General features: G+C 49.2%; 2 protein-coding genes across 11 annotated transcripts; one reads left to right on the top strand and one right to left on the bottom strand.

The window, feature by feature from the left end:
• The first annotated feature begins 62602 nt into the window (after positions 1 to 62602).
• Positions 62603 to 137598, top strand: SHTN1 (shootin 1). 8 transcript variants are annotated; one of them, XM_077257900.1, is made up of 18 exons: positions 62603 to 62761; positions 63681 to 63733; positions 68930 to 68990; positions 72848 to 72942; positions 90197 to 90347; positions 90799 to 90896; positions 91309 to 91390; positions 102057 to 102151; positions 104050 to 104196; positions 104648 to 104801; positions 105227 to 105332; positions 105548 to 105630; positions 119978 to 120087; positions 126168 to 126239; positions 127398 to 127445; positions 127519 to 127633; positions 127800 to 127947; positions 136032 to 137598. In XM_077257900.1, the coding sequence occupies exons 1-18, from the start codon at positions 62692 to 62694 to the stop codon at positions 136186 to 136188; spliced, it is 1845 nt and encodes a 614-aa protein (XP_077114015.1). In that variant the 5' UTR covers positions 62603 to 62691; the 3' UTR covers positions 136189 to 137598. The 8 variants fall into 8 exon arrangements, with proteins under 8 accessions (XP_077114015.1, XP_077114019.1, XP_077114020.1 ...); XM_077257899.1 differs by having other exon boundaries at positions 62634 to 62770; positions 119981 to 120087; XM_077257897.1 differs by having other exon boundaries at positions 62635 to 62770.
• Positions 137599 to 138257: 659 nt separating this feature from the next.
• On the bottom strand, positions 138258 to 195391 carry ENO4 (enolase 4). 3 transcript variants are annotated; one of them, XM_077257906.1, is made up of 13 exons: positions 195125 to 195390; positions 191928 to 192056; positions 179970 to 180121; positions 179640 to 179776; positions 172908 to 173077; positions 160585 to 160713; positions 157809 to 157877; positions 147778 to 147942; positions 147545 to 147670; positions 146816 to 147005; positions 144655 to 144722; positions 143521 to 143638; positions 138258 to 138907 (listed from the first exon to the last, which is right to left on the bottom strand). In XM_077257906.1, the coding sequence occupies exons 1-13, from the start codon at positions 195254 to 195256 to the stop codon at positions 138831 to 138833; spliced, it is 1662 nt and encodes a 553-aa protein (XP_077114021.1). In that variant the 5' UTR covers positions 195257 to 195390; the 3' UTR covers positions 138258 to 138830. The 3 variants fall into 3 exon arrangements, 2 of the variants coding, with proteins under 2 accessions (XP_077114021.1, XP_077114022.1); XR_013214391.1 differs by lacking the exon at positions 144655 to 144722 and having other exon boundaries at positions 195125 to 195391; XM_077257907.1 differs by lacking the exon at positions 160585 to 160713.
• Positions 195392 to 288358: the final 92967 nt, after the last annotated feature.

Here is a 288358-nt window from a genome sequence, read left to right on the forward strand (position 1 = left end):
TTCTCCAGACCTGCGGCGGGCCTTGCAGGATTTTCAGGCGGATAGACCTGATCGTTGCCCACCTGGTAGACTGTTTGTTCCTGATGATTGGACCAGTAAAGTCATTTCTGAGGTTCATTCTTCTGCGTTGGCAGGTCATCCTGGAATCTTTGGTACCAGGGATTTGGTGGCAAGGTCCTTCTGGTGGCCTTCCCTGTCACGAGATGTACGAGGCTTTGTGCAGTCTTGTGACGTTTGTGCTCGGGCCAAGCCTTGTTGTTCTCGGGCTAGTGGATTGTTGTTGCCCTTGCCTATCCCGAAGAGGCCTTGGACGCACATCTCGATGGATTTTATTTCGGATCTTCCTGTTTCTCAGAAGATGTCTGTCATCTGGGTGGTGTGTGACCGTTTCTCTAAGATGGTCCATTTGGTTCCCCTGCCTAAGTTGCCTTCTTCTTCCGAGTTGGTTCCTCTGTTTTTTCAAAATGTGGTTCGTTTGCATGGTATTCCGGAGAATATCGTTTCTGACAGAGGAACCCAATTCGTGTCTAGATTTTGGCGGGCATTCTGTGCTAGGATGGGCATAGATTTGTCTTTCTCGTCTGCTTTCCATCCTCAGACTAATGGCCAGACCGAGCGGACGAATCAGACTTTGGAGACATATTTGAGGTGTTTTGTGTCTGAGATCAGGATGATTGGGTTGCTTTTTTGCCTTTAGCGGAGTTTGCCCTCAATAATCGGGCCAGCTCTGCCACCTTGGTGTCTCCTTTTTTCTGTAATTCGGGGTTTCATCCTCGATTTTCCTCCGGTCAGGTGGAATCTTCGGATTGTCCTGGAGTGGATGCTGTGGTGGAGAGGTTGCATCAGATTTGGGGGCAGGTGGTGGACAATTTGAAGTTGTCCCAGGAGAAGACTCAGCTTTTTGCCAACCGCCGGCGTCGGGTTGGTCCTCGGCTTTGTGTCGGGGACTTGGTGTGGTTGTCTTCTCGTTTTGTCCCTATGAGGGTTTCTTCTCCTAAGTTTAAGCCTCGGTTCATCGGCCCGTACAAGATATTGGAGATTCTTAACCCTGTGTCCTTCCGTTTGGACCTCCCTGCATCTTTTTCTATTCATAATGTTTTTCATCGGTCATTGTTGCGCAGGTATGAGGTACCGGTTGTGCCTTCCGTTGAGCCTCCTGCTCCGGTGTTGGTTGAGGGCGAGTTGGAGTACGTTGTGGAAAAAATCTTGGACTCCCGTGTTTCCAGACGGAAACTCCAGTATCTGGTCAAATGGAAGGGATATGGTCAGGAGGATAATTCTTGGGTGACTGCCTCTGATGTTCATGCCTCCGATCTGGTCCGTGCCTTTCATAGGGCTCATCCTGATCGCCCTGGTGGTTCTGGTGAGGGTTCGGTGCCCCCTCCTTGAGGGGGGGGTACTGTTGTGAAATTGGATTTTGGGCTCCCCCGGTGGCCACTGGTGGAATTGAACTTGTGTGCATCATCCCCTCTGTTCACCTGTTCCCATCAGGATGTGGGAGTCGCTATTTAACCTTGCTCCTCTGTCACTTCCATGCCGGTCAACATTGTAATCAGAAGCCTTTCTGTGCATGTTCCTGCTACCAGACAACTTCCAGCTAAGTCGGACTTTTGTCCTTGTTTGTTTTTTGCATTTTGTTCCAGTTCACAGCTGCAGTTTCGTTTCTGTGTCTGGAAAGCTCTTGTGATCTGAAATTGCCACTCTGATGTTATGAGTTAATACTAGAGTCTTAAAGTAATTTCAGGATGGTGTATTGATAGGGTTTTCAGCTGACCATGAAAGTACCCTTTCTGTCTTCCTGCTATCTAGTAAGCGGACCTCGATTTTGCTAAACCTATTTTCATACTACGTTTGTCATTTTCATCTTAAATCACCGCCAATATATGTGGGGGCCTCTGTCTGCCTTTCGGGGAAATTTCTCTAGAGGTGAGCCAGGACTATATTTTCCTCTGCCAGGATTAGTTAGTCCTCCGGCCGGCGCTGGGCGTCTAGGGATAAAACGCAGGCTACGCTACCCGGCTACTGTTAGTTGTGCGGCAGGTTTAGTTCATGGTCAGTTTAAGTTTCCATCCTTCCAAGAGCTAGTTCCTATGTATGCTGGGCTATGTTCTCTTGCCATTGAGAACCATAACACCCCGTCACACACAGCGACGCTGCAGCAATACAGACAACGATGCTGATCGCTGCAGCGTCGCTGTTTTGTCACACAGACAGCTCTCTCCAGCGACCAACGATCAGGGGAACGACTTTGACATCGTTGAAACTGTCTTCAACGATGCCGAAGTCCCCCTGCAGCACCCGGGTAACCAGGGTAAACATCGGGTTACTAAGCGCAGGGCCGCGCTTAGTAACCCGATGTTTACCCTGGTTACAAAAAAAACCAAACAGTACATACTCACCATCTGATGTCCGTCAGGTCCCTCGCCGTCTGCTTCCCGCTCTGACTGAGTGCCGCCGTACAGTGAGAGCAGAGCGCAGCGGTGACGTCACCGCTGTGCTGTACTTTCACTTTGCGGCGCTCAGTCAGAGCAGGAAGCAGACGGCAAGGGACCTGACGGACATCAGATGGTGAGTATGTACTGTTTTTTTTTTACATTTACGATGGTAACCAGGGTAAACATCGGGTTACTAAGCGCGGCCCTGCGCTTAGTAACCCGATGTTTACCCTGGTTACCAGTGAAGACATCGCTGGATCGGTGTCACACACACCGATTCAGCGATGTCAGCGGGACCTCAACGATCAAAAAACGGCCCAGGCCATTCCGACACGACCAGCGATCTCGCAGCAGGGGCCTGATCGCCGGTACGTGTCACAAATAGCGAGATCGCTACTGAGGTCGCTGTTGCGTCACAAAACTTGTGACTCAGCAGCGATCTCGCTAGCGATCTCGCTATGTGAGACGGGGCCTTAACTCACCTCTTCCTCTTTCTGACCACAACCTACTCACATTCTCTTCCCTCTCCACTCCTTGTCTACAATCCCCACCCCACAAACTTGCACACCCTTGCAGAAATCTTAAACACCTTGACCTACATTCATTCTCTGAATCCCTCCTCCCTCTCACAGATATAAGTTCCTTACACAATGCGGATGACGCCGCCGCTCTATACAACACCACAATAACTGTAGCTTTGGAATCTCTTGCCCCTCTCACACATACCAAAGCTCGCAAAATCAACAGACAGCCCTGGCACACCCGCCTGACCAAAGAACTGAGGCGAGCTTCCAGGGCTGCAGAGCGGAGATGGGAAAGATCCAACTCCAACGAGCACTTCATCGCATTCAAACAGTCCCTCACTACTTTCAAGACAACACTCGCCACAGCAAAACAAACCTACTTCTCATCTCTCATATCCTCCCTGTCTCACAACCCTAAACAGTTATTCAACACCTTCAATTCTCTCCTCCACCCCCCAGCGCCTCCTCCCTCCCCACTCATCTCTGCTGAAGACTTTTTCAAGCAGAAGATTGAGAACATCAGAGACAGTTTTAGTCGACAACCCCCAGAACCCTTCCTCCCAACTACTCAACCCTCCACCTCCAAAACCAACTTCTCCACCATTACAGAAGACAAACTCTCCACTCTACTCTCAAGATCGCATCTCACCACCTGTGCACTTGATCTGATCCCATCCCACTTCATCCCGAACCTCGCCACAGTCTTCATCCCAACCCTAACCCATCTCTTCAACCTATCACTAACAACTGGTGTTTTCCCCTCAAGCTTTAAACATGCCTCCATCACACCTATCCTCAAAAAGCCCTCTCTTGACCCATCCTCTGTATCTAGCTATCGCCCTATATCACTTCTCCCCTATGCCTCAAAAATACTGGAACAACACGTCCATCTTGAACTGTCCTCCCATCTATCTTCCTGCTCCCTCTTCGACCGCTTTCAATCTGGCTTCCGGTCACACCATTCCACTGAAACTGCGCTAACTAAGGTCACCAATGACCTATTAACCGCCAAGAGCAAGCGGCACTACTCTATCCTCCTCCTCCTGTCCTCTGCCTTTGACACAGTGGACCATTCCCTGTTACTGCAGACCCTCTCATCCCTTGGCATCACAGACTTGGCCCTATCCTGGATCTCGTCATACCTAACTGACCGGACATTCAGCGTCTCCCACTCACACACCACCTCCTCACCTCGCCCCCTATCTGAGTCCCGCAAGGTTCAGTTCTAGGGCCCCTGCTCTTCTCCATTTACACCTTTGGCCTGGGACAGCTCATAGAATCTCATGGCTTTCAGTATCATCTCTATGCTGATGACACACAGATCTACATCTCTGGAACAGATATCACTAACCAGAATCCCTCAATGTCTATCCGCTGTTTCATCCTTCTTCTCCGCTAGATTTCTAAAACTTAACATGGACAAAACAGAATTCATCGTCTTTCCCCCATCTCACACGACCTCCCCAACAAACCTATCCATTACAGTAAACGGCTGCCCACTCTCCCCAGTCCCACAAGCCCTGCTGTCTTGGGGTAATCCTTGACACTGATCTCTCCTTCAAACCACATATCCAAACCCTTTCCACTTCCTGCTGCCTCCAACTCAAAAATATTTCACGGATCCGTACATTCCTAAACCAAGAATCTGCAAAAACCCTAGTCCATGCCCTCATCATCTCCCGCCTCAACTACTGTAACATCCTGCTCTGTGGCCTCCCCTGTTATGGACCTGGTGGTTAGGAGCACCCGGAATGACCTGATGAGTAAACTCAAAATCGGGACTAGCTCTGGGGAAGTGGGAACTCTGCTGACCGCAAACCCTATTCCTATCACACACACTAGAAATAGCCGTGGAGCATACCTAACTCTCCCTAGACGCCTCTTCACAGCCTAAGAGCTAACTACACCTAAAGATAGAAATAGAAGCCTTACCTTGCCTCAGAGAAATTCCCCAAAGTTAAAGGCAGACCCCCACATATATTGACTGTGAGTTAAGAGGAAAGTCACAAACACAGGAATGAAACAGGTTTTAGCAAAGGAGGCCAGATTTCACTAAATAGTCAGAGGATAGAAAAGGGAACTATGCGGTCAGCACAAAAGACTACAAAAAACCACGCAGAGTAAGCAAAAGACTCCCCACACCGACTCACGGTGTGGAGGTGCCACTCTGCACCCCAGAGTTTCCAGCTAGCAAAGGAATATCATGATAGCAAGCCGGACTAGAAATAGCAGTACTAAGAAATATATTCAGGAAGCAGTAACAACAAATGAACTAGCAAAGATTTAGCTTCTGCTGGAGTAGACAGGTCCTCAGAGAAGTCCAAGAGAGATCTGAACCAATACTGAAACATTGACAGCTGGCATGAAGTAACGATCTGAGTGGAGTTAAATAGGGAAGCCAGCCTAACAGTAAACGAGAGCAGCTGATAAAGCCAACCTCAGTGACCAGCAGTTCCGCTCGAAGCCACCAGAGGGAGTCCAAGAGCAAAACTAACCAAAGTACCATTCATGACCACAGGAGGGAGTCCGAGAACGGATTTCACAACAGTACCCCCCCCCTTGAGGAGGGGTCACCGAACCCTCACCAGGGCCCCCAGGCCGATCAGGACGAGCCAAATGAAAGGCACGAACCAAATCGGCAGCATGGACATCGGAGGCAACAACCCAGGAATTATCCTCCTGACCATAGCCCTTCCACTTAACCAGGTACTGAAGCTTCCGTCTCGAAATACGATAATCCAAAATTTTTTCCACCACATACTCCAACTCTCCCTCAACCAACACCGGAGCAGGAGGATCAATGGAGGGAACCATAGGCGCCACGTACCTCCGCAACAAAGACCTATGGAACACATTATGGATGGCAAAAGAAGCTGGAAGGACCAAACGAAATGACACAGGGTTGAGAATTTCAGAAATCTTATAAGGACCAATGAAACGAGGCTTAAACTTAGGAGAAGAAACCTTCATAGAAACATAACGAGAAGACAACCAAACCAAATCCCCAACACGAAGTCGGGGACCAACACAACGACGGCGGTTAGCGAAACGTTGAGCCTTCTCCTGGGACAACGTCAGATTGTCCACTACGTGAATCCAAATTTGCTGCAACCTGTCCACCACAGAATCCACACCAGGACAGTCAGAAGGCTCAACCTGCCCCGAAGAAAAACGAGGATGAAAACAAGAATTGCAAAAAAAAGGCGAAACCAAAGTAGCCGAACTAGCCCGATTATTAAGGGTGAACTCAGCCAATGGCAAGAAGGTCACCCAATCATCCTGATCAGCAGAAACAAAGCATCTCAGATAGGTTTCCAAAGTCTGGTTGGTTTGTTCAGTTTGGCCATTTGTTTGAGGATGGAAAGCCGAAGAAAAAGACAAATCAATACCCATCTTAGCACAAAAGGACCGCCAAAACCTAGAGACAAACTGGGAACCTCTGTCCGACACAATGTTCTCCGGAATGCCATGCAAACGAACCACATGTTGAAAAAACAACGGCACCAAATCAGAGGAGGAAGGTAATTTAGGCAAGGGTACCAAATGGACCATCTTAGAAAAGCGATCACAAACCACCCAGATGACAGACATCCTTTGAGAGACAGGAAGATCTGAAATAAAATCCATGGAAACATGCGTCCAAGGCCTTTTCGGGACTGGCAAGGGCAAAAGTAACCCACTGGCACGAGAACAGCAGGGCTTAGCCCGAGCTCAAGTCCCACAGGACTGCACAAAAGAACGCACATCCCGTGACAAGGAAGGCCACCAAAAGGACCTAGCCACCAAATCTCTGGTACCAAAAATCCCAGGATGACCAGCCAATACCGAGCAATGAACCTCAGAAATAACTCTGCTAGTCCATCTATCAGGGACAAACAGTTTCTCCGCTGGACAACGGTCAGGTCTATCAGCCTGAAACTCCTGCAGCACCCGCCGCAAATTAGGGGAGATGGCAGACAGAATTACCCCCTCTTTGAGAATACCAGCCGGCTCAGGAACTCCCGGAGAATCAGGCACAAAACTCCTAGAAAGGGCATCCGCCTTCACATTCTTAGAACCTGGAAGGTATGAGACCACAAAATCGAAACGGGAGAAAAACAGCGACCATCGAGCCTGTCTAGGATTCAACCGCTTGGCAGACTCGAGATAAGTCAGATTTTTGTGATCCATAGAATGCAAAAGGTAGAGCGCACTACCAATATGACCTATGATAAGAGATAAAAGCGGGGTGCAAAGAAGCAGCCAAGACAGCAGGTACACACTGAAAAAGGGGAAGAAGCTGCTCAAAAAATGCACACCACGCAAAATGAGACAAACATGCTAATATCCTAATGTCAAAAGGGGATTTTTATTAACACATAACAACTTCAAAACATGTAAAACATAATTAAAACCAGTACAATCATCAATTGGCACATAACCATATCACATGTATAAACATACAGAAATAGAAGTCTGCAGACACCGGTGTGTATATAGCAAGGGTCCCCTTAGGCTCATGGAGCTGACAAATCTCAATCAAGTAGGTGTACCACCCCTATGGGAGCCCAAAAGCGGTCCACCGTCCTGAAAAAACCATTTGAGCATAAGTGCTCAGCTGTAGGGCAAAGATTTTTGTGATCCGTCAAGACCACCACGCGATGCTTGGCTCCCTCAAGCCAATGTCGCCACTCCTCGAATGCCCACTTCATAGCTAGCAGCTCCCGATTGCCAACATCATAATTACGCTCAGCAGGCGAAAACTTTCTAGAAAAGAAGGCACATGGCTTCATCACAGAGCCATCAGAACTTCTTTGAGACAAAACAGCCCCTGCTCCAATCTCAGAAGCATCAACCTCGACCTGAAAAGGGAGCGAAACATCTGGCTGACGCAACACAGGGGCCGAAGAAAAACAACGTTTTAGCTCCTGAAAAGCCTCAACGGCCGCAGAGGACCAATTCACCACATCAGCACCTTTCTTTGTCAAATCAGTCAAAGGTTTAACCACACTAGAAAAATTAGCGATGAAGCGACGGTAAAAATTAGCAAAGCCCAGGAATTTCTGGAGGCTCTTCACAGATGTAGGTTGAGTCCAATCATAAATGGCCTGAACTTTAACAGGATCCATCTCGATAGTAGAAGGGGAAAAAATGAAGCCCAAAAAGGAAACCTTCTGAACTCCGAAGAGACATTTAGACCCCTTCACAAACAAGGAATTAGCACGAAGGACCTGGAATACCATTCTGACCTGTTTCACATGAGACTCCCAATCATCCGAAAAGACCAAAATATCATCCAAATATACAATCATGAATCTATCCAGATACTTTCGGAAGATGTCATGCATAAAGGACTGAAACACAGATGGAGCATTTGAAAGCCCGAATGGCATTACCAGGTACTCAAAATGGCCCTCGGGCATATTAAATGCTGTTTTCCATTCATCGCCCTGTTTAATACGCACAAGGTTATACGCCCCTCGAAGATCTATCTTGGTGAACCAACTAGCCCCCTTAATCCGAGCAAACAAATCAGACAGCAGAGGCAAAGGGTACTGAAATTTGATCGTGATTTTATTGAGAAGGCGGTAATCTATACAGGGTCTCAGAGAACCATCCTTCTTGGCCACAAAAAAGAACCCTGCTCCCAACGGTGATGAAGACGGGCGAATATGCCCTTTCTCCAAGGACTCCTTTATATAACTCCGCATAGCGGCGTGTTCTGGCACAGATAAATTAAAAAGGCAGCCCTTAGGAAACTTACTACCAGGAATCAAATTTATAGCACAATCACAATCCCTATGAGGGGGTAGGACACTGGATTTGGGCTCATCAAATACATCCTGGTAATCTGACAGAAACTCAGGGACTTCAGAAGGAGTGGAAGCAGAAATTGACACCAACGGAACATCGCCATGTACCCCTTGACAACCCCAACTAGACACAGACATTGATTTCCAATCCAATACTGGATTATGAACCTGTAGCCATGGCAAACCCAACACGACCACATCATGCAAATTATGCAACACCAAAAAGCGAATATCTTCCTGATGTGCAGGAGCCATGCACATGGTCAACTGAGTCCAGTACTGAGGTTTATTCTTGGCCAACGGCGTGGCATCAATTCCCCTTAATGGAATAGGATACTGCAAAGGCTCCAAGAAAAAAACACAGCGCCTGGCAAACTCCAAGTCCATCAAATTCAGGGCAGCGCCTGAATCCACAAATGCCATAACCGAGTAGGATGACAAAGAGCAAATCAGAGTAACAGACAAAAGAAATTTAGACTGTACAGTACCAATGGTGACAGACCTAGCGAACCGCTTAGTGCGCTTAGGACAATCAGAGATAGCATGAGTGGGATCACCACAGTAAAAACACAGCCTATTCTGACGTCTGTGTTCTTGCCGTTCAGTTCTGGTCAAAGTTCTATCACATTGCGGTCAGCACAAAAGACTACAAAAAACCACGCAGAGTAAGCAAAAGACTCCCCACACCGACTCACGGTGTGGAGGTGCCACTCTGCACCCCAGAGCTTCCAGCTAGCAAAGGAATATCATGATAGCAAGCCGGACTAGAAATAGCAGTACTAAGAAATATATTCAGGAAGCAGTAACAACAAATGAACTAGCAAAGACTTAGCTTCTGCTGGAGTAGACAGGTCCTCAGAGAAGTCCAAGAGAGATCTGAACCAATACTGAAACATTGACAGCTGGCACGAAGTAACGATCTGAGTGGAGTTAAATAGGGAAGCCAGCCTAACAGTAAACAAGAGCAGCTGATAAAGCCAACCTCAGTGACCAGCAGTTCCGCTCGAAGCCACCAGAGGGAGTCCAAGAGCAGAACTAACCAAAGTACCATTCATGACCACAGGAGGGAGTCCGAGAACGGAATTCACAACACTCCCCTCTAACACTCTCGCACCCCTCCAATCTATTCTAAACTCTGCTGCCCGACTAATCCACCTGTCCCCCCGCTATTCCCCGGCCTCTCCCCTCTGTCAATCCCTTCACTGGCTCCCCATTACCCAGAGACTCCAGCACAAAAGCCTAACCATGACATACAAAGCCATCCACAACCTGTCTCCCCCATACATCTGTGACCTCGTCTCCCGGTACTTTCCTGCACGCAACCTCCGATCCTCACAAGATCTCCTTCTCTACTCCCTTCTTATCGCCTCTTCCCACAATCGCATGCAAGATTTCTCTCGTGCATCACCCCTACTCTGGAACTCTCTACCACAACATATCAGACTCTCACCTACCATCGAAACCTTCAAAAAGAGCCTGAAGACCCACCTCTTCCAGCAAGCGTACAATCTGCAGTAACCACCGATCAACCAAACCACTGCACGACCAGCTCTATCCTCACCTACTGTATCCTCACCCATCCCTTGTAGATTGTGAGCCCTCGCGGGCAGGGTCCTCACTCCTCCTGTACCAGTCGTGACTTGTATTGTTTAAGATTATTGTACTTGTTTTTATTATGTACACCCCTCCTCACATGTAAAGCACCATGGATTAAATGGCGCTATAATAATAAATAATAATAATAATAATAATGGACCCTGTAGCGAATGGGTAGCCAGTGTAATGACTGGTACAAGATGGAGGCATCGGTGAAGCGGCTGGACAGAAATATGACTCTGGCTGCAGCATTCAAGATGGATTGGAGAGGAGAAAGTTTGGTAAGAGGGAGACCGATCAGAAGAGAGTTGCAGTAGTCCAGACGGGAATGAATAAGAGCGACAGTAAGAGTCTTAGCAGTTTCAACGGTGAGAAAAGGTCGGATTCTGGAGATGTTTTTAAGATGCAGGTGACAAGAGCGAGTGAGTGATCGGATGTAGGGAGTAAAGGAAAGATCGGTGTCGAATATGACCCCAAGACAGCGGGCATGCTGCAGGGGAGTTATGGTTGAACCCTCCAGGGTAATTTTGATGTTGGGTAGAGTGAGGTTAGTAGAAGGGAGAAACACAAGAAGTTCAGTTTTGGAGAGAATTAGTTTCAGGTAGAGGGAGGACATGATGTTAGAGATAGCAGACAGACAATCCTTGGTATTTTGAATTAGGGTAGGGGTGATGTCAGGGGAAGAAGTGTATAATTGGGTGTCATCAGCATAGAGATGATACTGGAACCCAAATCTGCTGATTGTTTGTCCAATAGGGGCCATGTAAAGAGAGAAGAGGAGGGGGCCTAGGACTGAGCCCTGCGGAACCCCGATAGTAAGGGGACGAGGAGAGGAAGAGGAGCCGGCAAAAGATACAGTGAAGGAGCGGTCAGAGAGATAGGAGGAGAACCAGGAGAGGGCTGTGTCCTTGAGGCCTATGGAGCGGAGCATAGTGAGGAGGAGCTGGTGATCCACAGTGTCAAATGCAGCAGAGAGATCCAGGAGAATCAGCAGAGAGCAATGACCTTTGGATTTGGCTGTTATTAGATCATTAGAGACTTTAGTGAGGGCAGTGGTGTCTGAGTCCTGGATCCAGGTTTCTGTAATAGCCAGAAGGTTAAGGGAATTAGAGAGGAAAAGATCGTGAATGTAAATTAGTTTGTTACACACACCGAGCATTCCAGAGTGCATATTGGAAAGCAATAGGAGAAGGCATGCACTGAATGTTAATAAGATTAGCAGCTGGAGGAGAGTAATGTATACATGACCTATATGTACATACATGACCTATATATATAGTACAGACCAAAAGTTTGGACACACCTTCTCATTTCAAGATTTTTCTGTATTTTCATGACTGTGAAAATTGTACATTCACACTGAAGGCATCAAAACTATGAATTAACACATGTGGAATTATATACTTAACAAAAAAGTGTGAAACAACTGAAAATATGTCTTATATTCTAGGTTCTTCATAGTAGCCACTAGTGATGAGCGAACACTAAAATGTTCGGGTGCTCGTTGTTCGAGTCGAACATCTCCCGATGTTCGAGTGTTCGTTTCGAATAACGAACCCCATTGTAGTCAATGGGAGACTCGAACATTTTTCAGCGGGACCAAAGCTCTGCACAGGGAAGGTCGCCTAAAAACCTGGGAAGCTCAGAAAATGATGGAAACAACACTGGAATGGACAGGAAACAGCAGGGGCAGCATGCATAGTTGCCTCTGAGGCTGCCCAAATGCACCATTACGCCAAATTATGGCCAACAGCTTTGTGGTGACAGAGTGACCCACTTTGATGAGGTAGCAGGTGAAACACACCGAAATTGAGCCTGACACAGCATGGCAGCTATGGCCTCGGCATGCGGAGGCAGCATCAGGCCGGAGAGCGGCACAGTGACGGACCCTTGAGGAGGCGGCAGCAGCATCATTCCTTACACATTGAGGCCACAGAGTGGCACAATTACATAGTTTGGAGGTAGCGAAGACCCAGCATGTGGAGGCGTCAGCACGGAGAGTGGCACGGTGACGGACCCTTGAGGAGGCGGCAGCAGCATCATTCCTTAATCCTTACACATTGAGGCCACAGAGTGGCACAATTACATAGTTTGGAGGTAGCGAAGACCCAGCATGTGGAGGCGTCAGCACGGAGAGTGGCACGGTGACGGACCCTTGAGGAGGCGGCAGCAGCATCATTCCTTTCACATTGAGGCCACAGAGTGGCACATTTACATAGTTTGGAGGTAGCGAAGACCCAGCATGTGGAGGCGTCAGCACGGAGAGCGGCACAGTGACGGACCCTTGAGGAGGCGGCAGCAGCATCATTCCTTACACATTGAGGCCACAGAGTGGCACAATTACATAGTTTGGAGGTAGCGAAGACCCAGCATGTGGAGGCGTCAGCAGCGTCAGCACGGAGAGTGGCACGGTGACATGACAGACTTCAGTTTGAGCTGCTTTAACACGGTGGCGAGTGGAAATCTGTAGAAATCCATGCTTTATTCATCTTGATAAGCGTCAGCCTGTCAGCGCTGTCAGTTGACAGGCGTGTACGCTTATCGGTGATGATGCCACCAGCTGCACTGAAGACCCGCTCTGACAACACGCTAGCGGCAGGGCAAGCCAGCACCTCCAAGGCGTACAGTGCCAGTTCTGGCCACGTGTCCAGCTTTGAAACCCAGTAGTTGTATGGAGCAGAGTGATCATGCAGGACGTTGGTATGGTCACCTAGGTAGTCCTTCACCATCTTTCTGTAAATCTCGCCTCTACTCTGTCTAGACTGTGGATTGGTGGCATACTCTTGCATGGGTGACATAAAACTGGCAAAGGCCTTGGAGATTGATCCTCTGCCAGCGCTTGACAAGCTGCCTGCTCCCCTCCTCTCCCTCGCTTGTTGGCCCTCAGAACCACGTCCTCTGCCGCTAGCGGTGTCAGATGGGAAGGCTATTTTCAGCTTGTGCACCAGGGCCAGTTGGTATTGATGCAGTCTCATACTCCTTTCCTCTATAGGAATTAGAGTGGAAAAGTTGTGCTTGTACCGGGGGTCCAAGAGGGTGAACACCCAGTAATCGCTGGTGGAAAATATTTTTCTCACGCGAGGGTCACGGGAAAGGCAGCCTAACATGAAGTCAGCCATGTGCGCCAGAGTCCCAACACGTAAGAATTCCCCCTCCGCAACAGGCCGACTCTCCATTTCCTCCTCCTCCTCCTCCTCCAACTCCTCCTCCTCAGCCCAAACACGCTGAACTGAGAAGAGGGAATGGGTACCGTCTTCAGTCTCGCCCACAGTCTCCTCCTCTTCATCCTCATCTTCCTCCTCCCCCTCCTCAGTTACACTCTGAGAAACAGACTGGCTGGTGTTCTGGCTCTCAGTCAACTCTTCTTCCCCCATCTCCTGTGACAATCGATGCGCCTCAGACTTCATGCTGAGCAATGATTTTTTCAGCAGACAAAGCAGCGGGATGGTGACGCTGATTATGGCGTCATCCCCGCTGACCATCAGTGTTGACTCGTCAAAGTGGCTTAACACCTTACATATATCAGACATCCACGTCCACTCCTCATTGTAGATTTGAGGAAGCTGACTAACTTGACTACCGGTTCTGGTGGAAGTGGTCATCTGACAGTCTACAATGGCTCTGCGCTGCTGGTAAACCCTGTTTAACATGTGTAGGGTGGAATTCCATCTCGTTGGCACGTCGCACAACAGTCGGTGAGCTGGCAGTTGTAAGCGCCGTTGCACTGCCCTCAGGGTGGCAGCATCAGTGGTGGATTTGCGGAAATGGGCACAGATGCGTCTCACCTTGGTGAGCAAATCTGACAGATTGGGGTAGGTCTTGAGGAACCGCTGAACCACCAGATTGAACACGTGGGCAAGGCATGGAACGTGTGTGAGTCTGCCCAGTTGCAGAGCCGCCACCAGATTACGCCCGTTGTCACACACGACCATGCCTGCTTTCAGGTTCAGCGGCGCCAGCCAAAGATCCGTCTGAGCCGTCATGCCCTGTAACAGCTCCTGGGCAGTGTGCCTCTTGTCACCTAAGCTCAGCAGTTTTAGCACCGCCTGCTGGCGCTTGCCCACTGCGGTCCTGCTGCGACTGCAGCTGCCGACTGAAGGTGGCGTGTCCACGGATGGAAATTTACAAGTGGTGTTTGTGGAGGAGGAGGAGGAGGAGGAGGAGGAGGGGGGAGAAGTATAGTAATCCTGGGAAACAGTCACCGAGGTAGGCCCCGCAATCCTGGGTGTGGGCAACACATGAGCTGACCCCGGTTCAGACTCTGTCCCAGCCTCAACCAAATTAATCCAATGTGCCGTCAGGGAGATATAGTGTCCCTGCCCCCCAGCACTGGTCCACGTGTCCGTGGTTAAGTGGACCTTTTCTGTAACCGCGTTGGTCAGGGCACGGTTGATGTTCTGAGACACGTGCTGGTGTAGTGCTGGGACGGCACATCGAGAAAAATAGTGGCGGCTTGGGACGGAGTAGCGAGGGGCAGCCACCGCCATCAGGTTGCGGAATGCCTCCGTCTCCACCAGCCTGTAGGGCAGCATCTCCAAACTCAGGAGTTTGGAGACGTGGACATTTAAGGCCTGTGCATGTGGGTGGGTGGAGGCATATTTGCGCTTGCGCTCAAATGTTTCATGCAAAGACAGCTGAACACTGCGCTGGGACACATTGGTGGATTGTGGGGGGGATGGTGAAGGTGCAGGGGTGGTTGCATGGCGGGAGTCGCTGGTGCCGGGCTCCTGGGCTGGGGAGTTACTGGCAGAGCCAGCATGTGACACAGGGGAAGGAGCAGCGGTGCGACCAGAAGGAGGTGAACGGCCTTGATTCCAATGAGTTGGGTGTTTAGCACTCATATGCCTGCGCATGCTGGTAGTGCTTAGGTTGCTAGTGGTGGCTCCCCTACTGAGCTTGGTGTGGCACAGGTTGCACAACACAGTCCGTCGGTCCTCCTCACTTTCTTTAAAGAAGCTCCAGACTTTAGAACACCGAGGCCTCGACCAAACTGGTTCACTTGTTGAACCTCTGTCTGATGAAATTACTCTGGCCCTGCCTCTCCCTCTGGTCGCACGTCTACCTCTTGCAACGTTTTCTGATGTTACACTTGCCTCCCCCTCCGAAGCACTCTCTTGACTAGGCCTAACAACCCAGCTGGGGTCAGTCACCTCATCATCCACCGGCTCCTCCTCCTCCCATTCATCAGCCTGCTCCCCCCTGGGAATTACTGCACTGACAAGCACCTCACTGTCTGACACCCGTGTCTCATCCTCAGACACCTCTCCACAGACTATTTGTAAATCCCCACTTTCATCACCCACAGACTGGGAAAGCTCTCTATTTTGGGCATCGGGACAGACCCACTGGTCAGGTTGCTGCTCAGCAGTGCTTTGTGAATCTAGGAAGGGTTGGGAAAACAGTTCCTGGGAGTATGCAGGATTTGAATCACTAATTTCCAAGGAGGGGCCAGGCTGGGCGGGAGGAGGTTGAGCTGAAAGATCCTGAGGTCCACTCCCTTGGCTAGCGTTGGTGGACTGCGTGGAAGACTGGGCGGTGGATAAACTACTGGATGCATTATCCGCTATCCAGTTGATCACCTGTTCGCACTGCTGGGGATCCAATAGGGGTGTGCCACGTGACACTGTAAATTGGGACAGGAAGCTAGAAAAGGGTACTCTGCGGCGTTCCAGTGCTCCATCAGAAGCAGGTACTGTGTCACCCTGCCCAGGACTACGGCCTCTGCCTCACTTTGACGCCCACGACCACGTCCTCGTCCTCGTCCCTTACCCCTGGGGTTCACCATTGTAAAGGTTATGCTAGAAAAGCTAGTTATGAAGGTGAAATACACTCTATTTGTCCAAACAGAGGATATATTGCGTGTTGCAAAAAGGACTATTCGGTAAAGAGCGTATTTTATGCAACCAAACCTTGGTTTACAGCAAACTGATGTGTATCAGTAACAGATATAAAACTGTGTTTATATTTGTGGTATTTCTTCACATCAAATACCCTTTATTTCTTTATGTAACTATTAGATATGGCGTGCACAAAACTGGCCACAGGCCTAGTCACTAAATACAGAGCTTATTTTTGGACCACAAAACTTGGGTACCAGTAACAGATATAAAACTGTGTTTATATTTGTGGTATTTCTTCACATCAAATACCCTTTATTTCTTTAACTATTAGATATGGCGTGCACAAATCTGGCAACAGGCCTAGTCACTAAATACAGAGCGTATTTTTGAACCACAAAACTTGGGTACCAGTAACAGATATAAAACTGTGTTTTATATTTGTGGTATTTCTTCAGATCAAATACCCTTTATTTCTTTAACTATTAGATATGGCGTGCACAAATCTGGCAACAGGCCTAGTCACTAAATACAGAGCTTATTTTTGGACCACAAAACTTGGGTACCAGTAACAGATATAAAACTGTGTTTATATTTGTGGTATTTCTTCACATCAAATACCCTTTATTTCTTTAACTATTAGATATGGCGTGCACAAAACTGGCCACAGGCCTAGTCACTAAATACAGAGCTTATTTTTGGACCACAAAACTTGGGTACCAGTAACAGATATAAAACTGTGTTTATATTTGTGGTATTTCTTCACATCAAATACCCTTTATTTCTTTAACTATTAGATATGGCGTGCACAAATCTGGCAACAGGCCTAGTCACTAAATACAGAGCGTATTTTTGAACCACAAAACTTGGGTACCAGTAACAGATATAAAACTGTCTTTATATTTGTGGTATTTCTTCACATCAAATACCCTTTATTTCTTTAACTATTAGATATGGCGTGCACAAATCTGGCAACAGGCCTAGTCACTAAATACAGAGCGTATTTTTGAACCACAAAACTTGGGTACCAGTAACAGATATAAAACTGTGTTTATATTTGTGGTATTTCTTCACATCAAATACCCTTTATTTCTTTAACTATTAGATATGGCGTGCTATAAAAATGCAATTTTTATCTAATGCGGTTTTTTGGACACACAAAACCTTGGATTAGAATGTAGGGTATTCTATACTATATATATATACTATATATGTGGCAGAATTGCGTATTCTGTACACTGCGCTTATGTGTACGCTAAACAAATATTTTTGGGCCAGGTGTGGTATATCTGTATCACTCAAAAATGCATTTTTATATCTTATGCGGTTTTATTTTTAGGCCGCAAATATTTCCTTTTTTAATTTATTAATTATTGTTATTAATTAATATTATTATTATTAAATGAGGTGACAGCGTGTGCTGTACCACTCTACGGAGTCTGAGGCACTACAAGTCCCAGACAGCAGCACAAATGAGGTTACAGCGTGTGCTGGAGTCTGAGGCACTACAAGTCCCAGACAGCAGCACAAATGAGGTTACAGCGTGTGCTGGAGTCTGAGGCACTACAAGTCCCAGACAGCAGCACAAATGAGGTTACAGACAGCGTGTGCTGGAGGCTAAATGGAGTCTGAGGAACATCCAGCAGCCGATATTCTAATAGTGCGGCGTTCGCCCAAAATGGCGGACGCCGCACTATAAAGCCCAGCCTAATGCACACACGATCCCTGCCTAATGCCTAATGCCTATAAAGATTGACTTGGAGACTGAGATTGAGACTTGGCACTGAGACAGTGAGTGCGCAGCTAAGATGGCGGCCGCTGCACTCCTGGTCCCAGCTGCCACACAGCTAGCCAGCAAATACAAGAGAGGACTAGTAGTAGTAAACGTAGATTAGCCCTGACAAGGGCTGTTGATTTCTGCACCCTGCCTGCCTGATTAATTCTGGTCTTTGTCCCTGCTCTAGTCCCTATCAATTCCCAGTCCCCCCAGCACGTCTGTCCCTATGCTCTTTCACACTGCAAATGGCTGAAAGCGCCGAACATAATGAAAGCAGTCTATTGGCTGGTCAGGTCACCTGATCTGGCCAGCCACTCACTGCTCTCGTCTTGTACATGTCCCTACGTCATGCTAGTAGCTTAGAAGGCTCACCTAACATGATTGGCTCCTTGAAAAACCGCCAAAAATGAGAAAAACAAAAACGAGATTTCACTCGAGTACCGCGAGATGTTCGGCCGAATACCGAACACCTTCGAACGCCCTAATGTCCGATCGAACACCAGGTTCGAGTGAACACGTTCGCTCATCACTAGTAGCCACCTTTTGCTTTGATGACTACTTTGCACACTCTTGGCATTCTCTTGATGAGCTTCAAGAGGTAGTCAACGGGAATGGTCTTCAACAATCCTGAAGGAGTTCCCAGAGATGCTTAGCACTTGTTGGCCCTTTTGCCTTCACTCTGCGGTCCAGCTCACCCCAAACCATCTCGATTAGGTTCAGGTCTGGTGACTGTGGAGGCCAGGTCATCTGGCGTAGCACCCCATCACTCTCCTTCTTGGTCAAATAGCCCTTACACAGCCAGGAGGTGAGTTTGGGGTCATTGTCCTGTTGAAAAATAAATGATGGTCCAACTAAACGCAAACCGGATGGAATAGCATGCCGCTGCAAGATGCTGTGGTAGCCATGCTGGTTCAGTATGCCTTCAATTTTGAATAAATCCCCAACAGTGTCACCAGCAAAGCCCCCCACACCATCACACCTCCTCCTCCATGCTTCACGGTGGGAACCAGGCACGTAGAGTCCATCCGTTCACCTTTTTCTGCGTCGCACAAAGACATGGTAGTTGGAACCAAAGATTTCAAATTTGGACACATCAGACCAAGCACAGATTTCCACTGGTCTAATGTCCATTCCTTGTGTTCTTTAGCCCAAACAAGTCTCTTCTGCTTGTTGCCTGTCCTTAGCAGTGGTTTCCTAGCAGCTATTTTACCATGAAGACCTGCTGCACAAAGTCTCCTCTTAACAGTTGTTGTAGAGATGTGTCTGCTGTTAGAACTCTGTGTGGCATTGACCTGGTCTCTAATCTGAGCTGCTGTTAACCTGCGATTTCTGAGGCTGGTGACTTGGATAATCTTATCCTCAGAAGCAGAGGTGACTCTTGGTCTTCCTTTCCTGGGGCGGTCCTCATCTGAGCCAGGTTCTTTGTAGCGCTTGATGGTTTTTGCAACTGCACTTGGGGACACTTTCAAAGTTTTCCCAATTTTTCGGACTGACTGACCTTCATTTCTTAAAGTAATGATGGCCACTCGTTTTTCTTTACTTAGCTGCTTTTTTCTTGCCATAATACAAATTCTAACAGTCTATTCAGTAGGACTATCAGCTGTGTATCCACCAGACTTCTGCACAACACAACTGATGGTCCCAACCCCATTTATAAGGCAAGAAATCCCACTTATTAAACCTGACAGGGCACACCTGCGAAGTGAAAACCATTCCCGGTGACTACCTCTTGAAGCTCATCAAGAGAATGCCAAGAGTGTGCAAAGCAGTCATCAAAGCAAAAGGTGGCTACTGTGAAGAACCTAGAATATTAGACATAATTTCAGTTATTTCACACTTTTTTGTTAAAGGGAACCTGTCACCCCGTTTTTTGAAGATGAGCTAAAAATAGCGTTAAATAGGGGCAGAGCTGGGCGTTACATTAGTGTCTTTTGTGTGCCTTTATTACCCACCTATGCTGCTAAAATACCTTTGTAAAGTCGCCGTTTTGTGCTGTCACTCACGCTGGTCTGGTCCTATGGGCGTGGTGACAGCGCTGTTTCTCCCCCAGATCAGGCTCATCATTCCGTTGGTGGCGTAGTGGTGTGCGCATGTCCAACAGAGAATATCCACTGCGATGATGAAAAAGAGCGCGATCTGCGCTATTCAGCCGTATACCGGTGGGCGCAGCCATCTTTCTGTGGCCGCGCGTGCGCAGATGGAGCGCTCTGCTGCCCGGGGCTTCAGGAAAATGGCCGCCGCGATCTCCATCTGCGCACGCGCGGAATCCCGCGGCCATTTTCCTGAAGCCCCGGGCAGCAGAGCGCTCCATCTGCGCACGCGCGGCCACAGAAAGATGGCTGCGCCCACCGGTAAACGGCTGAATAGCGCAGATCGCGCTCTTTTTCATCTCCTGGGCAGTGGATATTCTCTGTTGGACATGCGCACACCACTACGCCACCAACGTAATGATGAGCCTGATCTGGGGGAGAAACAGCGCTGTCACCACGCCCATAGGACCAAACCAGCGTGAGTGACAGCAGAAAACAGCGACTTTACAAAGGTATTTCAGCAGCATAGGTGGGTAATAAAGGCACACAAAAGACACTAATGTAACACCCAGCTCTGCCCCTATTTAACGCTATTTTTAGCTCATCTTCAAAAAACGGGGTGACAGGTTCCCTTTAAGTATATAATTCCACATGTGTTAATTCATAGTTTTGATGCCTTCAGTGTGAATTTACAATTTTCATAGTCATGAAAATACAGAAAAATCTTTAAATGAGAAGGTGTGTCCAAACTTTTGGTCTGTATACTGTATATATACACATACACAACATATATATATATATATATATATATATATATATATATATATATATATATATATATATATATATACTAGATTGTGGCCCGATTCTAACGCATCAGGTATTCTAGAATATGCATGTCCCCGTAGTATATGGACAATGATGATTCCAGAATTCGCGGCACACTGTGCCCGTCGCTGATTGGTCGAGGCAACCTTTATGACATCATCGTCGCCATGGCAACCATTATGACATCTACGTCGATACTGTGCCCGTCGCTGATTGGTCGAGGCCTGGCGGCCTCGACCAATCAGAGACGCGGGATTTCCATTATGACATCATCGTCGCCATGCTGTGGCCGTCACTGATTGGTCGAGGCCTGGCGGCCTCGACCAATCAGAGACGCAGGATTTCCAGGACAGACAGACAGAAAGACAGACAGACAGACGGAAAAACCCTTAGACAATTATATATATAGATATATATATATACATACATGACCTATATATATCTATATATATAATTGTCTAAGGGTTTTTCCGTCTGTCTGTCTGTCTGTCTGTCTGTCTGTCCTGGAAATCCCGCATCTCTGATTGGTCGAGGCTGCCAGGCCTCGACCAATCAGCGACGGCCACAGCATGGCGACGATGATGTCATAATGGAAATCCCACGTCTGATTGGTCGAGGCCGCCAGGCCTCGACCAATCAGCGACGGGCACAGTATCGACGTAGATGTCATAATGGTTGCCATGGCGACGATGATGTCATAAAGGTTGCCTCGACCAATCAGCGACGGGCACAGTCTGCCGCGAATTCTGGAATCATCATTGTCCATATACTACGGGGACATGCATATTCTAGAATACCCGATGCGTTAGAATCGGGCCACAGTCTAGTATATATATATATATATATATATATATAATAGAATTAAACTTACCGGTAATTCGGTTTCTAGGAACCTTCCATGACAGTCACCTTGGAGGATGTCTCCCCACCCTAATGGGGGACAGGAAACAAAGAGGTTAAATAACCCTCCCCTTCCTGCTATCTCCAAGTGTTTTTTCTGGCCATACTAGCGTGAATAGTTACCACCAAAGTGCAGGAATCATCCAGTGAATATCAGGTAGGGAGGGAAATTAGTGCTGTTGTGGAAGGTTCCTAGAAACCGAATTACCGGTAAGTCTAATTCTATTTTCTCTAGTCACCTTCCACGACAGTCAACTTGGAGTTATACCAATGTTCATTTCTTTAGGGAGGAACTACGGCCTGTAGAAAACGTCTGCCGAATGTCAGATCCCTGTCGAAATTTAGCCTGTAGTGTCTGATGAAAGTATGTACAGAAGACCAGGTGGCGGCTCTGCATATCTGCTCCGATGAGGTGTTCCCTCTCGCTGCCCATGATGTGGAGACCGACCGGGTAGAATGAGCTTTCAGCAAGATCGACGGAGGGAGATCTTTTGCAGAATATGCAAGGCAGATGGCTTGCTTAATCCAGTTTGCAATTGTGCTCTTAGCTGCTTTCCTTCCTTTATTTTGTCCTGAGAACTGGATAAATAGATTCTGGTCGACCCTCCAGGCCTTGGACTACTCCAGGTAGTGGAGGACTACCCTGCGGACATCCAAGGTGTGGAAGTTTTCCTCCTTTGTATTGGAAGGATTTGGACAAAATGAGGGCAAAACCACATCCTGACCCCTATGAAAATCCGAAACGACTTTGGGCATAAAGGCGGGATCTAGACGTACGACTATGCTATCAGAGTTTATGGATAGGAAGGGCTCTTGAACAGACAAGGCCAGCAATTCATCTATGCCCCTAGCTGTGGTAATCGCTACCAGGAACACCATTTTGAGCGTTAGGATTTTAAGGGGTAAAGAAGACAAGAGCTCAAAGGGTGGATGAGTTAGACTATTGAGAACTAAATTTAGATCCCAGGGGGAACCCGACTAGGGAGTCTAGGACTTAGTCTGCTTGCTGAAGTCATGAATCTTTTGATCCAGCGGTGGCCAGCCAGATCTCGGTCAAAAAAAGAACTAAGGGCCAATACCTGAACCTTTAGTGTACTCGGGGTGAGCCCTAGATCTAAACCCTTCTGGAGGAAGTCTAGGATTTGAGCAATGTTGGGGTGGAAGGGATCAGGGACACTGCGAAGACACCAGGAAGAAAACTTCTTCCATACTTTGCCATAGATGGCATTGGTCACAGGTTTCCTACTCTTTTGGAGAGTTTGAATACCCCTGTCCAAAAGGCTCCTGGCTATTAATATGTCGGTCTCAGTAGCCAAGCAGCCAGGTTCAATTTTTTGAGTCCTGGGTAAAGAAGGGGACCTTGAACAAGGAGGTCGGTTCTTTGAGGAAGTATGGGGCCTTCTTCGGCCATTCCCCTCAAGGCGCTGTACCAGCTCCGACCTGGCCACATTTGGGCAATCAGGATTGTCGTGACTTAGTCTGACCGGATCTTCTGCAGCGTCCTTGACAGCATTGGAATTGGTGGAAAGGCGTAAGCCAGGTTGGAGGTCCATGGATAACTGAAAGCATCTATCCCCAGAGCCCCATGCATGGGGCTGAGGGAGAAATATGTTTTTGATTTTGCGTTTTGAGCATTTGCAAATAAGTCGACCTCCGGGATCCCCCATCTCGTGGTTAAGGATAGGAAAACCTCCTGGTTCAGGCACCATTCCCCAGGATGGACGTCCTTCCTGCTGAGGAAATCTGCCTGGGTGTTGTCCGAACCCTTCAGGTGTACTGCGGAGATCGAAAGCAGGTGTTTCTCTGCCCAGAGAAATATCCATGCTGCCACTAGTTTTAAGCTGGCATACTTCGTGCCCCCTTGATGCCGAAGATAAGCCACCGTTGTCACATTGTCGGAGTAGACACGGATATGATGGCCTTGGACAAGAGATGAGGCAGCTAACAGGGCTTCCTCTACTGTCTTCAATTCCCTCAGGTTGGAAGATCTGGAACCTATGTGTGAGGACCATAGTCCCTGAAAATATGTTTGTTTCACCACGGCGCCCCAACCTCTTCGGCTGGCATCCGTGTGAAGCACTTTCAGGGGAAGGTGGTCCCAGCTTACCCCCCCGCCGAAGGTTCCGGCCCTTTAGCCACCACGAGAGGGCTGACTTCACATGTCCGGGGAGTGGAATTCTCTTGGACAGAGTGTTCCGATACCTCCGAGCATATAGGAGAACGTGAGACTGGAGGGTTCGTGTATGTGCCTGGGCCCAGGACACTGTCTGAATGCATGAAGTTAGGGACCCTAGAATGGACATGGATTCCTTCAGGGTTGGGGACCTTTGTTGTTTGAATCTGGAGATTCTCTGACAAAGGTCATGCTGACGATCTTCGGGAAGGAAGGACATTCTTCCGAGTTCAAGAGAATCCCCAGGAATTTCTTCCTTGTGAATGGTTGCAGGTCCGACTTCTGGAGATTCGGGATCCAGCCTAGGGACCCGAGAATACCTAGAGTTTTTGACACATCTTGGTTCAGCTGAGATGTTGAAGGAGCAATGATGAGGAGGTCATCTAAGTAAGGGACAAGGCAGATTCCCTGAAGACGGATGAAGATGACCGCTTCTCTCATGATTTTCGAGGATACCCTCGGGGCTGAGGATACTCCGAAGGGAAGCACATTGAACTAGAAGTGAGTGATCCTGTGGTTGTGGGCGACCGCGAACCTGAGGAACCTCCTGTGATCCGGATGGATCGGAACATGATAATAGGCGTCCCTCAGGTCTATCGTTGCCATTACCCAGTTTCGCCCGATAAGTGGGATTGCCGTTTTGACTGCCTCCATCTTGAACCTTCGGTATTTGATGACCTGGTTCAAGGGTTTTAAATTCATGGTCACCCTGCATTTTCCAGAAGGTTTTCTTATGAGGAATAGACGAGAATAATGACCTCTGCCTAAGTCCTGCTGGGGTACAAGAGAGATCACTTTTTGTCATAAGAGATCCTGGATTTGAAGGAGAAAGGAGTCCCGGAGGTCTGGGGATTGTTCCGGGGTAATTCTCAGGCATTGCGGGGGGGGGCTCTCGAATTCCAATTTTAGTCCGAATAGTATGGTGTGGAGGATCCACTGGTTCATGGATATGGACTGCCATTGGGCGAGAAACTGTGAGAGCCGGCCCCCCACTGGAGAGTCACTGTTTATCCAGGGTCTATTCCTGCCCTATCCCTCTTCGGGTAGCTCCATCGACCCGTTTTACCTTTCCCCCTAAAATCCTTCTGGGAGGACTGGTCACGAGGGGGCAAAAAAAATGCTTCCTAGCAACCTTTTGTTCGGGAAGCGATTTTTTCCTATCGGAGGCCTTATCCAGGATATCATTCAAGACTGGCCCGAACACATGGTGACCCTGAAAGGGGATGGTGCAGAGTTTAGTCTTAGAGGTAATGTCGCCTCCCCAAGACTTCATCCAAAGATCTCTCCTGGCTGAGTTTGAGAGGACTAAGGACCGAGCAGCCAAATGAACAGACTCTCCTGAAGCATCGGCTAAGAACCCTGATGCTTTTTGAAGAAGGGGAAGGGAGTCCAAGATTTCCTCTCTGGAAGTACCCTGGGAGAGATGTTCCTCTAATTTGCGAAGCCAGAGGACCAGGGCCCTGGCGACGCAAATAGATGCAATATTTGCTTTACGCAGGTTTGTAGAGGACTTCCAGGACTTTTTTAGGTGTCTCTCTATTTTTCGATCCATTGGATCTTTCAATTGAGAAGAGTCTTCAAATGGGAGAGACGTCTTTTTGGTAACATTAGAGACCTGGACATCCACCTTGGGAACCTCCCAAATAGAATTGTCACCCTCTAGGGCAGTGGTCCCCAACCTTTCTGACTTTGACAGCCACATTCAGCTTAGAGAGAGGGTTGCGAGCCTGTTGTGAACTATACTTCTTGGCTCCCTCTTGTGGTCACTAGTGATTTGGCACTTGGATTGTCTTTTACCAGGTTGGTCCTCACCTGCTTCGTTAGGCCTGGGGTGTTGCTATTTAAACTTCCTGGATTCTCAGTCCAGTGCCTGGCATCGTTGTAATCAGTTCATTTCTGTTTGCTCCTGTCTTCAGGTCCTGATTCTTTGCAAGATAAGCTAAGTCCTGCTTTCTTACTTTTGTTTATTTGCATTGTTCTTATTTTTGTCCAGCTTGTACAAAATGTGATTCCTGATATCGCTGGAAGCTCTAGGGGGCTGATATTCTCCCCCCTCACCGTTAGTCGGTTTGAGGGTTCTTGGATATTCAGCGTGGATATTTTGCAGGGTTTTTTGCTGACCATATAAGTCATCTTACTATCTTCTGCTATTTAGTCAGTGGGCCTCTCTTTGCTAAAATCTAGTTCATTCTTACGTTTGTCTTTTCTTCTTGCCTCACCGTTATTATTTGTTGGGGGCTTGTATTTCTTTGGGGTCTTTTCTCTGGAGGCAAGAGAGGTCTTATTTTCCCTGATAGGGTTAGTTAGTTCTCCGGCTGGCGCGAGACGTCTAGGATCAACGTAGGCACGTTCCCCGGCTACTGTTAGTGTTTGTGCTAGGATCAGCTATATGGTCAGCCTAGTTACCACTTCCCTATGAGCTGGTATTTATGTTTGCAGACTTTGCTTAATCTCTGAGATCCCTTGCCATTGGGATCATAACACGAGCCACATCCAGCTCCCACCCCATTCAAAGTAGTGTCAACCAAAGCCACCATTACAGGTATAATGATAACCAAAGCTTTTCCACAGAAATCACTCCAGAGCAGTACACTGAGATCCAGGGGTTCCCACAATACCCCCATTCAGTATTCTCTCAACACACTGTCACATCCAGCTTTGAACACCTCCTCTAACAGGTAGTACAAACCTCCAGCTTACCATACCTAAAACATCTCTAACCCCCTAAGACCAGTAAATGTGCATCTAGATCTGCAATTCTGTTGGGTTGAACAATTTATAAAATGTTCAATTCTCTAGTTGCCTACTCCTGGCCTAATAGATATTGATCATGTGCGCACTAAAGAAATACACCAGACAGACACAGTCAGATGTATACTCCTTGATCAATCTGTGGCTCAGCTCCAAGAAGGGCCTTTATTAGTCAAAACACAAGCTTATATATTTTATGTAAGGGGGCTCGGTTAGCTCTAAAATTGGAGTGATTGGATGTATTTCATTGGTTAGTGGGTTGGGCAATGAGCAAGTCCATGGGCGTATTCATGAGGTCATCAGGATGGGTTGGTCCATGAGGTCATCAGGGTGGGCGTCACAGTGGGTGGATCCATGAGGTCATCAGGGTGGGCGTCATCTTGGATACTAGCACATGGTCTGCTGATACAGGAAATGGCAGCCATCTTTAGGGTCTCATTGATCATCTTGGATACCAGCACATGGCATGCTGATACAGGAAATGGCAGCCATCTTTAGGATCTCACTTTGATCTGAGGAAACTTATGTAAGGTTAAACAATACAAGATATGGGTTGCTTCTCTCAATTACCTTATGTCTTATGTGTTTAGGTTAATTAAGTATTTGATCTTATGGCTCTCCTCAACAATTCTGTGCAGGGCTACTCACAAAATTCACCATTTTGAGATGTGCTCTTCATACCTGTTTGCTGGACCTGGACCTAATGCATCAAGCTGGCAGACAGTCGTAAGCCACAATTCATGGGGCCGCGAGCCACATGTGGCTCCAGAGCTACAGGTTGGGGAGCCCTGTTCTAGGGGAAAAAGGTGCTTGAAATCTGAAGAAACACTAAGGCCCTTCCCTGGGGAAGCCCATTCTTGGAAAATGAGATTTTGAACATTTTCATGTATAGGGAACCCTTTTTTAATTTTGGGTTTCAGGCTCCCAAACTTTTCATCCTGCACGGAATGTTTTTCCTCTAGTTCCGCAACCCCCATGGTGCTTCTTACTATGGAAACCAGCTCATCCATATCCTCAGAGGAAAAATAATATTTTTTCCCATCAGGTTTGGGGTGGATGTGGAGCCCTCATTCTCCCAATTACCGTCTGACTCAGAGGTATGAACCTTGCCAGAGTCAGAATCAGTATCAACAGGTGCCATTTTCCTCTTTTTAGGGGGGAGGATGCGACACTTGGGGTTGGGTGAAGGCCGCCATGGAGGTCAGTACCTCCTGTTTAATCAATGTTTTTATGCTGTCCAGGAGGGAGGGCTGTTCAGCACGTAATATGTCATCCGTACAGGGTTGACACAGGGTCTTCTTGAAGGCGGAAGGTAGCAGGGAGCTACAAACCCCACCCTTGTGGCTGGGTTTGTTCTTTGGGGCAGAGACCTTTTCTCACTAAAAGAGAGAGAGGTATACTAAAGGACCCATCTTAACATGGCTGAACAGTGAAGGGACCAGCCCAGCTACTCACGATAGAGGGTGAACGCTGGGATCTGCAGATGTAGCAGAGTGTTTGTCGCTGTCCATGGTCAAGCTGTACGCAGTCACACAGAGACACAGCGTCTCACCTGACCAGGATAGGAAGCAATCGAGGTCCAGCATGGATTGTGTGCTCCTCCCCTTTGGTTTGTAGGGAGGCCAGAGATGACCCTAACATGCCAGCGATCCGCCCTGCATGGAACGCAGGAGAAGGTGTGCGTTCCAGCGTGGAGCCCCAGGCCGGGAACCGGAAGTGCGTTGCTGACGTCACATCCGGTGCGCGCGAACCCGGAACTCCACTACACGCCGGAGGAGGAGGACGCCGGGGAGCTCGGAGAGGACCCCAGCAGCACATCACCACCCCGCTTTACCCTTAACAGAGGTGCGGGAGGGGCGGGAAAGAGGGCCCGAGTCCAAGCAGGATGGAGACAGGCGCAGCCGCTTGGAGGAAGAGAGGAAACACCGCCCGACCTCGGCTGCCCGGCTGGTAAGAATATCCAGGTGCTTTGTTCACCAGCCACGACAGCACCTGTAGGAACCTCTTCATGACCCACTAGGGGACAGGAAAAACAATGGAGATAGCAGGAAGGGGAGGGTTATTTAACCTCTTTGTGTTTCCTGTCCCCTATTAGGGCGGGGAGACATCCTCCAAGGTGACTGTCATGGAAGGTGACTAGAGAAATATATATACACATACACAACCTATATATACAGTACATACATACGTACATGGCCTATATGTACATACATGTGAAGACTGCAGGAGACATCGCAGACAGTAACAGTTGGGTCTTTGCCTTGACCTCACGATGCAGCTCCCCCAAGTCTGGACCCTCCAGCTAGATTGATGTTGTGAGGATCTTGGGGCTTGTGAAGTGTAGGGGAGGCAGTGAGGTCTTCGCAGTGCAGACATGGAAGTGTAGTCAGGATTGGGGAGTGCAGTGACATCTAAGAAATGCAGTGAGGTTCTTGGGTGCATTACTTAGCGGTGCGCTGAGGTCCTTGGGCTGCATTTTTCTTTTTCGTGGCTCTGATCTTATTTTTTACAGAATGTGAAGAAGTTCTCAGATTGTCTTTTCTAACCTTAGAAGGTGAGATAGATGCTCCAGCTCCATGGACCCCACACCATCAAGTGTGGTCCCAAGTAGTCCAGTGCACAGTGCCCCCTCACATGTCCGGGGCACAGACTCCACATGTCATTGTTTGCTTTCATGGTGCGGACCGTCCACTAATTTCCTGTCTGGAGAATATTATTGAGATGAGGCTGAAATGAGCGTAATAATAATAATGATGATGATAATAATGCGATGTCGCTGCTCACAGTCACCAACTAAGTGGCTTTCACACAGGCCCTGTAATTATTCCAATCTGCCCCTATAATGGCGCCATCCCCTATAATGGTGCCGCCCTTGTCATAGCGGCCCCTATAATCCTTCCTCGCCGCTCCTGTAAACTTTATTTGAGCATAAATATTCTGCTGACATTGTGAGACATTTCCTCGTGTGCCGATGATGCGACTTTGTACACGAAGCTTTCCCGGACGTCCGTCACCTTGAGACAAGCATGATGGATGGCCTGCTGGCACATGTAGTCCTACAGTAGATGAGGGTCATGGGATCAGCAATAGTTCACTAGATATAGTCAAGATCTCTTCTTGCTGTAGATGAACGTACCATCCTCATCCATTGTACTGCTTGAGGTCAGCACAAATGGACACAGATTCTTTCTACAAATATTGAAAGAAAGCGAAAAACAAAGAATACAGATGTGAACGTGGTCCCAAAAAAGAAACCACTCCTTACTACTCACTGGCAGACACCTGGAGCAAAGCTGCACAGTTACCCCAATCCCCGGGATACAATGACCCTCATCATTTAGTAGGAGATTATCAGTAATGGGCCCAGTACAAGACCACCAGGACCACTACTAAGTCGCTTACAACATCTGGCGAGTAGTCATCTAGAACCGCTCAATAACAGTTTTATGCTGCAGTCTCTGCACAGGACAACTTGTGACTAAATAGCACTGAAATATGAAAACCATTAAAATCTCCTGCATCAGCCCTCTATCTAGATCGCTATTCCCAAAAACAAGAGGTAATGAAGGGACACAGAAAATATGGTCAGGTAACAAACAAGAGATGAGTAGAACTACAGAAGCATAGAAATCTGTGTGTGATTGAACAGGTTACTGTATCAAAGTAGATGCTTCTTGTCCTGTGATTGGTGGGTGAACAGGTTACCGTATCTGCAGCGCCCCAGAGTCCTGGTCGTTGCAGTAATGTCGCTCTGCCACTAAGGGGAGTGATGTTACATCTGACTGCACTAAAGGAGTTCACCTAACCAGGTAACACTCACACTACACTTCACACTCCGGCCACCAGGGGGAGTGGTTCTATCTAGTAGGCCACTCCTCACACTCTGGTAAAACTGGGGGTTGGACAGGAAGACAGGGAGAAGTAACTGGGAATAGCCAGAGAGAGGACCTGTCAGGGATGGGATCCTGACAGATTCCCAAGAAAGGACAAAAAGTGAGAAAAACAGGAATACAGCAAAGAGGCGATAGGACCAGAAGGAGTCGTGCTGTAAGATCGAGGCAACATCCTTCTGAGGCGCAAACAGCCGGTGGCCGGAACGCCGAGAAAGTAAGGGACTTTAAGCATTACTTCAAACCACGGCAGGGCAGCCAATTATAGGTTGGCTGTCTCACTAAAACACCTAAGCAGACAACGGAGGCAGCTGTGGGAGAGGGGTGACTCTAGAGTCCCGGAAGAACTCCAGGCCTACCCCGTCATACGGGTGCGTCCTAACCATATCATCTGGGGGATGGAGAGAATGAACATCAGAGACAGACAGAATCAGTTGTGAGGACTATCCCAGGGAGCTCAGCAGGGAAGAACTACAACACCCAGCGCTAGAAGGTAGACACTGATTCCCACCTGGAAATGGAGTTCCGGATGTGCCGTTGGACCGGCCGGCCTCAGCCAGCCCTGTTAACAGTGCTCTGGATTGGGTACCTCCAAGCCTTCAGTAAAGAGGTAAAGAGACTGCAACCTGGTGTCCTCGTTATTGACTGCGACCTGCACCCCACCATAACATCATCACTATCCACACCTATTATTGGGCGCCCCTCAGCAGGGTCACGGACCGGGTCTAGCCACCGTGACAACCCCAGAGCAGAGACTCAGAGGCCCGGTACCGGGTACCCCTCGGCCCTGCGGCAGTGGGGGCGCTACAACATGGCGTCACGAACAGGATCCACTTAAGCCTGAAGAATCAGGTCATGTGTACCTTGGAACTGTGATTTGTTGTGCTTGGACTGTGACTTATTGCAAAGACTGTGTATTGCCAATTGCTGCCAAGAGTTCCCGCCACAATTCGCCATTGCCGCGCACGGAGGGCGGAGCCTTAGCTTCGTGGGCGGAACCGGTCAAAAGAAGCACGGAACGAGAAAGTGCGGTAAAGTGCCAACCCCGGAAGAGGAACTCCAACCTCCAGCAGGTTAGTGGGAGGAAGGGACAGCCATGTCTGAGTCAGGGGAAGCGGAGGCGGCGGTCGCAGCCGTGAACGCAGAGGCAGCTCCGGTCCCCTTAGCGGATGTAGCCGCGGCCCTAATACCACCACCAGTGGCCGCAGAGCCCGCTGCCCCCATCAACCAGTCGGACACTGCCGCTACCACAAAGGCCATAATGCCCTTCTCTGTGCCGTACCTGCCCGGAGCGGCCTGGCTCCCGCGATACTCCGGGGAGTCACACACATTAACTGATTTTAAAGAAGGGCTCTGCAGCCTGCTCGAGTTCTATCCCCTGACGGAGCCACAGAAGGTTCATATGATAATCGGCCAGCTCTTCGGGGCGGCTCCGAGGGAAGTGAAGTCCTGGCCCGCCGCGGATAAGGGAACTGCGCAGCAGGTTTTTGCAAAGCTTAAAGCCACCTTCGATACCCGCACTGCTACAGAAATTAAACTGACTTTCTATGGATGCAAACAGAGACCGCAGGATAGCTTACGGGACTATGCCCTTAATCTCCAGGAGGCGCTGCGGGCCATTAAGCAGAGTGACCCTGGCAGCATGCAAGATGAGGATAAACTCCTGAAAGAGCGGTTCATTGAGGGGCTCCTGTGCAGTCACCAAAGGGGCCAATTACACTTCCTGGCCATGCAGAATCCAGACTTGACTTTTGCGCAATTCAAGGATAAAGCTATCCAGGCGCTGCAGGAGCGACAACCCAGCCGCGTAATACCACCCAGGCGTCCCGCTCTCACATACCACCAGGAGGTGGCGTCGGATGCCTCAGTTTCCGCCGAGGCCGACACCCAGAGCCTAGAGGACGACTCCCCTGCAGGACTCCGCCTCCAGATGCAGGAACTGACCAAGAGCGTTGCTGCCCTGGCCCGGACGGTGCAGTCCCTACAGGAGGCCCCCAAGGAGAAGATTCAGCTGGTCTCCAGACCAGAAGATGTCCCCTGGATGCGACAGAGGAGGACTCCACCGACCAGAGGCCGGGACAACGATCTGTTCCATCAGGACGGACGACCCATCTGCCGCCGCTGTCACCAGGTGGGCCACCTTGCAAGGTACTGTCCTTTAAACGAGCAACCCCTGGGGCAAAGGGCCAACCCCCAGGAGTAGGACGATCAGGCCCGCAGCATTGGAGAGCCAAATACGTTGGAGGGCGACCAGTTCTTCCTGTTGTGATCGACGGTATCCCCATGAACGCTCTGCTGGACACCGGTTCTCAGGTGACGACTATGCCTTACGTGCTTTATAAACGGTATTGGGAGGACACCGATATTACTCGTGGCCCCGATGACGATTTCACCATCATAGCCAGTAATGGTCAGCCGTTGCCACAAGTGGGGTATAAGGAGGTCACCATCAAGGTGGGGCGGGTGGAACTGAAGGCCCAAGGGATTGTAATTGTTGATATTGACCGCCGAGAATGTAATCCCATGATGACTATCGGTACTAATGTTATAGAAAATTGTCTTGCAGAAGTTATTGTTTTGTTGCAACAGGTAGCAGAAACCGCTGGCCACAGTGAACAACGCGCCCTGCAAAAAGAAATCAGAGCTCTGATGCAGAGACAGCAGGTAGAGCTGACTGGTGGTGAGATTGGTCGTGTCACTGTGAGTGATTCAAACCCCATCGCGATACCCCCCAGGAGTGAGATGTTAATATGGTGTCGGGCAGCCATAGGCCTCGGGGGTAAGGATTACCAGGCCTTGGTAGAACCCGTGTACTCAGACAATAGGCCTACTATCCTGACAGCCCGGGGGGTGGTCGACGTCCGCCAAGGGAGGGTGCCCGTACGTGTCCTCAATTGTGGGGAGGAAGAGGTACACCTCACCAAGTATGCCACGCTCGCCAAACTGTTCGTTGTCAATAATAGTGTGATACAGACACCTGAACCCTTGGTCCCGTCAAACGTGGCGGAGGACAACGGTTCTGCAGGGCACTCGAAAGATTGGTGTCAGGAATTGCATGTGGGCACTGACTCCACCCCAGCCCATCAGAAACAGGGGGCTTACAGGGTGGTTCACGAGTACGAGCAGGTATTCAGCAAACACCCCTTAGATTTTGGACAGGTGAAAGGGATCCAACATCACATCCCCACGGGAGATCACCGGCCCATAAAAGAGAGATACCGCCCTGTACCCCCAGCTCATTACCAGTGTGCCAAGGACATGTTGCGGGAAATGAAGGAGGCTGGGGTGGTGAGAGACAGCTGTAGCCCCTGGGCAGCTCCGTTAGTCCTTGTTAAAAAGAAGGATGGTACAATGAGGATGTGTGTTGATTACAGGCAGTTGAATCGCATTACACATAAGGACGCATACCCACTGCCCAGGATAGAGGAGTCTCTGGCTGCCTTAAAATCTGCTAACTACTTCTCTACCTTAGATCTCACCAGTGGGTACTGGCAGGTTCCTGTAGCGGAGGCGGACAAAGAGAAGACGGCCTTCACGACACCGATGGGTCTCTGTGAATTTAACTACATGCCCTTTGGATTGTGCAATGCCCCGGGGACGTTTCAGAGGATGATGGAGTGCTGCCTGGGGCACAAGAACTTTGAAACCGTACTGCTGTATTTGGATGATGTCATTGTCTTCTCTAAGACCTACAAAGACCATCTGAAGCACCTGGCTGAGGTGTTTGAAGCCCTGTCCAACTTTGGCTTAAAGGTGAAACCGTCCAAATGTCATCTGCTGAAACCAAAAGTGCAGTACCTGGGCCACGTGGTGAGCGCCAAAGGAGTGGCCCCAGACCCCGACAAAGTCACGGTGATCCAGGACTGGCCAAAGCCCAGCAACCTCCACGAAGTCCGGCAGTTCCTCGGGCTGGTAGGCTATTACCGGAGGTTCATTAAGGACTTCACCAAGAAGGCCGCGCCCTTGCAAAACCTGTTGGTGGGCCAATCAAAGAAGACCAAGGGGAGGAACACCCCATTCGATTGGAACGAGGGACTGGAGGGATCCTTCACTTGCTTAAAGTCGGCACTGACGGGAGAAGAGGTACTGGCTTACCCCGAATACGACCAACCGTTTGTGCTGTACACGGATGCCAGCAATGTAGGATTGGGAGCCGTGCTGTCCCAGGTCCAGAAAGGCAAGGAGAGATTAATCGCTTATGCCAGCAGGAAACTTCGTCCCACGGAAAGGAACCCTGACAACTACAGTTCCTTTAAGCTGGAATTCCTTGCCATCGTCTGGGCAGTGACAGAGAGGTTCAAACACTACCTGGCCTCAGCGAAATTCACCGTCTTCACGGATAACAATCCACTAACGCATCTGGATACCGCCAAACTCGGAGCCTTGGAACAACGGTGGATGGCCCGACTGTCCAACTACGACTTCACCATCAAGTACCGGGCAGGACGCAAGAATGCAAATGCCGATGCTTTGTCTCGAATGCCCAATTTGCCAGAAGCGGGAGAAGACCCGGAGGCACTTGAAGAGGTGGAGCTGCCTGCATTCCATCGCCCCAAAGCCACTCAGAACTCCCATCATGTGAAGGACAGGCACAAGAACCAACCGGATGCCACGCTGAATCCCCTGCCCCATCACGGATGGGCGGAAACCCAGGATGGTGACCCCGCGGTCCGTCGGGTGAAAGAGCTCTTGACGCAGGCAGGGTTGCATCCCGGCCCAGATGATCTACAGGAGACCCAACAGCTGTGGAAGGGGAGAAGCAAACTGTTTATCCATGATGGCAAGCTGTGCCGGAGAAGCATCGACCCACGTACTCACGAATTGGTGTGGCAGATAGTGGTGCCAAGGCGAGATGCGCCCATCGTTCTGGGAGCCTACCACGATGGAGCCGGACACTTCGGATGGAGGAAGCTAGAGAGGCTACTCCGAGGGAGGTTCTATTGGATTGGCATGAAGAGAGCCATTGAGAAGTGGTGTCGGGAGTGCGGTCCATGTAGCCTACGCAGGAAGGACCGTGGTAGCCAACGGGCTCCCCTGTGGCCTATCCTCACCAAACGGCCGCTCGAACTGGTCGCGCTGGATCATGTGAAGCTGACACCTAGCCGGTCAGGCTATATTTACGCTCTTACCATCGTAGATCACTACTCCAGATTTTTGGTGGTTGTACCTGTCAAGGATCTAACGGCCAGGACTGCCGCCAAGGCCTTCCAGCAGTACTTTTGTAGGCCCCATGGCTACCCGGAGAAGGTACTGACCGATCAGGGACCAGCATTCGAAGCAGAAGTGTTCCAAGAGTTCTGCCAACTGTACGGGTGTAAGAAGATCAGAACCACACCGTACCATCCTCAAACCAATGGGATGTGCGAAAAGATGAACCAAGTGGTGATCGACTTATTGAAGACCTTGCCCGTAGAGGAACGGAACCTGTGGCCGACAAAGTTGCCTGACTTGGTGGATATATACAATCACATCCCAGTAAATTCTACCAACTGCACTCCAGCGTACCTGATGCGAAGAAGGTCTAGCCAGTTACCCGTTGATCTGGACATGGGGGTCCTAGTCCCCGAAGATACCTCGCCGGATGCAGATTGGGATGCAGAAAGGCAGCGCAGGTACCGCAAAGTACAGGAGTGCGTGCAAAGAAGTCTCGCCCAGGCTAGGCAAAAACAAGAAAGGGACTACAACCAGCATGCTCCTGCGATTCCCCTGTCACCTGGTGAACCACTACTCAAACGAAAGAGGAGACTACACAAGCTCGATGACCAATGGGAAGCGGAACCGTATACCATCCTGCCATCCGATTTCGACAACACGAAGGTCTGTCTCATCAGCAAGGACAGAGGGGAGACCTCGACGGCGATATCCAGGGATCACCTTAAGGTCTGCCCTGATAAGTTGAGAGAGAGGGAAACGGCTCCAGGAATCTCCCCGCCTGTGGAAGAGGAGAAGATGATGCACACTGTTCTTGGTGATTTTCCCCAGTCCTGGACTCAGATAAATCAGGCCATCGTGGTACCTGTCCTAACGTTCTGTCAACCAGACCCACCAGAACTAATTGTGGTGCCGGATCATCCCGGTCCGCAAGCTCAGCAGATCCGACCTGAAGATGCCATGCCAACCGTTGAACCGGCAAGTCCTCCCTCTGCTATCGGCGAATCTGTCGTACCCACTGTTGGTAGCAGCAGCCCTGAGAGCTCTAGCCTGCCAGTGCTACCCAGACTCACTAGAAGTGTAGCCAGAAGACAGTGCACTACACCAGCGGTAGCAATCATAGCGGGCCCTGTTAGGTCAATAGTGACCCCTGCGCTGCGAAGGTCCACACGCAGCACTCAGAATCAAACTCCCCTCCGCTACAAAACTTGGAGGTATTAATGAGGGCTGCTATTTAGTTGAAAATGTTTGTGTGCATATCTTCTGTTACAGGTTTTAAAAATGGACAACGGAGTAATGGACAGTGAATTGCTCCAAAAACTTATAAAAGGGGACCCCTTTGTTTACCCGGGGTCCCCGCTGTTTCAACCACTGAACTGAGAGTCATAAACTGTGCATGACCTAACTTTGGCAACGTTCAAGAAGTCCTCACCTCCCATAAAAGGAAGCACTGTTATGTTTAATTGTTTATGATATTTCAAATTGTTGTGTGTTTCCTGTTAACATGTATTGTTGTTCTTGTTTTCCCAGTCCGGGAGTACTGGATTTAACCGGGGGGGAGTGCAGCGCCCCAGAGTCCTGGTCGTTGCAGTAATGTCGCTCTGCCACTAAGGGGAGTGATGTTACGTCTGACTGCACTAAAGGAGTTCACCTGACCAGGTAACACTCACACTACACTTCACACTCCGGCCACCAGGGGGAGTGGTTCTATCTAGTAGGCCACTCCTCACACTCTGGTAAAACTGGGGGTTGGACAGGAAGACAGGGAGAAGTAACTGGGAAGAGCTAGAGAGAGGACCTGTCAGGGATGGGACCCTGACAGATTCCCAAGAAAGGACAAAAAGTGAGAAAAACAGGAATACAGCAAAGAGGCGATAGGACCAGAAGGAGTCGTGCTGTAAGATCGAGGCAACATCCTTCTGAGGCGCAAACAGTTGGTGGCCGGAACGCCGAGAAAGTAAGAGACTTTAAGCATTACTTCAAACCACGTAGGGCAGCCAATTATAGGTTGGCTGTCTCACTTAAACACCTAAGCAGACAACGGAGGCAGCTGTGGGAGAGGGGCGACTCTAGAGTCCCGGAAGAACTCCAGGCCTACCCCGTCATACGGGTGCGTCCTAGCCATATCATCTGGGGGACGGAGAGAACGAACATCAGAGACAGACAGAATCAGTTGTGAGGACTATCCTGGGGTGCTCAGCAAGGAAGGACTACAACACACAGGCGCTAGAAGGTAGACACTGATTCCCACCTGGAAAGGAAGTTCCGGATGTGCCGTTGGACCGGCCGGCCTCAGCCAGCCCTGTTAACAGTGCTCTGGATTGGGTACCTCCAAGCCTTCAGTAAAGAGGTAAAGAGACTGCAACCTGGTGTCCTCGTTATTGACTGCGACCTGCACCGCACCATAACATCATCACTATCCACACCTTTTATTGGGCACCCCTCAGCAGGGTCACGGGCCGGGTCTAGCCACCGTGACAACCCCAGAGCAGAGACTCAGAGGCCCGGTACCGGGTACCCCTCGGCCCTGCGGCAGTGGGGGCGCTACATATCTGTGTACTTCTTGTCATGTGATTGGTGGGTGAACAGGTTACTGTATCTGCGTGGACACTTCTTGTCATGTGATTGGTGGGTGAACAGGTTACTGTATCTGTGTACTTGTGCTGTGATTAGTGGGTGAACAGGTTACTGTATCTGTGTACTTCTTGTGCTGTGATTAGTGGGTGAACAGGTTACTGTATCTGCGTGGACACTTCTTGTCATGTGATTGGTGGTGAACAGGTTACTGTATCTGTGTGGACACTTCTTGTGCTGTGATTAGTGGGTGAACAGGTTACTGTATCTGTGTAGACACTTCTCGTACTGTGATTAGTGGGTGAACAGGTTACTGTATCTGTGTAGACACTTATTGTGCTGTGATTAGTGGGTGAACAGGTTACTGTATCTGCGTGGACACTTCTTGTGCTGTGATTAGTGGGTGAACAGGTTACTGTATCTGTGTGGACACTTCTTGTACTGTGATTAGTGGGTGAACAGGTTACTGTATCTGTGTAGACACTTCTCGTACTGTGATTAGTGGGTGAACAGGTTACTGTATCTGTGTAGACACTTCTTGTGCTGTGATTAGTGGGTGAACAGGTTACTGTATCTGCGTGGACACTTCTTGTGCTGTGATTAGTGGGTGAACAGGTTACTGTATCTGTGTGGACACTTCTTGTACAGTGATTAGTGGGTGAACAGGTTACTGTATCTGCGTGGACACTTCTTGTCATGTGATTGGTGGGTGAACAGGTTACTGTATCTGTGTGGACACTTCTTGTGCTGTGATTAGTGGGTGAACAGGTTACTGTATCTGTGTAGACACTTCTCGTACTGTGATTAGTGGGTGAACAGGTTACTGTATCTGTGTAGAAACTTCTTGTGCTGTGATTAGTGGGTGAACAGGTTACTGTGTCTGTGTGGACACTTCTTGTCATGTGATCAGTGGGTGAACAGGTTACTGTATCTGTGTAGACACTCCTTGTCATGTGATTGATCAGTGAACACGTTACTGTATCAGAAGAGACACTTTTTGTCCTGTGAGTCAAGTGTAAACAGGTTACTGTATCAGTGTTTGCACTACTAGGTTGGTTGCCTACTGTATCCTCACCCATCCCTTGTAGATTATGAGCCCTCGCGGGCAGGGTCCTCTCTCCTCCTGTACCAGTTGTGACTTGTATTGTTCAAGATTATTGTACTTGTTTTTATTATGTATACCCCTCCTCACATGTAAAGCGCCACGGAATAAATGGCGCTATAATAATAAATAATAATAATATTGAGGAACTCACAGTGAGTGTATGGTATATACACCTCCTATCCCAACACATGAAACATATATATACACCCTGGTACGGTCACTGCCAATTCTGTTGTGAATTCCGTTCTTGGACTCCCTCCTGTGGTCATGAATGGTACTTCGGCGAGTTCTGTCCGTGGACTCCCTCTGGTGGCTGTGAGTGGAACTGCTGGTTCTGAGGTTGCCTCCTCAGCTGCCCTCGTTTGCGGCTAGGCTGGCTTCTCTATTTCACTCCACTCTGATCGTTACTCCATGCCAGCTGTCAATGTATTAGTACTGGTTCAGATCTCTCTCGGATCTTTCTGATGACCTGTCTACTCCAGCAAAAGCTAAGTCCCTGCTAGTTCATTTGTTGTTCATTTTGTACTGAATATGTTTCTTAGTGCTTGCTAAAGTTCTAGTCCAGCTTGCTAACATGATATTGCCTTGCTAGCTGGAAGCTCTGGGTTGCAGAGTGGCACCTCCGCACCGTGAGTCGGTGCGGGGGTCTTTTTGCACACTCTGCGTGGCTTTTTGTAGTTTCTTGTGCTGACCGCATAGATCCCTTTCCTATCCTCAGTCTATCTAGTAAGTCTGGCCTCCTTTGCTGAAACCTGTTTCATCCCTGTGTTTGTGACTTTCCTCTTAACTCACAGTCAATATATGTGGGGGTCTGCCTTTACCTTTGGGGAAATTTCTCTGAGGCAAGGTAAGGCTTATTTTCCTATCTTTAGGGGTAGTTAGCTCTTAGGCTGTGAAGAGGCGTCTAGGGAGAGTTAGGTACGCTCCACAGCTATTTCTAGTGTGTGTGTTAGGATTAGGATTTGCGGTCAGCAGAGTTCCCACTTCCCAGAGCTTGTCCTGTCTTTTAGTTTAACCATCAGGTCATTCCAGGTGCACCTAACCACCAGGTCCATAACACAATTCCACAATAACAAAAGGAACCACTACTCGCTACCACCACCAATCATTTATACTGGCGGACAGGACCCCCGTTACAGGTAGTGCATGGCTTCAAGGGTGTGGTTTGCAGATCAAGAGGAATAGAACTAATACATTATAAATTTAATCCAGAAAGGTAGGCAGTGTTAATAAAAATATACAAGATACAAAATGGGACCAAATAATACGATATATACAATCACATAAAATAAAAAGGAATAACAAAAGAAACTTACTAACCCTGGTGTAACGGAAATGGCACAGAGCTTAGGGGAGGGAAGCACTCCTATTGGGAAAACAGACAGAACCCACAGCGAGTTGCACCTTCCAGGACCGACAAAAGACCAAAACCCAAACTTTGATTTTATTAGATCAAGGTTACGCTCTTATATCTCCCCTTGGTGAGCTCATATTGGAGCTGGTCGTGGGATGCGGAAGGTCTTTAGAAGTTTAGTAGATCCCCCAATTTTCAGGATCTCTTCGCCCCTGGAGGTCCCAGGCGGAAGATATCATTGTCAGATGAGATGACTCATGGCATGTATTGCATAATCCATTGCCCAGTACTAAATTGGAGACATTCAGCCAGCATTACAGCAATGTGAGTGAATGAGTTATTTTTGCAACTTCGCTACAATGATGAAAATATATTTCCCATAAACATCGGATTTATACAAACCCCAATATCCATCACTGACCACTGGCTACAAAATGTCTGAAATAATTCCTTTGAACAGTAGAAGCTCTTGTCTCGGAAGCATACGTCTCCACCTCTGAGTATACGAATCCTGGACGAGCACTCTGAGCAGATCTCTGCTGTAATTATCTGTTCACTGCAGGATGTCCCGACTTCAATGGAGATTGAATTGTTACCTCTTTCTCACTTCCGAGGGTATAATTAGTTTCTCAATTCTGCAGTTATAATTAATCCCATATGTTAAATGTGAGGGTGATATTACCCCTCCCCGGAGATGTTTTTATGAATCTTACAATTTTTCTCTAGCACATCGATCATTAAAGAGTTTTCAACAGACAGTGAGGAGAGCGAGTGTCAGGCAGACTCCTCAAAACAGCAGTTTACCCAACAGAGATCCTTATCTGACACCATCTCTTACAGCGAGTAGGGAGGTGCCCACACATCTCAGATGGCTGACCTGTTCTGCTAAAATCCTTGATCTGAGGTGTGTACATGCCTTTATGCTCCCATACACCTTAACCCCTTAAGGACAGAGCCACTTTGTTGGTTAATGACCGAGTCTAATTTTTCAGTTCTGACCAGTTTCACTTTAAGAGGTTATAACTCTGGAGCTGCAACGACTCTCGGTGATTCTGACATTGTTTTTTTTGTGACATATTGTACTTCATGTTAGGCTGGAGTCACAAATAAAGTATAAAAAAATTGGTCCGTTTTTCGCACAAATGTTCCCGAACAGTGATCCGGATGTCATCCGTGTGCAATGCGAGGATACGATTTCTTTCTCATCAAAGTATCCGTTTGACATTCATATGGCGAGATTTTCTGGCCGGCTTGCAAAATGGACATATAATGGATCCATGGGCTCAAATATTCGTGAAAACATATATATAGTCTATCTATATAGATATACTATATATATATATATATATATATATATATATATATATATATTAAACAAAAAGGGAAACAGCACAAAAAGATGTAAAAAAGAGAACTTTAATGGCCTGTGGCGTGGCAACGTTTCGGATAAAACAAATCCTTTCTCAAGTTTATAACCAGGAGCGGTGATAATGCTACCGGCCAGGCTGTAAACCACGGAGGAATGAATGAGAAGCTGCCTGCGCAGCCTCCCCGCCTGACCGGACATGAACTCTGTAGCGTGGGAAAGTTTCTGATCATTTTCTCACGCTGTCAAGTTCACCTCAGGTCAGGCGGGGCCGACTACCGCTGACGTCACTGAGCATGCGCATTCTCACAGCCTGACCTGAGGTGAACTTGACAGCATGGGAAAATGATCAAAAACTTTCCCACACTAATCAGTTCATGTCCAGGCGGGGAGGCTGCACAGGCAGATTTTCATTCATTCCTCCGTGGTTTACAGACCGCAAAAGGTGGCTACTTTGAAGAACCTAGAATATAGGACATAATTTCAGTTGTTTCACACTTTTTTGTTAAGTATATAATTCCACATGTGTTAATTCATAGTTTTGATACCTTCAGTGTGAATGTGCAATTTTCATAGTCATGAAAATACAGAAAAATCTTTAAATGAGAAGGTGTGTCCAAACTTTTGGTCTGTACTGTATATGTCACGGTTCAAGGGGAGGATACCTTTATCATCCCCACCCTCACACCAATTTGTCATGAACCGGGGTTGTTTGGTTGCCCCTGGTTCTTTTCTGAAGGTGATTTATCTATATCCCACATCCCAATTCGGGTTTGAAACTTGCAGCTCTCTGGCGCCCCCCTTACCCTCAGGTCAGACCGGGTACTGCACCAAGGGTAATTAGTCACCAGAAAGGCTGCCTTACTTTGTACTGGCTAATGGGCACACTGCAGCGAGGACGATATAACTACTCCCAGTCAGGTGTGAACAATAATTATCAACGCCGCTGCAAAGGCTCCCAAACGCGCAGGACAAATCCCGCTGCCACCAGCTCCGATTTCTTAATTAATGAGTCCGGAGCCAACCCAGATTAGTAGCTTAATTCACTTCAGAGGATGTGACAGTTCGTTATACAACAAGGAGAGACAAAGCTAGTAATTGTATATACTTTACTCCAAAAAAAGGTAGACAGTGTTTACAGAAGTATAAAAAGACATTATAAAGAAGACAATTATTGTATGTACAGTACAATTACAAATAAAATGGGATTAAAGTTGAAAAAACGCTTACATTTCGTTCAGATTATTTCATCTGATGGTTGACCATGTGCTCAGGGGACACATCAAGATGCATCACATATCTGTATCGCAGCTAGTCCCCGGACAAAAGACACTGGAAGACTGATGTCCCACTCAGTTATCTCCCAGCCCAAAACCAAGGCACTCCCCCTGGGGTGACCTCACTCAGAGGCTGAATCCTCCCCTTTCTTAGAGTTATGATGACAAACCATTTCTGTACATAACTTGCTGTATGAACCTCGTATATGAACGACACCATGATCACGTCAGGGGGTTCTTTAAGTATAAACACGGCGTTGATACATGAACCGCTTACAGAGCAATCCGCTCCTTGCAACTCATTGGGTTTAGCTCCTAACAATTTCAGTGAGCTATAGATCTCTCGATAGATATCTGGAATATATAATCCTTATATCTCTAGCCCAGATCGGTGCCAGTATACGTACCCTTAAAAGAACAATAGAGTCTCATGCAGTTTCTGTACCAGTTTTGGCTGGTATTAGGCGGGAGGGAGGAATGAGGGGTTTAAGGAGACCTGCTTTCGCAGCTCATTCCCATAAACATTCCTGAAGGAGGGGGAAGGGGTATAGGATTACACACGCAGGCAGAGTGAGAAGGTGAAAAGCTGTTTTTTCCTCAGGCGAAGGGGGGCTGTCATCACCCACAGGCATGTGTCTGACATAGGGCTTTGCTTTTGTAGCAGCAAATGCAGTGGAATGTTCGGGAAGTGCAATTGGGACAACAAGACATTCTTCCGATTTCCTGACAATATATATCTACCTATACTATGTGTAGACATTTATTCTATCTATTCTAACCTGTCAGTGTGATTTCACTGTACAGTTTGCATATCTATATGCCAGTGTCGAATGGCAGGTCAGTCCGACTTGCCGGAGGAGAAGGAGCACGGGAACTACGCGGTGTCCACTCTACTCTACTTGCGGTGGACAGGGCCGCCATCAGGGCATGACAGCCATGACTGGCGTATGGGGCCCGGTGAGCAGAGGGGGCCCGCATCGGGCCCCGTCTAATCTGCTCACCGGGTCCCCCCCCTGCCGGCGCTGCGGCCCCCCCCCTGCCGGCGCTGCAGGCCCCCCACCTGCCGGCGCTGCGGGCCCCCCACTGCCGGCGCTGCGGGCCTGCGGGACACTATTGACGTGCGGGCCCGTGCCGTGCCCGCACGTCAATAGTTAACAGCCGCCGCCAGCCAGTCGGAGGCTGGCAGCTGACTTGAGCGGCCGCAGTGCGCAGTCGCACTTCGCCGGCGTCTGACGTCATTGTCAGCCGCCGGCGAGTGCGTCCTTCACCTGCGTGGAGGAAGTGAGGTTCCCCGCCGCAGGAGCATGGCAAGGTAAGAACTCGTTTTTTTTTTTTTTTGAGAGCGGCGATCCCAGGGGGGTGGGGCCCGGGGCAGAACGCTGGACATGCTGGGGCCCGGGGCAGAACGCTGGACACGCTGGGGCAGAAAGCTGGACATGGGCAGTATGGGGCAGAGATGCTGGACACAGGGGGCAGAGATGCTGGACACGGGGCAGAAAGCTGGACACGGGCAGTATGCTGGACAAAGGGGCAGTATGCTGGACACAGGGGCAGTATGCTGGACACAGGGGCAGTATGCTGGACACAGGGGCAGATATGCTGGACACGGGCAGAGATGCTGGACACAGGGGGCAGAGATGCTGGACAGGGGCAGAGATGTTGGACACAGGGGCAGAGATGCTGGACACAGGGGCAGAGATGCTGGACACAGGGGCAGAGATGCTGGACACGGGCAGTATGCTGGACAAAGGGGCAGTATGCTGGACAAAGGGGCAGAGATGCTGGACACAGGGGGCAGAGATGCTGGACACGGGGCAGAATGCTGGACACGGGCAGTATGCTGGACAAAGGGGCAGTATGATGGACGAAGGGGCAGAGATGCTGGACACGGGGCAGAATGCTGGACACGGGCAGTATGCTGGACACAGGGGCAGTATGCTGGACACAGGGGCAGAGATGCTGGACAGGGGCAGAGATGCTGGACACAGGGGCAGAGATGCTGGACACAGGGGCAGAGATGCTGGACACGGGCAGTATGCTGGACAAAGGGGTAGTATGCTGGACAAAGGGGCAGAGATGCTGGACACAGGGGGCAGTATGCTGGACACGGGGCAGAATGCTGGACACAGGGGGCAGAATGCTGGACAAAGGGGCAGTATGCTGGACAAAGGGGCAGAGATGCTGGACACGGGGCAGAATGCTGGACAAAGGGGCAGTATGCTGGACAAAGGGGCAGAGATGCTGGACACGGGGCAGTATGCTGGACACGGGGCAGAATGCTGGACACAGGGGGCAGAATGCTGGACACAGGGGGCAGAATGCTGGACACGGGGCAGAATGCTGGACACGGGGCAGAATGCTGGACACAGGGGGCAGAATGCTGGACACGGGGCAGAATGCTGGACACGGGGCAGAATGCTGGACACAGGGGCAATATGCTGGACACAGGGGCAGTATGCTGGACAAAGGGGCAGAGATGCTGGACACAGGGGCAGAGATGCTGGACACAGGGGCAGAGATGCTGGACACAGGGGCAGAGATGCTGGACACAGGGGGCAGAATGGAGATATGGGGTATGATGAAAGACATGGGGGCATGACTGGAGACAGATGGGGAAGGATTGGAGACACTGGGGGCAGAATTGGAGACAGATTGTGCAGGATCATGGGGCAGGATGGATACGATGGAGACAGATGGGGCAGGATGGGGAGATCATATGGGGCCGGATGGATACTCATGAGGGCAGGATGGGAGAACATATGGCTGACGCCAGGAATGAGACACACGGGGGCTAGGATGGCGAATATTATTACCATAGGGGCTAATTAAGGGATATTATTACTGCAGTGATGTATTTATTTTTTGAGGACACTGTTTTAAATGAGGGGGCGGTCCTGTTACTGTGTAGAGTGACACTATGTCGCCTCTTTTTCTTTATGCGGTGTAATGTAGAAGTTGGGAAAAATTAAGTAATGTGTTCTACAAGCGGAGCTCGAGATAACTGTGTTATTTCCTGCAGAAACGAGTCCTGGCTGGAAGACATGATGGCGGTCTGTGCTGGATGAAAGATGAAGGACTTCACCTAGAGACGTCACTGGTGAGTCAGTGTTACCTATACACTGACACTATACACTGTATACTATATACAGAGCTCCTGTGTATAATTTCACTAGTGATCACTGTATTATCTGTACACAGACACTGCATACTAAGTACAGATCTCCTGTGTATAATGGCACTTGTGGTGATAGTGTGGTGATTTTTTTTTTATTACTGATCAGAATTGTAGTATTCAGTCGCTATGTGGTGGTAATATGTGGTCTGGACATGGTGTAGCGGTATTTGTCCCTTGTATGTGATATTATTCGATCACTGTGGTGGTAATATGTGGTCTGGTCATGGTGTAGCGGTATTTGTTCTTTGTATGTGATATTATTCGATCACTGTGGTGGTAATATGTCATCTGGTCATGGTGTAGTGGTATTTGTCCCTTGTATGTGATATTATTCGATCACTGTGGTGGTAATATGTCATCTGGTCATGGTGTAGCGGTATTTGTTTTTTATGTGATATTATTGGTCATTTTAAAAATTGAAAAATAAATAAAAATATACCTAAATTGTATTGCATATTTTAACAAATATTTAATAGGTTACAGCAGAGTAGGGCCTCACCAAAAGAGTCTACCGTGTTATGGTGGCGGCTTACAAAATCTTTTGGCCAAAACAAAAGCTGCCGGCTATATGTGTGATCTGGTGCTGGGAACTGTTAGGGTATGTGTCCACGTTAAGTAAACGCTGCGTGTTTGACGCTGCGTGGGGCCACAGCGTCAAACACGCAGCGTCCACATGTTCCAGCATAGTGAAGGGGATTTTATGACATCCCGTCTCCACTATGCGTGCTAACACGCACCCGGTGGCCCTGCGACTCCGGACATGCGGCGCTTCTTTTAAGATCGCAGCATGTCCGTGTTCCTTGTGGCAGCTGCGACGCCGCAAGCTATAACACAGGGCCCTATGTGTGGGGTGCGATGATCCCGGATGTGTGCAATGAACACATCCGGCATCATCGCGTCACAGTAGGGGGCGGGGCTTAGCGCAGAGCGGGTTTGCCGCTCCGACGCCACCGCCGGCCATCCTGAAGGTGGACACGTACCCTCAATGTGTGATTGGTGAGAAGTGGAGTTTTTCCAAGAGAGAGCGGTGGGACTGTGGACAGTTTGAGGGGTGGAGCGTGGAGGCGGGGCTGGGGTGGAGCCTGGGAGGAGTCTCAAGGAGGCCCCGAAAATTTTGCCAGTATGGGGCCCTGAAATTTCTAGTGGCAGCCCTGGCGGTGGACACTGATGAAGGTCCATTACAGACCGAAACGTTTGTGACTACTGTATGTATATTAAACAAACCCCCTTTTGCATCACATCTATTGGAGTGTGCTAGTCGTTAATATTCCACGATATACATGCAGTCTCAGCATGCTGGGATTTCCCTCGCACGTATAATACGGCCGAGAAAACAACGGATGATGGGAGCTGCCCCATAGAATAACATTGGGCCGAGTGCTACGAGATTTTTTTTCTCGCATAGTACTTGTCCATCTTACGCTGTAGTGTGACTCCGCCTTAGTGGTCACATTTAGTCGATTATAACTTGCGTTTATTTGTGAAAAAAAATTTAATTTGGTGAAAAATGTGCAAAATAGTTAATAACAATTCCCACATGTCTACTTTACATCAGCACAATTTTTTTAAACAATATTTCTTTTTTTAGGACGTTATAAGGGTTAAAAGATGACCAGCGATTTCTCATTTTTCCAACAAAATTTACAAAACCATTTTTTAGGGACCACCTCACATTTGAAGTGACACCATTCTAAAAACTGCACCCCTCAATGTGCTCAAAACCACATTCAAGAAGTTTATTAACCCTTCGGGTGCTTCACAGGAACTGAAGAAATGTGGAAGGAAAAAATGAACAGTTAAGTTTTTTCACAAAAATTTTAATTTAACCCCAATTTTTTTATTTTCACAAGGAAAACATGAGTGAAATGCTCCATACAGTTTGTAGTGCAATTTCTCCTGAGTTCATCGATTCCCAATATGTGGGGGAAGACTACTTCTGAGGCACAGCGCAAAGCTCAGGAGGAAAGAGATGCTGGTGCCATGACCCACTAGGAGACCCCTGAGGTGCCAGAACAGCAGAACCCCCCATAAGTGACCCCATATTACAAACTACACCTGTCAATGAATCTAGGGGTGCAGTGATCATATTGACATTATGGGTGTGTCACAGAATTTTACTCCATTGGGCAGTGAAGGAAAATTAATTTTCATTTTTACTACAAAAATGTTGTATCAGCCCCAGATGTTACATTTTCACACTGGGAAATGGGTACAAATGGCCCCAGAATGTGTCCCACAATTTCTGCTGAATGTAGAAGTCCCCCATGTGTGGCTGTACAGTACTACTGAGCCATGCGGAGAGACTCGGGGGGACGGAGCACTATTTGTCTCCTGGAGAGCAGATCTTCCTAGAATAATTTTCAGACTCCATATACAGAGCCCCTAATTGCTAGAAGCGCAGAATCCCCCCTCAAGTGACCCCATTTTGGAAATTCTACCCCTGCCAAACATGTGGGCACTATATGCGGTTTAGGCACATGGGGCTCAAAATGGAGAGGGGGATTTGGATTTGGGAGCAGAGAATTTGCTGAATTTCTTTTGGCGGGTGAGGAGCCATTTCGCTTTTCCAGAGCCTTTGTGCTGCCAGTAACGTGGAAGCCCCCTACATTTCCATTAACAGATGACGGACCTGAGTGGGGACTTGCTTTTTTGTGGATTGAGTTGAAGCTTTTATTGGGAAGATTTTACATAATGTTTGGGATCACAGTTATCCTGCACTCTACGCTGAGCATTTACATTGGGGTTTACACCTAAATCTATGAGTGACGTGATTCAGATGAAACCCCCGAAGGATCCATTCACTATAATGAGGCAGCAGAGTTACTCTGGACTCCGTCTGACCTCTCTTTAGTGTTGGCATTTTCAGAAGCGCACAAAACTGTGGATGACTGCACTGTTATGCAATCCTAAAAAGATGGAAACTGCCTGATACCAGGTCAGACGGCATCCACAGTGCCTCCATCTGCCTCATTATAGGGATTCCTCCACCAGGGGTTCGGAAACCCTGATGTAAGCGCTCAGCACAGAGCGCAGGATAAATGTGTGCCGAGCCTTACTGCAATCTTTGGGAGGCAGAATGAACAAATCAACAGCAGATGAAGAATTGGCTTTATTTATTTTTTATGTACTCAGTGACTGCACCAACAGAATAGTGAGTACAGCTCTGGAGTATAATACAGGATGTAACTCAGGATCAGTAATGTAATGTATGTACACAGTGACTGCACCAGCAGAATAGTGAGTACAGCTCTGGGGTATAATACAGGATGTAACTCGGGATCAGTAATGTAATGTATGTACACAGTCACTGCACCAGCAGAATAGTGAGTGTAGCTCTGGAGTATAATACAGGAGGTAACTCAGGATCAGTAATGTAATGTATGTACACAGTTACTGCACCAGCAGAATAGGGAGTGCAGCTCTGGAGGATAATACAGGATGTAACTCAGGATCAGTAATGTATATACACAGTGACTGCACCAGCAGAATAGTGAGTGCAGCTCTGGAGTATAATACAGGATGTAACTCAGGATCAGTAATGTAATGTATGTACACAGTGACTGCACAAGCAGAATAGTGAGTGCAGCTCTGGAGTATAATACAGGATGTAACTCAGGATCAGTAATGTAATGTATGTACACAGTGACTGTACCAGCAGAATAGTGAGTGCAGCTCTGGAGTATAATACAGGAGGTAACTCAGGATCAGTAATGTAATGTATGTACACAGTGACTGCACCAGCAGAATAGTGAGTGCAGCTCTGGGGTATAATACAGGATGTAACTCAGGATCAGTAATGTAATGTATGTACACAGTGACTGCACCAGTAGAATAGTGAGTGCAGCTCTGGAGTATAATACACGATGTAACTAAGGATCAGTAATGTAACAGTGACTGCACCAGCAGAATAGTGAGTGCAGCTCTGGGGTATAATACAAGATGTAACTAAGGATCAGTAATATAATGTATGTACACAGTGACTGCACCAGCAGAATATTGTGTGCAGCTCTGCAAGATAATACAGAATGTAACTCAGGATCAGTAATGTAATGTATGTACACAGTGACTGCACCAGCAGAATAGTGAGTGCAGCTCTGGAGTATAATACAGGATGTAACTCAGGATCAGTAATGTAATGTATGTACACAGTGACTGCACCAGCAGAATAGTGAGTGCAGCTCTGGAGTATAATACAGGATGTAACTCAGGATCAGTAATGTAATGTATGCACACAGTGACTGCACCAGCAGAATAGTGAGCGCAGCTCTGGGGTATAATACAGGATGTAAGTCAGGATCAGTAATGTAATGTATGTACACAGTGACTGTACCAGCAGAATAGTGAGTGCAGCTCTGCAAGATAATACAGAATGAAACTCAGGATCAGTAATGTAATGTTTGTACACAGTGACTGCACCAGCAGAATAGTGAGTGTAAGCTGTGGAGTATAATACAGGATGTAACTAAGGATCAGTAATGTAATGTATGTACACAGTGACTGCACCAGCAGAATAGTGAGTGCAGCTCTGGAGTATAATACAGGATGTAACTCAGGATCAGTAATGTAATTTATGTACACAGTGACTGCACCAGCAGAATAGTGATCGCAGCTCCGGAGTATAATACAGTCTGAGATCAGTACAGGCAGGGCCGTATTTGCCACTAGACACTTGAGGGCACGTGCCTAAGGTGGGACGATGCGAGGGGGCGGCACCTGAGCAAGTTTTTTTTTCTTTTTTTTTTTAAGTCCGGGGTCACCTCTTGACCGCCCGCCCCCGATGCTCCCCCCCGACCTCCCTCCCGCCTCCTTGAAGACGTCATACTCACCTACTCCAGCGATGCCTGGTCTCAGCACCAGCAGCTCGTCCTGTGTGAGCGGTCACGTGGTACCGCTCATTAAGGTGATGAATATGGATGCATTTTCATGACCTTAATGAGCGGTACCACGTGACCGCTCACGCAGGAAGAAGGTGCTGCGCCGGGACACAGCTGGAGTAATGTTCGGCATGGTGTGGAAAAGGTGAGTATGAAAGTCAGGGAGGACGGGGAGCCGAGCCATGCAAGATGAGAGTGGGGAGCCGATGAGCCATGCATATAGGAGGGGGGGTAGAGATGAGCCATGCAAGATGGAAGCAGGGAGCCGATGAGCCATGTATAGAGGAGGGGGGAGAGATGAGCCATGCATACAGGAGGGGGTGGAATGAGCCATGCAATATGGGAGAGGGCAGCCGATGAGTCATGCATAAAGGAGGGGGAGAGAGATGAGCCATGCATACAGGGGGGGGGAGATGAGCCATGCATACAGGACAGGGGGAAAGATGAACCATGCAAGATGGGAGTGGGTAGCCGATGAGCCAAGCATACAGGGATGGGGAGAGATGAGCCATGCATACAGGGAGGGGGATCATCATGTGGGGCCATTATAAAGTATGGAGCATCATGTGGGGCCATTATACAGTATTGAGCATCATGTGGGGCCATTATACAGTATGGAGCATCATGTATGGCTGTTATACAGTATGGAGCATCATGTGTGGCTTTTATACAGTATGGAGCATCATGTGTGGCCATTATACAGTATGGAGCATCATGTGGGGCCATTATACAGTATGGAGCATCATGTGGGGCCATTATACAGTATGGAGCATCATGTATGGCCATTATACAGTATGGAGCATCATGTGGGGCCATTATACAGTATGGAGCATCATGTGTGGCTATTATACAGTATGGAGCATCATGTGTGGCCATTATACAGTATGGAGCATCATGTGAGGCCATTATACAGTATGGAGCATCATGTGGGGCCATTATACAGTATGGAGCATCATGTGGGGCCATTATACAGTATGGAGCATCATGTGGGGCCATTATACAGTATGGAGCATCATGTAGGGCCATTATACAGTATGGAGCATCATGTGTGGCCATTATACAGTATGGAGCATCGTGTGTGGCCATTATACAGTATGGAGCATCATGTGGGGTTTTTATACAGTATGGAGCATCATGTGTGGCCATTATACAGTATGGAGCATCATGTGTGGCCATTATACAGTATGGAGCATCATGTGTGGCATTATACAGTATGGAGCATCATGTGTGGCCATTATACAGTATGGAGCACTGTGTGGCCATTATACAGTATGGAGCATCATTTGTGGCCATTATACAGTATGGAGCATCATGTGTGGCATTATACAGTATGGAGCATCATGTGTGGCCATTATACAGTATGGAGCATCATGTGTGGCCATTATACAGTATGGAGCATCATGTGTGGCATTATACAGTATGGAGCATCATGTGTGGCCATTATACAGTATGGACCATCATGTGTGGACATTATACAGTATGGAGCATCATGTGTGGCCATTATACAGTATGGAGCATCATGTGGGGTTTTTATACAGTATGGAGCATCATGTGTGGCCATTATACAGTATGGAGCGTCATGTGTGGCCATTATACAGTATGGAGCATCATGTGTGGCCATTATACAGTATGGAGCGTCATGTGTGGCCATTATACAGTATGGAGCATCATGAGTGGCCATTATACAGTATGGAGCGTCATGTGTGGCCATTATACAGTATGGAGCATCATGTGTGGCATTATACAGTATGGAGCATCATGTGTGGCCATTATACAGTATGGAGCATCATGTGTGGCCATTATACAGTATGGAGCATCATGTGTGGTCATTATACAGTATGGAGCATCATGTGGGGTTTTTATACAGTATGAAGCATCATGTGTGGCCATTATACAGTATGGAGCATAATGTGCAGTCATTATACAGTCTGGAGCATCATGTGTGGCCATTATACAGTATGGAGCATCATGTGGGGTTTTTATACAGTATGGAGCATCGTGTGCGGCCATTATACAGTATGGAGCATCATGTGTGGCCATTATACAGTATGGAGCATCATGTGCAGTCATTATACAGTATGGAGCATCATGTGTGGCCATTATACAGTATGGAGCATCATGTGGGGCCATTATACAGTATGGAGCATCATGTGGGGCCATTATACAGTATGGAGCATCATGTATGGCCATTATACAGTATGGAGCATCATGTGGGGCCATTATACAGTATGGAGCATCATGTGTGGCTATTATACAGTATGGAGCATCATGTGTGGCCATTATACAGTATGGAGCATCATGTGAGGCCATTATACAGTATGGAGCATCATGTGGGGCCATTATACAGTATGGAGCATCATGTGGGGCCATTATACAGTATGGAGCATCATGTGGGGCCATTATACAGTATGGAGCATCATGTAGGGCCATTATACAGTATGGAACATCATGTGTGGCCATTATACAGTATGGAGCATCGTGTGTGGCCATTATACAGTATGGAGCATCATGTGGGGTTTTTATACAGTATGGAGCATCATGTGTGGCCATTATACAGTATGGAGCATCATGTGTGGCCATTATACAGTATGGAGCATCATGTGTGGCATTATACAGTATGGAGCATCATGTGTGGCCATTATACAGTATGGAGCACTGTGTGGCCATTATACAGTATGGAGCATCATGTGTGGCCATTATACAGTATGGAGCATCATGTGTGGCATTATACAGTATGGAGCATCATGTGTGGCCATTATACAGTATGGAGCATCATGTGTGGCCATTATACAGTATGGAGCATCATGTGTGGCATTATACAGTATGGAGCATCATGTGTGGCCATTATACAGTATGGAGCATCATGTGTGGACATTATACAGTATGGAGCATCATGTGTGGCCATTATACAGTATGGAGCATCATGTGGGGTTTTTATACAGTATGGAGCATCATGTGTGGCCATTATACAGTATGGAGCGTCATGTGTGGCCATTATACAGTATGGAGCATCATGTGTGGCCATTATACAGTATGGAGCGTCATGTGTGGCCATTATACAGTATGGAGCATCATGAGTGGCCATTATACAGTATGGAGCGTCATGTGTGGCCATTATACAGTATGGAGCATCATGTGTGGCATTATACAGTATGGAGCATCATGTGTGGCCATTATACAGTATGGAGCATCATGTGTGGCCATTATACAGTATGGAGCATCATGTGTGGTCATTATACAGTATGGAGCATCATGTGGGGTTTTTATACAGTATGGAGCATCATGTGTGGCCATTATACAGTATGGAGCATAATGTGCAGTCATTATACAGTCTGGAGCATCATGTGTGGCCATTATACAGTATGGAGCATCATGTGGGGTTTTTATACAGTATGGAGCATCGTGTGCGGCCATTATACAGTATGGAGCATCATGTGTGGCCATTATACAGTATGGAGCATCATGTGCAGTCATTATACAGTATGGAGCATCATGTGTGGCCATTATACAGTATGGAGCATCATGTGGGGTTTTTATACAGTATGGAGCATCATGTGTGGCCATTATACAGTATGGAGCATCATGTGGGGTTTTTATACAGTATGGAGCATCATGTGTGGCCATTATACAGTATGGAGCATCATGTGTGGCCATTATACAGTATGGAGCATCATGTGTGGCCATTATACAGTTTGGAGCATCATGTGTGGCCATATTTTTTGTTTATAATTATTGTTTATGAAACAGTGTGATCAGCAGTGCTAAATGGCTGTGGTTTAGGCTACTTTCACACTAGCGTTGTTTTGAATACGTTGCAATGCGTGGTTTAGGAGAAAAAACGCATCCTGCAAAGTTGTCTGCAGGATGCGTTTTTTCCCCATACAATTTACATTAGTGACGTATGGCCACATGTCGCAACTGTTGTGCGTCGGATGCGTCGTGTTTTGACGGACCGTCGGCACAAAAAAAGTTACATGTAACTTTTTTGCGTGTTGTGTCCGCCATTTTCGACCGCGCATGTGCGGATGAAACTCTGCCCCCCTTCCCCGGACCTTACAATGGGGCAGCGGAAGCGTCGTAAGACTGCACTCGCTGCCCATGTCGGGCATCACTTTCATAACGCGCGTCGGTACGTCGGGCTGACGCATAGTGACGGCCCCGGGCCAACGCTAGTGTGAAAGAAGCCTAAGGTGTGAACCTAAATTTGCCGCGTAGCACCTGAAACTTCATCCCACTTCCACCTCCTTTACAGGTGGGGGGTGCGGTACTGCATCTGGCGGATCACAGCAAGTGCCGCAAATGTGCACAAGTGCCGCAGGGAATGAATGAGGCCGAACGCAGTGCTGCTGGCAGTGATCCGGATCTGCTGCACAAGGCCAGTGACTGCCGGCAGTGTCCTCCTCACCTGTGGGGGTGGGGGCAGACACTATCCGGCCCTGAGGACAGGAGGAGAGCTGCACTGAGCACACGGCGGAGACTATCCCGCGGTCCCCATGTGATCGGAGCAGCGTCTCCTCCCGGCGCCGCGGATCGTGTCAGGAGATGGAGGTGACATCTGGAGATCTGACATCCGGAGCTCTGACATCTGGAGATCAGACATCTGGAGATCTGACATCCGGAGATCTGACATCCGGAGCTCTGACATCTGGAGATCTGACATCTGGAGATCTGACATCTGGAGATCTGACATCCGGAGATCTACCATCTGGAGATCTGATGATCTGACATCCGGAGATCTGCCATCTGGAGATCTGACATCCGGAGATCTGCCATCTGGAGATCTGACATCAGGAGATCTGACATCCGGAGATCTGACATCAGGAGATCTGACATCCGGAGATCTGACATCCGGAGATCTGACATCAGGAGATCTGACATCCGGAGATCTGACATCCGGAGATCTGCCATCCAGAGATCTGCCATCCGGAGATCTGACATCTGGAGATCTGCCATCCGGAGATCTGACATCCGGAGATCTGACATGTGGAGATCTGCCATCCGGAGATCTGACATCCGGAGATCTGACATGTGGAGATCTGACATCTGGAGATCTGACATCCGGAGATCAGACATCCGGAGATCTGACATGTGGAGATCTGACATCAGGAGATCTGACATCCGGAGATCTGACATCCGGAGATCTGATATCCGGAGATCTGACATCAGGAGATCTGACATCTGGAGATCTGACATCCGGAGATCTGACATCCGGAGATCAGACATCAGGAGATCTGACATCCGGAGATCTGACATCCGGAGATCTGACATCCGGAGATCTGACATCCGGAGATCTGCCATCTGGAGATCTGACATCAGGAGATCTGACATCCGGAGATCTGACATCAGGAGATCTGACATCCTGAGATGTGACATCCGGAGATCTGCCATCTGGAGATCTGACATCAGGAGATCTGACATCCGGAGATCTGACATCAGGAGATCTGACATCCGGAGATCTGACATCAGGAGATCTGACATCCGGAGATCTGACATCCGGAGATCTGACATCCGGAGATCTGACATCCGGAGATTTGCCATCCGGAGATCTGACATCAGGAGATCTGACATCCGGAGATCTGACATCTGGAGATCTGACATCAGGAGATCTGACATCAGGAGATCTGACATCTGGAGATCTGACATCTGGAGATCTGACATCTGGGGATCTGACATCAGGAGATCTGACATCTGGAGATCTGACATCCGGAGATCTGACATCCGGAGATCTGACATCCGGAGATCTACCATCTGGAGATCTGACATCCGGAGATCTGACATCCGGAGATCTGACATCAGGAGATCTGACATCCGGAGATCTGACATCCGGAGATCTGACATCAGGAGATCTGACATCCGGAGATCTGACATCCGGAGATCTCACATCAGGAGATCTGACATCCGGAGATCTGACATCTGGAGATCTGACATCAGGAGATCTGACATCTGGAGATCTGACATCCGGAGATCTGACATCAGGAGATCTGACATCCGGAGATCTGACATCCGGAGATCTGACATTTGGAGATCTGACATCCGGAGATCTGACATCAGGAGATCTGACATCCGGAGATCTACCATCTGGAGATCTGACATCAGGAGATGTGACATCAGGAGATCTACCATCTGGAGATCTGAGATCAGGAGATCTGACATCCGGAGATCTGACATCCGGAGATCTGACATCCGGAGATCTGACATCAGGAGATCTGACATCCGGAGATCTACCATCTGGAGATCTGACATGCGGAGATCTGACATCAGGAGATCTGACATCAGGAGATCTGACATCTGGAGATCTGACATCCGGAGATCTGACATCAGGAGATCTGACATCCGGAGATCTGACATCTGGAGACCTGACATCTGGAGATCTGACATCCGGAGATCTGACATCAGGAGATCTGACATCCGGAGATCTACCATCTGGAGATCTGACATCAGGAGATGTGACATCAGGAGATCTACCATCTGGAGATCTGACATCTGGAGATCTGACATCTGGAGATCTGACATCCGGAGATCTGACATCCGGAGATCTGACATCAGGAGATCTGACATCCAGAGATCTACCATCTGGATATCTGACATCCGGAGATCTGCCATGTGGAGATCTGACATCAGGAGATCTGACATCCGGAGATCTGCCATCAGGAGATCTGACATCCGGAGATCTGACATCAGGAGATCTGACATCAGGAGATCTGACATCCGGAGATCTGACATCTGGAGATCTGACATCAGGAGATCTGACATCTGGAGATCTGACATCTGGAGATCTGACATCAGGAGATCTACCATCTGGAGATCTGACATCTGGAGATCTGACATCCGGAGATCTGACATCCGGAGATCTGACATCAGGAGATCTGACATCCGGAGATCTACCATCTGGAGATCTGACATCCGGAGATCTGCCATCTGGAGATCTGACATCAGGAGATCTGACATCCGGAGATCTGCCATCAGGAGATCTGACATCCAGGGATCTGACATCAGGAGATCTGACATCAGGAGATCTGACATCAGGAGATCTGACATCCGGAGATCTGACATCTGGAGATCTGACATCAGGAGATCTGACATCTGGAGATCTGACATCCGGAGATCTGACATCAGGAGATCTGACATCCGGAGATCTGACATCCGGAGATCTGACATCCGGAGATCTGACATCAGGAGATCTGACATCCGGAGATCTGACATCCGGAGATCTGACATCAGGAGATCTGACATCCGGAGATCTACCATCTGGAGATCTGACATGCGGAGATCTGACATCAGGAGATCTGACATCAGGAGATCTGACATCAGGAGATCTGACATCCGGAGATCTGACATCTGGAGATCTGACATCAGGAGATCTGACATCAGGAGATCTGACATCCGGAGATCTGACATCTGGAGATCTGACATCAGGAGATCTGACATCCGGAGATCTGACATCCGGAGATCTGACATCAGGAGATCTGACATCCGGAGATCTACCATCTGGAGATCTGACATCCGGAGATCTGCCATCTGGAGATCTGACATCAGGAGATCTGACATCCGGAGATCTGCCATCAGGAGATCTGACATCAGGAGATCTGAGATCCGGAGATCTGAGATCAGGAGATCTGACATCCGGAGATCTGACATCCGGAGATCTACCATCCGGAGATCTGACATCAGGAGATCTGACATGTGGAGATCTGACATCAGGAGATCTGACATCTGGACATCTGACATCCGGAGATCTACCATCTGGAGATCTGACATCAGGAGATGTGACATCAGGAGATCTACCATCTGGAGATCTGACATCTGGAGATCTGACATCAGGAGATCTGACATCCGGAGATCTGACATCAGGAGATCTGACATCAGGAGATCTGACATCCGGAGATCTGACATCAGGAGATCTGACATCTGGAGATCTGACATCTGGAGATCTGACATCAGGAGATCTACCATCTGGAGATCTGACATCTGGAGATCTGACATCTGGAGATCTGACATCCGGAGATCTGACATCCGGAGATCTGACATCAGCAGATCTGACATCCGGAGATCTACCATCTGGAGATCTGACATCCGGAGATCTGCCATCTGGAGATCTGACATCAGGAGATCTGACATCCGGAGATCTGCCATCAGGAGATCTGACATCCGGAGATCTGACATCAGGAGATCTGACATCCGGAGATCTGACATCCGGAGATCTGACATCCGGAGATCTGACATCAGGAGATCTGACATCCGGAGATCTGACATCCGGAGATCTGCCATCAGGAGATCTGACATCCGGAGATCTGACATCAGGAGATCTGACATCTGGAGATCTGACATCAGGAGATCTGACATCCGGAGATCTACCATCTGGAGATCTGACATCCGGAGATCTGCCATCAGGAGATCTGACATCCGGAGATCTGACATCAGGAGATCTGACATCAGGAGATCTGACATCCGGAGATCTGACATCAGGAGATCTGACATTCGGAGATCTGACATCCGGAGATCTGACATCAGGAGATCTGACATCCGGAGATCTGACATCAGGAGATCTGACATCCGGAGATCTGCCATCAGGAGATCTGACATCCGGAGATCTGACATCTGGAGATCTGACATCCGGAGATCTGACATCAGGAGATCTGACATGTGGAGATCTGACATCTGGAGATCTGACATCCGGAGATCTGCCATCAGGAGATCTGCCATCTGGAGATCTGACATCCGGAGATCTGACATCAGGAGATCTGACATCTGGAGATCTGACATCAGGAGATCTGACATCTGGAGATCTGACATCCGGAGATCTGACATCCGGAGATCTGACATCCGGAGATCTGACATCAGGAGATCTGACATCCGGAGATCTGACATCCGGAGATCTGACATCCGGAGATCTGACATCAGGAGATCTGACATGTGGAGATCTGACATCAGGAGATCTGACATCCGGAGATCTGACATCAGGAGATCTGACATCCGGAGATCTGACATCAGGAGATCTGACATCTGGAGATCTGACATCCGGAGATCTGACATCCGGAGATCTGACATCAGGAGATCTGACATCTGGAGATCTGACATCAGGAGATCTGACATCCGGAGATCTGACATCTGGAGATCTGACATCAGGAGATCTGACATGTGGAGATCTGACATCTGGAGATCTGACATCAGGAGATCTGACATGTGGAGATCTGACATGTGGAGATCTGACATGTGGAGATCTGACATCCGGAGATCTGCCATCCGGAGATCTGCCATCCGGAGATCTGACATCCGGAGATCTGACATCAGGAGATCTGCCATCCGGAGATCAGACATCAGGAGATCTGACATCTGGAGATCTGACATCCGGAGATCTGACATCCGGAGATCTGACATCCGGAGATCTGACATCCGGAGATCTGACATCAGGAGATCTGACATCCGGAGATCTGACATCCGGAGATCTGACATCAGGAGATCTGCCATCCGGAGATCAGACATCAGGAGATCTGACATCTGGAGATCTGACATCCGGAGATCTGACATCCGGAGATCTGACATCCGGAGATCTGACATCCGGAGATCTGACATCAGGAGATCTGACATCCGGAGATCTGACATCCGGAGATCTGACATCAGGAGATCTGACATCAGGAGATCTGACATCCGGAGATCTGACATCAGGAGATCTGCCATCTGGAGATCTGACATCCGGAGATCTGACATCCGGAGATCTGACATCCGGAGATCTGACATCCGGAGATCTGACATCAGGAGATCTGACATCCGGAGATCTGACATCAGGAGATCTGCCATCTGGAGATCTGACATCTGGAGATCTGACATCCGGAGATCTGACATCCGGAGATCTGACATCAGGAGATCTGACATCCGGAGATCTGACATCCGGAGATCTGACATCCGGAGATCTGACATCCGGAGATCTGACATCCGGAGATCTGACATCAGGAGATCTGACATGTGGAGATCTGACATGTGGAGATCTGACATGTGGAGATCTGACATCCGGAGATCTGCCATCCGGAGATCTGACATCAGGAGATCTGACATCAGGAGATCTGACATCAGGAGATCTGACATCTGGAGATCTGACATCAGGAGATCTGACATCCGGAGATCTGCCATCCGGAGATCTGACATCAGGAGATCTGACATCCGGAGATCTGACATCAGGAGATCTGACATGTGGAGATCTGACATCAGGAGATCTGCCATCCGGAGATCTGACATCAGGAGATCTGACATCAGGAGATCTGACATCTGGAGATCTGACATCAGGAGATCTGACATCTGGAGATCTGACATCAGGAGATCTGACATCTGGAGATCTGACATCAGGAGATCTGCCATCTGGAGATCTGACATCAGGAGATCTGCCATCCGGAGATCAGACATCCGGAGATCTGACATCAGGAGATCTGACATCTGGAGATCTGACATCAGGAGATCTGACATCTGGAGATCTGACATCCGGAGATCTGACATCCGGAGATCTGACATCCGGAGATCTGACATCCGGAGATCTGACATCCGGAGATCTGACATCAGGAGATCTGCCATCCGGAGATCAGACATCCGGAGATCTGACATCCGGAGATCTGCCATCTGGAGATCTGACATCTGGAGATCTGACATCCGGAGATCTGACATCCGGAGATCTGACATCCGGAGATCTGACATCTGGAGATCTGACATCAGGAGATCTGACATCCGGAGATCTGCCATCCGGAGATCTGACATCAGGAGATCTGACATCCGGAGATCTGACATCAGGAGATCTGACATGTGGAGATCTGACATCAGGAGATCAGACATCCGGAGATCTGACATCCGGAGATCTGCCATCCGGAGATCTGACATCTGGAGATCTGACATCCGGAGATCTGACATCCGGAGATCTGACATCCGGAGATCTGACATCCGGAGATCTGCCATCCGGAGATCTGACATCCGGAGATCTGACATCCGGAGATCTGACATCCGGAGATCTGACATCCGGAGATCTGACATCCGGAGATCTGACATCTGTAGGTCTGATGATCTGTAATGTAAAGTTGTGAGAATAAAGTTTGTGCTTTTTCCTTCTCCGGACACCGGAGCTCGCGGGGACCCCTCGGCCCGTGCAGTGAGCGCCGCTGTGGAGGAGGAGGAGGAGGAGCAGGAGGAGGAGGAGGAGCGGTTACCTGCCTGGGGGCGGGGCTCTGCGGGGAGGGACGCGCAGGTGACACTGGCCCCGCCCCCGCTCTCCACTTCCGGTGCTCAGTTTGCCCTCGGTCGCGATGATTCGCTCGGTGGATGAAGAAGAGGAGACCCGGGAGCTGCGGGTCCTGGCCGGCCTGAAGGAGCGGGGTATGAGGGGTGAGGGCCGGCCTGAAGGAGCGGGGTATGAGGGGTGAGGGCCGGCCTGAAGGAGCGGGGTATGAGGGGTGAGGGCCGGCCTGAAGGAGCGGGGTGTGAGGGGTGAGGGCCGGCCTGAAGGAGCGGGGTGTGAGGGGTGAGGGCCGGCCTGAAGGAGCGGGGTGTGAGGGGTGAGGGCCGGCCTGAAGGAGCGGGGTGTGAGGGGTGAGGGCCGGCCTGAAGGAGCGGGGTGTGAGGGGCTGTGACCCCGGCGCTCCCGTGCGCTCTCCGGGCCGCATCTCTGCCGCTCTCGTCCCCGCCTCCCGCTCCGGGGGCCGCACTGCCACCACCGCCCTGTGCTGCGGGAGACAGGCCTCCGGGCCGGGGGTCTCCAGGACCATGGACAGGGGCAGAGACTGCAGCTCCTGCTGCTCCCTGGTGTCAGCCATGACCGAGGGCGGGACGGGAAGATGCTGGAGACGGTCAGTGAGGAGGGGGGGAGACGGTCAGTAGGGGGGAGATGGTCAGTGGGGGGGGGAGACAGTCTCGCTTTCTCGAGCTGTCTCCCTTTCTCGAGCTGTCTCGCGCTGTCTCGAGCTGTCTGCCGCGTGTTTTGTGATTCACTTTTTGACTTTTCTTCTTTTTCAGCCAAGGGAGACGGTCAGTGGGGGGGGGAGATGGGGAGATGGTCAGTGGGGGGGGGAGATGGGGAGATGGTCAGTGGGGGGGGGGAGATGGTCAGTGGGGGGGGAGACAGTCTCGCTGTCTCTCGGAGTCTCGCTGTCTCTCGCTGTCTCTCGGTGTCTCTCGGTGTCTCTCGCTGTCTCTCGCTGTCTCTCGGTGTCTCTCGCTGTCTCTCGCTGTCTCTCGGTGTCTCTCGCTGTCTGCCGCTTGTTTTGTGATTCACTTTTTGACTTTTCTTCTTTTTCAGCCATTGAAAAATATGAGGAACTTAAGAATGAAAATGAGAAGACGAAGGACGAGGTGAGCGGTGGCAGCAGAGACGTCTTGTTGTGGGCGACCTGTCCTGTGTGCAGAGAGGTCCTGACATAACCAGTGTGGAGGGTGGAGTAGGCAGCCCCGGATGACCTGAGTGGTTCTGGCCCTCGTGACGACGTCCCTGGTGGTTCTGGCCCTCGTGACGACGTCCCTGGTGGTTCTGGCCCTCGTGACGACGTCCCTGGTGGTTCTGGCCCTCGTGACGACGTCCCTGGTGGTTCTGGCCCTCGTGACGACGTCCCTGGTGGTTCTGGCCCTCGTGACGACGTCCCTGGTGGTTCTGGCCCTCGTGACGACGTCCCTGGTGGTTCTGGCCCTCGTGACGACGTCCCTGGTGGTTCTGGCCCTCGTGACGACGTCCCTGGTGGTTCTGGCCCTCGTGACGACGTCCCTGGTGGTTCTGGCCCTCGTGACGACGTCCCTGGTGGTTCTGGCCCTCGTGACGACGTCCCTGGTGGTTCTGGCCCTCGTGACGACGTCCCTGGTGGTTCAGGCCCTCGTGACGACGTCCCTGGTGGTTCTGGCTCTCATGATGATGGACTTCGTGACGATGGCCATCATGCTGCTGGCCCTGGTGGTGCTGACCCCAATGGTGCTGGCCCTGGTAGTGACAAGATGACACCTGGGAGGAGGGGGGGGGGGACAGTGACAGGACGAGACCTGGAGCGGGGGGGGAACAGTGACAGGACGAGACCTGGGGCGGGGGGGGAACAGTGACAGGACGAGACCTGGGGCGGGGGGGGAACAGTGACAGGACGAGACCTGGGGCGGGGGGGGAACAGTGACAGGACGAGACCTGGGGCGGGGGGGGAACAGTGACAGGACGAGACCTGGGGCGGGGGGGGAACAGTGACAGGACGAGACCTGGGGCGGGGGGGGAACAGTGACAGGACGAGACCTGGGGCGGGGGGGGAACAGTGACAGGACGAGACCTGGGGCGGGGGGGGAACAGTGACAGGACGAGACCTGGGGCGGGGGGGGAACAGTGACAGGACGAGACCTGGGGCGGGGGGGGGGAACAGTGACAGGACGAGACCTGGAAGGGGGATCAGTGACCCTAAAAAAAATTGAACTAGCAAAGGCTAGGCAGACAGCTGCGGGCTGATAATGTGTGTGAAACTGTAAAGCGCTGCAGAATCTGTTAGCGCTGTATAAAAATAAAGATTATTATTATATTAATAGTCTGGGAAGGGGCCATGTATATTGGCACCCCCCAGGCTAAATACATCAGCTTTCAGCTGTTTCATAAATGGCGTATCTTATAGATGCACCAATTCTGGCGCTTAGCCTTGCTCTTCCCACTTGCTCTGTAGCTGGGCAAGTGGGGTAATATTTGTGGGGTTGATGTCACCTTTGTATTGTCCGGTGACATCAAGCCCACGGCTTAGTAATGTAGAAGCGTCTATAAGACACCTATCCATTACTAATACTATAGTTGTATGGTCAATAAAGACACGGCCAGAATAAAGTCCTTTATTAATCTTAATTAACCATACTTACAGCATCGCCTAATCCCCGAATCCCCCGATCTCCTGCAGCAAAAATAAACCAACACAAATACTCCCTGTCTGACGTAGTTCTAAATAACGAGCGTCCCACGACGATCTTGCCTGTAGAACAGTCACATCAGGAGATGTGTGCGCTCTACACGGCTCTGGTGATACACTGAGACTTCATCGGAGTTCGTGCTCTCACTTACGGCACTACCGCTGTGTGACAATTTTCTCACGCAGTGGTGCTGCAAGAGACAACTCCGGTGTACTCTGCTGGTGGGGCAGTGATACATTGCGGGAGGGATTATCTCCTGTCTGTATCGCCGGAGGCTAGGTAGAGCGGTCGCATCCCCCGATGTCCCTGTTCTACACGTGAGATCGCCGTGGGACGCTCAATATTAAATGGACTACAGAGGAAAGGTGAGTACCGTATATACTCGAGTATAAGCCGACCCGAGTGTACGCCGACCCCCCCCCCCCCCCCCCCCTAATTTTGCCACAAAAAACTGGGAAAACTTAATGACTCGAGTATAAGCCTAGGGTGGGAAATGCAGCAGCTACCCGTAAATGTCAAAAGTAAAAATAGATACCAATAAAAGTAAAATTAATTGAGACATCAGTAGGTTAAGTGTTTTTGAATATCCATATTGAATCGGGAGCCCCATATAATGCTCCATAAAGGTTATGATGCCCCATAAGATGCTCCATAGACACATTTGCCCGATATAACGCTGCACAAACCTTGGTTATGGCCCCATAAGATGCTCCATAAAGATATTTGCCCCATAAACTGCTGCACAAACGTTGATTATGGCCCCATACAGACACTTGCCCCGTATAGTGCTGCACAAACGTTATGGCCCCATAAGGTGCTCCATACAGACATTTGCCCCATTTGCTGTTGCTGCGATAAAAAAAACAAAAACAAAACATACTCGCCTCTCGTCACTCAGGCCCCCGGCACTTTCCATATTCACCTGACTTCGTTCCGGTGCTGCTCCTTCTTCAGCGTCTTCTGCACTGACGTTCAGGCAGAGGGCGCGCACTAACTAAGACTGAGCGGCGCCGGAACGAGGAGCAGGTGAATATCGCGCAACGCTAAGCTCCCATCCCCATTATACTCGCCTACTGTTATGATCCGGTGACCTTGGAGCCGCATGAGACGTTCTCTGGAGTAGGTGGTACCTGTACTGACCGCAAACCCTAAACTAACACCGCAACTAGAAGTAGCCATGGGATGTACCTAACACGTCCTAGACACCTCGACACAGCCGGAGGACTAAATACCCCTATAGATGGAAATGGGAATTCTATCTTGCCTCAGAGCAGAACCCCAAAGGATAGGCAGCCCCCCACAAATATTGACTGTGAGTATAAGAGGAAAGACACACGCAGGCAGAAAACAGGATTTAGCAAAAGAGGCACTTCTAGCTAAATAGAAAAGGATAGGACAGAATTCTAAGCGGTCAGTATTAAAACCCTAAAATTATCCACAGCAGAGAATACAAATATTCTACATCTAACTAAAGACATAGAATGTACCGTATTTTCTGGTGTATAAGACGACTGGGCGTATAAGACGACCCCCAACTTTTCCATATAAAATATGGAATTTGGGATATGCCCGCTGTATAAGACGGGGGTCATCTTATACGCCCAGTCATCTTATACGGCGTGTGGTTCCCAGGGTCTGAAGGAGAGGAGACTCTCCTTCAGGCCCTGGGATCCATATTCATGTTAAAAATAAAGAATAAAAATAAAAAATACGGATATACTCACCCCTCCGAGAAGCCTGGCTGTCACTGCTGCAAGCGTCTGCCTCCGTTCCTAAGAATTGCAGAGCATGAAGGACCCTCGATGACGTCACCTGACCGTGACGTCATCGAAGGTCCTTCACGCTCTGCAATTCTTAGGAACGGAGGCAGACGCTTGCAGCGGTGACAGCCAGGCTTCTCGGAGGGGTGAGTATATCCATATTTTTTATTTTTATTCTTTATTTTTTACATGAATATGGATCCCAGGGCCTGAAGGAGAGTTTCCTCTCCTTCAGACCCTGGGAACATCCAGGATCGCTCTCTGCACTCGCCGTACCTGGCGTATAAGACGACCCCCGACTTTTGGGACAATTTTTAGGGGTTAAAAAGTCGTCTTATACGCCGGAAAATACGGTATATCTGCATCTCCAGAGAATCTAGCATGACTGAAAAATCCAAACAAAGTCTAAGCTGGACAAAAACACAATGAATTGCACTGAATTGTAAAGCACACTGCAAGTGTGCTGCAGAGACAAAAAACCAGACACTTATCTTAGCTGAATTGACAGCAGGGCATGAGGAGCCAGACAGAGATGCAATCCCTCGAAGAACAATGGGCAACTGGCAAGGACTAATGGATCCTGCACACCTAAATACCTAGTAGAGCTGCAATCAGCAGAAACACCTGCCCTGGATTACAACCCAGAGACAACTGCACTACCACCATCAACCACCGGAGGGAGCCCAAGAACAGAATTCACAACACCTACTCCTGGCGCGGTGCAGTCCCTGCTTCCTCGGCGCTGGCAGCTTCTTCCTGTACTGAGCGGTCACCGTTACCGCTCATTACAGTAATGAATATGAGGCTCCACCCCTATGGGAGGTGGAGCCGCATATTCATTACTGTAATGAGCGGTACCATGTGACCGCTCAGTACAGGAAGAAGCTGCAGCGCCAGGGAAGCAGGGACCTCGCCAGGAGCAGGTGAGTATAATTAGACAGCCCCCGCTCCCCCGTCCCCTGCCGACCCCTGGGTATGACTCGAGTATACATCGAGAGGGGGACTTTCAGCCCAAAAGAATGGGGCTAAAAATCTCGGCTTATACTCGAGTATATACGGTATATGGTGGTTTATTATTTTATTTTTATTGCAGGAGATCGAGGGCGTCGGGGAATTAGGTGTTTGGTGAGTATGAATGTGTTTTTCTTGTTTTACAATTGAACACAGTCGCCAGATGGTGGTACTACTTCTGTCCCATCATCGACTCATGCTGTCACTGTTATATGTGACACGAGACATTGCCGGATGGGTGTAGTAGTCCCATCAGACGATGCCTGGCTACACCCGTAGACAGACACATGCGGAGTCTCCGCCCCCCACGCGGAGGGCACGCTCTCCCTCTTTCCTTTCCGCAGCGTTTTTTGCACCACATCCGCAGCTAATCCGCAGACCTTTTTACACCTGCGGTTTTGCTTCGGATTTGACTGACTCGATGTATAGTCAATAGGTGTAGAAACGCTGCAGATCCGCAAAAAGAATTGACATGCTGCGGAAAATAAAATGCTGCGAATCAGTGCAGAATTTTCTGCAGCATGTGCACACCAATTCTGGATTCCCATTGATTAACATTGCCTGAGCACTCTTTGGTGCAAATCTGCGTGGAAAAAAATGCTGCGGATCCGCAACGTGTGCACATAGGCTTGTTTTGCTCATTCTGGGGATGATACTGACGATTGGGGCAATGATTGGCCCCGTACAGTGACCCCCATACACCGTCTGTGGCCAATAACAATGCTTTGTTTTCCTGCTGTAGTCATATACTCTGGCTGCTGTGCGTCCCCCGATCTCGACGTGTCCGTCTGACGTCCGCCGGTTGCTCTCCGCTTCTGCGTCACTTCTTTCATGTTGCAATTTCAATTTTTTTTTTTTACAGTTTGATAAGGTCAAACAAGAACGAGATGAGGCCCTCCAAAAGCTGGATGAATTCAGCAAAAGTAAGTGAACCCTCTACCTATGATAATCTGCTGTATCATCTGTGCACTCACGGTACGAGAGCAGCGGTGCTGTGCAGATACTGTAGGAGAGCAGCGGTGCTGTGCAGATACGGTACGAGAGCAGCGGTGCTGTGCAGATACGGTACGAGAGCAGCGGTGCTGTGCAGATACGGTACGAGAGCAGCGGTGCTGTGCTGATACGGTACGAGAGCAGCTGTGCTGATACGGTACGAGAGCAGCGGTGCTGTGCTGATACGGTACGAGAGCGGCGGTGCTGTGCTGATACGATACGAGAGCGGCGGTGCTGTGCTGATACGGTACGAGAGCGGCGGTGCTGTGCGGATACTGTATGAGAGCGGCGGTGCTGTGCAGATACGGTATGAGAGCGGCGGTGCTGTGCAGATACGGTACGAGAGCGGCGGTGCTGTGCAGATACGGTACGAGAGCGGCGGTGCTGTGCAGATACGGTACGAGAGCGGCGGTGCCGTGCAGATACGGTACGAGAGCGGCGGTGCCGTGCAGATACGGTACGAGAGCGGCGGTGCCGTGCAGATACCGTACGAGAGCGGCGGTGCCGTGCAGATACGGTACGAGAGCGGCGGTGCCGTGCAGATACGGTACGAGAGCGGCGGTGCCGTGCAGATACGGTACGAGAGCGGCGGTGCCGTGCAGATACGGTACGAGAGCGGCGGTGCCGTGCAGATACGGTACGAGAGCGGCGGTGCCGTGCAGATACGGTACGAGAGCGGCGGTGCCGTGCAGATACGGTACGAGAGCGGCGGTGCCGTGCAGATACGGTACGAGAGCGGCGGTGCCGTGCAGATACGGTACGAGAGCGGCGGTGCCGTGCAGACACGGTACGAGAGCGGCGGTGCCGTGCAGACACGGTACGAGAGCGGCGGTGCCGTGCAGACACGGTCCCTGAGGAGCGGTGCCGTGCAGGCACGGTCCCTGGGGAGCGGTGCCGTGCAGGCACGGTCCCTGGGGAGCGGTGCCGTGCAGGCACGGTCCCTGGGGAGCGGTGCCGTGCGGCCACGGTCCCTGGGGAGCGGTGCCGTGCGGCCACGGTCCCTGGGGAGCGGTGCCGTGCGGCCACGGTCCCTGGGGAGCGGTGCCGTGCGGCCACGGTCCCTGGGGAGCGGTGCCGTGCGGCCACGGTCCCTGGGGAGCGGTGCCGTGCGGACGCTCCGTGTCGCGTTCGGTTGTCGGCTCCCTGCGGTCACATTGTGCGCGGTGACAGTTGATCGCGGCACGCGCCCCTCCAGTGTCATGGGAATCATGTCGTCCTCTCCACCTGGCGCTTTGTGCAGGATAATGCTCCTCGTGGCGCGTACCTGAGCGCTGCCGCTCTTCATCCTTTTGTCAGCCGTGCCTCTTGTTTTCGAGGTATCTTGTCTCGGATACTCGGGGGCTGTGGAGGTGTTAGCCCCTGTGTGCGGCGTGTGAAAGGCTATTATCCGGATATAGCGGCGCGGCCTTTGTGTGTGTGAATGAGCCTCGTCCGCGGACACCGCCGCGCTTTGTGCCGCATCCTCCGCAGCTGCATTTTTTAGGGCATTGCTTGATTTCATAGCTTTCTGGAAATTGCTTCTATTCACTGCGCCTGGATGGAGGAGGGGGCTTTCAGCAGACAATCATTTCTTTTCAATTGGAGCCGGCAAGGTTGATGAAAACACAGCCATTTAGGAGTAATGATGAAACGCCGGCGGCGGCATCTGCAGCGCTCATCAGGCTTTAATGCAGCGCTCCGCAGCGGCGCTGATACCATTATCCGCTCGCACATAATGACGCCTTTGAGAAATGCAGTCGCAACGATCTTGACGAGTGAAAGGAACTCTCAATTACGCTGCCACTTCCCGACGTGTCAGCCTGCGTCTGGCCGCTCGCTCGGATTTCTCTCCGTCGCTGTTTATTTACAGTCTACCAGTAATTACACTTACCGTGTTATTTACTGGGGGCCGGGCTCGCTGAGTGGCCCCCGATGGCGACTGCTGCGCTCCGGGCTTGTAATTAGCCGCCCCTCGGAGGTGACACTTCTGTAATCACAGAGTCGATTCCTCGTTTTCACTCTCACTGTAACCGCTAATTAGTTAAGTGGGTTTTGCTTGGCCCCGCGCTCTGTAGATTGGGGGGTGAGCGGTGTCGGGGTTACTGCGCCGCGCGGTTTCACCGTCGTCTGCAGCGCAATGGCCGTCTCCAGTGATGGCAGAGGTGACTGGGGCCGCCGGGAGGCGATGGTCACAGGGGAGGGTTGTTGGCTAAGTGGCCTAAATGAATTGTGGTTTGGGGTGAGTGGCGAAGCATCGGGGTCACCCGTCGGGTCACTCATCAGCTGTGGGGACAAGCGGCATCCGGCACCCCGCACTTATCACTGTGCACAAGACGGGTCCCAGCACCAGGGGTCACTGATGGCCCAAAGGAGCAGGGGCCTCCGAGGATTAGGGGGACTACACCCGACTGCGGACTATGGAGAGAAGCAGGATACGTCCGGCCCTGCGCGGTGCTCCCGGTGTATATCCTGGTGACGGAGCTCCGGCAACTTCTGTCCTGCAATCCAGCGCTGCCCGCTAATGCTCTGCGGGTGGAGGGATGAGGATAGTGGTCGGGTCGGTGGGTCTGGATCTGTTACTCTTCAGTTTCTATTTTTTTTTTTTTCAACAGACGAATATTAAGCAAAACATTTTCCTGCCTAAACACTCCTCAGGGGCGGGGGGGGCGCCAGGTCCTCCTCAGGGGCGGGGGGGGCGCCAGGTCCTCCTCAGGGGCGGGGGGGGCGCTGGGTCCTCCTCAGGGGCGGGGGGGCGCCGGGTCCTCTTCGAGGGGGGGGGGGGGGTGCCGGGTCCTCTTCGGGGGGGGGGGGGGCCCCGGGTCCTCCTCAGGGGCTGGGGGGGAGCCGGGTCCTCCTCAGGGATGGGGGGGGACTATAATACTGCCCCTATGTGCAAGAATATAACTACTATAATACTGCCCCTATGTACAAGACTATAACTACTATAATACTGCTCCTATGTACAAGAATATAACTACTATAATACTGCCCCTATGTACAAGAATATAACTACTATAATACTGCCCCTATGTACAAGAATATAACTACTATAATACTGCTCCTATGTACAAGAATATAACTACTAGAATACTGCCCCTATGTACAAGAATATAACTACTATAATACTGCTCCTATGTACAAGAATATAACTACTATAATACTGCTCCTATGTACAAGAATATAACTACTATAATACTGCTCCTATTTACAAGAATATAACTACTATAATACTGCCCCTATGTACAAGAATATAACTACTATAATACTGCTCCTATGTACAAGAATATAACTACTATATTACTGCTCCTATATACAAGAATATAACTACTATAATACTGCTCCTATGTACAAGAATATAACTACTATAATACTGCTCCTATGTACAAGAATATAACTACTATAATACTGCTCCTATGTACAAGAATATAACTACTATAATACTGCCCCTATGTACAAGAATATAACTGCTATAATACTGCTCCTATGTACAAGAATATAACTACTATAATACTGCCCCTATGTACAAGAATATAACTACTATAATACTGCTCCTATATACAAGAATATAACTACTATAATACTGCTCCTATGTACAAGAATATAACTACTATAATACTGCCCCCTATATATACAAGAATATAACTACTATAATACTGCCCTTATATAAGAATATAACTGCTATGATACTGACCTTATATGAGAATGTAGCTGTTCCCTCTGTGTGAGATGATGGCCCTATGTCTGATATGTGGCCAGTGTATTGCTGCGGTGTTTGGGGTACGATTTGACGGCTTTTTCTCTCCTGCAGTTTCGCACTTGGTCATCGAGGAGGTCAGCGACATGCAGAACAGTCTGGAGATTGAGAAGACGTGCCGGGAGAGCGCCGAGGCCTTGGCAGTAAAGGTGACGATGTCTTGTCCTCTGGTTGTTCTGGGGTCTGTGTTTCGCCCTCCTGCCGCTTTGGGGTCTGCTAATCATCAGTAGTAACAAGGGCCTGACCTGTGCTCGGTGTAATAAGATGATTGTCTGCAGCGGTGTCTGCTGCTCATCTCCAGGCTTAAGGTTTTTTCCTGGCGATGTCTTTTGCATGTGTTCGCTCACATCTGTCTCCGGTTTCGGAATAGTCGGCTGTCGGAGGAAAGTGTCCTGGTTTCTCATTGAACGACACGCAAACCAGCAATGTCTGCAGGTGTCAGTCTGCACTGTTCATTCTGTTCATGAACCAGGAGGTTTAGGATGAACAGGCTGCAGTTAGATCACTGAATTGTGGGAAGGCGCAGGTGACTAAATAATATGCAGCCAGTAACAGTGCAGGATCTCTGGAGTCTGCACCTTGTGTGAGGCAAGGAATCCCGGGAGGATGCATCTGTAAGGAGGGAGGGGATCCTGGGAGGCTGCGTCTGTAAGCAGGGAGGGGATCCTGGGAGACCGCGTCTGTAAGGAGGGAGGGGATCCAGGGAGGCCGTGTCTGTAAGGAGGGAGGGGATCCAGGGAGGCCGTGTCTGTAAGGAGGGAGGAGATCCTGGGAGGCTGCATCTGTAAGCAGGGAGGGTATCCCGGGAGGCTGCGTCTGTAAGGAGGGAGGGGATCCCGGGAGGCTGCGTCTGTAAGGAGGGAGGGGATCCAGGGAGGCCGTGTCTGTAAGGAGGGAGGGGATCCTGGGAGGCTGCGTCTGTAAGCAGGGAGGGGATCCTGGGAGGCTGCGTCTGTAAGCAGGGAGGGGATCCTGGGAGGCCGCGTTTGTAAGGAGGGAGGAGATCCTGGAAGGCCGTGTCTGTAAGGAGGGAGGGGATCCAGGGAGGCCGTGTCTGTAAGGAGGGAGGGGATCCTGGGAGGCCGTGTCTGTAAGGAGGGAGGGGATCCTGGGAGGCTGCGTCTGTAAGCAGGGAGGGGATCCTGGGAGGCCGCGTTTGTAAGGAGGGAGGAGATCCTGGAAGGCCGTGTCTGTAAGGAGGGAGGGGATCCAGGGAGGCCGTGTCTGTAAGGAGGGAGGGGATCCTGGGAGGCCGTGTCTGTAAGGAGGGAGGGGATCCTGGGAGGCCGCGTCTGTAAGGAGGGAGGGGATCCTGGGAGGCTGCATCTGTAAGGAGGGAGGGGATCCTGGGAGGCCGCGTTTGTAAGGAGGGATGGGATCCTGGGAGGCTGCGTCTGTAAGGAGGGATGGAATCCTAGGAGGCCGTGTCTAAGGAGGGAGGGGATCCTGGGAGGTGCCTCTGTAAGGTGGGAGGGGATCCTGGGAGGCTGCCTCTGTAAGGAGGGAGGAGATCCTGGGAGGCTGCGTCTTAAGGAGGGAGGGAATCCTAGGAGGCCGTGTCTGTAAGGAGGGAGAGGATCCTGGGAGGAGACAGGAGGGGATCCTGGGAGGCTGCGTCTGTAATGAGGGAGGGGATCCTGAGAGGCTGCGTCTGTAAGGAGGGAGGGAATCCTGGGAGGCTGCGTCTGTAAGGAGGGATGGAATCCTGAGAGGCTGCATCTGTAAGGAGGGAGGGAATCCTGGGAGGCTGCGTCTGTAAGGAGGGATGGAATCCTAGGAGGCCGTGTCTAAGGAAGGAGGGGGATCCTGGGAGGCTTCCTCTGTAAGGAGGGAGGGGATGCTGGGAGGCTGCCTCTGTAAGGAGGGAGGAGATCCTGGGAGGCTGCGTCTTAAGGAGGGAGGGAATCCTAGGAGGCCGTGTCTGTAAGGAGGGAGAGGATCCTGGGAGGAGACAGGAGGGGATCCTGGGAGGCTGCGTCTGTAATGAGATAGGGGATCCTGGGAGGCTGCGTCTGTAATTACATAGTTACATAGTTAGTAAGGCCGAAAAAATACATTTGTCCATCCAGTTCAGCCTATATTCCATCATAATAAATCCCCAGATCTACGTCCTTCTACAGAACCTAATAATTGTATGATACAATATTGTTCTGCTCCAGGAAGACATCCAGGCCTCTCTTGAACCCCTCGACTGAGTTCGCCATCACCACCTCCTCAGGCAAGCAATTCCAGATTCTCACTGCCCTAACAGTAAAGAATCCTCTTCTATTTTGGTGGAAAAACCTTCTCTCCTCCAGACGCAGAGAATGCCCCCTTGTGCCCGTCACCTTCCTTGGTATAAACAGATCCTCAGCGAGATATTTGTATTGTCCCCTTATATACTTATACATGGTTATTAGATCGCCCCTCAGTCGTCTTTTTTATAGACTAAATAATCCTAATTTCGCTAATATATCTGGGTATTGTAGTTCTCCCATCCCCTTTATTAATTTTGTTGCCCTCCTTTGTACTCTCTCTAGTTCCATTATATCCTTCTTGAGCACCGGTGCCCAAAACTGGACACAGTACTCCATGTGCGGTCTAACTAGGGATTTATACAGAGGCAGTATAATGCTCTCATCATGTGTATCCAGACCTCTTTTAATGCACCCCATGATCCTGTTTGCCTTGGCAGCTGCTGCCTGGCACTGGCTGCTCCAGGTAAGTTTCATTAACTAGGATCCCCAAGTCCTTCTCCCTGTCAGATTTACCCAGTGGTTTCCCGTTCAGTGTGTAATGGTGATATTGATTCCTTCTTCCCATGTGTATAACCTTACATTTATCATTGTTAAACCTCATCTTCCACCTTTCAGCCCAAGTTTCCAACTTATCCAGATCCATCTGTAGCAGAATACTATCTTCTCTTGTATTAACTGCTTTACATAGTTTTGTATCATCTGCAAATATCAATATTTTACTGTGTAAACCTTCTACCAGATCATTAATGAATATGTTGAAGAGAACAGGTCCCAATACCGACCCCTGCGGTCCCCACTGGTCACAGCGACCCAGTTAGAGACTATACCATTTATAACCACCCTCTGCTTTCTATCAGTAAGCCAGTTACTAACCCATTTACACACATTTTCCCCCAGACCAAGCATTCTCATTTTGTGTACCAACCTCTTGTGCGGTATGGTATCAAACGCTTTGGAAAAATCGAGATATACCACGTCCAATGACTCACCGTGGTCCAGCCTATAGCTTACCTCTTCATAAAAACTGATTAGATTGGTGACAGGAGCGATTTCTCATAAACCCATGCTGATATGGAGTTAAACAGTTATTCTCATTGAGATAATCCAGAATAACATCCTTCAGAAACCCTTCAAATATTTTACCAACACTAGAGGTTAGACTCACTGGCCTGTAATTTCCAGGTTCACTTTTAGAGCCCTTTTTGAATATTGGCACCACATTTGCTATGCGCCAGTCCTGCGGAACAGACCCCGTCACTATAGAGTCCCTAAAAATAAGAAATAATGGCTTATCTATTACATTACTTAGTTCTCTTAGTACTCGTGGGTGTATGCCATCCGGACCCGGAGATTTATCTATTTTAATCTTATTTAGCCGGTTTCACACCTCTTCTTGGGTTAGATTGGTGACCCTTAATATAGGGTTTTCATTGTTTCTTGGGATTTCACCTAGCATTTCATTTTCCACCGTGAATACCGTGGAGAAGAAGGTGTTTAATATGTTAGCCTTTTCCTCATCATCTACAACCATTCTTTCCTCACTATTTTTTAAGGGGCCTACATTTTCAGTTTTTATTCTTTTACTATTGATATAGTTGAAGAACAGTTTGGGATTAGTTTTACTCTCCTTAGCAATGTGCTTCTGTGTTTCCTTTTTGGCAGCTTTAGTTAGTTTTTTAGATAAAGTATTTTTCTCCCTATAGTTTTTTAGAGCTTCAATGGTGCCATCCTGCTTTAGTAGTGACAATGCTTTCTTTTTACTGTTAATTGCCTGTCTTACTTCTTTGTTTAGCCACATTGGGTTTTTCCTATTTCTAGTCCTTTTATTCCCACAAGGTATAAACCGCTTACAGTGCCTATTTAGGATGTTCTTAAACATTTTCCATTTATTATCTGTATTCTTATTTCTGAGGATATTGTCCCAGTCTACCAGATTAAGGGCATCTCTAAGCTGGTCAAACTTTGCCTTCCTAAAGTTCAGTGTTTTTGTGACTCCCTGACAAGTCCCCCTAGTGAAAGACAGGTGAAACTGTACAATATTGTGGTCGCTATTTCCTAGATGCCCGACCACCTGCAGATTTGTTATTCTGTCAGGTCTATTAGATAGTATTAGGTCTAAAAGTGCTGCTCCTCTGGTTGGATTCTGCACCAATTGTGAAAGATAATTTTTCTTGGTTATTAGCAGAAACCTGTTGCCTTTATGGGTTTCACAGGTTTCTGTTTCCCAGTTAATATCCGGGTAGTTAAAGTCCCCCATAACCAGGACCTCATTATGGGTTGCAATGAGGGAGGGGATCCTGGGAGGCTGCATCTGTAAGGAGGGAGGGAATCCTGGGAGGCTGTGTCTGTAAGGAGGGAGGGGATCCTGGGAGGCCGCGTCTGTAATGAGGGAGTGGATCCTGGGAGGCTGCTCCCTGTGGTGGGGGGGATCACAAGAGGCTGCACCCTGTTGGGGAGGGGGTCCCGGGATGCTTCTCCCTATAGGGGAGGAGTAAATTTTGGGAGGCAGCGCCGTGTGGGGAGAGGGGGGATTTGTTACAAGTAGCGTATGGTTTCAGGGGTGCGGTTTATGGAGCAAGAGGAACAGAGATATTACATTTTATAGACAAGACAAGTATTGTATTTTACAGACAATTACAAAAATAACAGGGATTAAAGGTGAAAATCAACTTACAGTTCTTTCATATCATTCAGTGGTAAGCCATGTGGCGGCGGGGGAGGGGACCTTCCCAAAATCATCAGGTCAGATTGCACAGCCTGTCGCAGCTGAATCCGCCAGCAAATGACCCCCCTTGTCTGGGCCTCTGAGTTTTATACCTTTGCCCAAAACAAAGGGTCCCCATCCCCCCCGGGCAGAACTATGGAATGCACTCCCCTTTCCACAAGGACTGAATTCCATAACTCGGGGTGGAAACCTCGCCGAGCGATGGCGGGACCATCATAATTCTGGTTTTGAAATTTGTTTTCTATTTATTTATTATTATCTAAACATGGAGTGCAAGTATGACCCGGTTAAGCAGAAATACATTTCTGTGATTGTGCTGGTTCTGGACCCTAGAAAACTCACTGGCTGGTAGTTCTACTGAGGCACATGCCAAAGATGTATTTGTCCCACTTCTATCATTAATCGGTGCTAAGATATTTACGTTTGCAAGGACAAACGTTTTTTTTTCCATGTGCTTCTACTTTGTACTTTCAGTTTAGGGCCATAAACTACTCAGGAAGGGCTGCTGGCATGCTGCTCTCACATTACAGCTGTATAGCAGAGGAGAGGGAGGGGGGAGTGAAATCGCACACAGGCACATATAGGCAGGGGAAACTGCAGCTGAGAGCCCTCTATGTGTAATTGAAATAATAAGAAATTCTTCATATTTCCTGACACTCCTTGTCAGGGATCCCAGGGAGGACACCTTTATCATCCCCACCACTCACACCAATAAGTCATGAACCGGGGTTGTTTGGTTGCCCAGTTCTTTCTGAAGGGGATTTATCTATATCCCACTTCCCAGTCCCGGTTTGGAACTTGCAGCTCTCTGGCACCCCCCTTACCCTCAGGTCAGACATGCCACTGCACCTAGGATAATTATTCGCCAGAAAGGCTGCCTTACTTTGTACTGGCTAATGGGCACGCTGCAGCGAGGGCGATATAACTGCTCCCACTCAGGCGGGAACAATAATTATCAACACCGTCAGTCGCTACAAAGCCTCCCAAACGCACAGAACAAATCCGCTGCCACCAGCTTCGATTTCTTAATTAATAACGGGTCCGGAGCCAACCCAGATTAGTAGCGTAATTCACTTCAGAGGACGTGACAGTACGTTCTAGAGCAAGGAGAGGCAAAGGTAGTAATTTTATATACTTTACTCCAAAAAAAGGTAGGCAGTGTTTACAAAAGGGTAAAAAGATATTATAAAATGAGACGATTATGTATATACAGACGATTACAATAAAAAGTTGAAAAAAACACTTACGGTTCTTTCATATCATTCATGCAGTAGCGGGGGAGGGGGCCTTCCCCACTTATCTTCAGGTCAGACTGCACAGCCTGTCCTACCTGAATCCCCGGCAAAAGACCCCCTTTGTCTGGGCCTCTGAGTTTTGTACTTTTGCTCAAAACTAAGGGTCTCTCCATCTGGATGACCTCATGGGGTGGGGCGAGCTATGAATGCACTCCTCTTTCTTGAGGATTTGAAAAACCATCTGTTACGGAACCCCCCAGCACCCAGAATATGTTGTGCTGTTATATGTATGTATAATAGGTTCCATGTGAGATGCATGTCCCTAATGCATCGGCCCACAGGCTGCGCCCCTGGGCAGAGGGGACAAGATATCCCCCTTCTGACCTCCCCCACCTTTGTAATTCTCACAGTAAATATCGGCAGGCTCCGGCCCCCTGCGGCTGTTGTAATGTATGTCTGGCCTGCTGTTTTTCTATTGGCCTGCCCTCTGTATCTGTGTGATATATTCTGTGTCCTGTGAGTAAAGTGTTGTCACACTGGAAATACGTGGAGAAGCAGTGATCTTTGATATGCGCCCATGTAACCAAGCAATTCCAGCCAGCGTCCTTCATTCAGACTCCAGCCAAAGCAGAGTGGACCTCCTGAAACACGGGGTGGTACTGAAAGAGGTACTCCAGCACGGTAGACCCCTTTTACACCATCATCCCGCATACCTTGGCGTATGAACCTCGTAGAAAGACTACAGCATGATCATGATGCTCCCCACGTCATGGGGGTCCCTTTATGTGTAAACACGAGGTAGATATATGACCCACTTAAACTGCAATCTTTCTCTCGGTACCTGCGATGCGCTGCGCTCAGAAAACGCACCGGCGTGTAGCCCTATTGTCGCACGTCCCAAATGTATAACTTTCATATCTCTGTGACTGATTGGGGTCGAGTTATGCCTTACTATTAAGTCTCTACAGGAACAAGAGCACATGGGACTATGGCTGCCTTTCCCAGCTTAAAGCCATAAAGTGCTCAGTGAAGGTTGCTGGCACGCTGGTCTCACATTACAGCTGTATAGCAGAGGGGAGGGAGGGGGAAGGTGAAATCACACAGAGGCACATGCAGGCAGAGGAAGTAATAAGAAATTCTTCCTATTTCCTGACACTCCTAAAAATCTAAATTTTAAGTTTTATTATTGTTAGTATTTTATAAATCCTTCTTTGGTTTTCAACACTTCCTGAATCCTTCTGGACATGCCATCGATCAGATTCAAACATGAGTCTCCCGAAATGTGATCTCAGCTCTTTTCTACATGTTCCCACAGTTGTTGCACACTGGTCGCCTGACTTGGGTTTGTATGCAGTTTTTTCTCTACCCAATAGTGTTAGATTGGGTGAGGTCTGGAGACTGGCCGCCATTCCAGCACCTCTTCTTCATTGTCATTGAACCATTTCTTCTGCAATGCTTCGTGTTGTAGTCCTGTTGGGTCACTATGTTGTCTTTTTCATACCCACAGTACTTGAGGGTACAAAGTAACTCATCTTGTACGATTCTCACATATAGCTCAGCATTGAGACCACCATCCATCCTTGTCAAGTATCCAACTCCTTTAGCTGTGAAACAATCTTATATCATCAGGCTTTATTCACCGAACTTGACAGTTCCTTCAATTACTCAATTTGTTAGCCCCTTGTTTCTTCCAGACCCATTTGCACCTTTCAGAACATTGTTACCCTTTTTTACCCCCCCTTGATGAGCTCATGTGGGGGCTGGCTGTGCATTGTGCTGGGTCTTTTAGAATTTTATGACTTCCTCAACTTACAGGATATCTTTGACCCCCCCACCCCCACCCCTCCTCCCGAAGGTCCCATGCAGGAGATAGTTATATATTTTTATTGTGCTTTTACCATTACATAGAGATCAAACATGAGCTGGTTTGCATCATCTGTCAGATCATTATTAAGTTGGAGGGGTTCTAGTGGCCCCACAGCGATGTGAGTGAATGCGTCACATCCGTCCCATCACTACGAGGTCAAAAATGTATCTCCCGTAATTATAGGATCTATGCAAACCCCAATATACCTATCCTCCCTTTCCTGGGAAGCCATTCTTCTCCTCCCTTTCCTGGGAAGCCATTCTTCTCCTCCCTTTCCTAGCAAGCCATTCTTCTCCTCCCTTTTCTGGGGAGTTATTCTTCTCCCCCCTTTCCTAGGAAGCCATTCTTCTCCTCCCTTTTCTGGGGAGTTATTCTTCTCCCCCCTTTCCTAGGAAGCCATTCTTCTCCTCCCTTTTCTGGGAAGCCATTCTTCTCCCCCCTTTCCTAGGAAGCCATTCTTCTCCTCCCTTTTCTGGAGAGCCATTCTTCTCCCTTTCCTGGGAATCCATTCTTCTCTTCCCTTTCCTAGGAAGCCATTCTTCTCCCCCATTTTTGGGGGATCCATTCTTCTCCTTCCTTTCCTGGGAATCAATTCTTTTCCTTCCTTTCCTGGGAAGCAATTCTTCTCCTCCCTTTTCTGAGGAGCCATTCTTCTCTCTTTCTTGGGGTGCCATTCTTCTCCCTTTCTTGGGGATCCATTCTTCTCCCTTTCCTGGTAATCCCTTCTTCTCCCCCCTCTCCTAGGAAGCCATTCTTCTCCTCTTTTTCTTGGGGATCCATTCTTCTCCTCCCTTTCCTGGGGATCCATTCTTCTCCTCCCTTTTCTGGGGAGGCATTCTTCTCCCTTTCCTAGGAAGCCATTCTTCTCCTCCCTTTCCTGGGAAGCCATTCTTCTCTTCCCTTCCTGCTGAGCCATTCTTCTCCTCCCTTTCCTGGGAAGCCATTCTTCTCCTCCCTTTCCTAGGAAGCCATTCTTCTCTTCCCTTTCCTGGGAAGCCATTCTTCTCCTCCCTTTCCTAGGAAGCCATTCTTCTCCTATATGTAAACAGATCTCGGCCTCGTTGTCTGTTTTGCCCAGCTGAAATCGTGATTTAATTTCCTGTCCAAAGCAGGAGGTCTGTGCTTCAAAGGTTCTTTTAATTAGTATCTCTCTCTCTTCCCCAAATGTTCAATGTGAGGCTTACTTCAAAATCAGTTGAAGTGTCAGTTCTCCTCCAGTTATAAGTATTTTCCCCATATGTTTAATGTGAGGAGGACATGTCTTATGGTTGTCCTTGGTTCCTATGACATTACACAGTGCTCAGCATAAGTCAGTACACCCCCTTTGACAAGTAACATTGGAATCAATATATCACTGGACACAAGAAGTTACATAGAGATCAAACATGAGCTGGTTTGCATCATCTGTCAGATCATTATTAAGTTGGAGGGGTTCTAGTGGCCCCACAGCAATGTGAGTGAATGCGTCACATCTGTCCCATCACTACGAGGTCAAAAATGTATCTCCCATAATTATAGGATCTATGCAGACCCCAATATACCTATCCTCCCTTTCCTGGGAAGCCATTCTTTTCCTCCCTTTCCTGTGGAGCCATTCTTCTCCTCCCTTTCCTGGGAAGCCATTCTTCTCCTCCCTTTCCTGGGAAGCCATTCTTCTCCTCTCTTTCTGGGGGATCCATTCTTGTCCTCCCTTTCTTAGGAAGCCATTCTTCTCCTCTCTTTCTGGGGGATCCATTCTTCTCCTCCCTTTCTTGGGAAGCCATTCTTCTCCTCTCTTTCTTAAGGATCCATTCTTCTCCTTCCTTTCCTGGGAAGCAATTCTTCTCCCTTTTCTGAGGAGCCATTCTTCTCCTCCCTTTCTTGGGAAGCCATTCTCCCCCCTTTCCTCTGAAGCCATTCTTCTCCCCCCTTTCCTAGGAATCCATTCTTCTCCTCCCTTTTCTGGGGAGCCATTCTTCTCCCTTTCCTGGGAATCCATTCTTCTCTTCCCTTTCCTAGGAAGCCATTCTTCTCCTCCCCTTTCTGTGGAGCCACTCTTCTCCCCCCCCCCCTTTTTTGGGGGATCCATTCTTCTCCTTCCTTTCCTGGGAAGCAATTCTTCTCCCTTTTCTGAGGAGCCATTCTTCTCCTCCCTTTCTTGGGGTGCCATTCTTCTCCTCCCTTTCTTGGGGATCCATTCTTCTCCCTTTCCTGGGAATCCATTCTTCTCCTCCCTTTTCTCGGGAGCCATTCTTCTCCCCCCTTTCTTGGGGAGCCATTCTTCTCCTCCCTTTTCTGGGGAGCCATTCTTCTCTTCCCTTTCCTAGGAAGCCATTCTTCTCTTCCCTTTCCTAGGAAGCCATTCTTCTCCTCCCTTTCCTAGGAAGCCATTCTTCTCTTCCCTTTCCTAGGGAGCCATTCTTCTCTTCCCTTTCCTAGGAAGCCATTCTTCTCTTCCCTTTCCTAGGAAGCCATTCTTCTTTTCCCTTTCGTAGGAAGCCATTCTTCTCTTCCCTTTCGTAGGAAGCCATTCTTCTCTTCCCTTTCGTAGGAAGCCATTCTTCTCTTCCCTTTCGTAGGAAGCCATTCTTCTCTTCCCTTTCCTAGGAAGCCATTCTTCTCTTCCCTTTCCTAGGAAGCCATTCTTCTCTTCCCTTTCCTGTTGAGCCATTCTTCTTTTCCCTTTCCTAGGAAGCCATTCTTCTCTTCCCTTTCCTAGGAAGCCATTCTTCTCTTCCCTTTCCTGTTGAGCCATTCTTCTTCTCCCTTTCCTGTTGAGCCATTCTTCTTCTCCCTTTCTTAGGAAGCCATTCTTCTCTTCCCTTTCCTAGGAAGCCATTCTTCTCTTCCCTTTCCTAGGAAGCCATTCTTCTTCTCCCTTTCCTAGGAAGCCATTCTTCTCTTCCCTTTCCCGTGGAGCCATTCTTCTTCTCCCTTTCCAAGGAAGCCATTCTTCTCCTCCTATGTGTAAACAGATCTCGGCCTCGTTGTCTGTTTTGCCCAGTTGATATGGTGATTTAATTACCTGTCCAAGGCAGGAGGTCTGTGCTTCAAAGGTTCTTTTAATTAGTATCTCTCTCCCTTCCCCAAATGTTCAATGTGAGGCTTACTTCAAAATGAGTTGAAGTGTCAGTTCTCCTCCCGTATTTTCCCCATATGTTTAGTGTGAGGAGGACATGTCTTATGGTTGTCATTGGTCCCTATGACAATACACAGTGCTCAGCATAAATCAGTACACCCCCTTTGACAAGTAACATTGGAATCAATATATCACTGGACACAAGAAGTTTCCACTTTCTGACAATTCTGAATTTCATAGAACATTTCCCCCGTAACAGGACAGTGAGGTTATAATAAAACTCTCTGTAAAAGCGGTGGTTTTCCTCCAATTAGATGGTGTAGAAATGAGTACACCCCCCATCACTAACTGCTCCATCTAGTATTCTGTGTGACCTCCATGATGTGTGAGGAGGCACCGAGGCTGCGAAGTCTGGAAGGAGTGAGGTGGCGACATATTACATCGTAGATGGCAAATTTATAGTAGAAATGTAATTCTCGGTTATTAATCCACAGAGAAAACTGTGCGGAAATTCTTAAACAACTTTATTTCTAGATACTCAATAAAATGAGGATACAATAAATTACATATGAAGCGTAAGCTACAAGCGACTCGTGCTCACTGCCTGAGAAGGCGCCAGAGACTGAGGCCTTCCCATAGTCTGAGATCCGGACTACGCCGCGTCACCCTCTGATCTCCCGGGATCACATTACTGCCTGTGTACACGCTATGGAGACTTCACTATATGGATCTACTTATAGATGGATCTACTTATGATCTATGGATCTACTTATGATCTATGGATCTACTTATCGATGGATCTACTTATCTATGGATCTACTTGATATGTGAATTTACTTATATATTTATCTACTTGATTTGTGGATCTACTTATGTGGATCTACTTACGATCTATGGATCTACTTATAGATGGATCTACTTATGATCTATGGATCTACTTGATATGTGAATCTACTTATATATGGATCTACTTGATATGTGGATCTGCTTATATATGGATGTACTTATGATCTATGGATCTACTTATATGTGGATCTACTTATGATCTATGGATCTACTTATAGATGGATCTACTTATGATATCCTATTATGGATCTACTTCCGATACATGGATCTACTTCCGATACATGGATCTACTTATGATCTATGGATCTACTTATAGATGGATCTACTTATATGTGGATCTACTTATGATCTATGGATCTACTTATAGATGGATCTACTTTTGATATCCTATTATGGATCTACTTCCAGTACGTGGATCTACTTATGATATGTGGATCTACTTATATATGGATCTACTTCTGATATCCTATTAGATCCGTATGCACAGATTGACCCCCGTTGATTACATATTTTGTCTAGGATAGGTTTATGTGCGAGCTTCTGTTGATGGATGTGTGTATATTCCTATGTTTCTATATTACCCCCCCTTTCTTCTTGCCTGGTGTAATAGGAGCCTCTGTTGATGGATGTGTGAAGTCCGTGTTCGGTGTCCGTGCCCCAACAGTAGCTGTTCGGTACGGACGTCGAACTTTACTGTTCGGGTTCGCCCATCTCGAATTATGACTTTCTAGTATAAGTTTTAGTTTGTTTGTGCATACTTCCCATCCAGTCTCCAAGACTATGGTTTCCAGTCCCTGAGTTCCCTTTTATACGGCTTTCAGTGCCACTGCTTACTGGCTGATTCTCCTGGACATCTCCTGTCTGCCTGCAGCTTCCATGGTTTTCAGACTCTACAATTACTCTTGAGTTCTGTCTGTTACTAGTTCCTGGTATTCTAGTAACTCTGGTGTCCGGCAGTTTCCACAATGTCTCTAGCCGCCTGCAGCTTCCATGAGGTTTAGATTTTCTTGTTAATCCAGAGTTTTATTTGCTGCCTGACTGCAGTCTACATGATGCTTCCTGTACGCCTGCTATCTCCAGTCCTTGAGCCTCCAGTCTGCCCGCCGTCTTCAGTGTCTCTACAATCTGCCCGCCGTCTTCAGTGTCTCTACAATCTGCCCGCCGTCTTCAGTGTCTCTACAATCTGCCTGCCGTCTTCAGTGTCTCTACAAACTTTTTCATGTCTTCTGTCCGTATCCTGCCCCATGGCTCGTTTGCCAATCCGTACCTTGAACCCGGACCTTGGGCTTAGATGATTTACCTTTCTCTGACACCAGCGACTCATGTGTCCTTACGTAAGGGCATGGCCCCCACCATGTCTCACTGTAGGCTGCGTGCAGTTTTCTTTGTCCTCTTCTCCATTGTGACGCCATTTCTTTAGATCTCATCCTTCCAGAGTCCCGGTGTCTCCATACTATCTCCATACTTTCCAGCCTGGGCCCCCGGCACATTGTAGGCGTCTTTTTTGTGCATGGCTTTTGGAGTGGATCCTCTGTGGACTCCCCCATGCTGTTGTTCCTCTGCAGTGTGCACCGGATTGTGTGCCCCGGTTCGGCTCTCTGGTTTAGATGACTGCTGGGATCTTATATGTGAATTTTCTTCCCTTTTCATCAGAACACGCTCCTGTTTCGGTGGTGACTTCTTGGTCGCCTGAACTTTTCTGTGAGATGCTGCATCTCCGTCTATCTTACATTTTCTGTCACTTTTGCTACAGTTTCTGACTGATCAGTGAGGCTTTATGATCTTCTTGCAGCCGTCACATTTTTTGGTCTTGTGACATTTCTCTTCCATGTGGTGCCATTGCTGACAGCATGTAATGGGGGTTTTCTGTGTATCTGCCTCCTAAATACGCCCGTTGTCTGGACACCGGTGTAATCAAGGTTTAACCTGACCTGACGGGATCTCTTGGAAATTAACATTTTATAGCCTAAAGTTTAGCTTTGCCTCTAAGGCTTCTTTCACACTTCAGTTTTTTGGCGTCAGTCACTTCCGACATAATGACGGATCGACGGATCCGTCACAATAGTTGAAAAAACGGATGTAACGGATCCGTTTTTTTGACGGATCCATTACTCGGGGGTTGTATATACTTTTTGAAGAATGCGCAATTGAAAAAAATTGAAAAAACGGATTGGGGCGACGGATCCGCCGAAATGACGGTCGCGACGGATCCGTCGCCCATAAGTGGCCATTCTATGAAATGACGGACGCGACGGATCCGTCGCGATCCGCCATTTCAACGCAGACAAAAAACGTTGCAATGACCGTCAATGTCTAGATGACGTCCGCCAAATTTTGACGGATCCGTCGCATGACGGATGGAACGGACGACCATCCGTCACAATCCGTCGCTAATTCAAGTCTATGGGGGAAAAAACGGATCCGTCGGAAAAAAAACGGATCCGTTTTATGAGGAAAATGGCGGATTTAGACTGACGCCAAACAACTGAAGTGTGAAAGAGGCCTAAGACTTTCATTGGGGTGTACTCATATTTGAAACATTGTCTTGAATGAATTCGTTAGGAAAGTTACTTTTTTGGGTGCAGAATAACAAATCTTGTTTGCACTTAGTGGCCGAGATTTTTGCAGCGTTCTGCCGTGCGATGTCCTGTAGAAAATGTGAATTCTGAATGGTCAGAAAATCCTTAGTATCCTATCTGCTGGGGTGTACCCATTTATGCTGAGCACTTATGTATGACTAGAGCCGCCTGTGCCAGTGTGAGGAGTCGCACAAGACTGGTGTGAACACAGTCCTGCTGATCTCCCGCGGGGTGGCGGACCACCTGAGACACCATGTCTGGTGGATTGAGCCTTCAGGGAGCAGGTTTTCTGATAGCCCAGTCTCTCGGCTCCTAAGGATTCCAGATTACTGGACTTGTTCAGTTTCCAGCCTCTAGGCCCGGTTTCCGCTGTCTCAGTTGCACTGTTGGAATAGCTGCATTGTCCAGTAGGGCAGACTGGAAATCTGAGCCCTCCTCAGTGATGAAGAGGTTAACCTGGACTCAGAGTGGCGGTCTATAATCAGAGCCGCGGCCCCCGTCTGTGCTCGTGGGAACAACTATTTCTCTGGACTTGCTGCAATTTTGGGCGCTTTCCGCCATTGTTCTGCCCCACTTATTTCCCCAAGAGGAAATGTCTCCCAAGAGACGAGCTCAGAGCGGCCGCCGGCTACAGAGCAGTCGCCTTGTGGCCGCTCATCAGTTGAGGCGTGATTGTGTACGGCAGTAACGAGGGGGAGGGCAGGCGGACCTTGCTGCTCCGCTGATTGCCAGCGTCTGATGGATTGCCCAGGATGTCATTTTCTCGGCGCAGTCTCATCAGCCGTATTATTGCTGTCATTACTGGAGATGTTTTCATGTTTTCCTCCGGTGTGAAGCGTGTCGCGGTCTCTTCATCGCACAACAGATTACAGCAATTTTCTGCCAAATTTCATTACGTTCTGGTGCTGCGGCTGAAATCGCGGCACTTTTATAAACCTTTCTCATGTCCCCGTACATTAGCGCCGCGCTCCTTATCACCCTTTGTTGACCCCAGGAGTAGAATTCCTATAGATGCGGCCGGGAACGGCGCAACTGACGTCTCTGACTGCAGGCGAGACCTGACGTTTCCCGCTGAGCCCCAGGCAGGGAAGAGGGCTTCTGGACACTCAAATGTGTGTGGTTCAGTCTCTGCAGTAAATTGAGCATTTCCACAATGCAGTTGTGATCTGCAGGGCGTCGTTGTGGCACTGTGCTCGTATAACTGCGCTCTGCAGGCCCCTCGTTTCACTAGAACTGACTTGTATTACGCATCGTAGTCTGTGGGGCCTGTAGACCCGTCATTGGTGGCAAGTGCAGAAGACCTGGCAAAATCATAGAACACGTCTGCCCCTTGTGAGCAGGAAGCCCTCATTGTCCCGCGTGACCGCCACTTGCTGACTGCCCTCCTCTTTATTTGGCCCACTGCCCCCTCTTTATTCTTCTGACTTTTTTCCCCTCTTTATTCTTGCATACCCCTATTAGCGCTGTGATAATAAACCTGGCGGTGTGAGCGGCCCGGACGCTGTTGGCTCTTGTTGCCGGAGGTAGATTCCGTATATTGATTTTTCATGTCTGGCCGCTGCCGATGTCTGGCCGCTGCCGATGTCTGGCCGCTGCCGATGTCCGGCCGCTGCCGATGTCCGGCCGCTGCCGCTGTCCGGCCGCTGTCGATGTCCCGCTGCCGTCGATGTCTGGCCGCTGCCGTCGATGTCTGGCCGCTGCCGTCGATGTCTGGCCGCTGCCGTCGATGTCTGGCCGCTGCCGTCGATGTCTGGCCGCTGCCGTCGATGTCTGGCCGCTGCCGTCGATGTCTGGCCGCTGCCGTCGATGTCCGGCCGCTGCCGATGTCCGGCCGCTGCCCGGCCGCTGTCGATGTCCCGCTGCCGTCGATGTCTGGCCGCTGCCGTCGATGTCTGGCCGCTGCCGTCGATGTCTGGCCGCTGCCGTCGATGTCTGGCTTCTGCCGTCGATGTCTGGCTGCTGCCGTCGATGTCTGGCTGCTGCCGTCGATGTCTGGCCGCTGCCGTCGATGTCTGGCTGCTGCCGTCGATGTCTGGCTGCTGCCGTCGATGTCTGGCTGCTGCCGCCGATGTCTGGCCGCTGCCGCCGATGTCCGGCCGCTGCCGATGTCTGGCCGATGCCGTGCCTGCTTCGTGCTCCGGATCCTTTGCTCTCTAACTCTCTAATATATATCCACATATATCTATGCAGGTGTGAATACTTCTACACGACACGTGTACAGCCTGGGGCATGTCCCTGTGCAGCTCTGATGATGCAAGTACCACCGCACATGCGCAGGTCTGATCAGGGACGCGGTGCGTTTCATGGTGGCGGTGCCGTTCTTCTCGACCGTGTGACGCCGCAGCCTGTGTTGTGCAGAGCCCTCCTGGGAAGAAGCTCTGCGCACAGCAAGCACAATATTCGCCATCAGCGGTGCCTCGTCTGTATTTATGTACACGTGTGATGATTTCTGCACTCACACACTGCAGCAAAAAGTCAGCGAGACCTGAGCATAGTCTCTGCCGCTCACTGAGTGCATTCATTAGTAGTTGACTCCCGCTAATCCCCCCGATATCCTGCGCTGCCCGCAGCACGGGCCGGTCAATGTCTCCTCAGACTCTGAGGCCGTGGGCGGACGTCGTCACAGCTAGAGAATGTGACGGGCGCCCACTCGTGGGGGGATTATGGACCAGCGGGGGGTGCTACACGCACTGCAGGCCGACCTCCATACATAGAGCTGGCTTATTGGGGAGACCTCAGGAGGAGAAGAGACCCCCGTCACTCTGCACTCCGGGCACAGTGGTGCCTTTGTGGTCGCTGACCCCGGCGGTCGCGCTCAGCATCTCATGGCTTCTTCTGTGTTTCCTCCTCTGATAGTTAAACAAGGAGAACAAGAACCTGAAGAGGATTAGCATGATGTACATGGCCAAGCTGGGGCCGGAAACCGTCAGCAAGGAGATCAGCCTGGAGCCCGACCCCGAGGAAGACGGGGGCTGCACGAACCTGGACTGTCAGCACAAGCTGAAAGGTAGAGGCATCGGCGGATATTATAAGGCAGGAGGGGGCTGGTCGGGGGCGGTCAGCGGACCCCGGGGTGTAATATACAGGGGGGCGGTCAGGGGTCACTATAAGGCAGGAGGGGGCTGGTCGGAAGCGGTCAGCGGACCCTGGGGTGTGATATACAGGGGTGGTCAGCGGTCACTATAAGGCAGGAAGGGGGCTGGTCGGGTGCTGTCAGTGGACCCCGGGGTGTAATATACAGGGCGGTCAGCAGTCACTATAAGGCAGGAGGGGGCTGCATAGGGGGCTGTCAGCGGACCATGGGGGGTAATATGCAGGGGGCAGTCACAATATGGCAGGAAGGGGGCTGGTCGGGGCAGTCAGCGGATCCCGGGGTGTAATACACATGCAGTCAGCGGACCCCTGCTGCCGTTTAGCGGCCCCTCTAATTCCCCCGATATAATATTCTCCTCTCTTAGATCTTCAGGATCGGATCCTTAGTGTTGAGGACGAGAAGACGACGATATCCCGAGATCTGGAGGAAATCCGCTGCAAACTACTGGAGCTCATGGAAGAGGTGAGTGCGGTGCGGGATGTGGGGTGTGATGAGCGCCGGCGCCCCGAGATACAGCTGTATACACAGCACTGAGGAGAAGGGCGGGATGATGCAGGCCCCCAGTATCAGTGTCCGAGGACCGCCTGTCACCTCCATCATCAGTATCTTGTGACCGCCCATCACCTCCATCATCAGGATCTGGTGACCGCCCATCACCTCCATCATCAGGATCTGGTGACCGCCCATCACCTCCATCATCAGTATCTGCTGACCGCCCGTCACCTCCATCATCAGTATCTGCTGACCGCCCGTCACCTCCATCATCAGTATCTGCTGACCGCCCGTCACCTCCATCATCAGTATCTGGCGACCGCCCATCACCTCCATCGTCAGTATCGTTGCGCTGTGAATCTTTTTCCTTCTTTTTCATCAGGTGAACGCCACAAGAAAAGAGAACATCGCTCTGAATAAGGAAACATTCGACCAGCGAAAACTCCTAGAGAAGTGCAACCGAGGTGAGCTGTGCCGTATTGTTATCTATGGGGAGTGCGGTATGTGGAGCGGTGGAGGTGAGCTATGCCATATTATCTATGGGGAGTGCGGTATGTGGAGGTGAGCTGTGCCATATTATCTATGGGGAGTGCGGTATGTGGAGCGGTGGAGGTGAGCTGTGCCATATTATCTATGGGGAGTGCGGTATGTGGAGCGGTGGAGGTGAGCTGTGCCATATTATCTATGGGGAGTGCGGTATGTGGAGCGGTGGAGGTGAGCTATGCCATATTATCTATGGGGAGTGCGGTATGTGGAGGTGAGCTATGCCATATTATCTATGGGGAGTGCGGTATGTGGAGCGGTGGAGGTGAGCTATGCCATATTATCTATGGGGAGTGCGGTATGTGGAGCGGTGGAGGTGAGCTATGCCATATTATCTATGGGGAGTGCGGTATGTGGAGGTGAGCTGTGCCATATTATCTATGGGGAGTGCGGTATGTGGAGCGGTGGAGGTGAGCTATGCCATATTATCTATGGGGAGTGCGGTATGTGGAGGTGAGCTATGCCATATTATCTATGGGGAGTGCGGTATGTGGAGCGGTGGAGGTAAGCTATGCCATATTATCTATGGGAAGTGCGGTATGTGGAGCGGTGGAGGTGAGCTATGCCATATTATCTATGGGGAGTGCGGTATGTGGAGGTGAGCTGTGCCATATTATCTATGGGGAGTGCGGTATGTGGATCGGTGGAGGTGAGCTATGCCATATTATCTATGGGGAGTGCGGTATGTGGAGGTGAGCTGTGCCATATTATCTATGGGGAGTGCGGTATGTGGAGCGGTGGAGGTGAGCTATGCCATATTATCTATGGGGAGTGCGGTATGTGGAGGTGAGCTATGCCATATTATCTATGGGGAGTGCGGTATGTGGAGCGGTGGAGGTAAGCTATGCCATATTATCTATGGGAAGTGCGGTATGTGGAGCGGTGGAGGTGAGCTATGCCATATTATCTATGGGGAGTGCGGTATGTGGAGGTGAGCTGTGCCATATTATCTATGGGGAGTGCGGTATGTGGATCGGTGGAGGTGAGCTATGCCATATTATCTATGGGGAGTGCGGTATGTGGAGGTGAGCTGTGCCATATTATCTATGGGGAGTGCGGTATGTGGATCGGTGGAGGTGAGCTATGCCATATTATCTATGGGGAGTGCGGTATGTGGAGGTGAGCTGTGCCATATTATCTATGGGGAGTGCGGTATGTGGAGCGGTGGAGGTGAGCTGTGCCATATTATCTATGGGGAGTGCGGTATGTGGAGCAGTGGAGGAGAGCTGTGCCATATTATCTATGGGGAGTGCGGTATGTGGAGCGGTGGAGGTGAGCTGTGCCATATTATCTATGGGGAGTGCGGTATGTGGAGCGGTGGAGGTGAGCTGTGCCATATTATCTATGGGGAGTGCGGTATGTGGAGCGGTAGAGGTGAGCTGTGCCATATTATCTATGGGGAGTGGTATGTGGAGGGGTGAAGGTGAGCTGTGCTATATTATCTATGGGGAGTGCGGTATGTGGGGCGGTGGAGGTGAGCTGTGCCATATTATCTATGGGGAGTGCGGTATGTGGGGCGGTGGAGGTGAGCTGTGCCATATCTATGGGGAGTGCGGTATGTTGGGCGGTGGAGGTGAGCTGTGCCATATTATCTATGGGGAGTGCGGTATGTGGAGCTGTGGAGGTGAGCTGTGCCATATTATCTATGGGGAGTATGGTATATGGAGCGGTGGAGGTGAGCTGTGCTGTATCCTAGAGGTTTTTTTTAATCCTTTTAAATAGTGATCAGTATTGGAGCTATGAAATTTTAACTGCAAATGTTTTGGGGCGCGGGGATCGGTCTGGGATGTCTCGGGACACGGTCAGGATTTTCGTGAGGTGCAGTGGTTCATTGGAGACATCTCGGAGCGCGGGTGTCAGTCTGGGATGTCTATGGGCACGGTCAGGGTTGTCTCAAGGCATGGTGGTCCATCGGGGCCAGCTCAATGCACGGGGGTCCGTTCTGGAGATCTCTGGGCGTGGGGGTCTATCGTAGACGTCTTTGTACGGAGAGTTGGGCAGGGACATCTCGAAGATCCGTTAAGGATGTCTCAGGGCACGGGGAGTTGGGCAGAGACCTCTCAGGGCGGGGGTGGGGTCAGGCAGGGACGTCTGGGGGCACGGGGGTCCGTCATGGACATCTGTGCGTGGGGATCTACTATAGACATCTCTTGGCATGGAGGGTCGGGCAGGATCATCTCAGGGGTCCGTCAGGGATGTCTTGCAGTGCAGGGAGTCAGGCAGAGTCCTCTCGGGGCACGGGGTCTGTCGAGGACGTCTCTGGGCATGGGAGGTTGGTCAGGGACGTCTCGGGATGTGGGGATCCATCAGGGACATCTCGGGGCAGAGGAAGTCATGCAGGGACTTCTCTGGGCGCCGGGGTCCGTCATGGATCTCTCTCAGCACGGGAGGAGTGGCAGGGATGTCTTGTGGCATTGGGGTCTGTCGTGGACATCTCGGGGCGCTGGGGGTTCATAGAGAATGTCTGAGCATGAAAGGTTGGTCAGGGATGTCTCAGGGCGCGGGGGTCCGTTGAGGACATCTAGGGGGCATGGGAGGTGGTTGCAGGGACATCTCGGGGCATGTGAAGTCATGCAGGAACTTCTCTGGGCGCGAGGGTCTGTTTTGGACGTCTTGGGGATTGGGAGGTTGGTCAGGGACATCTCGGGCGAGGGGGTCCGTCGAGGATGTCTCTGGGCATGGGAGGTTGAGCAGGGATGTCTCGCGACGCGGAGGTCTATCGGGAACGTCTATGGACACAGGAGGTTGGGCAGGGACAGCTTGTGCTGGGGTCTTTCGAGGATGTCTCTGGGCATAGGAGGATGGTCATTGATGTCTTGGTATGCGAGGGTCCATCAGGTACATTTCGGGGCACGGGAAGTCATGCAGGGGGTGTCTCTGGGCATGGGAGGTCGGCAGGGACGTCTTCGGGCGCTAGTGTCCGTTGAGGACATCTCGGGGCATGGGAAGTCATGCAGAGACTTCTCTGGGTGGCAGGGTCCATCGTGGACGTCTCTGGGCACGGGAAGTCAGGCAGGGATGTCTCGGGGCTAGGGGGTCCGGCGAGGATGTTTTTTTGGGGCATGGGAGGTTGGTCAGTGACATCTCGGGGTGCCGGTGTCCATCGTGGACGTCTCAGGGCTCTGGTGGTCCGTGGAGGACGTCTCTGGGCATGGGAGGATGGTCAGTGATGTCTTGGTATGCGAGGGTCCATCGGGTACATTTCGGGGCACTGGACGTCATGCAGTTACGTCTCTGGGCATGGGAGGTCGGCAGGGACGTCTTCGGGCGCGGGGGTCCGTTGAGGATATCTCAGGGCATGTGAAGTCATGCAGAGACTTCTCTGGGTGCCAGGGTCCATCGTGGACGTCTCTGAGCACGGGATGTCGGGCTGGGATGTCTCGGGGCGAGGGAGTCCGGCGAGGACGTTTTTTTGGGGCATGGGAGGTTGGTCAGTGACATCTCGGGGTGCTGGTGTCCATCGTGGATGTCTCGAGGCGCTGGGGTCGGTCGGGGACGTCTCTGTCTCTGCTCTGTCTGTCTCTTCAGATCTGGATTTGCTGCCTCTTCCCTTCTGATTAGTAATTAGAGTGTATTGAGCGCAGCGAGCGCGGTGTCCTGATTGTAATCACCGTGCGGGGGCGCAGGCTGCGGCCGGTGGGGGGGCACGAGCTGCGGTCGGTGGGGGATGCTCTGTTTGGTTCATCAGTTAATGGGATTAGAAACTTACGCTAATTGTAGCGTTTAAACTAACGAGCCGCTGAATGTCAGGAGGAGCGGCACCCCCTCTCATTAGTGCCAGCGTCGCTCTCGCTGCCGGGGGAGGGGCGGCCACTTTCTCTGCCATGATCCTCCTGCTGTTCAGAGCGGATTCTCGCAGCCATCACCTTGTTCTGGTGTCACAGCCGGGGCCCTTGTCCCATTACAGATGGAATGTCCGTGGTGTCAGGGGCTCGGCGCCTCTTCTTCCCGTGCGTGTCAAGATTGTGTAGGGAAAGCTCGTATCCCGCAGCCGTGACCCGGACTCTGCAGCCGGACCGACGATTCTTGTATTTTTACATTTTTCACTTCATTTAAAAAAAAAAAATTACCAAAACCAAAGTGTGAGCGAGCAGTGACCTCCGATCACAAGACAGGCAGGAAAATTGTGGTCCAGTGTGATTCCCATCACTCCCCCTGCGGGTCTTTTCCGGCCCCCAGTGCCTTCTGGTCTTTCTGTGCTCGCGGGTAGTTCCCAGCCCTGGTGCCTGCGGTTCGTCCTCGGTGCTTGCGGTTTGGCGTCGGTGCTTGCGGTTCGTCCTCTGTGCCTGCGGTTCGTCCTCTGTGCCTGCGGTTCGTCCTCTGTGCCTGCGGTTTGTCCTCGGTGCCTGCGGTTTGTCCTCGGTGCCTGCGGTTTGTCCTCGGTGCCTGCGGTTTGTCCTCGGTGCCTGCGGTTTGTCCTCGGTGCCTGCGTTTTGTCCTCGGTGCCTGCGGTTTGTCCTCGGTGCCTGCGGTTTGTCCTCGGTGCCTGCGGTTTGTCCTCGGTGCCTGCGGTTTGTCCTCGGTGCCTGCGGTTTGTCCTCGGTGCCTGCGGTTTGTCCTCGGTGCCTGCGGTTTGTCCTCGGTGCCTGCGGTTTGTCCTCGGTGCCTGCGGTTTGTCCTCGGTGCCTGCGGTTCGTCCTCGGTGCCTGCGGTTCATTCATTGTAATAAAATAAATAGCACTTGATTGACTTGTGCACTGGAGCATTTATTGTCGTACTACAAGTGCCAGCGGTTCATCAGCAGCCGTCCTTAGCGGGTGCTGTTTGTGGGACTAGGATCAGGTTTCCGTATGTTTCATGATCGGACTTTCTCCCGTGGTTTTTGGTCATTAGCTGCTGTAGCCCCTGTATAATTCAGTATAACAAAAGTCCGCACTCCCAGCCTCCACTGACACTGACCCGTCAGACTGTGGAGACCCTCGTGCCTCAATCAGTGCCTTCCCCCTCCCACCAGTCCTGTAATGAAACACAGACAGGCCTAGAAGGGTTGAATCAGGTCGGTCACAGTTTATTAATGACATAAGCAGAGAAAGGCAATTTCATGTCATAACGGGCTCATCGCTGAGGGCTCTGTCTGCGACCGACAGGTGAGCCGGCCGATGAGCGGTTACGAACTTTTGCCCTTCTCCACATCTTCCAGCATGGAGGATCATGTGTATGACCTACACAGGACTCCGGCTCCCCCCATCAACATTAGGGCCTGTTCAACTCCATCTTGGAAGACGGACAAAAATATGTTGTGCCCAATGTCCATGAGGTGAATTCCATCTGGTCTCAATAGTGGTGAGTTATCGCCTTCCAGCTGGTGGTGATGAACCACAATACCACATTTACCCCTCACGAATTTCGCCATCCGCACATTGATCTTTCTCCTTGATTGCTCTATGGCTTTTGTATCTCTTGCGCCGCGCCAGACGGCTCGTGGTGCTATCTCTGACCACACCAATATCATATCCGGGAAGAACTAAGGTCAAACGTTCAATGTCTGTCTTCATTGCTACATAGAATTCAGCGTGTATCACTAATATCACCAGCCCTTTGGCCTCCTGGAGATGTCGACTATCTCTGGGAACATCTGTTGCCATTGGAGGCCTCTGATACCTCTCCAGTTGACCTCTAGTCTCGGGAAGCCTAGATTTTTTCCTCCTGGGCGAAGCTCGGCCCTTTTCACCGCCCAGTAGACAAATCAATGTCCTAATATCTAAACTGTGGGCTTACAGGCACCTGTAAGAGACAAGATGTGTTACTTCAGCAAATCAGGTCTTATATGTCTGGCGAAGCATGCAGATTTCCAGCGGCCTATTCTCTACACTTCGGCCTCCGATACTCCTCCCTAGCTGCTTCGGTGGCTGCTCTGATTCGGAAAGAATGGGTCTTGTATTCCTTTGGGTTAAGCACTGCTTGAAAATTGCCTGAAATTGATACTTGGTAAGAGGGGACCCGTCTGTGTGTGAGAGAAAAAAAATCTGCTTGTGTGTCTTAATACCGCGTAGCGTTGGACTATTTTATAGTTCACTAGGACCCAGGTACCTCTACCGGTGGGATCGCAGTTGGCTTTTTGTGCGCGAATGGGCAAAGCGTCGCTGCATATGACTAAGTCCTCGTTGATTTAACCGCCTTCTGACGCTGTTTTTGACCACTGTAACAACTCGCTAATGCGTGTCATGCCGAAAAAAGTGATAGCGAAGGCTGCTGGTATGAGGATCGCCTCGTATTGCGACGCGCATACCAATGGGGATATTGAAATAATGTCATGCAATAATCTCAATGAAATAGGGCAACGACATTCCTGACTCGGTTGAAGCCGTTTCCAGCCTTTAATGGCTTGTCTGATGAAAAAAACTTTGTCCGCCCACCCCGTTAGTTGAAAGGAAAAGGCTGTTCCCGATAGTTGCCGTTGTGCCGATGTTCCCGACGCCCCTCTTTCCATGACCCGAATCAGGAATTCCGTTGTCACTTCTCATCTCGCTCTTTCGCACTTATCGACTGGCCTACCCTGAATTAGGGAGCACCACTCCTCCCAAGCCTTACCATAGACCCGCCAGGTGGCCGGTGTAATGGAGACGCGGATTAATGGCATCAGTGATTGGCCACTGTGTCCCATAGGGATGGAGGACACTGGACAGAAGATGGTTGCACATTGGGGAGAAGGACTCTGAAGGCCTGCCAATCGGAAGATAAGAGTGAGTTAACGAGATCTTCGTCTACATCTGCCACTAATCTGGCTCGGCACCCTTTGTTGTGTTTCAGGCACAGTAGTGCTAGCCGGTGTAAATGAGCGAGTGCGGGCAAGGATGCAGAAGACATATGGCTTAAGCTCTTTGCGGTAGTTGGATTTTTCGTTTGAAATCGAAAGTTCAGAAATGTGGACAATGTCCCCCATAACGCCACCGATGATACTATTGTGAAAACTTCTAACAGTGCAGGATCGCGCCCACAGCCTGATGTAGTCCATAGCTCTGGCCAGCTGCCTTTGCACCACTGCCTTTTGTAGGTTGCTGCAAAACCCTCTGTTACTTCCTCCTACCGCGAGCCCCAGGTCCTTGCTTGACATCTTTTGCCATGACGCAGGTATGGCCGTTGTAGAACTGTAGGAATGTTTTCCGGACTAGTAAGTCTGCCTTCAATGAGCGAGTGATCCTAATTCTATGGCCAGGCTGGGAAATGCCCTTGGTTGCCAGTGATAATTGGCGAGAGAAGGCTCTACCGACCGGCATGACGTGGCTGGCGGATGTCAGCAGACCCAGTAAGGCCTGCATCTGCTGGAGGGTGACCTTTTTACCGCACAGAAACCTTCCACCATCTGCAGTGTTTTCTGTATTTTTTCTGCTGGTAAGTGAAAGACCATTGAATTGGTGTCTATCGCGATGCCAAGGAAAGGCAATATGTGGGCCGACTGTTTTCTCGGGTGATAGTGGAATGCCGAAATGCCGTGATATACATTTACATTTTTGGAGAAGGAAGGAGCAGAGTTTAGAGTTTTTTGGGGCCGACGAACAAAATCATCGGGGTAGTGAATTAGAGAATTGCTGCCTCTTTCATACCGGACTACCCAGTCCAGGAAAGTACTGACTACCTCGAAGTAGTGACACGAAATGGAACATCCCATGGGCCGGCACATATCAAAATAATAGTCAGCCTTACAAGCTAACAAGTGGAAGCAGTCGGGGTGCACAGGTTATAGGCGGTCTGATGTTGGTAACAGTGCGCCGGGCCCAGCTGCGTGGACCAATTCTACCGCCTTGTCGAAAGACACGTATGTCGTGGGAGCTTCCTCTGGCGGGATAGCGTCATTAATCGATTCGCCTTTTGGGTGAGACAGATGATGGATCAGATGATACTTTCCGGGTTCCTTTTAAGGAATAATGCCTAACGGCAATATTCTGATATTTTGGAAAGTCAACAATTGATAGGGGCCCGCCATTCTTCGTAGTTCAACCTCCTTTTCAAGTTTTTGGCGCAAGATTTCATGGAATTCGCGAGCGGATTTAAGATTCTCAGCCAGGGTTGGTGATCTACTGAATTTGAAAGGGATAAAAAAAAAGTCTGTAAAGCCGGAGTGTAATTGCTGTGAAGCTTCTTTATTGAGGTAATGGTTTAGTCAGGGGCCTATCGCGGTTACGCTCATGTGGTTTTACCTTGTAGGCGCTCTGTTTGCCGGATGAGTACACCGTGCCCCCCCACACACCGAACAGTCGTGTCTATATCTCCATGACGCGTGGAAGCAGCAGTTTCCCTTGTTATATAGCCTGCAGGCTACGGGTTTCCGTACAACCACTGAGCGCTGACTTGCAGCTGCGGAGTAGCTAGTGGTCGTAGCTGAAAAGGGGGGCTGCTTCTGTGACCGCATCAGTCGTAACCACACATCTGTCGCTTTAACACCCCAGCCTAGATCGGGCTGTAGGGCCAGCCGCCTGCGGAGCTCCTCATCATACCACTATCAGACATAACCGGACAGCCACCTGCAGAACTCCTCGTCATACCGCCTCCAGGCGTAACCGGACAGCCGCCTGCAGAACTCCTCGTCATACAGCCTCCAGGCGTAACCGGACAGCCGCCTACGGAACTCCTCATCTTACCTCCACCAGGAGTAACCGGACATCCACCTGCAGAACTCCTCGTCATACCTCTGCCAGGCTGTACCGGACAGCCGCCTGCGGAACTCCTCATCATAACGCCCCCAGGCGTAACCGGCCAGCCGCCTGCGGAACTCCTCATCTTGCTTCCGCCAGGCGTAACCGGACATCCGCCTGCAGAATTCCTGGTCATACCTCCACCAGGCGGTACCGGACAGCCGCCTGCGGAACTCCTCGTCATACTGCCTCCAGGCGTAACCGGACATCCACCTGCAGAACTCCTCATCTTACCTCCGCCAGGCGGAACCGGACAGCCTCCTGCGGAACCCCTCATACCTCCGCCAGGCGTAACCGGACATCCGCCTGCAGAACTCCTCGTCATACCTCCGCCAGGCGGAACCGGACAGCCACCTGCGGAACCCCTCGTCATACCTCCGCCAGGTGGTACCGGACAGCCGCCTGCAGAACTCCTCGTCATACCTCCGCCAGGCGGTACCACCATGTGACTTGTATGAATTGTATACCAGGTCTTGGTATATGTATAATTCGGAGCAGCGTTCCGGATGCTTCTGGCCCATAATGCAGCCTAGGACTGTGAACGCCTGCAGCCAGTTGTTCATTGTTTGCACTATTTGTGGTCTGTTTCTATCATACACCGCTCGCTCGTCCTCCTTTCTTTATCTATGGTCTGTTGGTCGGTTGATAATAACGACGACAATATGTCGACATAATCATTATCCCATATTTTCTGTCTGGTCTCTTGATCTATGTGTGCACTTAGTGGGCTGATTCCACAGAAAAACGCCTTTGTGCACGCTCGTTGACCGAGGTGTTGCCTTGTTGTCGGTTGAGCCGCGTGGGCAAGTCAACTGTTGAACTAGCGCCTTAATAGCTGCGGCTAGCTTATTCTCGCCTGTGTTATGCACTGCGTTCTGAACGGCGAGTAGTCTTCATTGGCTTCGAAACACTCACCGCTGTCTGCCGCAGGAGGAGCGACTCCCGGTGATGGAGGAACTCCGGCTCCCTCTTGGGCTATGGTCTGGTGCTTGACTTGGCTGGAGGCCCTGGGAGATGGGGATGGTCTCCCTGGCTGGCAGCCCCTGATGTCCCGGCGTCTCTCGTGTGCCCGAGCTGCCTATCGGGACACTCGGATGCATCGGGCCATTCCGATGTGGATGGGGAACGCCATCCAGAGGACTGAGATCTGCAGCGGCTCCTAGGTGAGCGCTGTCTGCGGCGGTAACGAGAGGAACATCTGTTAGAGGGACAGCGGGAATGATGGCGGGAATCATCTGAGCAGGATGGGGGTCACCTGCGGCGTCTGTCTGCAGGTTATGGGCCATAACTCCGTAGTTTCCAGGGGTCAGCCGGTGGAAAGAGGAAGCCACTGAGCCCGGGCACCTGAATTTGACCCCTGTAGGTGTGACTGGATGCCCCTTCACCTTTAATCATTGGTCAGTTGGGTGTCCCAATTAGTGCATCACCTGGGGGGTGGAAGGAGGAATTGGGCACTGACCGCATTTTGCTCTAACCTTAGCCATATGGGCCCCCAGTCAGAGGCACGTTCCTTATTTAGTACTGTGCCGGGGCTCAGGAGTCATGGACCCGTGTGTGTGGGTGGAGTGCAGCACTGGGGGGATCCAGTGTGTGTGTGTGGAGTGCAGCACTGGGGGGATCCAGTGTGTGTGTGTGGAGTGCAGCACTGGGGGGATCCAGTGTGTGTGTGTGGAGTGCAGCACTGGGGGTATCCAGTGTGTGTGTGTGGAGTGCAGCACTGGGGGGATCCAGTGTGTGTGTGTGTGTGTGTGTGGAGTGCAGCACTGGGGGGATCCAGTGTGTGTGTGTGTGTGTGTGTGTGTGTGGAGTGCAGCACTGGGGGGATCCAGTGTGTGTGTGGAGTGCACTCGCCGTCCTCCTCTCTTCTCATGCTCTCCTCACTCCAGGAATCTTGGATCTGTTTTATTCTCGTGATTTTGCAGCCACTGACGACTTTAAAACTCTTCATTTGCAGTTTCCATCTTGGCTGTAGAAGAATATGAAGAACTGCAGAGCAGCCTGGAGATGGAGAAGGATCTCCGAGCAAAAGCAGAGTCGCTCGCTCAGGAGGTACGGGGCAGACACCTGGCGGGCGGAGTGTAATAATGAGGTGACTGGGCGCTAATACATAATACTGGCACAGGAGGTACGGGGCAGACACCTGGCGGGTGAGGGGGGTGCTGATGTGTAATAATGAGGTGACTGGGCGCTAATACATAATACTGGCACAGGAGGTACGGGGCAGACACCTGGCGGGTGAGGGGGGTGCTGATGTGTAATAATGAGGTCACTGGGCGCTAATACATAATACTGGCACAGGAGGTACGGGGCAGACACCTGGCGGGTGAGGGGGGTGCTGATGTGTAATAATGAGGTCACTGGGCGCTAATACATAATACTGGCACAGGAGGTACGGGGCAGACACCTGGCGGGTGAGGGGGGTGCTGATGTGTAATGAGGTCACTGGGCGCTAATACATAATACTGGCACAGGAGGTATGGGGCAGACACCTGGCGGGTGAGGGGGGGCTGATGTGTAATAATGAGGTCACTGGGCGCTAATACATAATACTGGCACAGGAGGTATGGGGCAGACACCTGGCGGGTGGATGTGTAATAATGAGGTGACTGGGCACTTACTTTTCTGGCACAGGATGTACGGGGCAGACACCTGGCTTGTGAGGGTGGTTCGATGTGTAATTGTCACGGTTCACGGGGAGGATATCTTTATCCCCGCCGCTCACACTAATATGTCATGAACCGAGGTGGTTTGGTTGCCCCTGGTCCCTTCTGAAGGGGATTTATCTATATCCCAGTTCCAGTTTGGAACTTGCAGCTCTCTGGTGCCCCCTTTAATTACCCCAGGTGCAGTACCTAGTCTGACCTGAGGGTAGTCGCCAGAAAGGCTGCCTGCTATGTACTGGCTAATGGACACACTGCAGCGAGGGCGATATAACTACTCCCACTCAGGCAGGAACAATAATTATCAACGCCGCCGTCGCTACAAAGATTCCCAATTGCACAGGACAAGCTGCCACCAGCATGTTATGTCATATCAATTCATGACTGACTGTGTGCTGTGGGGGGGAAGGGCGAGCATATATCCAGATGCATCACCCCTGTCTCTCAGCAGGACCCCAGACAAAGACACGTGAAGACTGCTGCTTCACTCACTTATTTCCTAGCCTAAAACCCAGGCACACGCCCTGTGGTGACCTCACTTAGAGGCTGAAACTTCCCCTCTACTTGTGGCCACCATTTTTATGCCTAGCTTGCTGTATGAATCTCGTATACGAAAGACACAATGATCAGGATGTGCCCCACATCAGGGGGATTATTTTAAGTGTAAACACGGCGTAGTTACATGACCCGCTTACGGAGAAACCCGCTCTTTGCCCTCGTTGAGTTTAGATTCTAGCTGTTTCAGTGGGTTATAGATCTCTCGATGGACGTCTGGAATATATAATCCTTATATCTCTAGCCCTGATCAGTGCCAATATATATAACCTTGAAAGAACAATAGAAGCTCATGCTTCCTATACCAGTTTTAACCAGTACCGGGTGGGAGGGGGGAATGAGTAGTGTAGGGAGACCTGCCTTTGCTGCTCAAAGCCATAAAAATTCTTGAGGGAGGGGGAAAATGTATAGGATTTTACACACACAGGCAGAGTGGGAAGAGGTGGGTTGGAAAGGCCCACAGCGTGTGTCTGACAAGCCATGGAACTTATAGTTAGATACTCAAACGTGGCATATTCACATTATCGTGACAGTAATAATGAGGTGACTGGGCACTGATATTTCTGTCACAGGCGGGTGGATTTGTGATCATTCTATATATGTCATTCTATATAACGCTGACATGGTGAGAGCTGCTGCTGTTGTAACGAACCGTCTGCTGTGTGAGCAGGGCTGTCTCATGGTGGATGTTGGGGTTGATCTTCTGCTGTTTTTTCTTTCACTTTTATCTAGATGTATATTGAGCAGAGTTCCTTGAAGAGGCAGAGCTGCCTCCTGCTGCAGAGCATCACTCCCGACCAGCAGTTACTAAAAGCTCTGAATGAGAACGCAAGATTAACCCATTCGCTGGAAGAGGCGGAGATCCGGCACCAGCTGAAGGTGACGGCTTCGTGTGCGCCATAGAGTGCTTACCATAATGATAGTGCGCTCCATACAGTGACAGTGCCCGCGATACAGTGACAATGTGCTCCATACATTGCTCGCCATACAGTGACAGTGCAGTCTGTACAGTGACAGTGCACTCCATACTGTGCACTCTATAGTGACAGTGCATGCCGTACAGTCACAGTGCCCACGATAGTGACAGTGTGTGCCATACAGTGTTCTCTACAGTGACAGTGCGTGCCATACAGTGCACTGTATACAGTGACAGTGCGCTCCATACAGTGCTCGCCATACAGTGACAGTGCGCTCCATACAATGCTCGCCATACAGTGGCAGTGGGCTCCATACAGTGACAGTGCACTCCATACTTGAGTTTTATTGTAATGGATGAAGTGCGGTCTCAAGCAGCACAGGTGATTTCAGGAGTCACAGATCTTTCTTACAGGTGAAGGAGCTGGAGGAGCAGCTCCAGGAGGCAAAGCTGCGGAAAGAGGCGCAGAGCCTGAAGAAGCAGCTGGATATCCTGGAGGAGGAGAAGAAGGATCTGGAGTGCCGGGTGCAGAGCGCCGAGACTGCAGTGAAGGACCTGAAGCACTGTGGTGCGTGTACAGTGCCGCACGGCTGTGTGCGGGGGATTACTACTGGGGCCAGTGTACAGCTGTTGGCGGAGGTGTCGCTCTCGTTGTGAATGATGGGGTCCGGCGAGGGGGTGCTTGTGTGAGGGAAGGGTGTTACGTGGGGGGCGGCACTTGGTGGGGGAAGTGAGGATTGTTACTCGGTGAGGGGTCCTGTGGGGCTGGGGTGAGTTCCATGGTTTGTTGCTCTCGCAGCAGGTTGGGGTGTGTCGACTGGGCGGTGTATGGACCGGGGGGTGTACGGACCAGTATTGTATAGGCCGGGGCGTGTATGGACCGGGGGTGTATGGACCGGGTGTGTATGGACTGGGTGTGTATGGACTGGGTGTGTATGGACCGGGGTGTATGGACCGGGTGACACCTTCTCACCTGATTGTTTTCTGCTGCAGTTGATGAACTCCAGAAGCGATTGCATCAGGCGGAGAAAGCAGCTGCTCCCCCTCCCCCTCCGCCACCGCCTCCTCTGCCGCCACCGCCGCCACCAAACCCCATCCGGTGAGATGTACAGGAGGCCTAATCACCCTCTGATCAGGGGAGGATGTGCGGATGCTGGGTGTAGTAGTATGTGGCTGTTATGCCCTATAGAAGTATACGGGGATGATGTGCGGATGCTGGGTGTAGTAGTATGTGGCTGTATGTCCTATAGAAGTATACGGGGAGGATGTACGGATGCTGGGTGTAGTAGTATGTGGCTGTCTTCTCTTTCTCAGCTCCCTCATGTCTATAATCCGGAAGAAGTCCGTGGTGTCGGTGGCCGCAGTGAAGCCGGACGTCGCTCAGCAGCCGGACAGCGGTAAGAACGGAGGGAAGATCCTGAGCTGTGAAAGGCCGGATCCCCCACTATTCTTTTGTGCATTGTCCCAGGTGTGCGGCGGCCGGGAGAGCTCTGCGTGAGGTCGGCTGGGAGAGCGCTGCGTGCGTGAGGTCGGCCGGGAGAGCGCTGCGTGAGGTCGGCCGGGAGAGCGCTGCGTGAGGTCGGCCGGGAGAGCGCTGCGTGAGGTCGGCCGGGAGAGCTCTGCGTGAGGTCGGCCAGGAGAGCTCTGCGTGAGGTCGGCCAGGAGAGCTCTGCGTGAGGTCGGCCAGGAGAGCTCTGCGTGAGGTCGGCCAGGAGAGCGCTGCGTGAGGTCGTCTGGGAGAGCGCTGCGTGAGGTCGGCCGGGAGAGCGCTGCGTGAGTGCGTTGCGTGAGGTCGGCCGGGAGAGCGCTGCGCGAGGTCGGCCGGGAGGGCGTTGCGTGGCGGCGGCCGGGAGAGCGCTGCGTGAATGCGTTGCGTGAGGTCGGCCGGGAGGGCGTTGCGTGAGGTCGGCCGGGAGGGCGTTGCGTGAGGTCGGCCGGGAGGGCGTTGCGTGACGGCTGCCGGGAGGGCGTTGCGTGACGGCTGCCGGGAGGGCGTTGCGTGACGGCTGCCGGGAGGGCGTTGCATGATGGCAGCTGGTATCATGTTCCCCCGAAAGACCTGGAGTTAGACGGTCACGTTGGGTAATGAATCGCAGTCCACTTTAGAGATGGTGTGTTTCATCTCCTATTGTAAATGGATTTCCTTTCCTTCGTTGCTCAAAGGGTTAAGGACTCTTTACATGCTGGCGGAGACCATACAGCCTGATTGTTCTTAGCTGCAACTGCTTATCATTTGCTCCCTCTATATACAGTGGGGGAAATAAGTATTGGATCCCTTGCTGATTTTGTAAGTTTCCAGTCTCTAATTTTAAGGGTCGGTTAATTTTAACATTGAGATAAAATATAAAAAATAAAATCCAGAAAATCACATTGTATAAATTACTGTATATACTCAAGTATAAGCCGACCCCCCCCCTAATTTTGCCACAAAAAACTGGGAAAACTTAATGACTCGAGTATAAGCCTAGGGTGGAAAATGCAGCAGCTACCGGTAAATGTCAAAAATAAAAATATGGTAGATACCAATAAAAGTAAAATTAATTGAGACATCAGTAGGTTAAGTGTTTTTGAATATCCATATTGAATCAGGAGCCCCATATAATGCTGCACAAATGCTGATTATGGCCCCATAAGATGCTCCATAGAGATATTTGCCCCCATATAACGCTGCACATGGCCCCATAAGATGCTCCATAGAAATATTTGCCCCATATAATGCTGCACATGGCCCCATAAGATGCTCCATAGAGATATTTGCCCCATATAATGCTGCACATGGCCCCATAAGATGCTCCATAGAAATATTTGCCCCATATAATGCTGCACATGGCCCCATAAGATGCTCCATAGAGATATTTGCCCCATATAATGCTGCACATGGCCCCATAAGATGCTCCATAGAGATATTTGCCCCATATAATGCTGCACATGGCCCCATAAGATGCTCCATACAGACATTTGCCCCATTTGCTGTTGCTGCGATTTAAAAAAAAAAAAAAATCACATACTCGCCTCTCGTCAATCAGGCCCCCGGCACTTGCTATACTCACCTTTCCCGTTCCACCGTCGGCGTCGCTGTGTCTTCCCCGTCCTCCGCACTGACGATCAGGCAGAGGGCGGTGCACACTAATCACGTCATCGCACCCTCTGACCTGTCACTGCAGAAGACACAGCGGCGCCGACTGTAGAATGAGGAACAGGTGAATATAGCGCACTGCCCCCATCATACTCACCTGGTTCTGGCGCGGTCCCTGCAAGTTCTTCGTTCTCCGGGCGCTGGCAGCTTCTTCCTGTATTGAGCGGTCACATGGTACTGCTCATTATAGTAATGAATATGCGTCTCCACCCTTATGGGAGTGGAGTCGGGTCCATATTCATTACAGTAATGAGCGGTACCACGTGACCACTCAATACGGGAAGAAGCTGCCGGCGCCCGGAGAACCAGGAATGTGCAGGGACCGCGCCAGGAGCAGGTGATCATTATTACACAGTTGCTGCTCCCACTCCCCTGCCGACCCCTGGGAAAGACTCGAGTATAAGCCGAGAGGGGCAATTTCAGCCTAAAACAATGGGCTGAAATTCTCGGCTTATACTCGAGTATATACGGTATATAAATTTATTTGCATTTTGCAGTGAGAAATAAGTATTTGATCCCCTACCAGTCATTATGAATTCAGACCAGTTAGACTCCTAATCAACTCTTTACCTGCATTTAAGACAGTTGTCTTACATAGTCACCTTTATAAAAGACTCCTGTCCACAGACTCCATTAATCAGTCAGACTCTGACCTCTACAACATGGGCAAGACCAAAGAGCTTTATAAGGATGTCAGGGACGATCATAGACCTGCACAAAGCTGGAATGGGCTACAAAACCATAAGTAAGACGCTGGGTGAGAAGGAGACAACTGTTGGTGCAATAGTAAGAAAATGGAAGAAATACAAAATGACTGTCATTCGACATTGATCTGGGCACCATGCAAAATCTCACCTCGTGGAGTATCCTTGATCATGAGGAAGGTGAGAGATCAGCCTAAAACTACACGGGGGGGAACTTGTTAATGATCTCAAGGCAGCTGGGACCACAGTCACCAAGAAAACCACTGGTAACACATTACACCGTTAAGGTTTAAAATCCTGCAGTGCCCACAAGGTCCCGCTAATCCAGAAGGCACATATGCAGCCAGTCTGAAGTTTGCCAATGAACACCTGGAGGATTCTGTGAGTGATTGGAGAAGGTGCTGTGGTCAGATGAGACAAAAATTGAGATCTTTGGCATTAACTCAACTCGCCATGTTTGGAGGAAGAGAAATGCTGCCTATGACCCAAAGAACACCATCCCCACTGTCAAGCATGGAGGTGGAAACATTATGTTTTGGGGGTATTTCTCTAAGGGCACAGGACTTCTTCACCGTATCAATGGGAGAATGGATGGAGCCATGTACCGTAAAATCCTGAGTGACAACCTCCTTCCCTCCGCCAGGACATTAAAAATGGGTCGTGGCTGGGTCTTCCAGCAAGACAATGATCCAAAACATACAGCCAAGGCAACAAAGGAGTGGCTAAAAAAGAAGCACATTAAGGTCATGGAGTGGCCTAGACAGTCTCCAGACCTTAATCCCATAGAAAACTTATGAAGGGAGTTGAAGCTCCGAGTTGCCAAGTGACCGCCTCAAAATCTTAATGATTTAGTGATGATCTGCAAAGAGGAGTGGACCAAAATTCCTCCTGACATGTGCGCAAACCTCATCTTCAACTGCAAAAAACGTCTGCTGTGCTTGCCAACAAGGGTTTTGCCACCAAGTATTAAGTCTTGTTTGCCAGTGGAATCAAATACTTATTTCTCACTGCAAAATGCAAATTAATTTATGCAATGTGATTTCCTGGATTTTATTTTTGATATTCTGTCTCTCAATGTTAAAATTAACCGACCCTTATAATTATAGACTGTTCACATCTTTGTCAGAGAACAAACTTACAAAATCAGCAAGGGATCAAATAACTATTTCCTTCACTGTATACTGGCTTTGGGCATTTAGTCCTTGCCGGTGAAAGAGTCATTTTCCTGTGCTAAAGTTGAAGTAGAGTTGTTATAGTAGTGATCTGTGGGTTACTGTTGTACCTGTGTGTTTTTCTCCTAGTCCCTGTTCCCATTCCGCTCCTTATTCCCCCCTGTCCCTATCTTCCTCCCTATTGTTGGTTGGCGTTTTTGTATGATAGAGGTTTTCTGTTATCCCTGTTTTGTCTTTGTGGCTGGTTTACCTTTCATTTCTGTCCCAGAGCTCATGGGGGGGGGGGGGGGGGTAGGGGACAGATTAGGGTCTCAGGCCTCTCTACCTTCAAGAGTACCCTCAGGAAAGGGATAGTTAGGGTCCCAGCTCCAGGGACTGTTTGAGGCCCCCTTTCCTTACTGAAGAAGTCACAGCGTGACAGTTTCACTGGCCCCACATTTTTTATCTCGTTATGGATCTCATTGTAGCACTTGCCAAACAATTGCAGGGTCTGTCACTTGAACGGTCAGACCTGCAATCTACGGTCTCTCAGCAACAGACTTTTGGTCTGTGGGCAGTCAGGCTGAATCGAAACCTAAGATGGTTCTCCCTGATAGGTTTTCAGGGGGACAGAATACATTTATTTTGTCCTGTGAAGCCTGTAAGCTTTATTTTAGCCCGTCACGTAAGCTCCAGCAGGGAGACAGGCCATCACGTAAGTTCTAGCAGGCAGACGGGCCGTAACGTAAGCTCCAGCGGGGAGCCGGACTGTCATGTAAACTCCAGGAAGGAGACCGGCCAGCAGAGGAATTCTGCTCAGAGTTCAGTAGATGGGTGTTGTGAATTCTGCTTTTGGGCTCCCTCCGGTGGTAGTAGGTGGTAATGCAGTTGCCCCTGAGTTGCAGTCCTGGTCAGGTGTATCTGCTGATTGCAGATCTGACTGGGGTATTTAGGCGTGCAGGATTCATTAGTCCTTGCCAGTTGTCAATTGTTGTTGGGAGGTGTAGGACCTCTGCCTGGTTCCTCCTGCCTTTCTGCCAAATCAGCAAAGATAAGTGTCTGGTTCTTTTTCCCTGTGGCACACATGTTGTGTGCTTCACAATTCAGTGCTATTCTTTGTGTTTTCTTGTCCAGCTTAGATTGTGTCAGTATTTTCTCAGTCTTGCTGGATTCTCTGGAGTGGCAGATATACATTCCATGTCTTTAGTTAGATTGTGGAACTTTTTGTATTATCTGCTGTGGATATTTTTGGAAGGGTTTTAATACTGACCGCCTAGTTATCTGTCCTATCCTTTCCTATTTAGCTAGAGTGGCCTCTTTTGCTAAATCCTGTTTTCTACCTGCGTGTGTCTATTCTTCTCCTACTCACAGTCATTATTCGTGGGGGCTGCCTATCCTTTGGGGGTCTGCTGAGGCAAGATAGCATTCCCATTTCCATCTATAGGGGTATTTAGTCCCCCGGCTGTGTCGAGGTGTCTAGGGAGTGTTAGGCACACCCCACGGCTACTTCTAGTTGCGGTGTTAGTTCAGGATTGCGGTCAGTATAGGTTCCACTGACTCCAGAGAAAGTTTCATGCGGCTCCAAGGTCACCAGATCATAACAGTACAACTGGCCCATAATGAGTTAAATGCATCTCAGAAGAAGGGAAGAAAAGTGTTGAGCCATTTTTTTTTCTGCAGTCTGTTTTGTCTTTTTTCCCCTCTTTATTTATGGGTGGCTGAGGAGTCTTGTGCCAGCATGGATGTTCAGGAATTAGCTTCTCGTGTAGACCAGCTTGCTGCTAGGGTACAGGGTATTTCTGATTATATTGTTCAGACTCCTGCTTTAGAACCGAAGATTCCTACTCCTGATTTGTTTTTTGGTGATAGGTCCAAATTTTGGGGGTTTAAAAATAATTGTAAATTGTTTTTTGCTCTGAGACCGCGATCCTCCGGTGATTCCATTCAGCAGGTTAAAATTGTCATCTCCCTGCTGCGTGGTGATCCACAGGATTGGGCATTTTCCCTGGAATCTGGGAATCCGGCCTTGCTTAGTGTAGATTCCTTTTTTCAGGCTTTAGGTTTATTATATGATGAACCTAATTCTGTGGATCAAGCGGAGAAAACCTTGTTGGCCCTGTCTCAGGGTCAAGAGGCGGCAGAATTGTTTTGTCAGAAATTTAGAAAATGGTCTGTGTTGACTAAATGGAATGATGATGCTTTGGCGGCAATTTTCAGAAAGGGTCTTTCTGAATCCGTTAAAAATGTTATGGTGGGGGTTTCCCACGCCTTCCGGTCTGAGTGATTCTATGTCTCTGGCCATTCAGATTGATCGGCGCTTGCGGGAGCGTAGAACTGGGCGCGCTGTGGCGTCGTCCTCAGAGCCAATTCCTGAGTCAATGCAGTGTGATAGGATTTTGTCTAGAACGGAACGACAAGGATTCAGACGTCAGAATGGGTTGTGTTATTATTGTGGCGACGCTTCTCATGTCATTTCAGTCTGCCCTAAGCGGACTAAGAGGATCGCTACCATCAGTACTGTACAACCTAAATTTCTGTTATCGATGTCCTTGATTTGCTCATTGTCATCATTCTCTGTCATGGCGTTTGTGGATTCAGGCGCCGCCTTGAACTTAATGGATTTTGAGTTTGCCAGGCGTTGTGGTTTTCCCTTGCAGCCTTTGCAGAACCCTATTCCTTTAAGGGGGATTGATGCTACACCTTTGGCTAAAAATAAGCCTCAGTTTTGGACACAGGTGACTATGCACATGGCACCAGCCCATCAGGAAGATTGTCGATTTCTGGTGTTGCATAATTTGCATGATGTTATCGTGCTGGGTTTCCCGTGGTTGCAGGTACATAATCCTGTATTGAATTGGAAATCTATGTCTGTGACTAGTTGGGGTTGTCAGCAGGTTCATAATGATGTTCCTTTGATGTCAATCTCCTCTTCTTCCTCTTCTGAAATTCCAGAGTTTTTGTCTGATTTTCAGGATGTATTCGATGAGCCCAAGTCCAGTTCCCTTCCACCGCACAGGGACTGTGATTGTGCTATTGACTTGATTCCAGGCAGTAAGTTTCCTAAGGGTCGACTTTTCAACCTGTCTGTGCCTGAACATACCGCCATGCGGAGTTATGTTAAGGAGTCTTTGGAGAAAGGGCATATTCGGCCATCTTCTTCACCGTTAGGAGCAGGGTTTTTTTTTGTTGCTAAGAAGGATGGCTCCTTGAGACCTTGTATTGATTATCGCCTCTTGAATAAGATCACGGTCAAGTTTCAATACCCTTTACCTTTGCTTTCCGATTTGTTTGCTAGGATTAAGGGGGCTAGTTGGTTTACTAAGATTGACCTTCGGGGGGCATATAATCTTGTTCGTATTAAACAGGGTGATGAATGGAAAACTGCGTTTAATACGCCCGAAGGCCATTTTGAATACCTTGTGATGCCATTCGGGCTTACTAACGCTCCATCTGTTTTCCAATCCTTCATGCATGATATCTTCCGGACTTATATTGATAAATTCTTGATTGTATATTTGGACGATATTTTGATTTTTTCCGATGATTGGAAGTCTCATGTGGAACAGGTCAGGATGGTATTTCAGATCCTTCGTGACAATGCTTTGTTTGTGAAGGGGTCTAAGTGTCTCTGGGGTGCAGAAGGTTTCTTTTTTGGGCTTTATTTTTTCTCCCTCATCTATGGACATGGATCCGGTTAAGGTTCAGGCCATTCATGATTGGATTCAACCCACATCCGTGAAGAGCCTTCAGAAATTTTTGGGTTTTGCAAATTTTTATCGCCGTTTCATTGCTAACTTCTCCAGCGTGGTTAAACCCTTGACTGATTTGATGAAAAAAGGCGCTGATGTGGCGAATTGGCCCTCTGCGGCTGCCTCTGCCTTTCAGGAGCTTAAACGCCGATTTACTTCTGCTCCGGTGTTGCGCCAACCGGATGTTTCTCTTCCGTTTCAGGTCGAGATTGATGCTTCTGAGATTGGGGCAGGGGCCGTTTTGTCTCAGAGGGATTCTGTTGGTTCTTTGATGAAACCGTGTGCCTTCTTCTCCCGCAAGTTTTCGCCTGCTGAACGCAATTATGATGTCGGCAATCGGGAGTTGTTGGCTATGAAGTGGGCGTTTGAGGAGTGGCGACATTGGCTTGAGGGAGCTAAGCACCGTATTGTGGTCCTGACCGATCATAAGAATTTGATTTACCTCGAGTCTGCCAAACGGCTGAGTCCTAGACAGGCTCGATGGTCCTTGTTTTTTTCCCGTTTTGATTTCGTGGTTTCGTATCTTCCGGGTTCTAAGAATATTAAGGCTGATGCCCTTTCTAGGAGTTTTTTGCCTGATTCTCCTGAGGTCCTTGAACCGGTCGGCATTCTGAAAGAAGGGGTGGTCCTTTCTGCCATTTCCCCTGATTTACGGCGGGTTCTTCAGGAATTTCAGGCTGATAGACCTGACCGCTGTCCTGTGGGGAAATTGTTTGTTCCTGACAGATGGACTAGTAGAGTGATTTCTGAGGTTCACTGTTCTGTGTTGGCTGGTCATCCTGGTATTTTTGGTACCAGAGATTTGGTTGGTAGGCCCTTTTGGTGGCCTTCGTTGTCACGTGATGTGCGTTCTTTTGTGCAGTCCTGTGGGACTTGTGCGTGGGCCAAGCCTTGTTGTTCCCGTGCTAGTGGGTTACTTTTGCCATTGCCGGTCCCTGAGAGGCCTTGAACGCATATTTCTATGGATTTTATTTCTGACCTTCCGGTTTACAGAGGATGTCGGTTATCAGGGTTGTTTGTGACCGGTTTTCTAAGATGGTTCATTTGGTGCCTTTGCCTAAATTGCCTTCCTCTTCAGAGTTGGTTCCGTTGTTTTTTCAGCATGTGGTTCGTTTGCATGGTATTCCGGAGAATATTGGGTCCGACAGAGGTTCCCAGTTTGTTTCTAGGTTTTGGCGGGCCTTTTGTGCTAGGCTGGGCATTGATTTGTCTTTTTCTTCTGCATTCCATCCTCAGACAAATGGCCAGACCAAGCGAACTAATCAGACTTTGGAGACTTATTTGAGATGCTTTGTGTCTGCCGATCAGGATGATTGGGTGGCCTTTTTGCCATTGGCCGAGTTTGCCCTTAATAATCGGGCTAGTTCGGCTACTTTGGTTTCGCCTTTTTTTTGTAATTTTGTTTTTCATCCTCGTTTTTCTTCTGGGCAGGTTGAGCCTTCTGACTGTCCTGGTGTGGATTCTGTGGTTGACAGGTTGCAGCAGATTTGGGCTCATGTGGTGGACAATTTGGTGTTGTCTCAGGAGGAGGCTCAACGTTTTGCTAACCGTCGTCGGTGTGTTGGTTCCCGGCTTCGGGTTGGGGATTTGGTTTGGTTGTCTTCCCGTCATGTTCCTATGAAGGTCTCTTCCCCTAAGTTTAAGCCTCGGTTTATTGGTCCTTGTAGGATTTCTGAGATTATTAATCCGGTGTCTTTTCGATAGGCGCTTCCGGCCTCTTTTGCTATCCATAATGTCTTCCATAGATCTTTATTGCGGAAATATGTGGTGCCCGTTGTTCCCTCTGTTGATCCTCCTGCCCCCGTGTTGGTTGATGGGGAGTTGGAGTATGTGGTTGAGAAGATTTTGATTCTCGTTTTTCGAGGCGGAGGCTTCAGTACCTTTTCAAATGGAAGGGTTATGGCCAGGAGGATAATTCTTGGGTTTTTGCTTCTGATGTCCATGCTGCTGATTTGGTTCATGCTTTTCATCTGGCTCGTCCTGATCGGCCTGGGGGCTCTGGTGAGGGTTCGGTGACCCCTCCTCAAGGGGGGGGTACTGTTGTGAATTCTGCTTTTGGGCTCCCTCCGGTGGTAGTAGGTGGTAATGCAGTTGCCCCTGAGTTGCAGTCCTGGTCAGGTGAATCTGCTGATTGCAGATCTGACTGGGGTATTTAGGCGTGCAGGATTCATTAGTCCTTGCCAGTTGTCAATTGTTGTTGGGAGGTGTAGGACCTCTGCCTGGTTCCTCCTGCCTTTCTGCCAAATCAGCAAAGATAAGTGTCTGGTTCTTTTTCCCTGTGGTACACATGTTGTGTGCTTCACAATTCAGTGCTATTCTTTGTGTTTTCTTGTCCAGCTTAGATTGTGTCAGTATTTTCTCAGTCTTGCTGGATTCTCTGTAGTGGCAGATATACATTCCATGGCTTTAGATTGTGGAACTTTTTGTATTATCTGCTGTGGATATTTTTGGAAGGGTTTTAATACTGACCGCCTAGTTATCTGTCCTATCCTTTCCTATTTAGCTAGAGTGGCCTCTTTTGCTAAATCCTGTTTTCTACCTGCGTGTGTCTATTCTTCTCCTACTCACAGTCATTATTCGTGGGGGGCTGCCTATCCTTTGGGGGTCTGCTCTGAGGCAAGATAGCATTCCCATTTCCATCTATAGGGGTATTTAGTCCTCCGGCTGTGTCGAAGTGTCTAGGGAGTGTTAGGCACACCCCACGGCTACTTCTAGTTGCGGTGTTAGTTCAGGATTGAGGTCAGTATAGGTTCCACCGACTCCAGAGAAAGTTTCATGCGGCTCCAAGGTCACTAGATCATAACAGATGGGCAACTGACACCCGGTGGAACGATACTTCTCTTAGAAGTCAGTTTTGTCAGGGTCCCGTCTGAAATATTACAAGATGCACTAGCGCTTTACGAGACTCCTGATTCGTTGGAGGTGGTCATGGCTCTGACCATACGCATTGACGCCTCAGGGGTAGACCTGTGGAGACTCCTTCCCCCATGGTACTCCCTAAAATCGAGGTTCTCCTTGTGTGCCGTGAAGAAGCGATGCAATAGGAGCGGCCTCCCCTCGGTATGAGTCTCTTACGGCTTGAGGCAAACCGTGGTTGTGGGTTTTTTTTGTGGTCAAAAGGGGCATTTCACAGGGGTTTGCTCTTTTTTTACCTAAAACACTAAAAGCCGTCAGAAAACTTCTCACCTCAGGTTGTGTGGAGGATAACCACCTGGGTGTATGTCTCCTCCACATGTGTAGCTCAGTTTTTCTTACTCGCAGAAATGGTTATTGGTATGAAAACTGAGGAAATATCCATCCTCTTGGACAGTGGGCCGGGAGCCAACTTCACTGTAGTATTCTGGCGAAGTCCATCCCCATATTTGTGATTGACTCTCGGTCAGGGAAATTTTACTCCAGTGGTGCATAATGTGAACCTGCACATAGAGTTCTTCACAGGGAGCTCTTCTCTTGTTATATCTTGGAAGTATCTCTTCTCCTATTGTGCTGGGTCTTCCCTGACTAACCGTGAATAATCTGGTTATTGACTGGCCGGCCAGAGAAATAGTAAAATATCCGCAAAAATAATTGTCTGGGTGCCATCATTTCTACTGTTTCCACTAAACCATACCCTTTTTCTGCCTGATTTTGTGGATGTATTCTCAGAAAAGGGGGAACATTCTCCCCACCGTGTAGGATTGCCCCGCAAACCTGCACCCTGGAGCGAAATTACCCAAGACCAGATTATATAATCTGTCGCTGAGAGACGGGCCATGAAGGATCTCATCTGGGAGTCTGGCTGTGGGACGTATTAGACCCTCCTCTTCACCCGGCCTGTCCCTGTTTAGATTTTTGTGAGTTAAATTGGATTACTATCCGGGACTTGTACCGCTTCCCTCTCATTCCCGACTTATTTAATCAGATTGTTGGGGCAAAATGGTTCTCTAAGCTGGACCTGAGGGGAGCCTATAACCTGATTAGGATCAAGGAGGAGAATAAGTGGAAGACAGCCTTTAACGCTCCTGAAGGGCATTATGAAAACCTTGTCATGCCCTTTGGTGTGACTAATGTCCCCGCCGTTTTCCAACATTTCGTTAAGAACATTTTTCGTCACCTTGTGGGTAGATTTGTCGTGGTGTATCTGGACGATATTGTAATGTCCTCGCCCGATCTCAAGTCTCATCCGGTCCATGTCCTGCAGGTGTTACAGGTTCTGCAGGATAATAAACTGTACGCTAAGTTGGAGAAGTGTGTATTTGTCATACAAGAGGTTCTGTTCCTGGTTTCCTCGTGTCAGCGGCAGGTTTCCTGATGGACCCTGATGTGGTCTGTGCGGTTCTGGAATGGGTTCTGCCAGAAAACATGAAAGCATTACAGCGCTTCTTGGGGTTTGCTAATTACTATTATAAGTTTATTAGAAACTTCTCGTCTATTGTCAAACCCCTCACTGACATGACAAACAAAGCTACGGACTTCTCAAAGTGGTCCGACCGTGGCTGCCAGGTATTTTCTTTATGAATAAATGTTTTCCACGGCTCCTGAACACATTCAACCGATGTTTCCCAACCTTTTATTGTTGAGGTTGATGCCTCTGAGGTGAGGTCGGGGTTGTGTTGTCTCTCGTCCCCTGGTCAGTGGCATCCATGTGCCACCTTTTCTAAAAAAAAAAAAAAAATTATCGTTTGCCGAAAGGAACTATGTTGTGGGCAATAGGGAACTTTTGGTCATCAAGGTGGCTTTTGAGGAGCGGTGTCACTTTTTGGAGGGGACAGTCCACCCTGTCACTGTCATTACTGATCATCTGTTGTACCTATTAACCCCAGACAAGATAGATGATCTTTGTTTTTCACCAGACCAGAATTTTATTGTCATTTCCATCCTGAGACTAAGAACATTAAAGCTGATGCTTTGTCTCTGAGTCTCCCTGGGCTGGTTGTTCGGATGACTGTCCCTATTTTACAGGACGGGGTGATCGTCTCCGCTGGGGGATCGGAGCTGGAGGGAGAGACATTGAAGGCTCAGGGAAACGCCCTGCTTGATCTTCTGGGAAATTATTTGTACCATTGCATCCATGTCTCAAATTTTTAGGGCACATCATAGCTCGGCCCTCGCTGGTCATCCAGGTAGTAAGGCAACCGTGGACCTCCTTTCATGTCATTTTTGGTGGCCAAGGTTGCATCGGTATGTATTCGACTGTGTCTTCCTGTAATGTCTTTGTGCATTCTAAGACCCTTGTACTCGTCCATCTGGGGCTCCTGTACAATTACCCACACCTTACCAACCATTGACACACACATCCATGGATTTCATTATGGATCTTGCTTCATCCTCTGGTGAAGCTGTTATCTTAGTTGTGGTTGATAGGTTTAGTAGAATGGCGCTTTACCCGCTCTCCCCAATGCCAAGACACTGGCTCAGGTGTTTGTCACTGAGATCATGAAGCTTCACGGGGTCCCTCTGATGTGGTGTCAGGTGAGAGAAGCCAGTTGGTATCTAAATTTTGGAGGAGGTTTTGTTCTCGCCTGTGGATGTATGTCTTTTTCGTCTGCGTTCCATCCTCAAACTAATGGCCAGACTGAACATCTAAACCAAAGTCTGGAGACGAACCTCAGATGTTTTGTGTTAGATAACCAGGAGGATTGCTCTTTTCTACCCCTGGCTGAGTTTGCCTTAAACAATCGTCGAAGAGTCCACTGGTAAGTTGCCATTTCTTGGTGGATATGGCTTCCATCTTCAGTTCTGCACCTTCAGTAAAGATGGGATTTCAGAGGTTCCTGGGGACAAACGATTCTCTTCTTCGCTCTCACCTGTGTTTGAAGGGGTTCACAACAACTTAAAGATCATGGGGGGCAGATACAAATGCAAGGCTGATAAGAAACGTTGTCAGGTCCGGACATGGGGGTGAATGATTTATTATGGCTGTCCACCAGAAATATTAAACTGAAGATTCCGTGTTGGAAATTGGGTCGTAGGTTTACTGGGTGTTTAACCTAACCGGTGAAAGATTCACCTTCCTGTGCTGATTGCTAAAGCTGAGTGGTTGGAGTAGAATTGTTGCAGTAGTGATCTGTAGGTTGCTGTTGTACGTGTGAGTTTATCTCCTGGTACCTGTTCCAATTAAGTTTATTCCTCCCTGTCCCTATCGTCCTCCCTATTGTTGGTTGGTGCTTTTGTGTGATAGAGGTTTTCTGTTATCCCTGTTTTATCTTTGTGTCTAACATTTCTGTCCCTGCCTCATGGAGAGGGGGAGGGGACAGATTATGTTTTTTTACCATAGTAAGGTCAGAGACTCAGGCCTGTCTACCAGAGTACCCCTGGGACGGGGATAGTTAGAGTTCCAGGGACTGATTGGGTTCCCCCTCCCCTACATAAGACCGTCCCAGCGTGACAGGTGGCTGGGGAGAGGGGGAGACTGCCAAGTCATAGTGGAAAAAAGGGCATTTATTACACGTCACCATGGGAGGGGGTCATGTCTCTGATTTATTGTATTCATTGTCAATACAAGGAACAAAACAAGGGCTTTACCCAAACTCCCCCCACTATGTCCCCTCATTACGCCCCACACTGCCCCTCCATTACCCACCACATTGCATGGCGGAGGCTCGAAGATGTCTCCGGGGTCACGGCGGGGGCTTGGGGATGCTCTGGGGTGGGAACCTGCTTTGTGTGGAGCATAACATGGATTCCGTGAAGTATCAGGGAATCCTCGGAGATCTCGCTGCCTTCTTCAACAGACGTATTCTGGACGTCATCTTTCCAGAAGGACAATGACCCCCATCATTCCTCAGAGTCCATCGAGGCTCGGATAATTCTGGAGCAGCCATATGTATGTATGTCTTTCATCTGGGGCTCCAGCCTTATTACATTAGCCGCTCCTCCGCTGTGTCACTAAGGTCTGGGGGTCCTGATAATGAGGTCACAATGCCACATGCTTTGTAGGGAAGTTGCTGTAGGTGGGATCTGTGGTTGATTTTGGGGGTGTTAAATTTAGGGGTCACTGACTCCTCGCTGTACCCTTTCTCCAGCAGGGAATGCGGGAGATCTGAAGCGGCAGGCGGTGGAGGAGATGATGGACCGGATCAAGAGGGGCGTCCACCTGCGTCCCGTGCAGCAGACGCTCCGAGTGAATACTCAGGTGAGAATTCGGATTATAACTCCCAGTATCCATCAGCTGGAGAATATTGGTATAGTATATACTCTATGAAGGACCCACTACTACAGCATCGCTGATGGGGGAGACCGAACCCCAAGATTCATAACTTCCCTGATACCTACTGCCGGGTCCTAATGGGCTCACAGCTCATCAGTCGTGCAAATACTTTTGCGGATCATGTCCTCCAGTCACCTCCAGAGCTGCGCTCCCTATTCTTTGTGCATCTCACAAAATTAGAATATCATCAAAAAGTGAATTTATTTCCTTTCTTCAATACAAAAAGTGAATCTCATATATTCTATAGTCATTACACACAGAGTGATCTATTTCACGTGTTTATTTCTGTTAATGTTGATGATTATGGCTTACAGCCAATGAAAACCCAAACGTCATTATCTCAGTAAATTAGAATACTTTATAACACCAGTTTGAAAAATGATTGTAAAATCTGAAATGTTCCCTACTGAAATGTCTGGTCAGTAAATGCACTCGATACTTGGTCCTTCTGCATCAATGCGGCGTGGTATGGAGGCGATCAGCCTGTGGCACTGCTGAGGGGTTATGGAAGCCCAGGTTGCTTTGATAGCCGCCTTCAGCTCATCTGCATTGTTGGGTCTGGTGTCTCATCTTCTTGACAATACACATAGATTCTCTATGGGGTTAAGGTCAGGGGAGTTTGCTGCCAATCAAGCCCAGTGATACTGTTGTTTTTACACCAGGTATTGGTACTTTTGGCCGTGTGGACCGGGGCCAAGTCCTGCTGGAGAATGACATTTCCATCTCCAAAAAGCTTGTCAGCAGAGGGAAGCATGAAGTGCTCTAAAATGTCCTGGTAGATGTCTGCACTGCCTGTGGTCTTGATAAAACACAGTGGACATACACCAGCAGATGACATGGCTCCCCAAACCATCACTGATAGTGGGGACTTCACACTAGACCTTGGAATTTCATGTCCCGGAGTCTGGAGGAAGAGTGGAGAGGCCACAATCCAAGCTGCTGGAGGTCTAGTGTGAAGTCTCCACAATCAGTGATGGTTTGGGGAGCCATGTCATCTGCTGGTGTAGGTCCACTGTGTGTTATCAAGACCAAAGTCAGTGCAGCCGTCTACCATTAAATGTTAGAGCACTTCATGCTTCCCTCTGCCGACAAGCTTTCTGGAGATGGATCTGATGCAGATGTGATTACACAGCAACAACCTGGTGACAGATCTCCTATAATCATGTCCGTGCTTGTAATGTAGCGCAATAGCGTGATATCCATTCTGCAGACTGTCCGGGTTGCGCTCCCCTCTGTAGACTGTTGGGGTTGAACTGCTCTTTGTAGACTGGGTCTCTCTGCGCTCTGTAGACTGTCGGGGTCTCTCTGCGCTCTGTAGACTGTCGGGGTTGCGCTGCACTCTGTGGATTGTCGGGGTCTCTCTGCGCCAGGGTGGATTTGATTTAAATCTAACTGATTTAAATCACGATTTAAATCACTAGTCAGTAAGGCTTGATTTAAATCAGTGATTTAAATCAAAGTTTCTACCTAAACTAGTTCTTGCTACTTTAACATGCAAGTAGATGAAGATTTTTAGAATCACTTTTTATATTACTTTTTTCTCCCCAGTTTAATGGGTTAATCATTCATATTTGGACACCACTGTTCTGTTGTACTTAGGAAGGAGAAAAATAATCCTGACCTTAATAACAATTTAAATAGATTTATTCAACTGAAACAATAACAACATTACAGCATAAGTTATTTGCTTAAACAAACATCCATGTTTGATAACTAATTTGGCTAAACAAAATACATATATATTTTAAGAAACTTAAGGCCCCGTCTCACATAGCGAGATCGCTAGCGAGATCGCTGCTGAGTCACTAGTTTTGTGACGCAACAGCGACCTCAGTAGCGATCTCGCTATGTGTGACACGTACCAGCGATCAGGCCCCTGCTGCGAGATCGCTGGTCGTGTCGGAATGGCCTGGACCTTTTTTTGGTCGTTGAGGTCCCGCTGACATCGCTGAATCGGTGTGTGTGACACCGATCCAGCGATGTCTTCACTGGTAACCAGGGTAAACATCGGGTTACTAAGCGCAGGGCCGCGCTTAGTAACCCGATGTTTACCCTGGTTACCAGCGTAAATGTAAAAAAAAAAAAACACTACATACTCACCATCTGTTGCCCGTCAGGTCCCTTGGCGTCTGCTTCCCACACTGACTGAGCGCCGCAAAGTGAGAGCACAGCAGTGACGTCACCGCTGCGCTCTGCTCTCACTGTACGGCGGCACACAGTCAGAGCGGGAAGCGGACTGCAAGGGACCTGACGGACATCAGATGGTGAGTATGTAGTGTTTGTTTTTTTTGGTAACCAGGGTAAACATCGGGTTACTAACCGCGGCCCTGCGCTTAAGTAACCCGATGTTTACCCTGGTTACCCGGGTACTGCAGGGGGACTTCGGCATCGTTGAAGACAGTTTCAACAATGCCGAAGTCGTTCCCCTGATCGTTGGTCGCTGGAGAGCTGTCTGTGTGACAGCTCCCCAGCGACCACACAACGACAAAACAGCGACGCTGCAGCGATCAGCATCGTTGTCTGTATCGCTGCAGCGTCGCTGTGTGAGACGGGGCCTTTAGACTGTCAGCCCAGCCGACACATGAAAAACTTAAATACTACTGTTCCTGCTGTCCTCTGTAGCTCACTTGTCGTCATCTTCATCATCATCTTCTTCTTTGTTCCTATTCATAATCTGGAAAAGAAAAACAAGCTTTCCTGCTTTATTGGGTCCCAACCGATTTCTCAATTTAGAATGAATGAGTCCAAAGGAAGAGAATATTCTTTCAACGCCTGCAGAAGAAGCTACTGCTGTTCAAAGTGAAATCATTACTTGAACAGTCTCTAAATCCAAGCGCTTAAGTGAGTTCCACCAGTTTACTGGTGTGACCTTCCTTAAAATATCTTCAGCAAACATATATTTCTTGAATGGTTCCCCCTTAGCTCTGAAGTTTATTATAGTTGGCATTAAAGATGGATGATTGCTGGATACCCATGTCAGCTAACTCCTCTTCCTGAGCACTGATATTGGATATTGACAATATTTGCCAAAAAATGAGCTGGAGTCAGTGCTTGTCCCATTCGTTTGTTTACTGCTTGTAATTTAATTCTGTCCATGTGTAGTTCTGTTTTTAAGTGTTCACTCAGTTCCTTCCAAATTCCAACAGCATCCGCAATAAAACAGCTATTTTTCTGTATTTTGTTTAAAGCTTGAGAGATGGGTTTCAGGAAGCTCAGCATATGTTCAACATTTCTCTTAAGCCCAATGTTGAGGATTTTGTCCGTGACAGTGCCATCTATTTTATCTCGATTTTCTTCACAAAGTGTCATCAGAATAGGCCAGTTTTTGATATACTGCTTAAAACAGTCCACCACAGAGTTCCATCTAACATCTTGTGGGAGCGTTAGCTTGGTTCCACCCATCCTTTTCAGAGCTGCTGCAGCAAAATGATTATTACGGAAGTATTTAGCAATTTCAACAACATTAGCCTTTATTTCTGGAACACTTAAGTCTTTGGCTAAGAGGTGCAGCAAATGAGCACTGCAACCATATGTTATTAGCAGCTTTGTATTCCCTCCCTGCTCTTCTAAATCTCTTCTCATCTTGGATACGTTTGCAGCATTGTCAGTGACCAAACTGCGTACTAGACATTTGAATTTTTGTTCACATGTCGTTATAGCTTTTACTGCCACTTCTTGTAAGTATTCTGCTGTGTGTGCATTTCCTGACGAATCAGTTGTTTGTGCAAGGAAGACTTTACCTTCTTCTGTTGTTATACAAGCACATACAATAGGATCATTGTGGACATTACTCCACCCATCAATACTTAGGTTAACAATTTTACCCTCCAGAGCTGTTGCACATTGCTCCATTTCTCAGTCATACACTTGATCCAGCAGTTTCCCTGCAACATCAGCTCTGCTGGGTGGACTGTATCCTGGTCTCAGTGACTGAACCATATTAATGAAATGTGGGTTCTCAGTCAGACGGAAAGAAGAGTTTGTTGCATAAATAAACTGGGCAATTTTTTCATCAATCAACTCTTTTTCTAATCTGCTAGTCCTTATCACAAACCTATCTATGGTGGTTCCAGGAGGTAAAGGTTTTTTCTTCCTTGTGGGTTATGGTGATATGTGGCTGTGGGTGTCTGATGATGATGCTGCTGCTAATGAAGCACTATCCTGGATGGATAACTCTGAAACTGTAGAACAGGATGATGGTGATCTTGGAGGTGGATAGTTTCCAGAACCCATGAATTCCCCTAAACAAAAAAAGTCAATGCTGTTATTTTATTGTTTATACAATTTCTGCTTATTGTACACAACACATCACTGCCCCTGCCCCAAAAGGAATATTTGTTTTTCTTCATAACTGTGCCAAATGACAGTAACATGCAGTAATAATAAGAAATATAATTTTTCTCACACATGACCGTTCAGTCTTTAGAAATAGGATTCAATAAAAATGTTTACCAACCTGAAGATCCTGCCTGTTCAGAAGTGTTTCTTTGGTCATCTTCATCACCGCACTTCTCATGATGTTGCCTCATTCGCGCCACCAGGCCTTGCATCTCTTTGTTACATCGTTTGCATTTTGCACGCATGCCTGCCTTACCGATAGGCGAAGGAGCTTCATTAAAATATTCCCAAACTGGGTCTCTTTTACGGCCTGCTGCCATTATAAGGAAAGAATGTAATAAACCTCAGATCGTACACACAAACAGATCCAGTCTTGTCTGTCTGTGGCTATGCTGCAGTATTGTGCTCAAAGTTTCACTTTCATTTTCTTGTCTGCTTGCCCTTCCTCCTCCTCACACTTAGATTCACATTCTTCTTGTGTTGTGCAGATCTATTCCACTCCAAACAATCAGAAACATATTGTCTAACTTCTTGGACTTGGCACTGAAGGGGTTGATTCTGTATTCATAGGTTTGTAGAACAATAGGATTAAGGTCTTTTTCTCAGCTCTGTTCATGTTGTAACATTTTTGCCGTGAAGAAGAGGCTGGGACCTCTGCGGAGTCAAATTCAGTTTTGAGAACTGCGTAAGTAAAGTGAGCGTCTGTGATAATATAGGAGAGAAACTGCCCACTAATCCTACAGAAACCTCTGGAAGAGCATGGCATTGTGAATGTTAAACATATACAGCCTTTATTCTACTGAGTTAGTCTACGTTCACATTTGCGGTCTGCGCCGCAGCGTCGGGCGCCGCAGCGTCGGGCGCCGCAGCGTCGCCGCATGCGTCATGCGCCCCTATATTTAACATGGGGGCGCATGGACATGCGTTGCACTTGCGTTTTGCGACGCATGCGTCACTGCGGCGCACGCGTCCGGGCGCAGAGGACGCAGCAAGTTGCATTTTTGCTGCGTCCAAAACCAACCAAAAAAAGGACGCATGCGTCGCAAAACGCAGCGTTGTGCATGCGTTTTGCTGCGTTTTTGTGTGCGTTGCGTCGCCGACGCTGCGGCGCACAACGCAAATGTGAACGTAGCCTTAAACAACTCGGCTTTATCTCATGATGGAAGAACCTTTGGATGGTAAAATATTTTCCTCAAAAAGCAGTTTATTGAAAAAAATCCGATTTAAATCAAAAAAATCCGATTTAAATAAAAAAAATCCGATTTTTTTTTTTTTTTTTTTTTTTTTTTTTTTTTTTTTTTTAGATTTTTTTTTAAAAAAACATTGATTTTTATCCACCCTGCTCTGCACTCTGTAGACCGTCGGGGTCTCTGCGCTCTGTAGACTGTCGGGGTCTCTCTGCGCTCTGTAGACTGTCGGGGTCTCTGTGCGCTCTGCGGACTGTCGGGGTCCCGCTGCGGACTGTCGGGGTCCCGCTGCGGACTGTCGGGGTCCCGCTGCGGACTGTCGGGGTCCCGCTGCCCTCTGTGGACTGTGCTCTGCAGACTGCCCGGGTCGCCAGCATTTTCCTAAATCGCCTTTTAGCTGGGTGGGTAGAAGGCGCGGTGTGCACAGGCCCCGACGGCTCCGCCATCTTCCGTGTGTGAACGCTCCCTTTGTATGACCAGGTTACTCGCCCAGAGCCGGGGTCTGCCGCACTCGCCCCAGCGCCCCCTGCTGCCAGTATGGAAGAAGACACAGTAAGTCCCGTGCATGGCCTGCGGGGTGGATTGTGCTGCACGTTGTGACGGCCGCTCTTCACATGATCCCTTGTGGTTAGCTTCTCCTCGTGAGGTGGTCCCGCATGCTGCAAATGTCGTCCATATTGTTTCCATTCCTCCACTGTCCATGGCGCCCGCCGTCATTAGTGATCTCACAGACCCCCTTGATTAGTAACCTCAGCCTCCATATTGACGGCTTGTCCTTCGCCGATGCCCCAACGTTCCCCACGAGACGGCCCTGTACGGATACTCGTGTTTCCTATATATGCTCTAAATTGGGCAAGAGGGGGCCGAAGTGTCAGCCGGTGTGCGCTGTCGGTGTGCGCACACTGTACTCGCCAGGTCTGGGGGGGAAGAGATACGGTATTGATCCAGGGCCACAAGATGTGCTGCTGATGTACACACATCTCACCCCAGCGCTCATCCTCCTCAGGCCTCCCGTCTCCTGACCTCCCCTGTCTTCTCAGCCTCCCCACTCCTGGCCTCCCCTCTCCCGGCCTCCCGTCTCCTGACCCCCCCTGTCTACTCAGGCTCCCCTCTTCCGGCATCCTCAGCCTCCCCACACCTGGCATCCTCAGGCCTCCCCTCTCCCAGCCTCCCGTCTCCTGACCTCCCCTGTCTTCTCAGGCTCCCCTCTCCTGGCATACTCAGCCGCCACACTCCTGCCCTCCTCAGGCCTCTCCTCTCCCGGCATCTTCAGCTTCCCTACTCCTGGCCTCCCCTCTCCTGACCTCCCCTGTCTTCTCAGGCTCCCCTCTCCTGGCATCCTCAGCCTCCCCACTCCTGGCCTCCTCAGGCCTCCTGTCCTCCCCTGTCTTCTCAGGCTCCCCTCTCCCGGCATCCTCAGCCTCCCCACTTCTGGCCTTCTCAGGCCTCCCCTCTCCTGTCTCCTGACCTCCCCTGTCTTCTCAGGCTCCCCTCTCCCGGCATCCTCAGCCTCCTCAGGCCTCCCCTCTCCTGGCCTCCTGTCTCCTGACCTCCCCTGTCTTCTCAGGCTCCCCTCTCCCGGCATCCTCAGCCTCCCCACTCCTGGCCTCCTCAGGCCTCCCCTCTCCCGGCCTTCTCAGCCTCCCCTCTCCCCGTGCCGGCAGTAATCTGAGCTGTGGACAGTGCAGTGATCTCTGTGACCTCTTGCAGGTGGATAAGACGTCTGGCAGCGCGGTGCAGGAGCTGCGGGGGATCCTGGTGAGTGACGATATTTGGCCTCTGTCCCCCCGGCCCCGTCTTCTCCTCTCACGGGGACTTTCTTCATATCTAGGACTGTTTGGGCCCCATGCCCAGTAGGAGCAGACTGTGGGCCCCGGCCTCCACTGAGAGTGAACTGGAGAGGATTTTACGGCGCCGCAAAGTGACAACTGAGCAGGATGCCTCGGGTAAGTGAGGGAAGTGTCGGAGAGGTGCAGGGATTAGAGAGTCAGCTCCGCAGGGCAAGGCTGCGCTGTTGGCTGCATTGTTTCCAGATGATGGGAGTAGTACTCCCCTGGAGATTATTGCAGCATCCTTTCCGATCATTCAATGTTTCTTTTTCTCCGGGTGCAGCAGGGACCCTCAGTGGCTTCGAATCAAAATCACTGCCCGTCCTGGGCTCGGCTCTCAGCCAGAAGGTACGAGACGCTAAAGATGGCGGCGACGGTGATGGCGGACAACTACTCCTACCTGATGAGCAGCGCCACACCAAGGTGTCTTAGTAAGTAAGAGGCAGATCCCCACTGCTCACCTGCCCCCTCACTGACCACAGAGCCCACTAGAGCTTGACATCTATGGAGGGTCCTGGGGGATTGGAGGCCCCGGTCTGTGGAGGGTCCTGGGGGATTGGAGGCCCCGGTCTGTGGAGGGTCCTGAGGGATTGGAGGCCCCGGTCAATGGAGGTTCCTGGGGGATTGAAGGCCCCGGTCTATGGAGGTTCCTGGGGGATTGGAGGGCCCCGATCAATGAAGGGTCGTAGGGGATTGGAGACCCTGGTCTATGGAGGGTCCTGGGGGATTGAAGGCCCCGGTCTATGGAGGGTCCTGGGGGATTGGAGACCCTGGTCAATGGAGGGTCCTGGGGGATTGGTGGCCCTGGTCTATGGAGGGTCCTGGTGGATTGGATGCCACTGTCTTTGGAGGGTCCTGGGGGATTGGAGGCCCCGATCTATCGAAGGTCCTGGGGATTGGAGGCCCCCGTCTATGGAGGGGTCCTGGGGGGGTTGGATGCCCCGGTCTATGGAGGGGCCTGGAGGCCCCGGTCTATGGAGGGTCCTGGGGGATTGGATGCCCCGGTCTATGGAGGGTCCTGAGGAATTGGAGGGTCCTGAGGGATTAGAGGCCCCGGTCTATGGAGGATCCTGAGGGATTGGACGCTTCGGTCTATAGAGGGTCCTGGGGGATTGGAGGCCCCGGTCTGCGAGGTCCTGGGGAATTGGAGGCCCCGGTCTACAGAGGATCCTGGGGGATTGGAGGCTCCCGTTCCATGGAGGGTCCTGAGGGCTTGGAGGGTCCTGGGGTATTGGAGGCCCCAGTTTATGGAGGGTTCTGGGGGATTGGAGGTCCCGGTCTATGGAGGGTCCTAGGAGATTGGAGGCGCTGATCTATGAAGGATCCTGGATAAGTGGAGGCCCCTGTCTATGGAGGGTCCTGGGGGATTGGATGCCCTGGTCTATGTAGGGTCCTGGGGGATTGGAGGCCCTGGTCTATGGAGGGTCCTGGGGGATTGGAGGCCCAGGTCTATGGAGGGTCCTGGGGGATTGGAGGCCCAGGTCTATGGAGGGTCCTGGGGGATTGGAGGCCCCGGTCTATGCAGGGTCCTAGGGGATTGGAGGACCCGGTCTATGCACGGTCCAGGGGGATTGGAGGACCCGGTCTATGAAGGGTCCCGGGCGATAATTGGTCTTCCATGTACATACAGCAGACTTTCCAGTGCCAGTTCCTAGTGTTTGGTGACAGTCGAGTCCCAGTGCATTGGGAGGCGTGACTTACCCCGATGGATCTTCTTAATTTAGTGTTTTGTGTTCTTCCTGTGTCTGTAATCCGACATTGGAACATTTGGAGAATTTGACGGAAGTCTAGAGGCTTCTCTATATAAGGCTCAGAAACGCTGAAAACAAGGAAGACAGCAAAATGCTGCTCTGTCCCCACTGTCCGGGGTTAGGCGATACAGGGTGACCGTTTCTTTCACTCCTCTTCCCATTATAGCATTTTTATGTTCTACAACACCCCTACCCCATTCTCTCAGGTCCATAGTTGGTGAAGGACTAAGCCACTGCTCTTCACCATGAAATCCTCGTCTCGTTGAGGGCTCCGGATGATTTCATATTTGTAGCCATTCCTGGCACATTTTTTTTAAAGAGTCTTTGGAGAAGGTGTTCAGGAGCCAAGGAAGATACTGCAAGGCCTGGAAGAAGGACCTGTGAGACCCGGGACAACGAGGAAGGTGGACAATGAGGGGATTCTGTGGTATAGGGGAGACCACAAGCCAGAGAGTAGAGACATGGCCGCTAGTAAAACTACCAAAAAATATCCAGGAAAGTCACCAGTTCTAGAAGCAGAAACTATAAAGACATGAACGTACAGTAGCATGTAAAATTTTGGCCCCCTTAGTCAAAATTACTGTTATTGTGAACAGTTAAGCAAGTTGAAGATGAAATGATCTAAAAAGCCTAAAGTTACACATGACACATTTACATTATGTATTTTTTGCCTAAAATACATAATCAAGATTTCCATTTTAAACATTTAAAAAAAAAATGGGCAGATGCAAAAGTTTTGGCACCCTTGGAGATATGTTTGCTCAGATAACTTTGACCAAGGTTTCAGACCTTAATTAGCCTGTTCGGGTTTTGGATTTTCCAGCTTTATAAACACCCAGCCTCCTCTAACCTTGTGCCAAAAACTAGCAGCCATGGGTTTTTCCAAGCAGCTGCCGAGCACTGTGAGAATGAAAATGCAGGAGGCTCACAAACCTTGAGAAGGCTGTAAGAAGATAGCAAAGCATTTTCAAGTTGCCCTTTCCTCCGCTTAAAATGTTAAGAAATTGCAGTTACCAAGAACAGTGGAGGTTAAGATAGCTCATAGGATTGTTAGAGCGGGAAATAAGAACCCCCGTTTGACTGCAAAAGACATTCAGAAAGATTTATCAGACTCTGGAGTTGTGGTACATTGTTCTACTGTTCAGAGACACCTGCAGAAATATGGCCTTCATGGAAGAGTCATCAGAAGAAAACCTCTCCTGCGTCCTCACCATATAGTTTAGCATCAGAAGTCTGCAAAAGAACATCTAAACAAGTCTGATGCGTTTTGGAAACAAGCCCTGTGGAACAATGAGGTTAAAATAGAACTTTGGCCACAATGATCAAAGGTGGAGAAAAAAGCGCACAGAATTTCATAAGAACATCTCGCCAACCATTAAGCATGGGGGTGGATCAATCATGCTTTGGGATTGTGTTGCATCCGATGGGATGGGGAACATTTCACTGGTAGAGGGAAGAATATATTCAATGAAATTTCACAAATTTCTTGAGGCAAACATAACACCATCTGTAAAAAAGCTGAAGGTGGAAGAGGATAGCTGCTACACATGGATAATGATTAGCGATGAGCGAGTATACTCGTTGTTCGGGTGATCTCTGAGTATTTGTTAGTGATCGGAGATTAAATTTTCATTGCGGCAGCTGAATGATTTACAGCTATATTAGCCAGCTTGATTACATGTGGGGATTCTCTAGGAACCAGGTAACCCCCACATGTACTCAGCTTGGCTAATAGCTGTAAATCATTCCCCAAACACTAAGAAATACTCGGAGATCACCCGAGCGTGCTCGGGAAAACTCGAGCAAAGAGTATACTCGCTCATCACTAATAATGATCCTAAACACACATCACACTCCACAATAGACTACTGTTGTGAACTCTGTTTCCGGGCTCCCTCCTGTGGTCGTGAGTGGTACTGTGTGAGTTCTCTCTTTGGGCTCCCCCTGGTGGCTCTTTTTGTTATTTTGCAGGTTTCTGGCTGGGATCAGCTGTCTCGTCATCTGCTAGTTAGGTTTCCTATTTAATCCACCTGGTCCTTCATTCCTTGCCTGTTGTTGTATTCAGTGCTATTCTGATTGCTCCTGTCTACATCCGTTATCAGTCTCTCCAAGAGAAGCTAAGTTTTGTTTGCTTATTTTTGCTCATCTGTGTTCAAGATGTTTCCTAGTATATGATGGGTTTTGTCCAGCTTGCTAATATGTGATTTCCCTGCTTGCTGGTGCTCTGGGGTGCTGAGTTGCTCCCCCCACATCGTTAGTTGGTGTGGGGGTTCTCGCATTCTCTGCGTGGATATTTTTGCATAGGGTTTTTTACTGACCGCACAGATCCCTTGCTATTTTCTGCTATCTAGCGTTAGCGGGCCTCATTTGCTTAACCTGTTTCATCTCTGCGTTTGTCTTTTCCTCTTAACTCACCGTTATTATTTGTGGGGGGCTTCTATATCTCTGGGGTTATTTCTCTGAGGCAAGTGAGGTCTTTACTTTCTCTTTAGGGGTAGTCAGTTTCTCAGGCCGTGAAGAGACGTCTAGGATTTCAGGAAACGTTCCACGGCTGCCTATAGTGTGTGCGGTTAGGATCAGGTTTGCGGTTAGTCCAGTTACCACATCCCCAGAGCTCGTCCTATTATCTTCTACTTGCTGGTTAGATTTGTGATCCTAAGCCACTGAGGATCATAACAGACTACCTCAAAAGGCGAAAGATGAAGGTTTTACAATGGCCCTCACAGTCCCCTGATCTCAAAATCATTAAACATCATTGAAAATCAGTGGCGAGACCTCAAAATAGCAGAGGATACAAGATGACCTGGGAATCTCACAGAACTAGAGGAATTCTCCAAGGGAAAATCCCTCAAACAAGAATTGAAAGACTCTTATCTGGCTACAAAAAGCGTTTACAAGCTATGGTTTATTAGTAAAAGAGGTTTCTCCAAATTCACCAAAAACTCCAGCTATCACAGACTCCTTCAGTTCTGGAATGATTCCTCTTTTCATGACCAGTGTCCTTAGTACTTAGTAAAGCCTCCCTGGGTGTTATGACCTGCTGCAGATATGATGCATCTCCACACACTGGTTCTGACAGAGTTTCTGAGGATTTTGATCCCAGTCCTAAGGGTCAGTGGCCTCAAAGTCACTAATATTCTTAGGTCCACTGTAACCACCTTCTCCACACCCCACCAAAGACTTCCTATGGAATTCAGGACAAGCGACTGTCATGGCCGATGCAGAACCTTCCAAGCTTTGGTAGATGGTGAGGAATGCTGCAAATCATTGTCCTGTTATAACGTCAAATTACGCCCAAGATCCAGTCCTTCACAGAAGGCCATATTTTCTAGTATTTCATTAAATCTATCTTGTCATCAACATACTGCAGGTTCTCAGCCCAAAATATAGAACCACCGCTGTACTCCACTGTAGACATCACCGAACCTCGGCCGTGCTCCACTGTAGACATCACCGAACCTCGGCCGTGCTCCACTGTAGACATCACCGAGCCCCCGCCGTGCTTCACTGTAGACATCACCCATCCCCCATTGTGCTTCATTGTAGACATCACCGAGTCCCGGTTGTGCTTCACTGTAGACATCACCGAGCCCCCGCCATGCGCCACTGTAGACATAACCGAGCCCCCGCCGTGCACCACTGTAGACATAACCGAGCCCCTGCTGTGCACCACTGTAGACATAACCGAGCCCCCGCCGTGCACCACTGTAGACATCCCCGAGCCTCCGCCGTGCACCACTGTAGACATCCCCGAGCCTCCGCCGTGCTCCACTGTAGACATCCCCGAGCCTCCGCCGTGCTCCACTGTAGACATCCCCGAGCCTCCGCCGTGCTCCACTGTAGACATTACCGAGCCTCCGCCGTGCTCCACTGTAGACATCACCGAGCCCCCGCCGTGCTCCACTGTAGACATCACCGAGCCCCCGCCGCGCTCCACTGTAGACATCACCGAGCCCCCGCCACGCTCCACTGTAGACATCACCGAGCCCTCGCCGTGCTCCACTTTAGACATTACCGAGCTCCCGCCGTGCTCCACTGTAGACATCACCGAGCCCCCGCCGTGCTCCACTGTAGACATCACCGAGCCCCCGCCGTGCTCCACTGTAGACATCACCGAGCCCCCGCCGCGCTCCACTGTAGACATCACCGAGCCCCCGCCACGCTCCACTGTAGACATCACCGAGCCCTCGCCGTGCTCCACTTTAGACATTACCGAGCTCCCGCCGTGCTCCACTGTAGACATCACCGAGCCCCCGCCGCGCTCCACTGTAGACATCACCGAGCCCCCGCCGCGCTCCACTGTAGACATCACCGAGCCCCCGCCACGCTCCACTGTAGACATCACCGAGCCCTCGCCGTGCTCCACTTTAGACATTACCGAGCTCCCGCCGTGCTCCACTGTAGACATCACCGAGCCCCCGCCGTGCTCCACTGTAGACATCACCAAGGTTCCGCCGTGCTCCACTGCAGTGAAGGTAAAGTCTTTGAATATTCTACATTGGTCAGGTGCTGTACTTGGTTCTCTACCTGATCAAGCATTAAGACCAAACTGAAGATGCTGCATTAACAGTAGAGCATGATGCGAGGTAACTCCGCACCTGGGGATGTGTTCAGACTTAAGTCTTTTCCTGACCTCTTTACGCCTCAGCCATTGCCCTGGTGTACAGAAGAGGAATGACCACATGTGACCAAATCTATAAACCCGATCCCTGTTTCTCAGTGAAATCCTCATTACTGTTGGAAGATCTGCAGAATATGAGTTGTAAATGTGTGTCTGAGAGGAAATCCTGGCACTCACATAAAGCCCCCTTGGGGTTGGTAGTGTTTCTGGATTACAGCGCCTGACACCCCCTCAGCCTCCTCCCCATTCAGAGACTTTAGGCTGACATAAAATTCCTCCTTTTCTTCTCTTTGGAGGAGGTGACGACAATTTTCAGGTTTTGTCCATTTTTATTGTAAATAAAACAGAGTTCAAATTGTTTCGACAGCGCATTTCTGGAGCGGTGCCACACACTAATGCTGCGCCCTGCTGAGCGCCCACCATTGAATTAAAGACACATTCACAAGACGCCACCAAGAAGACCAGCTGCTGATGGTTTACCTCCAAGACGAACAAGAAAAGTCTCTTGTTCTCAACATTAGATGGATCATGATTTATCCTGGATCTGTTCCCCACTGGTTCTCGGCCTGTCACCCGCCACCCTCCTCTTGTCTGTTCTACGCCTTTCCTTAGCACATCTTTTTCTTCCACCTATCCCCCTACAAATTGCCCATCACCTGCTTGTTTTCTATTTCCCACTCTTTGCCTTTCTGCTGCCTCGCCTTAGCCCTTAATTAAGTAATAGAAAGATTAAAATCAATAAGACATCTCCAGGGAGAAAGAGACAACAATTTAAACTCTTCAAGTAGGACTTCACATTGAACATATGAGGAACAGAGGAAACTAGATATAGCTAGGAAGAGAAAGAGTAATCAAAACAACCTATGCAGCTGCCCCCCCCCCTCCTCCTTTGGAAACAGGTAATTAAGGAAAATCCTAATGGCTAGCAGATGTGAGGCCAATCTTAGCTAGAATGCACAGGAATGTGAAGAAGGGCAGATTTACAACCGGTAGAGATAGGAGCCCCAGATAAAAAGGAAAATGTAAAAAAATGTTTTTGTCTACTTTATGGAAACTATGAAGTGAGGTTTTATGAACTATGTCGATATGATAGGAAAGTCATATTTTCGTAAATGTGATGAAATGGCGAACACGAAGCATGGTTTTGCGGTGCTGGGCATGCCGCCAAATGGATATCGGCCACATAGATGACAATATCTATGCTATGCCTCCTATCTATGAACAGATAAAATCGTGATAGGAAAGATGGTGGTAATATCTCCTTCCGGGGACCTCCAGGGGTGAAGATGGGTAAAAGTTGGGAATCTCATAATTTTCAAACACTAAAATATATCATAAGGTTTTCTGAAGTCTAGCCACCAGTCACCAAGATAGGAAGTGTGTGGGTGTAACTTGTGCTAATAAAGCGCCAATGCCAAATAATGATCTTTGTTCAGTGCCAGGAAGACACATTGCTTTGTAGGATTGATCCATATTTCACTGGAGTTCTTTCCTCCATAAACCTGAACCATTTCAATGACATCAGGTTTAGTCATTTTCTTTAGTTATTCCTTTTTATTTTATGTTCTGGTATGTATCGTATTGTTTTGTTCCCATTTTGTCCTTTTCTTGTTCTCCCATCCTGTACCTGTCCTTTTTCGTGTTCTCCTCCCCATCCTGTGCCGTTCTTTTCTTGTTATCCTCCTATCCTCTGACGGTCCTTTTCTTGTTCTCCTCCCATCCTGTGCCGTTCTTTTCTTGTTATCCTCCCATCCTCTGATGGTCCTTTTCTTGTTCTCCTCCCATCCTGTGCCTGTCCCTTTATTGTTCTCCCCATCCTCTGCCCATCCCTTCCTTGGTCTCCTCCCCATCCTCTGCCCTTTTCAGAAGACTATGTAGGGTTTGTTTTTAGTTTATTGCCATGAAGCCTTAGGTCTGTATAAGAGCTGTATACTCAAAATGTGAGGGGCATAATCATGTTGTATATAATTCTGCACTGGTGCAGCCGCTTTCCATAGTAATGAAGTGGGGGAAAAACTGGACGCTCAGATTCGGCCGCTGCTTCTTCATTGTTTTGACAGTGGGTACCCTGTCCCCATTGTTCACTGGAGGGGATCCCTAATGGTTGTGGTGGGTTGGTAACAGTTTTGGTCTCTCTCCACAGCTCCGCAGAGACTCTGGGATATGCAGATGGAAAGACTTCAGACGAGGCACAAAGCTCCTTGAACCTCCGGCCAACGGTAGAAGGCAATTCTAGCACCACCAAGAACGTGGGCACTACCGATAAGAGAGGGAAGGACGCGGACAGTTCTCACTGCTAATAACAGACTGACCTCGTGGCCTCTGCCGCGATGGAGCCTCCACATGCAGTAACGAGCAGACAAGCACAATAGCCTTCATCCACCAGTGCCACCACTGAACGCCGCCGGTTACTGGTTTACTTTGATGTGTGTGACCCCAAGTTCTCTTGTCCACAGAATTTTCCAGACGCCTTAATATCGGAGGCAAATTCACAAAACCGGTGTGCGCTTAAGATTCATCCGTAACTCAAGGGTGAAGACTATTTTTACCAGCAGCTTCACGTTGTTTCCAGCAAGAAAACCGTTCTGGGCAGTTTTAGTTTTTTGCTCCTATTACCAAATACTCTTAAGCCCTTCATGTGACCGGTTTGAAGCATCGACTGCAGCTAGAGGCGCTCAATGTCCAGCTGCAGCACGGAAAGGGGCTGCAGTAACGTTCTGGAGTAATTGGAAGATTCAGTGACGTTATCAGATGAGGAGATTCACAAGTTGGTCAGAACTTTCTATTGAATGATGACACTATTGATGGTTCATACATCCCTTGTACCAATAGGTGCAGACTCTCACGATTATTGTACCCAGAAATTCACAGGCTTTAGTGGGGTCACGTTTTTTGCACACTTTCATCACCTTCTGATGCAGACCCCCGATAACTGGAGTATGGGCAGAGAATCTCTGCGGTTGAGGCGCTTGTACACTGCGCCGGCTCCTGGGCCGGGACTTACCCGCCATAGTGTTGTGTGTGAACGCGCTGACGTTCCTGATCATTCTACAGGTAAAGGGCTAATGTCGCCTTCATCTCCAGGAACCGTCGTGGTGCAGATACTGGCAGACGCCCATCAGCGGAGCCTGGCATTAATCACAGCTATGCCCACAACGATGCACAACTGCGGAGTGTGCATATCCGTGGACAGCGCTGCCAGAGTTTAGGGGACACATTACATGGTATCACATCCTGGGGTCAGGACTAGCAGGAAGCTCTATATGAGCCCCCGGGGTCTTCATTCCATCTTTACATTTCCAGATTTCTCAGCTCTCCTGCTAGCTGCCTACTCGCCTCTGCGGGTGACGCCATGGCGCTGCATTGCACCATGCTTAGTTGGCTTTTTTCAGCTCTGACGTTGCACTGCATGCATTGTAGTTCTGCCATTTTTGGGGGGTGATCACACCGCACAGCTCAAGTGTTCATAGCTTTATAATATATTGCACTATGGGGCTGCGCTGCTCTACAGCTCAGGGTGTTGCTATACCTTGCACTATTTGGCTCTGCACCAGTGCGTGGGGGGTTTCTTGCAGGTCACCCCCAAGGAAGCAGTGTTTGGGTTCCCGGGCGCAGCAGTGATGACTCACACATCTGATTCTTTCTAATGAGTGTGAATATTTGCTGATTTATGGACGTCAATCACTGAGTATTAAAGTGTGGAAGATAAACGTGTCCTAGTGTCTGTATCCAGCGACCATCCCTGCTGCTCCACGGTGAGAGTCCGGCCTGCGGCACTGATCCCTCCACCCTCTGATCTCCACCCATTGAGTTCGGCCTGCAGCACTGATCCCTCCGATCCCCACCCATTGAGTTCGGCCTGCGGCACTGATCCCTCCCCACCCATTGAGTTTGGCGTGCAGCACTGATCCCTCCGATCCCCACCCATTGAGTTCGGCCTGCGGCACTGATCCCTCCTCATCCCCACCCATTGAGTTCGGCCTGCGGCACTGATCCCTCCTCATCCCCACCCATTGAGTTTGGCCTGTGGCACTGATCCCTCCGATCCCCACCCATTGAGTTTGACCTGCAGCACTGATCCCTCCCCATCCCCACCCATTGAGTTTGGCGTGCAGCACTGATCCATCCCCATTCCCACCCATTGAGTTCGGCCTGCAGCACTGATCCCTCCCCACCCATTGAGTTTGGCGTGCGGCACTGATCCCTCCGATCCCCACCCATTGAGTTCGGCCTGCAGCGGCGATCTCTCCTGATCCCTATCCGTCGAGTCAGGCCTGCAGTGGTGATGCCTTCGGTTTGCACACAGCACTGGATATGTGGACATTGATGGGTTTTTCGCAGCCGACACGTGAGGAGTCACTCGATGCCGTCGGCAAAGAAGAATTTAATTACAGCGAGAAATGTGATGAGAAGAGGAGGATTTGGGCGTTATCAGGGGGTCGCTCCGTCCTCTCACATTGGTTGGTGGCTTCCCCTCATCCTGTGACCCGCACGTGACGTTGCCTCCCCCATCCTGTTCCCCGCCGCCTCCCCCCCATCCTGTGCCCTGCTGTCGCTGTTGCCTCCCCCATCCTGTGCCCTGCTGTCGCTGTTGCCTCCCCCATCCTGTGCCCTGCTGTCGCCGTTGCCTCCCCCATCCTGTGCCCTGCTGTCGCTGTTGCCTCCCCCATCCTGTGCCCTGCTGTCGCTGTTGCCTCCCCATCCTGTGCCCTGTCGCCTCCCCATCCTGTGCCCCATCGCCTCCCCCTCATCCTGTGTCCTGCTGTTGCCTCCCCCCATCCTGTGCCCTGCTGTCGCCGTTGCCTTCCCCATCCTGTTCCCTCCGCCTCCCCATCCTGTGCCCCGTCGCCTCCCCCCCATCCTGTGCCCTGCCGTCGCCGTTGCCTCCCCCCATCCTGTGCCCTGACGATGATCATCTTCGTTGCCTGGAGTTTTTCCTATTTTAGGTGGACTCCTCTGGACACTTCAGGATTGCTGAGTCGTTCCAGAGAACGGGAAATTGAAATTCCTCCTGCTGTCCTGAAAAGACAATGGAGGAAACGTCAGAAACCTCAGATCACACAGACCACCCAGGTCCCCAGAGTTACGCAGACCACCCAGGTCCCCAAAGTCACACAGACCACCAAGGTCCCCAGAGTCTCACAGACCACCCAGAGTCACAGACCACCCAGAGTCACGCAGACCACCCAGGTCCCCAGAGTCACACAGACCACCAAGGTCCCCAGAGTCACACAGACCACCAAGGTCCCCAGAGTCACACAGACCACCCAGAGTCACAAAGACCACCCAGGTCCCCAGAGTCACGCAGACCACCCAGTTCCCCAGAGTCACACAGACCACCCAGGTCCCCAGAGTCACACAGACCACCCAGGTCCCAGAGTCACACAGACCACCAAAATCCCGAGTCACACACACCACCAAGGTCCCCAGAGTCACACAGAACACCCAGGTCCCCAGAGTCACGCAGACCACCCAGGTCCCCAGAGTCACACAGCCCACCCAAGTCCCCAGAGTCACACAGACCAACCAGGTCCCCAGAGTCACGCAGACCACCCAGGTCCCCAGAGTCACGCAGACCACCCAGGTCCCCAGAGACACACAGACCACCCAGGTCCCCAGAGTCACACAGACCACCCAGAGTCAAGCAGACCACCCAGGTCCCCAGAGTCACACAGACCACCAAGGTCCCCAGAGTCACACACACCACCAAGGTCCCCAGAATCACACAGACCAACCAGGTCCCCAGAGTCACGCAGACCACCCAGGTCCCCAGAGTCACACAGACCACCCAGGTCCCCAGTCACAGACCACCAAGGTCCCCAGAGTCACAGACCACCAAGGTCCCCAGAGTCACACAGACCACCCAGGTCCCCAGTGTCACACAGACCACCCAGAGTCACACAGACCACCCAGGTCCCCAGAGTCACACAGACCACCCAGGTCCCCAGAGTCACACAGACCACCCAGAGTCACGCAGACCACCCAGGTTCCCAGAGTCACACAGACCACCCAGAGTCACACAGACCACCTAGAGTCACAGACCACCCAGGTCACCAGAGTCACACAGACCACCCAGAGTCACGCAGACCACCCAGGTCCCCAGAGTCACACAGACCACCCAGAGTCACACAGACCACCCAGGTCCCCAGAGTCACGCAGACCACCCAGAGTCACGCAGACCACCCAGGTCCCCAGAGTCACATAGACCACCCAGTCACACAGACCATCCAGGTCCCCAGAGTCACACAGACCACCCAGGTCCCCAGAATCACACAGACCACCCAGAGTCACGCAGACCACCCAGGTCCCCAGAGTCACACAGACCACCCAGAGTCACACAGACCACCCAGGTCCCCAGAGTCACGCAGACCACCCAGAGTCACACAGCCCACCCAAGTCCCCAGAGTCACACAGACCAACCAGGTCCCCAGAGTCACGCAGACCACCCAGGTCCCCAGAGTCACGCAGACCACCCAGGTCCCCAGTCACAGACCACCAAGGTCCCCAGAGTCACAGACCACCAAGGTCCCCAGAGTCACACAGACCACCCAGGTCCCCAGTGTCACACAGACCACCCAGAGTCACACAGACCACCCAGGTCCCCAGAGTCACACAGACCACCCAGGTCCCCAGAGTCACGCAGACCACCCAGGTCCCCAGAGTCACACAGACCACCCAGAGTCACACAGACCACCTAGAGTCACAGACCACCCAGGTCACCAGAGTCACGCAGACCACCCAGGTCCCCAGAGTCACACAGACCACCCAGGTCCCCAGAGTCACACACACCACCCAGGTCCCCAGAGTCACACACACCACCCAGGTCCCCAGAGTTACACACACCACCCAGGTCCCCAGAGTCACACAGACCACCCAGAGTCACACAGATCACCCAGGTCCCCAGAGTCACACAGACCACCCAGGTCCCCGGAGTCACACAGACCACCAAGGTCCCCAGAGTCACACAGACCACCATGGTCCCCAGAGTCACACAGACCACCATGGTCCCCAGAGTCACACAGACCACCCAGGTCCCCAGAGTCACACAGACCACCCAGGTCCCCAGAATCACACAGACCACCCAGAGTCACGCAGACCACCCAGGTCCCCAGAGTCACACAGACCACCCAGAGTCACACAGACTACCCAGGTCCCCAGAGTCACGCAGACCACCCAGAGTCACGCAGACCACCCAGGTCCCCAGAGTCACATAGACCACCCAGTCACACAGACCACCCAGGTCCCCAGAGTCACACAAACCACCCAGGTCCCCAGAGTCACGCAGACCACCCAGGTCCCCAGAGTGACACAGACCACCCAGAGTGACACAGACCACCCAGGTCCCCAGAGTGACACAGACCACCCAGGTCCACAGAGTCACACAGACCACCCAGGACCCCAGAGTCACACAGATCACCCAGAGTCACGCAGACCACCCAGGTCCCCAGAGTCACACAGACCACCCAGAGTCACACAGACAACCCAGGTCCCCAGAGTCACACAGACCACCCAGGTCCCCAGAGTCACACAGACCACCCAGAGTCACGCAGACCACCCAGGTCCCCAGAGTCACACAGACCACCCAGGTCCCCAGAGTCACACAGACCACCCAGGTCCCCAGAGTCACATAGACCACCCAGAGTCACACAGACAACCCAGGTCCCCAGAGTCACGCAGACCACCCAGGTCCCCAGAGTCACACAGACCACCCAGAGTCACACAGACAACCCAGGTCCCCAGAGTCACACAGACCACCCAGGTCCCCAGAGTCACACAGACCACCCAGAGTCACGCAGACCACCCAGGTCCCCAGAGTCACACAGACCACCCAGGTCCCCAGAGTCACACAGACCACCCAGAGTCACGCAGACTACCCAGGTCCCCAGAGTCACACAGACCACCCAGAGTCACGCAAACCACCCAGGTCCCCAGAGTCACACAGCCCACCCAAGTCCCCAGAGTCACACAGACTACCCAGGTCCCCAGAGTCACACAGACCACCCAGGTCCCCAGAGTCACACAGACCACCCAGGTCCCCAGAGTCACACAGACCACCAAGGTCCCCAGAGTCACACAGACCACCCAGGTCCCCAGAGTCACACAGACCACCCAGGTCCCCAGAGTCACAGACCACCAAGGTCCCCAGAGTCACACAGACCACCCAGGTCCCCAGAGTCACGCAGACCACCCAGGTCCCCAGAGTCACACAGACCACCCAGTCACACAGACCACCCAGGTCCCCAGAGTCACGCAGACCACCCAGGTCCCCAGAGTCACGCAGACCACCCAGGTCCCCAGAGTCACACAGACCACCCAGAGTCACACAGACCACCCAGGTCCCCAGAGTCACACAGACCACCCAGGTCCCCAGAGGCACACAGACCACCCAGGACCCCAGAGTCACACAGATCACCCAGAGTCACGCAGACCACCCAGGTCTCCAGAGTCACACAGACAACCCAGAGTCACACAGACAACCCAGCTCCCCAGAGTCACACAGTCCACCCAGGTCCCCAGAGTCACACAGACCACCCAGAGTCACACAGACCACCCAGGTCCCCAGAGTCACACAGACCACCCAGGTCCCCAGAGTCACAGACCACCCAGGTCCCCAGTGTCACGCAGACCACCCAGGTCCCCAGAGTCACACAGACCACCCAGAGTCACACAGACCACCCAGGTCCCCAGAGTCACACAGACCACCCAGGACCCCAGAGTCACACAGATCACCCAGAGTCACGCAGACCACCCAGGTCCCCAGAGTCACACAGACCACCCAGGTCCCCAGAGTCACACAGACCACCCAGGACCCCAGAGTCACACAGATCACCCAGAGTCACACAGACCACCCAGGTCCCCAGAGTCACAGACCACCCAGGTCCCCAGAGTCACGCAGACCACCCAGGTCCTCAGAGTCACACAGACCACCCAGAGTCACACAGACCACCCAGGTCCCCAGAGTCACACAGACCACCCAGGTCCCCAGAGTCACACAGACCACCCAGGACCCCAGAGTCACACAGATCACCCAGAGTCACGCAGACCACCCAGGTCCCCAGAGTCACAGACCACCCAGGTCCCCAGAGTCACGCAGACCACCCAGGTCCCCAGAGTCACACAGACCACCCAGAGTCACACAGACCACCCAGGTCCCCAGAGTCACACAGACCACCGAGGTCCCCAGAGTCACACAGACCACCCAGGACCCCAGAGTCACACAGATCACCCAGAGTCACGCAGACCACCCAGGTCCCCAGAGTCACAGACCACCCAGGTCCCCAGAGTCACGCAGACCACGCAGGTCCCCAGAGTCACACAGACCACCCAGAGTCACACAGACCACCCAGGTCCCCAGAGTCACACAGACCACCCAGGTCCCCAGAGTCACACAGACCACCCAGGACCCCAGAGTTACACAGATCACCCAGAGTCACGCAGACCACCCAGGTCCCCAGAGTCACACAGACAACCCAGAGTCACACAGACAACCCAGCTCCCCAGAGTCACACAGACCACCCAGGTTCCCAGAGTCACACAGACCACTTTCCTGGACTGTGATTGGCTGCTTATTGGGGGGTCTATGAGGTAGTGGGGCGCCCTGAAGACGCTTTACAATATTGCAGACTTTTTACCTAGGGTGCCGCTGCGGGTGAGATCTTCCTCTATCGCCAGCAGTCTGTTGTATTTAGCCGTCCTCTCGCCACGCAGCAGACCGCCGAACTTCACGAACCTCACACCAAGCCCCACGGCCTGCGGAGTCAGAAAAATTGAGGATAAGGGTGAGCAGGGTGGAGAGTCTGGCCCCGCCTCCTGTGTGATCGGGGTGTAGAGTCTGGCCCCGCCTCCTGTGTGATCGGGGTGTAGAGTCTGGCCCTGCCTCCTGTGTGATCAGGGTGGGGTGTCTGGTCCCACCTCCTGTGTGATCGGGGTGGGGTGTCTGGCCCTGCCTCCTGTGTGATCAGGGTGGGGTGTCTGGTCCCACCTCCTGTGTGATTGGGGTGGAGAGTCTGGCCTCGCGTCCTGTGTGATCAGAGTGGGGTGTCCGGCCCCGCCTCGTGTGTGATCAGAGTGGGGTGTCCGGCCCCACCTCCTGTGTGATCGGGGTGGGGTGTATGGTCCCGCCTCCTGTGTGTTCAGGGTGGGGTTTCAGGCCCCGCCTCCTGTGTGATCGGGGTGGGGTGTCTGGCCCCGCCTACTGTGTGATCGGGGTGGGGTTTCAGGCCCCGCCTCCTGTGTGTTCAGGGTGGGGTTTCAGGCCCCGCCTCCTGTGTGATCGGGGTGGGGTGTCTGGCCCCGCCTACTGTGTGATCGGGGTGGGGTTTCAGGCCCTGCTTCCTGTGTGATCGGGGTGGGGTGTCTGGCCCCGCCTACTGTGTGATCGGGGTGGGGTTTCAGGCCCCGCCTCCTGTGTGATCGGGGTGAGGTTTCAGGCCCCACCTTCTGTGTGATCGGGGTGGGGTTTCAGGCCCCACCTCCTGTGTGATCGGGGTGGGATTTCAGGCCCCGCCTCCTGTGTGATCGGGGTGGGGTTTCAGGCCCCGCCTCCTGTGTGATCGGGGTGGGGTTTCAGGCCCCACCTACTGTGTGATCTGGGTGGGGTTTCAGGCCCCACCTCCTCTGTGATCTGGGTGGGGTTTCAGGCCTCGCCTTGTCTATGATCGGGGTGGGGTATTTAGCCCCACCTCCTGCGTGATGGGGGCGGGGTGTCTGGCCCCGCCTCCTGTGTGATCAGGACGAGGAGAAGGAAGGTAATAACAGGACGGTACCAGATCCACGGCGCCGTCCTCCGCACACTCCTCAAACGAGCAGCCCAGCACAGTCACCAGCCCCTCTCCTGGAAGAGGAAAGAGAAGTCGGGGGTCAGACGGAGCCTCCGCCGTGGAGGAAACACCTGACCTCCGTATAGCAGCCACTGATCAATAACAGGCAGCACGGGGGCTCGGTCAGCACTGTACTGTATATAGGGCAGCACGGGGGCTCAGTGGTCAGCACTGTACTGTATATAGGGCAGCACGGGGGCTCGGTCAGCACTGTACTGTATATAGGGAAGCATGGGGGCTCAGTGGTCAGCACTGTACTGTATATAGGGCAGCACGGGGGCTCAGTGGTCAGCACTGTACTGTATATAGGGCAGTAAAACCGCACAGTAATGACACCAAAGTATAAAAATAATAATAATAAAGAATTTATATAAATATATATATATATATATATATATATATATAATATATTATAATTGATGGACCACCACGTGTGCGATATTTATAGTGAAAAACCACTAGAAAATGGAAACCAAAGCTCCCGACATAAGGACCTGAACCAATAAGAACAGGACAGGGAATATTGATAATATTAATTAATTTATTTTATTAAGTGACAATAGTGACAAACATTAATTGAAAATATATAGACATAAAATTAAATATAAAAATACATATATTAGTAAAAAGATTTTTGTGCACACTAAAAGCCGCAACACTTATAGGGCAAGCCAAATCCTCATAATGAGTTATAGCATGTATGGCACATTATCCCAATATACACACTAAACAATATATAATAAATAATAAAAAATATATAAAAATATATAAAAATTATGTGTATAAAAATCAATTTGTGCCAGTGATATAAAAATATCACAAAAGAACTCCAAACAATTCACTCTCAAATATCAAAGTGACCATGAAGAAAATATACATAAGTGCTATGTGCAAGAGTTAAACCACCATTAAGAATACATAAGGTGCAAAGAAATGACCAAAAGGCCAAAAAGTGCTATGTGCCTATGGAAAAATGCCAGTTACTTACAATGATAGAGTAAGGGAATGACCCCAGGCTGCCAGCGGCTGATTAGTATGCACCCCTGCATACTAATCAGCCGCTGGCAGCCTGGGGTCATTCCCTTACTCTATCATTGTAAGTAACTGGCATTTTTCCATAGGCACATAGCACTTTTTGGCCTTTTGGTCATTTCTTTGCACCTTATGTATTCTTAATGGTGGTTTAACTCTTGCACATAGCACTTATGTATATTTTCTTCATGGTCACTTTGATATTTGAGAGTGAATTGTTTGGAGTTCTTTTGTGATATTTTTATATCACTGGCACAAATTGATTTTTATACACATAATTTTTATATATTTTTATATATTTTTTATTATTTATTATATATTGTTTAGTGTGTATATTGGGATAATGTGCCATACATGCTATAACTCATTATGAGGATTTGGCTTGCCCTATAAGTGTTGCGGCTTTTAGTGTGCACAAAAATCTTTTTACTAATATATGCATTTTTATATTTAATTTTATGTCTATATATTTTCAATTAATGTTTGTCACTATTGTCACTTAATAAAATAAATTAATTAATATTATCAATATTCCCTGTCCTGTTCTTATTGGTTCAGGTCCTTATGTCGGGAGCTTTGGTGTATATAGGGCAGCACGGGGGCTCAGTGGTCAGCACTGCACTGTATATAGGGAAGCATGGGCTCAGTGGTCAGCACTGTACTGTATATAGGGCAGCACGGGGGCTCAGTGGTTAGCACTGTACTATATATAGGGAAGCATGGGCTCAGTGGTCAGCACTGTACTGTATATAGGGCAGCACGGGGGCTCAGTGGTTAGCAGTGTACTGTATATAGGGCAGCACGGGAGCTGAGTGGTCAGCACTGTACTGTATAAAGGGCAGCACAGGGGCTCAGTGGTCAGCACTGTTCTAATATACTAATATACCCGTGTGGTCACTATGATAAGCTACAGAAGGGGCATAGTGACTTACCCTCCATCAGCCTCTCACCGTCGCCCCCGTGTGGTCACTATGATAAGCTACAGAAGGGGCATAGTGACTTACCCTCCATCAGCCCCTCACTGCCGCCCCCGTGTGGTCACTATGATAAGCTACAGAGGGGCACAGTGACTTACCCTCCATCAGCCGGACCGCGGCCAGCAGGTTGGACACTGTGCTTTCATTGGCGAGGGTGAGGACGTGGCCGCTGCAGACCGGGGCGCTGCTGCCCTGCAGGAGGTCGCTCACAGATCTTGATGCCGCATCCGCCAGCAGGTAACATCTGGAGCCGACGGCTTTTCCCAGCGCCTCCCACTGCGTCCTGTCCTGTCCGCAGAGAGAAGAGGGGCCATAACTGACGATCTGGGGGAACCCTGGGAGAAATGAGATTCACTACAAGACCCGAGCGGCGACCTCACCGGAGGCTTCGTCGGCTACCGCACCTCCATGGCCGCCATTGTCCTACAGCCAGAGAGTATCTCACTTGCTTATGATTTGTATAGCGCATGGAAAAAAAACAGCTGCTGCAGAACCTCTTCTATCGAGAGCAGTGTTTCACAAGCTCCAGTCCTCGTCACTGCCACCAGATCCCCGAATTGCAGAGGAGAGAGATCCTGCTTCCATCTCCGGCCATAAGGAAATCGTGGACATGTGATCTTCTGGGATCCGTGAGGACGGGATCTCTGCTCTAGATCACGGAGGGCTGGACATGGCCGTCCTTTTCTGCCGCAGCCATGCTGGATTCCACCCGCTGGCTGTTATGCGGCAGGACGTTATCACCGCGATGACGCCGTATGACATCACACCTCGCCAGTTATAACAGCACCTTGTACACGCGCATTATAAAGGGTTAATGGCGACATTACCTCTCTCCTGAACGGGTCCAGTAATGCGATGATGGCGGCGTGAGTGCTAATTAAGTCCACGTACAGGTCGACCATCTCGTCAGGACTCTTCCAGGTGCCGCTGACGACCTCGTATCTCCCTCTGTTCTGTAAAGATGCGGGAAATGTAACAAGGTGGAAGGTCGCCTGCGACTAATTAATAGAAAGCGCTTTATCTGTTCCATTTGCTTTAATCAGTGCAGCTCGCGACTTACATAGTCCATTAATTCGTGGGCCGCACAATTGATGGCTAAGTACACGTCTGTCCCCGGTTGTAGGCCGAGTCGTTCGCAGGCGTCTCGTACTATCTCCAGAGGTTGGTCCAGGCGGTCACAGGCGAGGACGAGGCAGCCGAGCGACGACACGCTCCTGACTACCGACTGCAGGGATTAGACACAAAGACAAGGACTTAACACCATATCCTCACTCCACGACACAGACAGGGCCGCTGCTTCTACAATGCCACCTCGCATCAGCTACTGACACGGTCGCCCCCCTCGTTCATGGCAGAGTGCGTCGGATCAATAGACAACCCTGGCACAATGACATCACTAAAAAGCTCCAGCAAGTGTCCAGGGTTGCAGAGCGGCCTTGGAAGAAAACACATTCGCAAGATGACTTCACTGCATTCAAACAGGCAACACTCGCATTCAAATCAGCCCTCACCTCCGCTAAACAGGCGACCTCACACCCCTCGTACCTTCCCGATCCTACAACCCCAAACAGTTATTCAAAACCTTTAACTCCCTCCTCCGCCCCCCCACTGCCCCCTACAACCTCCCTCATCTCTGCTGAGGCTTTGCCACACACTTCAAAAAAAGGGTAAGTTCACACAGGGCGTTTTTGCTGCTTTTTTTTTTATGCAGCAAAACCTGATCTTGGCAGGAAAGAAGCTGTGTCAAAAACGCAGGTTTAGGTGTGTTTTTTGTGCGTTTTTTGTGCATTTTTTTGGTGCGTTTTTTTTCTCTTTGTCCATGCTAAACTCCTTGGATTTTCAGCAGCAAAAACGCAGCAAATAGTGATACCTGCGTTTTTGCTGCGTTTTTTTCACCATCCATTCAAGTCAATGGGCGAAAAAAGGCAGCAAAAACGCTGAAAGAAGTGACATGCTCTATGTCCAAAAAACGCAGCAAAGCACAAAATACTGATCAAACAAAAAAACAATGTGTGTGCAAGAGATTTCTGAACTCTCATAGGCTTTGCTGGTATTGTAAAAAGCAGCTGAAAATTAACATTAAAAAACGCAGCAAAAATGCCCTGTGTGAACTTACCCTAAGATCGACCAAACAAGGCAAGTCTTCATTGTTCAACCACCACAACACAACCCCTTTGTATACCAGACCAATGCCCAAACCCCATAACCTCCCTGTCCAAGATCACTGAAGGGGGGCTTAATTGTCTCCTCTCCAAATCACACCTCACCACCTGTGCGCTCGACCCCATCCCATCCCACCTCCTCCCCAACCTCACCACCACACTGATCCCATCCCTAACCCACCTCTTCAACCTATCACTAACTTCTGGCACCTTCCCTTCTGCTTTCAAACATGCCACAATCACACCTATCCTTAAAAAGCCAACCCTCGATCCAAGTGCTATGTCCAGCTATCGCCCCATATCATTGCTCCCATTTGCATCCAAACTCCTGGAGCAGCACGTCCATGCTGAACTTTCCTCCCACCTCTCATCTAACTTGCTCTTTGACAATCTACAATCTGGTTTCCGCCCCATCACTCAACTGAGACTGCCCTGACCAAAATTACTAATGACCTACTTACCGCCAAAGCTAACGAACATTACTCTGTACTCCTCCTTCCAGACCTGTCCTCTGCGTTCGACACAGCTGACCACTGCTTCCTACTACCGATTCTCTCCTTTGGCATCAAAGACCTTGCCCTATCTTGGATCTCCTCATACCTCACCCTGTCCTCGATCTCCTCGTACCTTTCCAACCGCACATTCAGCGTCTCCCACTCCCACACTACCTCCTCATCCCACCCTCTCTCTGTTGGAGTCCCCCAAGGCTCTGTTATAGGACCCCTACTCTTCTCAATCTATACACTTGGCTTGGGACAACTCATAAAGTCCCATGTTTCCAGTAAAACCTTTATGCTGATGACACTCAGATCTCCCTCTCTGTCCCAGATGTCGCCTCTCTGCTGTCTAGAATCCCAGAGTGCCTACCAGCCATATCCTCCTTCTTCTCCTCTCGCTTCCTCAAACTCAATGTGGACAAATCTGAACTCATCATCTTTCCTCCATCTCATAGATCTTCCATACCTGACCTATCTATCGCAATTAACGACATCACGCTTTCCCCCATACCGGAAGTCCGCTGCCTCGGAGTAACCCTTGACTCTGCCCTGTCCTTCAAACCACACATCCAAGCTCTGTCCACCTCCTGTCAGCTCCCAATCCCTCAGATTATCCAGTTCTAATTACTAACACTAACCTACAAAGCCATCCATAACCTGTCTCCTCCATATATCTCTGAACTAATCTCCAGATATCTTCCCTCACGTAATCTCCGATCCTCCCAAGACCTCCTTCTCTCCTCCACACTTATTCGCTCCTCACCCATCCACCTCCAGGACTTCTCTAGAATATCCCCCATCCTCTGGAATTCTTTGCCCCAACACGTCCGACCACATTTGGATCCTTCAGACGGAACCTGAAAACCCATCTCTTTAGGAAAGCCTACAGCCTGCACTGACCATGCTGCCTCCACATCACTACCGGAGCTCCTGCAACCCCCGACCTACTGTCTCCATCCCCACCATCCTGTAGAATATAAGCCCGCGGGGGCAGGGTCCTCGCTCCTCTGTACCAGTCTGTCATTGTTAAGGTACCTTCACACTAAACGATATCGATAGCGATCCGTGACGTTGCAGTGTCCTGGATAGCGATATCGTTGTGTTTGACTCGCAGCAGCGATCAGGATCCTGCTGTGACATTTTTGGTCGGAGAAGAAAGGCCAGAACTTTATTTAGTCGCTGGATCGGTGTGTGTGACACCGATCCAGCGATGTCTTCACTGGTAACCAGGGTAAACATCGGGTTACTAAGCGCAGGGCCGCGCTTAGTAACCCGATGTTTACCCTGGTTACCATTGTAAAAGTAAAAAAAAAAACCACATACTCACATTCCGGTGCCCGGCGTCCGCTTCCCTGCACTCCTCCTGCATCCTGTGTGAGTGCCGGCCGTAAAGCAGAGCGGTGACGTCACCGCTGTGCTCTGTGGGAGATGCCGGAGATGTTCGGCGCTGACACAGGATGCAGGAGGAGTGCAGGGAAGCGGACGCCGGGCACCGGAATGTCAGTATGTGGTTTTTTTTTTTACGTTTACGCTGGTAAGCAGGGTAAACATCGGGTTACTAAGCGCGGCCCTGCGCTTAGTAACCCGATGTTTACCCTGGTTACCCGGGGACCTCGGCATCGTTGGTCGCTGGAGAGCCGTCTGTGTGACAGCTCTCCAGCGACCACACAACGACGAAACAGCGACGCTGCAGCGATCGGCATCGTTGTCTGTATCGCTGCAGCGTCGCTAGTGTGAAGGTACCTTTAGTTTACTGTAAGTGATATCTGTAATTTGTATGTGACCCCTTCTCATGTACAGCACCATGGAATCAATGGTGCTATATAAATAATAATAATACCAATCAGGGGACAGAAGCCAGAAAACCGCACAAATCACACACACTACAGAGCTTCGCCATTACCGTCTGATAAAAGAGTGGTCAGAACAGTCACAGGTTCAGCCGCACGTCGTGTCACTGCGCCATCGCCCCCACAGCTCTGCCGCACTAATGTCAGAAGCCACCAGATCAACTCTGTGTCCCGCAGACCTCAGGACACTTCCCCAACCAGACAGAGGATGTCCTCAACATGGCCGAGAGCGGCGGCATCTCACTGCAGATCACTGGGAAGACTCCTCTGTCCTCCTCCAGACTCCTGTATCCTCCTCCACACTCCTGTATCCTCCTCCAGACTCCTGTATCCTCCTCCAGACTCCAGTATCCTCCTCCAGACTCCTGTATCCTCCTCCAGACTCCTGTATCCTCCTCCAGACTCCTGTATCCTCCTCCAGACTCCTGTATCCTCTCCAGACTCCTGTATCCTCTCCAGACTCCTTTGTCCTCCCCTACATTTCTATCCTCCCTGCAGACTCCTCTGTCCTCCTCCAGACTCCTGTATCCTCCTCCAGACTCCTGTATCCTCTCCAGACTCCTGTATCCTCTCCAGACTCCTGTATCCTCTCCAGACTCCTGTATCCTCTCCAGACTCCTGTATCCTCTCCAGACTCCTGTATCCTCTCCAGACTCCTGTATCCTCCTCCAGACTCCTGTATCCTCCTCCAGACTCCTGTATCCTCCTCCAGACTCCTGTATCCTCTCCAGACTCCTGTATCCTCCTCCAGACTCCTGTATCCTCCTCCAGACTCCTGTATCCTCCTCCAGACTCCTGTATCCTCTCCAGACTCCTGTATCCTCCTCCAGACTCCTGTATCCTCCTCCAGACTCCTGTATCCTCCTCCAGACTCCTGTATCCTCCTCCAGACTCCTGTATCCTCTCCAGACTCCTGTATCCTCCTCCAGACTCCTGTATCCTCCTCCAGACTCCTGTATCCTCCTCCAGACTCCTGTATCCTCTCCAGACTCCTGTATCCCCTCCAGACTCCTGTATCCTCCTCCAGACTCCTGTATCCTCCTCCAGACTCCTGTATCCTCCTCCAGACTCCTGTATCCTCCTCCAGACTCCTGTATCCTCTCCAGACTCCTGTATCCTCCTCCAGACTCCTGTATCCTCCTCCAGACTCCTGTATCCTCTCCAGACTCCTGTATCCTCTCCAGACTCCTGTATCCTCTCCAGACTCCTGTATCCTCTCCAGACTCCTGTATCCTCTCCAGACTCCTGTATCCTCTCCAGACTCCTGTATCCTCCTCCAGACTCCTGTATCCTCCTCCAGACTCCTGTATCCTCCTCCAGACTCCTGTATCCTCCTCCAGACTCCTGTATCCTCTCCAGACTCCTGTATCCTCCTCCAGACTCCTGTATCCTCCTCCAGACTCCTGTATCCTCTCCAGACTCCTGTATCCTCTCCAGACTCCTGTATCCTCTCCAGACTCCTGTATCCTCTCCAGACTCCTGTATCCTCTCCAGACTCCTGTATCCTCTCCAGACTCCTGTATCCTCTCCAGACTCCTGTATCCTCCTCCAGACTCCTGTATCCTCTCCAGACTCCTGTATCCTCCTCCAGACTCCTGTATCCTCTCCAGACTCCTGTATCCTCCTCCAGACTCCTGTATCCTCTCCAGACTCCTGTATCCTCTCCAGACTCCTGTATCCTCTCCAGACTCCTGTATCCTCCTCCAGACTCCTGTATCCTCCTCCAGACTCCTGTATCCTCTCCAGACTCCTGTATCCTCCTCCAGACTCCTGTATCCTCTCCAGACTCCTGTATCCTCCTCCAGACTCCTGTATCCTCTCCAGACTCCTGTATCCTCTCCAGACTCCTGTATCCTCTCCAGACTCCTGTATCCTCTCCAGACTCCTGTATCCTCTCCAGACTCCTGTATCCTCCTCCAGACTCCTGTATCCTCTCCAGACTCCTGTATCCTCCTCCAGACTCCTGTATCCTCTCCAGACTCCTGTATCCTCTCCAGACTCCTGTATCCTCTCCAGACTCCTGTATCCTCTCCAGACTCCTGTATCCTCTCCAGACTCCTGTATCCTCTCCAGACTCCTGTATCCTCCTCCAGACTCCTTTGTCCTCCCCTACATTTCTATCCTCCCTGCAGACTCCTCTGTCCTCCTCCAGACTCCTGGTGGAGCAGCGGCGCGGGGCTCACGTGACAATGACAACCTATGCAGCCACACAATGCAGTTGTCTGTCACCCCAGCCTCCTGCAGGGAAGATCTGCATGATCCCACAGTCACTGCTCCCAGAGCGTCCTCAATCAGTATAACGGCACCGACCTGACACTGTCTGTAGTCACTGAGCACAATCCTGATCACAGGTATCAGTGTAATCAGTATAACGGCACCGACCTGACACTGTCTGTAGTCACTGAGCACAATCCTGATCACAGGTATCAGTGTAATCAGTATAACGGCACCGACCTGACACTGTCTGTAGTCACTGAGCACAATCCTGATCACAGGTATCAGTGTAATCAGTATAACGGCACCGACCTGACACTGTCTGTAGTCACTGAGCACAATCCTGATCACAGGTATCAGTGTAATCAGTATAACGGCACCGACCTGACACTGCCTGTAGTCACTGAGCACAATCCTGATCACAGGTATCAGTGTAATCAGTATCACAGCACCGACCTGACACTGTCTGTAGTCACTGAGCACAATCCTGATCACAGGTATCAGTGTAATCAGTATAACGGCACCGACCTGACACTGTCTGTAGTCACTGAGCACAATCCTGATCACAGGTATCAGTGTAATCAGTATAACGGCACCGACCTGACACTGTCTGTAGTCACTGAGCACAATCCTGATCACAGGTATCAGTGTAATCAGTATAACGGCACCGACCTGACACTGCCTGTAGTCACTGAGCACAATCCTGATCACAGGTATCAGTGTAATCAGTATCACAGCACCGACCTGACACTGTCTGTAGTCACTGAGCACAATCCTGATCACAGGTATCAGTGTAATCAGTATAACGGCACTGACCTGACACTGCCTGTAATCACTGAGCACAATCCTGATCACAGGTATCAGTGTAATCAGTATAACGGCACCGACCTGACACTGCCTGTAGTCACTGAGCACAATCCTGATCACAGGTATCAGTGTAATCAGTATAACTGCACCGACCTGACACTGCCTGTAGTCACTGAGCACAATCCTGATCACAGGTATCAGTGTAATCAGTATAACGGCACTGACCTGACACTGCCTGTAATCACTGAGCACAATCCTGATCACAGGTATCAGTGTAATCAGTATAACAGCACCGACCTGACACTGTCTGTAGTCACTGAGCACAATCCTGATCACAGGTATCAGTGTAATCAGTATAACGGCACCGACCTGACACTGCCTGTAGTCACTGAGCACAATCCTGATCACAGGTATCAGTGTAATCAGTATAACGGCACCGACCTGACACTGCCTGTAGTCACTGAGCACAATCCTGATCACAGGTATCAGTGTAATCAGTATCACAGCACCGACCTGACACTGTCTGTAGTCACTGAGCACAATCCTGATCACAGGTATCAGTGTAATCAGTATAACGGCACCGACCTGACACTGCCTGTAGTCACTGAGCACAATCCTGATCACAGGTATCAGTGTAATCAGTATCACAGCACCAACCTGACACTGTCTGTAGTCACTGAGCACAATCCTGATCACAGGTATCAGTGTAATCAGTATAACGGCACCGACCTGACACTGCCTGTAGTCACTGAGCACAATCCTGATCACAGGTATCAGTGTAATCAGTATCACAGCACCGACCTGACACTGTAGTCACTGAGCACAATCCTGATCACAGGTATCAGTGTAATCAGTATAACGGTGCCGACCTGACACTGTCTGTAGTCACTGAGCACAATCCTGACCACAGGTATCAGTGTAATCAGTATAACGGCACCGACCTGACACTGTCTGTAGTCACTGAGCACAATCCTGATCACCGGTATCAGTGTAATCAGTATAACTGCACCGACCTGACACTGTCTGTAGTCACTGAGCACAATCCTGATCACAGGTATCAGTGTAATCAGTATAACGGCACCGACCTGACACTGTGTGTAGTCACTGAGCACAATCCTGATCACAGGTATCAGTGTAATCAGTATAACGGCACCGACCTGACACTGTCTGTAGTCACTGAGCACAATCCTGATCACAGGTATCAGTGTAATCAGTATAACAGCACCGACCTGACACTGCCTGTAGTCACTGAGCACAATCCTGATCACAGGTATCAGTGTAATCAGTATAACGGCACCGACCTGACACTGCCTGTAGTCACTGAGCACAATCCTGATCACAGGTATCAGTGTAATCAGTATCACAGCACCGACCTGACACTGTAGTCACTGAGCACAATCCTGATCACAGGTATCAGTGTAATCAGTATAACGGTGCCGACCTGACACTTTCTGTAGTGACTGAGCACAATCCTGACCACAGGTATCAGTGTAATCAGTATAACGGCACCGACCTGACACTGTCTGTAGTCACTGAGCACAATCCTGATCACCGGTATCAGTGTAATCAGTATAACTGCACCGACCTGACACTGTCTGTAGTCACTGAGCACAATCCTGATCACAGGTATCAGTGTAATCAGTATAACGGCACCGACCTGACACTGTGTGTAGTCACTGAGCACAATCCTGATCACAGGTATCAGTGTAATCAGTATAACGGCACCGACCTGACACTGTCTGTAGTCACTGAGCACAATCCTGATCACAGGTATCAGTGTAATCAGTATAACAGCACCGACCTGACACTGCCTGTAGTCACTGAGCACAATCCTGATCACAGGTATCAGTGTAATCAGTATAACGGCACCAACCTGACACTGTGTAGTCACTGAGCACAATCCTGATCACAGGTATCAGTGTAATCAGTATAACAGCACCGACCTGACACTGTCTGTAGTCACTGAGCACAATCCTGATCACAGGTATCAGTGTAATCAGTATAACGGCACCGACCTGACACTGTCTGTAGTCACTGAGCACAATCCTGATCACAGGTATCAGTGTAATCAGTATAACGGCACAGACCTGACACTGTCTGTAGTCACTGAGCACAATCCTGATCACAGGTATCAGTGTAATTAGTATAACGGCATCGACCTGACACAGTCTGTAGTCACTGAGCACAATCCTGATCACAGGTATGAGTTTAATCAGTATAACGGCACCAACCTGACACTGTCTGTAGTCACTGAGCACAATCCTGATCACAGGTATCAGTGTAATCAGTATAACAGCACCAACCTGACACTGCCTGTAGTCACTGAGCACAATCCTGATCACAGGTATCAGTGTAATCAGTATAACGGCACCGACCTGACACTGTCTGTAGTCACTGAGCACAATCCTGATCACAGGTATCAGTGTAATGAGTATAACGGCACCGACCTGACACTGTCTGTAGTCACTGAGCACAATCCTGATCACAGGTATCAGTGTAATCTGTACAACGGCACCGACCTGACACTGTCTGTAGTCACTGAGCACAATCCTGATCACAGGTATCAGTGTAATCAGTATAACGGCACCGACCTGACACTGTCTGTAGTCACTGAGCACAATCCTGATCACAGGTATCAGTGTAATCAGTATAACGGCTCCGACCTGACACTGTAGTCACTGAGCACAATCCTGATCACAGGTATCAGTGTAATCAGTATAACAGTGCCGACCTGACACTGTCTGTAGTCACTGAGCACAATCCTGATCACAGGTATCAGTGTAATCAGTATAACGGCACCGACCTGACACTGTCTGTAGTCACTGAGCACAATCCTGATCACAGGTATCAGTGTAATCAGTATAACGGCACCGACCTGACACTGTAGTCACTGAGTACAATCCTGATCACAGGTATCAGTGTAATCAGTATAACGGCACCGACCTGACACTGTCTGTAGTCACTGAGCACAATCCTGATCACAGGGCACTTTAATATGATTTTTCGTCCATGATCTGGATTAATACCAGGAGTGTGTAGACTTTTCCTGTATACATATATACCCATGCTGTAACACATGCCTATGTGCCCAGATGAGGACGCTCTGGCAGCAGTGACTGTGGGATTATGCAGATCTTCCCTGCAGGAGGCCGGGGTGACGGACAGCTGCATTGTGTGGCCACAGGGACAGGAGAATAACATTAGTTGTCATTGTCACACGAGCCCCGCGCCGCCGCTCCCCCAGGTGTATTGTCTGTCCTGAAATCCATTATAGCGTGTTAATTGCATTAAATGGCGCGGTTTAATAAAGCCGTCACTTGTGGTGAATTAAGCTGGCAGCATAAAAACGGGGCGCAGAGAATACACGGAAATCACCTGTCACCGCGTTATTACTGAGTGCTCCCGCCGGCGGGGGGTCATTATCTACACGGCCATAGAGCAGCGCCGCGCCACCGGTCATTTACATGTAATAGTGAGCAACTAATGCCGTACCCAAGACCCACGATATACAGGACAGGTGCTATATACAGGCAGACCAGGTGTTTATAGATTTACACTTACTCCGCTCTTACTCTGTGTCTCCATTTGCTTCAGTATCTCTGTCTGGAGAGAGGAGACCAGGTCCAAACTCTAGAAAAAAAAGAGGCGTAAGGACAGGGCAGGCGCAGGGGCGGAGGATCAGAGACAGGGGCATGAGAGATGGGGCCGAGGATCAGAGACGGGGGCATCATGAGAGATGGGGGCTGCGGATCAGAGACGGGGGCATGAGAGATGGGGTCTGTGGATCAGAGACGGGGGCATGAGAGATGGAGCCGAGTATCAGAGACAGGGGCATGAGAGATGGGGGCCGAGGATCAGAGACGGGGGCATGAGAGATGGGGGCTGAGGATCAGAGACGGGGACATGACAGATGGGGGCTGAGGATCAGAGACGGGGGCATGAGAGATGGGGGCCGAGGATCAGAGACGGGGGCATGAGAGATGGGGCCGAGGATCAGAGACAGGGACATGAGAGATGGGGCTGAGGATCAGAGACAGGGGCATGAGAGATGGGGGCCGAGGATCAGAGACAGGGACATGAGAGATGGGGCCGAGGATCAGAGACAGGGACATGAGAGATGGGGCCGAGGATCAGAGACAGGGGCATGAGAGATGGGGGCCGAGGATCAGAGACAGGGGCATGAGTGATGGGGCCGAGGATCAGAGACAGGGACATGAGAGATGGGGCCGAGGATCAGAGACAGGGGCATGAGAGATGGGGGCCGAGGATCAGAGACAGGGACATGAGAGATGGGGCCGAGGATCAGAGACAGGGACATGAGAGATGGGGCCGAGGATCAGAGACAGGGGCATGAGAGATGGGGGCCGAGGATCAGAGACAGGGGCATGAGTGATGGGGCCGAGGATCAGAGACAGGGGCATGAGAGATGGGGCCGAGGATCAGAGACAGGGACATGAGAGATGGGGCCGAGGATCAGAGACAGGGGCATGAGAGATGGGGGCTGAGGATCAGAGACAGGGACATGACAGATGGGGGCTGCGGATCAGAGACGGGGACATGACAGATGGGGGCTGAGGATCAGAGACGGGGACATGAGAGATGGGGGCCGAGGATCAGAGACAAGGACATGAGAGATGGGGGCTGCGGATCAGAGACGGGGACATGACAGATGGGGGCTGAGGATCAGAGACGGGGGCATGACAGATGGGGGCTGAGGATCAGAGACGGGGACATGAGAGATGGGGGCCGAGGATCAGAGACGGGGGCATGAGAGATGGGGGCTGAGGATCAGAGACGGGGGCATGAGAGATGGGGGCCGAGGATCAGAGACGGGGACATGAGAGATGGGGCTGAGGATCAGAGACGGGGACATGACAGATGGGGGCTGAGGATCAGAGACGGGGGCATGAGAGATGGGGGCCGAGGATCAGAGACGGGGACATGAGAGATGGGGCTGAGGATCAGAGACGGGGACATGACAGATGGGGGCTGAGGATCAGAGACGGGGGCATGAGAGATGGGGCTGAGGATCAGAGACGGGGACATGAGAGATGGGGCTGAGGATCAGAGACGGGGGCATGAGAGATGGGGGCTGAGGATCAGAGACGGGGGCATGAGAGATGGGGCTGAGGATCAGAGACGGGGGCATGAGAGATGGGGGCCGAGGATCAGAGACGGGGGCATGAGAGATGGGGGCTGAGGATCAGAGATGGGGACATGAGAGATGGGGGCCGAGGATCAGAGACGGGGACATGAGAGATGGGGCTGAGGATCAGAGACGGGGACATGACAGATGGGGGCTGAGGATCAGAGACGGGGGCATGAGAGATGGGGCTGAGGATCAGAGACAGGGGCATGAGAGATGGGGCTGAGGATCAGAGACGGGGACATGAGAGATGGGGCTGAGGATCAGAGACAGGGGCATGAGAGATGGGGGCCGAGGATCAGAGACGGGGACATGAGAGATGGGGCTGAGGATCAGAGACGGGGACATGACAGATGGGGGCTGAGGATCAGAGACGGGGGCATGAGAGATGGGGGCCGAGGATCAGAGACGGGGACATGAGAGATGGGGCTGAGGATCAGAGACGGGGACATGACAGATGGGGGCTGAGGATCAGAGACGGGGGCATGAGAGATGGGGCTGAGGATCAGAGACAGGGGCATGAGAGATGGGGCTGAGGATCAGAGACGGGGACATGAGAGATGGGGCTGAGGATCAGAGACGGGGGCATGAGAGATGGGGGCTGAGGATCAGAGACGGGGGCATGAGAGATGGGGGCTGTGGATCAGATACAGGGGCATTACAGATGGGGGCTGAGGATCAGATACAGGGGCATGAGAGATGGGGGCTGTGGATCAGAGACAGGGGCATGACAGATGGGGCCGAGGATCAGAGACGGGGACATGACAGATGGGGCCGAGGATCAGAGACGGCGGCATGAGAGAAGGGGGCTGCAGATCAGAGACGGGTGCATGACAGATGGGGCCGAGGATCAGAGACGGGGGCATGACAGATGGGGCCGAGGATCAGAGACGGGGGCATGAGAGATGGAGCCGAGGATCAGAGACGGGGGCATGAGAGATGGGGGCTGAGGATCAGAGACGGGGGCATGAGTGATGAAGCCGGGGAGGCGATATGTCGGGGGGAGGCTGTATGTCGGGGGGATGCTGTATATTGGGGGCAGGCAGTATGTCAGGGGGAGGCTGTGTGTCGGGGGAGGCTCTATGTTTGGGGAGGCAGTATGTCAGGGGATGGTGTGTGTTGGGGGGATGATGTGTGTCGGGGGAAGCTGTGTGTCGGGGAGAGGCTGGATGTCGGGGGGCTGACCCTCACCTGTGCGGTCGCTGTCCCCGGCGGTGGGATCACCAGGACCTCTTTCATGAGGTTGAGTTTTCCGGGGGAGGACTTAGCACAGCTCAGCAGTGAGATCAGGGGGGCCGCAGTCACCGGGTTTGGGGGCGACTGCAGAAGAGACAAGGATTAAAGTCGGTTGTTTTCTTCTATCCTCAAAATCACCCAAACGTGATGTATAAATGGGCTGCGAATATATAATAAGGGGGTGGTGCATAGACAGAATATATAATGAGGAGGAGGGACACATCATGAGTATATGAGGGGCGGGGCACAGCAGGAATATATAATGAGGGGGAGAGACCCACTGAATATATAATGAGGGGGCGGGCACATTAAGAATATATAATGAGGGGAGCACAACAAGAATATATAATGAGGGGGAGTGGCACAACAAGAATATATAATGAGGGGGAGTGGCACAACAAGAATATATAATGAGGGGGAGTGGCACAACAAGAATATATAATGAGGGAGAGGGGCACAGCAGGAACATCTACCATCTATACCAGTGGATCAAGATCGACAAGAGAAAACCACCCTGTCGCAGGACTATGCATACAGGCTGGCATTCGTGACGAGTTCAATCCCCTTTTAAATGCTGTGAAGTTGATGCAACAATTTATCATTGACAGTTACGTCAAAATTGTATCCGACAGGATCGAATATATAAAACAAAACCAAAAGGGATTACGCTTCAACAGTTATGCCGGCGTTATGGATCACATCCATGATGCTGCGTTACACCAAGGGCTAAAAGCTGGGACACCAGTAATTTTACCGTTCACTTTCATTGGAAGCCCAAGAGCTATGCAGCAAAATTACCAAGACGTCATGACAATTGTCTGAAAATTCGGAAAGCCAGATCTTTTTGTTACGATGACTTGTAACCCAAAGTGGAAAGAAATTACTGAAAACTTAGAACCATGGCAAAGGTCAGAATTCAGACCAGATTTGGTGCACGAGTATTTAAAATCAAACTCCAAGCCGTGCTTAACGAGATTTTGAAAAAACACATTTTTGGCCGTGTAGTTGCCTATGTGCATGTAATAGAATTTCAAAAGCGTAGACTACCACACGCTCACATGCTCTTAATCCTCGGAGAGGAAGATAAACTGAAGGACAAAAGAAATAATTGACAAATTGGTCTCTGCTGAAATCCCAAATGAGACAGCAAATCCAAAACTGCATGAGGCAGTGATGAAGCTCATGATTCATGGCCCATGTGGCGAAGATCAACCTGGTGCTGTCAGGACTCTGAACATTTTTTATTACCTTTTGTGCATTACTGCCCTTTTCCAAGATGGTGTCTTTGGTCTCATGTGCACTGTGTCTTCCTGCTATAAAACTCCACCCCAGCCTTAAGTCTATGCTAGAGTATTCTGCCTTGCATCCAGCTCCTGATCTCTGATTACTCCCTGGCTATACACCTGCTCCTGTGAACCTGTGTGGTGATCCTGCTACTCTGCTCTGAGTTCCTGCTGCATACACAAGTTTCCAGTAATCCTCCTTCATCTGCTGCTCGTGTTTACTTCCATCTGCATTTGCTGGACATGTAAGCTGTTGCTGCTCTGAAAGAACCTGAGACTATTACCCAGGCCTCCCTGGTTGAGCTAAGATATTATTTGAACTGCCTTATAAGCATATCTATCTGTGTCTGGACTAAGACAAGGATTTATTCGTGTCAAGTATCCTCAAGAATAACTGTGCTTCATAGACTTTCTGTTTGTTTGCATCTACCTCTGAAGTTTCCTATAGACTGCTGAGCTGCGTTTATTATTTGCACCAAGTGTTGTGGACTTGAGTTTCTCTCTGCACCTGTTTGAATCACCGTGTGATAATATAGACTTTACCACTTATAAAACTGTGTCCTGTAGTTGTCTTGTTCCACGCAAAGAGTCTCCTGAGTTATCCCCTATAATTATTACAGGTGCTGTATGCATGACAGATGGTCAATGCGCAAAAATATTCCCAAAGGAATTTAATACAGAGACAAACCCTGATATTAATGGTTACCCACAGTACCGTCGACCCAATACTGGGAAAACCAGATGAGGAACGCGAAAAATTGACAATAGATGGGTAGTTCCATACAATCCCTATTTATTACTGAAGTACAACTGCCATATCAATGTTGAGATATATGCTTCAATAAAGTGTTAAATATCTTTTCAAATATGTATACACAGGACATGACTGTGCCAATATCAAGTTTGATGCATTAAACTGGAATGAACCAGCCATGTACCTAGATTCTCGTATGTAAGCGCCCTGAGGGCATGTGGAGAATCAGAAAAAATAAAATGCATGATGCTTCACATACCATTAAAAGGCTTGCTGTTCACCTTGAAAACATGCAGCACGTGTTTTTTGAAGATGGCAATGTGGCTATGGTTATTTCAGACTCAAAAGCCTCTACTCTGCAGGCATATTTTGAGCTAAACAGAGTGGACGCTTCCACCCATCAGTATTTGTACAGTGAAATCCCTGAACACTATGTCTAGGATAGAAAAGCTGTACCAATGGAGTCGTACATGACAGGTATAAAAATTCATGCATTGATCTTCATCTTTTGGAAGACGATTCCCAATGGGAAGACGGTATAATGGATGCAATCGCTTTTCAAATGCCCTACCAACTTTACAAATTATTTGCTATAATTTGTGTATATGGGGAACCAGCTAAACCATTGGCATTATGGCAAAATATAAAACCAAATTTATGGAGGATTACACCAGGCCGTATACTCCAGAAATTGCGGAGCAACTGGCTCTACGTGATATTAATTACGTGCTCTCAAGCAATAAAAAGTCCTGAGCTGCCTACAGATTACCAACTCCAGTAAATGTTCCAGATGAAATACTGGACCAACTGAATTATGCTGCAATAAAGCAGGAGGCTGAGCAACTGAAAGCTATGCTTAATGAATCTCAGGAATCAGCTTTCGATGCAATTATGCAAGCAGTCAATGCTGCATCACAGCCAGACGACACTAGCTCACACTGCTTTTTTTCTGGACGGCCCAGGAGGCAGTGGGAAGACATTTTTGTACAACTTCTTGCACAAGACACTACAAGCAGAAAAGAAGTCTATTTGCTCAGTAGCCTCCACTGCATTTGCAGCTACATTACTACAATAAGGTAGCACCTACCATTTTGCACTTTGGAATTAACACAACTCTAAATAAATAAAACTGCAGCAGTGTCCACTGACACTCTGAAAGCACTTTTAAGGCCAAACAACAAAAACCACGGCCTTATACAAAATACAGCTTCATATAATGTACTGCCAATCCAAAATGACCAAAATAACAACACTGCACAGAGTCTATCCCAGCTCTTGTATTACACACACTAAACAAATACATAACCAATTAGGATATTGACAAATAACACAGATAGCAATTATCACAATTATCATCTTATTACTCTATTATTCAACTCTCATACGGACATAAACAGACAAAACACAAAACTCACTGGTGATGTGTGGATTCTTTGAACCGTGTTGGCAGCCTTTTACCCAGAGGTATGGACAGATCCAGAAGAGAGATTGCAGGTGCAAAACAGATTGTAAGAATAACATTTCTCACCTTGCTGCAGCTGGTGCTTTGCATGTCCAATCTCTCAGGAAGCTCCCACATACGGATTCCGAATAAGGCTGGTTACACGGCTCCCGTTCGGGCGCCAAAACGGTCGTAGCTGTTTTGCTCTGACCCAGAGTCAGTACGTCAGATCACCAGTGAGGCCTAATTGTGGAATTACGCCCGTCATTTACAAGCGCGCTTGGAGACAAAAAGACACCTCACACATATCCTGTGAGCAAGTCGCTTTTATCTGATATATTAAAAGCCAAAGCAATGTTTTATACCATTTACAACAAATGCATCTCAATGTAACTCATGTAGCCCCCACCAGCACCCAGGGTCATACTTTATTTACCATAACTCAGAACATGTTGTGGCTGACTATTGAAAGCATACATGATAAGAAGTATAGTCTCCTTGAAGAGGAGACCATCAGACTACTGCGTCAACAGATTCTAGTAATTCTAACACTTAAAGGCAAGAGGCACTTAAAGGCAAACTATTAACCCTTCTATAACACTAGCTTGGCCTTGGAATTACAACAAATGAGACCACAGTGTCAAAAATTAAGTCAACCTCACGTCAAGCAAAGGAGCTTAGGGAGTCATCTGTCGTTATTTGGGACAAAGTAACAATGACTCCCTGATTTAATATGAACACTGTGGATAATTTGTTCCAAGACATATGTGGAAAAAAAAGACCATTTGGTGGAAAAGTTTTCATAAACGATGGTGACTTTCGTGAAACCCTACGAACAGTGGAAGGTGGAAAAAGAGCCCAAGTTGTACAGTCCACCATTAAATACTCAAAATCCTGGAATCAGTTTTCATGGTTCCAGTTACAACAGAATACGAGAACGTCTCAGGACGAAGTTGAGTACAATTCATGGTTACTGAAATTTGGCAATGGAGAGTTGTTAAATGTGTATGGTCTACCAGAAGACACAATTGAAATCCCAAATTCTTTTTTTGAAGAGGGTGATTTAAATACAGCTATTTTTGGCGACTCAATTGAGATTACTGATGCAATGGTAGAATCAATTGCCAATAAAGCAATTCTTACGTCATTGAATGATGACGTTCGCTCCTTGAACGACAAAATTCTTAGTCAAGTTCAAGGTGAACACTCAACATATCGCTCCTTGGACACAATTGCTGAAGAGGAGGGTGTGATTCTCACAGATTACCCTCTACAGTTTCTTAACTCTTTGAATCCCATTGGGATGCCTCCTCATGAACTAAAGCTGAAACCAGGAGCTGTAATTATGCCCCTGCGTAATCTTAACAGAAAGGCCTTTGCAACAGCACAAGGCTTTATGTGAAAAGCTTAAAAGCAATCGTTATTCATGCCGTTGCTTTAAATGGAAAAGCAAAGGGCCAGATAGTTCTTATTCCAAGAACTGACTTGATTTCCAAAGATAAAAACTTGCCAGTCCAGATGTGATGGCGTCAGTTTCCTGTCATGTTGGCTTTTGCAATGACCATCAATAAATCTCAGGGACAGTCCTTGGATATTGTAGGACTTTATTTTCCTCTCCCAGTGTTTTCACATGGGCAGTTATATGTGGCTTTCTCCAGGGGACGGAAAAGCCAACAAATAAGGGTCAAAATATTGGAGACACAGAAGCAAGGTAAACTTATTCCTAACGTTGACAAATGGTTTACTGTCAACTGTGTCTACAAAGAAGTCTTTTATTCAGCTTTTTAACAATTGTAAAAGCCAAAAGTGGGACTAACTCCTAGCCGTGATCTATGGACCAAACATTGTGCATGGGCAGGGATTAGGGGCAGATCCCAAGTGCGCTCAACCATGTGACATAGCTTACGCTCAGGAACATTGAGGAATATCGCTATCGGCTAGCTCTACCCATTCATTTCCTTTAGGAATAGCGCCATCGGATAGCTCTACCCATTCATTTCCTTTAGGAATAGCGCTATCGGATAGCTCTACCCATTCATTTCCTTTAGGAATAGCGCTATCGGATAGCTCTACCCGTTCATTTCCTTTAGGAATAGGGCTATCAGCTAGCTCTACCCATTCATTTCCTTTAGGAATAGCGCTATCGGATAGCTCTACCCATTCATTTCCTTTAGGAATAGCGCTATCGGATAGCTCTACCCATTCATTTCCTTTAGGAATAGCGCTATCGGATAGCTCTACCCGTTCATTTCCTTTAGGAATAGCGCTATCGGATAGCTCTACCCGTTCATTTCCTTTAGGAATAGGGCTATCAGCTAGCTCTACCCGTTCATTTCCTTTAGGAATAGGGCTATCGGCTAGCTCTACCCGTTCATTTCCTTTAGGAATAGGGCTATCGGCTAGCTCTACCCGTTCATTTCCTTTAGGAATAGGGCTATCGGCTAGCTCTACCCGTTCATTTCCTTTAGGAATAGCGCTATCGGATAGCTCTACCCATTCATTTCCTTTAGGAATAGCGCTATCGGATAGCTCTACCCATTCATTTCCTTTAGGAATAGCGCTATCGGATAGCTCTACCCGTTCATTTCCTTTAGGAATAGCGCTATCGGATAGCTCTACCCGTTCATTTCCTTTAGGAATAGGGCTATCGGATAGCTCTACCCGTTCATTTCCTTTAGGAATAGGGCTATCGGCTAGCTCTACCCGTTCATTTCCTTTAGGAATAGGGCTATCGGCTAGCTCTACCCGTTCATTTCCTTTAGGAATAGGGCTATCGGCTAGCTCTACCCGTTCATTTCCTTTAGGAATAGCGCTATCGGATAGCTCTACCCATTCATTTCCTTGAGGAATAGCGCTATCGGATAGCTCTACCCATTCATTTCCTTTAGGAATAGGGCTATCGGATAGCTCTACCCGTTCATTTCCTTTAGGAATATGGCTATCGGCTAGCTCTACCCATTCATTTCCTTTAGGAATAGCGCTATCGGATAGCTCTACCCGTTCATTTCCTTTAGGAATAGGGCTATCGGATAGCTCTACCCGTTCATTTCCTTTAGGAATAGGGCTATCGGATAGCTCTACCCGTTCATTTCCTTTAGGAATAGGGCTATCGGCTAGCTCTACCCGTTCATTTCCTTTAGGAATAGCGCTATCGGCTAGCTCTACCCGTTCATTTCCTTTAGGAATAGCGCTATCGGATAGCTCTACCCGTTCATTTCCTTTAGGAATAGCGCAATCGCCTAGCTCTACCCGTTCATTTCCTTTAGGAATAGGGCTATCGGCTAGCTCTACCCGTTCATTTCCTTTAGGAATAGGGCTATCGGATAGCTCTACCCATTCATTTCCTTTAGGAATAGCGCTATCGGATAGCTCTACCCATTCATTTCCTTTAGGAATAGCGCAATCGGCTAGCTCTACCCGTTAATTTCCTTTAGGAATAGGGCTATCGGCTAGCTCTACCCATTCATTTCCTTTAGGAATAGGGCTATCGGATAGCTCTACCCATTCATTTCCTTTAGGAATAGCGCTATCGGCTAGCTCTACCCGTTCATTTCCTTTAGGAATAGGGCTATCGGATAGCTCTACCCGTTCATTTCCTTTAGGAATAGCGCTATCGGATAGCTCTACCCGTTCATTTCCTTTAGGAATAGGGCTATCGGATAGCTCTACCCGTTCATTTCCTTTAGGAATAGGGCTATCGGATAGCTCTACCCGTTCATTTCCTTTAGGAATAGGGCTATCGGCTAGCTCTACCCGTTCATTTCCTTTAGGAATAGCGCTATCGGATAGCTCTACCCGTTCATTTCCTTTAGGAATAGCGCTATCGGATAGCTCTACCCGTTCATTTCCTTTAGGAATAGGGCTATCGGATAGCTCTACCCGAACAGTATTAACTACAGAGCTATTTCATACACAAGGTAGGAGTGGCAGGAGAGGTACACCAGGTATTTATGTGTGCTATTAGTCTGCACATACGCCAGTGGTGCGTGGGTACACCCCATTGCATGGTTTGTAATCACAGCGCATGCTCGAAGGGCGCAATCACTCGTATCATCAATATACCTAATTTGGACGTGTCCGTGTGTCTGTGCACAATGAGTCATCCACAGCTGACCAGTAACTTAGGTATCCATAGTTACTATCACTAGCAGCTAACTGCATGGGCGTAACCATGACTACCTAAGGAGAGGAGCTCTCCCTGGTGGCGAGTTAAGGCATAAGCCTTTTTTGAACATTAGCCTGTGAGGCAACACTGTGAGGCAACATTGTGAGGCAACACTGTGAGACAACACTGTGAGACAACACTCAGGCAACACTGAGGCAACAGTGTGAGGCAACATTGCAAAGATGGATCAAATTGAGTGCGCTGCTGCACGCAGAGAAGCGAATTGCATACGGATGCGTAACATGCGCCTTAATGGTAGGCACGGTACTGTATAAGGTGCGTGCCTCTGACTGCAGAGCCCTTAAGGGATTAGCTAGATGGGAAAAACTGTGCAGTGCCCAATTCCCCCCTCCCACTACTTCCCCAGGTGATGTCATGATTGGGACGCCCAACCGAGAAGAAGGGAGTCTGGCCACACCCTCAGGGGTTAAATTCTAGTGCCGGGACCAGTGCCTCCCTCTTTCTCCCTGGCTGACCCTTGGAAGCTGTTGTCCTCGGCTTGCTGGCCCAGCGGACGTCGGCAGGGCCTTCAGCAACGAGTCCGTCACAAATTGTAATTGCCCTTCTCTACTTTGCAAATAATAAACTGTGACCGACCTGTTCAACCCATCCAGGCTTGTCGGTATCTTTTATTATGGAGTGGTGGGACGGGGGAAGGCACTGTTTACGACACACGGGTCTCTGCAGTCTGAAACAGAAGATGAAGGAAATTGTTGAAGAACTGCTGATGCAGCCCGACAGAGGGCGGCCAGAGCAAGAGAAACAAATGAAGTAACTGAATCACGTAGAGCATCTAATGCTGCACGACAACGAGCAACACGCAATACACAAAGTGATACACATATTTCACGAAAAGAGAACAAGATGGAATACGTGTACAAAATGCAAGAGCCACTCGACAACGGCAAGTTACATTTCCCGCTAGAGGACTTCTCAATGAAATTGATGAGACACGTATTGAAGAGCACTATGCTGGCGAGCGGACATTTCGATGTCAGTTCTACCAATCTAAAAATTTCAAAGACGAAATGGCGCAGGACAAAACATTCCCTTCCTGCTGCAAGAGAGGGTGCATCCAACTACATCCCATTCGTATGGATGATCAATTAGTCAAGTTGATGAAAGGAGAGCGTCAGCACTCCAATAACTTTATGGCTAATAGAAGGCAATACAATAGCTCGCCTGCTTTGGCATAAATGGGAGCACAAGTAGCGCCACCTCCTGGGCATGGTCCATACTGTTTACGAATTCATGGACAAATTTACCACAGAACTGCCCCATTGCATCTTGCTGTGGGTAGTGCTCCCAAGTTTGCCAAGATTTCTATCTTGGACAGTGAAGAAGCATTAAGTACAAGAAGTCAAGCAAATAAAAAGAGCCCCCAGTACTGCTATCATCTCTTGTAGGGAAAATGAAAGCAATTCACCCACTGGCAGGAGCCTTCACAATGATGAGGGAATGTGACAGAGGAAGAGAGGAAGAGGAAGAGAGGAAGAGGGAGAGAGGAAGAGAGGAAGAGGAAGAGAGTAAGAGAGGAAGAGGAAGAGAGGAAGAGGAGGAAGAGAGGAGGAAGAGGAAGAGAGGAAGAGGGAGAGAGGAAGAGAGGAAGAGGAAGAGAGGAAGAGGGAGAGAGGAAGAGGAAGAGAGGAAGAAAGGAAGAGGAAGAGAGGAAGAGGAAGAGAGGAAGAGAGTAAGAGGAAGAGAGGAAGAGGGAGAGAGGAAGCAAGGAAGAGGAAGAAAGGAAGAGGAAGAGAGGAAGAGAGGAAGGGGAAGAGAGGAAGAGAGGAAGAGGAGGAAGAGAGGAAGAGGAGGAAGAGAGGAAGAGGAAGAGAGAAAGAGGAAGAGAGAAAGAGGAAAAGAGGAAGAGGAAGAGAGGAAGAGGAAGAGAGGAAGAGGAAGAGAGGAAGAAAGGAAGAGGAAGAGAGGAAGAGGAAGAGAGGAAGAGAGTAAGAGAGGAAGAGGAAGAGGAGGAAGAGAGGAGGAGGAGGAAGAGAGGAGGAGGAAGAGAGGAAGAGGAAGAGAGGAAGAGAGGAAGAGAGAAAGAGGAAGAGAGAAAGATAGGAAGAGGAAGAGAGGAAGAGGAAGAGAGGAAGAGGAAGAAAGGAAGGGGAAGAGAGGAAGAGGAAGAGAGGAAGAGAGTAAGAGAGGAAGAGGAAGAGAGTAGGAGGAAGAGAGGAAGAGGAAGAGGAAGAGAGGAAGAGAGAAAGAGGAAGAAGAGAGAAAGAGGAAGAGAGAAAGAGGAAGATAGGAAGAGGAAGAGAGGAAGAGGAGGAAGAGAGGAAGAGGAAGAGAGGAAGAAGAAGAGAGAAAAAGGAGGAGAGAAAGAGCAAGAGAGGAAGAGGAAGAGAGGAAGAGAGAAAGAGGAAGAGAGAAAGAGGAAGAGAGGAAGAGAGAAAGAGGAAGAGAGGAAGAGGAAGAGAGGAAGAAGAGGAAGAGAGGAAGAAGAGGAAGAGAGGAAGAGGAAGAGAGGAAGAAGAGGAAGAGAGGAAGAGGAAGAGAGGAAGAAGAGGAAGAGAGGAAGAGGAGGAAGAGAGGAAGAGAAGGAAGAGAGGAAGAGAAGGAAGAGAGGAAGAGGAAGAGAGGAAGAGGAGGAAGAGAGGAAGAGGAAGAGAGGAAGAGAGGAAGAGGAGGAAGAGAGGAAGAGGAGGAAGAGAGGAAGAGGAAGAGAGGAAGAGGAAGAGAGGAAGAGAGGAAGAGAGGAAGAGAGGAAGAGGAAGAGGAAGAGAGGAAGAAAGAAAGAGGAAGAGAGAGGAAGAGAGGAAGAGGAAGAGAGAAAGAGGAAGAGAGGAAGAGAGGAAGAGGAAGAGAGGAAGAGGAAGAGAGGAAGAGGAAGAGAGGAAGAGAGAAAGAGGAAGAGCGGAAGATGAAGAGAGGAAGAGAGGAAGAGGAAGAGAGGAAGAGGAAGATAGAAAGAGGAAGAGAGGAAGAGGAAGAGAGGAAGAGGAAGAGAGGAAGAGGAAGAGAGAAAGAGGAAGAGAGGAAGAGAGGAAGAGAGAAAGAGGAAGAGAGGAAGAGGAAGAGAAGAAGAGGACGAGAGGAAGAGGAAGAGAGGATGAGAGGATTGCTGAATGAGAACATCGCGATCCACTCGAAATAACATTGTCCATTATAAATTACTACAATGATAACCAGAGGCTACAATGCACCAAGGGGCAGAGAAGTCGCTATAATTTATCAGGATGCAATGGGTGAACCCCCATATAATAGGGACATCAGAGGTCACCGCAAAAGTGAAAACCAAACTGTTCACATCAGCTTCCTGCACAGAGAGATGTAACGACAGATCCACTGCTATTCCCACATGGGGACAGCGGACGGACAAGAAAGGGGACGGTTCCAACTGCCCCAAGTGTGCAACATTATATGAGGGGCGGGGCACACTGTTATATGAGGGGCGGGCACACTATGACTATATGAGGGGCAGGGCACACGATTATATGAGGGGCGGGGCACACTATGACTATATGAGGGGCGGGGTACACTATTATATGAGGGGCGGGCACACTATGACTATATGAGAGGTGGGGCACACTATTATATGAGGGGCGACACTCACTATGACTATATGAGGGGCAGGGCACACGATTATATGAGGGGCGGGGCACACTATGACTATAAGAGGGGCGGGGCACACTATTATATGAGGGGCAGGGCACACTATATGAGAGGTGGGGCACACTATTATGAGGGGCGGGGCACACTATTATATGAGGGGGCACACTATTATAAGAGTGGTGGGGCACACTATTATGAGGGGCGGGCACACTATTATATGAGGGGGCACACTATTATATGAGTGGTGGGGCACACTATTATGAGGGGCGGGGAACACTATTATATGAGGGGCAGGCACACTATGACTATATGAGGGGCGGGGCACACTATTATATGAGGGGCGGGGCACACTATTATATGAGGGGCGGGAATAATATTATATGAGGGGCGGGGCACACTATCATATGATGGGACGGGCATACTATTATATGAGGGGTGGGGCACACTATTATATGAGGAGCGGGGCACACTATTATATGAGGGGAGGGGCACACTATTATATGATGGGGCGCGGCACACTGTTATATGAGAGGCGGGCACACTATTATGTGAGGGGCGGGGCACACTATGACTATATGAGGGGCGGGCACACTATTATGAGGGGCGGGGCACACTATTATATGAGGGGTGGGGCACACTATGACTATGAGGGGGCGGGGCACACTATGATTATATGAGGAGGAGGGGCACACTGACTATATGTGGGGCAAAGCACATTATTATATGAGGGGCGGGGAACACTATTATATGAGGGGCGGAGCACACTATGACTATATGAGGGGGCAGGGCACACTATGATCATATGAGGGGCGGGGCACACTATTATATGAGGGGCGGGGTACACTATGACTATATGAGAGGCGGGGCACACTATTATATGAGGGGCGGGGCACACTATTATATGAGGGGCGGGGCACACTATGACTATATGAGGGGGTGGGGCACACAATTATATGAGGGGGAGGGGCACATTATATGAGCAGGAGGGGCACACTATGATTATATGAGGGGGCGGGGCACACCATGATTATGAGGGGTGGAGCTATATAAATGAGGACAGTGGGATGCTGACACCCCTACCGGCTGCTGCTTTAGCATTGCGATGTGCGAGTACAGCGGAATATCCTGGAGTACAGCGCTGCTCTTCGCTACAGCCAGTGACACTGCAGCTATGGCGAGGCTGCCCCTGGTGGGTGGTTCCTGCTGCTCCGCCAGGGGGAGCGGCTTCTCTGGTGCTGGGGCCTTTTTTCCTGCAAGAGAATTAGAGAAAGCGATCGTTATCCGAAAATCCATGAGAAATAAAGTCGAGCTGAACAAGAGGTACAAGATTTGAACGTGTTGCATCGCACATGAGACCTCTGAAAGACGAAACAGTCCTAAGAATGAGGGGCCCCATGACTCTGAGAATGAGGGGTCCAGATGACTCTGAGAATGAGGGGTCCAGATGACTCTGAGAATGAGGGGTCCAGATGACTCTGAGAACAAGGGGCCCGATGACACTGAGAATGAGGGGCCCCGATGACTCTTAGAATGAGGGGCCCCGATGACAATGAGAATGAAGGGCCCCTGAGGAGCTCCTTGCTGTTTTTTTCCATGGTTCGGTGAGCATGGGTTCTTAGCAGGCTGCGTATGCTGATAGGTCAGGCTGGGGTCTTAGCACAGTGCGTATGCCGATAGGTCAGGCTGGGGTCTTAGCATAGTGCGTATGCTGATAGGTCAGGCTGGGTTCTTAGCACGCTGCGTATGCTGATAGGTCAGGCTGGGGTCTTAGCACAGTGCGTATGCCGATAGGTCAGGCTGGGGTCTTAGCACAGTGCGTATGCCGATAGGTCAGGCTGGGGTCTTAGCATAGTGCGTATGCTGATAGGTCAGGCTGGGTTCTTAGCACGCTGCGTATGCTGATAGGTCAGGCTGGGGTCTTAGCACAGTGCGTATGCCGATAGGTCAGGCTGGGGTCTTAGCATAGTGCGTATGCTGATAGGTTAGGCTGGGGTTTCAGCACAGTGCATATGCTGATAGGTCAGGCTGGGGTCTTAGCACAGTGCGTATGCTGATAGGTCAGGCCGGGGTCTTAGCACTCTGCATATGCTGATAGGTCAGGCTGGGTTCTTAGCACAGTGCGTATGCTGATAGGTCAGGCTGGGATCTTAGCACGCTGCATATGCTGATACGTCAGGCTGGGGTCTTAGCACAGTGCGTATGCTGATAGGTCAGGCTGGGGTCTTAGCACGCTGCGTATTCTGATAGGTCAGGCTGGGGTCTTAGCACACTGCGTATGCTGATACGTCAGGCTGGGGTCTTAGCATAGTGGGTATGCTGATAGGTCAGGCTGGGGTCTTAGCACGCTGCGTATGCTGATAGGTCAGGCTGGGGTCTTAGCACGCTGCGTATGCTGATAGGTCAGGCTGGAGTCTTAGCACAGTGCGTATGCTGATAGGTCAGGCTGGGGTCTTAGCACAGTGCATATGCTGATAGGTCAGGCTGGGGTCTTAGCACGCTGCATATGCTGATAGGTCAGGCTGGGGTCTTAGCACACTGCGTATGCTGATAGGTCAGGCTGGGGTCTTAGAATAGTGCGTATGCTGAGAGGTCAGGCTGGGGTCTTAGCACGCTGCGTATGCTGATAGGTCAGGCTGGGGTCTTAGCATGCTGCGTATGCTGATAGGTCAGGCTGGGGTCTTAGCACAGTGCGTATGCTGATAGGTCAGGCTGGGGTCTTAGCACAGTGCGTATGCTGATAGGTCAGGCTGGGGTCTTAGCACAGTGCGTATGCTGATAGGTCAGGCTGGGATCTTAGCATGCTGCATATGCTGATAGGTCAGGCTGGGGTCTTAGCATAGTGCGTATGCTGATAGGTCAGGCTGGGGTCTTAGCACGCTGCGTATTCTGATAGGTCAGGCTGGAGTCTTAGCACAGTGCGTATGCTGATAGGTCAGGCTGGGGTCTTAGCATAGTGCGTATGCTGATAGGTCAGGCTGTGGTCTTAGCACACTGCGTATGCTGATAGGTCAGGCTGGGGTCTTAGCATAGTGCATATGCTGATAGGTCAGGCTGGGGTCTTAGCACGCTGCGTATGCTGATAGGTCAGGCTGGGGTCTTAGCACGCTGCATACGCTGATAGGTCAGGCTGGAGTCTTAGCACAGTGCGTATGCTGATAGGTCAGGCTGGGGTCTTAGCACAGTGCGTATGCTGATAGGTCAGGCTGGGGTCTTAGCACACTGCGTATGCTGATAGGTCAGGCTGGGGTCTTAGAATAGTGCGTATGCTGAGAGGTCAGGCTGGGGTCTTAGCACGCTGCGTATGCTGATAGGTCAGGCTGGGGTCTTAGCATGCTGCGTATGCTGATAGGTCAGGCTGGGGTCTTAGCACAGTGCGTATGCTGATAGGTCAGGCTGGGGTCTTAGCACGCTGCGTATGCTGATAGGTCAGGCTAGGGTCTTAGCACGCTGCGTATGCTGATAGGTCAGGCTGGAGTCTTAGCACAGTGCGTATGCTGATAGGTCAGGCTGGGGTCTTAGCACAGTGCATATGCTGATAGGTCAGGCTGGGGTCTTAGCACGCTGCATATGCTGATAGGTCAGGCTGGGGTCTTAGCACACTGCGTATGCTGATAGGTCAGGCTGGGGTCTTAGAATAGTGCGTATGCTGAGAGGTCAGGCTGGGGTCTTAGCACGCTGCGTATGCTGATAGGTCAGGCTGGGGTCTTAGCATGCTGCGTATGCTGATAGGTCAGGCTGGGGTCTTAGCACAGTGCGTATGCTGATAGGTCAGGCTGGGGTCTTAGCACAGTGCGTATGCTGATAGGTCAGGCTGGGGTCTTAGCACACTGCGTATGCCGATAGGTCAGGCTGGGGTCTTAGCACACTGCGTATGCTGATAGGTCAGGCTGGGGCCTTAGCATAGTGCGTGTGCTAATAGGTCAGGCTGGGGTCTTAGCACAGTGCGTATGCTGATAGGTCAGGCTGGGGTCTTAGCACAGTGCGTATGCTGATAGGTCAGGCTGGGGTCTTAGCACAGTGCGTATGCTGATAGGTCAGGCTGGGATCTTAGCATGCTGCATATGCTGATAGGTCAGGCTGGGGTCTTAGCATAGTGCGTATGCTGATAGGTCAGGCTGGGGTCTTAGCACGCTGCGTATTCTGATAGGTCAGGCTGGAGTCTTAGCACAGTGCGTATGCTGATAGGTCAGGCTGGGGTCTTAGCATAGTGCGTATGCTGATAGGTCAGGCTGTGGTCTTAGCACACTGCGTATGCTGATAGGTCAGGCTGGGGTCTTAGCATAGTGCATATGCTGATAGGTCAGGCTGGGGTCTTAGCACGCTGCGTATGCTGATAGGTCAGGCTGGGGTCTTAGCACGCTGCATACGCTGATAGGTCAGGCTGGAGTCTTAGCACAGTGCGTATGCTGATAGGTCAGGCTGGGGTCTTAGCACAGTGCGTATGCTGATAGGTCAGGCTGGGGTCTTAGCACACTGCGTATGCTGATAGGTCAGGCTGGGGTCTTAGAATAGTGCGTATGCTGAGAGGTCAGGCTGGGGTCTTAGCACGCTGCGTATGCTGATAGGTCAGGCTGGGGTCTTAGCATGCTGCGTATGCTGATAGGTCAGGCTGGGGTCTTAGCACAGTGCGTATGCTGATAGGTCAGGCTGGGGTCTTAGCACAGTGCGTATGCTGATAGGTCAGGCTGGGGTCTTAGCACGCTGCGTATGCTGATAGGTCAGGCTGGGATCTTAGCATGCTGCATATGCTGATAGGTCAGGCTGGGGTCTTAGCATAGTGCGTATGCTGATAGGTCAGGCTGGGGTCTTAGCACGCTGCGTATTCTGATAGGTCAGGCTGGAGTCTTAGCACAGTGCGTATGCTGATAGGTCAGGCTGGGGTCTTAGCATAGTGCGTATGCTGATAGGTCAGGCTGTGGTCTTAGCACACTGCGTATGCTGATAGGTCAGGCTGGGGTCTTAGCATAGTGCATATGCTGATAGGTCAGGCTGGGGTCTTAGCACGCTGCGTATGCTGATAGGTCAGGCTGGGGTCTTAGCACGCTGCATACGCTGATAGGTCAGGCTGGAGTCTTAGCACAGTGCGTATGCTGATAGGTCAGGCTGGGGTCTTAGCACAGTGCGTATGCTGATAGGTCAGGCTGGGGTCTTAGCACGCTGCATATGCTGATAGGTCAGGCTGGGGTCTTAGCACACTGCGTATGCCGATAGGTCAGGCTGGGGTCTTAGCACACTGCGTATGCTGATAGGTCAGGCTGGGGCCTTAGCATAGTGCGTGTGCTAATAGGTCAGGCTGGGGTCTTAGCACGCTGCGTATGCTGATAGGTCAGGCTTGGGTCTTAGCACGCTGCGTATGCTCATAGGTCAGGCTGGGGTCTTAGCACAGTGCGTATGCTGGTAGGTCAGGCTGGAGTCTTAGCACACTGCGTATGCTGATAGGTTAGGCTGGGGTTTCAGCACAGTGCATATGCTGATAGGTCAGGCTGGGGTCTTAGCACGCTGCGTATGCTGATAGGTCAGGCTGGGGTCTTAGCACGCTGCCTATGCTGATAGGTCAGGCTGGGGTCTTAACACAGTGCGTATGCTGATAGGTCAGGTTGGGGTCTTAGCACGCTGCGTATGCTGATAGGTCAGGCTGGGGACTTAGCACAGTGCGTATGCTGATAGGTCAGGCTGGGGTCTTAGCACACTGCGTATGCTGATAGGTCAGGCTGGGGTCTTAGCACAGTGCGTATGCTGACAGGTCAGGCTGGGGTCTTAGCACAGTGCGTATGCTGATAGGTCAGGCTGGGGTCTTAGCACAGTGCGTATGCTGATAGGTCAGGCTGGGGTCTTAGCACACTGCGTATGCTGATAGGTCAGGCTGGGGTCTTAGCACAGTGCGTATGCTGATAGGTCAGGCTGGGGTCTTAGCACAGTGCGTATGCTGATAGGTCAGGCTGGGGTCTTAGCATTAAGCACAACTTTTTCCAAAAAGTATATAAAAAAAATTGTATAAAAGAAAAAACTCAAAACATCAATACCACACAAAACCCCTAACTGGGTATGGAACCCAGGAGAATATTTCTATTCAGTGGATTAATATTATATTTCTGCAGAATCACCTCAGAGTCACATGACCACAGGCAGGTGACGGGAGGTATGAACCAACCACAACTCATGGATGAATGATGACGAGCAGTGTGTGATGAGGAGCGCAGTAAGGATAGCCCCGCTCCCAGGGAGCCCCATAAGGGCGCAACCTCCAAGTGGGGAGGGAACGCGGATGAGTCCTAGGAGTGAAGTGCCGCAGTGCGTATCAGCGCGGGCAGTATCCAGAATCAGAGTGCCAGCGCTATAACATGGCCGGCCTGGGGTGAGCACGCTGCACATGCCCATGGGTCAGGCTGGGGTCACACAGGGGTCGGTGACGCACATGCCCATAGGTCAGGCTGGGGTCACACAGGGGTCGGTGACGCATGTGTCTGGGGTCAGGTTCGGGTCACACAGGGGTCAGTGGCGCACATGTTTGAGGTCAGGTTGGGGTCACACAGGGGTCGGTGGCGCATATGTTTGGGGTCAGGTTGGGGTCACACAGGGGTCGGCGGCGCACATGTTTGAGGTCAGGTTGGGGTCACACAGGGGTCAGTGATGCACATCTTTGGGGTCAGGTTGGGGTCACACACGGGTCGGTGGCGCACGTGTCTGAGGTCAGGTTGGGGTCACACAGAGGTCAGTGGCGCCCGTGTCTGAGGTCAGGTTGGGGTCAGACAGAGGTCGGTGGTGCCCGTGTCTGAGGTCAGGTTGGGGTCAGACAGAGGTCGGTGGCGCCTGTGTCTGGGGTCGTCCGCTGTGGCAGCCGCTTTCTGCTGCTCCTCCACTCCTGGCTGCTGTTCTACCGGCTGTCATTTTGCAGACAGTGTGTGCCCAGCGGTGGCGCCATGTGCAGTTTCTCAGCAGACGCTGGCGGTGCTCTACGTGTTCTGCAGTGTGACCCCGGTCCCCACTCTGGCCTCACCCAGCCCACGTGGAGGCTCGTGTCAGTGGTCGCCTCATACAGGGAGTTTATATTGTTTGAAGTATTTACACTTCACTTACGACAATGCCTTTAAATTAAAAGGGGTTTTCCAATAATTAGAGCTCACCGCACAGGCCGGCTGAGGCTACGAGCAGAGATCGTTTCACAGGAGCACAACATTTTTAGGGCACAAGAGGTGTGAATTGTGGCAGCGATGCCGCCGACGGGCCCGAACCTCTGTCTCTTCATGATAACCGGACCGAGTCTTTCCAGTCAGGCACAGAGAGACATTAAGGGGACTTGTGCCACGGTTTCCTCTATCTCCACCCCCTTCTTTGATTGACAGCTCTGCCTTCCTAGAGACAGAGATGGGTGGAGATGGATGCACAGCTGCACAGCACTGTTTGGATGCCCATGGCGTCAGTGCGGGGTCTAGTCTGTCGCTCTGTGCTGACACACTCCATTTAAGGTCCCTGACACCACAGCTGGCGTCCTCCAACCTTCCGAGTGTTACCCCAGTGGCAGGCGGGCCCCAGTCACAGCTTCCTCCATGTACACCAGTAAGGGATGAGCCTGACTGAGGGCCACAGAGAAACAAGCAGGGGAAGGAGCTGCCGACCACCCAAATATGTCATCCCACACCCGCCAAGCCCACAGCAAGGTGCTCTCTGCCCGAGGTGATCCTGCCTTGTGCGTATAGCAGCCCCCCGACCCCTTGCTGTCACCACCCCGCTCAGTTATAGAGTCATTACTGGAAATGCCTTGAACCAATCATCGGGCAGAAGCTTGTCATGTGACAGGTTTGGCGCTCTCACCTTTACCGCTCGCCTTCTTCCTGCTGGATGGAGGCGATGCTGCGGGGGATGGGAGGGAAGCTGTGGGGGATGCAGGATTCTCACTCTCATCACCCCTCCTCTGCTTCTCTTCTTGTTTCTTCACCCTAAAATAATCACTGATAGAAACAGACGGAGCGATGAGATGAGCGCGGAGGGGAATATTCCGGAACATATGCCCTCCACCATCCTCCACCATGACCGCGGCTCAACGAATGATAGTAAGGAGCCTGGAAGAGACCAATAATCCAGAACTTTCCAGCAGATGCCAGATTACACAGCAGGGTCACATGCCCGGAGCAGCCGACCCACCTTAGCATGTGGTCGATAGCGCTCTGCTCTCTGGGCTCCGCGCCTCTGAGGGATGGGGCTATGGCATCTCGTATCCACTGGATGGCCGTCTCAACGGACTCCAGCCGCCCTGCGTCTTCAGGGTCTGCGCAGACGGCGGCCGCACAGACTTTCTGCAGGGTGACAATAAGCCGTGAAGGGCACACGCATCAACACATGTCTGAGCACGATTGTGGAGACACAGCATTGTATCTTAATTAATCAGATGACTATTTTTAGCAAACCAAGAAGAATGGACTGTTATCTGGATGTTGACTCATGAATTTAAGCATTTCTTTCTGGCTGGTCAAGAAAACAGACTTAAGTTTGTGTAAAGGCCCCGTCTCACTAAGCGATTTACCAACGATCACGACCAGCGATACGACCTGGCCGTGATCGTTGGTAAGTCGCTGTGTGGTCGCTGGGGAGCTGTCACACAGACCGCTCTCTCCAGCGACCAACGATCAGGGGAACGACTTCGGCATCGTTGAAACTGTCTTCAACGATGCTGAAGTCCCCCTGCAGCACCCGGGTAACCAGGGTAAACATCGGGTTACTAAGCGCAGGGCCGCGCTTAGTAACCCGATGTTTACCCTGGTTACCAAAAAAAACAAACAGTACATACTCGCCTTTCGGTGTCCAGGTCCCTTGCCGTCTGCTTCCTGCTCTGACTGAGATCCGGCCGTACAGTGAGAGCAGAGCGCAGCGGTGACGTCACTGCTGTGCTCTCACTTCTCACTGTACGGCCGGCAGTCAGTGAGAGCAGGAAGCAGACGGCAAGGGACCTGACGGACATCAGAAGGCGAGTATGTATTGTTTGTTTTTTTTTACATTTACGCTGGTAACCAGGGTAAACATCGGGTTACTAAGCGCGGCCCTGCGCTTAGTAACCCGATGTTTACCCTGGTTACCAGTGAAGACATCGCTGGATCGGTGTCACACACACCGATTCAGCGATGTCAGCGGGGCCTCAACGACCAAAAAAAGGTCCAGGCCATTCTGACACGACCAGCGATCTCGCAGCAGGGGCCTGATCGCTGGTACGTGTCACACATAGCGAGATCGCTATGGAGGTCGCTGTTGCGTCACAAAACTTGTGACTCAGCAGCGATCTCGCTAGCGATCTCGCTATGTGAGACGGGGCCTTTAGCGTTTAATATTGACTTGTAAGCTGATATGTGACAGAACATAGTGTGCTCTTATCCTTGATGACTAGTGATGTGCTGATTATACATTGTGTAGCCCAGATAGTTTGTTGATTTTTAAAACAGAGGAGGAAAATCTAAGCAAATAGATTACATAATCAAACAAGGCGACTTGGTCGTCACCATTCTTCCCCTTATCTGTGATGCTGACACTGGTTAAATATAAAAAGAGGTAATAATTCTCTGAGAGAGACAGAGAGAGAGACAGCCAGAGATTCTGCCACGAGATCCAAACATCCAGGGGATCCCACAGGACTGCTGCCAAGACATCATGGCCCCATCATGGGGCACGGATCTATCATTCTACAGGAAACAACCTAGGAGACATCGGCCCCAGTTGGAAGAATACAGATCGCTCCATTGACCTTCGCTGAACGATGGATACATTTGGCGAAAGCCAGGATTGGGACCAGCCGGTCGCCTGGCTCCATGGAGATGTTCGGAGGAGTCAGGTTGTGACCCTCGGGTCAACTGAGCTTGTACCTGTCATCTCCCTAAGCTTGTCGTTACCTCCTCTCTGTGCGTGCCACAGGTGGGGTAGCGACCCTGGGAGCTCTGAAGTAACAGCTACCATTATCCCGGTGAGTCAGCAGAAGGGGGAGACTCTGTACTATGCACCATCTTGGGGTATTTGCTGGGACTGTTCAACATGTTATCTGCCTGTTTTGTGGTTCAATAAAGCATTGCCGCACTGTGTTACCCTCACCCTGTGTTGTCTGAGTAATGTTGTGCCCACGTTAAAGGGAGAGCGGGTGTTCGGTGGGACAATCCCTGGTTCATGTGTTTCTGGCTAGTAGACCTGGGCGCCCACCGACCCCGTGTCTCCACAATGATTACCCAAAGCAGCGCTCACAAAGACCGCGCCACGACACACGATTCACACACAGCTTTCTGAGCCTCGGCCTCCCGCATATAATACCTGTAAAGGGGCCGCAGCTCTGAGACCTCTGTACAGGGACACTCTCTCACTCTCTTATCGTTACGCCCATGTCTCCAGTCGGACACTCTCTTATCGTTACGCCCGTGTCTCCAGTCGGACACTCTCTTATCTTTACGCCTGTGTCTCCGGTCGGAGGCTCTCTAATCGTTAAACCCGTGTCTCCGGTCGGACGCTCTCTTATCATTACGCCTGGGTCTCCGGTGGGACGCTCTCTTATCGTTACACCTGTGTCTCCGGTCGGAGGCTCTCTCATCGTTAAACCCGTGTCTCCAGTCGGACGCTCTCTTATCGTTACGCCCATGTCTCCAGTCGGACACACTCTTATCGTTACGCCCGTGTCTCCGGTCGGACGCTCTCTTATCGTTACACTCGTGTCTCCGGTGGAACGCTCTCTTATCTTTACGCCTGTGTCTCCGGTCGGAGGCTCTCTAATCGTTAAACCCGTGTCTCCGGTCGGACGCTCTCTTATCATTACGCCTGGGTCTCCGGTGGGACGCTCTCTTATTGTTACACCTGTGTCTCCGGTCGGAGGCTCTCTCATCGTTAAACCCGTGTCTCCAGTCGGACGCACTCTTATCGTTACGCCCATGTCTCCGGTCGGACGCTCTCTTATCGTTACGCCCGTGTCTCAGGTCAGACGCTCTCTTATTGTTACACCCGTGTCTCTGGTCGGATGCTCTCTTATCGTTACGCCCGTGTCTCTGGCCGGACTCTCTTTTATCGTTACGCCCGTGTCTCCGGTGGGACGCTCTCTTATCGTTACGCCCGTGTCTCCAGTGGGACGCTCTCTTATCGTTATGCCCGTGTCTCCGGTGGGACGCTCTCTGTTATGATCCTTAGTGGCTGAGGATCACAGAATGAACGAGCTAAGTTACTGAACATAGAACGAGCTCTAGGGAGGTGGTAACTGGACTGACCGCAAACCTGATCCTAACCAAACACACTAAAGGCAGCCGATGAACGTGCCTAAATTCCTGGACGTCTCGACGCAGCCTGAGAAACTTGCTACCCCTATAGAGAAAGTAAGACCTCACTTGCCTCAGAGAAATGACCCCAAAGATATAGGAAGCCCCCAACAAATAATAACGGTGAGGTAAGGGGAAAATACAAAACGTAGAAATGAAAACAGATTCAGCAAATGAGGCCCACTAATACTAGATAGCAGAAGACAGGCAGGGAACTGTGCGGTCAGTAAAAAACCCTATACAAAATATCCACGCTGAGAATTCAAGAACCCCCACACCAACTAACGGTGTGAGGGGAGAAACTCAGCCCCCTAGAGCTACCAGGAAGCAAGGAAATCACATATTAGCAAGCTGGACAAGGACAAGTAAATAACCAAGAAACATATAGAACACTGATGAGCAAAAAAGAACCAAACAGAAAACTTAGCTTCTCTTGGAGAGACTGATAGCGAAGGAATTCAGGAGAGATCAAAATAGCACTGAATACATCGACAGCAGGCAAACACTGAAAGTCCAGGTGAGCTAAATAGGAAACCAGCTAACAGATAACGAGACAGCTGATCCAGCCTCAGACCTGCAGCATGACACAAAGAGCCACCAGAGGGAGCCCAAAGACAGCACTCACACAGTACCACTTGTGACCACAAGAGGGAGCCCAAAAACAGAGTTCACAACAGTACCCCCCCCTTGAGGAGGGGTCACCGAACCCTCATCAAAACCCCCAGGGCGATCAGGATGAGCCACATGGAAGGCATGAACCAAATCGGCCACATGAACATCAGAGGCGACAACCCAGGAATTATCCTCCTGACCATAGCCCTTCCACTTAACCAAATACTGAAGCCTCCATCTAGAAATACGAGAATCCAAGATCTTCTCCACCACGTACTCCAATTCGCCCTCAACCAGCACCGGGGCAGGGGGCTCAACAGAAGGAACCACAGGCACCACATACCTCCGCAACAAAGACCTATGGAACACGTTATGAATGGCAAACGACGCTGGGAGGTCCAAACGAAACGACACTGGGTTAAGGATTTCCAAAATCTTATAAGGACCGATGAAGCGAGGCTTGAATTTAGGAGAGGAGACCTTCATAGGAACATACCGAGAAGACAGCCATACCAAATCCCCAACACGAAGTCGGGGACCCACACCGCGACAGCGGTTGGCAAAGCGCTGAGCCTTCTCCTGTGACAACTTCAAATTGTCCACCACATGGTTCCAAATCTGCTGCAACCTATCCACCACAGAATCCACCCCAGGACAGTCAGAAGGTTCAACCTGACCCGAGGAAAAACGAGGATGAAAACCAGAATTGCAGAAAAAAGGCGAAACCAAAGTAGCAGAACTAGCCCGATTATTAAGGGCAAACTCGGCCAATGGCAAAAAAGTCACCCAATCATCCTGATCAGCAGAAACAAAACATCTTAAATAAGTTTCCAAGGTCTGATTAGTTCGCTCGGTTTGGCCATTCGTCTGAGGATGGAAAGCCGACGAAAAAGACAAATCAATGCCCATCTTAGCACAAAAGATCCGCCAAAATCTGGACACAAACTGGGATCCTCTGTCAGACACAATATTTTCAGGGATGCCGTGCAAGCGAACCACATTCTGAAAAAATAGAGGAACCAAATCGGAGGAGGAAGGCAACTTAGGCAAGGGCACCAAATGGACCATTTTGGAAAAACGATCACACACCACCCAGATGACAGACATTCTCTGAGAGACTGGAAGATCCGAAATAAAATCCATGGAAATGTGCGTCCAAGGCCTCTTCGGGACAGGCAAAGGCAAAAGCAAACCGCTGGCACGAGAACAGCAAGGCTTAGCCCGAGCACAAATCCCACAGGACTGCACAAAGGAACGCACATCCCGCGACAAGGAAGGCCACCAGAAGGACCTAGCCACCAAATCTCTGGTACCAAAAATCCCAGGATGGCCTGCCAACACCGAAGAATGAACCTCGGAAATAACTCTGCTGGTCCATCTATCTGGGACAAACAGTCTCTCTGGTGGGCAACGGTCAGGTCTATCCGCCTGAAATTTCTGCAGCACTCGTCGCAAATCTGTGGAAATGGCAGACAAAATCACTCCCTCTCTGAGGATACCAGCCGGCTCTGAAACTCCCGGAGAGTCAGGCACAAAACTCCTAGAAAGAGCATCAGCCTTCACGTTCTTCGAACCAGGCAGGTACGAGACCACAAAATCGAAACGGGAGAAAAACAACGACCAACGAGCCTGTCTAGGATTCAGCCGCTTGGCAGACTCGAGATAAATCAGATTTTTGTGATCAGTCAAGACCACCACACGATGCTTAGCTCCCTCAAGCCAATGTCGCCACTCCTCAAATGCCCACTTCATAGCCAACAACTCCCGATTACCGACATCATAATTCCGCTCGGCAGGCGAAAACTTTCTTGAAAGGAAAGCACAAGGTTTCATCACAGAGCAATCAGAGCTTCTCTGCGACAAAACAGCCCCTGCTCCAATCTCAGAAGCATCAACCTCGACCTGAAAAGGAAGAGAGACATCAGGCTGACACAAAACTGGAGCCAAAGAAAACCGGCGCTTCAGCTCCCGAAAGGCTTCCACGGCCGCAGGAGACCAATTAGTCACATCAGAACCCTTCTTGGTCAAATCCGTCAAGGGTTTAACCACGCCAGAAAAATTAGCAATGAAGCGACGGTAAAAATTAGCAAAACCCAAGAACTTCGGAAGACTCTTAACAGATGTAGGCTGAGTCCAGTCATGAATAGCCTGGACCTTGACTGGGTCCATCTCAATAGTAGAAGGAGAAAAAATAAAACCCAAAAAGGAAACCTTCTGTACTCCGAAGAGACATTTTGAGCCCTTCACAAATAAGGCATTAGCACGCAGGACCTGAAATACCATCCTGACCTGCTTCACATGGGACTCCCAGTCCTCAGAAAAGACCAAAATGTCATCCAGATACACAATCATAAATTTATCCAGATATTCTCGGAAGATGTCATGCATGAAGGACTGGAACACAGAAGGAGCAGTCCAAAAGGCATCACCAAGTACTCAAAATGGCCTTCGGGCATATTAAATGCTGTTTTCCATTCATCCCCTTGCTTAATACGCACAAGGTTATACGCACCACGAAGATCTATCTTGGTGAACCAACTGGACCCCTTAATCCGAGCAAACAGATCAGATAATAATGGCAAAGGATACTGAAATTTGACCGTGATTTTATTTAGAAGACGATAATCTATACAAGGTCTCAGAGAACCATCCTTTTTTGCCACAAAAAAGAATCATGCACCAAGAGGGGAGGAGGACGGGCGAATATGTCCCTTCTCTAAAGACTCCTTTATATAACTCCGCATCGCGGCATGTTCTGGTACAGACAAATTAAAAAGTCGTCCCTTAGGGAACTTACTGCCAGGAATCAAATTTATAGCACAGTCACAATCCCTATGAGGGGGCAGGGCACCGGATCTGGGCTCATCAAATACATCCTGGTAGTCCGACAAAAACTCAGGGACCTCAGAAGGAGTGGAAGAAGCAATTGACACCAAAGGAGCATCGCCATGAATCCCCTGGCAACCCCAACTTGAAACAGACATAGCTTTCCAATCCAGAACTGGATTATGGGCCTGCAGCCATGGCAGACCCAAAACGACAACATCATGCAAATTATGCAGTACAAGAAAGCGAATCACCTCCTGATGTACAGGAGTCATGCACATGGTCACTTGAGTCCAATACTGAGGCTTATTCTCAGCCAATGGTGTAGCATCAATTCCCCTCAGTGGAATAGGGAATTCTAAAGGCTCCAGAACAAAACCACAGCGCCTGGCAAACGACAAATCCATCAGGTTCAGGGCAGCACCTGAATCCACAAAAGCCATAACCGAGTAGGATGACAAAGAACAAATTAAAGTAACAGACAAAATGAATTTAGGCTGTATAGTACCAACGGTGACAGATTTAGCGATTTTTTTTATGCGCTTAGAGCTTGCTGAGATAACATGAGTTGAATCACCACAGTAAAAGCACAACCCATTTTGACGTCTATGATTTTGCCGCTCAATTCTGGTCAGAATTCGGTCACATTGCATAGACTCAGGTCTCTGTTCAGAAAACACCGCCAGATGGTGTGCAGATTTGCGCTCCCGCAAACGCCGATCAATCTGAATGGCCAAAGCCATTGAGTCATTCAGACTTGCAGGCGTGGGGAACCCCACCATAACATTCTTAATGGCTTCAGAAAGACCTTCTCTGAAATTTGCAGCCAGGGCACACTCATTCCATTGAGTAAGCACCGACCATTTCCGAAATTTTTGACAATACACCTCAGCTTCATCCTGGCCCTGAGAGAGAGCCAGCAAGGCCTTTTCTGCCTGGTTCTCAAGATTAGGTTCCTCATAAAGCAATCCATGTGCCAGAAAAAACGCATCCACATTCAGCAATGCAGGATCTCCTGGCGCCAGAGAGAAAGCCCAATCTTGAGGGTCGCCACGTAACAGGGAGATAACAATTCTAACTTGCTGAGCGGAATCCCCAGAGGAACGAGGTCTCAAAGAAAGAAATAATTTACAATTATTCTTAAAATTCAGAAACCTAGATCTGTCTCCAGAAAACAACTCAGGAATAGGTACTTTTGGCTCAGACATAGGACTGTGAACAACAAAATCCTGAATGCTTTGCACCCTTGCAGCAAGATGATCCACACTAGAAGTCAGACTCTGAATATCCATGTCTGCAGCTGAACTCAAAGCCACCCAGAGATTAAGGGGATGAGAGAAGCTGGACAGACAGCAGCAAAGGGAGAGGAAAAAAAAAAATTGTACTCAGGACTTCTCTTATCCCACTTCTGCGATGCATTAAACACTTTTTGGCCTGCTGTACTGTTATGATCCTTAGTGGCTGAGGATCACAGAATGAACGAGCTAAGTTACTGAACATAGAACGAGCTCTAGGGAGGTGGTAACTGGACTGACCGCAAACCTGATCCTAACCAAACACACTAAAGGCAGCCGGTGAACGTGCCTAAATTCCTGGACGTCTCGACGCAGCCTGAGAAACTTGCTACCCCTATAGAGAAAGTAAGACCTCACTTGCCTCAGAGAAATGACCCCAAAGATATAGGAAGCCCCCAACAAATAATAACGGTGAGGTAAGGGGAAAATACAAAACGTAGAAATGAAAACAGATTCAGCAAATAAGGCCCACTAATACCAGATAGCAGAAGACAGGCAGGGAACTGTGCGGTCAGTAAAAAACCCTATACAAAATATCCACGCTGAGAATTCAAGAACCCCCACACCAACTAACGGTGTGAGGGGAGAAACTCAGCCCCCTAGAGCTACCAGCAAGCAAGGAAATCACATATTAGCAAGCTGGACAAGGACAAGTAAATAACCAAGAAACATATAGAACACTGATGAGCAAAAAAGAACCAAACAGAAAACTTAGCTTCTCTTGGGGAGACTGATAGCGAAGGAATTCAGGAGAGATCAAAATAGTACTGAATACATCGACAGCAGGCAAACACTGAAAGTCCAGGTGAGCTAAATAGGAAACCAGCTAACAGATAACGAGACAACTGATCCAGCCTCAGACCTGCAGAATGACACAAAGAGCCACCAGAGGGAGCCCAAAGACAGCACTCACACAGTACCACTTGTGACCACAAGAGGGAGCCCAAAAACAGAGTTCACAACAGCTCTCTTATCGTTATGCCCGTGTCTCCGGTGGGACGCTCTCTTATCGTTACACCTGTGTCTCTGGTCGGAGGCTCTCTAATCATTAAACCCGTGTCTCCAGTCGGACGCTCTCTTATCGTTACGCCCGTGTCTCCGGTGGGACGCTGTCTTATAGTTACGCCCGTGTCTCCGGTGGGACGCTCTCTTATAGTTACGCCCGTGTCTCCGGTGGGACGCTCTCTTATCGTTACGCCCGTGTCTCCAGTCGGAGGCTCTCTTGTCGTTACGCCCGTGTCTCCAGTCGGACGCACTCTTATTGTTACGCCTGTGTCTCCGGTGGGAAGCTCTCTTATCGTTATGCCTGTGTCTTTGATGGGACGCTCTCTTATCGTTACGCCCGTGTCTCCGGTCGGAGGCTCTCTTATCGTTAGGCCAGTGTCTCTGGTCGGACGCTCTCTTATCGTTACGCCCCTGTCTCCAGTCGGACGCTCTTTTATCGTTACGCCCGTGTCTCCGGTGGGACGCTCTCTTATCGTTATGCCCGTGTTTCCGGTGGGACGCTCTCTTATTGTTATGCCCGTGCCTCCAGTGGGACGCTCTTTTATCGTTATGCCCGTGTCTCCGGTGGGACGCTCTCTTATCATTACACCTGTGTCTCTGTTCGGAGGCTCTCTAATCATTAAACCCGTGTCTCCAGTCGGACGCTCTCTTATCGTTACGCCCGTGTCTCTGGTGGGACGCTCTCTTATAGTTACGCCCGTGTCTCCGGTGAGACGCTCTCTTATAGTTACGCCCGTGTCTCCGGTGGGACGCTCTCTTATCGTTACGCCCGTGTCTCCGGTGGGACGCTCTCTTATTGTTATGCCCGTGTCTCCAGTCGGACGAACTCTTATTGTTACGCCTGTGTCTCCGGTGGGAAGCTCTCTTATCGTTATGCCTGTGTCTTTGATGGGACGCTCTCTTATCGTTACGCCCGTGTCTCCGGTCGGAGGCTCTCTTATCGTTAGGCCAGAGTCTCTGGTCGGACGCTCTCTTATTGTTACGCTCCTGTCTCCAGTCGGACGCTCTTTTATCGTTATGCCCGTGTCTCCGGTCGGACGCTCTCTTACCGTTACGCCCGTGTCTCCGGTCGGACGCTCTCTTATCGTTATGCCCGTGTCTCCGGTGGGACGCTCTCTTATCGTTATGCCCGTGTCTCCGGTGGGACGCTCTCTTATCGTTATGCCCGTGTCTCCGGTGGGACGCTCTCTTATCATTACACCTGTGTCTCTGGTTGGAGGCTCTCTAATCATTAAACCCGTGTCTCCAGTCGGACGCTCTCTTATCGTTACGCCCGTGTCTCCAGTGGGATGCTCTCTTATAGTTACGCCCGTGTCTCCGGTGGGACGCTCTCTTATAGTTACGCCCGTGTCTCCGGTGGGACGCTCTCTTATCGTTACGCCCGTGTCTCCAGTCGGACGCACTCTTATCGTTACGCCAGTGTCTCTGGTCGGATGCTCTCTTATCGTTACGCCCCTGTCTCCAGTCGGACGCTCTTTTATCGTTATGCCCGTGTCTCCGTTCGGACGCTCTCTTATCGTTACGCCCGTGTCTCCGGTCGGACGCTCTCTTATCGTTACACCCGTGTCTTCGGTTGGATGCTCTCTTATCGTTAGGCCAGTGTCTCTGGTCAGACGCTTTCTTATCGTTACACCCGTGTCTCCAGTCGGAGGCTCTCTTATCATTACACCCGTGTATCCGGTCGGACGCTCTCTTATCGTTACGCCCGTGTCTCCGGTCGGAGGCGCTCTTATCGTTACACCCGTGTCTTCGGTTGGATGCTCTCTTATCGTTAGGCCAGTGTCTCTGGTCGGACGCTCTCTTATCGTTACGCCCATGTCTCTGGTCGGATGCTCTCTTATCGTTACGCCCGTGTCTCCGGTCGGATGCTCTCTTATCGTTACGCCCGTGTTTCCGGTCAGATGCTCTCTTATCGTTAGGCCATTGTCTCTGGTCGGACGCTCTCTTATTGTTACACCCGTGTCTCCAGTCAGAGGCTCTCTTAACATTACGCCCGTGTCTCCGGTCGGATGCTCTCTTATCGTTACGCCCGTGTTTCCGGTCGGATGCTCTCTTATCGTTACGCCCGTGTTTCTGGTCGGATGCTCTCTTATCGTTACGCCCGTGTCTTCGGTTGGATGCTCTCTTATCGTTAGGCCAGTGTCTTTGGTCGGACGCTCTCTTATCGTTACACCCGTGTCTCCAGTCGGAGGCTCTCTTATCGTTACGCCCGTGTCTCCGGTCGGATGCTCTCTTATCGTTAGGCCAGTGTCTCTGGTTGGACACTCTCTTATCGCTACGCCCGTGTCTCTGTGCAGCGATGTTTTCTTTCCTCCTGAGTGTTCTGGGGAAGCTTTTCAGTGCGAGTCTCGTCATTAATAGCGCCGGCGCCTGCACATTGTTCGCCGCACAGAAGAAGACCTTGTGCTTTCATCTCCATTGTTCAGGGAGGCGATGACGCCGTCATTAACCCCGGGGAGGAGGGGGGGATCGGCATCAGAACGTTAGTGTCGCTGTAAAGTCATGAAAGGCACGGCGAGGTCTCAGGTGTCGTCTGTGGGGGGCGAACAATAAGCCCCTGCGGGATGTATCACCTACAGTGCTCCAGGGAGGGGCAGCTGGGGGTCTTCTGCTCTGAACCCCTCTCTCCAGAAGTGTCTGTAGGGCGCTAATCACTTGTACACCAGATATCTACATGTCATAAATCAGGGGGTGTCAGTGTTTCCCCGCAGCCCCGGCATTGTATGTACAGCACTGCCCCCCGCTGCTGGCTATAGAGGCCACTCTTCACCTGGAGCACAGCAGACCCTCCTGATTTCACCATTTAATAGCTCTCGGCTTACAGTCAGTGAATGGAAAGTCACACAGCTGAGAGATTGTTACAATGTAGCAGGTGAAAGATTTGCGCTGCTGTCGTCAGCTCTGAGGCCCGTCTGCACTGATACATTGTAACAAGCCTTCAGCAGCTCTCAGCTGTTTCAGTCCCTGCATGTTTCATTTGCTGACAGGAAGCAGAGGTATTGACAGCAGAAAAGAATTGTCATCAACCAATTAGATGGCTTGTACCAGGCAGGAGCAGGGATGTGATTGGCTGCAGTGTTGTGTGCCCGCACCTTCTCGACGGTCCGCACGGTGCACACGACCTCGGCTTCCAGGGTCAACTTTCCTGCACCATCCAGAACCTTCCTTCCACGGACATCGCTGATGATGGGAGGGTCCGAGAATGCAGCAAAGTACCTGGACTGAAAGGAAAAAACACCAGAATGAAGACAGGTAAAACATGGACAAGCACTCCCATCATCCTACAAGAAATCTGCTGCAAAGCACAAAACACCTCTCCCTCCCCCACAGGCAGATCGGGACATGATGTCAGTATCACAGCCCCACAGGGATCACGTCCTCGCCCACTCTGCATCGTCGCCCATTCTGCATCGTCGCCCGTTCTGCATCGTCGCCCCTTCTGCATCATCGCCCCTTCTGCATCGTCGCCCCTTCTGCATCATCGCCCGTTCTGCATCGTCGCCCGTTCTGCATCGTCGCCCGTTCTGCATCGTCGCCCCTTCTGCATCATCGCCCGTTCTGCATCGTCGCCCGTTCTGCATCGTCGCCCGTTCTGCATCGTCACCCGTTCTGCATCGTCGCCCCTTCTGCATCGTCGCCCGTTCTGCATCGTCGCCCATTCTGCATCGTCGCCCATTCTGCATCGTCGCCCATTCTCCATCGTCGCCCATTCTGCATCGTCGTCCCTTCTGCATCGTCGCCCTTTCTCCATCGTCGCCCCTTCTCCATTGTCGCCCCTTCTGCATCGTCACCCATTCTGCATCTTCGACCCTTCTGCATCGTCGCCCCTTCTGCATCGTCGCCCGTTCTGCATCGTCGCCCGTTCTGCATCGTCGCCCGTTCTGCATCGTCGCCCGTTCTGCATCGTCGTCCCTTCTGCATCGTCGCCCCTTCTCCATCGTCGTCCCTTCTCCATCGTCGCCCCTTCTCCATCGTCGCCCATTCTGCATCCCCGCCCCTTCTGCATCGTCGCCCGTTCTGCATCTTCGCCCATTCTGCATCCCCGCCCCTTCTGCATCGTCACCCGTTCTGCATCGTTGCCCATTCTGCATCGTCGCCCCTTCTGTATCCCCGCCCCTTCTACATCGTCGCCCCTTCTGCATCGTCGCCCCTTCTGCATCGTCGTCCCTTCTGCATCGTCACCCCTTCTGCATCGTCACCCCTTCTCCATCGTCGCCCCTTCTCCATCGTCGCCCCTTCTACATCGCCGCCCCTTCTGCATCGTTGCCCCTTCTGCATCGTCGCCTCTTCTCCATCGTTACCCCTAATCGTCGCCCCTTCTGCATCGCCGCCCCTTCTGCATCGTCGCCCCTTCTCCATCGTCACCCCTTCTAATCGTCGCCCCTTCTGCATCGTCGCCCCTTCTGCATGGTCGCCCCTTCTGCATCGTCGCACGTCCTGCATCGTCGCCCGTTCTGCATCGTCGCCCGCTCTGCATCGTCGCCCCTTCTGCATCGTCGCCCGTTCTGCATCGTCACCCGTTCAGCAGCGTCACCCGTTCTGCATCGTCACCTCTTCTGCATGGTCGCCCGTTCTGCATCGTCGCCCGATCTGCATCGTCGCCCACTCTGCATCGTTACCCCTTCTGCATCGTTACCCGTTCTGCACCGTCGCACCGTCGCCCCTTCTGCATCATCGCCTCTTCTGCATCGTCACCCATTCTGCATCGTCACCCGTTCTGCATCGTCACCCGTTCTGCATCGTCGCCCCTTCTGCATCGTCGCCCGTTCTGCACCGTCACCCGTTCTGCACCGTCTCCCGTTCTGCATCATCACCCGCTCTGCATCGTCACCCGCTCTGCATCGTCACCCGTTCTGCATCGTCACCCGTTCTGCATCGTCACCCGTTCTGCATCGTCACCCGTTCTGCATCGTCACCCGTTCTGCATCGTCACCCGTTCTGCATCGTCGCCCGTTCTGCATCGTCGCCCCTTCTGCATCATCGCCCGTTCTGCACCGTCGCCCCTTCTGCATCGTCACCCGTTCTGCATCGTCACCCGTTCTGCATCGTCACCCGTTCTGCATCGTCACCCGTTCTGCATCGTCACCCGTTCTGCATCGTCACCCGTTCTGCATCATCGCCCGTTCTGCATCGCCTCTTCTGCATCGTCGCCCGTTCTGCATCGTCGCCCACTCTGCATCATCGCCCACTCTGCATCGTCGCCTCTACTGCATTGTCTCCTTTTCTGCATTGTCGCCCGCTCTGCGTCGTCCTCGCCCGCTCTGCGTTGCCGTTGCCCGCTCTGCGTTGTCGCCCGCTCTGCGCTATTATCACCCGCTCTGCGCTGTTATCGCCCGCTCTGCGCTGTTATCGCCTGCTCTGCGTTGTCGTCGCCCGCTCTGCGCTGTTGTCGCCCGCTCTGCGCTGTTGTCGTCCGCTCTGCGCTGTTATCGCCCGCTCAGCGCTGTTCTCGCCTGCTCTGCGCTGTTGTCGCCCGCTCTGTGCTGTTGTCGTCCGCTCTGCGCTGTTATCGCCTGCTCTGCGCTGTTGTCGCCCGCTCTGCAGGATTATCACAGGGCTGCTGGTGACGTCAGTATTAGTCACTGTTTCCCATCATGATGACGTCACTAGGGCAGCACGGTGGCTCAGTGGTTAGAATTGTATGGTAGCTCAGTGGTTAGCACTGTATGGTGGCTCAGTGGTTAGCATTGTATGGTGGCTCAGTGGTTAGCAGTGTATGGTGGCTCAGTGGTTAGCAGTGTATGGTGGCTCAGTGGTTAGCAGTGTATGGTGGCTCAGTGGTTAGCAGTGTATGTTGGCTCAGTGGTTAGCATTGTACGGTGGCTCAGTGGTTAGCATTGTACGGTGGCTCAGTGGTTAGCAGTGTATGGTGGCTCAGTGGTTAGCAGTGTATGGTGGCTCAGTGGTTAGCAGTGTATGGTGGCTCAGTGGTTAGCAGTGTATGGTGGCTCAGTGGTTAGCAGTGTATGGTGGCTCAGTGGTTAGCAGTGTATGGTGGCTCAGTGGTTAGCATTGTACGATGGCTCAGTGGTTAGCACAGCAGCCTTGCAGCGCTGGAGTCCTGGGTTCAAACCCCACCCTGGACAACATCTGCAGAGAGTTTGTATGTTCTCCCCGTGTTTCGTGGGTTTCCTCTGGGTACTCCGGTTTCCTCCCACTTTCCAAAGACATACTGATAGGGAATTTAGATTGTGAGCCCCATCGGGGACAGCGATGATAATGTGTGCAACCTGTACAGCGCTGCGGAATATGTTAGCGCCATATAAGTGAACATGATTATTATTATTACCAGGTCTCCGTACACGTCCTCCGACCCCCGGTGATAGATGACGTTCAGAGCCTCCTCCAGCCGTTCAGGCACCAGGCGGGACCGGTAGTACTCGGCGGCGGTGGCGGCGCGCTGTGTGTGGCCCCGGGACATGGCAGTGTCTTCCAAGCCTCGTGCCGGTTGCCCGGTGACGAGTAATCAAGCTGCTCGGTTACTATGGACACAGCGCAGACAGACACTGAAGCACAGACGCTGAGCAGAGACACGGACTGGACTACAGCAAAATGGCGGCTGCAGAGGGCGAGGAGGCGGGGCCTACAGCGACCAATCACAGCGCCGCCTGAGGGAGAGCCGGAGCCATGTGGTGAGGCCGCAGACGGTTTATTATCCGGTCAGTTCAATTTTTTCTGTATTTACATATTTAGCACCAAAAACAAAAAATCACATTAATAAAATCCACCGCAGAGAGGAGTCTGGTGTGAATATACTGCAGGGAGGAGCCTGGTGTGAATATACTGCAGGGAGGAGCCTGGTGTGAATATACTGCAGGGAGGAGCCTGGTGTGAATATACTGCAGGGAGGAGCCTGGTGTGAAGATACCGCAGGGAGGAGCCTGGTGTGAATATACTGCAGGGAGGAGCCTGGTGTGAATATACTGCAGGGAGGAGTCTGGTGTGAATATACTGCAGGGAGGAGCCTGGTGTGAATATACTGCAGGGAGGAGCATGGTGTGAATATACTGCAGGGAGGAGCCTGGTGTGAATATACTGCAGGGAGGAGTCTGGTGTGAATATACCGCAGGGAGGAGCCTGGTGTGAAGATACCGCAGGGAGGAGCCTGGTGTGAATATACTGCAGGGAGGAGCCTGGTGTGAATATACTGCAGGGAGGAGCCTGGTGTGAATATACCGCAGGGAGGAGCCTGGTGTGAATATACTGCAGCCAGGAGCCTAGTGTGAATATACTGCAGGGAGGAGTCTGGTGTGAATATACTGCAGGGAGGAGCCTGGTGTGAATATACTGCACACAGGAGCCTGGTGTGAAGATACCGCAGGGAGGAGCCTGGTGTGAATATACTGCAGGGAGGAGCCTGGTGTGAATATACTGCAGGGAGGAGTCTGGTGTGATTATACTGCAGGGAGGAGCCTGGTGTGAATATACTGCAGGGAGGAGCCTGGTGTGAATATACTGCAGGGAGGAGCCTGGTGTGAATATACTGCAGGGAGGAGCCTGGTGTGAATATACTGCAGGGAGGAGCCTGGTGTGAATATACTGCAGGGAGGAGCCTGGTGTGAAGATACCGCAGGGAGGAGCCTGGTGTGAATATACTGCAGGGAGGAGCCTGGTGTGAATATACTGCAGGGAGGAGTCTGGTGTGAATATACTGCAGGGAGGAGCCTGGTGTGAATATACTGCAGGGAGGAGCCTGGTGTGAATATACTGCAGGGAGGAGCCTGGTGTGAATATACTGCAGGGAGGAGTCTGGTGTGAATATACCGCAGGGAGGAGCCTGGTGTGAAGATACCGCAGGGAGGAGCCTGGTGTGAATATACTGCAGGGAGGAGCCTGGTGTGAATATACTGCAGGGAGGAGCCTGGTGTGAATATACCGCAGGGAGGAGCCTGGTGTGAATATACTGCAGCCAGGAGCCTAGTGTGAATATACTGCAGGGAGGAGTCTGGTGTGAATATACTGCAGGGAGGAGCCTGGTGTGAATATACTGCAGGGAGGAGCCTGGTGTGAATATACTGCAGGGAGGAGCCTGGTGTGAATATACTGCAGGGAGGAGTCTGGTGTGAATATACTGCAGGGAGGAGCCTGGTGTGAATATACTGCAGGGAGGAGCCTGGTGTGAATATACTGCAGGGAGGAGCCTGGTGTGAATATACTGCAGGGAGGAGCCTGGTGTGAATATACCGCAGGGAGGAGCCTGGTGTGAAGATACTGCAGGGAGGAGCCTGGTGTGAATATACCGCAGGGAGGAGCCTGGTGTGAAGATACCGCAGAGAGGAGTCTGGTGTGAATATACTGCAGGGAGGAGCCTGGTGTGAATATACTGCAGGGAGGAGCCTGGTGTGAATATACTGCAGGGAGGAGCCTGGTGTGAATATACTGCAGGGAGGAGCCTGGTGTGAATATACTGCAGGGAGGAGCCTGGTGTGAATATACTGCACACAGGAGCCTGGTGTGAATATACTGCAGGGAGGAGCCTGGTGTGAATATACCGCAGGGAGGAGCCTGGTGTGAAGATACCGCAGGGAGGAGCCTGGTGTGAATATACTGCACACAGGAGCCTGGTGTGAATATACTGCAGGGAGGAGCCTGGTGTGAATATACTGCAGGGAGGAGCCTGGTGTGAATATACCGCAGGGAGGAGCCTGGTGTGAAGATACCGCAGGGAGGAGCCTGGTGTGAATATACCGCAGGGAGGAGCCTGGTGTGAATATACTGCAGGGAGGAGCCTGGTGTGAATATACTGCAGGGAGGAGCCTGGTGTGAATATACTGCAGGGAGGAGCCTGGTGTGAATATACTGCAGGGAGGAGCCTGGTGTGAATATACCGCAGGGAGGAGCCTGGTGTGAATATACCGCAGGGAGGAGCCTGGTGTGAAGATACCGCAGGGAGGAGCCTGGTGTGAATATACCGCAGGGAGGAGCCTGGTGTGAATATACTGCAGGGAGGAGCCTGGTGTGAATATACTGCAGGGAGGAGCCTGGTGTGAATATACCGCAGGGAGGAGCCTGGTGTGAAGATACCGCAGGGAGGAGCCTGGTGTGAATATACAGCAGGGAGGAGCCTGGTGTGAATATACTGCACACAGGAGCCTGGTGTGAATATACTGCAGGGAGGAGCCTGGTGTGAATATACCGCAGGGAGGAGCCTGGTGTGAATATACCGCAGGGAGGAGCCTGGTGTGAAGATACCGCAGGGAGGAGCCTGGTGTGAATATACCGCAGGGAGGAGCCTGGTGTGAATATACTGCAGGGAGGAGCCTGGTGTGAATATACTGCAGGGAGGAGCCTGGTGTGAATATACTGCAGGGAGGAGCCTGGTGTGAATATACTGCAGGGAGGAGCCTGGTGTGAATATACTGCAGGGAGGAGCCTGGTGTGAATATACCGCAGGGAGGAGCCTGGTGTGAAGATACCGCAGGGAGGAGCCTGGTGTGAATATACCGCAGGGAGGAGCCTGGTGTGAATATACCGCAGGGAGGAGCCTGGTGTGAATATACTGCAGGGAGGAGCCTGGTGTGAATATACTGCAGGGAGGAGCCTGGTGTGAAGATACCGCAGGGAGGAGCCTGGTGTGAATATACTGCAGGGAGGAGCCTGGTGTGAATATACCGCAGGGAGGAGCCTGGTGTGAATATACCGCAGGGAGGAGCCTGGTGTGAATATACCGCAGGGAGGAGCCTGGTGTGAATATACTGCAGGGAGGAGCCTGGTGTGAATATACTGCAGGGAGGAGCCTGGTGTGAATATACTGCAGGGAGGAGCCTGGTGTGAATATACTGCAGGGAGGAGCCTGGTGTGAATATACTGCAGGGAGGAGCCTGGTGTGAATATACTGCAGGGAGGAGCCTGGTGTGAATATACCGCAGGGAGGAGCCTGGTGTGAATATACCGCAGGGAGGAGCCTGGTGTGAATATACTGCAGGGAGGAGCCTGGTGTGAATATACCGCAGGGAGGAGCCTGGTGTGAATATACCGCAGGGAGGAGCCTGGTGTGAATATACCGCAGGGAGGAGCCTGGTGTGAATATACCGCAGGGAGGAGCCTGGTGTGAATATACCGCAGGGAGGAGCCTGGTGTGAATATACCGCAGGGAGGAGTCTGGTGTGAATATACCGCAGGGAGGAGCCTGGTGTGAATATACCGCAGGGAGGAGCCTGATGTGAAGATACCGCAGGGAGGAGCCTGGTGTGAATATAGTGCAGGGAGGAGCCTGGGGTGAATATACTGCAGGGAGGAGCCTGGTGTGAATATACTGCAGGGAGGAGCCTGGTGTGAATATACTGCAGGGAGGAGCCTGGTGTGAATATACTGCAGGGAGGAGCCTGGTGTGAATATACTGCAGGGAGGAGCCTGGTGTGAATATACTGCAGGGAGGAGCCTGGTGTGAATATACTGCAGGGAGGAGCCTGGTGTGAATATACTGCAGGGAGGAGCCTGGTGTGAATATACTGCAGGGAGGAGCCTGGTGTGAATATACTGCAGGGAGGAGCCTGGTGTGAATATACTGCAGGGAGGAGCCTGGTGTGAATATACTGCAGGGAGGAGCCTGGTGTGAAGATACCGCAGGGAGGAGCCTGGTGTGAATATACTGCAGGGAGGAGCCTGGTGTGAATATACCGCAGGGAGGAGCCTGGTGTGAATATACCGCAGGGAGGAGCCTGGTGTGAATATACTGCAGGGAGGAGCCTGGTGTGAATATACTGCAGGGAGGAGCCTGGTGTGAATATACTGCAGGGAGGAGCCTGGTGTGAATATACTGCAGGGAGGAGCCTGGTGTGAATATACTGCAGGGAGGAGCCTGGTGTGAATATACTGCAGGGAGGAGCCTGGTGTGAATATACTGCAGGGAGGAGCCTGGTGTGAATATACCGCAGGGAGGAGCCTGGTGTGAATATACCGCAGGGAGGAGCCTGGTGTGAATATACTGCAGGGAGGAGCCTGGTGTGAATATACCGCAGGGAGGAGTCTGGTGTGAATATACCGCAGGGAGGAGCCTGGTGTGAATATACCGCAGGGAGGAGCCTGGTGTGAATATACTGCAGGGAGGAGCCTGGTGTGAATATACCGCAGGGAGGAGCCTGGTGTGAACATACCGCAGGGAGGAGCCTGGTGTGAATATACCGCAGGGAGGAGCCTGGTGTGAATATACTGCAGGGAGGAGCCTGGTGTGAATATACTGCAGGGAGGAGCCTGGTGTGAATATACTGCAGGGAGGAGCCTGGTGTGAATATACTGCAGGGAGGAGCCTGGTGTGAATATACTGCAGGGAGGAGCCTGGTGTGAATATACTGCAGGGAGGAGCCTGGTGTGAATATACTGCAGGGAGGAGCCTGGTGTGAATATACTGCAGGGAGGAGCCTGGTGTGAATATACCGCAGGGAGGAGCCTGGTGTGAAGATACTGCAGGGAGGAGCCTGGTGTGAATATACTGCAGGGAGGAGTCTGGTGTGAATATACTGCAGGGAGGAGCCTGGTGTGAATATACTGCAGGGAGGAGCCTGGTTTGAACATACTGCACGGAGAAGCCTGGTGTAAATATACTGCAGGGAGGAGCCTGGTGTGAATATACTGCACACAGGAGCCTGGTGTGAATATACTGCAGGGAAGAGCCTGGTGTGAATATACTGCAGGGAGGAGCCTGGTGTGAATATACTGCAGGGAGGAGCCTGGTGTGAATATACTGCAGGAAGGAGCCTGGTGTGAATATACTGCAGGGAGGAGCCTGGTGTGAATATACTGCAGGGAGGAGCCTGGTGTAAATATACTGCAGGGAGGAGCCTGGTGTGAATATACTGCAGGGAGGAGCCTGGTGTGAATATACTGCAGGGAGGAGCCTGGTGTGAATATACTGCAGGGAGGAGCCTGGTGTGAATATACTGCAGGAAGGAGCCTGGTGTGAATATACTGCAGGGAGGAGCCTGGTGTGAATATACTGCAGGGAGGAGCCTGGTGTGAATATACTGCAGGGAGGAGCCTGGTGTCAATATACTGCAGGGAGGAGCCTGGTGTGAATATACTGCAGGGAGGAGTCTGGTGTGAATATACTGCAGGGAGGAGCCTGGTGTGAATATACTGCAGGGAGGAGCCTGGTGTAAATATACTGCAGGGAGGAGCCTGGTGTGAATATACTGCAGGGAGGAGCCTGGTGTGAATATACTGCAGGGAGGAGCCTGGTGTGAATATACTGCAGGGAGGAGCCTGGTGTGAATATACCACAGGGAGGAGCCTGGTGTGAATATACTGCAGGGAGGAGCCTGGTGTGAATATACCGCAGGGAGGAGTCTGGTGTGAATATACCGCAGGGAAGAGTCTGGTGTGAATATACTGGTGTGAATATACCACAGGGAGGAGTCTGGTGTGAATATACTGGTGTGAATACACTGCAGGGAGGAGCCTGGTGTGAATATACTGCAGGGAGGAGCCTGGTGTGAATATACTGCAGGGAGGAGCCTGGTGTGAATATACTGCAGGGAGGAGTCTGGTGTGAATATACCGCAGGGAAGAGTCTGGTGTGAATATACTGGTGTGAATATACCACAGGGAGGAGTCTGGTGTGAATATACTGGTGTGAATACACTGCAGGGAGAAGCCTGGTGTGAATATACTGCAGGGAGGAGCCTGGTGTGAATATACTGCAGGGAGGAGCCTGGTGTGAATATACTGCAGGGAGGAGCCTGGCGTGAATATACTGCAGGGAGGAGTCTGGCGTGAATATACTGCAGGGAGGAGTCTGGTGTGAATATACTGCAGGAAGGAGCCTGGTGTGAATATACTGCAGGGAGGAGCCTGGTGTGAATATACCGCAGGGAGGAGCCTGGTGTGAATATACCGCAGGGAGGAGCTTGGTGTGAATATACCGCAGGGAGGAGCCTGGTGTGAATATACTGCAGGGAGGAGTCTGGTGTGAATATACTGCAGGGAGGAGCCTGGTGTGAATATACTGCAGGGAGGAGCCTGGTGTGAATATACTGCAGGGAGGAGCCTGGTGTGAATATACTGCAGGGAGGAGCCTAGTGTGAATATACTGCAGGGAGGAGCCTGGTGTGAAGATACTGCAAGGAGGAGCCTGGTGTGAATATACTGCAGGGAGGAGCCTGGTGTGAATATACTGCAAGGAGGAGCCTGGTGTGAATATACTGCAGGGAGGAGCCTGTTGTGTATATACTGCAGGGAGGAGTCTGGTGCAGTGCAGGGAGGAGCCCGGTGTGAATATACTGCAGGGAGGAGCCTGGTGTGAATATACTGCAGGGAGGAGCCTGGTGTGAATATACTGCAGGGAGGAGCCCGGTGTGTATATACTTCAGGGAGGAGCCCGGTGTGAATATACTGCAGGGAGGAGCCTGGTGTGAATATACTGCAGGGAGGAGCCTGGTGTGAATATACTGCAGGGAGGAGCCTGGTGTGAATATACTGCAGGGAGGAGCCTGGTGTGAAGATACCGCAGGGAGGAGCCTGGTGTGAAGATACCGCAGGGAGGAGCCTGGTGTGAAGATACCGCAGGGAGGAGCCTGGTGTGAATATACTGCAGGGAGGAGCCTAGTGTGAATATACTGCAGTGAGGAGCCTGGTGTGAATATACTACAGGGAGGAGCCTGGTGTGAATATACTGCAGGGAGGAGCCTGGTGTGAATATACTGCAGGGAGGAGCCCGGTGTGAAGATACTGCAGGGAGGAGCCCGGTGTGAATATACTGCAGGGAGGAGCCTGGTGTGAATATACTGCAGGGAGGAGCCTGGTGTGAATATACTGCAGGGAGGAGCCTGGTGTGAATATACTACAGGGAGGAGCCTGGTGTGAATATACTGCAGGGAGGAGCCTGGTGTGAATATACTGCAGGGAGGAGCCCGGTGTGAAGATACTGCAGGGAGGAGCCCGGTGTGAATATACTGCAGGGAGGAGCCTGGTGTGAATATACTGCAGGAAGGAGCCTGGTGTGAATATACTACAGGGAGGAGCCTGGTGTGAATATACTGCAGGGAGGAGCCTGGTGTGAATATACTGCAGGGAGGAGCCCGGTGTGAAGATACTGCAGGGAGGAGCCCGGTGTGAAGATACTGCAGGGAGGAGCCCGGTGTGAATATACTGCAGGGAGGAGCCTGGTGTGAATATACTGCAGGAAGGAGCCTGGTGTGAATATACTGCAGGGAGGAGCCTGGTGTGAATATACCGCAGGGAGGAGTCTGGTGTGAATATACCGCAGGGAGGAGCCTGGTGTAAATATACTGCAGGAAGGAGTCTGGTGTGAATATACTGCAGGGAGGAGCCTGGTGTGAATATACTGCAGGGAGGAGCCTGGTGTGAATATACTGCAGGGAGGAGCCTGGTGTGAATATACTGCAGGGAGGAGCCTGGTGTGAATATACTGCAGGGAGGAGCCTGGTGTGAATATACTGCAGGGAGGATCCTGGTGTGAATATACTGCAGGGAGGAGCCTGGTGTGAATATACTGCAGCGAGGAGCCTGGTGTGAATATACTGCAGCGAGGAGCCTGGTGTGAATATACTGCAGGGAGGAGCCTAATGTGAATATACTGCAGGGAGGAGCCTGGTGTGAATATACTTCAGCGAGAAGCCTAGTGTGAATATACTGCAGGGAGGAGCCTGGTGTGAATATACTGCAGGGAGGAGCCTGGTGTGAATATACTGCAGGGAGGAGCCTGGTGTGAACATACTGCAGTGAGGAGCCTGGTGTAAATATACTGAAGGGAGGAGCCTGGTGTAAATATACTGCAGGGAGGAGCCTCGTGTGAATATACTGCACACAGGAGCCTGTTGTGAATATACTGCAGGGAGGAGTCTGGTGTGAATATACTGCAGGGAGGAGCCTGGTGGGAATATACTGCAGGGAGGAGTCTGGTGTAAATATACTGCACACAGGAGCCTGTTGTGAATATACTGCAGGGAGGAGTCTGGTGTGAATATACTGCAGGGAGGAGTCTGGTGTAAATATACTGCAGGGAGGAGTCTGGTGTGAATATACTGCAGGGAGGAGCTGTAACGGGGAACTAGGTGAGCGAGAGCTAAAAACCCGGGCCCCTGCAGTTTCTCTCAGACTAGAGAAATCCTGACTGACCCTCTACCTGGAGTTTACACTGATGGTGTGCATGTCCAGGCCTCGAACCTCACCCTAACTCCTGTAATAACCCTAGGCTGATACCTCTGCCCTCCACCCAGTGAAGAGGTAATACTCCAATACCCACAGTTAGCACAGACAAGTATAAAGGAAAATGTACACCACGCCGCAGTCACTCAGGAATACACTATAAATGTGCAGGGCAAAATAAATACAAATATAGGAAGGAGTAAATAAGGCAGAGGAAAATACACCACCAGCAACGAATCTTCAAACCAGCTCTCCACTCCAGACCGAGATAACAACGCACAAGAGAGAAGCTATAATCGGCGACGCCCAATGAACAGGAGAACTATTTAAAGGCCATGGGAATGGCCCAGCTTCCAATCCGAGCATCAGGTAAATTAACCCTGGAACAGCTAGACAAAATCTAGCAGACGCCAATGAGCAAATAGTGGTCAACAGCGGAATTACCGCTGTCTGTCGGACGACCTAGTCTGAACAGCGTCCGACATGACAGTACCCCGCCTTCTACGAGGGACCCCAGGGCCCTCACGGCTTATAGGACCCGGCTTGTCTGGATGTCGATGATGAAAAAACCTGACCAGCCGATCCGCATGAATGTCCGAGACTGGTACCCAGGACCTCTCCTCAGGCCCATAACCACGCCAGTGTACCAAGTACTGTAAAGTGCGACGCACTACACGAGAGTCAACCACCTTGGAGACTTCAAACTCCAAATTACCATCCACCAAGACTGGAGGTGGCATAGTTCCACAGAACCCACCACCTTCTTTAGAAGAGACCTGTGGAACACGTTGTGTATCTTATACACCGTAGGGAGCTCCAATCGGTACGCTACTGGGTTAATGACGGCGGTGACCCTAAATGGACCAATAAACCGTGGACCCAATTTAAGGGACGGTATTTTGAGTCTTATGTTTTTTGTGGATAACCACACCCAGTCATCCACACTCAGGTCCGGACCTGGCACACGCCTACTGTCAGCCACACGTTTGTACCTAGCACCCACACTCAACAGGCGATGTTTAACTCTCCTCCAGACTGATGATAATTGTGCTCCTAACTGATCCTCCTCCGGAACGCCGGAAGAGCCCCTCTGACTCAAGGTACAAAATTGAGGATGTAGCCCGTAAACACAAAAAAACGGAGGCTCCCCAGATGACTCCTGGCGGTGATTATTGATGGCAAACTCAGCCAAAGGAAGAAAGGTAGACCACTCCTCCTGGTTATCAGAGACAAAGCAGCGTAAGTACTGTTCCAAATTTTGGTTCATACGCTCAGTCTGACCATTTGACTGAGGATGAAACGCCGAAGAATGAGACGTGCGCAAAATGCTCTCCAAAATTTTGCCACAAACTAAGACCCCCTATCAGACACGATGTCAGACGGAACCCCATGAAGTCTGACCACCTCCTGCACAAATACCTGAGCCAGAGTCTTAGCGTTAGGCAACGAAGGCAAAGACACAAAGTGCGACATTTTTGAGAACCGATCAACAATCACCAAGATGACCGTGTTCCCAGCTGATGAGGGCAAATCAGTGTTGAAATCCATGGAGATTTCCATCCAAGGCTTACTAGGTACCTCAAGAGGAAGTAGTGTGCCAACAGGACGGCAGCGGGGCGTCTTAGCCCTAGCGCATGTGGTACAAGCTGACACGTATGAGACCACGTCCTGTCGGATCTTGGGCCACCAAAACCGACGTGACACCAACTCCAAGGTACCTCTAACCCCTGGGTGGCCAGCCAGGACAGCATCATGATGCTCCGCCAAAACCTTTAGGCGGAGATGAAGCGGTTCAAAAGATTTGTTGACGGGAAGCTCAGATGGTACCTCCTCCTGAGCCTCGGCAATCTCAGCCTCAACCTCAGTAGTGAGAGCCGGAACCACAACACCCTTTTGGAGGATGGGTACTGGATCCTCCCGAGGTTCTCCCCCCGGAAAACACCTGGACAGAGCATCCGCCTTAGTGTTTTTAGACCCCGGTCTGTAAGTGACAACAAAATTGAACCGCGTGAAAAACAATGCCCAGCGAGCCTGCCTGGGGGACAGACGCTTGGCAGACTCCAAATACAGCAAATTCTTATGGTCGGTAATAACAGTAACCTGATGAACCGACCCCTCCAAGAAGTGTCGCCATTCCTCAAAGGCCAACTTAATTGCCAACAACTCCCTTTTGCCGATATCGTAGTTACGTTCGGCGGACGACAGTTTCTTGGAGAAATAGGCGCATGGACGCAAATCACTCAAAGATGAGCCTTGAGATAGTACCGCCCCCACACCAACCTCAGATGCATCGACTTCCACAACAAAAGGTTTCGATACGTCTGGCTGCACAAGAATGGGGGCTGAAACACAACTGTTCTTAAGAAATTCAAATGCGCGCACAGCAGCCTCAGGCCAAACGGAGAAATTGGTACCCTTTTTAGTCATGTCAGTTAGCGGTTTAGCTAAAAATCCTTGATAAATTTCCTATAATAGTTAGAAAACCCAAGGAACCGCTGAAGTGCTTTCAGGTTATCAGGACGTTCCCAATGCAGCACCGCTTGCACCTTAGCGGCGTCCATTTTAAACCCAGAAGCAGACACAATATAACCCAAGAAAGGCAACTCCTGAACCGAAAATACACATTTCTCAAGTTTAGCATATAGCTTATTCTCTCTGAGAAGCTGTAACACCTGCCTGACATGATCTAAATGAGCATCACGGTCGCAAGAATATATGCGAATGTCATCTAGGTACACGATAACGAATTTCCCCAAAACATGCGAGAACACATCATTGATGAAATGTTGGAACACTGCAGGTGCGTTAGTCAACCCAAATGGCATCACCAAATTTTCAAAATGACTCTCAGGGGTATTAAAAGCCGTCTTCCACTCATCACCTTGACGGACTCTTATGAGGTTGTACGCCCCCCTGAGGTCAAGCTTGGTAAACCACTTAGCACCTGCCACCTGGTTGAACAAATCTGGTATCAGAGGCATAGGGTATGGATCACGAACCGTAATCTGGTTCAACTCCCTGAAATCCAAACATGGGAGTAATCCGCCATCTTTCTTCTTCACGAAGAAGAACCCTGCTGCCACAGGCGAGGATGAAGGCCTGATGTGCCCTTTGCTCAAGCTTCCAGCAATGTAATCTTTTAACGCTTGTCTCTCCGGACCGGAAATGTTAAACATCCTTGCTATAGGCAATTTGGCCACTGGTTTAAACCTGATAGAACAGTCATAGGGACGATGTGGCGGCAACTCTGAACAACCCTTCTCAGAGAACACATCCAGAAAATCCAGAAGTGACTCCGGAATGCTTGAAGTCACAGCAGACACACATGTGGCCAGGCAATTCTCCTGGCAGTACTCGCTCCACCGAATTATGTCCTGAGTTTTCCAGTCAATTACTGGGTTGTGCATAGACAACCAAGGAAAACCCAAAACCACCTGAGCAGGAAGATTTCTGAGCACCTTACATGTAACCCGCTCGGAATGTAGAACTCCAATGTGGAGTTTAACCTCAGCCACAAATTCAGTAATCTCCCCCTGTGGAAGAGGAGCAGAATTGATGGTGACCACACGGATAGGATGAGGCAATTTTTCGATCCTAAAACCAGCAGTGCGCGCAAACTCCTCATCAATGAGATTTGTGGCGGAACCACTATCCACAAAAATAGTGATTGGTATCTCTCTGCCGGCGACAACAACTTTGGCAGGGAGCATGCACTGAGAAATCATCATGGAGGATATACATAAGCTCAGATTGGTCTCCTCCACACCCTCTGAGCTAAGAAGTTTTCCGCCGTTGCGTTTTTCTTAGACAGCAGAGGACAGATATTAATAAAATGACCAGTTTTACCACAGTAAAAACAGGCTCCCTGCTTCCTGAGCTCAGGGGCTCGACGCTTCACATGTGACACCCCTGCGATTTGCATAGGCTCCGTGGGCTCACCTGCAGCAACCTCACGTGAACCTAAACCCTCTCCCATAGGCGGTGTCTCATGCTCCCCCTGACGCAAACGACGATCTATGCGGACAACCAGACTCATGGCAGAATCTAGAGACGGAGGAGTCTCGTACATCAGAAGGGCTTTTTTAACCCTTCCAGAAACCCCATGTATAAACTGACTCCGCAATGCTGGATAATTCCACTGTGTATCGATCGCTCAGCGACGAAATTCAGAACAGTAATCCTCTGCAACTCGCTCCCCCTGGCGAATAGTGCGTATCTTAGATTCTGCTAGAGCCATTCTGTCAGGTTCATCGTAGACTGTCCCAAAAGAAGAAAAAAAACTCTCCACAGAGTCAAATGCAACTGAATCAGATGGCAAAGATAACGCCCATGCTTGGGGATCCCCGCTTAACAAAGACAACACCAGACCCACCTGCTGAGCCTCATTACCCGAGGAGATCGGGCACATGCGGAAATATAGTTTGCAAGCCTCACGAAAAGAAACAAATTCAAATGTCAAGTAAATCTTTCAGGCAAAGGAAATTTGGGCTCAGCAACTCTTCCTGTCGCTCCAGCCTGCACATTAGCTACTGCTAGTCCCTGTTGCTGCACTGCCCCCCTCAACTCAGTGACCTGTAGGGACAGCGCCTCCAACTGGCGGGTTATGGAAGTCATGGGATCCATGACAAGACAAAAAAATGTAACGGGGAACTAGGTGAGCGAGAGCTAAAAACCCGGGCCCCTGCAGTTTCACTCAGACTAGGGAAATCCTGACTGACCCTCTACCTGGAGTTTACACTGATGGTGTGCATGTCCAGGCCTCGAACCTCACCCTAACTCCTGTAATAACCCTAGGCTGATACCTCTGCCCTCCACCCAGTGAAGAGGTAATATTCCAATACCCACAGATAGAACAGACAAGGATAAAGGAAAATATACACCACGCCGCAGTCACTCAGGAATACACTATAAATGTGCAGGGCAAAATAAATACAAATATAGGAAGGAGTAAATAAGACAAAGGGAAATACACCACCAGCAACGAATCTCCAAACCACCAGCTCTCCTCACCAGACCGAGATAACAACGCACAAGAGAGAAGCTATAATCGGCGACGCCCAAAGATCAGGAGAACTATTTAAAGGCCATGGGAATGGCCCAGCTTCCAATCCGAGGATCAGGTAAATTAACCCCGGAACAGCTAGACAAAATCTAGCAGACGCCAATGAGCAAATAGTGGTTAACAGCGGAATTACCACTGTCTGTCGGACGACCTAGTCTGAACAGCGTCCGACATGACAGGAGCCTGGTGTGAATATACTGCAGGGAGGAGCCTGGTGTGAATATACTGCAGGGAGGAGCCTGGTATGAATATACTGCAGCGAGGAGCCTGGTGTGAATATACTGCAGTGAGGAGCCTAGTGTGAATATACTGCAGGGAGGAGCCTGGTGTGAATATACTGCAGGGAGGAGCCTGGTGTGAATATACTGTAGGGAGGAGCCTGGTGTGAACATACTGCAGGGAGGAGCCTGGTGTAAATATACTGCAGGGAGGAGCCTGGTGTGAATATACTGCACACAGGAGCCTGTTGTGAATATACTGCAGGGAGGAGTCTGGTGTGAATATACTGCAGGGAGGAGCCTGGTGGGAATATACTGCAGGGAGGAGCCTGTTGTGAATATACTGCAGCCAGGAGTCTGGTGTGAATATACTGCAGGGAGGAGCCTGGTGTGAACATACTGCAGGGAGGAGCCTGGTGTGAATATAATGCAGGGAGGAGCCCGGTGTGAATATACTGCAGGGAGGAGCCTGGTGTGAATATACTGCAGGGAGGAGCCCGGGGTGAATATACTGCAGGGAGGAGCCCGGTGTTAATATACTGCAGGGAAGAGTCTGGTGTGAATATACTGCAAGGAGGAGTCTGGTGTGAATATACCGCAGGGAGGAGCCTGGTGTGAATATACCGCAGGGAGGAGCCTGGTGTGAATATACTGCAGGGAGGAGCCTGGTGTGAATATACTGCAGGGAGGAGCCTGGTGTGAATATACTGCAGGGAGGATCCTGGTGTGAATATACTGCAGGGAGGAGCCTGGTGTGAATATACTGCAGCGAGGAGCCTGGTGTGAATATACTGCAGCGAGGAGCCTGGTGTGAATATACTGCAGGGAGGAGCCTGGTGTGAATATACTGTAGGGAGGAGCCTGGTGTGAACATACTGCAGGGAGGAGCCTGGTGTAAATATACTGCAGGGAGGAGCCTGGTGTGAATATACTGCACACAGGAGCCTGTTGTGAATATACTGCAGGGAGGAGTCTGGTGTGAATATACTGCAGGGAGGAGCCTGGTGGGAATATACTGCAGGGAGGAGCCTGTTGTGAATATACTGCAGCCAGGAGTCTGGTGTGAATATACTGCAGGGAGGAGCCTGGTGTGAACATACTGCAGGGAGGAGCCTGGTGTGAATATAATGCAGGGAGGAGCCCGGTGTGAATATACTGCAGGGAGGAGCCTGGTGTGAATATACTGCAGGGAGGAGCCCGGGGTGAATATACTTCAGGGAGGAGCCCGGTGTGAATATACTGCAGGGAAGAGTCTGGTGTGAATATACTGCAAGGAGGAGTCTGGTGTGAATATACCGCAGGGAGGAGCCTGGTGTGAATATACCGCAGGGAGGAGCCTGGTGTGAATATACTGCAGGGAGGAGCCTGGTGTGAATATACTGCAGGGAGGAGCCTGGTGTGAATATACTGCAGGGAGGATCCTGGTGTGAATATACTGCAGGGAGGAGCCTGGTGTGAATATACTGCAGCGAGGAGCCTGGTGTGAATATACTGCAGCGAGGAGCCTGGTGTGAATATACTGCAGGGAGGAGCCTGGTGTGAATATACTGTAGGGAGGAGCCTGGTGTGAACATACTGCAGGGAGGAGCCTGGTGTAAATATACTGCAGGGAGGAGCCTGGTGTGAATATACTGCAGCGAGGAGCCTGGTGTGAATATACCGCAGGGAGGAGCCTGGTGTGAATATACTGCATCGAGGATCCTGGTGTGAATATACTGCAGGGAGGAGCCTGGTGTGAATATACTGCAGCGAGGAGCCTGGTATGAATATACTGCAGGGAGGAGCCTGGTGTGAATATACTGCAGAGGGGAGTCTGGTGTGAATATACTGCAGGGAGGAGTCAGGTGTGAATATACTGCAGGGAGGAGCCTGGTGTGAATAACCCGAAGCAAGGAGCCTGGTGTGAATATACTGCAGGTAGGAGCCTGGTGTGAATATACTGCAGGAAGGAGTCTGCTGTGAATGTACTGCAGCGAGGAGCCTGGTGTGAATATACTGCAGGGAGGAGCTTGGTGTGAATATACTGCAGGGAGGAGCCTGGGGTGAATATACTGAAGGGAGTTGCTTGGTGTGAATATACTGCAGGGAGGAGCCTGGTGTGAATATACTGCAGGGAGGAGCCTGGTGTGAATATACTGCAGGGAGGAGCCTGGCGTGTATATACTGCAGCGAGGAGCCTGGTGTGAATATACTGCAGGGAGGAGCCCGGTGTGAATATACTGCAGGGAGGAGCCTGGTGTGTATATACTGCAGGGAGGAGCCTGGTGTGAATATGCTGCAAGGAGGATCATGGTGTGAATAAGGCTGCTTTCACACTAGCGTCGGTACGGGCCTGTCGCAGTGCGTCGGGCCGACGTACCGACGCATGCTGTGAAAGAAATTCCCGACGTGGACAGCGGAAGCAGTCTTACGACGCTTCCGCTGACCCATTGCAAGGTCCGGGGAGGAGGGGGCGGAGTTTCGGCCGCGCATGTGCGGTCGAAAATGGCGGACTCGACGCACAAAAAACGTTACATGTAACTTTTTTTGTGCCGGCGGTCCGCCAAAACACGACGCGACCATCGCACGACGGTTGTGACATGTGGCAATATGTCGCAATGCGTCGGTAATGTAAGTCTATGGGGAAAAAACGCATCCTGCAGACAACTTTGCAGGATGCGTTTTTTCTCCTGAACGACGCATTGCAACGTATTGCAAATGACGCTAGTGTGAAAGTAGCCTAAACCGCAGCGAGGAGCCTGGTGTGAATATACTGCAGCGATGAGCCTGGTGTGAATATATATACCACAGCGAGGAGCCTGGTGTGAATATACTACAGCCAGGAGCCTGGTGTGGGTGATGTAGGTGGGAGAGCAGGGGTTTGGTGATATAGGAAGAACATAGGTTAGGTGATGAGGATGGGAGAGCAGGGGTTAGGTGATGTAGGTGGGAGAGCAGGGGTTGGGTGATGTGGGTGGGAGAGCAGGCGTTGGGCGATGAAGGTGGGAGAGCAGAGGTTGGGTAATGTAGGTGGGAGACCAGGGGGTGGGTGATGTAGGTTGGGTGATGTGGCTGGGAGAGCAGGGGTTGAGTGATGTGGCTGGGAGAGCAGGGGTTGGGTGATGTAGGTGGGAGACCAGGGGGTGGGTGATGTAGGTTGGGTGATGTGGCTGGGAGAGCAGGGGTTGGGAGAGTAGGGGTTGAGTGATGTAGGTGGGAGAGTAGGGGTTGGGTGATATAGATGGGAGAGCAGGGGTTGGGTGATGTAGGTGGGAGAGTAGGGGTTGGGTGAAGTAGGTGGGAGAGCAGGGGTTGGGTGATGTAGGTGGGAGAACAGGGGTTCGGTGATGTAGTTGGGAGAGCAGGGGTTGGGTGATGTAGATGGGAGAGCAGGGGTGGAGTGATGTAGGTGGGAGAACAGGGGTTGGGTGATGTAGGTGGGAGAGCAGGGGTTGGATGATGTGGTTGGAAGAGTAGGAGTTGAGTGATGTAGGTGGGAGAACAGAGGTTGGGTGATGTAGGTGGGAGAGCAGGGGTTGGGTGATGTAGATGGGAGAGCAGGGGTGGAGTGATGTAGGTGGGAGAACAGGGGTTGGGTGATGTAGGTGGGAGAGTAGGGGTTGGGTGATGTAGATGGGAGAGCAGGGGTTGGGTGATGCAGGTGGGAGAGCAGGGGTTGGGTGATGTGGTTGGGAGAGTAGGGGTTGAGTGATGTAGGTGGGAGAGCAGGGGTTGGGTGTTTTAGGTGGGAGAGCAGGGGTTGGGAGAGTAGGGGTTGAGTGCTGTAGGTGGGAGAGTAGGGGTTGGGTGATATAGATGGGAGAGCAGGGGTTGGGTGATGTAGGTGGGAGAGCAGGGGTTGGGTGATGTAGGTGGGAGCGCAGGGGTTGGGTGATGTAGGTGGGAGAGTAGGGGTTGGGTGAAGTAGATGGGAGAGCAGGGGTTGGGTGATGTGGTTGGGAGAGCAGGGGTTGAGTGATGTAGGTGGGAGAGCAGGGGTTGGTTGTTGTAGGTGGGAGAGCAGGGGTTGGGAGAGTAGGGGTTGAGTGCTGTAGGTGGGAGAGTAGGGGTTAGGTGATGTAGGTGGGAGAGTGGGGGTTGGGTGATGTAGATGGGAGAGCAGGGGTTGGTTGTTGTAGGTGGGAGAGCAGGGGTTGGGTGATGTAGGTGGGATAGCAGGGGTTGGATGATGTGATTGGGAGAGTAGGGGTTGAGTGATGTAGGTGGGAGAACAGGGGATGGGTGATGTAGGTGGGAGAGCAGGGGTTGGGTGATGTAGGTGGGAGAGCAGGGGTTGGGTGATGTAGGTGGGAGAGTAGGGGTTGGGGGATGTAGATGGGAGAGCAGGGGTTGGGTGATGTAGGTGGGAGAGCAGGGGTTGGGTGATGTGGTTGGGAGAGTAGGGGTTGAGTGATATAGGTGGGAGAGCAGGGGTTGGGTGTTGTAGGTGGGAGAGCAGGGGTTGGGAGAGTAGGGGTTGAGTGCTGTAGGTGGGAGAGCAGGGGTTGGGTGATATAGATGGGAGAGCAGGGGTTGGGTGATGTAGGTGGGAGAACAGGGGTTGGGTGATGTAGATGGGAGAGTAGGGGTTGGGGGATGTAGATGGGAGAGCAGGGGTTGGGTGATGTAGGTGGGAGAGCAGGGGTTGGGTGATGTGGTTGGGAGAGTAGGGGTTGAGTGATATAGGTGGGAGAGCAGGGGTTGGGTGTTGTAGGTGGGAGAGCAGGGGTTGGGAGAGTAGGGGTTGAGTGATATAGGTGGGAGAGCAGGGGTTGGGTGTTGTAGGTGGGAGAGCAGGGGTTGGGTGATATAGATGGGAGAGCAGGGGTTGGGTGATGTAGGTGGGAGAGCAGGGGTTGGGTGATGTAGGTGGGAGAGCAGGGGTTGGGTGATGTAGATGGGAGAGCAGGGGTTGGGTGATGTAGGTGGGAGAGCAGGGGTTGGATGATATAGGTGGGAGAGCAGGGGTTGAGTGATGTAGGTGGGAGAGCAGAGGTTTGGTGATGTAGGTGGGAGAGTAGGGGTTGAGTGATGTAGGTGGGAGAGCAGGGGTTGGATGATGTGGTTGGGAGAGTAGGGGTTGAGTGATGTAGGTGGGAGAACAGGGGTTGGGTGATGTAGGTGGGAGAGCAGGGGTTGGGCGATGTAGGTGGGAGAGCAGGGGTTGGATGATGTAGGTGGGAGAGCAGGGGTTGGGTGATGTAGGTGGGAGAGCAGGGGTTGAGTGATGTAGGTGGGAGAACAGGGGTTGGGTGATGTAGGTGGGAGAGCAGGGGTTGGGTGTTGTAGGTGGGAGAGCAGGGGTTGGGAGAGTAGGGGTTGAGTGCTGTAGGTGGGAGAGTAGGGGTTGGGTGATATAGATGGGAGAGTAGGGGTTGGGTGATGTAGGTGGGAGAGCAGGGGTTGGGTGATGTAGGTGGGAGAGCAGGGGTTGGGTGATGTAGGTGGGAGAGCAGGGGTTGGATGATATAGGTGGGAGAGTAGGGGTTGAGTGATGTAGGTGGGAGAGCAGAGGTTTGGAGATGTAGGTGGGAGAACAAGGGTTGGATGGCATAGTTAGGGAGCAGATGGTTGGGTTATGTGTATTTAGGGGTTGTTTGCGGTTATCAGGGATTGGGGTTGCTCAGGCAACTGTACGATGTCTTTTCTTTGCTGTTCCTTGCTGGACTCTCCAGGATGCTTTTGCTACCACCACTTTTACAACTTGAGGTTCCTCCTTGGTCGCATTTCTCCCCTCTGGTTTAGGTAAGATAAATGCATGTCTGGAGCCACTGAGCAACCATAGCCACAAATTATAGGGCACACGCGGAGATGGCAGCACAAGCTGAACAGTGCCTCCCTCAGTCATGTGACTAACGCCAGCGAAGTCCATGTGCAGAAAGTACAAGGCAATCTAGTCTAGGGTAGTGGAGAGTAGAGTGAGGACATTCCCTGCAGCTTCTCTGTTGAGAATGCTGCAGTGTGCTGGTGATCAGGACAGCCTCACACCTGCATGCTGCCCACACAACTGGAAGATAAAACAATAAAAGCAGCACGGAGGATATCATATTGCAGTACTGACCAGTGTAGCTGTGAGTCCAACAACGGGGAGAGAAACACTTACTAGAAAACTGCAGCATGGAGGACAGAATAGGACAGTACATAGCAGTGTTGCTGTGAATCCTGCTCTGGAAAGACATAAATGATTTACTAGAAGCAGCAGCAGCCTAGTGGATATTTAGTTTTTCAGAGGGGAAGATGAGTTCAGGGGGAAGAGAAGTGGCTTATAAGTGGGGATGGAAGAAGATTTCTCTGATAATATATATTACAAAGTTTCTTATATTTACCTGGACTATTTATCTATGGAATGTTTGTGTGAACTTTATATGTCATTATTATCTTAGCAGTCATATTTCTTCTGGCTGAGATATAGTGACCCCGTATGTATTTGGCCCATGGATTTGACATCGCTGGGCACCAGACAATTACTGGATCTATCTGTGGGGTGAATACATTAATGAGCCGACCTATAAGACACTATAACACCCAGTCATGTAAAGGTTAAGGGGGCATAAGTTCCTATGACCCACAATCCCCGGGTAAAAGATCCCTGCATGACTGCATCTAGGTGGTGATGGAGCCCGGCGGGCAGCTCCCTATTGATGTCCCACCACTTCTATATGTTCATTGTTCTTTTCTTCCCTACATCTTTGTAGATGTTTTTCCTTCTTTCTGCCAGAACTTGAGATCACAGGGAGGAATAGAGGAAGGAGGAGGGCTTGTGTGTAATCCACGGCAAGGACAGATGGGGGTGGGGGGCTCAAAAGGAGCAGCCGAGAGAGTAATCCGCTGTTTGTGAAAGTGACAACGCCGCATTGAGTGAAGTGAAGAGCGATCTTCAGAGACACGCACATTGTCTGCGGAAATATCTCTCTAAGCTAAAGGGTTTCCAATCCTTCCCATCACAGTCAACCCTACAATGCCGGGGGCTGCACGATGAGGAAGCTGTCATATATATATATATATACTGTGTATATAGGGGCTCCGAACAGCAAGAAGGCCGGAGTAACAGAGACAGGCCGAAAAATAGACCGAAGTTATTTATCACTCATCTGTCTAGAGACTTATCAGACACCTACCGTATATGTCTGTCAGATGTATCTTATCTATCATCTGTGTATATAGCGTGTATCCTTGTCATATCTAAGTCCTTGTCTCACATGTATAGCTTCTATCTATTATCTATCTATTCTATCATCTATCTCTATTATCTATCATCTATCTCTCTAACTATCTATTATCTATCTATCTCTCTATTATCTATTGCTCTATCATCTCTCTATTATCTATCATCCACTATCTATCTCTCTATCTATTATCTATCATCTATCTCTCTATCATCTATCTATCATCTATCTATTATCTATCTCTCTATCATCTATATATTATCTATCTATTATCTATCTATCTATTATCTATCTATTATCTATCGTTCTATCATCTATCTATTATCTATCGTTCTATCATCTATCTATCTATCTATCTAATATCTATCTATCTATTATCTATCTATTATCTATCGTTCTATCATCTATCTATCTATTATCTATCTATTATTTATCTATCTATTATCTATCTATTTATCTATTATCTATCTATCTATTATTTATCTATTATCTATCTATCTATTTATCTATTATCTATCTATCTATTATCTATCTATTATCTATCTATCTATTATCTATCTATTATCTATCGTTCTATCATCTATCTATCTATTATCTATCTCTCTATTATTTATCTATTATCTATCTATCTATTTATCTATTATCTATCTATCTATTATCTATCTATTATCTATCTATTATCTATTATCTATCTATTATCTATCTATCTATTATCTATCTATTGTCTATCGTTCTATCATCTATCTCTCTATTATTTATCTATTATCTATCTATTTTCTGTCTCTCGGTCTGATATCTCTCTGACTATTGATCTATCCTCTTCCTTTTCTCCTGGGCACTTTCCCGGTCTCTGTTCACACCTGATATTTGCAGTGCTGGGTTCTGGGCAGGGAGCGCTGGGTCAGTTATATGACGGACATCTGAAGGGCAGCAGTGATTAATTTGGGCTGTGCGGGTCCATCTTGGTGCTGAGGACATTGCCGGATATAACGCAGTGCTTCGCATTCATCTGTAGTGATCGATCGCATTGTTTGCTCTGGTCGGGCTCTAGATCGCTCCTCCAGCCGCCCCGGGTCCTCGACTCATCCTCTTCTCAGGTTCCCGTCTATAATTATTCCATGAAGATCTGAAAAATGGCAAAATAAAATGAGTCAGGAGGTACGCGGTGAACGTGTGGTTAATTGCGGCTTCTTCAGCGCCTGCAGGCGATTAATTTCCGTGATGATAATGAGGTGTAATTAATTTACTGCATTGTGTGACAACAACAAGAGACGATCGCTCTCCAAGGACAAGAATCCGCCAGCGGAAACCTCAAACAGAAGGATTCATGAGCTGAATCACTGATTGTGGAAAGAAAAGTCTCCGGCCAGAAGGAGAAAAGAGACAGAAGGAGAAAAGAGACAGAAGGAGACGGAGAAGAGAAGAGAGAGAAGGACACTGAGAAGAGACAGAAGGAGACGGAGAAGAGAAGAGACAGAAGGAGACTGAGAAGAGACAGAAGGAGACGGAGAAGAGAAGAGACAGAAGGATCCAGAGACGAAGAAAAGACAGAAGGATCCAGAGACGGAGAAGAGAAGAGACAGAAGGATCCAGAGATGGAGAAGAGAAGAGACAGAAGGATCCAGAGACGGAGAAGAGACAGAAGGATCCAGAGATGGAGAAGAGAAGAGACAGAAGGATCCAGAGACGGAGAAGAGAAGAGACAGAAGGATCCAGAGACGGAGAAGAGAAGAGACAGAAGGAGACGGAGAAGAGAAGAGACAGAAGGATCCAGAGACGGAGAAGAGAAGAGACAGAAGGATCCAGAGACGGAGAAGAGAAGAGACAGAAGGATCCAGAGACGGAGAAGAGAAGAGAGAGAAGGATCCAGAGACGGAGAAGAGAAGAGACAGAAGGAGACGGAGAAGAGAAGAGACAGAAGGATCCAGAGACGGAGAAGAGAAGAGACAGAAGGATCCAGAGACGGAGAAGAGAAGAGACAGAAGAATCCAGAGATGGAGAAGAGAAGAGACAGAAGGATCCAGAGACGGAGAAGAGAAGAGACAGAAGGATCCAGAGACGGAGAAGAGAAGAGACAGAAGGATCCAGAGATGGAGAAGAGAAGAGACAGAAGGAGACGGAGAAGAGAAGAGACAGAAGGATCCAGAGGGGAAGGAAAGAAGAGACAGAAGGATCCAGAGACGGAGAAGAGACAGAAGGATCCAGAGGGGAAGGAGAGAACAGACAGACGGATCCAGAGGGGAAGGAGTGAAGAGACAGAAAGATTCTGAGACGAAGGAGAAAAGAAATAGAAGAATCCAGAGGGGAAGGAGAGAAGAGACAGAAGGATCCAGAAACGCATAGGAGATATAAGGATCAAGAGATGAAGAGAAGAGACGGAAGGATCCAGAGTCGGAGAAGAGAAGAGACAGAAGGATCAAGAGGTAAAGAGCAGAGACAGAAGGATCAAGAGATGGAAAAGAGAAGAGACAGAAGGATCCAGAGATGGAGACGAGAAGAGACAGAAGGATCCAGAGATGGAGAAGAGAAGAGACAGAAGGATCCAGAGATGGAGAAGAGACAGAAGGATCCAGAGATGGAGAAGAGAAGAGACAGAAGGATCCAGAGACGGAGAAGAGACAGAAGGATCCAGAGATGGAGAAGAGAAGAGACAGAAGGAGACGGAGAAGAGAAGAGACAGAAGGATCCAGAGACGGAGAAGAGAAGAGACAGAAGGATCCAGAGACGGAGAAGAGAAGAGACAGAAGGATCCAGAGACGGAGAAGAGAAGAGAGAGAAGGATCCAGAGACGGAGAAGAGACAGAAGGAGACGGAGAAGAGAAGAGACAGAAGGATCCAGAGATGGAGAAGAGAAGAGACAGAAGGATCCAGAGATGGAGAAGAGAAGAGACAGAAGGATCCAGAGACGGAGAAGAGACAGAAGGATCCAGAGATGGAGAAGAGAAGAGACAGAAGGATCCAGAGACGGAGAAGAGACAGAAGGATCCAGAGATGGAGAAGAGAAGAGACAGAAGGAGACGGAGAAGAGAAGAGACAGAAGGATCCAGAGACGGAGAAGAGACAGAAGGATCCAGAGACGGAGAAGAGAAGAGACAGAAGGATCCAGAGACGGAGAAGAGAAGAGAGAGAAGGATCCAGAGACGGAGAAGAGACAGAAGGAGACGGAGAAGAGAAGAGACAGAAGGATCCAGAGACGGAGAAGAGAAGAGACAGAAGAATCCAGAGATGGAGAAGAGAAGAGACAGAAGGATCCAGAGACGGAGAAGAGAAGAGACAGAAGGATCCAGAGATGGAGAAGAGAAGAGACAGAAGGAGACGGAGAAGAGAAGAGACAGAAGGATCCAGAGGGGAAGGAAAGAAGAGACAGAAGGATCCAGAGACGGAGAAGAGACAGAAGGATCCAGAGGGGAAGGAGAGAACAGACAGACGGATCCAAAGGGGAAGGAGTGAAGAGACAGAAAGATTCTGAGACGAAGGAGAAAAGAAATAGAAGAATCCAGAGGGGAAGGAGAGAAGAGACAGAAGGATCCAGAAACGCATAGGAGATATAAGGATCAAGAGATGAAGAGAAGAGACGGAAGGATCCAGAGTCGGAGAAGAGAAGAGACAGAAGGATCAAGAGGTAAAGAGAAGAGACAGAAGGATCAAGAGATGGAGAAGAGAAGAGACAGAATGATCCAGAGATGGAGAAGAGAAGAGACAGAAGGATCAAGAGGTAAAGAGAAGAGACAGAAGGATCCAGAGATGGAGAAGAGAAGAGACAGAAGGATCAAGAGGTAAAGAGAAGAGACAGAAGGAGACAGAGAAGAGAAGAGACAGAAGGATCCAGAGATGGAGAAGAGAAGAGACAGAAGGATCCAGAGACTGAGAAGAGAAGAGACAGAAGGATCCAGAGTCGGAGAAGAGAAGAGACAGAAGTATCAAGAGGTAAAGAGAAGAGAGAGAAGGATCAAGAGACAGAGAATAGAAGAGACAGAAGGATCCAGAGTTGGAGAAGAGAAGAGACAGAAGGATCCAGAGATGCAGAAGAGAAGAGACAGAAGGATCCAGAGACGGAGAAGAGAAGAGACAGAAGGATCCAGAGATGGAGAAGAGAAGAGACAGAAGGATCCAGAGACGGAGAAGAGAAGAGACAGAAGGATCCAGAGACGGAGAAGAGACAGAAGGATCCAGAAACGGAGAAGAGAAAAGACAGAAGGATCCAGAGTTGGAGAAGAGAAGAGACAGAAGGATCCAAAGACGGAGAAGAGACAGAAGGATCCAGAAACGGAGAAGAGAAAAGACAGAAGGATCCAGAGTTGGAGAAGAGAAGAGACAGAAGGATCCAGAGACCGAGAAGAGAAGAGACAGAAGGATCCAGAGGCGGAGAAGAGACAGACAGATCCAGAGATGGAGAAGAGAAGAGACAGAAGGATCCAGAGATGGAGAAGAGAAGAGACAGAAGGATCCAGAGATGGAGAAGAGAAGAGACAGAAGAATCCAGAGATGGAGAAGAGAAGAGACAGAAGGAGACGGAAAAGAGAAGAGACAGAAGGATCCAGAGGGGAAGGAAAGAAGAGACAGAAGGATCCAGAGGGGAAGGAGACAACAGACAGACGGATCCAGAGGGGAAGGAGAGAACAGACAGACGGATCCAGAGGGGAAGGAGTGAAGAGACAGAAAGATTCTGAGACGAAGGAGAAAAGAAATAGAAGAATCCAGAGGGGAAGGAGAGAAGAGACAGAAGGATTCAGAAACGGATAGGAGATATAAGGATCAAGAGATGAAGAGAAGAGACGGAATGATCCAGAGTCGGAGAAGAGAAGAGACAGAAGGATCAAGAGGTAAAGAGAAGAGACAGAAGGATCAAGAGACGGAGAAGAGAAGAGACAGAAGGATCCAGAGATGGAGAAGAGAAGAGACAGAAGGATCAAGAGGTAAAGAGAAGAGACAGAAGGATCCAGAGAAGAGAAGAGACAGAAGGATCCAGAGATGGAGAAGAGAAGAGACAAAAGGATCCAGAGACTGAGAAGAGAAGAGACAGAAGGATCCAGAGTCGGAGAAGAGAAGAGACAGAAGTATCAAGAGGTAAAGAGAAGAGAGAGAAGGATCAAGAGACAGAGAATAGAAGAGACAGAAGGATCCAGAGTTGGAGAAGAGAAGAGACAGAAGGATCCAGAGATGCAGAAGAGAAGAGACAGAAGGATCCAGAGACGGAGAAGAGAAGAGACAGAAGGATCCAGAGACGGAGAAGAGAAGAGGAAGAAGGATCCAGAGATGGAGAAGAGAAGAGACAGAATGATCCAGAGACGGAGAAGAGAAGAGACAGAAGGATCCAGAGACGGAGAAGAGACAGAAGGATCCAGAAACGGAGAAGAGAAAAGACAGAAGGATCCAGAGTTGGAGAAGAGAAGAGACAGAAGGAGCCAGAGATGGAGAAGAGAAGAGACAGAAGGATCCAAAGACGGAGAAGAGACAGAAGGATCCAGAAACGGAGAAGAGAAAAGACAGAAGGATCCAGAGTTGGAGAAGAGAAGAGACAGAAGGATCCAGAGACCGAGAAAAGAAGAAACAGAAGGATCCAGAGGCGGAGAAGAGACAGACAGATCCAGAGATGGAGAAGAGAAGAGACAGAAGGATCCAGAGACGGAGAAGAGAAGAGACAGAAGAATCCAGAGATGGAGAAGAGAAGAGACAGAAGGAGACGGAGAAGAGAAGAGACAGAAGGATCCAGAGGGGAAGGAAAGAAGAGACAGAAGGATCCAGAGGGGAAGGAGACAAGAGACAGACGGATCCAGAGGGGAAGGAGAGAACAGACAGACGGATCCAGAGGGGAAGGAGTGAAGAGACAGAAAGATTCTGAGACAAAGGAGAAAAGAAATAGAAGAATCCAGAGGGGAAGGAGAGAAGAGACAGAAGGATCCAGAAACGGATAGGAGATGTAAGGATCAAGAGATGAAGAGAAGAGACGGAATGATCCAGAGTCGGAGAAGAGAAGAGACAGAAGGATCAAGAGGTAAAGAGAAGAGACAGAAGGATCCAGAGATGGAGAAGAGAAGAGACAGAAGGATCAAGAGGTAAAGAGAAGAGACAGAAGGATGCAGAAATGGAGAAGAGAAGAGACAGAAGGATCAAGAGGTAAAGAGAAGAGAGTGAAGGATCAAGAGACTGAAAAGAGAAGAGACAGAAGTATCCAGAGACGGAGAAGAGAAGAGACAGAAGGATCAAGAGGTAAAGAGAAGAGAGTGAAGGATCAAGAGACTGAAAAGAGAAGAGACAGAAGTATCCAGAGATGGAGAAGAGAAGAGACAGAAGGATCAAGAGGTAAAGAGAAGAGACAGAAGAATGCAGAGATGGAGAAGAGAAGAGACAGAAGGATCCAGAGATGGAGAAGAGAAGAGACAGAAGGATAAAGAGGTAAAGAGAAGAGAGTGAAGGATCAAGAGACTGAAAAGAGAAGAGACAGAAGTATCCAGAGATGGAGAAGAGAAGAGACAGAAGGATCAAGAGGTAAAGAGAAGAGACAGAAGAATGCAGAGATGGAGAAGAGAAGAGACAGAAGGATCAAGAGGTAAAGAGAAGAGACAGAAGGATCCAGAGATGGAGAAGAGAAGAGACAGAAGGATCCAGAGATGGAGAAGAGAAGAGACAGAAGGATCCAGAGATGGAGAAGAGAAGAGACAGAAGGATCCAGAGACGGAGAAGAGAAGAGACAGAAGGATCCAGAGACGGAGAAGAGACAGAAGGATCCAGAAACGGAGAAGAGAAAAGACAGAAGGATCCAGAGTTGGAGAAGAGAAGAGACAGAAGGAGCCAGAGATGGAGAAGAGAAGAGACAGAAGGATCCAAAGACGGAGAAGAGACAGAAGGATCCAGAGTTGGAGAAGAGAAAAGACAGAAGGATCCAGAGTTGGAGAAGAGAAGAGACAGAAGGATCCAGAGACCGAGAAGAGAAGAGACAGAAGGATCCAGAGGCGGAGAAGAGAAGAGACAGAAGGATCCAGAGACGGAGAAGAGAAGAGACAGAAGAATCCAGAGATGGAGAAGAGAAGAGACAGAAAGAGACGGAGAAGAGAAGAGACAGAAGGATCCAGAGGGGAAGGAAAGAAGAGACAGAAGGATCCAGAGGGGAAGGAGACAACAGACAGACGGATCCAGAGGGGAAGGAGAGAACAGACAGATGGATCCAGAGGGGAAGGAGTGAAGAAACAGAAAGATTCTGAGACGAAGGAGAAAATAAATAGAAGAATCCAGAGGGGAAGGAGAGAAGAGACAGAAGGATCCAGAAACGAATAGGAGATATAAGGATCAAGAGATGAAGAGAAGAGACGGAATGATCCAGAGTCGGAGAAGAGAAGAGACAGAAGGATCAAGAGGTAAAAAGAAGAGACAGAAGGATCAAGAGACGGAGAAGAGAAGAGACAGAAGGATCCAGAGATGGAGAAGAGACAGAAGGATCAAGAGGTAAAGAGAAGAGATAGAAGGATCCAGAGAAGAGAAGAGACAGAAGGATCCAGAGATGGAGAAGAGAAGAGACAAAAGGATCCAGAGACTGAGAAGAGAAGAGACAGAAGGATCCAGAGTCGGAGAAGAGAAGAGACAGAAGTATCAAGAGGTAAAGAGAAGAGAGAGAAGGATCAAGAGACAGAGAAGAGAAGAGACAGAAGGATCCAGAGATGCAGAAGAGAAGAGACAGAAGGATCCAGAGACGGAGAAGAGAAGAGACAGAAGGATCCAGAGACGGAGAAGAGAAGAGACAGAAGGATCCAGAGATGGAGAAGAGAAGAGACAGAAGGATCCAGAGATGGAGAATAGAAGAGACAGAAGGATCCAGAGATGGAGAAGAGAAGAGACAGAAGGATCCAGAGATGGAGAAGAGAAGAGACAGAAGGATCCAGAGACGGAGAAGAGAAGAGACAGAAGGATCCAGAGACGGAGAAGAGACAGAAGGATCCAGAAACGGAGAAGAGAAAAGACAGAAGGATCCAGAGTTGGAGAAGAGAAGAGACAGAAGGAGCCAGAGATGGAGAAGAGAAGAGACAGAAGGATCCAAAGATGGAGAAGAGACAGAAGGATCCAGAAACGGAGAAGAGAAAAGACAGAAGGATCCAGAGTTGGAGAAGAGAAGAGACAGAAGGATCCAGAGACCGAGAAGAGAAGAGACAGAAGGATCCAGAGGCGGAGAAGAGACAGACAGATCCAGAGATGGAGAAGAGAAGAGACAGAAGGATCCAGAGATGGAGAATAGAAGAGACAGAAGGATCCAGAGATGGAGAAGAGAAGAGACAGAAGGATCCAGAGATGAAGAAGAGAAGAGACAGAAGGATCCAGAGACGGAGAAGAGAAGAGACAGAAGGATCCAGAGACGGAGAAGAGACAGAAGGATCCAGAAACGGAGAAGAGAAAAGACAGAAGGATCCAGAGTTGGAGAAGAGAAGAGACAGAAGGAGCCAGAGATGGAGAAGAGAAGAGACAGAAGGATCCAAAGATGGAGAAGAGACAGAAGGATCCAGAAACGGAGAAGAGAAAAGACAGAAGGATCCAGAGTTGGAGAAGAGAAGAGACAGAAGGATCCAGAGGCGGAGAAGAGACAGACAGATCCAGAGATGGAGAAGAGAAGAGACAGAAGGATCCAGAGACGGAGAAGAGAAGAGACAGAAGAATCCAGAGATGGAGAAGAGAAGAGACAGAAGGAGACGGAGAAGAGAAGAGACAGAAGGATCCAGAGGGGAAGGAAAGAAGAGACAGAAGGATCCAGAGGGGAAGGAGACAACAGACAGACGGATCCAGAGGGGAAGGAGAGAACAGACAGACGGATCCAGAGGGGAAGGAGTGAAGAGACAGAAAGATTCTGAGACGAAGGAGAAAAGAAATAGAAGAATCCAGAGGGGAAGGAGAGAAGAGACAGAAGGATCCAGAAACGTATAGGAGATATAAGGATCAAGAGATGAAGAGAAGAGACGGAATGATCCAGAGTCGGAGAAGAGAAGAGACAGAAGGATCAAGAGGTAAAGAGAAGAGACAGAAGGATCAAGAGACGGAGAAGAGAAGAGACAGAAGGATCCAGAGATGGAGAAGAGAAGAGATAGAAGGATCAAGAGGTAAAGAGAAGAGACAGAAGGATCCAGAGAAGAGAAGAGACAGAAGGATCCAGAGATGGAGAAGAGAAGAGACAAAAGGATCCAGAGACTGAGAAGAGAAGAGACAGAAGGATCCAGAGTCGGAGAAGAGAAGAGACAGAAGTATCAAGAGGTAAAGAGAAGAGAGAGAAGGATCAAGAGACAGAGAATAGAAGAGACAGAAGGATCCAGAGTTGGAGAAGAGAAGAGACAGAAGGATCCAGAGATGCAGAAGAGAAGAGACAGAAGGATCCAGAGACGGAGAAGAGAAGAGACAGAAGGATCCAGAGACGGAGAAGAGAAGAGACAGAAGGATCCAGAGATGGAGTAGAGAAGAGACAGAAGGATCCAGAGACGGAGAAGAGAAGAGACAGAAGGATCCAGAGACGGAGAAGAGAAGAGACAGAAGGATCCAGAGATGGAGAAGAGAAGAGACAGAAGGATCCAGAGATGGAGAAGAGAAGAGACAGAAGGATCCAGAGATGGAGAAGAGAAGAGACAGAAGGATCCAGAGACGGAGAAGAGAAGAGACAGAAGGATCCAGAGATGGAGAAGAGACAGAAGGATCCAGAAACGGAGAAGAGAAAAGACAGAAGGATCCAGAGTTGGAGAAGAGAAGAGACAGAAGGAGCCAGAGATGGAGAAGAGAAGAGACAGAAGGATCCAAAGACGGAGAAGAGACAGAAGGATCCAGAAACGGAGAAGAGAAAAGACAGAAGGATCCAGAGTTGGAGAAGAGAAGAGACAGAAGGATCCAGAGACCGAGAAGAGAAGAGACAGAAGGATCCAGAGGCGGAGAAGAGACAGACGGATCCAGAGATGGAGAAGAGAAGAGACAGAAGGATCCAGAGATGGAGAAGAGAAGAGACAGAAGGATCCAGAGACGGAGAAGAGAAGAGACAGAAGAATCCAGAGATGGAGAAGAGAAGAGACAGAAGGAGACGGAGAAGAGAAGAGACAGAGGGATCCAGAGGGGAAGGAAAGAAGAGACAGAAGGATCCAGAGGGGAAGGAGACAACAGACAGACGGATCCAGAGGGGAAGGAGAGAACAGACAGACGGATCCAGAGGGGAAGGAGTGAAGAGACAGAAAAATTCTGAGACGAAGGAGAAAAGAAATAGAAGAATCCAGAGGGGAAGGAGAGGAGAGACAGAAGGATCCAGAAACGGATAGGAGATATAAGGATCAAGAGATGAAGAGAAGAGACGGAATGACCCAGAGTCGGAGAAGAGAAGAGACAGAAGGATCAAGAGGTAAAGAGAAGAGACAGAAGGATCAAGAGACGGAGAAGAGAAGAGACAGAAGGATCCAGAGATGGAGAAGAGAAGAGACAGAAGGATCAAGAGGTAAAGAGAAGAGACAGAAGGATGCAGAAATGGAGAAGAGAAGAGACAGAAGGATCAAGAGGTAAAGAGAAGAGAGTGAAGGATCAAGAGACTGAAAAGAGAAGAGACAGAAGTATCCAGAGATGGAGAAGACAAGAGACAGAAGGATCAAGAGGTAAAGAGAAGAGACAGAAGAATGCAGAGATGGAGAAGAGAAGAGACAGAAGGATCCAGAGACGGAGAACATAAGAGACAGAAGGATCAAGAGGTAAAGAGAAGAGAGTTAAGGATCAAGAGACTGAAAAGAGAAGAGACAGAAGTATCCAGAGATGGAGAAGAGAAGAGACAGAAGGATCAAGAGGTAAAGAGAAGAGACAGAAGAATGCAGAGATGGAGAAAAGAAGAGACAGAAGGATCAAGAGGTAAAGAGAAGAGACAGAAGGATTCAGAGACGAAGAAGAGACAGGAGGATCCAGAGATGGAGAAGAGACAGAGAAGAGACAGAAGGATCCAGAGATGGAGAAGAGAAGATTCAGAAGGATCCAAAAATTCAGAAGAGAAGAGACAGAAGGATCCAGAGATGGAGAAGAGAAGAGACAGAAGGATCCAGAGACTGAGAAGAGACAGAAGGATCCAGAGATGAAGGAGAGAAGAGACAGAAGGATTCAGAGACGAAGGGGAAAAGAGACAGAAGGATCCAGAGAAGAAGAGAAGAGACAGAAGGATCCAGAGACAAAGGAGAGAAGAGACAGAAAGATCCAGAGACAAAGAAGAGAAGAAACAGAAGGATCCCGAGACAAAGGAGAAAAGAGATAGAAGGATCCTGAGATGAAGGAGAGAAGAGACAGAAGTATCCAGAGACGGAGAAGAGAAGAGACAGAAGGATCCAGAGACGACGAAGAGACAGAAGGAACCAGAGACGGAGAAGAGAAGAGACAGAAGGCTCCAGAGACAAAGGAGAGAAGAGAAAAAAAGGATCCAGAGACGGAGAAGAGACAGAAGGATCCAGAGACAGAGAAAAGAAGAGACAGAAGGATCCAGAGACAGAGAAGAGACAGAAGGATACAGAGATGAAGGAGAGAAGAGACAGAAGGATCCAGAGACGAAGGATGGAAGAGACAGAAAGATCTAGAGATGAAGAAGAGAAGAGACAGCAGGATCTAGAGATGAAGAAGGGAAGAGACAGAAGGATCCAGAGACTGAGAAGAGACAGAAGGATACAGAGATGAAGGAGAGAAGAGACAGAAGGATCCAGAGATGAAGAAAAGAAGAGACAGAAGGATCCAGAGACGGAGAAGAGACAGAAGGATACAGAGACAAAAAAGAGAAGAGACAGAAGGATACAGAGACTAAGGAAAAAAGAGACAGAAGGATCCAGAGATGAAGGAGAAAAGAGACAGAAGGATGCAGAGATGAAGGAGAGAAGAGACAGAAGGATCAAGAGACGAAGGAGAAAAGAGACAGAAGGATCCAGAGATGAGGGAGAGAAGAGACAGAAGGATCCAGAGATGAGGGAGAGAAGACAGAAGGATCCAGAGAAGAAGAGAAGAGACAGAAGGATCCAGTGACAAAGGAGAGAAGAGACAGAAAGATCCAGAGATGAAGAAGAGGCAGAAGGATCCTGAGACCAAGGAGAGAAGAGACAGAAGGATCCAGAGACGGAGAAGAGACAGAAGGATCCAGAGATGGAGAAAAGAGACAGAAGGATCCAGAGACGAAGGAGAGAAGAGACAGAAATATCCAGAGATGAAGAAGAGAAGAGTCAAAAGGATCCAGAGACGGAGAAGAGAAGAGACAGAAGGATCCTGAGATGAAGGAGAGAAGAGACAGAAGGATCCAGAATCTAAGGAGAGAAGAGACAGGAAGATGCAGAGATGGAGAAGACCGAGAAAAGGAATGGCAGATAGTGAAGAAGAAGGAAGCATGCAGGAGCCCCACTGACATGGACACATCAGATTCATCCCTCAGCAGTTGTCACAGAAAAAGTATCAAATTGTCTCACAATTATAAGGATTGTATCAAAATAATCTCCCCCATGTTTACATCTACAGAAGTGATCGCAATAATCTATAATCTCCATATTTATATTATTATTTATTATTATAGCGCCATTTATTCCATGGCGCTTTACATGTGAGGAGGGGTATACATAATAAAAACAGGTACAATAATCTTAAACAATACAAGTCACAGCTGGTACAGGAGGAGAGAGGACCCTGCCCGCGAGGGCTCACAGTCTACAAGGGATGGGTGAGGATACAGGAGGAGAGAGGACCCTGCCCGCGAGGGCTCACAATCTACAAGGGATGGGTGAGGATACAGGAGGAGAGAGGACCCTGCCTGCGAGGGCTCACAATCTACAAGGGATGGGTGAGGATACAGGGGAGAGAGGACCCTGCCCGCGAGGGCTCACAATCTACAAGGGATGGGTGAGGATACAGGAGGAGAGAGGACCCTGCCCGCGAGGGCTCACAATCTACAAGGGATGGGTGAGGATACAGGAGGAGAGAGCACCCTGCCCGCGAGGGCTCACAATCTACAAGGGATGGGTGAGAATACAGTAGGTGAGGATAGAGCTGGTCATGCAGCGGTTTGGTCGATCGGTGGTTGCTGCAGGTTGTAGGCTTGTCGGAAGAGGTAGGTCTTCAGGCTCTTTTTGAAGATTCTGATGGTAGGCGAGAGTCTGATGTGTTGTGGTAGAGGGTTCCAGAGTAGGGGGGATGCGCGAGAGAAATCTTGTATGCGATTGTGGGAAGAGGAGATAAGATGGGAGTAGAGACGGAGATCTTGTGAGGATCGGAGGCTGCGTGTAGGTAAATACCGGGAGACGAGGTCACAGATGTAAGGAGGAGACAGGTTGTGGATGGCTTTGTACATCATGGTTAGGGTTTTGTACTGGAGTCTCTGGGCAATGGGGAGCCAGTGAAGGGATTGACAGAGGGGAGAGGCCGGGGAATAGCGGGGGGACAGGTGGATTAGTCGGGCAGCTGAGTTTAGAATAGATTGGAGGGGTGCGAGAGTGTTTGAGGGGAGGCCACAGAGCAGGAGGTTGCAGTAGTCGAGGCGGGAAATGATGAGGGCATGGACTAGGGTTTTTGCAGATTCTAGGTGAGGAATGTACGGATCCGTGAAATATTTTTGAGTTGAAGTCGGCAGGAAGTGGAAAGGGCTTGGATATGTGGTTTAAAGGAGAGATCAGTGTCGAGTATTACCCCGAGGCAGCGAGTTTGTGGGACTGGGGAGAGTGGGTAGCCGTTTACTGTAATGGATAGGTTCGTTGGGGGGGTCGCGTGACATGGGGGACAAATAATCTATAATCTCCATATTTATAGCTACAGACGTGATCACAATAATCTATAATCTCTATATTTATATCTACAGACGTGATCACAATAATCTACAATCTCCATATTTATATCTACAGACGTGATCACAAAAATCTATAATCTCCATATTTATATCTACAGACGTGATCACAATAATCTATAATCTCCATATTTATATCAACAGACGTGATCACAATAATCTATAATCTCCATATTTATATCTACAGACGTGATCACAATAATCTATAATCTCCCATATTTATATCTACAGACGTGATCACAATAATCTATACTCTCCATATTTATATCTACAGACGTGATCACAATAATCTATAATCTCCCATATTTATATCTACAGACGTGATCACAATAATCTATAATCTCTATATTTATATCTACAGACGTGATCACAATAATCTATAATCTCCCATATTTATATCTACAGACGTGATCACAATAATCTATAATCTCCATATTTATATCTACAGACGTGATCACAATAATCTATAATCTCCATATTTATATCTACAGACGTGATCACAATGATCTATAATCTCCATATTTATATCTACAGACGTGATCACAATAATCTATAATCTCCCATATTTATATCTACAGACGTGATCACAATAATCTATAATCTCCATATTTCTATCTACAGACGTGATCACAATGATCTATAATCTCTATATTTATATCTACAGACGTGATCACAATAATCTATAATCTCTATATTTATATCTACAGACGTGATCACAAAAAAATATAATCTCCATATTTATATCTACAGATGTGATCACAATGATCTATAATCTCTATATTTATATCTACAGACGTGATCACAATAATCTATAATCTCCCATATTTATATCTACAGACGTGATCACAATAATCTCCTATATTTATATCTACAGACGTGATCACAATAATGTATAATCTCCATATTTATATCTACAGACGTGATCACAATAATATATAATCTCTATATTTGTATCTACAGATGTGATCACAATAATCTATAATCTCCCATATTTATATCTACAGACGTGATCACAATAATCTATAATCTCCATATTTCTATCTACAGACGTGATCACAATAATCTATAATCTCCATATTTATATCTACAGACGTGATCACAATAATCTATAATCTCCATATTTGTATCTACAGACGTGATCACAATAATCTATAATCTCTATATTTATATCTACAGACGTGATCACAATAATCTATAATCTCTATATTTATATCTACAGACGTGATCACAATAATCTATAATCTCCATATTTATATCTACAGACGTGATCACAATAATCTATAATCTCCATATTTGTATCTACAGACGTGATCACAATAATCTATAATCTCCATATTTATATATACAGATGTGATCACAATAATCTATAATCTCTATATTTATATCTACAGACGTGATCACAATAATCTATAATCTCCATATTTATATCTACAGATGTGATCACAATGATCTATAATCTCTATATTTATATCTACAGACGTGATCATAATAATCTATAATCTCCATATTTATATCTACAGACGTGATCACAATAATGTATAATCTCCATATTTATATCTACAGATGTGATCACAATAATCTATAATCTCCTATATTTATATCTACAGACGTGATCACAATAATCTATACTCTCCATATTTATATCTACAGACGTGATCACAATAATCTATAATCTCCATATTTATATCTACAGACGTGATCACAATAATCTATAATCTCCATATTTATATCTACAGACGTGATCACAATAATCTATAATCTCCCATATTAATATCTACAGACGTGATCACAATAATCTATAATCTCCTATATTTATATCTACAGACGGGATCACAATAATCTATAATCTCCATATTTATATCTACAGACGTGATCACAATAATCTATAATCTCCATATTTGTATCTACAGACGTGATCACAATAATCTATAATCTCCATATTTATATCTACAGACGGGATCACAATAATCTATAATCTCCTATATTCATATCTACAGACGTGATCACAATAATCTATAATCTCCATATTTATATCTACAGACGTAATCACAATAATCTATAATCTCCATATTTATATCTACAGACATGATCACAATAATCTATAATCTCCATATTTATATCTACAGACGTGATCACAATAATCTATAATCTCCATATTAATATCTACAGACGTGATCACAATAATCTATAATCTCCATATTTATATCTACAGACGTGATCACAATAATCTATAATCTCTATATTTATATCTACAGACGTGATCACAATAATCTATAATCTCCTATATTTATATCTACAGACGTGATGACAATAATCTATAATCTCCATATTTATATCTACAGACGGGATCACAATAATCTATAATCTCCTATATTTATATCTACAGATGTGATCACAATAATCTATAATCTCCATATTTATATCTACAGACATGATCACAATAATCTATAATCTCCATATTTATATCTACAGACGTGATCACAATAATCTATAATCTCCATATTAATATCTACAGACGTGATCACAATAATCTATAATCTCCATATTTATATCTACAGACGTGATCACAATAATCTATAATCTCTATATTTATATCTACAGACGTGATCACAATAATCTATAATCTCCATATTTATATCTACAGACGTGATCACAATAATCTATAATCTCCTATATTTATATCTACAGACAGGATCACAATAATCTATAATCTCCATATTTGTATCTACAGACGTGATGACAATAATCTATAATCTCCATATTTATATATACAGACGTGATCACAATAATCTATAATCTCCATATTTATATCTACAGACGTGATCACAATAATCTATAATCTCCATATTTATATCTACAGACGTGATCACAATAATCTATAATCTCCATATTTATATCTACAGACGTGATCACAATAATCTATAATCTCCATATTTATATCTACAGATGTGATCACAATAATCTATAATCTCCATATTTATATCTACAGACGTGATCACAATAATCTATAATCTCCATATTTATATCTACAGACGTGATCACAATAATCTATAATCTCCATATTTATATCTACAGACGTGATCACAATAATCTATAATCTCCATATTCATATCTACAGACGTGATCACAATGATCTATAATCTCTATATTTATATCTACAGACGTGATCACAATAATCTATAATCTCCATATTTATATCTACAGACGTGATCACAATAATCTATAATCTCTATATTTATATCTACAGACATGATCACAATAATCTATAATCTCTATATTTATATCTACAGACGTGATCACAATAATCTATAATCTCTATATTTATATCTACAGACGTGATCACAATAATCTATAATCTCTATATTTATATCTACAGACGTGATCACAATAATCTATAATCTCCTATATTTATATCTACAGACGTGATCACAATAATTTATAATCTCTATATTTATATCTACAGACGTGATCACAATAATTTATAATCTCCATATTTATATCTACAGATGTGATCACAATGATCTATAATCTCCATATTTATATCTGCAGACGTGATCACAATAATCTATAATCTCCATATTAATATCTACAGACGTGATCACAATAATGTATAATCTCTATATTTATATCTACAGATGTGATCACAATAATCTATAATCTCCTATATTTATATCTACAGACGTGATCACAATAATCTATAATCTCTATATTTATATCTACAGACGTGATCACAATAATCTATAATCTCCATATTTATATCTACAGATGTGATCACAAAAATCTATAATCTCCATATTTATATCTAGACGTGATCACAATAATCTATAATCTCCATATTTATATCTACAGACGTGATCACAATAATCTATAATCTCCATATTTATATCTACAGACGTGATCACAATAATCTATAATCTCCATATTTATATCTACAAACGTGATCACAATAATCTATAATCTCCTATATTTATATCTACAGACGTGATCACAATAATCTATAATCTCCATATTTATATCTACAGACGTGATCACTATAATCTATAATCTCCATATTAATATCTACAGACGTGATCACAATAATCTGTAATCTCCATATTTATATCTACAGACGTGATCACAATAATCTATGATCTCCATATTAATATCTACAGACGTGATCACAATAATCTATAATCTCCATATTTATATCTACAGACGTGATCACAATAATCTATAATCTCTATATTTATATCTACAGACGTGATCACAATAATCTATAATCTCCATATTTATATCTACAGACATGATCACAATAATCTATAATCTCCATAATAATATCTACAGACATGATCACAATAATCTATAATCTCCATATTTATATCAACAGACGTGATCACAATAATCTATAATCTCTATATTTATATCTACAGACGTGATCACAATAATTTATAATCTCTATATTTATATCTACAGACGTGATCACAATAATCTATAATCTCCCATATTTATATCTACAGACGTGATCACAATAATCTATAATCTCCTATATTTATATCTACAGACATGATCACAATAATCTATAATCTCCATATTTATATCTACAGACGTGATCACAATAATCTATAATCTCTATATTTATATCTACAGACGTGATCACAATAATCTATAATCTCCATATTTATATCTACAGACGTGATCACAATAATCTATAATCTCCTATATTTATATCTACAGACACGATCACAATAATCTATAATCTCCATATTTATATCTACAGACGTGATCACAATAATCTGTAATCTCCTATATTTATATCTACAGACGTGATCACAATAATCTATAATCTCTATATTTGTATCTACAGACATGATCACAATAATCTATGATCTCCATATTAATATCTACAGACGTGATCACAATAATCTATAATCTCCATATTTATATCTACAGACGTGATCACAATAATCTATAATCTCCATATTTATATCTACAGACGTGATCACAATAATCTATGATCTCCATATTAATATCTACAGACGTGATCACAATAATCTATAATCTCCATATTTATATCTACAGACGTGATCACAATAATCTATAATCTCTATATTTATATCTACAGACGTGATCACAATAATCTATAATCTCCATATTTATATCTACAGACATGATCACAATAATCTATAATCTCCATAATAATATCTACAGACGTGATCACAATAATCTATAATCTCCATATTTATATCAACAGACGTGATCACAATAATCTATAATCTCTATATTTATATCTACAGACGTGATCACAATAATTTATAATCTCTATATTTATATCTACAGACGTGATCACAATAATCTATAATCTCCCATATTTATATCTACAGACGTGATCACAATAATCTATAATCTCCATATTTTTATCTACAGACGTGATCACAATAATCTATAATCTCCATATTTGTATCTACAGACGTGATCACAATAATCTATAATCTCTATATTAATATCTACAGACGTGATCACAATAATCTATAATCTCCATATTTATATCTACAGACGTGATCACAATAATCTATAATCTCCATATTAATATCTACAGACGTGATCACAATAATCTATAATCTCCATATTTATATCTACAGACGTGATCACAATAATCTATAATCTCCATATTTGTATCTACAGACGTGATCACAATAATCTATAATCTCCATATTTATATCTACAGACGTGATCACAATAATCTATAATCTCCTATATTTATATCTACAGACGTGATCACAATAATCTATAATCTCCATATTTATATCTACAGACGTGATCACAATAATCTATAATCTCCATATTTATATCTACAGACGTGATCACAATAATCTATAGTCTCCATATTTATATCTACAGACGTGATCACAATAATCTATAATCTCCATATTTGTATCTACAGATGTGATCACAATAATCTATAATCTCCATATTTATATCTACAGACGTGATCACAATAATCTATAATCTCCATATTTATATCTACAGACGTGATCACAATAATCTATAATCTCCATATTTGTATCTACAGATGTGATCACAATAATCTATAATCTCCCATATTAATATCTACAGACGTGATCACAATAATTTATAATCTCCTATATTTATATCTACAGACGGGATCACAATAATCTATAATCTCCATATTTATATCTACAGACGTGATCACAATAATCTATAATCTCCATATTTGTATCTACAGACGTGATCACAATAATCTATAATCTCCATATTTATATCTACAGACGGGATCACAATAATCTATAATCTCCCATATTTATATCTACAGACGTGATCACAATAATCTATAATCTCTATATTTATATCTACAGACGTGATCACAATAATCTATAATCTCCATATTTATATCTACAGACGTGATCACAATAATCTATAATCTCCATATTTATATCTAGACGTGATCACAATATTCTATAATCTCCATATTTATATCTAGACGTGATCACAATAATCTATAATCTACCATATTTATATCTACAGACGTGATCACAATAATCTATAATCTCTATATTTTTATCTACAGACGTGATCACAATAATCTATAATCTCCATATTTATATCTACAGACGTGATCACAATAATCTATAATCTCCTATATTTATATCTACAGACGTGATCACAATAATCTATAATCTCCATATTTATATCTAGACGTGATCACAATAATCTATAATCTCCATATTTATATCTAGACGTGATCACAATAATCTATAATCTCCTATATTTATATCTACAGACGTGATCACAATAATCTATAATCTACCATATTTATATCTACAGACGTGATCACAATAATCTATAATCTCCATATTTACATCTACAGACGTGATCACAATAATCTATAATCTCTATATTTTTATCTACAGACGTGATCACAATAATCTACAATCTCCATATTTATATCTACAGACATGATCACAATAATCTATAATCTCCATAATAATATCTACAGACGTGATCACAATAATCTATAATCTCCATATTTATGTCTACAGACGTGATCACAATAATCTATAATCTCCATATTTATATCTACAGACGTGATCACAATAATCTATAATCTCTATATTTATATCTACATGTGATCACAATAATCTATAATCTCCATATTTATATCTACAGACGTGATCACGATAATCTATAATCTCCATATTTGTATCTACAGATGTGATCACAATAATCTATAATCTCCATATTTATATCTACAGACGTGATCACAATAATCTATAATCTTCCATATTAATACCAACAGACGTGATCGCAATAATCTATAATCTCTATATTTATATCTACAGACGTGATCACAATAATCTATAATCTCCCATATTTATATCTACAGACGTGATCACAATAATCTACAATCTCCATATTTGTATCTTCAGACGGGATCACAATAATCTATAATCTCCATATTTATATCTACAGACGTGATCACAATAATCTATAATCTCTATATTTATACCTACAGACGTGATCACAATAATCTATAATCTCCTATATTTATATCTACAGACGTGATCACAATACTCTATAATAATCTATAATCTCCATATTTATATCTACAGACGTGATCACAATAATCTATAATCTCCTATATTTATATCTACAGACGGGATCACAATAATCTATAATCTCCATATTTATATCTACAGACGTGATCACAATAATCTATAATCTCCTATATTTATAATTACAGTCAGGATCACAATAATCTATAATCTCCATATTTATATCTACAGACGTGATCACAATAATCTATAATCTCCATATTTATATCTACAGACGTGATCACAATAATCTATAATCTTTATATTTATATCTACAGACGGGATCACAATAATCTATAATCTCCTATATTTATATCTACAGACGTGATCACAATAATCTATAATCTCCTATATTTATATCTACAGACGTGATCACAATAATCTGTAATCTCCTATATTTATATCTACAGACGTGATCACAATAATCTATAATCTCCCATATTTATATCTACAGATGTGATCACAATGATCTATAATCTCTATATTTATATCTACAGACGTGATCACAATAATCTATAATCTCCATATTTATATCTACAGACGTGATCACAATAATCTATAATCTCCATATTTATATCTACAGATGTGATAACAATAATCTATAATCTCCATATTTATATCTACAGACATGATCACAATAATCTATAATCTCCATATTTATATCTACAGACGTGATCACAATAATCTATAATCTCCATATTTATATCTACAGACGTGATCACAATAATCTATAATCTCTATATTTATATCTACAGACGTGATCACAATAATCTATAATCTCTATATTTGTATCTACAGACGTGATCACAATAATCTATAATCTCTATATTTGTATCTACAGACGTGATCACAATAATCTATAATCTCCATATTTATATCTACAGACGGGATCACAATAATCTATAATCTCCTATATTTATATCTACAGACAGGATCACAATAATCTATAATCTCCATATTTATATCTACAGATGTGATAACAATAATCTATAATCTCCATATTTATATCTACAGACATGATCACAATAATCTATAATCTCCATATTTATATCTACAGACGTGATCACAATAATCTATAATCTCCATATTTATATCTACAGACGTGATCACAATAATCTATAATCTCCTATATTTATATCTACAGACAGGATCACAATAATCTATAATCTCCATATTTATATCTACAGACGTGATCACAATAATCTATAATCTCCATATTTGTATCTACAGACGTGATCACAATAATCTATAATCTCCATATTTATATCTACAGACGGGATCACAATAATCTATAATCTATATTTATATCTACAGACGTGATCACAATAATCTATAATCTCCATATTTATATCTACAGACGTGATCACAATAATCTATAATCTCTATATTTATATCTACAGACGTGATCACAATAATCTATAATCTCTATATTTGTATCTACAGACGTGATCACAATAATCTATAATCTCTATATTTGTATCTACAGACGTGATCACAATAATCTATAATCTCCATATTTATATCTACAGACGTGATCACAATAATCTATAATCTCCATATTTATATCTACAGACGTGATCACAATAATCTATAATCTCTATATTTATATCTACAGACGTGATCACAATAATCTATAATCTCCATATTTTTATCTACAGACGTGATCACAATGATCTATAATCTCTATATTTATATCTACAGACATGATCACAATAATCTATAATCTCCATATTTTTATCTACAGACGTGATCACAATAATCTATAATCTCTATATTTGTATCTACAGACGTGATCACAATAATCTATAATCTCCATATGTATATCTACAGACGTGATCACAATAATCTATAATCTCTATACTTATACCTACAGACGTGATCACAATAATCTATAATCTCCTATATTTATATCTACAGACGTGATCACAATACTCTATAATAATCTATAATCTCCATATTTATATCTACAGACGTGATCACAATAATCTATAATCTCCTATATTTATATCTACAGACGGGATCACAATAATCTATAATCTCCATATTTATATCTACAGACGTGATCACAATAATCTATAATCTCCTATATTTATAATTACAGTCAGGATCACAATAATCTATAATCTCCATATTTATATCTACAGACGTGATCACAATAATCTATAATCTCCATATTTATATCTACAGACGTGATCACAATAATCTATAATCTCTATATTTATATCTACAGACGGGATCACAATAATCTATAATCTCCTATATTTATATCTACAGACGTGATCACAATAATCTATAATCTCCTATATTTATATCTACAGACGTGATCACAATAATCTGTAATCTCCTATATTTATATCTACAGACATGATCACAATAATCTATAATCTCCCATATTTATATCTACAGATGTGATCACAATGATCTATAATCTCTATATTTATATCTACAGACGTGATCACAATAATCTATAATCTCCATATTTATATCTACAGACGTGATCACAATAATCTATAATCTCCATATTTATATCTACAGATGTGATAACAATAATCTATAATCTCCATATTTATATCTACAGACGTGATCACAATAATCTATAATCTCCATATTTATATCTACAGACGTGATCACAATAATCTATAATCTCCATATTTATATCTACAGACGTGATCACAATAATCTATAATCTCCATATTTGTATCTACAGACGTGATCACAATAATCTATAATCTCCATATTTATATATACAGACGGGATCACAATAATCTATAATCTATATTTATATCTACAGACGTGATCACAATAATCTATAATCTCCATATTTATATCTACAGACGTGATCACAATAATCTATAATCTCTATATTTATATCTACAGACGTGATCACAATAATCTATAATCTCTATATTTGTATCTACAGACGTGATCACAATAATCTATAATCTCTATATTTGTATCTACAGACGTGATCACAATAATCTATAATCTCCATATTTATATCTACAGACGTGATCACAATAATCTATAATCTCCTATATTTATATCTACAGACGTGATCACAATAATCTATAATCTCTATATTTATATCTACAGACGTGATCACAATAATCTATAATCTCCATATTTTTATCTACAGACGTGATCACAATGATCTATAATCTCTATATTTATATCTACAGACATGATCACAATAATCTATAATCTCCATATTTTTATCTACAGACGTGATCACAATAATTTATAATCTCCATATTTATATCTACAGATGTGATCACAATGATCTATAATCTCCATATTTTTATCTACAGACGTGATCACAATAATCTATAATCTCTATATTTGTATCTACAGACGTGATCACAATGATCTATAATCTCCATATTTTTATCTACAGACGTGATAACAATAATCTATAATCTCTATATTTGTATCTACACAAATGATCACAATAATCTATAATCTCCCTCATTTTTACATCTAGAGATATAAATAAATGAGATGGAATTATTTTGTGTTTTCTACAGCTTTGCTGTGCGGTTGCTGCTTTGTACTGTGGCGTTGTCCTCCTCCGCTGCGCTCTCCTGCTGTTACATTGATTTCTGTGATTTATGTTTTGTTTTTTTGCTGTTTTATATCTTTCTTATTCAGTATTTGCACTCAGTGATCGCTGTGTAATGTCCGGCACAGTTGGGGTTTATGCCTCAATGCGATCTCAGTGTTGTGGATTTCTTTTTGGATTTTAATTCTTTTTATGGAGAATTGATTTCTGCTTTGCAGTAGAATATATGGACTCTATGTCCTATGATGTCTGCACTGGATATTGTGCTGCTTCTTTCTCCTCCTTTTGTTTTTCGGTTTCTTTGAGTATTTGAAGCTTCCGATTCTTCACTTCTAGTCAGCTCCTTTTTCTCGGCTCCTTTTTTGGCTCTTTTTTCTCGGCTCCTTTTTCTCGGCTTCTTTTTCTCAGCTGCTTTTTCTCGGCTCCTTTTTCTCGGCTGCTTTTTCTCAGCTGCTTTCTCTCTGCTCCTTTTTTCGGCTCCTTTTTCTCGACTCCTTTTTCTCGGCTGTTTCTCTCAGCTCCTTTTTCTCGACTCCTTTTTCTTAGCTGCTTTCTCTCTGCTCCTTTTACTCGGTTCCTTTTTCTCATCTCCTTTTCCTCTGCTCCTTTTTTTGGCTTCTTTTTCTCGGCTTCTTTTTTCAGTTCCTTTTTCTCTGCTCCTTTTTCTCTGCTCCTTTTTCTCAGTTCCTTTTTTCGGCTCCTTTTTTTCAGTTCCTTTTTTCGGCTCCTTTTTTTAGGCTGCTTTTTCTCGGCTCCTTTTTCTCAGCTCCTTTTTCTTGGCTGCTTTTTCTCATCTCCTTTTTGTCGTCTCCTTTTTTCGGCTCCTTTTTCTCGGCTCCCTTTTCGGCTCTTTTTTCTCGGCTCCTTTTTCTCGACTCCTTTTTCTCGGCCGTTTCTCTCTGCTCCTTTTTTTGGCTCCTTTTTCTCGACTCCTTTTTCTCAGCTGCTTTCTCTCTGCTCCTTTTTCTCGTCTCCCTTTTCTCGGCTCCTTTTTTCGGCTCCTTTTTCTCGGCTGCTTTTTCTCTGCTCCTTTTTCTCTGTTCCTTTTTTCGGCTCCTTTTTTTGGCTGCTTTTTCTCTCACTCCTTTTTCTCAGCTCCTTTTTCTCGACTCCTTTTTCTTGGCTGCTTTCTCTCTGCTTTTTTCGGCTCCTTTTTCTCAGCTCCTTTTTCTCAGCTCCTTTTTCTCATCTCCTTTTTCTTGGCTGCTTTCTCTCTGCTTTTTTTTCGGCTCCTTTTTCTCGGCTCCTTTTTTCTGCTCCTTTTTCTCGGTTCCTTTTTCTCAGCTCCTTTTTCTCATCTCCTTTTTCTTGGCTGCTTTCTCTTTGCTTTTTTTCTTCTGGCTCCTTTTTCTCAGCTCCTTTTTCTCGGCTCCTTTTTTCTGCTCCTTTTTCTCGGCTCCTTTTTCTTATCTCCTTTTTCTTGGCTGTTTTTTCTCTGCTTTTTTTTCGGCTCCTTTTTCTCAGCTCCTTTTTTCTGCTCCTTTTTCTTGGTTCCTTTTTCTTGGCTCCTTTTTTTGGCTGCTTTTTCTCAGCTCCTTTTTTCAGCTGTTTTTCTCAGCTGCTTTTACTCGGCTCCTTTTTCTCGGCTCCTTTTTCAGTTCTTTTTTCTCGGCTACTTTTTCTCGGCTTCTTTTTCTCAGCTGCTTTCTGCTCCTTTTTCCGGCTCCTATTTCTCGACTCCTTTTTCTCGGCTGTTTCTCTCAGCTCCTTTTACTTGACTCCTTTTTCTCAGCTGCTTTCTCTCTGCTCCTTTTCCTTGGTTCCTTTTTCTCATCTCCTTTTTCTCTGCTCCTTTTTTTGGCTTCTTTTTTCGGTTCCTTTTTCTCTGCTCTTTTTTCTCGGTTGCTTTTTTCGGCTCCTTTTTTTGGCTGCTTTTTCTCGGCTCCTTTTTCTCGGCTTTTTCTTGGCTGCTTTTTCTCGTCTCCTTTTTTTGGCTCCTTTTTCTCGGCTCCTTTTTCCCGGCTCTTTTTTTCTACTCCTTTTTCTCGGCTCCCTTTTTGGCTCCTTTTTTCGGCTCCTTTTTCTCGACTCCTTTTTCTCAGCTGCTTTCTCTCTGCTCTATTTTCTCGGCTCCTTTTTCTCATCTCCCTTTTCTCGGCTCCTTTTTCTCGGCTGCTTTTTCTCTGCTCCTTTTTCTCTGTTCCTTTTTTTGGCTGCTTTTTCTCTCACTCCTTTTTCTCAGCTCCTTTTTCTCGACTCTTTTTTCTTGGCTGCTTTCTCTCTGCTTTTTTTGGCTCCTTTTTCTCAGCTCCTTTTTCTCGGCTCCTTTTTCTCATCTCCTTTTTCTTGGCTGCTTTCTCTGCTTTTTTTTTTTACTCCTTTTTCTCGGCTCCTTTTTTCTGCTCCTTTTTTTGGCTGCTTTTTCTCAGCTCCTTTTTTCAGCTGTTTTTCTCAGCTGCTTTAGGGCTTGTTCACACTTTCCTTTTTTTGCTGCGGATTTTTCAGCTGCGGATTTGGAAAATCCGCAGTGCAAAACCGCGGTGGTTTTCACTGCGGTTTTTTGTGCGGTTTCTACTGCGGATTCCACTGCGGGTTTCCAACTGCACTTTCCTATTGGTGCAGGTGGGAAACTGCTGCGGAATCCGCAGAAAGAATTGACATGCTACTTCTTTTTTTCCGCAGAAAATCCGCGCGGATTTTCAAGCGGAAAAACGCAAAGTGGGCACAGCGGTTTTTGTTTTCCATAGGGTAACATTGTACTGTACCCTGCATGGAAAACGGCTGCGGATCCGCAGCTGCAAATCCGCAAAAAACGCAACGTGTGAACATAGCCTTACTCGGCTCCTTTTTCTCGGTTTCCTTTTTCTCAGCAGCTTTTTCTTGGCTGCTTTCTCTCTTTCTCTCTTTTTTGGGCTACTTTTTCTCGGCTCCTTCCAGTCTGAGCGCAGAAGCCACATAAGACAGCGATGGAGGATAGATGTGTCAGTAAGGCTGTGTGCACATGATGCGGATTTAGTGCTTTACAGTACAATGTAAATCAATAGAAAAAAAAATGCTGTGCTAATGGTGCAGAAAATTCCGCATGAAAAACGCTGCGGATGAAAAGAAGTTGCATGTCACTTCTTTTGTGCGGATCTGCAGCATTTCTGAACCATTCCATTATAGAAATCCGCAGTGGTAAAAAACGCATTAAATCCGCAACAAAAACGCACAAAATCCGCATAAAAAACGCATCAAATCTGCACCTGCGTTTTCTGCCAGGAGATGTGGATTTTGTGCAGAAAATCCTGCACCCCAATCCGCAACGTGTGCACATAGCCTTACACATCTGCTGGGCAATAAGTTGTGTGAAAAGGCGACAGAATTATTGTAGATTCTTCTGCACGTGAAGATTCTTCTCTGGATATTTAATAATATTTGATGCGCTTTTTATTTACTGTCATTCTGCACAATCGATATTTAAAAACTTTTTAAGAAATGCTGAAGTAAAATCAGTATTCCTGCTGTGTGTGGACCCCAGAAATGCTGCACAGCCCGACGTGTGTACACTGATGTGTCCCTGTGTTCGCGGAGCTTAGAGCAATAAAAAATAAGTATAAAAACTCAAAATAAGAAAAAAGGGACAAGAGAAGAGACCCCTGTGTCGTTACATGCAGACACCTAACAATGTGAGTGCAGGATACTGGAGAGACCCCCGGGCGGAGACCCTCCTCGCTGTCAGACTCGGGGTCTTTCATGAGTTTTGGTGTTTTATTTCTTTGCTCTTTTAATTCATAGAAAATCTGAAAACAAATAATAAATATAATAACTGTTGCATTTTCCAGTAAATAAAGAAAACGCATCAAATACCAGAAATGTTCCAAAAAGCTGAATAAAAAATCTGACGGGTAACAAACAGTTTGATGTTTTATTCTGAATTTTCTGTTTTCTTCTAGTGATGAGTGAATATACTCGTTACTGGAGATTTCTCAGCACGCTCGGGGGTCCTCCGAGTATTTTTAGTGCTCGGAGATTTAGTTTTTCTTGCTGCAGCTGAATGATTTACATCTGTTAGCCAGCTTAATTACATGTGGGGGTTGCCTGGTTTCTAGGGAACCCCCACATGTACTTATGTTGGCTAGTAGATGTAAATCATTCAGCTGCGGCAAGAAAAACTAAATCTCCGAGCACTAAAAATACTCGGAGGACCCCCGAGCGTGCTCGATAAATCTCCAGTAACGAGTATATTCGCTCATCACTATTTTCTTCTCCTTTTTTCCATTAAATTTCAGTTCTGCGATTTTCCCGTCAGCACTTTGGAGTAGTCTTATTTCTGCATTTCAGGCTGATTCGCTCCCGTCTGCTTGTAAATCCTGCGGCAGATTAGCGCCCCCGATCGGCGCTGAGAACCCCCCTGATCAGCACTGAGGACCCCTCTTATGAGCACTGAGGACCCCCCTGATCAGCGCTGAGGACCCCCCTGATCGGTGTTGAGGACCCCCCTGATCGGTGCTGAGGACCCCCCTGATCAGCGCTGAGGACCCCCCTGATCGGTGCTGAGGACCCCCCTGATGAACGCTGAGGACCCCCCTGATCGGTGCTGAGGACCCCCCTGATCGGCGCTGAGGACCCCCCTGATCGGTGCTGAGGACCCCCTGATGAGCGCTGAGGACCCCCCTGATCAGCGCTGAGGGCCCCCCTGATCGGTGCTGAGGACCCCCCTGATCAGCGCTGAGGACCCCCCTGATCGGTGCTGAGGACCCCCCTGATGAACGCTGAGGACCCCCCTGATCAGAAATGAGGACCCCCCTGATGAGCGCTGAGGACCCCCCTGATCGGTGCAGAGGACCCCCCTGATGAGCGCTGAGGACCCCCCTGATCGGCGCTGAGGACCCCCCTGATCGGTGCTGAGGACCCCCCTGATCAGCGCTGAGGACCCCCCTGATCGGTGCTGAGGACCCCCCTGATGAGCGCTGAGGACCCCCCTGATCGGTGCAGAGGACCCCCCTGATGAGCGCTGAGGACCCCCCTGATGAGCGCTGAGGACCCCCCTGATCAGCGCTGAGGACCCCCCTGATCGGTGCTGAGGGCCCCCCTGATCGGTGTTGAGGACCCCCCTGATCGGTGCTGAGGACCCCCCTGATCAGCGCTGAGGACCCCCCTGATCGGTGCTGAGGACCCCCGTGATGAACGCTGAGGACCCCCCTGATCGGTGCTGAGGACCCCCCTGATCGGCGCTGAGGACCCCCCTGATCGGTGCTGAGGACCCCCCTGATGAGCGCTGAGGACCCCCCTGATCTGCGCTGAGGGCCCCCCTGATCGGTGCTGAGGACCCCCCTGATCAGCGCTGAGGACCCCCCTGATCGGTGCTGAGGACCCCCCTGATGAACGCTGAGGACCCCCCTGATCAGCGCTGAGGACCCCCCTGATCGGTGCTGAGGGCCCCCCTGATCGGTGTTGAGGACCCCCCTGATCGGTGCGGAGGACCCCCCTGATGAGCGCTGAGGACCCCCCTGATGAGCGCTGAGGACCCCCCTGATCAGCGCTGAGGACCCCCCTGATCGGTGCTGAGGGCCCCCCTGATCGGTGTTGAGGACCCCCCTGATCGGTGCGGAGGACCCCCCTGATGAGCGCTGAGGACCCCCCTGATGAGCGCTGAGGACCCCCCTGATCGGCGCTGAGGACCCCCCTGATCGGTGCTGAGGGCCCCCCTGATCGGTGTTGAGGACCCCCCTGATCGGTGCGGAGGACCCCCCTGATGAGCGCTGAGGACCCCCCTGATGAGCGCTGAGGACCCCCCTGATCAGCGCTGAGGACCCCCCTGATCGGTGCTGAGGGCCCCCCTGATCGGTGTTGAGGACCCCCCTGATGAGCGCTGAGGACCCCCCTGATCAGCGCTGAGGGCCCCCCTGATCGGTGCTGAGGACCCCCCTGATCAGCGCTGAGGACCCCCCTGATCGGTGCTGAGGACCCCCCTGATGAACGCTGAGGACCCCCCTGATCAGCGCTGAGGACCCCCCTGATCGGTGCTGAGGGCCCCCCTGATGAGCGCTGAGGACCCCCCTGATGAGCGCTGAGGACCCCCCTGATCAGCGCTGAGGACCCCCCTGATCGGTGCTGAGGGCCCCCCTGATCGGTGTTGAGGACCCCCCTGATCGGTGCGGAGGACCCCCCTGATGAGCGCTGAGGACCCCCCTGATGAGCGCTGAGGACCCCCCTGATCAGCGCTGAGGACCCCCCTGATCGGTGCTGAGGGCCCCCCTGATCGGTGTTGAGGACCCCCCTGATCGGTGCGGAGGACCCCCCTGATGAGCGCTGAGGACCCCCCTGATGAGCGCTGAGGACCCCCCTGATCGGCGCTGAGGACCCCCCTGATCGGTGCTGAGGGCCCCCCTGATCGGTGTTGAGGACCCCCCTGATCGGTGCGGAGGACCCCCCTGATGAGCGCTGAGGACCCCCCTGATGAGCGCTGAGGACCCCCCTGATCAGCGCTGAGGACCCCCCTGATCGGTGCTGAGGGCCCCCCTGATCGGTGTTGAGGACCCCCCTGATGAGCGCTGAGGACCCCCCTGATCAGCGCTGAGGGCCCCCCTGATCGGTGCTGAGGACCCCCCTGATCAGCGCTGAGGACCCCCCTGATCGGTGCTGAGGACCCCCCTGATGAACGCTGAGGACCCCCCTGATCAGCGCTGAGGACCCCCCTGATCGGTGCTGAGGGCCCCCCTGATGAGCGCTGAGGACCCCCCTGATGAGCGCTGAGGACCCCCCTGATCAGCGCTGAGGACCCCCCTGATCGGTGCTGAGGGCCCCCCTGATCGGTGTTGAGGACCCCCCTGATCGGTGCGGAGGACCCCCCTGATGAGCGCTGAGGACCCCCCTGATGAGCGCTGAGGACCCCCCTGATCAGCGCTGAGGACCCCCCTGATCGGTGCTGAGGGCCCCCCTGATCGGTGTTGAGGACCCCCCTGATCGGTGCGGAGGACCCTGATTGGGGGCTTCCTGTCTGCGGACGATGTCACATTGCAGGTCTTTGCAGGCTGTAATTTGCGTCCCGACAATGCGGATTATTACGGGGGATAATAATGTGACAGGATGTGAGGACCACCACGCACTTGATTTGTGTGCAAACTGTTGTGGTGAGAAGAGCTCGGATGGGGGGAGTTGTTGTCACGTCCCAGCTGGAAACCCGTGGAGAAAGGTTTGATTCACTTCACAAAGGTGCGGGGGGCTGTACACAGGGGGGCTGTACACAGAGGGGCTGTATATAGAGGCGGCTGTACACAGAGGCGCTGTACAGAGAGGCGGCAGCCCCCCGCCGAGCCCCCCGCCGAGCCCCCGCAGGCATTTATCCTGGAGAGGTAAATACAAAGGTCATTATAGCGCCTGCTAATTGTGACTAATAATCAGCAATATTGGCGCCATTATTCCCGCGCACAATTAGCGACCTTAAAAGCATTTCCTCTATTCATGAGAGAACACAGGATCTGCCCCTATCTGGTCCTAGTGAAAGGAAGCGGCGGCGGGAGGAGGAGGAGGAAGAAGAGGAGGAAGAAGAGGAGGAAGAAGAGGAGGCACAATCACCTATCAGTCTAATCACCTAGTATCTGCCAGAACCATCAGCGGGACGGATGACTCCGGGATGACCCCGGCGCCCAGGTCACCACACCTGACGCCGCTCACTATACCGCACAGCGGCTCCTTACATGGCTCGGATTGGGTTTCGGGGTCCGCACTAGACTGGGGTCTTCTTCCCTCATTAAACGCAAATTATCTCCTCTGTTCAGCATGAGAACAATCCTGGGCAGCAAACACAGAGTTAACCCTGCAGCCCCGGGTGTAGTGACCGGTGGTGGTCCCGGCCGAGCTGGGGGGGTTTGTGTCCGGGCTCTGGCGGCGGCGGTGGTGGTGCGTGCTAGGTCCAATGGATTTATCCTCCTTACGGCCTGATCCTGTTATCATGGTGATCCCGGTAATGGGATCTCCTGTAATCTACGCTTACTCACTTACCGCTAAGGAAGGCCACGTACAGGTCACGGTGACCCGGTGACTGCAGCCCACGGCCGGCACCGAGGGGCCCGGAGACTGGGACAGTGGTCCCCAAATGTTTTATGCCTGACACTAAGATGCGGCAGGAAAAAGTACCTCAGAAGAGCCCCGGATCTAGTGTGGGCCAGGGTATAAAATGTCCTAGGCCAAACTGTACCCCCGGGTACAATATACTCCCCCACAGCTACCCCTGGCTATAATATACCCCCTGGCTACAATATACCCCCCACAGCTACCCCAGGCTACAATATACCCCCCCACAGCTACCCCGGGCTACACTATACCCCCCCGGGTACAATATACCCCCCAGGCTACAATATACCCCCCCAGCTACCCCTGGCGACAATATACCCCCCCACAGCTACCCCGGGCTATAATATACCCCCCCACAGCTACCCCGGGCTATAATATACCCCCTGGCTACAATATACCCCCCCACAGCTACCCCAGGCTACAATATACCCCCCCACAGCTACCCCGGGCTATAATATACCCCCCCACAGCTACCCCGGGCTATAATATACCCCCTGGCTAGAATATACCCCCCAGGCTACAATATACCTCCCTCCCAGCTACCCCTGGCTACAATATACCCCCCAGCTACCCCGGGCTACAATATTCCCTGGCTACAATATACCCCACCGGCTACAATATACCCCCCAGCTACAATATACCCCTCAGCTACAATATACCCCCCCACAGCTACCCCGGGCTACAATATGCTCCCCTGGCTACAATATACCCCCCAGCTACAATATACCCCTCAGCTACAATATACCCCCCCACACACACGGCTACCCCGGGCTACAATATACCCCCCAGCTACCCCGGGCTACAATATACCCCCCGAGCTACAATATACCCCTCGGCTACAATATACCCCCCGAGCTACAATATACCCCTCAGCTACAATATACCCCTCAGCTACAATATACCCCTCGGCTACAATATACCCCTCAGCTACAATATACCCCTCAGCTACAATATACCCCTCGGCTACAATATACCCCTCAGCTACAATATACCCCTCAGCTACAATATACCCCCCAGCTACAATTTACCCCTCGGCTACAATATTCCCCCCAGCTACAATATACCCCTCTAATTTATGTGCCCCAGTAAATTACATAGATTTAGATGCCATTTCCCCCTCATTCTGCCCTCCCCTCGGTGTTCAGTCAAGAGGGGGTGTAATCTGTCATCAGGAGGTGTAATATGTCAAGAGGGGGTATAATCTATAATGAGGAGGCATAATCTGTCAAGAGGGGGTGTAATCAGCCATGAGGGGGTATAATCTGTCAGGAAGGGGTATAAACTGTCAAGAGGGGGTGTAGTCTGTCATGAGGGGGTATAATCTGTCATAAGGAGGTGTAATCTGTCAAGAGGGGGTGTAATCTGTCATGAAAGGGTGTAATCTATCATGAGGGGGTGTAATCTGTCAAGAGGGGGTGTAGTCTGTCATGGGGGAGTATAATCTATCATGGGAGGGTGTAATCTGTCATGAGGGGTATAATCTGTCATAAGGAGGTGTAATCTGTCAAGAGGGGGTGTAATCTGTCATGAAAGGGTGTAATCTATCATGAGGGGGTATAATCTGTCAAGAGGGGGTGTAGTCTGTCATGGGGGAGTATAATCTATCATGGGAGGGTGTAATCTGTCATGAGGGGGTATAATCTGTCAAGATAGGGTATAATCTGTCAAGAGGGAGTGCAGTCAGTCATGAGAGGGTGTAATCTATTATGAGGGGGTATAATCTGTCATGAGGGGATATCATCTGTCAAGAAGGGGTGTAGTCTGTCATGAGGGAGTATAATCTGCTATGAGGAGGTGTAATCGGTCATGAGAGGGTATAATTTGTCATGAGGGGGTGTAATCTATCATGAGGGGGTGTAATTTATCATGAGGAGGTGTAATCTGTCATGAGAGGATATAAATAGTCATGCGGGGGTATAATCTATCATGAGTGGGTACAATCTGTCATGAGAGGTTCTAATCTGTCATGAGGGTGTGCAATCTATCTTGAGAAGGTATAATCTGTCATGAGGGGGTATAATCTGTCATTCAGGTGTGTAAACTGTAATGAGGGGTTATAATCTGTCATAAGGGGGTATAATCTGCCAAGAAGGGGTGTAGTCTGTCATGAGGGAGTATAATCTGCTATGAGGAGGTGTAATCTGTCATGAGGGGGTGTAATCTATCATGAGGGGGTGTAATCAATCATGAGGGGGTGCAATCTGTCATGAGAGGATATAATCAGTCATGAGGGGGTATAATCTATCATGAGTGGGTACAATCTGTCATAAGAGGTTCTAATCTGTCATGAGGGTGTGCAATCTATCTTGAGAAGGTATAATCTGTCATGAGGGGGTATAATCTGTCATTCGGGTGTGTAAACTGTAATGAGGGGTTATAATCTGTCATAAGGGGTATAATCTGCCAAGAAGGGGTGTAGTCTGTCATGAGGGAGTATAATCTGCTATGAGGAGGTGTAATCTGTCATGAGAGGGTATAATTTGTCATGAGGGGGTGTAATTATTTTTCATTGTTCGGGGGATATAACCAGAGCTGGCCTACTACTCCTCACACCATTGGTTTCTGTAGGACCAAATCCTTCCTGCAGCCCCTCTCCCTCTGTGAATTGCCACAACCTCTCTTCAGGCAAATGGTCCGTGTGGAACACGAGACTTTATTACCTGTCAGCTAGCAGAGCTGAATACCTTTTCCTCCAAAGGTCATTTTGTCTTATATGCAAAATACTCAAAGTCAAATTCAATAAGACACATTAATCCCAGAAGCGTGAAAATTGGATTTCCAGGATCTGGGCACTTGGGGTTACGCATGGCTGTGTTTTGCGGCATTTAGGACCATTAGAAACGTGGGAAATGAATTTCTGCCCACCAGCAAATCACAGACATGCCATGTTTGGACTCTAAAGAATGGTTAAATAGCAGGGGGGAAAATAATGCCAATATTGTTGGCCTGTGAGCTTCCAGGACAACGATATGAAGCAAATGAGTTATCCATAACTTCCCTAGCTATGTGTACCACCCAGAAAACAGCCCACATGTGAGGTCAGCAAAGTGGAAGTTCTTAGCTTTATGGCTGAAGCATAAAACAAGAACGTCCATCTCTGGCATTCATTCAGAGCCAGGTGAGACAGCTAGACACCATGCTGTGGTACTGGATCATTTCTTTGGGATCTCTCCTCCCCTTTATCGACACATCATACCTGTGACTGAGATTTACTAAGTTTCATATCTTCATCTCTTTTATTTCATAACTACTTATACATATTTGTATTTTGTCTCTTTTGTAATATCATTTGCATCTTTTGTAAACTCTGCTGATTTTTCTGGAGTAAAATTATAAATTTGCTAGCTTTGTTCTTCTTGCTCTATGAGTGATCCGCCACGTACTCCACGCAAATTCACGTTACCAATGGGTGTCTGATCCCCCTATAAGAGGTTGATGGTGGCAGCATAGTTTTCATATTTATGTGGTGTTGGGGACTTGATGGTGACTGGATCAAGGTATATATATAAGTTTCTATCAGGAACCGGTGGTATATATACATCCCGTCACATCATGTGCTGCAATATTCGACATAAATTAGAGCAGCTGCGCTCACTTTCTTATCTGTCAATACCCTTATTGGCCAGCAGGGTAAGGGGGGCGCCAGAGCTGCAAGTCCCTGACTAAAAGTGAAGTTTTCCTGACGGTGTAATCTGGTATATGGGGGTTAATCTTTCATGAGGGGTTTAATCTGGCGTGATGGGGTATGAATGCTCTAGGTGGATATGATGCGCCCCCTATACACAGGGGCGATAAAATTAACCGACCGCTTCCTGCCCTGAGGAGCTCACACTCCATAAGTGCCGTGATCGTTTGTTCTTATGGCTCGTCCTTCATGTTCTCCACTCTGCGTTGTGGAGAAACCTGGAGTCCAGATGTCTCCAGAGGCTTTGTAGGCAGCTGGACGTGTGCTGCCCCCTGGTGTCTCCTCGTAGTGACGGCCGCAGCTCTAGAGGATCAGGATTTGGGGACGTTTGTTAGTTACAGACCTCCATGAGAAGACGTCACAGCACTTAGGCTATGTGCACACGTTGCAGATTTTCTGTGGATCCGCAGATTTTTTTTCCGCTCAGAAACGCTGCAGATCCACAAGTGATTTACAGTACAATGTAAATCAATGGCAAAAAAAAAAATGCTGTGCTAATGGTGTGGAAAATTCCGCACAGAAAACGCAGCGGATTAAAAGAAGGAGCATGTCAATTTTTTGTGCGGATCTGCAGCGTTTCTGCACCCATTCCATAATGGAAATCCGCAGGCGTAAAACGCATGAAATCCGCACAGCATCCGCAACAAAAATGCACAAAATCCACATAAAAAACGCGCATATTTTGATCTGCGTTTTATGCCAAGAGATGCCGAATCCGCACAGAAAATTCCACAGGCAAATCTGCAACGTGTGTAGTGTAATCAGTCCAGACTGGAAAGGACAGCGAAAGAGAAACACGGCTCAGCAGTGTGCACCTGAAATATGCCACAAAGTGATGTCACAGAGGACAGTGATGTCACAGGGTGAGGGCAGTGATATCACACACTGTGAATGGTCGGTGATGTCACAGGGTGAAAGCAGTGATGTCACAATGTCTGGGTAGTGATGTCACACACTGTGAATGGTCGGTGACAGGGCCGCCATCAGGGCATTACTGCCCTTACTGGCATATGGGGCCTGTTACAATTCACACTGTGACTGTCAACAGTACGTCACGATCGGGGTGACCTTTGGCCAGCCCATGGCTATCACTTGTGCAGGGGGCTTATCTTAGTTATCCCTCCACTGCTCCAATTTGATGAAAACACAAACAAGGCCATTGACCTCTCAATTTACCGCAGGGGCTTATTTTAGTTATCCCACTGCTGCTACAATATCACGAACTGCAGGGATTTATGTATATCTCGCTTTACAGTTCCGCTTGAAAACTTGCAGCTCTCTGGCGCCCCCCTTACCCGCAGGTCAGATTAGGTACTGCACCTAGGGTAATTAGTCGCTAGAAAGCCTGCCATGTACTGGCTATTGGGCACGCTGCAGCGAGGGCGATATAACTACTCCCACTCAGGCAGGAACAACAATTATCAATGCCGCCGTCGCTACAACGACTCATAAAAGTACAGGACAAGGTATGCCGCCACCAGCTTTGATTAACGGGTCCGAAGCTAACCCAAAACAGTAGCGTTATTCCCTTCAGAAGACTTGGGGTACGTTTTAGAGCAGGAGAATGAAGCTAGTATTTTAAATATTTTACTCCATAAAGATCAGGCAGTGTTTATAAAAAGGTGTATAAAGATGTTACAATATGAGACAAAGTATGTATGTACAAAGCAATTATAAAATAACATGGACTAAAGAAGAATGATAAAACTCACATGTACTCAGATCATCTCAAGCAAAACCATGCTGGTAGGCAGAGCCAAATATCCCAATTCATGAGAAGGTCTGGCAGCAACAGCTCCTCAGGCAAAACTCAATGCTGGGTGAAGTGCAGAAACTTATAACTGCAGCCTTGTGTATCGCACATTTCCTTGCTTTAACACAGTAAAATTGAGTGCAGCCATTGATCTATTTGCTGCCCTTCACCATGCTGTGATTTTAATTACATCCAAACACAGTTGGTTCCAACCTTCCTATAAATGCAGGCTTTACCATGTTATTAGCCATAGGTAAGTGTTCACACTAGGCAGACAAGTCAGGTACCCATCCGATCTGAGATTACCTTGACGTTTGGTGGATGGGCTCACAATTTTTGGCCAAATCTTGTGCTAAGTATCTCATGTGTTTTTTCATAGATTTCACAAGCCATTATGCTATTCACATTTCATGTATCGCACATTTCCTTGCTTTAGCACAGTAAAATTGAGTGCAGCCATTGATCTATTTGCTATATGTCTTTTTTGGTTATGCACCAGTTCAGACTAGATTGCTGTTCAGTCAGTTTTCCTATATTTACTATGCAGCCTTGTGACATCACTAAAGGGCTTGAGTTAATATCTCCCTCCCCTCTCCTCAGCTGTACAGTTTCTTCCAACAATTCTCATAACTGTCATATCTTCACTCAAGAATCTGGCAGAGTCATAACACACACCTCATCCATCTTGTATTGAAATTAGCTCTATTGATACCAAATTCGTCCTAGTTGTTCCACATGGTTCTGGAGAAATCCATACTTTTTACTTGTTGTGTTTAGCTGCTAGTGGGTACAGTGGCTGACAGATCTACCGATGGAAGTTAGTAATATATCTCCTTATTTTTCTAGCCCAAATCGGTGACCTAATAACTTATTATAATAGAACAAAGAACTCTCATGTCTTGAGAGGGATATCAGACCAGTTTCAGCTGGAGGGAGATTTGTGCAGCTACAAGCGCAATAAAATTTCTTGTGGGGGGCCATGAGGGATTTGGGATCCACATATACACATCTCTGCCAGCAGAAGCACAAAGAGAAGGGGGGTCAGCCCACAATGGTGTGCTATCAGGGACAACTAAAAATCATATTATACATTAACATCACACCTCCCCCTTCGGGTGTGCGCTACGGAGGCAGAACCTCTCGGTACTCCGCCATGCGCACCTCAGCAGGTTCGCCCGGGCGGGACAACCCATCCGCATTGCCATGCTCCCTGCCCATTTTGGGTTCGATGGTGAAGTCGAACTGCTGAAGGGTAAGGCTCCAGAGTAGCAACCTTCCATTGGTTCCGCACATGGCGTTTAGCCAGCGCAGAGGGTTGTGGTCGGTCACCACAGTGAAGGTGCCAGGCCAGGCACTCCTCGATGGTGGAGTAGGCCACTTCCCTCAGCAGAAGTTTCCGGCTCAGGTACAACACGGGGTGCTCTTGGTCCTCCGAGTCAACGTGGCTGAGCACAGCACTGAGGCCGAACTCACTGGCTTCAGTATGTACCAAGAATGGTCGACTGCTGTCAACTGCTTTCAACACAGGGGCGTTGCACAGTGCTGTTTTCAACGCCGGGAAGGGCCCCTCACAGCTGTTGGTCCAGTTGACGATGTGGGGTAGCTTCTTCCTGGTGAGGTCCGTCAAGGGTTTTGTCAGGCTACTATAGTGCTGTATGAAGCGCCTATAGTACCCTGCGGTGCCCAGGAAGGACATCACCTGTTTCTTGGTCCTGGGATGGGCCGGTTCCCAATCGTTCCCACTTTCTCAGGCTCTGGCTTTAGGATGCCCCTGCCTACCCGGTGCCCCAGGTAGTGCACCTCACTCATGCCCATCTGGCACTTTCCCAGCTTTATAGTCAGTCCGGCTTGGTGAATTCGCCTGAGCACCTCCTCGAGATGCTGCAGGTGTTTATTCCAGGAGGAACTGAAGATGGCAATGTCATCCAAGTATGCCACTGCGTACTCCTCCAGTCCCTGAAACAGGAGGTTGACCATCTGCTGGAAAGTGGCAGGGGCATTCTTCATGCCGAAAGGCATGACTGTGGACTCGTACAGTCCGAAGGGTGTGATAAAGGCGGACTTCTGCGCCTCAGTGGAATCTGCCAGTATCCCGTTGAGCCCCCTGTAGTCCACCCAAAACCGGGTGGTCCGATCTTTCTTTGGCACGAGAACTACAGGTGAGGTCCACGCGCTCTTTGACCGTTGAATCACCCCCAGCTGTAACATCTCATCGATCTCCTGGCGCATAACCTGCTGAACCTGGTCAGAGATTCGATAGGGTGTTCGCCGTAGTGGGGCATGATTCCCGGTGTCTACCTCGTGGACTGCTAACTCAGCCCTTCCTGGTCGGTTGGAGAACACGGCCCGGAAGGTTTCCAGCATGGTTCACAACTGCAACCGCTGGGGTTTGGTTAGTGAGGCGCTTATCTCCACGTCCTCAATGGACCCACTGGCCTTGGCTTGGGCCAGCATGTCCAGGAGGGCGTCTTCCTCCCCATCTTCGGGCCTTCCCAGGCTGCCTGAAGCTTATCCTTTGGTACGGGGACCAGCACCCATACCTTTTGACCCACGTGTAGGTCCGCTCCTGGGTGTTCTGGTGGTACCAGTGCTTCTGGTCAGCCTGAGCCTGCGTCAGGTTGTCATGCACCAACTGCATCAAGGTCTGCATCTTGACATGGAAGTGCATGACATAATCCACTATGGACACTTCAGAAGGGTTCGGCTCCTCTTCCCAGGATTCTCTTATCAACCCAAGGGGTCCCCGGACTCGCCTGCAGTACAGGAGCTCGAAGGGGGAGAACCCCGTCGAGGCCTGCAGAACCTCTCGGTAAGCGAATAGCAGGAGTGAGAGGTACCACTCCCAGTCGCACCCTTGGGTCTCAACCAGCATGCGTAGCATCTGTTTGAGGGTACCATTGAAGCGCTCACACAAGCCATTGGTCTGTGGGTGATACGCACTCGATACCAGATGCTTTACCTGTATTCTCTTACAGAGAGCCTCCATTAGGCGAGACATGAATTGGGTCCCTTGATCAGTAAGCATCTCCCTGGGAAATCCTACACGTGAAAAGATAGCCAACAGGGCATCCGCCACCTTATCTGCCCTAGTTGACGACAGAGCCACTGCCTTTGGGTACCAGGTAGCATAGTCTACCATAGTAAGGATGTATTGCTTTCCAGAGCTGCTGGGGACAGCCAGCGGGCCCACAATGTCCACCGCGATCCTCTGGAAAGGCTCCTCTATGACTGGCAAAGGGATCAGGGGAGCCTTAAGAGCAGGCCCCACCTTCCCCACCCTTTGACAGGTGACACAGGAGCAACAGTAGTTTGACACGTCTGTCCCCATCGTAGGCCAATAGAAGTGTTGAGACAGCCGGGCCTTAGTTTTACTTATCCCCAAGTGTCCAGCGAGCGGGATCTCATGGGCAATCCGCAACAACTCAATCCGGAATGGCTGCGGGATGACCAGCTGTATCTCCCTCAACCACAACTTTTGCGATTTTTCAGGTACTGTCTTCCGGTACAACCTCCCTCGTTCCCAGAACACCCTCTCCTTATCAGTCATGGAGGTGGGCGTCTCGGCGAGGTACCTCAAATTCTCCAGGCTCGCGTCTGTGTGCAGAGTGGCCTGAAACTCCTGGCTAGGGGAAGCCAGAAGCGACGTCAGGGTCCCTCTGGGATCTGCTCTGGGTCCATCTCTGGTTCAGTCACAACGACTGAGGATGGTCCGGAAGGCAGACAGTTATCTGCGTTCCAGGCACTCTGACTGCGGGTGACAGCATTTACGCAGGCTGTCTCCCCGGGGATTTCCACAGACGCATCAGCTGGCGCTGCTATGGGCTCTACCTCCCCATCCACCCCCAACATTCCAGGAGCAGTGCTTCTTATGGGCCAGTTACCTTCCTCGGTGGCACTGGTCAACTTCATGGTCTCACCTTCCTCACGGTTCCCATGCATCTCCCCCTTTCCTGTAGCACTGACACTTGCCGCTGCTAGGGGTTCCTCAGCCGTCTCACTCCGCAGAGCGACGGGGCTGAGCATTCCTGTACCTATGGACACATCAACTTATGCATAAAAATGGTTATCAGGTTCAGTTGACACATTTACAACATTTTCATCATCCTAGGGAAAGAATGGTTATCAAATGCATCATTACTGGATAAAGCATGGTCAGGTAACACATGAAATTTCCCATCATCAACATCATCATCATCAGGGTTAGCTTTACCCTAATTAGCAGATTGGGGAGGGGTGTCTGGGACGTAGTATGCAACCATCCTCCCCAAATCAGTCCCGATCAAAACATCAGTGGGCAAGTTATCAGACAGCCCCACTTCCTTCACCCCGCTCCCGGCACCCCAATCAATATAAACCCGGGCCATTGGCAAGGGACAGCTGATGCCCCCAATCCCGGTGACAGTTAGGGTTTTCCCCAGAACTCTTCAGGGGCCGCCAGTTCAGGTCGGATGAGGGTCCGTTCCGCCCCAGTGTCCTTGAGGCCTATAGCAACATGGCCTCCCACGGTGACGTGCTGTACATTGTCACACACCCTCCCAGCTACCCCACCCACCAAAAGAACTGCTGCGTTAGGCCCTGGGGCCTTAACTGGGGGGTTCTACTTGTCTGGACAGTGGGAACTGATATGACCAGTCCGCTTGCAGAAGAAACACTGGCGAGGGTCAGTGGTAGGTCTGGTGCTGTTGGCCACGGGGACCGGACCTCTGGTGTGTTGGCTGGCAGGGGTACGGGCAATGGTTGCAAGCTTACCCCCTCTCCAGCTGGTGGTGACAGGTTTCCGCACTTCCGATCTACGGTTGGCCTCATAGGCATCGGCAATCTGCGCTGCTTTCGTCACGTCTTTGGGTTCTCTGCCCATCTCGAACTGTCGCACCTCAGCTGGGCAAAGATGTAAGAACTGGTCTTTGATCATCAGGTCCCCCAGCTGCTCAAAGGGGGTCACTGACAGTCCTTGGATCCACTGGTGAAAGTGGGTCCTGAGTCCATGCACCACATCGCCGTAGCTGTCGTGTGGGCCACGTTGGAGGTTCCGGAACTTTCTACGGTAAACCTCAGGTGTAAGCTGGTACTTTGTTATCAGGGCCTGCTTGATGGCCTCATAGTCACCATCTTGTTCTTAAGGGAGGGCAACAAACGCCTCCAGAGCTTTGCCTCTCAGCCCTGGGGTCAGGTATCGTGCCCATTGGTCCCCAGGCAGCTGGTACTGTCTGCACACCTTCTTAAAGGCCCGTAGAAAAGTGTCCAAGTCCCTGTCCTTTTCCATCACAGGAAAGTGCTCTGGCCGGGGCTTCGGTATCTGAGCGCTGTTGGGCTCACGGCTCCGGGCGGTGGAGGGTATCCCCCTCTGCCAGACCATCTCCAGTTCGTGGACTCGCTGGGCTTGGCGCTCGGCTCTCAGCCTCCAGCTCGGCTCTCTCCACCTTCCACTAGGCCTCTCGCTCGGCTCGGGCCTCTCGCTCGGCTCGCTGGGCCTCCTGCCGGTATTGCTGAATCAGCTGCAGACGTCCATCACGGTCGTCAGCGAGGAGTTGTTCCAAGGCCGCCAGCAGGTGGGGGTCCAATTCGCCCTGGTTGCTAGTAGGGCCTGCAATCAGTGGTTGGACCTCTGCTACAGCACCATTTTTGCTTGTGCTGGCTTCTGCGGTCTCTGGGCTCTGAGCCCAGGCTTGGTCTGCTTCAATTTGCACCAGTTCAGTGACCATTTGAGCCTTGGACTTGCCATGGGAGTTCAGGCCATGGTACGTGCATACCCCAACAAGTGAGTCCTTCATCTGGGAGAACCAGGCTTCTCCTTTCGCAGCCATGGTTGCCAAATAAAAGATAGGATAGAAAAATGAAGAGAAAGGGAGGGGATAACTACTAGTATACACAATTGTCTCAGGACTAATAAACACTGAGTTCGTTCTCCAAACTTATTTGCGCAGAGTCCTCGCAAGAACTTTGCAAGTTTTTAGTGAGAGGAATGATTGCTCAAACCAGATCACTAATGCTCTATGATCCCATAGCGCTGCCACCAATATGTCACGATTCACACCGTGACTGTCAACAGTACGTCACGATTGGGGTGACCTTTGGCCATTCCATGGCTATCACTTGTGCACGGGGCTTATCTTAGTTATCCCTCCACTGCTCCAATGTAATGAAAACACAAACAAGGCTATTGACGTCTCAATTTACCGCAGGGGCTAATTTTAGTTATCCCACTGCTCTGCTATATAACACGAACTGCAGGGATTTATGTATATCCCGCTTTACAGTTCCGCTTGAAAACTTGCAGCTCTCTGGCGACCCTCTTACCCTCAGGTCAGATTAGGTACTGCACATAGGATAAATAGTCGCCAGAAAGGCTGTCTGCTATGTACTGGCTATTGGGCACGCCTCAGTGAGGGCGATATAACTACTCCCACTAAGGCAGGAACAATAATTATCAACGCTGCCTTCGCTACAACGACTCCCAAAAGCGCAGGACAAGGTATGCCACCACCAGCTTCGATTAACGGGTCCGAAGCTAACCCAAAACAGTAGCGTTATTCCCTTCAGAAGACTTGGGGTACGTTTTAGAGCAGGAGAATGAAGCTAGTATTTTAAATATTTTACTCCATAAAGATCAGGCAGTGTTTATAAAAAGGTATATAAAGATGTTACAATATGAGACAAAGTATGTATGTACAAAGCAATTATAAAATAACATGGATTAAAGAAGAAAGATAAAACTCACGTGTGCTCAGATCATGTCAGGCAAAACCATACTGGTAGGCGGAGCCAAATATCCCAATTCATGAGAAGGTCTGGCAGCAACAGCTCCTCAGGCAAAACTGAATGCTGGGTGAAGTGCAGAAACTTATAACTGCAGCCTTGTGTCATCACTAAAGGGGTTGAGTTAACATCGCTCTCCCCTCTCCTCAGCTGTACAGTTTCTTCCAACAATTCTTATAACTCTCATATCTTCACTCGAGAATCTGGCAGAGTCATAACACACACCTCATCCATCTTGTATTAAAATTAGCTCTCTATTGATACCAAATTCATCCTAGTTGTTCCACATGGTTCCGGAGAAATCCGTACTTTTTACTCTTGTGTTTAGCTGCTAGTGGTTACAGTGGCTGACAGATCTACCGATGGAAGTTAGCAATATATACTCATTTTTTTTAGCCCAAATCGGTGGCCCAATAACTTATTATAATAGAACAAAGAACCTCATGTCTTGAGAGGGATATCAGACCAGATTCAGTTGGAGGGAGATTTGTGCAGCTACAAGCACAATAAAAAGTCTTGTGGGGGGCCATGAGGGATTTGGGATCCACATACACACATCTCTGCCAGCAGAAACACAGAGAGAAGGGGGGGGTCAGAGCCCACAATGGTGTGCTAACAGGGACAACTAAAAATCATATTATACATTATCATCACAAGGCCCGATGAGCAGAAGGGGCCCACAGTGGGACCCCTCTCCTCTGCTCACCGGACCATAGCTGCAGGATTCTGCCAGCTCAGTAACTGCCTGTGCATCCTCAAAATTTGGTGCCTTGCAGGACATTCCCATACGGCAACAGGTAACAGCCTCCAGCCAAAAGCAGGCCGGCAGCTGACATCAGTGGGCACATCGCCAGCGTATGAGGGGAGCATTATGCTATGGGGAGCATTATAACCTTATGGGGCTACATTATATTATGGGGCTGCATTATACCCCTATGAGGCTGCATTATACCCCTATGGGGGAGCATTATATTATTGGGGTGCATTATACCCCTATGGGGGAGCATTATTTTATGGGGCTGCATTATACCCCTATGAGGCTCCATTATACCCCTATGGGGGTGCATTATACCACTATGGGGGTGCATTATACAGCCATGGAGCTGCATTATACTATGGGGATGCATTATACTGCTATGGGGCTGTATTATACTATGGGGCTACATTGTACTGCTATGGGGCTGCATTGTACTCTGGGGGTGCATTATACCTTTACAGGGGTGCATTATACCACCATGGGGATGCATTATACCCCTATGGGGGTGCATTATATTATGGGGCTGCATTATACCCCTATGAGGCTGCATTATACTCCTATGGGGAGCATTATTTTATGGAGTGCATTATACCCCTATGGGAGAGCATTATTTTATGGGGCTGCTTTATACCCCTATGGGGCTGCATTATACCCCTATGTGGGTGCATTATACTGCTATGGGGGTGCATTATACACCTATTTGGCTGCATTATACTATGGGGATGCATTATACTGCTTTGGGGCTGTATTATACTATGGGGCTACACTGTACTGCTATGGGGCTGCATTGTACTCTGGGGGTGCATTATTCCCCTATGGGGGCTGAATTATACCACTTTGAGGCTGCATTATACCCCTATGGGGTGTATTATATTATGGGGTGCATTATACTGCTATGAGGTTGCATTATACCCCTATGGGGGTGCATTATACCATTTTGGGGTGCATTATATTATGGGTTGCCTTATATTATGGGGTGCATTATACCGCTATGGGGCTGCATTACACCGCTATGGGGGTTCATTATACTGCTATATATGACTAAGGGGGTGCATTATACTGCTATGGGGGTGCATTATACATCATATATATGACGAAGGGATGCATTATACTATTATGGATTACTATGGGGGCAATATGGAGAGACAAGAGGCAGAATGGGTGGAGACACGGGTCCAGAATGGGATGAAAAGTGAGGCCCAGAATAAGAGGACATGTGGGATATTATTACTGTAGGGGCTAATTAAAGGATATTATTTTTGAGGATACTGTGTGCGGGAGGAGAGATCCTGTTACTGTGCAGGGCGACACGGTCACTTTTTTCTTCATCTGGCATAGTATAGAAGTTGGTGAAAAATTGGGGAATGTGCTCTAGATAATGGGTGAGGGCGGTGATGTCACACAGTCTCTAATTGGTCAGTGATGTCACAGGGTAAGGGTGGTGATGTCACACAGTCTCTAATTGGTCAGTGATGTCACAGGGTAAGGGTGGTGATGTCACACAGTCTCTAATTGGTCAGTGATGTTACAGGGTGAGGGTGGTGATGTCACAAAGTCTCTAATTGGTCAGTGATCTCACAGGGTGAGGGCAGTGATGTCACACAGTCTCTAATTGGTCAGTGATGTTACAGGGTGAGGGTGGTGATATCACACAGTCTCTAAATGGTCAGTGAAGTTACAGGGTGAGGGCGATGATGTCACATAGTCCCTAATTGGTCAGTGATGTTGCAGGGTGAGGGTGGTGATGTCACACAGTCCCTAATTGGTCGGTGATGTCACAGGGTGAGGGCGGTGATGTCACACAGTCTCTAATTGGTCGCTGATGTTACAGGTTGAGAACGGTGATGTCACACAGTCTCTAATTGGTCGGTGATGTCACAGGGTGAGGGCGGTGATGTCACACAGTCTCTAATTTGTCGGTGATGTCACAGGGTGAGGGCGGTGATGTCACACAGTCCCTAATTGGCTGGTGATGTTAGAGGGTGAGGGCAGTTTCTAATTGGTCGGTGATGTCACAGGGTGAGGGTGGTGATGTCAAACATTTCCTAAATGGCCAGTGATGTTAGAGGGTGAGAGAAGTGATGTCATACAGTCCATCAACCTGTCTGGATCCACTCTACCTCCTCTGAAGCAGTTGAGAGCACTTCTTGTAGTTGTGGATTCTCAGGTGTCTGGTTGATGGTAATGACCGCAGGTTAGGAGGGGGGGATTCGGCTTTTCAATTTTTCCTTTTTTTTTTTCTTTCTCAAAAATTATTAAGAGCTTTTCAATTGCTGTGACATTTTCAGGCAGGGAAATAGCTGTGTAGACAATTACTATCTGATCTGTTGAGGAAGCCATGCCATGAAGATGGACCCAGCGAGGCACGGAGGGAGAGGGGCTGCGCATGGGGTCTTCACCTCATTAGGAGTTGACAATGCAATGGAAGACAAAGAAGCTTCTAAGAAGCCGCTAACAGTCAAACCTCCCTGGTAGCCATTGTGGCCATAGTGGCATCCTACAGAAATTATGCCAGGGCCTAGAGGGAGCCGGACACAGCGGCAGCCAGCTGCAGCCCAGAGCCGGGACGACTCTGTGTAATTGCGGCAGGGTCGGTGGCCACAGAGAGAATGATGAGATCCGTGTGATTGCGGCAGGGTCAGCGGCCGCACAGAGAATAATGAGATCTGTGTGATTGCGGCAGGGTCAGCGGCCACAGAGAGAATGATGAGATCTGTGTGATTGCGGCAGGGTCAGCGGCCACAGAGAGAATGATGAGATCTGTGTGATTGCGGCAGGGTCAGCGGCCACAGAGAGAATGATGAGATCCGTGTGATTGCGGCAGGGTCAGCGGCCGCAGATAGAATGATGAGATCCATGAGATTGCGGCAAGGTCGGCAGCCGCAGAGAGAATGATGAGATCCGTGTGATTGCGGCAGGGTCAGCGGCCGCAGAGAGAATGATGAGAACTGTGTGATTGCGGCAGGGTCAGCAGCCGCAGAGAGAATGATGAGATCTGTGTGATTGCAGCAGGGTCGGCAGCCGCAGAGAGAATGATGAGATCCGTGAGATTGCGGCAAGGTCGGCAGCCGCAGAGAGAATGATGAGATCCGTGTGATTGCGGCAGGGTCAGCGGCCGCAGAGAGAATGATGAGAACTGTGTGATTGCGGCAGGGTCAGCAGCCGCAGAGAGAATGATGAGATCTGTGTGATTGCAGCAGGGTCAGCGGCCGCAGAGAGAATGATAAGATCTGTGTGATTGCAGCAGGGTCGGCTCCCGCAGAGAGAATGATGAGATCTGTGTGACTGTGGCAGGGTCAGCTTCCGCAGAGAGAATGCTGAGATCCGCGTGATTGCGACAGGGTCAGCGGACGCAGAGAGAATGATGAGATCCGTGTGATTGCGACAGGGTCAGCGGACGCAGAGAGAATGATGAGATCCGTGTGATTGCGGCAGGTGTTATGACCCCAATGGCGAGGGTCTCAGAGGAACGTGGAAGTCTGCAGAATACAAAAATCCAGCTCATAGGGCAGTGGTAGCTGGGTTGACCATATATCTACTCCTAACGCCAACACTAGAAGTAGCCGGGGATCATTCCTACGTTGATTCTAGATGACACGCTCCAGCCGGAGAATCTAGCTACCCCTAGTAGAGGAAAACAAAAGACCTTTCTTGCCTCCAGAGAAGGGGACCCCAAAGCTGGATAGAAGCCCCCCACAAATAATAACGGTGAGGTAAGAGGAAATGACAAACACAGAAATGAACCAGGTTTAGCACAGAGAGGCCCGCTAACTGATAGCAGAAAAAAGAAAGGTAACTTATATGGTCAAAAAAAACCCTATCAAAATCCACACTGGAAATTCAAGAACCCCCGAACCGTCTAACGGTCCGGGGGGAGAACACCAGCCCCCTAGAGCTTCCAGCAAAGGTCAGGATATATATTTGGAACAAGTTGGACAAAAATACAAAACCAAAACAAAATAGCAAAAAGCGGACTTAGCTGATATAACTGGAACCAGGATCAGTAGACAAGAGCACAGCAGACTAGCTCTGATAACTACGTTGCCAGGCATTGAACTGAAGGTCCAGGGAGCTTAAATAGCAACACCCTTAACTAACGACCCAGGTGCGGATAAAAGGAATGACAGAAAAACCAGAGTAAAAAAACTAGTAACCACTAGAGGGAGCAAAAAGTAAATTCACAACAGTACCCCCCCCTTAGTGAGGGGTCACCGAACCCTCACCACGACCACCAGGGCGATCAGGATGAGCGGCATGAAAGGCACGAACTAAATCGGCCGCATGAACATCAGAGGCGACCACCCAGGAATTATCCTCCTGACCATAGCCCTTCCACTTGACCAGGTACTGAAGCCTCCGCCTGGAGAGGCGAGAATCCAAGATCTTCTCCACCACGTACTCCAACTCGCCCTCAACCAACACCGGAGCAGGAGGCTCAGCAGAAGGAACTATAGGCACAATGTACCGCCGCAACAAGGACCTATGAAATACATTGTGAATAGCAAACGACACAGGAAGATCCAGACGAAAAGATACAGGATTAAGGATTTCCAATATCTTGTAAGGCCCAATAAAACGAGGTTTAAATTTGGGAGAGGAGACCTTCATAGGAACAAAGCGGGAAGAAAGCCATACCAAATCCCCAACGCGTAGTCGGGGACCCACACCGCGGCGGCGGTTGGCAAAGCGCTGAGCCCTCTCCTGTGACAACTTCAAGTTGTCCACCACATGATCCCAGATCCGCTGCAACCTATCCACCACAGAATCCACCCCAGGACAGTCAGAAGGCTCCACATGACCCGAAGAAAAGCGAGGATGGAAACCAGAGTTGCAGAAAAAAGGCGAAACCAAGGTGGCGGAACTAGCCCGATTATTAAGGGCAAACTCAGCCAACGGCAAGAATGTCACCCAATCGTCCTGATCAGCAGAGACAAAACACCTCAAATAAGCCTCCAAAGTCTGATTGGTTCGCTCCGTCTGTCCATTAGTCTGAGGATGGAAAGCAGACGAAAACGACAAATCAATGCCCATCCTACTACAAAAGGATCGCCAGAATCTGGAAACGAACTGGGATCCTCTGTCTGACACAATATTCTCAGGGATGCCGTGCAAACGAACCACGTTCTGGAAAAACACAGGAACCAGATCGGAAGAGGAAGGCAGCTTAGGCAAAGGAACCAAATGGACCATCTTAGAGAAGCGATCACATATCACCCAGATAACGGACATGCCCTGGGATAGCGGAAGATCAGAAATGAAATCCATGGAGATATGTGTCCAAGGTCTCTTCGGGACAGGCAAGGGCAAGAGCAAACCGCTGGCACGAGAACAGCAAGGCTTAGCTCGAGCACAAGTCCCACAGGACTGCACAAATGACCGCACATCCCTTGACAAGGAAGGCCACCAAAAGGACCTGGCCACCAGATCTCTGGTGCCAAAAATTCCCGGGTGACCTGCCAACACCGAGGAATGAACCTCGGAAATGACTCTGCTGGTCCACTTATCCGGGACAAACAGTCTGTCAGGTGGACAAGACTCAGGCCTATCAGCCTGAAATCTCTGCAACACACGTCGCAGATCCGGAGAAATAGCTGACAAGATAACTCCATCTTTAAGAATACCAACAGGATCAGCGACTCCAGGAGCATCAGGCACAAAGCTCCTAGAAAGAGCATCGGCCTTCACATTCTTTGAACCTGGTAAATACGAGACAACAAAATCAAAGCGGGAGAAAAACAATGACTAGCGGGCCTGTCTCGGATTAAGGCGTTTAGCAGACTCGAGATACATCAGATTTTTGTGATCAGTCAAGACCACCACACGATGCTTAGCACCCTCGAGCCAATGACGCCACTCCTCAAATGCCCATTTCATGGCCAACAACTCCCGATTGCCCACATCATAATTTCGCTCGGCAGGCGAAAACTTCCTAGAGAAAAAGGCACAAGGTTTCATAACAGAGCAACCAGGGCCTCTCTGCGACAAAACGGCCCCTGCTCCAATCTCTGAAGCATCCACCTCAACCTGAAAGGGAAGTGAGACATCGGGCTGGCACAAAACAGGCGCCGAAGTAAACCGGCGTTTCAACTCCTGGAAAGCCTCCACGGCAGCAGGAGCCCAGTTAGCTACATCGGAGCCCTTCTTGGTCATATCCGTCAAAGGTTTCACAATGCTAGAAAAATTAGCGATAAAACGACGGTAGAAGTTAGCGAAACCCAAGAACTTCTGTAGACTCTTAACTGACGAGGGCTGAGTCCAATCAAGAATAGCTCGGACCTTGACTGGGTCCATCTCCACAGCAGAAGGGGAAAAAATGAACCCCAAAAAGGGAACCTTCTGTACACCAAAGAGACACTTTGAGCCCTTGACAAACAAAGAATTTTCACGCAAAATTTTAAAGACCAACCTGACCTGCTCCACATGCGAATCCCAATTATCAGAAAAAACCAAAATATCATCCAGATAAACAATCAAAAATTTATCCAGATACTTCCGGAAAATGTCATGCATAAAGGACTGAAAAACTGAAGGCGCATTGGAGAGCCCAAAAGGCATCACCAAGTACTCAAAATGACCTTCGGGCGTATTGAATGCGGTTTTCCATTCATCACCTTGCTTAATGCGCACAAGGTTGTACGCACCACGAAGATCTATCTTGGTGAACCACTTGGCACCTTTAATCCGGGCAAACAAGTCAGACAACAGCGGTAAAGGATACTGAAATTTGACAGTGATCTTATTTAAAAGCCGATAATCAATACAAGGTCTCAAAGATCCGTCCTTTTTTGCCACAAAAAAGAATCCCGCACCAAGAGGGGAAGAAGACGGACGAATATGTCCTTTCTCTAGAGACTCCTTGATATATGAACGCATAGCGGTATGTTCAGGTACCGACAGATTAAACAGTCTTCCCTTAGGAAATTTACTGCCTGGGATCAAATCTATAGCACAGTCACAGTCCCTATGAGGAGGCAGTGCACTGGACTCAGACTCACTGAAGACATCCTGATAATCAGACAAATACTCCGGAACTTCCGGAGGCGTAGAAGAAGCAATAGACACAGGCAGGGAATCCCCATGAATACCCCGACAGCCCCAACTTGAGACTGACATAGCCTTCCAGTCCAGGACTGGATTATGGGTCTGTAACCATGGCAGCCCTAAAACAACCAAATCATGCATTTTATGTAAAACCAGGAAACGTATCACCTCGCGGTGTTCAGGAGTCATGCACATGGTAACCTGTGTCCAATACTGCGGTTTATTTGCTGCCAATGGCGTAGCATCAATACCCCTAAGAGGAATAGGATTTTCTAATGGTTCAAGAGTAAAACCACAGTGCTTAGCAAATGACAGATCCATAAGACTCAGGGCAGCACCTGAATCTACAAACGCCATGACAGGATAAGATGACAGTGAGCAAATCAAAGTTACAGACAGAATAAACTTAGGATGCAAATTACCAACGGTGACAGGACTAACAACCTTAGCTATACGTTTAGAGCATGCTGAGATAACATGTGTAGAATCACCACAGTAGTAGCACAAGCCATTCCGGCGTCTATGAATTTTCCGCTCATTTCTAGTCAGGATTCTATCACATTGCATTAAATCAGGTGTCTGTTCAGACAACACCATGAGGGAATTTGCGATTTTTCTATCACATTGCACCGAATTAGGTGTCTGTTCAGACAACACCATGAGGGAATTTGCGGTTTTGCGCTCCCGCAACCGCCGGTCAATTTGAATAGCCAGTGCCATAGTATCATTCAGACCTGTGGGAATGGGAAAACCCACCATAACATTCTTAATGGCTTCAGAAAGGCCATTTCTAAAATTAGCGGCCAGTGCACACTCGTTCCAATGTGTCAGCACGGACCATTTCCGAAATTTTTGGCAGTACACTTCAGCCTCGTCCTGCCCCTGAGACATAGCCAGCAAGGCCTTTTCTGCCTGAATCTCAAGATTGGGTTCCTCATAAAGTAAACCGAGCGCCAGAAAAAACGCATTAATATGAGCCAATGCCGGATCTCCTGGCGCCAGCGAAAAAGCCCAATCCTGAGGGTCGCCCCGTAAGAACGAAATAACAATTTTTACTTGCTGAGCAGAGTCTCCAGATGAACAGGGTCTCAGGGACAAAAACAATTTACAATTATTCACAAAATTCCTAAACTTAAACCTGTCTCCGGAAAACAGTTCAGGAATCGGTATTTTAGGTTCTGACCTAGGATTACTGATAACATAGTCTTGTATGCCCTGCACACGAGTAGCCAGCTGGTCCACACTTGTAATCAAGGTCTGGACATTCATGTCTGCAGCAAGCATAGCCACTCTGAGGTAAAGGGGAAGAAGAAAAAAAAAAAAAAAAAAAAAACTCAGAATCTTCTTTCTTATAATCCCTCTTCTGCAATGCATTAAACATTTAATACTGGCCTGGCAAACTGTTATGACCCCAATGGCGAGGGTCTCAGAGGAACGTGGAAGTCTGCAGAATACAAAAATCCAGCTCATAGGGCAGTGGTAGCTGGGTTGACCATATATCTACTCCTAACGCCAACACTAGAAGTAGCCGGGGATCATTCCTACGTTGATTCTAGATGACACGCTCCAGCCGGAGAATCTAGCTACCCCTAGTAGAGGAAAACAAAAGACCTTTCTTGCCTCCAGAGAAGGGAACCCCAAAGCTGGATAGAAGCCCCCCACAAATAATAACGGTGAGGTAAGAGGAAATGACAAACACAGAAATGAACCAGGTTTAGCACAGAGAGGCCCGCTAACTGATAGCAGAAAAAAGAAAGGTAACTTATATGGTCAAAAAAAACCCCTATCAAAATCCACACTGGAAATTCAAGAACCCCCGAACCGTCTAACGGTCCGGGGGGAGAACACCAGCCCCCTAGAGCTTCCAGCAAAGGTCAGGATATAGATTTGGAACAAGTTGGACAAAAATACAAAACCAAAACAAAATAGCAAAAAGCAAAAAGCAGACTTAGCTGATATAACTGGAACCAGGATCAGTAGACAAGAGCACAGCAGACTAGCTCTGATAACTACGTTGCCAGGCATTGAACTGAAGGTCCAGGGAGCTTAAATAGCAACACCCTTAACTAACGACCCAGGTGCGGATAAAAGGAATGACAGAAAAACCAGAGTCAAAAAACTAGTAACCACTAGAGGGAGCAAAAAGTAAATTCACAACAGGCAGGGTCGGCGGTTGCAGAGAGGATGAAGAGATCCGTGTGATTGCGGCAGGGTCGGCGGTTGCAGAGAGGATGAAGAGATCCATGTGATTGCAGCAGGGTCGGCTCCCGCAGAGAAAATAATAAGATCTGTCTGATTGCGGCATGGTCAGCTGCCGCAGAGAGAATGATGAGATCCATGTGATTGTGGCAGGGTCAGCGGATGCAGAGAGAATGAGGAGATCTGTGTGATTGCGGCAGGGTTAGCTGCCGGAGAGAGAATGATGAGATCCGTGTGATTGTGGCAGGGTCAGCGCCACAGAGAGAATGATGAGATCCGTGTAATTGTGGCAGGGTCAGCGGCCGTAGAGGGAATGATGAGATCCTTGTGATTGCAACAAGGTCAGCAGCCGCAGAGAGAATGATGAGATCTGTGTGATTGCGGCAGGGTCAGCTGCCGCAGAGAGCATGATGAGATCTCTGTGATTGTGGCAGGGTCAGCTGCCGCAGAGAGAATGATGAGATCCGTGTGATTGTGGAAGGGTCAGCGGCCGCAGAGAGAATGATGAGATCTGTCTGATTGTGGCAGGGTCAGCTGCCGCAGAGAGAATGATAAGATCTGTGTGATTGCAGCAGGGTCAGCGGCCGCAGAGAGAATGATAAGATCTGTGTGATTGCAGCAGGGTCGGCTCCCGCAGAGAGAATGATGAGATCTGTGTGACTGTGGCAGGGTCAGCTTCCGCAGAGAGAATGCTGAGATCCGTGTGATTGCGACAGGGTCAGCGGACGCAGAGAGAATGATGAGATCCGTGTGATTGCGACAGGGTCAGCGGACGCAGAGAGAATGATGAGATCCGTGTGATTGCGGCAGGGTCGGCGGTTGCAGAGAGGATGAAGAGATCCGTGTGATTGCGGCAGGGTCGGCGGTTGCAGAGAGGATGAAGAGATCCATGTGATTGCAGCAGGGTCGGCTCCCGCAGAGAAAATAATAAGATCTGTCTGATTGCGGCATGGTCAGCTGCCGCAGAGAGAATGATGAGATCCGTGTGATTGTGGCAGGGTCAGCGCCACAGAGAGAATGAGGAGATCCGTGTAATTGTGGCAGGGTCAGCGGCCGTAGAGGGAATGATGAGATCCTTGTGATTGCAACAAGGTCAGCAGCCGCAGAGAGAATGATGAGATCTGTGTGATTGCGGCAGGGTCAGCTGCCCAGAGAGAATGATGAGATCCGTGTGATTGTGGAAGGGTCAGCGGCCGCAGAGAGAATGATGAGATCTGTCTGATTGTGGCAGGGTCAGCTGCCGCAGAGAGAATGATAAGATCTGTGTGATTGCAGCAGGGTCAGCGGCCGCAGAGAGAATGATGAGATCTGTGAGATTGTGGCAGGGTCAGCGGCCGCAGAGAGAATGATGAGATCTGTGTGATTGCGGCAGGGTCAGCTGCCGCAGAGAGAATGATGAGATCTGTGTGATTGCGGCAGGGTCAGCTGCCGCAGAGAGAATGATGAGATCTGTGTGATTGCGGCAGGGTCAGGGGCCGCAGAGAGAATGATGAGATCTGTGAGATTGTGGGAGGGTCAGCGGCCGCAGAGAGAATGATGAGATCTGTGTGATTGTGGCAGGGTCAGCGGCTGCAGAGAGAATGATGAGATCCGTGTGATTGCGGCAGGGTCAGCAGCCGCAGAGAGCATGATGAGATCTCTGTGATTGTGGCAGGGTCAGCTGCCGCAGAGAGAATGATGAGATCCGTGTGATTGTGGAAGGGTCAGCGGCCGCAGAGAGAATGATGAGATCTGTCTGATTGTGGCAGGGTCAGCTGCCGCAGAGAGAATGATAAGATCTGTGTGATTGCAGCAGGGTCAGCGGCCGCAGAGAGAATGATGAGATCTGTGAGATTGTGGCAGGGTCAGCGGCCGCAGAGAGAATGATGAGATCTGTGTGATTGTGGCAGGGTTAGCGGCCGCAGAGAGGATGATGAGATCCGTGTGATTGCGACAAGGTCAGCGGCCACAGAGAGAATGATGAGATCCGTGTGATTGCGGCAGGGTCAGCAGCCACAGAGAGAATGATGACATCCGTGTGATTGCGGCAGGGTCAGCGGCCGCAGAGAGAATGATGAGATCCGTATGATTGCGGCAGGGTCAGCGGCCGCAGACAGAATAATGAGATCCGAGTGATTGCGGCAGGGTTAGCAGCCGCAGAGAGAATGATGAGATCCGTGTGATTGAGACAGGGTCAGCGGCCGCAGAGAGAATGATGAGATCCATGTGATTGCGGCAGAGTCAGCGGCCACAGACAGAAGGATGATATCCGTGTGATTGCGGCAGGGTCAGCGGCCACAGAGCGAATGATGAGATCCGTGTGATTGCGGCAGGGTCAGCGGCCACAGAGCGAATGATGAGATCCGTGTGATTGTGGCAGGGTCAGCAGCCACAAAGAGAATGATGAGATCCGTGTGATTGCGGCAGGGTCAGCAGCCACAGAGAGAATTATGTGATCCGTGTGATTGTGGCAGGGTCAGCAGCCACAGAGAGAATGATGAGATCCGTGTGATTGCGGCAGGTTCAGCGGCCACAGAGAGAATGATGAGATCTGTGATTACGGCAGGGTCAGCGGCCGCAGTGAGAATGATAAGATCCGTGTGACTGTGGCAGGGTCAGCAGCCACAGAGAGAATGATGAGATCCATGTGATTGCGGCAGGGTCAGCAGCCGCAGAGAGAATGATGAGATTTGTGTGATTGCGTCAGGGTCGGCAGCCGCAGAGAAAATGATGAGATACGTGTGATTGTGACAGGGTCAGCGGCCGAAGAGAGAATAATGAGATCCGTGTGATTGTGGCAGGGTCAGCCACCGAAGAGAGAATAATGTGATCCGTGTGATAGCGGCAAGGTCAGTGGCTGCAGAGAGAATGAGGGGATCTGTTTGATTGTGGCAGGGTCAGCGGCCACAGAGAGAATGATGAGATCCCTGTGATTGCGGCAGGGTCAGCGGCCACAGAGAGAATGATGAGATCCGTGTGATTGCGACAGGGTCGGCTCCCGCAGAGAGATTGATGAGATCAATATGATTTCGACAGGGTCAGCGGCCACAGGGAGAATGATGAGATCCATGTGATTGCGGCAGGGTCAGCGGCCACAGAGAGAATGATGAGATCCGTGTGATTGCGGCAGGGTCGGCGGCCGCAGAGAGAATGATGAGATCCGTATGAATCCAGCAGGGTCAGCGGCCACAGAGAGAATGATGAGATCCGTGTAATTGTGGCAGGGTCAGCGGCCACAGAGGGAATGATGAGATCCGTGTGATTGCAACAGGGTCAGCGGCCGCAGAGAGAATTATGAGATCTGTGTGATTGCGGCACGGTCAGCTGCCGCAGAGAGAATGATGAGATCTGTGTGATTGCGGCAGGGTCAGGGGCCGCAGAGAGAATGATGAGATCTGTGAGATTGTGGCAGGATCAGCGGCCGCAGAGAGAATGATGAGATCTGTGTGATTGTGGCAGGGTCAGCGGCCGCAGAAAGAATGATGAGATCCGTGTGATTGTGGCAGGGTCAGCAGCCGTAGAGAGAATGAGGAGATCCGTGTGATTGTGGAAGGGTCAGCGGCCGCAGAGAGAATTATGAGATCTGTGTGATTGTGGCAGGGTCAGCTGCCGAAGAGAGAATGATGAGATGTGTGTGATTGTGGCAGGGTCAGCGGCCGCAGAGAGAATGATGAGATCTGTGAGATTGTGGCAGGGTCAGCAGCCACAGAGAGAATTATGAGATCTGTGTGATTGTGGCAGGGTCAGCGGCCGCAGAGAGAATGATGAGATCCGTGTGATTGCGACAAGGTCAGTGGCCGCAGAGTGAATGATGAGATCCGTGTGATTGCGGCAGGGTCAGCGGCCACAGAAAGAATGATGACATCCGTGTGATTGTGGCAGGGTTAGCGGCCGCAGAGAGAATGATGACATCCGTATGATTGTGGCAGGGTCAGCGCCCGCAGACAGAATGATGAGATCCGTGTGATTGCGGCAGGGTCAGCGGCCGCAGAGAAAATGATGAGATCCGTGTGATTGCGACAGGGTCAGCAGCTGCAGAGAGAATGATGAGATCCGTGTGATTGCGGCAGGGTCAGCGGCCACAGAGCGAATGATGAGATCCGTGTGATTGTGTCAGGGTCAGCGGCCACAGAAAGAATGATGAGATCCGTGTGATTGCGGCAGGGTCAGCGGCCACAGAGGAAATTATGATATCCGCGTGATTGCGACAGGGTCGGCAGCCGCAGAGAAAATGATGAGATCCGTGTGATTGCGACAGGGTCAGCGGCCAGAGAGAATTATGAGATCCGTTTGATTGTGGCAGGGTCAGCAGCCACAGAGAGAATTATGAGATCCGTTTGATTGTGGCAGGGTCAGCAGCCACAGAGAGAATGATGAGATCCGTTTGATTGTGGCAGGGTCAGCAGCCACAGAGAGAATGATGAGATCCGTGTGATTGCGGCAGGGTCAGCGGCCACAGAGAGAATGATGAGATCCGTGAGATTACGGCAGGGTCAGCGGCCGCAGTGAGAATGATGAGATCAGTGTGATTGCGGCAGGGTCAGCGGCCACAGAGCGAATGATGAGATCCGTGTGATTGCGGCAGGGTCAGCGGCCACAGAGCGAATGATGAGATCCGTGTGATTGTGGCAGGGTCAGCAGCCACAAAGAGAATGATGAGATCCGTGTGATTGCGGCAGGGTCAGCAGCCACAGAGAGAATTATGTGATCCGTGTGATTGTGGCAGGGTCAGCAGCCACAGAGAGAATGATGAGATCCGTGTGATTGCGGCAGGTTCAGCGGCCACAGAGAGAATGATGAGATCTGTGATTACGGCAGGGTCAGCGGCCGCAGTGAGAATGATAAGATCCGTGTGATTGCGGCAGGGTCAGCGGCCACAGAGCGAATGATGAGATCCGTGTGATTGTGGCAGGGTCAGCAGCCACAAAGAGAATGATGAGATCCGTGTGATTGCGGCAGGGTCAGCAGCCACAGAGAGAATTATGTGATCCGTGTGATTGTGGCAGGGTCAGCAGCCACAGAGAGAATGATGAGATCCGTGTGATTGCGGCAGGTTCAGCGGCCACAGAGAGAATGATGAGATCTGTGATTACGGCAGGGTCAGCGGCCGCAGTGAGAATGATAAGATCCGTGTGACTGTGGCAGGGTCAGCAGCCACAGAGAGAATGATGAGATCCATGTGATTGCGGCAGGGTCAGCAGCCGCAGAGAGAATGATGAGATTTGTGTGATTGCGTCAGGGTCGGCAGCCGCAGAGAAAATGATGAGATACGTGTGATTGTGACAGGGTCAGCGGCCGAAGAGAGAATAATGAGATCCGTGTGATTGTGGCAGGGTCAGCCACCGAAGAGAGAATAATGTGATCCGTGTGATAGCGGCAAGGTCAGTGGCTGCAGAGAGAATGAGGGGATCTGTTTGATTGTGGCAGGGTCAGCGGCCACAGAGAGAATGATGAGATCCCTGTGATTGCGGCAGGGTCAGCGGCCACAGAGCGAATGATGAGATCCGTGTGATTGCGGCAGGGTCAGCGGCCACAGAGCGAATGATGAGATCCGTGTGATTGTGGCAGGGTCAGCAGCCACAAAGAGAATGATGAGATCCGTGTGATTGCGGCAGGGTCAGCAGCCACAGAGAGAATTATGTGATCCGTGTGATTGTGGCAGGGTCAGCAGCCACAGAGAGAATGATGAGATCCGTGTGATTGCGGCAGGTTCAGCGGCCACAGAGAGAATAATGAGATCTGTGATTACGGCAGGGTCAGCGGCCGCAGTGAGAATGATAAGATCCGTGTGACTGTGGCAGGGTCAGCAGCCACCGAGAGAATGATGAGATCCATGTGATTGCGGCAGGGTCAGCAGCCGCAGAGAGAATGATGAGATTTGTGTGATTGCGTCAGGGTCGGCAGCCGCAGAGAAAATGATGAGATACGTGTGATTGTGACAGGGTCAGCGGCCGAAGAGAGAATAATGAGATCCGTGTGATTGTGGCAGGGTCAGCCACCGAAGAGAGAATAATGTGATCCGTGTGATAGCGGCAAGGTCAGTGGCTGCAGAGAGAATGAGGGGATCTGTTTGATTGTGGCAGGGTCAGCGGCCACAGAGAGAATGATGAGATCCCTGTGATTGCGGCAGGGTCAGCGGCCACAGAGAGAATGATGAGATCCGTGTGATTGCGACAGGGTCGGCTCCCGCAGAGAGATTGATGAGATCAATATGATTTCGACAGGGTCAGCGGCCACAGGGAGAATGATGAGATCCATGTGATTGCGGCAGGGTCAGCGGCCACAGAGAGAATGATGAGATCCGTGTGATTGCGGCAGGGTCGGCGGCCGCAGAGAGAATGATGAGATCCGTATGAATCCAGCAGGGTCAGCGGCCACAGAGAGAATGATGAGATCCGTGTAATTGTGGCAGGGTCAGCGGCCACAGAGGGAATGATGAGATCCGTGTGATTGCAACAGGGTCAGCGGCCGCAGAGAGAATTATGAGATCTGTGTGATTGCGGCAGGGTCAGCGGCCGCAGAGAGAATGATGAGATCTGTGTGACTGCGGCAGGGTCAGGGGCCGCAGAGAGAATGATGAGATCTGTGAGATTGTGGCAGGATCAGCGGCCGCAGAGAGAATGATGAGATCTGTGTGATTGTGGCAGGGTCAGCGGCCGCAGAAAGAATGATGAGATCCGTGTGATTGTGGCAGGGTCAGCAGCCGTAGAGAGAATGAGGAGATCCGTGTGATTGTGGAAGGGTCAGCGGCCGCAGAGAGAATTATGAGATCTGTGTGATTGTGGCAGGGTCAGCTGCCGAAGAGAGAATGATGAGATGTGTGTGATTGTGGCAGGGTCAGCGGCCGCAGAGAGAATGATGAGATCTGTGAGATTGTGGCAGGGTCAGCAGCCACAGAGAGAATTATGAGATCTGTGTGATTGTGGCAGGGTCAGCGGCCGCAGAGAGAATGATGAGATCCGTGTGATTGCGACAAGGTCAGTGGCCGCAGAGTGAATGATGAGATCCGTGTGATTGCGGCAGGGTCAGCGGCCACAGAAAGAATGATGACATCCGTGTGATTGTGGCAGGGTTAGCGGCCGCAGAGAGAATGATGACATCCGTATGATTGTGGCAGGGTCAGCGCCCGCAGACAGAATGATGAGATCCGTGTGATTGCGGCAGGGTCAGCGGCCGCAGAGAAAATGATGAGATCCGTGTGATTGCGACAGGGTCAGCAGCTGCAGAGAGAATGATGAGATCCGTGTGATTGCGGCAGGGTCAGCGGCCACAGAGCGAATGATGAGATCCGTGTGATTGTGTCAGGGTCAGCGGCCACAGAAAGAATGATGAGATCCGTGTGATTGCGGCAGGGTCAGCGGCCACAGAGGAAATGATGATATCCGCGTGATTGCGACAGGGTCGGCAGCCGCAGAGAAAATGATGAGATCCGTGTGATTGCGACAGGGTCAGCGGCCAGAGAGAATTATGAGATCCGTTTGATTGTGGCAGGGTCAGCAGCCACAGAGAGAATTATGAGATCCGTTTGATTGTGGCAGGGTCAGCAGCCACAGAGAGAATGATGAGATCCGTTTGATTGTGGCAGGGTCAGCAGCCACAGAGAGAATGATGAGATCCGTGTGATTGCGGCAGGGTCAGCGGCCACAGAGAGAATGATGAGATCCGTGAGATTACGGCAGGGTCAGCGGCCGCAGTGAGAATGATGAGATCAGTGTGATTGCGGCAGGGTCAGCGGCCACAGAGCGAATGATGAGATCCATGTGATTTTGAAAGGGTCGGCAGCCGCAGAGAGAATGATGAGATCCATGTGATTGTGGCAGGGTCAGCAGCTGCAGAGAGAATGATGAGATCCGTGAGATTGTGGCAGGGTCAGCGGCCACAGAGAGAATGATGAGATCCGTGTGATTGCGGCAGGGTCAGCGGCCGCAGAGAAATTGATGAGATCTATGTGATTTCGACGGTCAGCGGCCACAGAGAGAATGATGAGATCTATGTGATTGCGGCAGGGTCAGCTGTCGCAGAGAGAATGATGAGATCTATGTGATTGCGTCAGGGTCGGCAACCGCAGAGAGAATGATGAGATCCGTGTGATTGTGGCAGGGTCAGTGGCCGAAGAGAGAATGATGAGATCCATGTGATAGCGGCAGGGTCAGTGGCTGCAGAGAGAATGATGAGATCTGTTTGATTGCAGCACGGTCAGCAGCCACAGAGAGAATGATGAGATCCGTGTGATTGCGACAGGGTCGGCTCCCACAGAGAGAATGATGAGATCAATGTGATTTTGACAGGGTCAGCAGCCACAGAGAGAATGATGAGATCCGTGTGATTGCAGCAGGGCCAGCGGCCGCAGAGAGATGATGAGATCTGTGTGACTGCGACAGGGTCGGCTCCCGCAGAGAGAATCATGAGATCTGTGTGATTGTGACAGGGTTAGTGGCCACAGAGAGAATGATGAGATCCGTGTGATTGTGGCAGGGACAGCGGCCACAGAGAGACTGATGAGATCCGTGTGATTGTGACAGGGTCAGCGGCCACAGAGAGAATGATGATGTTACGGAACCCCCCAGCACCAAGAATATGTTGTGCAGTTATATGTATGTATAATAGGTTCCATGTGAGATGCATGTCCCTAATGCATCAGCCCACAGGTTGCGCCCCTGAGCAGAGGGGACAAGATATCCCCCTTCTGAACTCCCCCACCTTTGTAATTCCCACAGTAAATATCGGCAGGCTCCGGCCACCTGCAGCTATTGTAATGTATGTCTGGCCTGCCGCTTTTCAATTGGCCCGCCCTCTGTATCTGTGTGATATATTCTGTGTCCTGTGAGTAAAGTGTTGTCACACTGAAAATACGTGGAGAAGCAGTAATCTTTGATATGCGCCCTTGTAACCAAACAATTCCAGCCAGCTTCCTTCATTCAGACTCCAACCAAAGCAGAGTGGACCTCCTGAAACACAGGGTGGTACTGAAAGAGGTACTCCAGCACGGTAGACCCCGTTACAGATGAGATCCGTGTGATTGCGACAGGGTCAGCGGCCACAGAGAGAATGATGAGATCCGTGTGATTGCAGCAGGGTCAGCAGCCGCAGAGAGAATGATGCAATCCGTGTGATTGTGGCAGGGTCGGCTCCCGCAGAGAGAATGCTAAGATCCGTGTGATTGTGGCAGGGTCGGCTCCCGCAGAGAGAATGCTGAGATCCGTGTGATTGTGGCAGGGTCAGCGGCCACAGAGAGAATGATGAGATCCGTGTGATAGCGACAGGGTCAGCGGCCGCAGAGAGAATGATGAGATCTTTGTGATTGTGGCAGGGTCGGCTCCCGCAGAGAGAATGCTAAGATCCATGTGATTGTGGCAGGGTCGGCTCCCGCAGAGAGAATGCTGAGATCCGTGTGATTGTGGCAGGGTCAGCGGCCACAGAGAGAATGATGAGATCCGTGTGATAGCGACAGGGTCAGCGGCCGCAGAGAGAATGATGAGATCTGTGTGATTGAGTCAGGGTGGCCGGCCGCAGAGAGAATGATGAGATCCGTGTGATTGTTGCAGTGTCAGCGGCCGCAGAGAGAATGATGAGATCTGTGTGATTGTGGCAGGGTCGGCTCCCGCAGAGAGAATGTGTCAGGACTCTGAACATTTTGATTACCTTTTGTGCATTACTGCCCTTTTCCAAGGTGGCGTCTTTGGTCTCATGTGCACTGTGTCTTCCTGCTATAAAGCTTCACCCCAGCCTTCAGTCTGTGCTAGAGTATTCTGCCATGCATCCAGCTCCTGACGACTCCCTGGCTTTGCACCTGCTCCTGTGAACCTGTGTGGAGATCCTGCTATTCAGCTCTGAGTTTCTGCTGCATACATCGGTTTCCAGTAATCCTCCATCTGGCTGCTTGTGTTTGTTTCCATCTGCATTTGCTGGACATGTAAGCTGTTGCTGCTCTGCTTAAACCTGAGTTTCTCTCTGCACCTGTTTGAATCACCGTGTGATAATATAGACTTTACCACTTAAAAAACTGTGTCCTGTAGTTGTCTTGTTCCATGCAAAGAGTCTCCTGAGTTATCCCTTATAATCATTACAGGATACTCTAGCCTCAAAAGAGGAGACTGCTGGAACAATGACTGCAGAAAGCTTTGGAAGCTTTGAACACAATCAACAAGTGTTTGGACAAATTTTGCAGGACTTAAGCACCCGCATGGCAGCCCAGGAAAGCAAACTTGCTGGCATGGAGTTCCAGTATGGATGGGCTTTTATAGGACATAAGCACGCAAATGGCTGCACAAGCGACTTTACCATCTGGACAACCGCCACCAGCTAGCCCACCTAAGTTGCCCCCAGTCAGATTTAATGGTGATCGCGACAAATTTCGTGGCTTTGTGAATCAATGTATGCTATATTTTGATGTCCATGCTGACCGTTTTCCTAATGATAGATCCAAAGTATTGTGTGTAATAATGCTGCTGACCGCACGAGCGCTCGCCTGGGCGAATCCGATGATTGAGTCTCGTGACCCGCGGTTAAATAATTTGACGATTTTTTGGCCGCTATGGCATTAATGTTTGATGACCCTAATCGCCGTGCAACTGCTGAATCTGCTTTATTGTCTTTACGCCAGGCTAAACGTTCTGTTATTGAGTATGCTACTGAATTCAGGAGATTAGCAGTAGATACTAATTGGGACAGTTATGCACAATTACCTATTTTTAAAAGAGGTCTGTCTAGTATTGTAAGGGATGAATTAGCTCGGTCTGAATCACCACAAGAGCTAGAAACATTTATACAGCATTGTGTGCGCATTGACATTCGCCTTACTGAGCATAGGCAGGAGAAGTTTGCTGCATATAACCGTATTTCTAACTTTTCCCTTCCTTCCAAAGAGCCTGCAGGTAAAACATCTCGAGAGGTAGAGGAGGTGCCCATGCAAATTGATTCTGTTCAGAGGCTCGAGAGTAATGAGCGCCGGGAGCATCACCTTCGAGAAAGTCTATGTTTCTACTGCGGCCAGTCTGACCACTTTCTAATCAACTGTCCCAAGTGTCCCAAGCGGCCTAACAAGGTGCTAGCAGCAGTAGGGGAGTATGACAACTATAATGATGAATCTGACATCTCTGAATGTAGCCTGCCTTTAAACGCTGATTTCCATTCACTTTCTATGACTTCACCAGCCAAGGAGCTAAATGGAAAGAACTCTCACTGTTCTCTCCCAATTAAGATACTGTGTACAGGACAGTGGATTTCCAGTGCAGCTATGATTGACTCTGGTGCAGGTGGCAATTTTTTGGATATCGCATTTGTCAAGGAACATGGTATTAAAATTCAGCAAAGAGCCTCTCCAATTACCATGGAAACAGTGGATGGGTCACCTTTAATCTCCAGGCCTGTGGATCAGGAGACCGCACCCCTTGAAATTTTGTTGGAGCCTAATCATCAAGAGCAACTCTCTTTCTTGTTAATTTCTTCTCCTCATTTTCCTGTGATTTTATGTATCCCTTGGCTGCGTTCTCAGAATCCAACTATCAACTGGGAGACCAAGGAGATTATCTTTCCAACAAAGAGCAACTCAGCATTAACTGAAACTGTCCCTGAGTCCACAGCTACGGAACCACATGTACAGGTATTTACTTTACCTTCAGCATATAAAGAGTTCTCTGACATCTGTGACAAGAAGAATGCAGATCAGCTTCTTCCACACAGGCATTATGACTGTCCCATTGAGTTGCTTCCTGGGGCAGCTATTCCTTTTGGTAATGTACTGTATATCCTTTGGTGGCACCTGAGCTTCAAGCCTTAAAGGAATATAGCGATGAAAATCTGGCCAAAGGCTTCATACGTCCTTCTTCTTCACCAGCAGGGGCACCTATATTTTTTGTAAAGAAGAAGGATGGGTCCCTGAGACCCTGTGTGGACTATCGAGAGCTCAATAAGGTAACCATACGAAACCGTTACCCTTTGCTTCTGATTCCCGAATTACTGGAAAGAGTCCCCCATGCTAAGGTGTTCTCTAAACTGGATCTTCGTGGGGCTTATAATTTGGTGCGTATTCGTCCAGGGGATGAGTGGAAGACAGCATTCTGATAACGGTATGGACACTTTGAATATCTTGTGATGCCCTTCGGGCTTTGTAATGCCCCTGCAACGTTTCAACACCTTGCTAATGACATTTTCCGAGATTTGTTGGACCAGTTTGTGGTGATCTATTTGGACGATATTCTAATCTTTTCTGACTCTCTACAGGAACATGAAGAACATGTCAAAGATGTTTTAAAACGTCTGAAAGAGAACCATCTGTATATCAAGCTGGAGAAATGCGAGTTCCATCGTTCTGAGATACAGTTCTTAGGTTATATCATCTCTCCCCAGGGGCTGAACATGAAATCTGGTAATATTCAGGCTATCCTTGACTGGCCGGTACCCAAGAACGTTAAGGAGGTGCAACGTTTTATTGGTTTTGCAAATTTCTACAGACGTTTTATTTGAAATTTTTCTGATATTGTCCATCCCATTACTTCCGTGACAAAGAAGGAAAAGCCCTTTAAGTGGTCATCACAGGCTCAAGAAGCTTTTGATCGGCTTAAGATCTGTTTCACCTCAGCACCGCTGTTGATACACCCAGATCCAACACTTTCATTGTGGAGGTGGACACTTTAGATAATGCCTTGGGGGCTATTCTCTCCCAAAGAACTGGAGAGAAGGGTCTGCTACATCCTTGTGCTTTCTTTTCCCGTAGACTAACCTCAGCAGAGAAGAATTACGATGTGGGAGACAAGGAATTGCTGGCTATTATTGCGGCTTTCAAGGAATGGAGGCATCATGTGCAAGGAGATGCACAACAGATCGTAGTGCTTATTGACCCTCTCAATTTAGAGTTCCTCAGATCCGCTAGATGTCTTTCTCCTCGTCAGGCTCGTTGGAATTTATTTTTAAATCAATTTAATTTTGTTATCTCATACCGTCCAGGTTCTCGTAATGGGAAGGCTGATGCTTTATCCCAAATCCATGCTGCGGATTCCGTACCTGGAGACCCGTCCAAGACCATTCTATCTGATGCCAATTTCATCGGAGTTATCCACGATCAGGACTTGTGTAAGAAGTGCAGGGAGGCTTATGACGGTGATATATTTCTGACCAACCCACCTGTTGATATTAATCTTGTCTTTAAGAGTGGCATGTGGTTCAGAGATCGACGTATCTACGTCCCTGAGGCTGTCCGTCTGCAGATCCTCAAGTTGGTACATGACTCCAAGTTGGCTGGTCACAGGGGGGTACAGAAGACACAAGAGTTCCTAAACTGATTTTTCTGGTGGCCAACTTGCCTGAAGGATACTAAGGACTATGTTCTCTCTTGCGAGGTATGTGCTCATTACAAGACTCCTCGTGTGGCACCTAAGGGTCTCCTGCAACCATTACCTGTTCCGTCCCGACCTTGGGGGTCTATATCAATGGACATTATTGTGGAGCTGCCTACATCGGGGGGCATGAATACGATCATGGTAGTAGTTGATCGCCTGACTAATGCCGCTCATTTTGTTCCATGCACCGGCCTCCCCTCAGCTAAGGATACAGTGAACTTGGTTATTCAGAATGTCTTCCGGCTGCATGGGGTTCTGGATGAGATCATCTCTGACCGTGGCGTACAGTTCACTTCAAGATTCTGGAAGGGGTTTTGCTCTGCACTCAATATTAATGTCTGTCTCTCTTCCGCTTACCATCCCCAGACAAATGGTCAGACTGAGCGTACCAACCAGACGTTGGAACAATATCTATTATGCTATGTTAGCCATCTCCAAGATGATTCGTTGGAATTACTGTCGTTAGCCGAATTTTCATACAACAATTCTCAGAGCGCCTCCACTAAGTTCACTCCTTTCTTTGCCAATCTGGATTATCATCCATGTATCTTACCTAGGTCTCCGATTAATTCTCCGGTTCCAGCAGTTGAGGAAAGGCTGACTGAGATGAGGCAAAATCTGGAGGTTCTGAAGGAATCCCTGACCATGGCTCAAGAACGTTATAAGAGATCGGCTGATAGATTCCGTAAACCTGCACCCATGTTCAAGGTAGGAGATTCCGTGTGGTTATCAACTAAGAATCTTAAGTTAAACGTTCCTTCACAAAAACTTGGACAGAAATTCATTGGCCCTTTCAAGATCAACGGTATTGTGAGCTCTGTGGCCTGCCGTCTGAAGCTGCCTAGGACTGTGAAGGTACAACCAGTTTTTCATGTATCTTTACTAAAGCCTGTATCTCCTAATACCTTCCAGGGACGTGTTGTGCCACCTCCGCAGCCTGTGGTGATTGATGGGCAAGAACAATTTGTGGTGGAGGAAATTATTGATTCTAGGATTCGCAGGAATCGGCTCCAATATCTGATAAGATGGCAGGGATATCCCCCTGAGGAAGACTCTTGGGAACCTGTGGGAAACATCAATGCCCAACAGAAGATCTCTCGTTTTCATCAAAGATTCCCTGAGAAACCAGGTCCAGGATCGTCCTGAGGCCGCTTCTAAGGAGGGAGTAATGTCAGGACTCTGAACATTTTGATTACCTTTTGTGCATTACTGCCCTTTTCCAAGATTGCGTCTTTGGTCTCATGTGCACTGTGTCTTCCTGCTATAAAACTCCACCCCAGCCTTCAGTCTGTGCTAGAGCATTCTGTCTTGCATCCAGCTCCTGACGACTCCCTGGCTTTGCACCTGCTCCTGCGAACCTGTGTGGAGATCCTGCTATTCAGCTCTGAGTTTCTGCTGCATACATCGGTTTCCAGTAATCCTCCATCTGGCTGCTTGTGTTTGTTTCCATCTGCATTTGCTGGACATGTAAGCTGTTGCTGCTCTGCTTAAACCTGAGACTATTACCCAGGCCTCCCTGGTTGTGCTAAGATATTATTTGAACTGCCTTATAAGCATATCTATCTGTGTTTGGACTACCAAGGACTTATTCGTGTCAAGTATCCTCAAGAATAATTGTGCTTCATAGACTTTCTGCGTGATTGCCTTTTCCTCTGAAGTTTCCTATAGACTGTTAGGCTGCGTTTAATATTTACACCAAGTGTTGTGGACTTGAGTTTCTCTCTGCACCTGTTTGAATCACTGTGTGATTATATAGACTATACCACTTATAAAACTGTGTCCTGTAGTTGTCTTGTTCCATGCAAAGAGTCTCCTGAGTTATCCCTTATAATCATTACAGAATGATGAGATCCGTGTGATTGTGGCAGGGTCAGCGGCCGCACAGAGAATGATGAGATCCGTGTGATAGCAGCAGGGTCAGCGGCCGCACAGAGAATGATGAGATCTTTGTGATTGTGGCAGGGTCAGCAGCCTCAGAGAGAATGATGAGATCTGTGTGATTGTGGCAGGGTCAGCAGCTGCAGAGAGAATGATGAGATCCGCGTGATTGCGGAAAGGTCAAGTTACCTCTATCTGACTAATATCCCAGGGGCATTCAGTCGAAAGGTTGCAGATTCCAAGGATCCGGCCGCAGTTTGAGCTGCTAATCACTGTTAGCACACAGAGCGTTATATGGAGACACCTGGTTCGTTCATGCCTCACTTCTCATCATCAGGGAAGAGTAACGATCCTGCTGAGACTTCTACGAGCGCCACCATCGTAGTTAACAATCGACCACTGTCCTGGAGAATATATATAACCACTAATATCCACCCCCATATAAACAATGATATCCACCCCTATATAACCACTAATATCCGCCCCCATATACACACTGATATCCACCCCCATATACACACTGATATCCACCCCCATGTAATCACTAATATCCACCCCATATACCCACTAATATCCACCCCCTATACCCACTAATATCCACTCCTATATAACCACTAATATCCACCCCTTTATAACCACTAATATCCTCCCCATATACACACTGATATCCACCCCTGTATAACCACTAATATCCACTCCATATACCCACTAATATCCACCTCTATATAAACACTGATATATATCCACTAATATCCACCCCATATGCCCACTAATATCTGCCCCCATATACCCACTAATATCCGCCCCATATACCCACTAATATCCGCCCCCATATACCCACTAATATCCACCCCCATATACCCACTAATATCCACCCCCATATAAACACTGATATCCACCCCTATATACCCACTAATATCCACCCCATATACCAACTAATATCCACCCCTATATAACCACTAATATCCACCTCCATGTAAACCATGATATCCACCCCTATATACCCACTAATATCCACCCCATATACCCACTAATATCCACCCCTATATAACCACCCCATATACCCACTAATACCCACCCCTATATAACCACTAACATCCACCCCTGTATATCCACCAATATCCACCCCACATACCCACTAATATCCACCCCTATATAACCACTAATATCCACCCCCCAAATACGCACTAATATAAATCCCTATATAACCACTAATATCCACCCCTATATAACCACCAATATCCACCCCATATACCCACTAATATCCACCCCTATATAACCACTAATATCCACTAATATTCGCCCCATAAACCCACTAATATCCACCCCTGTATAACCACTAATATCCATCCCCACAAACCCACTGATATCCACCCCTATGTAACCACTAATATCCGCCTCCACATACCCACTAATATCCACCCCTATATAACCACTGATATCCACCCCTATATAACCACTAATATCCACCCAGGTGTGTGTGTGTGAGAGGGTGTGTGTGTGTGGTGATGGGCAATGATGGTGGTGGTGGGAAAACAATGATGGAGGTGATGGGCAATGATGATGCTGGTGGGGAGACAATGATGGAGGTGATGGACAATGATGGTGGGGGAGAGAATGATGGAGGTGATGGTCAACGATGGTGGAGGTGGGGAGGCAATGATGGAGGGGAG

The sequence above is a fragment of the Ranitomeya variabilis genome, chromosome 4, assembly GCF_051348905.1.
Source record: "Ranitomeya variabilis isolate aRanVar5 chromosome 4, aRanVar5.hap1, whole genome shotgun sequence".
NCBI lineage: Eukaryota > Metazoa > Chordata > Amphibia > Anura > Dendrobatidae > Ranitomeya > Ranitomeya variabilis.

Coding starts and splice junctions, on each gene's coding strand:
- ENO4 (XM_077257906.1), bottom strand. CDS start 195,256: ATGTCCCGGGGCCACACACAGCGCGCCGCCACCGCCGCCGAGTACTAC. Junction 173,078..179,639: donor GAAGAAGGCGAGCGGTAAAG/GTGAGAGCGCCA, acceptor ATTCTCTTGCAG/GAAAAAAGGCCCCAGCACCA. Junction 147,006..147,544: donor TGGACCCGTTCAGGAGAGAG/GTAATGTCGCCA, acceptor CTCTGCGGACAG/GACAGGACGCAGTGGGAGGC.
- SHTN1 (XM_077257897.1), top strand. CDS start 62,692: ATGATTCGCTCGGTGGATGAAGAAGAGGAGACCCGGGAGCTGCGGGTC. Junction 104,197..104,647: donor AGATCCGGCACCAGCTGAAG/GTGACGGCTTCG, acceptor TCTTTCTTACAG/GTGAAGGAGCTGGAGGAGCA. Junction 104,802..105,226: donor GAAGGACCTGAAGCACTGTG/GTGCGTGTACAG, acceptor TTTCTGCTGCAG/TTGATGAACTCCAGAAGCGA.